Source organism: Geotrypetes seraphini, chromosome 4, assembly GCF_902459505.1.
Source record: "Geotrypetes seraphini chromosome 4, aGeoSer1.1, whole genome shotgun sequence".
Classification (NCBI taxonomy): Eukaryota; Metazoa; Chordata; class Amphibia; order Gymnophiona; family Dermophiidae; genus Geotrypetes; species Geotrypetes seraphini.
Window position 1 is genome coordinate 229,032,816 of NC_047087.1, and position 288,358 is coordinate 229,321,173.

At 45.0% G+C, this 288,358-nt stretch overlaps 3 protein-coding genes across 7 annotated transcripts; 2 read left to right on the forward strand and 1 right to left on the reverse strand.

The window, feature by feature from the left end:
- Positions 1 to 19,613: 19,613 nt before the first annotated feature.
- SAMD8 (sterile alpha motif domain containing 8) lies at positions 19,614 to 179,517 on the reverse strand. Of its 3 annotated transcripts, none has more exons than XM_033941130.1 (6): positions 179,364 to 179,515; positions 143,857 to 144,449; positions 113,456 to 113,551; positions 93,415 to 93,532; positions 39,226 to 39,376; positions 19,614 to 24,572 (listed from the first exon to the last, which is right to left on the reverse strand). In XM_033941130.1, the coding sequence occupies exons 2-6, from the start codon at positions 144,432 to 144,434 to the stop codon at positions 24,268 to 24,270; spliced, it is 1,248 nt and encodes a 415-aa protein (XP_033797021.1). In that variant the 5' UTR covers positions 144,435 to 144,449; positions 179,364 to 179,515; the 3' UTR covers positions 19,614 to 24,267. The 3 variants fall into 3 exon arrangements, with proteins under 3 accessions (XP_033797021.1, XP_033797022.1, XP_033797023.1); XM_033941131.1 differs by lacking the exon at positions 179,364 to 179,515 and adding an exon at positions 178,608 to 178,919; XM_033941132.1 differs by lacking the exon at positions 113,456 to 113,551 and having other exon boundaries at positions 179,364 to 179,517.
- Positions 179,084 to 215,213, forward strand: DUSP13 (dual specificity phosphatase 13). Of its 3 annotated transcripts, none has more exons than XM_033941134.1 (5): positions 179,228 to 179,412; positions 182,408 to 182,499; positions 182,726 to 183,029; positions 202,389 to 202,606; positions 214,499 to 215,213. In XM_033941134.1, exons 3-5 carry the CDS (start codon positions 182,875 to 182,877, stop codon positions 214,696 to 214,698), a joined length of 573 nt encoding a protein of 190 aa, XP_033797025.1. In that variant the 5' UTR covers positions 179,228 to 179,412; positions 182,408 to 182,499; positions 182,726 to 182,874; the 3' UTR covers positions 214,699 to 215,213. The 3 variants fall into 3 exon arrangements, with proteins under 3 accessions (XP_033797027.1, XP_033797025.1, XP_033797026.1); XM_033941135.1 differs by lacking the exon at positions 179,228 to 179,412 and adding an exon at positions 179,579 to 179,679; XM_033941136.1 differs by lacking the exons at positions 182,408 to 182,499; positions 182,726 to 183,029 and adding an exon at positions 179,084 to 179,148 and having other exon boundaries at positions 179,304 to 179,412.
- A 24,891-nt stretch (positions 215,214 to 240,104) lies between these two features.
- Positions 240,105 to 250,475, forward strand: LOC117359945 (dual specificity protein phosphatase 26-like). The gene is made up of 3 exons (XM_033943431.1): positions 240,105 to 240,345; positions 244,038 to 244,252; positions 250,113 to 250,475. The coding sequence occupies exons 1-3, from the start codon at positions 240,218 to 240,220 to the stop codon at positions 250,322 to 250,324; spliced, it is 555 nt and encodes a 184-aa protein (XP_033799322.1). The 5' UTR covers positions 240,105 to 240,217; the 3' UTR covers positions 250,325 to 250,475.
- The last annotated feature ends 37,883 nt before the right edge of the window (positions 250,476 to 288,358 follow it).

The window sequence follows — 288,358 nt, forward strand, 5'->3', positions numbered from 1 at the left end:
TCGCTGAGTTTGGGTGAGAAACTAACTGCATGGGTCAGTAATTGGCTGAGTGGAAGACTTCAGAGGGTGATGGTCAACGGCAACGAGTGTAAGGAGCCAGCTTCGGAGGAAAACGCCTCTGATAGATGACAGGAGGTCGTGTAGGCTTGGGTGGAGTCGGCTTTGGCTTGGTTCTGACGATGGAAGCAAATGATTTTGCATGGTCAGATAACTTCTTGGTGGCCGCCTCGATGGATTGATGAATCTGGAATCCTCGATGGATGATGAATCTGGAAACCACCGGATGAGCAGATAGGGGTTTCCCTTCAATAGGCTGATGGAAAGCCGCAATTGCACTAAGATGGACTCTGATAGATGTAGACTTGAGGCCAGAATTGGATAAGTGCAACAGGTAGTCCAAAACAGAAGATAAGGAAGAATGCTGAGGCTCCTTATGATGAGAAACACACCATGTAGAAAATCTAGTCCATTTTTGGTGATAGCGTTGTCTAGTTGTAAGCTTTCTAGAAGCTTCTAAAATGTCTCTTACAGATTGAGAAAACTGAAGAGAGGTTATGTTGAGAGGTACCAGGCTGTCAGGTGTAGAGACTGCAGGTTGGGATGAAGCAGAGATCCCTGACTCTGTGTAAGCAGAGAAGGAAAAAACTGGTAGAAGATACGGCTCCCTGCTGCTGAGTTGAAGTAGAAGGGAGTACCAGGGTTGTCTTGGCCATCGAGAAGCGATTAGAATCATGGTGGCATGATCGTTCTTCAACTTGACCAGAGTCTTGAGAATGAGAGGGAATGGAGGAAATGCGTAGAGGAAAAGATTTGTCCATTCCAGAAGAAAAGCATCTGCCTTGAGGCGGTGAGGAGAGTATATCCTGGAGCAGAACTGAGGCAGTTTGTAGTTGTGGGGAGCTGCAAAGAGGTCTATCTGAGATGTTCCCCATTGTGAGAAAATGTGATGAAGGGACGAGGAATGGAGAGTCCATTCGTGAGGTTGCAGGAGATGACTCAAGTTGTCTGCTAAGCAATTCTGAGCCCCTTGAATGTAGACAGCTTTGAGGAAGGTGTTATGACAGATTGCCCAGTCCCAAATCTCCAGAGCTTCTTGACAAAGGGAGGCAGATCCTGTCCCTCCCTGTTTGTTGACATAATACATGGCGACTTGGTTGTCTGTGCGGACGAGGACTACTGTGTCGTGAAGGAGATGTTGAAAAGCATGGAGAGCTTTGAGGATCGCTCTGAGTTCCAACTGATTGATATGACACTGATGATCCATACTGGTCCAGAGGCCTTGAGTACGGAGACCATCGATATAAGCGCCCCAAGCGTAAGTCGAGGAGTCTGTCGTGAGGACCGTCTGATGAGGGGGCGTTTGAAAAAGCAAGCCTCTGGAAAGATTGGAAGAGAGCATCCACCAACAGAGAGACTTCTTCAAGGAAGGAGTGACAGAGATGTGTTGAGGAGGATCACAAACTTGCGTCCATTGAGCGGCCAGGGTCCACTGAGGAATTCTGAGGTGAAGTCTGGCAAAAGGAGTCACGTGTACTGTGGAGGCCATGTGACACAGAAGAACCATCATGTGTCTCGCCGAGATGGAAGAGCGAGAAGACACTATGTGACAAAGTAGGAGAAGAGCCTCCAGACATTTTTGAGGAAGGAATGCTCTGAGCTGGACAGTGTCCAAAACAGCTCCGATGAATTGCAGAGTCTGTGAGGGTTGAAGGTGAGATTTGGGAAAGTTGATTTCGAATCCCAAACTCTGTAGGAACCAGATAGTCTGTCGGGTCGCTACAATAACCCCTTGAGATGTGGAAACTTTGATGAGCCAATCGTCTAGGTAGGGAAATACCTGAAGACCATGATTCCGTAGAGCTGCTGCTGCTACTACTACCACCAGGCACTTGGTGAACATTTTGGGAGACGAGGTCAGGCCGAAGGGTAGAACTCTGTATTGGTAATGCAGATTCCCCACCTGAAATCTGAGGTATTGATGGGAGGCAGGATGGATGGGAATATGAGTATAGGCCTCCTTGAGATCCAGAGAGCATAACCAATCGTTCTGCTCGAGAAGGGGATAAAGTGATACCAGGGACAACATTCAAAACTTTTCTTTGACTAAAAATTTGTTGAGAGCCCTGAGATCTAGAATGGGTCGCAGATCGCCCGTCTTCTTCGGAATAAGGAAGTAACGGGAGTAAAAACCCCTGTTCTGCTGATCCAGGGGAACATGCTTGATGGCATGGAGATGAAGCAGAGCTTGAGCTTCCTGAAGAAGAAGGGCTGTCTGGGATGGATTGGAAGGATACTCTCTTGGAGGAAACTCTGGTGGAACCTGAGTGAAATGAAGAGAGTATCCTTCCCTGATGATGGTAAGTACCTAGAGGTCGGATGTAATTATCGTCCATCGGTGGTAAAAATGATGGAGATGACCTCTGACAGGGGGAAAAGGAGACAGAGACAGAACGATGGAGGTTATGCTCTGTTGTAAACAATCAAAAAAGCTGAGAAGCCTTAGGTGCAGCAGAAGGTTGGGATTGTTGTTGCTTCTGCGGATGCTGCTTCTTCACAGGAGGACGAGTGTAAGGAGCCAGCTTCGGAGGAAAACGCCTCTGATAGATGACAGGAGGTCGTGTAGGCTTGGGTGGAGTCGGCTTTGGCTTGGTTCTGACGATGGAAGCAAATGATTTTGCATGGTCAGATAACTTCTTGGTGGCCGCCTCGATGGATTCGTCAAAGAGGTTTTTGCCTTGACAAGGAAGGTTAGACAGGCGGCCCTGAAGATTAGAGTCCATGTCAATGGTTCGAAGCCAGGCAAGACGACGCATAACCACTGAGCAAGCGGCCGCCCGGGCAGACAGCTCAAAAGCGTCATAAGAAGATTGAAGCTGATAGAGACACAATTGAGAGAAACTAGAAATTAGTTCTTGAAATTCAAAATCTAATCTAATCTAATCTAATCCTTAGGTTTGTATACCGCATCATCTCCATGTTCGTAGAGCTCGACACGGTTTACAGTAGGAGAAATAGGAAGGAACTACAACAGAGGGTTAGAGGTAAAATGCATTTGATTGTCCATAAAAGGCAAAAATTTCGGGAGAAGGGAAAGAAGATATTCAAAATAAGTAATGAAATGAAAATTATAGTTAAGGACCTTAGAGGACATCATAGCATTCTGATAGATGCGACGTCCAAATTTGTCCATAGTTTTCCTCTCTCTCCCAGGAGGAACTGTGGCGTAGACCTTGGAAGGATGGGATCTCTTCAAGGATGACTCAACAAATAGGGATTGATGAGAAAGTTACGAGTTGTCAAAGCCTTTGTGATGCACAGTCTTATACCTCGAGTCCAACTTTCCAGGAACTGCTGGTATGGAAAAAGGAGTCTCCATGCATCGAGCAAAAGTCTGATTTAAAAGCTTATGAAGAGGAAGCTTGAGACTCTCAGCCGGAGGCTGGGGGAGACGCATGACCTCTAGATATTCCTTAGAATATTTGGAGCCAGTATCCAATTTCACATCCAAATCTAAAGCCATCTGTCGCAAAAAAAGACGAGAAAGATAGCTGATCTGGTAAGACTTGACTTTGAGAAGGACTCGAGGATGTCGAGGCAGCCTGCGTCGAAGAAGAAGCTTCAGCATGGAAAAAAGCGTCGAAGGAACCTGGAGACTTGGACGAAGCAACTGAGACCGGAACATCCTCGAGGTCTGGCATCGGAGACCTGGACCGAAGAGTCAGCGGTCTGGTCAAGGCTGGAGTAGAACAATGCTTCGAGGAAGAGAGGACATCCTGCGAAGAACGATATCTGGAAGAATGCCTCGATGAAGGCCTCGAACGATGATGAGGGCTGTGTCTATAACCAGACCTCGAGGATCAAGGAGATTTTGCCTCTTAGACAGAAGCAGCCGATGCCAATGTATGGATAGGTCTAGAGGCTGTAGAGCGAAGCTCCAGAGGCTTGGAAGAGGAACCTCGATGCACTCACAAAGACTCTGCTCCTTGCTGAGAGTGTGAGGAATCCTGTCGATGCACTCGCAAAAAATCCATTCCTTGACTGTTGAGCTTAGGAGGCAGACCAAACACTCGCAGAGACTCTACTCCCTGCAAAGAGTGGGGCTCCAACCGAGGCATAGGAGGCGGCTCGACATCACAGGAAGCTGCCGGATGCCCAGGCAGGATAATAGGAAGCAGTTTAGGACCCACAATGGTAAGGTACTGAAAGAACTGCTTCTCTAATATGTTCTGGAAAGAAGCCGGCAAGGTGGGTTCCGCGTCTGAAACCGGCCCACCTGCCTTGGCTAGAGGTTCCTTCGAGGTGGTGTGAGAGTGTTTTGACTTAGGAGTCTTGGACACTTTAATCACCACCGGTGGAACCGACTGCTGAGCTATCTGACCTGAGGAAACAGGGGAAGATACAGCAGACGATGTCGAAGCAAGAGCCGCTGCAAACGCTGAAGGTTTGATGAGACTCGAGGTGGAAGCAGGAGGCACCAAAGGAGCATCTATGGAAGTCGAGGTCGAAGGCGTCTTCGAAGTCGAGGGATCAGACGGAGACTCCATGTCGAAGAGCTTATCCACAAAAAGGCAACGATGCTTAAAAGCTCAAGGTTGAAGTGTTAAGCAAGGCGTGCATGAGGTTGGACGATGTTTCGGCCTAAGGCACTTCAGGCAGCATCTGTGAGGGTCTGTAAGGGAGATCGTGCACTTACACTTGCAACATTTCTTAAAGCCGGTAGCAGGCCGGGACATAGGCCAAAAAATAGCCGCCGCAAAATCGAAGTACATGGGCTGCGGCCGAACGGCCAGACCCGGAGGACGAACGGAAGAAAATAAAATTTATTATTATTATTTTTTTTAAAACAAATGAAAATAAAGAAAAACAGCGATTCGTGAAGAAAAACCACAAACCGCGGTCGAAGAGAAGGCAAGAAACGAAGTTGAACGCAGAGAGTCAAAGACGGACTTCTTGGCTCCGCGGAAAACTAAGAACGGAGGAGACGCGCCCGGTGCACTGGGTGGGAAGGCACTCGAGCATGCACGGTGTGGGCGACTCGAAACTTCTAGTTTCTTCAAGCAAGTCAGCTTGTGAGGTGTCCGCATCGGGGCTCTGTTGAATGATGTCACCCACATGAGAATACCTGCCTGCTTGTCCTGGGATAATGGATTAATTTTATTGTAGAAGCAGAATCCTGTATTGTAGGATATAAACTAAGGAAGTTAAAGGTGTAAAGGAGTTGGGCTTAAAATAAAGTGTGGTGGAAGAAGAGTTCACTGGCCTAGAGCAGTTTCTCAACTTCTTCAAACAAAGTATCCTCTAAGTCTAACAAATATCAACGGAATATCCCCACCCAAGCTCTGCCCCAGAACAACCCTCCCTCAATAGTAATACACTTCTCCCTCCCCATTCGAGGTTTCGGTAATTGCAATTTCACATATTCGCAATTTTGGGGGGAGGGGGAAAAAAGGGAAAAAAAACATCAAGTCTTCCCCATGGCATCCTGGCCTTACCTGGTGGTCTAGCGGGCTTTGGGGGCAGAAGCGATCTTCCTACGCTCCTGCCCCGTGCAGATCGCCATTAGGAAATAGCTGTAGGGAGTTCCCGTTGTAGTCTCGAGAGACTATGGGAACTCTCAGCAGCCATTTCCTAATGGCGATCTGCACGCGGCAGGAGCGTAGGAAGATCGCTCCTGTCCCGAAAAACCGCTAGACCACCAGGTAAGGCCGGGAAGGTGGGAGGGAGGCGGGGGTAGGTCAGAGCCGGATATTCGCGGTTTTTCACCATTCGCGGTCCAGCTCTGCCCCTATCCCCCGCGAATCCGGAGGGAGAAGTGTAGTACTAATTGTAATTCAATTTCTTTCATTCATTTTTCACACACACTATAATCTTATCTTAATAATACATAATGGTAACCACAAAATTTAAAAAATACAAAGCATATGCAGAAAATATGCAAAGCGTATGCAGAGAAAATGTTAATTATCATTTATATTCTTTTTTTTTTTTTCAAAGAGGTCAAGGCAGATGACTTTAAAATATGCAGTGTCACCTCAGTAACAACTATAGAAAATAGACAAATATAGTGCAAAACAGAAGCGGATATAAATTCTCAAAACTGACACATTTCAATCACTAAATTGAAAATAAAATCATTTTTCCTACCTTTGTTGTCTGATTTCATGAGTCTCTGGTTGTACTTCCTTCTGCCTGTGCATCCAATATTTCTTTCTTTCTGCCTCCTGAACGCTTCCTCTCCTCTGGACTTCATTCTCTTTCCCAACCAACATCTCTCTCTGACCCTCCATGAGTCCAACTTTTATTCCTCTCTCCTCCACCCCTATTGGCAAAAATTTTTTCTCTCTCATCCCCCGGATCATGTGTAGCATTTTTCACCACTGCCCACCAACTCCATGCCCAAGGCTATCACCTCTCTCCACCACATCTAACATTTCTCCCTCTTCTCCTTCTATTCCCCATGCATCCTCACTCCTCTCTCTATGCCCAATTTTCCTTTCCCCATGTGCACCATCTATTTCCCTCTCACTCACATACGGGTGCCCAATTCTCCTTTTAATTCCCTCCCTATGTCTCACGTTATCCCCCCCTTCCTCTCTCCCTTGTGTTCCAAAGTTCTCCCTCCTTTCTTTCTGTGTCCCGAGTTCATGCCCCCCTCCCTGCCAACCTTTGTCCCAAAATCATGCCCCTTCCATGTCCCAATGTGCTCCTCCCCCTCCTCACACACACACACTTTTTCTCAGATCATGTCTCCTCTCCCTACTTGCTCACTTCGGGGCCGCACTCGCTTCCTTCAGGGCAGTCCAGCTGGGCTGCTCCTTCCTGCCTTCACGCACCGAATAATAATATTATTACAAATATTTTTATCAGGGAGGTTGTTTTTCTTCTCAGAAAGCCACTATGTCGTTCTGATTTTATGTTTCATTGCATCGGCTTCTCTCTGATAATTCTTTTCAAGAAAATCCTGCTTTTATTTGATCATGAAATTCCTTTCCCTTTTCATTCGTATCTACTCTAGGACTGATTTGAACTGTTTGTTGGGTCGGCTGCTCCATATAGGTGTATTAGCCAGTAGCCTCTCTTATTTGGTTCTTGAATCTTTTTGGCATATCCATCACATATATTTAGATTCAACTGACTCTAGGAGCTCGTTTATTATCTTTCAACCTCCATGCACATAGGTTTTATCGGATTTTTCCATTTACCTCTAGTGGAACATAGGGTTCCTTTCTTCATTTTGTCCATTAGGTTCCTTCTCTTGCCTCCAAGATCTCGTATCAGACATTGGGTTTAAGTTTACAAGGCAACTCGAGTTTTTTTGAATTCTTGGAACCAAACTCTACCTCCATCCCTTTTATTCGAACTATGGAGTCCCATATGCTGCCTGCTTGTCTAAGGATAAAGCACAGTTACTTACTGTAACAGGTGTTATCCTGGGACAGCAGGCAGATATTCTCACAACCCTCCCACCTCCCCTAGTTGGACTTCTTCGCTTGGGCTTAGAACTGATGACCTTGCAAGCTGGCGTTGGACCAGAAAGCACTCGCGTAGTAGTGGTGCAGGTAGACTAAAAGCTTGTTAAAGCTTAAAGTGATTCTACACTTTTCACTGTCCGTGCTGGGGCTCTGTGGATCATGTAATCCATTTGTGAGAGTATCTGTCTGCTGTCCCAGGATAACACCTGGTAAGTAACTGTGCTTTTGGTGCCCTAGGCAAACTTCTACCTTGTGCGTTCCCTTTCAATTAAGCTTTTAGACATCCAATGCCAACCCCTTCACACCAAGATTGTGATAAAATCAAGTCATGAGCATCTGAACACCATCCTCATCTTATAAAATCATGTTTGCATATCATACTTTTATAAATGTCAATTTAAATATTGCAGTTACAGTTATTCCAAATATGAAAGGATTACACCTTATTTTGTTCAATTACATTGGTTACAAATTTCTGCTAGGATAACTTATAAGCTCTGTGTGTTGGTTTTTAATATTTTACATGGCCTAGCTCCTTATTTGCTGGATTTAGTGTCCTTAATGATTGGCAGGCAGAGTCATATACAATGAAATCAATTTTGTATACAATTTCCATTGCCTAAATCAGTGGTCTCAAACTCGTGGCTCGGGGGCCACATGCAGCCTGCCAGGTACTATTTTGAGGCCCTCAGTATGTTTATCACAATCACAAAAGTAAACTAAAACAGTTTCTTGATCATATGTCTCTTTAGCTATAAATGAAAATATTATTATTAAGACTTGGCCAAAAGGAAAGATTTATAAACTATAAAGAGTTCTACCTCATGCAAAATTGTCATTTCTTTAATAAGACATTAACTGTTTTTTCTGCGGCCCTCCAAGTACCTACAAATCCAAAATGTGGCCCTGCAAAGGGTTTGAGTTTGAGACCACTAGCCTAAATCAATTAAGCTAGTCTGTCACTTAGTGCTTCTTTTAGTTATCAAGGTCCAACCTCCTCTCACTGTTAGATCAGAAACCAATTAACTACTTTTTAGAAAGCTTTTAAAAGTTTTATTTAAGAAATTTTTGAATTGACTGTTTATTAATTTATTTTCAGCATTGCTTTTCTGTCATCTGCCTGGAACTCATAAGAACTATGGCGACATATAAAAAGCTTTCCAAAAGCCACTTAACAAGAGTGATTGGACTATTTTGAAATTGCCCTTTATTGGTGTAATGTCAGGACCTATTGTTTTGATATGACTGCAGTTCTCTTTTGCTCTCCTCTAGAAGGTGCTGCTTAGTCTAATGGTTGGGCTGGCCCTAGTTCTGTCTTGTAAATTATAGTATCAGTATTTTTCTTGTAAACAAACACACCCCTCCCCCCCACATACACTAAACTGTCCATGACCTTTTCTGTACTTTAGGCACAAAGAGAAGAATCCAACGGAGCTGCAGTAAACGTCAAGCAACCAAAAACAATACTGCCGAGATGATGTACAGAATGCCAAGTCTTTATTAATAAACGTAATTTTTCTTAATGTGGTCCAACTTTGTGGCAAGGGACAGGGACCCAACACGGTCTGTTTCGGTAAACATGCCTTCCCCAGGGATCCTGTTTTAAAATATATGGAACAGTGTTACTCTATGTGAGTGTTTGAAAACATGTAAAGGAATGATAGAAGTATAAAGGGTGAAGGTGAGAATAAACACCAACTAGGTGTGAAATATTATGATACAAGGTGTAACAAAATCAACAAGTAGAGTTGAAAACAAGAATCCAGGCTATCATAGTGCATGACTCAGGTGGTATAGCGAGTGTGGCAGATGTGACAAAAATATGACTTAAAAAGTGCTATAAATTTGTGAAAAGTGATATTTAAATATTTTGGCTTTTCTGTACTTTAGTCACAGCTGACAGGTTCTTTCATAAATGGCTAAACAGTTTCTTCTATGATTACAGTTTATACTCACACAGAAGTCAGATCCTTGGCTTTAAGTCAAACAGCTCCAGACTCTTAGAAATGACGGCAAGTTTTCCATTAAAAAAGCCTATTATCCAACATTTTCAGCAACTTGTCTCCTCAGTTAACTCAAATTCCCAAACCTGTTTCTCAGGACTGCCTCCTTTCCCCCCAAGCTGGTCAGGTTTTTAAGAAATATGTAAATATGTCTGAAATATCCATGAGGCAGGCTTTTACCCTCCCTTTTTTTAATAACTTATTTGCTACATGCACTTGATATTATCACTAATAATGTCAAAGGCAAAGGTATATAACAGGGAAAGGGGACAGAAAAAACGGAGAAGAAAAAGGGCAGTTGAAGAGCCCCGACTTAACCACTTTCTTGAATTTACACCTGGCAGGTCCTCTTCAAAGAAAGAAGACAAATGACTAAGAATAAGTCTGTACAAGTTAAGTTTTAATTAAGTTTTAGTGATTTTAAACTTCTGTTTTTAATACAACAAAAATATAAAAAAATATGTTAAGTAAATCTGGGTCTTAATTTTAAACAGAGAAAATATTTATGTATTTACAAGAGCTTTTGCTTCAGGGTTTCACTGGAACAACAGTCTTCAAAAACTTTCAAGTAACACTATTACTGAAAAAAATTCTTACAATGTAATCAGTTGCAGTGCAAAGATTTTTTTTCCACTTTCCATTATGTTTACTATAAATTATTGTTATAGAACCATAATGATGTATTTCAGAAGATTACAGTTTAATAACACTGATAAATTAACATAAAGAAAATGGGTTACATCAAAAGGTGCTGAGTTACTAACAATGCAAAGAAAATGTGAACACTACTGTATGCTATCCTCATAAATTAAAACAGTATCTCCTATAAAGGTCCTTTTACTAAAGTGTGCCAATTTAGTGCATGCTAAATGTTAAGACACCCAAAGGAATATAATGGGTGTGTTAGCATTTAGTGCACGCTAAATTGGTTAGGACACTTTAGTAAAAGAACCCTATAGCATCCAAAAGTTAAGATGCATTTTCTTACTCCTAATTTTCCTGTACTTCCAAGTTTCTTAAAAATCTATTTTTTTAAAAAAAATTATTATTCAGTTCCATCAAGATGTGGGGCTATCGTGCATCTTTCTCAGTTTCTGCCCACTGTTATCAGCAACTTCACACTTGTTTAACAAAGAACCCACATTAGGTAATACAGGGAGTCATGGCTACAAGCTAGAAAATTTTAAATGCATTGGTGAACATATATAAGGCCACGAAAAGATATTTTTCTACTAACATTTATAAGTACAATTATCCCAGGACAAGCAGGCATGATATTCTCACATGTGGGTGACGTCATCTACGGAGCCCCGATGCGGACAGCTTTTTCAAGCAAACTTGATTGAAGATTTAAGTTTGCTCCGCTGCTCCACGCATGCGTGCCTTCCTGCTCCACTAGAGGGCGCATCCCCTCCTCGTGGTCTCCAGTTCAAATTTTTCCGCTGAGCCTAGAAGTCATTTTTTTCAGGCTCTGCCCCAACTGCCTTCTAGCACCGCGATTTTTTCTTGTTTTTTCGATTAAGTCGCTGTGCGCGTTCTTTTTTTCTGTTCAATTATTGTTCCTGCTTCGTTTTGACCGACCCGGAGGCCGCACCGCGTGGCTACTTGGGCCGCGGCCAGTTTTATTTTCTATGTCCCAGCCTTTGACCGGCTTTAAAAAGTGCACCCGGTGCGAGCGGCTTCTTTCCATCACAGACCCGCATCGCCGGTGCATCCTCTGCCTGGGGGCCGCCCATCCAACCGAGTCTTGCCCCAGTGCGCTACTTTTCAGAACCGGGCCCTCCGTCGAAGGAAAGCCCGCATGGCGGACCTTTTCACCGCCGACCAACCCACTACCTCGGCCTCGAGGTCGGCCTCGACCTCGGCCCCGAATACCTCAGCACCGCCTCGAGACTCGACCCCGAAGTCCTCGGGACAGCAAAAAGCCTCGGCTCCGGGTAAGTCTCCTCTTCCTTCTTCAGGTTCCGCACCGGCGAAGAAGCCAGCCTCGGGGACACCGGCGACGCATGGTGGAAGTCCCATGCTTTCAGCCCCGGCGAAGTCCTCCAAGCCTTCGGGCCGTGCCTCCACCACACGGGAATACTCTGATACGAGGTCGCCCCCGGTGGAGAGCACTGAGGCATCGGACATGCCTTCGATGCTGTCCGCTGCGCTGGCCCATCTACAACCGGCCCCGACCTCGACCCTGCGTGCGCCGGACCAGCCTGAGCCTCGCGTCGAGCCCCCTCGGGGTAAAGTGCGCCAGCTTCGCCGCATCCCATCCTCCTCGGATTCCTCGCCGAGGCGCCCGAGACGCTCTCCCTCCACGGACCGCCGCGGGGCAAAGCGTCGCGCTAAAACGACCGAAACCTCGAACCACCATACCTCTAAGAAGGCACAGAGTTCTCCCACACTATGAGGCCGTTCACCGATGCCTCGTGCAGGACCGCTGAAGGTGGCTGAGTTATCACTTTCCAACCCTCACATCCTCCTAACTCCCCCTCGGAGGTTCCAGGCTTTCGTCGAGGGAGTCCGGGTTGAGGTCACCGATTCGACATCGATCGGTACCCCGTACCCCGGCATCGTCTCCGAGGGGCTCCTTGAGACGACGTAGGTCCTCGACCCCGGAACACTTCCACAGTGTTTCACCGGTCTCGGAGCGCGGGTCAGAGCGTGAACCTCAATACTCGAGGGAAGCCTCCCCATCCTTCTCCGCCCGACGGAGGTCTCGTTCACCGTCCCCACATGGGGCCCCGGGAACGTCCCGCCCCTCCTTCACTTGCTTTGTCCAGGGCATGGGCCACACTTTGGACTTAGACCTCCAGTTCGACTCAAGATACTCTAAAGAGTACCTGGCGGAGCTGGATATGCCGTCACCGCCCAGAGAGTCCCTTCGCTTACCGCCCAATCCGGTACTCCAACAGGCTTTCTTCAGGAATCTGGAGACCCCCTATATGGTAATGGATGTCCCCTCCAAAATGGAGTCCAAGTACCGTACAGTACCCTACCCGGGGTTTGAACAACCGCAGCTCTCCCACCAGTCGCTGTTGGTAGAATCTTCCTTGAAAAAGGCTCACCCCTCCCGGGTCTCAGCGGCGGTCCCCCCAGGTCGAGAGGGTCGGACCCTTGACAAGTTTGGCAGGAGACTGTATCAGAACTCTATGATGATCTCTAGGGTGCAAAGCTACACTTTCACCTTCACGTCCTACCTGAAACATCTCATTGGACTGATGGGAGCCTTTGCGACTGACCTGCCGGCCTCCCGCCAAGGAGCTCCTGGAGGTTTTCTCCAACCTACGCCTCCATTTGTTCCACGCGGCCTATGATGGCTTCGAACTTTCCTCCAGAGTGGCAGCCTTCGCTATCGCCATGCGCTGCCTAGCTTGGTTACGCCTCGTCGACATGGACCCAAACTTACAGGACTGGTTGGCTAACCTCCCCTGTGTCGGCAAAGAACTTTTTGATGACACTATCGAGGCAGCTACGAAACGCCTTTCGGAACACGAACGCTCGTTTGCCTCCCTCGTTCGGCAAAAGCCTAAACCACCAGCGTCCAGGCCGTTCAGGGCCCCTCCACGCCGCTAAACTCAAAAATCTACCCCTGCTTTCTCATGGCCTCCACCCCGACGCCCGCAAGCTCACCATCGGGCTCCGCCCAAGTCCCAGCCGCCTGCGACCGCCAAACCATCCCCGTCCTTTTGACGGGATACGCGGATGGGGTCTGGCCCCCTCCGCCACAGTCCCAGGCCTCCTTCCCATCGGAGGGCGACTCAGAGCCTTTTACCCGCGATGGAAACAAATCACGTCGGACGCTGGGTCCTTGGCGTGATCTCATCAGGATACTCTCTCAACTTTCGGGAAATTCCTCCAGACAGCCCTCCAAGAGTGTGCCCTCCCAACCGAACTCAGTTACCCCTCCTCTCAGAAGCTCGAGAACTGCTTCGCCTACGGGCAGTGGAGGTGGTTCCCCCCGACCAACGGGGGAAAGGGTTCTACTCCCGTTACTTCCTGGTTCCGAAGAAGACGGGAGACCTGCGCCCAATTCTAGACTTAAGGCGACTCAACAAATTTCTGGTGCGGGAAAAGTTCCGGATGCTTTCCCTACCGATTCTCTACCCTCTCATCGACGAGGGCGATTGGTTCTGCTCCCTTGATCTGAAGGAAGCTATGTTCCAGTGCACCCCGCTCACCGCAAGTTCCTGCGCTTTCAGGTAGGGGACCTGCACCTACAATACCGAGTCCTCCCCTTTTGCCTGGCATCGTCACCTCGGGTCTTCACGAAGTGCCTCGTGGTGGTCGCAGCTGCCTTACGCTCTCAGGGCTTCCAGGTATTCCCCTACCTGGACGACTGGCTGATCAAAGCCCCGTCCAGGGAGGGGGTTATCTCAGCGACCCGACAGACCATTATTTACCTTCAGGGTCTGGGGTTCGAGGTAAACTTTCCAAAATCCCAGCTGCGCCCCTCTCAGTCCTTACAGTTCATCGGGGCCGTGCTGGATACGGTTCGCCTCCGCTCTTTCCTCCCCCCTCCACGTCAAGAGGCGTTAATAAGTCTGAGTCGAAGGATTTCGCTGCTGACCTCAGTATCAGCTCGGCAGATGATGACTCTTCTGGGCCACATGGCCTCTACCGTCCACGTCATACCCTTCGCCCGCCTCCACCTGAGGATTCCTCAATGGACCCTGGCCTCTCAATGGCGTCAGGATCGGGAACCAATCGACCGTCCCGTGACAGTGACTCCTTCCTTGCAATGATCGCTCCTCTGGTGGGCCGACTCTTCAAATCTTTCCAAAGGTTTACTTTTTCTCGCCCCTCCACACAGCAAGGTACTCACCACGGATTCATCGGAGTACGCTTGGGGAGCTCATCTGGATGGCCTACGCACTCAGGGGATGTGGTCAACAGAGGACCGCCGCTGCCACATCAACGTGCTGGAGCTTCGGGCCATCTATCTCACCGCTGTGGCTTTTCAACATCTGCTCCACGACCGGGTGGTTCTCGTCCGAACCGACAACCAGGTGGCAATGTACTACGTAAACAAGCAAGGGGGGACGGGGTCTCGGTCCCTCTGTCGGGAAGCCCTGCGTCTCTGGAAGTGGGCAATCTCCAACAACATCTTCCTTCGAGCGGTGTACATACAAGGAGAGCGGAACTGTCTGGCAGACGACTCAGCCGCCTCCTCCAGCCACACGAGTGGTCACTGAACTCTCAGACCTTACGACAGGTGTTCGAGAAGTGGGGGACTCCTCAGATAGATCTGTTCGCCTCCCCCCCTCAATCACAAACTCCCTCAATTCTGCTCCCGGATGTACTCCCCGGACCTCCTCGAGGCCGACGCCTTCCTCCTAGATTGGGAGGGAAGGTTTCTATACGCGTTTCCGCCTTTTCCTCTGATTCTGCGGACGCTGGTCCATCTCAAACCGGTGCGAGCCACGATGATCTTGATTGCTCCCCGGTGGCCACGCCAGCCTTGGTTTTCCCTCCTACTTCAACTCAGTACCAGAGATCCGCTGCCTCTGCCTCTGTTTCCCTCTCTGCTATTGCAGAGCCAGGGTTCGCTGTTACATCCCAATCTTCAGTCTCTTCATCTGAATGCTTGGTTTCTCTCCCCCTGACTTCTCTCCCTGTGTCGCAATCAGTCAAGGAAATATTGGAAGCCTCGAGGAAGGCCTCGACTAGAACCTGCTATTCTCAAAAGTGGACCAGATTCTCGTCCTGGTGCTCCTCGCACAGCCAAAACCCGGTGTCGGTCCCCGTCTCCTTGGTCCTGGAGTATTTGCTTCATCTATCTCACTCCGGCCTGAAGACCAACTCCATTCGAGTACATCTTAGTGCGATTGCTGCCTTTCATCAACCCCTGGAAGGGAAAGCCCTTTCACTCCATCCCTTAGTTTCTCGTTACATGAAAGGTCTTTTGAATGTCCACCCTCCTCTCAAACCTCCCCCGGTGGTTTGGGACCTTAATGTGGTTCTGGCTCAACTCATGAAACCTCCATTTGAGCCGTTAGACAAATGCCATCTGAAATTCCTCACTTGAAGGTGATCTTCCCGCTTGCACTCACTTCCGCTCGGCGGGTTAGTGAGCTACAGGCTCTGGTGGCGGACCCACCTTTCACTGTATTCCATCATGACAAGGTGGTCCTCCGCACTCACCCTAAGTTCTTGCCTAAAGTGGTGTCTGATTTTCATCTCAACCAGTCCATCGTTTTGCCAGTATTTTTTCCCAAGCCCCACTCTCACCCCGGAGAGATGGCGCTCCACACGCTTGACTGTAAGAGAGCGTTGGCCTTTTACCTCCAACGCACTCAGTCTCATCGGGCAGTTCCACAATTGTTTTTGTCCTTCGACCCTAATCGGTTGGGTCGCCCAGTTTCCAAGCGCACCTTGTCAAACTGGTTGGCTGCTTGTATTTCTTTTTGCTACGCTCAGACTGGTCTCACGCTGCATGGTCGAGTAACGGGACATAAGGTCCGAGTGATGGCAGCCTCCGTAGCTTTCCTCCGGTCCACACCCATTGAGGAAATCTACAAGGCTGCCACGTGGTCTTCGGTTCATACTTTCAGCTCCCACTACTGTCTGGATACATTGTCCAGGAGCAATGGCTGTTTTGGCCAATCGGTATTGCGTAATCTATTTGCTTAAATTGCCAACTTCCCTCCATCCCTTTTCAGTTAGCTTGGAGGTCACCCACATGTGAGAATATCATGCCTGCTTGTCCTGGGATAAAGCACAGTTACTTACCGTAACAGGTGTTATCCAGGGACAGCAGGCATATATTCTCACAACCCGCCCGCCTCCCCGAGGTTGGCTTCTTTGCTGGTTAGGTGAACTGGAGACCACGAGGAGGGGATGCGCCCTCTAGTGGAGCAGGAAGGCACACATGCATGGAGCAGCAGAGCAAACTTAAATCTTCAATCAAGTTTGCTTGAAAAAGCTGTCCACATCGGGGCTCCGTAGATGACGTCACCCACATGTGAGAATATATGCCTGCTGTCCCTGGATAACACCTGTTACGGTAAGTAACTGTGCTGTTTGGTGCATTTATAGCATAAGCAGGCCTGTATTTAGTGTCCCCTCGGAACGTCACAATTTTAAAACATTTAAAGTCCCTTCTCTTTCTGCAACAGGTACTGATGAGGCAGGCTCCTTATCTCCCCCCCCCCAAAAAAAAAAAAAACAACAACAACAACAGAAACAGCCAAAAACCATGAAACCTAATTTTTTTCTCCACTCTTTGCATCTGCAGTGCCTCATTGCCCACCTGTCTTCTGAAAATGAGAGTGCTACTCATATATTTGGCAGCTGCAGTTTGTCATAAAGTATAGGAACAGCCCTGCCACTGAGCCCCCCCCCCTCCTCCTCCTACAAGCTTCCTGTTTGAAAAGGAAACATAATAGTTGAGGACTCACCCTAGGGCTGGGGTTTTAAACTCTCACTTTATGTCTCCCAAGGACCGTCTGGTTTCAAGTCATCCACAATAAATATGCATTTGCCAACAAAAGAGGCAGTGCATGCAAATTTATCTCATTCATTGTGGGTATTCCGATAAACTGACTGGCTGATGTATGCTGAGGACTGGGTTGAGAATCCCTGCCCTAGAGCCTATAGATGAATACTGGATGTTTAGGTTTTTATATTGCTGCCCTAGATCAGGGGTTCTCAATTCAGTCTTTGATAAGTTTTAAGCCTTAATCCTTTAAAAGCCACAGACACACCTGCTTGTGTGGCATGCTCAGTATTGCAGCATAGGTCTGAGTTTCTTCAGTCAGTGAAAACAGCTTTACTGGATGTCAGACTCAGCATCATCTATAAAATTCATTTGGGGTGCAGCAATGAACCCAAACTACTAGGTTGTAAAGAGGAAGTAGATTATGTGAATACCAATTAGTTGTTTGGTAACGCAGGAAGTGCAAACTGCTATTTTCTGAATAATTATTAACCAAAGTACAAAACACAATACTGCCCTGATGATGCTGAATTACACAAAGAATCTAAACATATATGAATACAATAAATTTAGCCCACATCATCAAAATTATCTTTAAACAAATCTATTATGTCATCTGCTATATAATTTTTTTAACAGTTTTGTTGAAGACATCTTTTATGTAATTTCTTACCCAAAGGCTTGGCTATTCTTAGGGCTAAATCTTAAAAAACATTATATGATATGCTAAATTCACATTTTGCATGCATTACACATTGCAGGTCTATTTTCTAATAAGGCATGCTAATATAGTAGCATACTTTAGTAAATCTAGCCTTTAGTCTGCAGCATATGAAATACAATATTTGAAGTGACCCCAGAGGCCAAGATAGAAGAATGTTCCCAGCTTAACCAGCACATCAACAACTAAGTCCTCCATTCAATAACTTTTTTTAAATTATATTAAACCAAAGTTTCAGCTCCCTTAATACCAGCAGACTGACACTTCCAGGTCTTCAAGTTAGCTCTCATCTGAATACCAGCAGCTGAGCCCAAACACCAATCTGATTCCCACTTGAAAAAAAAGTCGTAATTACTTCCAGTCTTTACCCAACATAGGAGGCGTTCCGCATGAATTAGAGCTCAAGAGTACTTGAATCTGTTTTTTTAAAATCAACCTTCAATGCCTGCACCATTTAAAATTCAGGCTTTGGCATGTTAAAAAAAAACCCAAAGTAAAAATAAAGTAATAGAAGAAAAAAAAATTCTGAAAGGAAAACTTATCTTCCTTTCTATATAAAAGAATATTTGTTCAGATGGTATTCATTTCTGAAGTGTCTGATGTTGTATGTGCAATACATTCCATCAGTATAACTCAGTGGCATGGTGTGGGAAGCCCAACATGAAGCAGTGCAGCTATGAGGTGGGAGGAGGCAATAAGAATATTAGACCCCCACCAACCATAAGCAACAGCAGGCTAGAGTTGTCAGAGATTTCCCATCACTGAATGAAAAGCCTTTCAGCTATTAAGAAAATAAGAATTAAGGCTGGAGATTTTAGTTTGGGATTTTTTTTTCTGCCGTCTGTTCTGAGCAGATGGAGGCAGAAAAGCTCAACACCTTCAGTAAAATGACTGGTATAAGGAATGGTGCAGCTTGGAATTTGTTAGTATCTTGATGCCAAAGCTACCGTTACAAAACTAATATATATATAGAAAGATCAAGAACTCCCTAAAGGAACCCTCTACAGATTTACTACATTACAAACCAGAAACACTAAGATCTGAGACAGCAAGGCATAAGATGAACCCTGCAGTCTTCCTGGGTGAGTTCTAGATTAGTCTAGAATGAATCAAGAAAAACAAATCGAAAAATTGATTCAATAGGCTGAACCAAATTGAAAATTTTTCCCCCGAATTGGGCAGCACTAATTGTCACCAGAATCTTAGTGGAGTTAAGCATCAAGGCCTGATCAAGCCCCCTTTGGAGACATGCACCATATGCTGGAGAGAGAAGCTGAACACTGGCATTCAAACTTTCACCACACTCTTGCAGATGCTAAGGACATGTAATTCCTACAGGCTTTTGACCAATGTTGAGTAATTTCTATGCCTCAAACGCTGCCTCTTAAAGACCAAGCCATAAATCAGAAGGGATCCGGATCTTCCACCACTATCAGCCCCTGCCTTAACAGGCCTGGACACCTTGACAGCAATATAGGGGGACCCTACCAACAATCAAACCAGATCTGCATATCATTGCTGGTGAAGCCAATCTGCCTTCAATGTACTCTTCCAATCAGGGGCCACAGTGGAAAGACATACATGGGCTCCTGCAGGGCCCAGGTTGCACCTCTCCTCTTTTCTGCAGCTGATGAAAAGGGGTACTTCACAAGCACCATATACCCCAGTGCACAGGACTGATTGAGGATCACCAGGAGAGGTTCACTGCCAGTGATTATGTCCCCCTTCCTGGTTACACCTGGGGAAGTTAAAGCTGCTGGCACTGTTTGCCTGCTGGCTCCATATTCCCTCCCTAACACTTCCTTCCAGCATCACTTCAGTACCATGAGAAAGAAGTACTACTTCCTCCAACCCCTGGAAAATCCCCACTGAACTCACAAGCCCCATGCAAACCTCTAGTGTGCTTGCTCATAGCCATAACTAAGCTTTTCTTTTGTCTTATCCTTACTTTTTCTTTATTAAGCTTTGAGAGATAAAAAACAGCACAGAAACCCAATATACCTATTTCTTACCTTACCCTTTTTTTTTTTTTTTTTTTTATTAAGCTCTGCAGAGATACTTCCCTCAGAGGAGGGATATGGCAAAAAGGTACCCTCTCCCAGCAGCGGCTCCATGGTATCCCTGCCAGCCCACCCCACTGAGGGCTTGATTCTCAAAAATTTGTGTTAAAAACCAATGGGCTACTGTCGCAGCCATCATTGTAATGATTTTTAAAAAGTGAGTAATTCTCCAAACAACACTCATGCAAATGAGTTGGTGGAGAGTAGCAAATGTTCACTAAATTTGCATGTGCCCATCGCTGGTAATAGTGATGGGCACATGTGCAGAATAAATGCAAAAACAACAAATCGAGCTCCTGAAGTCAAGCAACCCCCTCCCCGGCAACAGGAAAGATGCTCACTCATAGGCTCAGGCTTGGGCCTAAGGAAGGAAGACATTACTCCAGCTCAAAAAGAAGGCAGCTTGTGGACTAATCCCTGGGAATTAACACTGGTCAAAGCAGTTTTACTACTGGACTGTAGCCAATGGACTGCACCCTAGGGAGTCAGGCCTGTATAGAAGAATTTTGCTGCATCAATCCAACCAGCACCATCTGTGGGAGGTAGAGAAATACATGTTCAATGACAGTAATGTCATTGAAAATGTTTAGGTTTTCTGCCTCCATCTGTTGGTAAGGTGATATAGAGGTTCATTTTCAAGGCACTTAGATACTTAGGGGCTCATTTTCAAATAAGCTACACATCCAAAAGACGGCATAAACCGGCACTTAAATGTCTTACTTTCTAGACATCTTGCTGGTCGTTTGGTCTTCTGTGTATCTAAATCTTAAGGGGGTGTGTTAGAGGCATGTTTTGGGTGGGATTAGCACTTGGATGTTTTATAACAATAATCAAGAAGCAAAAAGAAAAACTGCAGACTAGGTATGTACAAGATGCAGGCTATGTTTATGATACCAAATATTTAATGCAGTTAAATGTTACCACTTTGTTACAAACCAAGAGACCCAACATGGTCCGTGTTTCGGAGAACATGCCTTCTTCAGGGGTCCATGATTGGCAAGCAGTTGTTCATAAATTGGATAATGTGTATACTAATTTGGGTTCCTTAGATAAGAGGTTGAATACAATAGAATCTCAAGTCACCACATTACAGACTGTTTCTACCTCTGTGGTTAAAGATTCTTGTGTTATGCATTCCAAATTAGAAATAATGGAAAATTTATATAGAGCAAGGAACCTTCTTCGCTTGATTAATTTCCCAGTGACCCATTTGTTGTCTCATGAAATATTGTTAAAAACATTTTTTAAGGAAATACTGGGCTTACCCAATGCGGAGAGTTTTCCGATTAATAATTATTATTATATTCCTCAGAAAAAACTTGAATCTAACCAGGGTGTTGTCCAACTGGTAACAACAGAAATTAATTTAACAGATTTTTTTTGAGGATAGTCAAGATTTGATCCAGACTCGGTCCACCCTGGTAATAACCTGCATGAGTGAAATGGATAAGATGTTAATAATGAAATTGTACTTTAAAAATAGATTAACAAAATTTTGTGGAGACTTAGTAAGAATTTTTCCGGATGTTTCCAGAACTACTCAACTCAGAAGAAAAGAATTTCAGAAATTAACAAAATTTTGTGGAGACTTAGTAAGAATTTTTCCGAATGTTTCCAGAACTACTCAACTCAGGAGAAAAGAATTTCAGAAATTAAAAATTAGAGTTGTAGCTCTGGAGGCATCCTTTTATCTAAAATTTCCCTGTAAGTGTCTTGTTAAATTACAACCACTGTTCAATAATATCAACACATGGCTTTGGACCGTCACTTAGAGTGTTTCAACAATCCTTCAAAAAATTACTCTTAGAGTATTTTTTGAAGGATTGTTAAATTACAAGACACTGAGTTTGTGTTTTGGGACCCAATACAGCTACAACAATTTCTGCTGGCTAGAGAAATGAATTGATTACTGTTACTTATATAGAAAAGAGAAGAAGTAAATAATTAAACCCTATTAATGATTGGACCTAGGTCCATAATGTTTGGACTTGGAGTTCACTCAATAAGTTTTCTTAATTTGATATTTTCTGAAATGAAGTACATCTCCCCAATAATGTGGGCTTGAAAAGAAATTTATATATATATATAAAAGAATAGAAAGCTATGGTATTTTGTGTGTCTAAGCAATTTGAAAATGAGCCTCAAAATCTGTTGGTCTGGACTGATCTAGCAGGATGAAAAATAATTTAATATACCACACTAACTCTTTCAGATTCCTTCTTATTTCTGTTTCTTCCAACATCATATACATACTATTCTCCTCATTTCATTTTTGAGAGTTGCCCAAAACCAATTCAGACAAAAATTTTAGCCAGCAAGCAAAAGGTAACCCGTTGCAGGCTATCCACCATTGTTCACTAAAATTAGGAGGGGAGTGCGGGGGGGGGGGGGGGGAAGAGGAGAGAAAAATAGGGACCTGAGTACAAATTACTATCACAGCAGCAAGAGGTAGGGAGCCTCAGCTAATGTGTAATAGTGACATACAGTGGCCAGACTTAACATTCTTGACTGCAGGGCTTCAAATGGAACTCTGGTGCATGGTCCTCTGGTAGAGGACCAACCCTACAAGACAGGACTAAATTAAGCTGGGCAGGATACAACATGGAATAAAATAATCCACAGGTAATCGTATATGAAGGCTCATGGAACCAGTTCCCTGATCTAGTTCCAAACTGAACTGGAAGCACAGGGAAATGATGAAAACTGCTGGATCAAGAAAAGCAAAGGGAGACTCCATTAATAAAAAAAATATTAAAAGGATTTGCTGATCATAATTCCAAAAAATAAAAATAAAAAATACTCAATTTTCAATTCTGCATTAAATTTTGAGAAAACAAACAGGATTATAACAGCCTGTGAAACAATATCAACCAAAATGTTTTGTTTTCTTAATCTGAACTTTCACAGAAAGCTGTGTACGAGGTGCTACCCAAAAGTTTGGGGATTGTGAACAACACACACAAACTGGATATAGTATGCCCTTCCGCCGCTAGAGGTGTCTAGCAGTATGCTTTGTGTATCAGTGTGTCAACGGGCATGCAGCTGAGTGGTCGTGTTGTTTTGTTCTGTGCGATTTTATAAGGTTGTGTTTTAGTGACTCGGCAGATTTCGATTTGACAGATTTTACTGAGCAAAGAATCTGTATCAAATTTTGTTTCAAACTTTAAAAAAACTGCTGCAGAAACCCATCATATGCTCCAGGAACTTTAGACTTTACAGTCTAGGACTCAGCAAGGTGCCTATTTTATGAAGGAGTACTGCTTACATTTCTTGCTTGTATTTGCAATTGACTCCTGCAACCCCACAGAGACATGTCAGAAATGTAGGCATAAATTTGGTAGAGTAGATGTGCTCAGGTGAGAAATTTGGACAGAAAATGGAATGCCGAGAGACTAACAACAGTTACGAACAGCATTTTTTAAAATCAGGATTATTATTATTTTGGGGCATTTGTATTTACCAATTTTATAAGAGGCATTTTATATACAAAAATGTATAAAATTACCCTCTTAATGCATAAAATGTGCTTGTAATTCATCATTTTTTAATTGTATCCAATATGGAGACATTCCAACAACACAAAAAATCCATCTTATCTTAATTTAGACCTAGTGTGAGTGTAGTAAATGGGCTATCCACTATGAGGACAAGCTATGGATTTATGAACTCAGTGCCTAGAGTACAAAGTAGAAAACAGGAATTAAATAAGCAGCTGACTTGTAGCATCTAATACGGGAAAGTGGTTGCCACGTTTGCTATCCTCAGTAACACACATTTAGCAATTAGTATCTAGACAAATTTAAACTACTCTTTGCAAAATAATGTACATGTATCCAAAAAAACTGTTCTTCTTTATTCAGCCCTCAAGCATCAACTTCAAGTTCATAAATTAAGTGCTGTTTTCAGTCACAACCGTGGTTGCCCTCACCTTCACTTTTGCTTTCCATCTGACAGACCCATATTTTACAATTCTCAAAGCTTTCTTATTCAAAACAGGTATTGATGGGATTATCATGGCGGGAATCTGTGACATAAGCACTAGCTCTCACTTCCACATCAAATACATCTTGCCAATTCTGTTCTAGAGAGCAATATCCCCTAAAAAGATGATGCATGGCAGGCAACAGGAGGGGTAGGGGTATGTGAGTGAAAGTTTCTTCTACTAGTGTGTTACATTTCCCAAATCAGATATTTTATATGGTAACACGAGAAACATTTAGAACATTTTAGCAACAATGTGCTTTATCTTACATCTTCAATAAATCAGAAAAGATCAGCAGGGCCTGAAATGTAATAAATAGATTACTGTATACTACTTCTGCATTATATACTTGCACCAAAGCATTAATACAAGAGATTGCCAAAGGAAGTAACTTCCACATTAGAATCTCAGATCAGACAACTAAGAAAAGCATCACTTGTAATTTACTTTTTAATACTGTAGGGACAGAAAGCACAAATTTGTTAGTACAGAATCTAAGCAGCAAGGAGACAAAAAAAGTAGAGAAAAATGTCATTTATTTTCCTATAAAGAAGATGTATCAATGCAGTGAAGAATACCAATTTTAACTAAATTTGGTACCACCTATCCTATTAAACTTTTCATAATCATAGGTCTTGAGAAGGGCCAACAGTACTCATTTGGTACTGGACCATTCACACTGCATTCAAAAAAGGAAAACATTGGAAACCAAATCCGTGCTCTACGGCTCTGTTGATAAGCTCGCGTGTTAGCCAACGTATGATAATACAGAAAGATTCTGGTAGTGATATAAAAGGCAATGAAGACATCAATAGAGTAATGTTCATGTGCAGCTAGAATGAAGAAGATTCCAAACAAATTCAGAACCCAAGATAAGGTGTGCAAGAAGTTCCAGCTTCTTGGGGTATCTGTAAAAAAAGAACACAAAAAATGATCATGCACGTTTCTTTTCCATCTATTTATCCTCGTCTACAACCTTTATTTAATCCTTTCTCATTTGTCTTTTATATATTCTAATGCAATAGGTGTGTCATTCTGGATGAGCGGGTTATATCCCAGTGCTCGCAAGCCTTGCAGAAGGAATACATTCCAGTTTTTGAATCCCCCCCTTCAAAGTGGGCTCTGTTGCCCCCCCCCCCCTTAGAACACGAGCTTGAAGGAGTGTTTCTGATCTGCTCTGCTTATTTCTTTATTTTATGAGGTATTTTTTGTATAATTTCTCATCTTTCAGTGCTAAGAGCTTCCTTAGTTGAGGATTTAGCTATGCCTGTGTGGAGAAGAAAGACTGAGGTCTTGTGGTACCTGTTAGTCAGCCTGCAGAAGCTTCTTTTTGGAGCTCAGGGCCGTCCCCTGGTAGCATTGCTCATTTACTGCTTGCAGGGGTTTCAGCGCAGGCTGTTTGGCATCTGTAGGGGTCTCGCAGAGTGCCAGCTGTATTTCGCCTGTCCCCTTTCTGCGTGTCCATGGAGGCACAGACAGACACCAGTGAGACTGGCAGCCCAAAGATTCAGTGTTGGAAGGACGTTCTCTTTGAGGCAGTGATTTCTTCTCCCAGATCCAGCTACCTTTTGAGCTGAGGCAGGCTGCAGCACATTGCAAGCACAGGTCACAGTAAGTAAGGCTGTTCCAGCCTATGAGAAAAATCAGGGGAGGGGGGCGGGGTCTGCAAATGTTTCAAAGAGTTCTGCCTGTTACCTGATGTTCCCCCACCTCTAAAATTGCTAGTTTTATTCATTTTATTTAACATTTGAGGCATTTTTGGCACCAAAATGCTGCTGCTGCGGCCATCTTGGATTTCCCAATATTTTTTTTCCAAAGTATCTCGTTTTACGTCAAAACTGGCAGGGATGGAGTCCTCAGGCTCTTTTGACCTTAATTTATGCCAGGTTTGTGCTGGATGGGCATCCAAAGAGCTCTCTTGCACATGTGTAGCAAGTGAAGGAGGGGTGGGAGCAGCTGGCTTAGCCATTGGTTGGGACTATTTTCCTTTCAGGTGGTCCTCCTAAGTGCAGAGGCCACAGAGCCCAAGAGACATAAACTGAAGTCCTCTACAGGAGACTCAGTGCTGCCTGGTACGATTTTCTTCGGAATTTGTTAATTTGATATGAAGAGCCTTTCAAGGACAGCCAACCTTCCAAGGGGAAATCTGGCAGAACTTCCGACAGTGCATATGGGGGCATGGGCTCACTGGCTGCAGTTGGCCAGTCTCTACGGGATCTTTCCGAGGGAGATTCAGATGACGACGGGTCTCATCTGTCAGGAGATGCAGGGTCGCAGTCAGGTGTATTAGACTCTGTGGTGACCTTCAATCCAGGGGATGATCACATGGTTCTCCAACTATTCAAACCCTGAGCTTTGTTAGATCTGAATACTGACTTACTGCAGGAGTTAAATTTGGACTCCTCTCAGGTCCCCTCTGCTTCCTCCTCTATTATGAGTGGAGTGAGAGCCCAGTCTTCTACATTTCCTTGGAATCCTGATATTAATGTATTGGTCATAGAGCTCTGGGATGCCCCTGAAGGGTCCCTTAAAGTTGCCAGGGCTATGGCTCAGCTGTATCCAATGGCATTGGAGTGTCACCAGCTGTTCGCAGAGCCCAAGGTGAATTCCTTGGTAGTGCAACTTACAAAGCACACTTCCTCCCTTGAGAGGGAGACGTGGTATGTGGTTCTCAAAAGTTTCAGATTTTGACCTTAGGAATCAAAGCAGTTACAGCAGCCTCCTTTGTGATCTGCACCTATCATACAAGGTTACGGAGTCTTGAGCGGGAGAGCGACAAGCCTTTACCCCAGCTCCTAATGGCAGGTGTGGATTAAATAGCAGATGCTCTGTATGACATCAGAGTCATGAGCAAAGTTTCAGTTTATTCGATCTCAGCCTGCAGGATGCTCTGAATAAGGCAATGGGATGGTGACTCCACATCCAAGGTTACTCTCAGCAGACTTCCTTTCAAAGGGCAAATGTTGTTTGGTAAAGGGGCGTTGGTCGACCTCTCAGAAGAAGTGGTCGATCAACAGGCTGGAACTTCAAACCATTCAGCTGGCTTTGCAGAAACTGCAGAAGACTCTGGAAGATCAGGATGTCTGAGACTTCTCAGACAATGCTACTGTGGTAGTCTATGTAGAGAATGACACGGGGAAAAAATCTGTCCCCGTCACCGCCCCGTCACCGGCCCACCATCCTCTGCACCGCCCCGTCACCGCCGTTCCCTTCACCGCCCCGTCACTGTCACCGCCATCCCTTTCACCGCCCCGTCACCGCCACTGCCATCGCCATCCCATTCACCGCCCCGTCACCGTCCCCGCTGCATCCATATAAGCCTTAGTACTGTAATATTTAGCTTATTCCTTTCTTATAAATCAAAGTTCCTGCTGCTGAACTAGAGAAAGAGATGTTCAGCTGGCAGGGCTTTGTTTATAAATTTTTATCAACACAACTAATATACTATTTTATCCTAAAGCAAAAAATAAATAAATAAATATAATTTTTTTTTCTACCTTTGTTGTCTGGTTTCTGCTTTCCACATCTTCTCATTGAATTCCTTCCATCCACTGTGTGTCTTCTCTCTGCGTCTTCCATTTGCTGTTACTGTGCCTCTCCCTTAACCCCCCCCCCCCCCCAATTGGTCTAGCACCCATCTTCTTCCCCCCGCTCCCGCATAGTCTGGCATCTGTCTTCTTCCCACTCTGTCTTCCAAATTTCCCTTGGGGGTCTGTTCCTCTCCACCCTCCTTCAATGTCTGTTCTATTCCTTTCCACCACCACCCTTCAGCTCCTCTCGCGTGGCCTATCTACCTTCCTTCCTCTTATTTTCATGGCACGTTACAATGTAATTTGTGCAAGCCACTGGAGCATGCAAGCTCGGTCCCTGTCCCATCCCCACAAACCATCTCGCTTCTGTGCTCCTATTTTCTCCATTTCTAATATCTCCCCTATGTATCTGTCATTGCCCCCCCTGTGTCCATATACCATCCCCATGGCATGTCCCCTTTATGTCTCTGTCCTTATGCCCCATGCACATAATTTCCCCTCTTTCTGTTACCTTCCTGTGTCCAGATTTCCCCTATCTTCCTCTTCCATACCAGTGTGTCTCTTCTTTTCAACCCCATCTAGCTTTTTTCCCTCTTTCTTCCCCCCCCCCCTGCTTCTAGCATCTGGCTCACTTGCCAGTCCTTCCCTTTCTTTCCTGCTGTGGGTTTTTCTTTCCGACTTCATCCCCTTGGCCCAGAATCCTATTCCCTTTCACTCCCTCCTTCCAATTTGAGCCGGGAACACTAGCGATCGCACGGTCCCCGCAGCCACTACCTGCCTGCCCAATCGATCCTAGTGTTTAGCCAGCTCTCTCCCTTCTCCTCACCTTACTTTATAGGTTTTCTTTTTCGGCGACCTGCACGCTTTCCCAAAGAGCCGCGCACGCGCGGCTGCTCAGTGTTCAATCTTCTGCTCTGCTGCAACTTCCTGTTTCCGGTTGCGTCAGAGCAGAAGATCGAAACTGAGCAGCAGCGGGTGCGGGCTCTCTGATAGCGTGTGGGTCGCCGAAAAAGAAAATCTACAAACTAAGGTGAGGAGAAGGGAGAGAGCTGGCTAAACACTAGAATCGATTGGGCAGGCGGGTGTGAGCTGCGGGGACCGCGCGATCCTTCATGCCTCACTGCGGGGACAAGACCATTCACCGCCCCGCTAGTTTTCTTCCCCGTTTTCGGCGGGTGACCCACGGCTAAAATGCGGTGGCCGCGGGTAAACCGCCACCGTGTCATTCTCTAAGTCTATGTCAATCAACGAATAAAGGAAAAAACTGCAGAGATGATGTACAAGATGCCAAATCTTTATTTAACAAAACATTGCTTAGATGTAAACAGTTTGTATCCAAGGTATGGTCCAAAAGGGTAATGAACCAGGACCCATGGTCTGTGTTTCGAAAAACACTCCTTCCTTAGTCAGGTCTAAAAGTATCTAAATCACATACTGGGGTACTATACAGATTACAATTGGATATAAAGACGATTAAGTAGGCTAATAAACTGGGTCAAGTTGGCTCTTTCGCAGTTTATTAGCCTACTTAATCGTCTTTTTATCCAGTTGTAATCCGTATGTGATTTACACTTCTCCCTCCGTATTCGCAGTTTTATTACTCGCGACTTCAATTATTCATGTTTTTCTTTACCTTGCTAGCTCCCCCCCCCCCAAATCACAACATCCCAGAGCACTGATAAAAAGTTAGGCACTTTTTGCCCAGCATTTGCTTCAGCATGCAGAGAGAAATTCGCTTTTGCCAGCACTTCCTTTATTTGAAATTTCATCATATTCACGAGAGTTTTAACATAAAAACTGCGAATAACATATAAAAGTTATTCATGGTTTTACCATATTCACGGGTCAGCTCTTTCCCTAAACCTCGCGAATACGGAAGGAGAAGTGTAGATACTTTTAGGACCCCTGAGGAAGGAGTGTTTTTCGAAACAGGGACCATGTTGGGTCCCGGTTCATCACCCTTTTGGACCATACCTTGGATACAAACTGTTTATGTCTAAGCAATGTTTTATTGAATAAAGACTTGGCATCTTGTACATCATCTCTGCAATTTTTTTCCTTTGTTCATTGTTTGACACATCACTGCAATTCCGTTGGATTTTTTGTTTGTGTTAGTCTATATCAGGGGTAGGCAATTCTGGTCCTCGAGAGCCGGAGCCAGGTCAGGTTTTCAGGATCTCCACCATGAATACATATGAGATGGATTTGCATGCACTGCCTCCTTGAGATGCAAATCTATTTCATGCATATTGACAAGGGACTTACAATGGCATCCCTTAGAGTCCAAGTAGCAGGACTCTCTTGTTTTAGGGCTTGAGACCGCAGATTTATGCTGGCATCTCTTCTGAACATAAGCAGATTTCTAAAGGAAGCACTGCATATCAGGCCCCCAGTAAAATCTCCATGCCCTTCTTGGGATCTTAACGTGGTTTTGCAAGCAAGCTCCATATGAACCACTGAAGGAAGCATCCTTGATGGATCTGACGCTCAAAACAGGTTTTCTGAGAAGGGTCTTGGTATTACAGGCTCTTGCAGGGAGCCTTTCCTTAAAATTTATTGAAGTGGAAGTCTCTCTGCACACAATTCCTTCCTTTCTGCCAAAGGTGGTTTTTGCATTCCATGTCAATCAGGAAGTCAGATTGCCAGCGTTCCAGTCTCCAAAATCTTGAGACCACCAACAAGTTCAGGCTATCTGACCACCTTTTTGTGCTGATAAAGCTAGCTAGCTGCGGTGTACCAGCGTTCAAGGCCACAATTTCCAGATGGATCCAAAGGACTATTTTGCCAGCATATATTGTTTGTGGAAACAGTTCTCTTTTTCCGTAAAGGCGCATTTGACTAGAAGTATGGCTTCATCCTGGGCAGCTTGGGTGGTCTCCCCCGAGGAGATTTGGGTTCACTCTACAGTTTCCAAGTTTTACAGAATGGATGTGGCACCAAGGGAGGACTGTCTTTGTATCCTCAGTGTTATGAGCTGGCGCAGTGATCCCACCCTAGACTTCTGGGACTGCTTTTTTATGTCCCACTCATCCAGAATGACACACCTATTGTACTAGAAAAAGATTAGGTTCTTATCTTGCTAATAGCTTTTCTAGTAGATAAGTGTGTTATTCTGGACCCCTGCCCTGTCATTTATTTCTTGCATCTGCCTACTTCTCACTCAGAATGTACTTATCCAAACCTGACAGTTGGATGTCAATCAGACCTTAAGAGTATGAAGAGTAGTCTATTGCTAGGATGCTTTGGGGTATTATTTGAGCTCCATTAATGTTTCTGTTTGGCATGTTTGTTGCGCTAATTTGATTATTCATTGTTTAACATGTTTGTTATAATTTCAGAGCAGAACACACTTGTTCTTCATGAAGTTTCCCTGTACCCCTCTTTTACATCTGTTTCTAGAAGGGGCTATTGCCTTCTTTGGAACTAACTATAGGGGGCAGCAGAGCCCTCTGTGAAGTAGGAGGGATTCAAAAACCGGAGTGGATTCCTTCTGCAGGGCTTGTGAGCACTGGGATATAATCCACTCATCCAGAATGACACACCTATCTACTAGAAAAGATATTAGCAAGGTAAGAACCTAATCTCTTTTTAGGGGTAGATTAGAAACCTTGCATCACTATTCTTATCCTAGGACAAGCAGGCAGTAAATTCTCACATGTAGGTGACATCATTCACAGAGTCCAGTACGGGGTAAAAAATTATTTTTTGAAGTCTCAAGACTGCCTGTGCTGCGTATGCGCCAGTGCCTTCCGACTCAATGTCTGCTCACGGGACCATCAGTTCTCAGTTTTCCGCAGAGCTGAAAAACTGTGTTCTTATGGAGTCAGTCCAAAAGTGCATCAAACTTATTTTTTGTGCCTTCCTAGTTACTGTTTTCGTCATTTTTTAACTTTATTTTCTTTTTTTCTACTTCCCTTTTTTAAAATTTTCATTTTTCCCAGTTTTTGTTTTTGGACTTTTTGACCCTAACTAGTCTGTTTTCAGGCCAGTAGCATTGAGTGCTTTTGGAGCCCAAATTTACTCAACCTCTCTAGATCATTGAGTCCTTCAATCTTGTGTCAGGGGTCTTCCACTCCATGTCAATGCCTTCCAGTAGCTTTAAGCGTTGCACTCGGTGAAGCAGGACCATTTCAGTTACTGATTCACATAATTGGTTCTTTAATGCCTTGGTCCTCCTGACCACCGTCCAGACTCTTGTCAGCACTGCCCCAAGTTTCAAAAAAGGTCACTGAAGGCTAGACAGCTCCAGTTCAACAAACTATTTGGATCATCATTGGGAGCATCAAGGATGTCCACTACCCAAGCCATAAAGACCATTTTCAGCATCGAAGCCAGCATCAACATTGACACTGCAGTAGCTATCAGATTCATGAAAAAAATGTTTGATTCAATTTGATTTTGCCAATTGAATCAATTTTTCAATTCAATACAATTCAGTTCACTTTCTATGATATACATTTAAAATTAGCTGGCAGGTTTATTTTGAAGCCTCTTCACCTACCTCACCCCTCTTTGCCCTCCTTCAACCCCAAGCTGTTAGGTCACTGTCTAACACCAGCTCTGGCAGGATACATTTCAAATCTGACATTGAATCACAAAATAGAAAATAATTTTTTTTTAAAAATCTTTTTTTGTTTTCTTCTTTCTCCATGCTCATCATCCATCTTCCATCTCTGTACCTTCCCTTCTCTCTCCTCCTCCCTGCAAGTTCAGCACATTCTCTCCCTTCCCCTCCAGCTCCACCCCTAGTCCAGTGTCTTTCTCCCTTTCCTCCAGCATCTCCTCAATCCATGTGCTCAGCATTCTCTCTTCCCTTTCCTCCAGCCTACTCCCACCTCATGATCTGGCATCTCCTCTCTTTCCTTTTCCTATGCTTTGGCATCACTCTATCCCTCCCCTCCAATTGGATGGCTTTCTTCTTTCTCTCTCCCTCCTCCAATCGTGCAGGATCTGTCTTTCCCCAGCTTTCCAACCTTTACCCCCAGCCCAGCCCATGCAGCATCTGTCCTTCCCTGTCTTCTCAATCCCCTACCCCCATCCCGTGCAAAATATGTTCTCCTTCACCCAGTGGGATCCTGTGGCACAAATTCTCTCTCTAATTCACAACCCCCCTTATCTACCTCCTCCCTGGCTGCTATAAGTTTAAATGTTTGGGCAGCCAGCAGTGGCAACGAGGTAAGCTGCTGCCATCATCCTGTCCCAGAAGTCTTCATTCTGCAGCGACTTCCTGTTCCTGCATAGGTAGGTTCCATGGTAGGCCAACGGCAGCAGGCTCATCTCGTTGCTACTGCCAGCTACTCAAAGATATAAAATTACAGCAGCCAGGGAGGAGGTAGGTGGGGAAGTCAGGAGAGCCATTACTAACTCATCTGACCTTTGATCAACAATTTTTTTTGGTGGGTGGGGGGCGCATGGTCCCTGTGCAACCCTGTTACGATGACTATGGTTCCCACACTTCCCACAATCTTCCAGCCCATGCAGCATCTTTTTCCTTCCCTTCCCACACAGCTCCAGCAGTTGTACTACCTTCCTCCGGATCCAGTCATACTCACTCTTTTCAGACCACTACCAGCATGCCTTCCTACCCATGACTGGCGGCTAACTCGGAAACCTTTCCTATGACTCTGCAGGATCCCTATTGCCTCCATTCATACTCTCTACTGGTCCCGCATACTTACTGTTTCCGCAAAGGCAGAGAAGGCCTGATGCCAAGGGAATGTTGCTGCCAATGCTGCCATTAGAAGGGGAAGTTTGGATGCCTATGCCAACCCAAGGACTACCCCCCCAATACAGTGACTGAATCTGTAAGTCAGATTTTCTTTTATAAATCAAAATCAATTTGAATTGATTGTGAATTGATTTGATCAGCACTAATGAGGAGGCAAGCGTGGCTGAGAGTGTCTGATCTGGACACCAATGTACAAGAACGCCAGGCCAATATTCCCTGCTTGGGTGATGAGCTTTTTGGAGAGAATAAGTTACCCAAAAGATATGATAGAGGTCTATAAAATACTGAGTGGAGTGGAAAGGGTAAATGTTTACTCTTTTCCAAAAATACTAGGACAAGGGGGCATGTGATGAAGCTACTAAGTAGTAGATTTAAAAAAACCGGAGAAAATATTTTTTCACACAATATGTAATTAAACTCTGGAATTCGTTGCCAGAGAATGCGGTGAAATTGGTTAGCTTAGCAGGGTTTAAAAAAAGGATTAGATAATGTCCTAAAAGAGAAGTCCATAGGCCATTATTTGAGATGGCTTGGTGAAATCCACTGCTTATTCCTAGGATAAACAGCATAAAATTTGTGGTACTACTTGGGACCTGGGTTTTCCACTGTTGGGAACAGGAATAATGGGCTTGATGTACCTTCAGTCTGTCTCAGTATGGCAAGTCTTATATTCTTTTTTTTCATTCAATCTTTATTGATTTTCAATTTAAATTTCAAGCATTACACTTGTACAGAAAGCAATAACAGAAAAGACATTAAGTACAATATAATTATAACTCATAAAGTTAACAAACATTTTTACTATTCATGCTCAAGTCCTCAACTTGGGATCCAAGACTCAAAAACAGCGAAACAGAGGAAAATACTAAGAATTTAACAAGAAACTGAAAGCTGTAGCTCTGAAGAGGTCATCAAATAACAAATTATAGGGCTCAAAGATTTTTCCCATCCAGTCGAGACATTGCCACAAAAGTTGTCAATTGAGATGGTTCAAAGAACACATACTTAACAGTACGGTAATACACAATACATTTACACGGATGTCTTAAATATAAAGTTGCCCCCAAAGATATAACCCCAGGTTTCAAAAGAAGAAATTCACGGCGGCGTTTTTTGCATCTCCCGTGCCAAATCTGGGAACATTTGTATTTTATGACCAAGAAAAGTTTTTTGTCTATTTTTAAAGTAAAGCTTTAACAATCATGTTTTATCAATTGGTAGAGCTAAAGTAATAATCATAGTGGCTGATGATGCTAAGTCCTTCTCAGATGTCTCTAAAATTTCTGAAATGTTTAAGGCTTCTTGTTCTAAAGGTTTTCCTTTTTGTTGTAGATTTTGTCCTTTTTCAGGGTGGTAGTAAACCTGTGAAAATGGTGGTAACGGGTCTTCAGATATCTCCAAAATTTCCACTAAATATCTCTTAAGCATATCTCCAGGAAAATTAATTAACCTTAAATTGTTACTACATGAGTTATTCTCAAGCATTTCAATTTTCCTCCTTAAATTGGTGTTATCTTTAACTAGAATCTCTTGTAAATATTTGGATGTTGTTGTTTCCTTTTCAATTTTCTGATAAGTTAAATTAGAAGAATTTATATCTTTTCTTATATCTTTCAATTCTTTATCATATTCCTAAAATTTCCTTTCAATTTGTTGAAAAGTAGGAGTAATGGTCTTAACAAAGTCAGCCATTAGGTCCCATAAGGAATCTAAGGTTACTTCAGCAGGTTTGTTCAATACAATTGGAACCTGTATGAATGTATAGTGCTCACCGTTCTGAAGATTTTCTTCAGGGCCTGTCTTCTGGGTTTCCCCCTCTTGCAAAGATTTCTCCAATGGGTCCCTTGAAAAACGAGCCCCAACCTCCAAGCTCTCCTTAGATTCCTTATTTGCCTCTGGGGAAGAGAATAGCTCAGATCCCGGTGTTTCCCCACCCCTGGGAGAGCTGGTGATCTGAGGCTGCGGGGGTGGAGCCCTAACATCGGGACTGAGAGTAGTGTCGGGCCCAAGAGCGTCCACTGCGGGTTCGCCTCCCTGTGTCCTCAGCGGGCCGCCATCCGATGCCGCCAAAATCTCCTGCATGTGCCTTAGAAGCTCCTGGATATTACCGAGACCCGCAGCTCCAGTGCATCACGAGGCAGAAGCAGCGCTCCGGCCCCTTCTTTTGGGCATCGCGGTAAGTGCTGTTACCGCTAAAGAAATTCCGTCAAAATAATCAATGTCCTATGGCGAACGACTCAGAGCATCCTGCCTTCAGTTGCCATCTTGGATAATTCTTATATTCTTAAGATCACCAGATATGAGCAGTCTATGTCTACTCTTTCTGCTGCAAAATCATCCAAGCCTCAACCAACAAAGCACTTTTATAAGCCAAAGCGCTCCTCCTATTCTTACAGATGCTGTTATGTTCCATCATCTAAGTCCTCTAGGGCTCCTCCTCAAAGACATTCTAGGCAACAAAAGACTCAGAAGACAATTGCACACAACAAAAATCTCAGCAGTCTTTTTGACTTACTTCTCAAGAGCTTAGACAGCATAACACAGCCCATTCCTTAGTCTCTTCCTACTGGAGGCCGTCTCACTTAACGTTGGGCCCTCACAACTGACCAATGAGGGAAAAATGCTTGAGTACCTGAATAAATTCATGTAAACCATTCTGAGCTCTCCTGGGAGAACGGTATAGAAAATTAAATATATGATAAAAACCATCCTCCAAAAGTCTTTCAATTCCAGTCAGACCTCACTGCTTCACCAAGAATTCTCAGCCCTTCTCCAGCTCAACACCACTGAGCAGGTTCCTCTATAGGAGAGGGGCCAAGGGTTCTACTCCAAGTATTTCCTCATACCAAAAAAGACAGGAGGTCTCTGTCTCATCTTGGCCCTCTGTGCTCTCAAAAATACTTGGTAAATGAGATGTTTCACATGGTCTCTCTGGGAACCCTGTTACCACTATTGGAGAACGACTGTCTATGCTCTCTAGATTTCAAAGAAGCATACACACACAATCCCATTCTCTCACTCCACAGGAAATACCTTAGGTTTTGAGTGGGAACTCACCACTTCCAGTAAAAAGTACTACCATTTGGTCTGGCCTCAGCACCCAAAGTATTCACAAAATGCTTAGGGGTAGTAGCTGCAACTCTTTACTCATGTATTTCTCTTACCTAATGACTTGTTGACCAAGGCACCAACATCTCAACAAGTTCACCAGACCACGAATGCAACAGTTCAATTGTTAGAACTTCTGGGATTTGCAGTCAATTACAAGAAATCTCATTTCCAATCCATTCAAATTCTAGAATTCATCATAGCGCTTCTGGACTCAAACTCAAGCTTTTCTACCACAACAGAGGTTCGACAATCTAATTTATATCCGCCAGAAGGTCTCCACCTTTCAAAGCATCACCACACATCAAATAATGCATCTTTTAGGTCACATGACATCTACAGTTCATGTAACTCCATTTGCCTTTCTACATTTCCAAGAGCCTCAGTGGACGCTCTCAGCTCAATGGTCCAAGCCACTGATCTGCTATTCCAGAAACTGCAAGTAACCTCAGTGCTTCGCCATTCCCTTCAGTGGTGGCTATCACCACGCAATCTGTCCAATAGCCTCATCTTCCATATACCACCACATCAAAAAATATCAATAACAAATGCTTCCATGCTCAGTTGAGGAGCCAACCTTGACGGCCTCCATATTCAAGGCAGCTGGAACTCTTGTGAGAAAACTCTCCACATCAATCTCCTTGAGCTTTGGGTGATCCGCAATGCTCTACTCACATTCCAAGATCACCTCCTCAATCAAGTAGTACTCATACAAACAGATAATCAAGTCACCATGTACTATGTGATCAAGAAAGGAGGCACAAAGGTCTCATTCACTTTGCCAAGAAACGATAAAACTTTGGTCCTAGGCAATTCCTCGCAACATATTTCTCAAAGCAGTTTACCTTGCAGGATACAGAACATTTTAGCAGACAAGCTGCGCAGACTTTTGCAGCCTCATGAGTGGTTGCTCAACTCAGCTGTCCTACATCAAATATTCAATAATTGGTGGACCCTACAAGTGGGTCTTTTTGTTTCCCCCCACAATCACAAACTTCCACTCTTCTATTCCAGAAACCACTCCCAGTTGCTTGGAGTCTGATGCTTTTCTCCTAGATTGGATAGACAACTTCCTATATGCTTTCCTTCCAATGCCTATACTTGGAAAGACTTTGTTTAAACTACGCCAAGTAAAAGTTATCATAATACTCATTGCACCTCAATGGCCAAGACAACCATGGTTTTCTCTCCTTTTTCAGTTCAGTGTACGGGAACTTATCATGCTGCAAATCTTTCCAACACTGCTGACACAGAATGAAGGATCAACCTAAGTTTGTTAGCGCTCACAGCGTGGTATCTTTCACCAAATAGATGCTTTTATTCTCTGCACCAGTGTCAGCTATCACTGAAGCTTCCAGAAAACCTTCCACCCAGCAATGTTACCATTTTGTGAACTCACTTCACACTCTGTTGTATTTAACATTTTCTGGAACCAGAAACATCTTATGTGCCATCAGTGCTCAAATATCTCTTGCATCTTTCCAACTCTAGCCTTAAACTACTTCAGAATTCATCTCAGTGCTATTAGTGCTTTTCATGCACCTCTTGACAAAAGGCCATTATCTGTATATCCCTTAGTCCCCAGATTTATGAAAGACCTTCTTTAAACCAAGCCACCAAATCTCTTCCAGTAGCTTGGAATCTACCTTCTTTTGAACCAAGTGTCTTCATCTTTCAAATATCCCACTTGGAAAGTGGTTTTCCACATCGAGTCAGTAAACTACAAGCACTTGTATCAGACCCTCCTTACACAAAGTTCTACAATAACAGAGTTATTCTCCAAACTCATTTTAAATTCCTTCCAAAGGTTGTCTCCAAATTTCATCTGAACCAGTCTATAGTTCTTCCTGTCTTCTTCCCAGGGCAACATTCTCACCCTGGTGAGGCTGCACTCCACACATTGAACTATAAATGTGCTCTTGCTTATTACCTGGATCAGACGAAACCTCACAGAAATCCACTCAGCCAGTGATTAGGGCTGCAGTCTCAGCATCCTGAGGTTGCAGGTTCAAACCCAAAGCTGTTACTTGCAAGTCATTTAACACTCTATTGCCCCAGGTACCTTAGTCAGATTGTGAGACCAAAGGACAGATAGGGAGAAATATTTGAGTACCTGAATGTAAACTGCTTAGTCTATAAGTGCATAAATACTAAGATAAATAAATAAAACAAACGACACACTTGGGGCGCCAGTTACTAAGAGGACAATAGGCAGATATTCTCACAACCCTCCTACCTCCTCTAGTTGGCTTCTTAGCTTTTTCCTAAACTTATGGTCCCGTGAGCCGACATCAAGCAGGAAGGCACTGGCGCTTGCACAGTAAGGGCAGTCTTGAGACTTTGAAAATTTTTTTAAAGTGACAGTACACTTTACCAGTGTCCGTACCGGGCTCAATGGATGGCATCACCTACATGTGAGAATATCTGCTTGCTATCCTCGGATAATAGCTGTTACAGGTAAGTTACTGTGCTTTACCTATCTTACCCTTCCATAGACTCTCACCAGATGGACAATATCTATATCAGTAAGATACAAATAGCCAAAAAAATGCTTAGGCTCAACTCCAACATTCCTCATTTTCTATCTCATACTCTGCTGATTTAGAAAACAAGTTGAATGATGCAGCACTTCAAGCCAGCTCTAGAATATCCTCCTAGCCAATCTGGTTTTCAGGATAATTATACTGAATATGGATTAGATTTACATGCAAATCTCATCCATATTCATTGCAGTATCCTGGAAACCAGACTAGCCAGGAGGGTATTCTAGGACTGGCTTGAGAAACACAGATAATATAAATTCATAAGAAAACTTCCTCAACAGTTGCTTCTCGTTCTGATTTTTGTTCAGCTAGCAGGTATTACTATAACTGTACTGTGTACAGACTCTAAAGTGATTATCCTTACGTATATTGTTTTACCATCCAACAAAAAAGTATCATACACATACTTTACTGCACATATACTACTATGTCATCAAATAAGAACACAGTGCTTTCAATCAATAAGGTGTAAAAAAATAAAAAAGCTCTCAGTCTTCTAAATTGCTTTACAGAGGCTTAAATGTAAAGGGTGAAAGCAGCTGCAGGATGAATTGGTTCCACCTTTAAAAGAATGGGTTTACCGTATCACCTTCAGTTTGTGGTGCTCAACACACCAATAGACTAGTGCTAAGTTAATGTTAGCAAAACTTACATTCTGTAACAAAGAAATTCAGCATAGTTAGGACAACTGTATGACCACTGAACATGTAATCTCCACATGTGTGAACACCAGTTAGTGTCATTCCAAAGCCACTCCAAATTGCAAAAGCTCGCTTCAGTTTTGCCCAGATGTTGTCATACATCTGAAAGAGAGAAAGTTACATATTCAATATACCATAGTTCTGAAACTTTGCCAGATTTCTACTGTGAACTACACTCAAGCTCCCTGCTTCTCAAGATGATCATACTGGTTTGGAAGACATATAGCTAAAAGGGTTCAGTTTAGAGAGTTGCGCGGGGACAGAAATCCCACCCGTCCCCACCCGTCCCCGCCAAAGTCCCACCCGTCCCCACCCGTCCCCGTGAGGACTCCCACCCATCCCCACCCGTCCCCGCGAGGAATCCCTCCGTCCCCATCCGTCCCCGCGAGGAATCCCCTCCGTCCCCGCCCGTCCCCGCGAGGAATCCCCTACGTCCCCACCTGTCCCTATAAACTACAGAAATAGTTATTTCATTTAATTATGCTACTGAATTAAAGGCTCTGGTAGAAACCCATTTAAAAATAAGCAAAAAGACTTTATTAATTTGGAAATATTAATTGGGAAGAATACATACTTTGTAAACGGGTTTCTACCAGAGCCTCTAATGTTTATAAATTTTTATCAACACAACTAATATACTACTTTATCCTTAAGCAAAAAAAAAAAAAAAAATAATAATTTTTTTCCTACCTTTATTGCCTGGTTTCTGCTTTCTTCATGTTCTCATTCAATTCCTTCCATCCACTGCCTCTCTTCTCTCTGTGTCTTCCATTTGCTCTGTTACTGTGCCTCTCCCTTTCTCCCCCCTCCCAAATTGGTCTGGCACCCATCTTTTTCCCTCCGCTCCCCCCATAGTCTGGCACCTCTGTCTTCTTCCCTGCCAGCGTCTTCTTCCCATTCCCTCTTCCCCATTTCCTTTCAGTGTCCTTCTCCCCCACCATCTTCCCCATGTCCTGTCAGGCAGCATCCTTCTCCCCTCTCTGCCTTCCCCATGTCCTTTCAGCGGCCTTCTCCCCCCTCTGTCTTCCCCATGTCCTTTCAGTGGCATTCTTCACCCCTTTGTCTTCCCCAGTGCTTTCAGGGTCCTTCCCCCCCCCTTCCTCCCGTTTACCCCATGTCCTTTCAGCGGCCTTCTCCACCCCTGTTTACCCCATGTCCTTTCAGCGTTCTTTTCCACCCCTTTGTCTTCCCCAGTGCTTTCAGCGGCCTTCTCCCCCCTTAAGCGTCTTTTCTTCTCCACTCCACCTTTCCTCCCTCCCTGCCTCCACCTTTGTGGCGCTTTTGCACCCGACCGACAACAGAACAGGCCCGGTCGGACAAATCTCCCTGTCCTGTAGCCGCGAAACTAAATTACCTTCTTACAGCAGCTGGAGTAGTGAAGCTGCTGTAAGAGGTAATTTAGATTTGCGGCTACAGGGCAGGGAGATTTGTCGGCCGGGCCTGTTGTCGGTCGATCGGGGGACCTGACCGGCTGTGCACATTCTTCGGGGCGGACCGCCCCCTCCCCCCTCTTTCGTTCGCCATTGCCTTCTCCCTACCTGCCCTGCCGCACACAGCCGACCGGAAGTCTTCCTGATGTCAGCGCTGACGTCGGAGGAAGGGAGGGCTTTGCTTAAGCCCTCCCTCCGACGTCAGCGCTGACATCGGGAAGATTTCCGTTCGGCTGTGTGCTGCGACAGGGCAGGTAAGGAGAAGGAGACTACCCTCGCGGCTCGACCAACCCCGCTGCGATCCAACCCCGCAGGAACCCCGCGACCCTCGGAGGCGTCCCCACGGGATCCCCGCGACCCTAGGGGGCGTCCCCACGGGATCCCCGTGACCCAAAGGGGGAACCCGCGGGATCCCCGCGGGTCCCGCGGGATTCCCGTCATCCACGTTCCCGTGCAGCTCTCTAGTTCAGTTACTAAAGACCCAAGAATTTCTGCTATCACTGCATGAGGCTTTTTCTCTAAAGTAGGTTTACTCTGCCTAACTGTACTCTTTGGAGGTCTCAACTATCAAATTATTATCATTTCTGGCTTTCTAATAAAATTTAAGAAGAGTATTTTCTTCAGTATGAGGTGCCAGGCATTCAGGAGGGAGGGTCACTAGGTTGTCGTAAACATGGCATTTGACAGTTTACCATGAAAGTCACTCATGCACTAACTCAGTATTGCTGGTTAATAAACTCCCATGGTAAATGAACACAATGTGTAATTAACCTAAAAAGTTCCATTATTGTGGTCGTCAGGAGCATTAGAATGCTAACAAGCAGCTCGATGTTCCCAGAGAGTCTTTTTTGAAGGGGATGGAGCTATATAAATAGCAACAGATGGAGCTATATAAATAGCAGCACCCCAGTCCCCTGCAGGCACTTTTCAAATCTTAATCTAAGGCCTCCTACCTTCCTGAATGACCTCCTCAGGCCTTGCTCAGTGAGCAATTGACACATGCGTAGAACCCTAACAGCAGTGACAGGGGAAGCAGCCTCCTGTCATTGCTGTTAGGACAACTTTTTTTTAAAAAAAGGCGCAGATGTTGTATTACACACGCACAATCTGTCCCATTAAAAAAAAAAGCACATCCCAACGTGCCTAGCCACCGTCTCCCTCCCCAACACCCCCCCCCCCCCCAAATGGCAGGAGAACACTTCCATGCCATGCCCCCCCCACTCCAGGCACCCTGGAGCCACTGTTCCCTCTGAACCGCCAAAAAATGGCAGGAGGAATGCCCCCACCCCCACATCCCCCGAAAGAAGGAAGCCCACTCTCAGACTCCTACTTTGGGGCCGCCTGTGTAAATGCCTTCCCAGTGCATCATGTGATGCATGGGGAGGGGCCAAAGGCCCTGACTGTATCCAGGGCTTTAAGCTCCTTTCTCAGTATCCTGAGAGCCATTTTAAAAAGGTACATAAGAACATAAGAATTGCCGATGCTAGGTCAGACCAGTGGTCCATCATGCCCAGCAGTCCGCTCACGTGGTGGCCCTCTGGTCTAAGACCAGCGCCTTAGCCGAGACTAGCCCTATCAGTGTGTGTCCTTGTTCAGGGGAGGTTCGAAGAGGGGAGGGAGTAGGCATCCTTCTTGCCATTTAGGGGGAGGTTCGGGGTGCCTGGCACAGAAGTGGGCTTATTTGTCAGGGGTCATTGGGAAGGGCCATCACTGGCGGTGGGGGACTTTTTTCTATTTTTATGGGACAGATATTTTGAAAAAAAGCAGGCTGACCTGTCAGTTACTGACAGGTTTAGACAAAACGGTTTTTACGATTGCTAAAACCCCATTTGGAATAGCCAAGCGATGTTAGTGCATTAATCACTTGGCTATTTTGCATGGGGTTTTAGCTAATTTACATGGCTGGATCGGAAAATAGGTGATTGAAGGGGGAAAACATGCGATGGGCTGTTTTGTGCATCGGATCAGTAACAGCGATCGTCGCTAAAGATGTGAAGGAAAAATTATGTTCTTACCTGTTAATTTTCTTTCCCTTAGACGCAGCAGATGAATCCAGAGACCAATGGGATAGCACACATCTACCAGCAGGCGGAGATAGAGAAACTGATTAGCAGATGGTCCTATTGGCTGGCACTCCTCCTGTTTATCCAATATAGCTCCTTGCCCAAGCATCCGTAACCCTCAATAAGCATAGCATGTAAAAAACTTCTTTCCCATAACAAATCTCAAACTGCAGTAATACAGAAAACAACCCGCCATAATAAAAAACTGTGAAAGTTGCAAAATAGAAAACAGAGACAATAACCAGAAAGGGTGGGGCTCTGGATTCATCTGCTGCGTCTAAGGGAAAGAAAATTAACAGGTAAGAACATAATTTTTCCTTCCTAAGCAACAGCAGCAGATGAATCCAGAGACCAATGGGAATTAGCAAAGCAATCCTCAATCTGGGTGGGAAGCAAACGCCGCCTCCGCAACAACCGAAGCACAAAACGCCCCTACCGCAATGTGCCCACACATCCAAGCAGAAATGCAAAGAGAAAGTACTCTCGGAATACCAAGTAGCTGCGAGACAAATCTCCTCCAAGGAAAAAACCTCTGGGCCGAGCCCAAGAAGTAGCCATCGCTCCGGCGGAATGGTCATGAAGTTCTTTCGCCACCCGCTTCCCTGCCAGCAAGCAAGCATAAAGAATGTCCTTCTGGACCCATCGAGAGATGGATGCTTCGGACGCCGCTTGAGGCGTCCCTTGAAGAATACAAAAAGGAGATATAGACAACTAAAAGTTGTTAGAAACTGAGCTCATGGAGAACGCTACATACATACCAAAAAATGCAGTGAATAAAAGCACTGCTCCCAAGTTCTCCTCCCAGGAAGAAGGAAGGAAAAGTGAGCGTGCTCCCAAGTTCTCCTCCCAGGAAGAAGGAAGGAAAAGTGAGCGTGACATAAAAGAAAGGATGACACCCCCCTAGAAGGAAAAGTGGTACCATCCAAACTGATACCTCATATTTCGGAAATCAGAAATAGGAATTCCCGCTGAACAAGGCCTGCAACATAGAAAACCGCAGAGCTGAAGCCAAGGCCACAAGAAACCCCGTGTTCAACGGCACAGCCCTTCAGAGTCCCAAAAGACAAGGATGAAACGAAGCCTTCGGTAAATTGAGAAGTACGTGAAGATTGTACTCCAAACCGTGCTTTCCAAGAGGTGCATGAATGTACCGCACTCTGTGTAGGAACTGAACCACATGAAGCTGAGAAGGTAAGTGAAGAGCAATATACCTAGCCCTCGTAACAAGCCACGAATGGCACTAGAAGCTGAAGGGAATTGAACGCTAAGCCCTCGGCAATACACTCGTGCCCAAAAAGGAACTCTGGAGTGGTTCAAACGCTAAGAAGCACTTAAGAAAGGAAAAACCTCCAAAAGGAAGCAGAAGTCACAGGAGAAGACGTCCGTAGCACCTGGATAAAAGAAGAAACAACCTGCTTCGCATAACCCTTACACGTCAGCCAAGACCTTTCCCAAAAGCTAGGTCGTAATACTAAAGTAGTACAAATATCCATGTAGATCGGACCCTAGGCGAGCAAAGCCGGAGATACCAGGAAACTTCTTAGTCCGGCTGTCGAAAGACTCATCAAATCCGCATAGTAAGGATGGTGCCGCCAATCCAGAGATTCTACAAATACTGTGCCTGGAAGGCGAACTCGAGATGGCAAATCCAAGCCATCATCAGCCAGCGGAAAACACTGAAAAGGAGAAGGCAGAGGCGAAAAAGGAGCCACGCAGCAACCCCCTCTAACTCCCACTCCCTGGGCCCGCTGAAGAAGCTAGGAAGCTTAGAATTGAGAGGCGAAGCCATGAGGTCTAGTTCCAGGAGATCTTGCGTCCATAAAAAGAGCTAGAACGCCTGAGCCACAAATCTCAACATCCAGGATGCAGAGGATTACACTATTACTAACATGCATACTTTCCCGAGCGCACACAGCACTGTACACTTCAGACCCAACTTCAGCACCAAATCCCTCTTGGTCTCACTAATCTCTAAGGTGCAACAACTCCATTCTCGCAACAAATTTGCTGTTCTCCTACAATTCGACCTCTCCGCAGCCTTCGATGTCGTCCACCACGACATCCTAATCTTCCAACTCTCCGAAATAGGCAAAAGCTCCACAGTCCTAGATTGGTTCTCGAAATTCCTACGCTTCCGCTCCTACACCGTTAACACAAACGGTACCTCATCCCTCCCCTGGAAACCGGAATGTGGAGTCCTGCAAGACTCACCCCTCTCCCCTATCCTTTTCAACATCTACATGTCCTCTCTGAAACTCCTTCATCTATCCCCCCTAGAAACTCTCTACTCCTAAGCTGATGACATCCTCATCCTCCTCGAGACCGACTCGAACCTCTCTAACCTTGCTGAGAACATATCCACGTGTATAACGAATCTCCAATCCTGGGCCCAATCTGTACAAATGAAACTGAATGAGTCCAAAACAAAACTACTTTGGCTCGGCCCAATTTTAGATCATTTACCCACCTCCATCCCACTACCTTCCGGCCCCACTCTTCAGCTTGAGTTTTTAAGCAAAGTCCTAGGCATCGTCATAGACTCCTCTCTCTCCTTCAATGATCACCTCAACTCCTTGGTAAAAAAATGCTTCTTTAGCCTTCATATGTTGAGGAAAGTGAGATCCTGCTTTCATCATTCTCACTTCGCCGTCCTCCATCCACCATCCTCTCTAGACTGGACTACTGCAACTCCATCTATATAAGCCTAACTAAGAAAAACCTCCATAGACTTCAGCTAATTCAAAACGCCGCAGCAAAGCTTATTTTCGCAAAAGGCATGTTCGATCACGTCTCCCCACTCCTCTCCAAGCTTCACTGGCTCCCAGTATACTCCAGAGTCCTCTATAAATGTGCCTGCTTAGCCTTCAAGATCCTACATGGCGTCCTTCCTCCCGTATTCCCACTCTTTTGGAATTCCTCAAACCCACACTCCACTAGACCCTCCCAAAAACTGAAACTATCTTTCCCCTCTATAAAAGGTATATCCCGCGCAGGAAAACTTGGAACATCCCTCCCCTTTAGAACCACAGAACTCTGGAACAACCTCTCATCCCCGCTCAGAAATTCAAGCTCTTTCCAATCCTTCCGCAAACACTTGAAAACTTGGCTCTTTTCAAAAATCTAATCACCTCCCGTTCTCTAGTACCCTGTCCCTCTCTATCTTCTTAGTCCCTCTCCTATATCCCTTCATTGTAGTTCCTTTCCTCTTAACTTCTGTAAACCGTGCCGAGCTCTGCGCTTGCGGAGATGGCGCGGTATACAAACCTAAGGTTTAGTTTAGTTTAGTTTACACTGTTAACATACAAGAAATGGGCCATGCTCAGAATCCGCGGAGAGAAAGTCTAGCCAAACTCATATCCTGATCCATAAAAGGATCTGCCAACAGAAGATGAAGATGAGAGTCCACCCATTGAAGCAGAACAACTTCACCTGCCAACTGAGTACAACACCTACTGCCCAAGCTGTAGAGAAATACCCCCATCCTAATACTGACCAAAAGGACCCTCAGCGGCATTCCGGAAGAATGATCTGAAGCTCCAGAAAGGTAGCCTGACCCTGCTCAAGAGTAGAATGATCAAGAACTGAGTCGCCTCTGAAGACCAGACTCCTGGAGCTGAGGATGGAAGCCATCGAGCCCCCCAACCAGACAGCCCGGGATGTTTGGTGGCCATGAGCTAGTCCAGCAAGGACCGAGGCATGCTTTTGAAAAGAGAAATCTCGTTGAGTCACCAAATCATAAAGAGCGATGCATGAGGAGCCTACCAAATAATTGGAGCCCTGAGGTACCGGGAACCACCGGAACAAAAGCGACTGCTGTAGCATAATAATGGGAAAGGAAGCCGAAGTTCCCCGTGGAGTCAGCAACAGGGATCCTGTAACCTGTACAGAATCCCATACTCTTGGTCATGGTGACTGAAGAAGAAAGCAAACCTGAGACTGAGACCCATCGCCCTAGTCACTGGGCAGAAACACATTTCTCTCCTATAGGAATAAAAACATCTCCCCGATATACCTATAAACAGCACAGGAGAAAAGAGAGCTGTGCAAATTCGAAGAGCCATGTCCAAAGAACTGAGGAAAGGAAACCACCCTTTTCGTGTCAGTCAAATGGCCCGACCGGAAGACGTCCGAATCAAGCAGTCAGTCAAGAAGAAATTAGGTGAATCACCTGGTAGCGCCAAAACGGTACCCCTGCCCACAATTTCCAAAAAATCCTTGAAGCCTTAGGTAGGTGAAATGGCATGTGCCAAAACCGAAAGCGCAGCTCAAAGAGAGGCAAGCAAACCTAGTGCCGATTTGGAGTCCATAGGGATAATGTAAATATTCTCCCAGGTTTTCCGCAGAAATGTGTAACCCAAAGAAACTAATTCAGCAGAATGGGATCCAGCCTGCCTAAAGCCTCTGGCTTGAGCACCATGCAGTATGTGGAACCATGTCCCTTAGTTCCCGAAGAACTACAAGAACTGCCCTGAGGACCAGTAACACTGAAAAGGGAAACCCAAAACACAGAGACCCCAAGAACGAACTGGAAACTGGAGGAGGATGCAAAGTTGCAAGCATCCAGAAAAATCATCACAGCCTGACATTATAGCGTCTTCTCACTCAGGAGAAAGCCTGAAGAGTCATTGGAAGAAGTCAAGATCTCCTCAGAATGAAGAGGAAAAGGTCAGGGAATGCAGGATGAGAACTGTAGGAACTGCAAGAAGAAAGAAAGTCTCCTAGGAAAAATCCAGTTTTGCAATGTAAAGAGGAGTATACAGGAACCATGAAAGCAGTACTAACTAAAAGAACTGTCCCGAGAAAACTCCAGTATGGCCGGGCAAGAAAGAAGAGAAAAAGGAAGCAAACGGTCAACTTGTACCCCAGAGTCGAATTCTGAAAACAGGGTCGTGACGGCCAGGAGTGTAAACAATTCCACATAAGCTTCACTTCAATACCCTAAGGGAAAAGTAGGAACCGAATAAAGTACCCCTTGGCAAAGTACATGAACCTGGCTGACAGAAAGATCAGACATCCAGCCCAAAAGAGAAACTGCAGGGAAGATGCAAACCTACATATAGCCACATAGCCGCCCAGTGCATGGCTACAAGGGAACTGAACCCACGCATAACAATGCGAACAAGGAAAAATATGGGGGCTGCTTATCATACATCTGGAAAAGACGGTAGCCTCATAAATCTATGGAGTATCCTGTAAAACACAGGACCCTGTAGTGTCCCAGAAAACAGAACCTAGTGTAGCCCACTGATAAAGGCAAGATGCCCCCGGGCAACCCCAGTCTACCATCAGAGTGCAACCCCAACAGGAAATCTAGCACCCTAGGACAATGAAAAAATGCTATAGCAGTATCCCACACCAGCAGCGCAGTCCCAGGGCACAAGAAGGGGAAAAAAACAGACAAAGGCAAAAAACCTCATCATATGGGGATACCGGGAGGTAGCAGGAGAGATCCGAACCAAGTCCCAGGTAGCCCCCCCCCCCCCGCCGCTGACCTCCCGCAGCGGTAATGTGCCCTCTGCTGACATTGTGCCTGAAAAACCGCAACGGAGGAACTAAGCCCATAATGGTCTCCCTCTCCAGCGCAACTCAGGCAAGTCAGGACGGCCCCCGTGTGTGTCCAAACAACAGCCCCGGTAGCGAGTCTCACCGCTGCGAGAGAGGTCACTGCAGCTGCAACTCACAGACGCAGCAATGACTATAACAGGGAAACTGCGGCAGGTGCCGAAACAGACTCCAATAATGCTGCGGGGCTCCTGCCAGCATCGTACGAGCGCGCGCCTCCCAGCTTGCGGAAAGGCACGGGCACCACAAACAGCGTCCCACTTGGCAACGTGCACACCGCCACGGCACACGCTGTACCAAGGGCAGCCTCAGCGAACAGGCTGCAAACGGTAGGACTCTCCCGCCCACGCATCAGAAGACGCTCGCGCCTCCCGCGCGCGGGAAAGCACAGATTCATTCAACCGCGCCCAAATACCAAGCAGGAGCCCTCCAGAGAAACATTCATACATTCCACAATTGTTTTTGGGTTGTTTTTTTTATTATTATTTTATTTTTTTTTAACTTCAATAAAGCACAGTTACTTACCGTAACAGGTGTTATCCAGGGACAGCAGGCATATATTCTCACATGTGGGTGACGTCATCTACGGAGCCCCGGCGCGGACAGCTTTTCAAGCAAACTTGATTGAAGTTTCAAGTTTGCACACTGCACCACGCATGTGCATGCCTTCTCGCCCACTAGAGGGCGCATCCCACCTCGTGGTCCTCAGTTCCATAACTAGCAAGGAAGCCATCCCCGGGGAGGCGGGCGGGTTGTGAGAATATATGCCTGCTGTCCCTGGATAACACCTGTTACGGTAAGTAACTGTGCTTTATCCCAGGACAAGCAGGCATGATATTCTCACATGTGGGTGACCTCCAAGCCAACCAAAAAAAAGGGCAGGTGGGAGGATGGCAATTTAGGAAAACAGATTTTGCAAAACTGACTGGCCAAACCGGCCGTCACTCCTGGATAAAGTGTCCAGACAGTAATGAGAGGTGAATGTATGAACCGAAGACCAAGTGGCAGCCTTACATATGTCCTCCATCGGAGTGGATCGGAGGAAAGCTATCGAAGCTGCCATCGCTCGGACCTTGTGCCCCGTGACTCGACCCGGGGGAGGAAGGCCAGCCTGAGCATAGCAAAAGGAAATGCAAGCAGCCAACCAGTTAGACAGAGTGCGCTTGGAAACTGGATGCCCTAATCGATTGGGATCGAAGGACAAAAACAATTGAGGGACCTTCCGATGAGACCTGGTGCGTTGAAGGTAATACGCCAACGCCCTCTTACAGTCAAGAGTGTGAAGCGCCGCCTCGCCAGGATGGGAGTGGGGCTTGGGAAAGAACACAGGAAGGACAATGGACTGATTGAGGTGGAAATCAGAAACAACCTTAGGGACAAACTTAGGGTGGGTGCGGAGAACCACCTTGTCATGATGGAAGACGGTGAAAGGGGGATCCGCAACCAAGGCTTGCAACTCCCCAATCCGCCTAGCGGAGGTGAGGGCAATCAGAAACACCACCTTCCAAGTCAGAAATTTCAAGAGGGACTTGTTGAGTGGCTCAAAAGGGGGTTTCATCAGTTGAGCTAAAACCACATTCAAATTCCACACGACAGAAGGAGGCTTAAGAGGGGGACAAACCCTGAGTAACCCTTTCATGAAGCGTGTCACCAAGGGATGGAGTGACAGGGGGCGTCCATCCAGATGTTGGTGGAAAGCAGAAATCGCACTAAGATGAACACGCACCGAAGTGGTTTTCAAGCCAGAGCGCGACAAATGGAATAAATAGTCCAAAACCGAGGATACCGGAACCGATACCGGATCCAGGTGAAAAGACGAGCACCAGGTGGAAAACCTGGTCCATTTCTGCGAATAGCAAAGCCTCGTCGAGATCTTGCGGGAGGCTTCCAACACCTCCCTCACCGATTGAGACAGGTCCGGAGGAGTCAGGGAACAAGAAACCAAGCTGTCAGGTGCAATGACTGCAGATTGGGATGTAACATGGATCCTTGACTCTGAGACAGTAGAGAAGGAAAGACAGGCAGAGGAAGAGGCTCCCTGGCACTGAGCTGAAGTAGCAGGGAGAACCAGTGCTGACGCGGCCACCGAGGTGCTATGAGAATCATCGTGGCCGTGGACGATTTTAGATGTACTAACGTTCGCATGATCAGAGGGAAAGGGGGGAATGCATACAGGAACCTCCCTTCCCAATCGAGGAGGAAGGCATCCGCTTCCAGACGATCCCGAGAGTACATCCGAGAACAATACAGTGGTAGTTTGTGTGTCTCCGGAGAGGCAAACAGATCCACCTGTGGCGTTCCCCAGCGAGCGAAAACCTCGCGCAGAACTGCTGAGTGTAGAGTCCACTCGTGCGGTTGCAGAAGTCGACTGAGTTTGTCCGCCAGACAATTCAGTTCTCCTTGGATGTAGACCGCCCGGAGGAAGATGTTCCGGGAGACCGCCCACTCCCAAAGGCGAAGAGCCTCGGAACAGAGGGGCCAAGACCCCGTTCCCCCCTGCTTGTTCACATAGTACATTGCCACCTGATTGTCCGTGCGGACGAGGACCACCTGGTCCTGCAATATGTGAACGAAGGCTCGAAGTGCTAGGAAGATGGCCCGCAGCTCTAGCACGTTGATATGACACCGACGGTCTTCTGCCGACCACAGGCCCTGCGTGCGAAGACCGTCGAGGTGGGCTCCCCACGCGTACTCCGAGGAGTCCGTGGTCAGGACCTTGCGAAAAGGAGGAGTGCGAAACAGTAGCCCCATGGACAGATTTGAAGAGTCTGTCCACCAACGCAGCGATTTCCGCAAAAGCGGAGTCACCGAAATGAGGCGAGACACCGGATCGCACTCCTGACGCCACTGGGACGCGAGGGTCCACTGAGGGATCCTCAGATGTAGCCTCGCAAACGGCGTGACGTGTACCGTCGAGGCCATATGGCCGAGCAGCATCATCATGCGCTTGGCCGACACCATCGATAGTTGAGAGACCTGGCGGCCCATCCGTACCAAGGCTTCCAACCGCTGGGTCGGAAGGTAGGAGCGCAGGCGCACCGTGTCCAGCACCGCACCTATGAATTGAAGAGACTGAGCCGGCCTCAACTGAGACTTTGGAAAGTTTATCTCGAACCCGAGAGTTTGCAGGAAGGCAATAGACTGTCGGGTCGCTGAGATAACCCCCTCCCTGGTCGGGGCTTTGATGAGCCAATCGTCCAGGTAAGGGAACACATGGAGTCCACGAGACCTCAGGGCTGCCGCAACCACCACCATGCACTTCGTGAATACTCGTGGGGACGCGGCCAGGCCGAAGGGCAGTACCCTGTACTGGAGGTGGAGGTCCCCCACCTGGAATCGTAAAAATCTTCGGCAGTCGGGATGCACCGGAACATGGGTATATGCTTCCTTCAAGTCGAGGGAGCACATCCAGTCCCCTTCCTCCAAGAGAGGATACAAAACCGGGAGAGATAGCATTCGAAACTTCTCCCGGACCAGGAATTTGTTGAGCTTCCTGAGGTCCAGTATGGGGCGCAGGTCCCCGGTCTTTTTTGGGACCAAAAAGTAACGGGAGTAAAACCCCGTACCCCACTGGTCCTTGGGGACCGGCTCGACCGCCCGAAGCTTCAAGAGGGCTTTGGCTTCGGTCAGAAGGGTCGGTAGCTGCGAACGGTTGCAAGGGACTAAACTTGGGGGACTGTCCGGCGGCGAGGACACAAAGTTGAGCGAGTAGCCCTCGGAGACGATCCGGAGCACCCAAGCGTCTGAGGTAATCCCGGTCCATGCCTCCCGGAAGGACCGAAGACGCCCCCCGATAGGAAGGGGTTCCTGTGAAAGTGCGGAGGGGAACCCGCCCCGTCCGCTCAGCCCGTCAAAAGGAAGGCGCGGGCTTAGAAGGGCCCTGCGCCGGGGCTTGGGTTTGTCCCCCTCTGCCTCGCTGAGACGGACGTCTCGGAGGCGGTCTCGAGAAAGCCGGGGTCGACTTCTGAGGGTATCGGCGCGGCGGAGGCCGGAAAGGTTTCTGCGGCGGGGGCCTAGGTTTGGGGCGGACCAGGGATGCTAAAGAGCGCTCCTGCTCCGACAACCGCTTGGTCGCCGCATCCAATGACTCGTCAAATAACTCGGACCCCACACAAGGCAAGTCTGCAAGACGTTCCTGCAGGTTTGGGTCCATGTCGAGGGTGCGAAGCCAGGCCAAGCGGCGCATGGCCACTGCGAAGGCCGACACCCTCGAAACCAGCTCAAAGGCATCGTACACTGCATGGAATAGGTACAACCGCAATTGAGACAGGTTGGACATAAACTTATCGAATCCTGCTCTTTGGGAGTCCGGTAACGAGTTTCGATATTGAGGAAGGTCCTTCACCATACCACGCAAATAGGAGGAAAAGGTGAAGGCGTAATTTAGAACCCTGGTGGCCATCAGGGAATTTGAATAGAGGCGACGGCCAAACTTGTCCAGGGTCCGCCCCTCCCTGCCGGGTGGAACCGCCGCAGAAACCCGTGAGGGCTGTGATTTTTTAAGAGCAGACTCCACCAGAAGAGACTGGTGGGAGAGCTGCGCCTTATCGAACCCTTTAGGGGGAATCGTCCTATACTTCGATTCCATTTTTGAAGGCACAGACGTGACTGTAAGAGGGTTTGACAAGTTCTTCAGCCAGGTCTGCAGAAGGACACTGTTGAGAGGGAGTCTAGGCACCTCTCTAGGAGGAGTGGGAAGGTCCTGTTCCTCCAAAAATTCTTTGGAATACCGAGAACCTACCATCAGGTCAATCCCCAGGGCTTGGGCCATGTCCTGAACAAAGGATGAAAATGAGGACGGCCTAGCCTGGGGAGACGGGGTTCTCGACCGCCCCACCGAGGAGAGGGGGGAGGCCTCATGAGAATAATGAGGATCCCTAACAGATCCCGAATCCCAGGATCCCCTCTCCAAGGCCCTCGAGGGGGAAGGGGAAATTATCCTCCTCGCAGAACCCTTGGGCGAGGACCCCGGGGTCCGTGGGACACTCTCCCATTTCCTCGGCGAGGCGGCACGGGAAGACTTCCCACGAGGTGAGCGGAGGAGCCTCGGGTTGTCGAGGCGCAACTCCGACACCTGCAGCGCCTCGCCCCCGAACGACGAGGAACGATCGCGCCGAGGCGAGCCTCGGGGCCGCTTAGACTTCCTCGATCGGCGCCTCGTCCGAGGTCGCGTCGAGGGCGAGGCGTCCCGGGAAGACCCGGAGGAAGAGGAGGAAAGACGGCGCACTCTGCGCAACTTTTCTTTGGGCCTTACACTCCGCTCAGGAGGTTCCCCCGAGGTCGAGGTCAGGGGCGGGGCCGAGACCGAGGTGAACGGGGCCACAGTACCCGAGACCGAGGTCGCCGAGGCCGGGGCTCCCGAGGTCGAGGGAGCCGAGGCCGGGGCCTCCGAGACCGAAGGCGCCCCGGCCGAGGTCGAGGCCGCCGGAACCGCAGCACGTTGCAACACTTCCAGGGCTCCCGACAGCTCCGATGAGATCAGGGCTCGGAGGAGATCCTGGAAGGCCGGAATCCCCACGAAGGTGGGGAGTTCCGAGTCCGGGGCACACTCCCTGGAGGGCGACCTCGGTCTCGAGTATTCCCTCGGGGTGTGCGGAGTCGAGGTCCGATGCGGGGCCGGGGTCGACCCACCCGCCTTGGCCTGACTCGAGGATGGCTTCTTTGCTGAAGGGGATGGAACAGAGGACTTACCCGAAGCTGGCTTCGCTGACGACGCCTTCGAAGACGAGGGCCGAGGCGAAGCCGAGGCCCCCGAGGACGCCGAGGCCGAGGTCAAGGCCGGGGCCGAAGCCGAGGCCGACGTCGAGGCCTTAGGCGGCGCGTCGACGGCGAACAATTCAGCCATTCTGGCCTTACGGCGACGGAGGGCCCTGTTTTGGAAAGTAGCACAGCGATCACACGACGCTGTCGGATGTTCGGGCCCAAGACAGACAATGCACCACCGGTGAGGGTCAGTGATGGAAAGTAACCTCTCACACCGGCTGCACTTTTTGAATCCCGTAACAGGACGGGACATCAACGAAGAAAAAGAAGAAGGCCGGGAACGACCGACGTCCCGCGGCCACGGCTTCCGGGAGCCCCCGGAGCCCAACGAAAAACAAAATAAATTTTTTTTTTTTTTTTTTTTTAAAGAAAAGAACAGAAAACAAAGCAGCACCGCGAACTAATTCGATGAAAGAACAAACTAAACGCGGCAGCTAGAAGGCAAAACACTGGAGCTCAGATCCACAGGGCTTTCTTGCTCCGCGGAAAAAATTGAACTGAGGACCACGAGGTGGGATGCGCCCTCTAGTGGGCGAGAAGGCATGCACATGCGTGGTGCAGTGTGCAAACTTGAAACTTCAATCAAGTTTGCTTGAAAAGCTGTCCGCGCCGGGGCTCCGTAGATGACGTCACCCACATGTGAGAATATCATGCCTGCTTGTCCTGGGATAATTCCATTACCTAACACCGTTTAACGGTTAAGAAATAATCATCTAGCAGGTGAAGCACGCGACCGCGCAACTGCAGGTTCCTCAGACTGACAAAACATAATACCATTAACAAACCCCGCAGTCCTAAGACAACGCCAAACCAAAACCCACAGCTCCAACACCACTAGAAAACATAACCACAGATGCAATGTAAAAAAGGAATACTCACAACCTGGCTGACAGAGCTGATAGGGCACAAGCAGAAATAGCCAGTAAAGTCTCTGGTGTGTTTTATTTTTTTTAAGGGATAGAAGAAAAACTAGAGACCCAGTTAAACCCTCTATCACTGGAGGGAGGGTGAGGCAGAGACCTGGTGGGGCCCAGGTGTAACCCCTAAAGCTGGCACCGTTCAGCCGGACACCCCTGTCTCACTGAAGAGAAAATCTCAACAGGAGAAATAGCATTGCCAGCTCACTGAAGAGAACCCTCAACAGGAGAAACAGAATGGCAGTCTCACTGAAGAGAAACCTCAACAGGAGAAAATAATTTTCCAGTCACAGCCAGAATTCAGGAGCTAGTTGAATAGGGACCTTTTCCTGCTGGGAGATAGAGCATACTGGATAAACAGGAGGAGTGCCAGCCAATAGGACCACCTGTTAATCAGTTTCTCTATCTCCGCCTGCTGGTAGATGTAGGCTATCCCATTGGTCTCTGGATTCATCTGCTGCTGTTGCTAGGGAAAACAGGTTTAGCGACGATCGCTGACTTTAGTGCATCTAGTCCTATATACCTAGGGGGTGCTTGATTATGACACACCTGGCCAGTCAGTTCAGGATATTCACAAAGAATATGCATGCCCTCCCTCCACTGTATGCAAACCTCTCATATGAGAAGCTCTGATATATAGAGTATGCAACAGTCAAACACCCTCTATGCAAAAAATAAAAATAAAAAAAAGAAAGATAGATTAGGTTCTTACCCTGATAATCTTTCTTGTAGAGGTATCTAGAGATCCTGAATGCTACGGTTTTGAATCTGAAACCGCAAGTTGCTTGCAGAATGCTGTCAATCATCTTTTGAACTCCATCTCCTTTCTGCTTCTGCCCCCTCAGGACCGGGATTCTCAAAACTCACCGGTAAAATCCAATGGGTTGCTGTCATGGCTGCAAATCTAACGATTCAGAAAAGATGAGTGATTTTCAAAGAATCTCACATATAAATGAGGTTCACGGAGGGTCGCCTAATTTCCATGAGATCAGTAGTTGGTGATAACGATCAGCACATGTGCAGAATAGTCCATGAAAAGAAGGCGTAAAAGTGTGCATGTGCAGGGAAAAGCTACGCCATAGATATGCATATCATAGGTGTGCCCTACTGCAGCGCAATATTGGCACACATCATAGGTGCACAGAGGGGAAGGGAGGGGAGAGTCAATCGTTAGATTTCAACGAGCATGCGCATAAGATATGCCTGTAATACACCTGCTCAAGATGCATTTCTAATTCACATGCTAGAGATGTGTGCTTTTGAAATTTTTTAATCCCGGCATGATTTTGGTTGGCTTACGCTAAATGCTGACAGCTTGAACATTTCTGTACTTTCCCTGACCCTGAAGAAGAACGAAACGCGTCGGTGGGGAATGAAACAGCAATGATTCTTAAGCTAAGTTCCAATTTATGAATATATTTATAAAACTGATTTTAAGAATAAGCACTGGCACTTTAATTAAGTAATTAAAAATTGCATAAAATAAACTTTATAAAAATAAATTAGATACAAAGAAAACACCGATCTCTAAGCTCTGATGAGGATAGTCACCACACAGGCTCTCTTGTTGAGAGTTTAAGTGTGGCTCACTGAGGAGCTTCAGTGGAATACATAAATAAGAAGTCATCATTCAGAATTTGAGACTTTAAGATCTAAGGAGGTGTATTAAAGACCCAGTTAGGGTTTGAAATTTTTTACCCATTACTATGATTTATGTTAATAGTGTGTTTTCTTTTCATTTTTATCATGAGCCACAGTCAGATACACAGGCCTGAGATGCGTTTTTCACAGTACCAGCACACTTGGACCAGTCAGTAATTTTGGATCGTTAAAACCCGGTGCTTCATTTGAAGAATCACTCGGCGATGAAAGAAAATTGCCTGGAATGATTGTTTTAGTATTAATGGCCTCATTGTAAAACCATTTTTATATTAAAGACCTCATTGTATTACATTTGCATGCCAAAGTCTGAGGCTGCTAGGAAGCTCGGAAAAGAACACGATGAGCCATTCTGAGAATCGTGAGGTAAAATACTGGCACACTAAACTGGCTAGAACTGGTTTAAGCGACCATCGTTAAAGGCACAGTGATTTTGAGAATTTGGCCCTTGGTTTGTACAGGAGAGATGGATTGCGGGAACTAGACTTCTAGCAAACAACATCAAGAGAGGAATAGAACAGGCTTTAAACTAAGAAGAAGGGGAAAGCCGACAGTCGACCAAGCGTCGATGATTCAGAAGAAGGTATCCCGTGAAGATACTAAGGGGAAAAAAGGCTGGGAAGAAACAAGGGACAAATTACAGGAGTCGACTAACCAAGAAGAGGAGAGTAGAAAGATTGTAGCCAAAGAGAAGAATCTAAAGACCGAAGCACAGGGAAAGGAAATGAAGGCAACAAAATTCCAGGAGCTAAATTGCATATATACTAATGCAAGGAGCCTAAGAAACAAAATGGTGGAATTAGAAGCCATGGCCATTGCAGAGGACATAGACATCATTGGAATCTCTGAAACATGGTGGAATGAGGAAAGCAAATGGGATACAGCACTGCCGGGGTACAAGCTCTATCGCCAGGACAGGTCAGGACAGAAAGGCGGTGGAATAGCACTATACATAAAAGAAAGCATACAATCGACAAGAATAGACACAGCAGAGACGGCCAACAAGCTAGAATCACTATGGGTTAAAATACCAGGAAGGAAAGGGCCTGAAATAAAGATAGGCCTATACTATCGTCCACCCGGACAAACCGGAGATATCGATGAAGAAATGGAAGCCGAGATGAAGCGAGAATGCAAAAGCGGTAACACGGTTATTGTGGGAGACTTCAACTACCCTGGGATAGACTGGAGTCTTGGAAGCTCAAGATGCGCTAGGGAGACAGAATTTCTGGAAGCTGTACAAGATTGCTTCTTGGAGCAGCTTGTTAGAGAACCGACGAGAGGAAATGCCACTCTGGACCTAATCCTAAATGGACTAAGGGGACCTGCAAAGGAAGTGGAAGTAGTGGGACCGTTGGGAAACAGCGATCATAATATGATCAAGTTCAAGGTGGAACTAGGAATACTGAAAAGAAAGAGAACCATAGCAAGAACTTTTAACTTCAGGAAGGGAAACTACGAAGCAATGAGGGGAATGGTAAAGAAGAAACTTAGGAACACTTCCAAAAAATGGCAGACAGTGGAACATGCCTGGTCCTTTTTCAAGGACACGGTGAACGAGTCGCAAAATCTGTATATCCCCAGATTCAGAAAAGGGTGCAACAAGAGTCGAACAAAAGACCCGGCGTGGATAACTAAAATAGTGAAGGAAGCGATAGGCAATAAGAAAAATTCATTCAGAAAATGGAAAAAGGACAAATCTGAGGGAAACTGGAAAGAGCACAGGAAGTATCAAAAAGAATGTCACTGTGTGGTTCGAAAAGCCAAAAGAGAGTATGAAGAGAGATTAGCCAGGGAAGCACGAAATTTCAAACCGTTCTTTAGATATGTTAAAAGGAAACAGCCGGCTAGGGAGGAGGTGGGACCGTTGGATGACGGAGACCGGAAGGGAGCAGTGAAGGAAGAGAAAGAGGTCACAGAAAGACTTAACATGTTCTTTTCGTCTGTATTTACAAGTGAAGACACAACCAACATACCGGAACCCGAACAAATCTTCAATGGAAATCAAGCACAAAAGTTAACATCCATGGAAGTGAGCCTCGATGATGTGACCAGGCAGATAGAAAAACTAAAAACTGACTAATCCCCAGGTCCGGATGGAATCCATCCAAGGGTTCTGAAGGAACTAAAGGAGGAAATAGCGGAACTACTTCAGCAAATTTGCAACCTATCTCTGAAAATAGGTGTGATCCCAGAGGATTGGAAGATAGCCAACGTTACGCCCATCTTTAAAAAGGGATCAAGAGGTGACCCGGGAAACTATATACCGGTGAGTCTGACCTCGGTTCCGGGGAAAATGGCGGAAGCACTGATAAAAGAAAACATCGATGAACATTTTGAAAAAAATGAACTTCTGATATCCAGCCAACATGGTTTCTGCAGGGGAAGATCGTGCCTGACTAACTTATTGCACTTCTTCGAGGGAATTAACAAACAGATGGACAGAGGAGACCCCATAGACATCATATACCTAGATTTCCAGAAAGCCTTTGACAAGGTGCCTCATGAACGTCTACTCCGGAAACTGAAGAACCATGGGGTGGACGGAGATGTGCATAGATGGATCAGAAACTGGTTAGAGGGTAGGAAACAGAGGGTAAGAGTGAAGAGCCACTACTCAGACTGGAGGAAGGTCACGAGTGGTGTTCCGCAGGGCTCGGTGCATGGGCCGCTGCTTTTTAATATATTCATAAATGATCTAGAAACAGGAACGAAGTGTGAGATAATAAAATTTGCGGACGACACCAAACTATTTAATGGAGCTTGGACGAAGGAGGAATGCGAAGAATTGCAAAGGGACTTGGACAAACTAGGGGAATGGGCAGAGAGATGGCAGATGAAGTTCAATGTTGAGAAGTGTAAAGTATTGCATGTGGGAAGCAGAAACCCGAGGTACAATTATACGATGGGAGGGATGTTATTGACTGAGAGTACCCAAGAAAGGGACTTGGGGGTAATGGTGGACATGACAATGAAGCCGACGGCACAGTGCGCAGCGGCCGCTAAGAGAGCAAATAGAATGCTAGGTATAATCAAGAAGGGTATTACAACCAGAATGAAAGAAGTTATCCTGCCACTGTACCGGGCAATGGTGCGTCCGCATCTTGAATACTGCATCCAGTATTGGTCACCGTACCTTAAGAAGGATATGGCGTTACTCGAGAGACTTCAGAGGAGAGCGACACGACTGATTAAGGGGATGGAAAGCCTTTCATACGCTGAGAGATTGGAAAAACTGGGACTCTTTTCCCTGGAAAAGAGAAGATTAAGAGGGGATATGATAGAGACTTACAAGATCATGAAGGGCATAGAGAGAGTAGAGAGGGACAGATTCTTCAAACTTTCAGAAAATAAAAAAACAAGAGGGCATTCGGAAAAGTTGAAAGGGGACAGATTCAAAATGAATGCTAGGAAGTTCTTCTTTACCCAACGTGTGGTGGACACCTGGAATGTGCTTCCAGAGGACGTTATAGGGCAAAGTACATTACTGGGGTTTAAGAAAGGATTGGACAATTTCCTGCTGGAAAAGGGGATAGAAGGGTATAGATAGAGGTTTACTGCACAGGTCCTGGACCTGTTGGGCCGCCGCGTGAGCAGACTGCTGGGCGCGATGGACCTCAGGTCTGACCCAGTGGAGGCATTGCTTATGTTCTTATGTTCTTATGTACAAAAGCAATCAAGTAGCATTGTAATGACAGACATAATCAGAAGGAAGGAAACGGAAAAATATCCCCAGCACTATAATTATTTTCTGCTCTATAACCAACATAATCATTAACATTATAACATTCAAGTAACTGATCAAAATAGATAGAAAAACTGTGTGCAACCAGCACTAATCTTATATAGAGCTTGTAACTACATACATGTCCAGCTATCAAGCAGAGACTTAAACCAGACTTTATGTTCTTGAGTGTTTTCCTTTTTTTTTTAATGAATCATTTCAGTTCATCTAAGAGACGAAATTCTCCAAATTCAGACTGATCTTAAGGTAGAAGGCAGGTGAAACCCACCGACAGGGTGGGGCTTCAGGACTACCAGACATCTACAAGAAAGAAGATTGAGGAAAAACCAAATCTTTCTTTCTAGTACAATGTGTCTAGTGGTCCTGAATGCTAAGGAAATACCAAAACAGCCTCTAGATACTAGGGTGGGTCTGCTGAGCTGCCTTCAAAACGGAGAACCCAAAAGCGGAATCTTCTCTGGCAGCTAGTCCACCCTATAGAACCTGGTAAAGGTGTGGGGGATAGACCAAGTAGCTACTCTATAGATTTCCTTGGGTGAAACCACCAGAGTTTCCGCCCAGAAGGCAACTCCTCTAGTGGAGTGCGCTTTCAATGCGACTGGTAGCTGCTTACTCCAGCCCCACTATATGGAGGAAATGGCCATTTTAATCCATCTGTAACAGCCCCTATGCTTTCAAATTCAGCCCCTAACCACCTAGGAGAGGATACATCACTAAACACCTTCAAGAATAACTTAAAAGCATTCCTGTTCAAAGATGCCTTTGGACTATAATCGTCCTTTTAAGGATGTTTTAGATGCATTTTAATCCTGCATTACTGCCAGTTATTATGTTTTCTTTCCCCTTTGTTCCTCCTTACTTCCTCTTTTCTCTATAAATATTGTAGTTCTTCCCCTTATCCCAGGGGTAGGCAATTCCGGTCCTCGAGAGCCGGAGCCAGGTCAGATTTTCAGGATATCCACAATAAATATGCATGAGATAAATTTGCATCTCATTGAGGCAGTGCATGCAAATCCATCTCATACATATTCATTATGGATATCTTGAAAACCTGACCTGGCTCTGGCTCTCGAGGACCGGAATTGCCTACCCCTGCCTTATCCTATCGTTTCAGTCCTGTCTGTAGATTACTGTGTTATGTTAATATTTGTCTGTCCATTTGATTATGTATTTTTTTATGTTTCCCTTTTTTATCTTTGTAAGCCACCTTGAAGTCTGATTAGTCTGATAACAAATTTTTAATAAACTTGAAACTTGATCTAGAAATCAAGGCTTTAAATGCCAGCCTCCCTCCCTTGGCATGACTGGTCAGTATAAAATGATCCGATAGGCAAAACTCATTGATAATGTCAAGGTACCAGAGGAGATCCAGATAGGAAGCCTCCTGTAAGGGCTCATATGGAGCTTTACTGAGACAGTGTAATACGGTGTTAAGATTCCAGGAAGCGAAAGGAAGATGCACCAGAGGGTGCAAATGATGAGCCCTTTAATGAACCGAGTGAAATCTGGGTGAGATGCCAGAGAGCGTCTGTTCCCCCGGGCTTGGAAATAGGAGAGGTCTGCTATCTGCACTTTCAGCAATCTGACCGACAAACCCTTCTGAAGTTCCTCTTGCAAAAAGTCTAGGACTACCAAAAATCAGAGCTCGTAAGTGTTCTACATCATCCCCAGCATACCAGTGCTGAAAGAACTTTCACGTTTTGGCATAGGCTCCTATCATCGATGGCTTCTTAGCTCTAAGCAGAGTTGAAACGACCATGTCTGAGTAACCCTTGCTTGTCAGGGCCACCTGCTTAAGAGCCATGCCGTAAGCCCAAAGTGTTCCAGATTCTCAATAGGGACTGGTCCCTGAATGAGAAGATCCACTTGGACCAGCAGTCTGAGGTCTTTATTCATTTGGAGGCGAACAAGGTTCATATACCATGGTCTGTGGGGCCAATCAGGGCATCATAAGGACTACCAACGGGGGTCCACGTGATGCAGTGAGTCGGCGTGCACGCAGCTTAACCGGCTCCGGAGCTCGTTCCCCTCCGACTCGTAAAAACGGAACGAACGGCGAAAACTAAAACGCAAATTTCGGCGAATTAGGCTGGGGAAACATATGGACAGATATTTGACCACAAACCCACCAGCTATGTCTTCAAAATCGGCGAAGAAAGACAAAGAAAAAGTTAAACCCACAGAGGACAAGATGGCGGATCCCACTGGCGGCGTGCTGCGACAATTCACGCCGGAGACGCTGGCAGAGTTGAAAACTTTGATCACCCAAGCAATATCTCCTAGCATGGAACAATTGTCCGCACAACTGACAAAAATAGAAAACATAATGGAGGATCATTCAGTGAGGGTGACAGCGCTGGAGGACCGGGTATCCACTACAGAAGACGAGGCCCGTGTTCTGACAACGGACGTGGCACGCATGAAAGAGCAATTGGATCAACAACAAGCCAAGCTGGAGGATCTGGAAAATCGGTCCCGAAGGGGGAATTTGAGATTTATGGGGTTCCCTGAGACGATCACTGACTCTTCACTATTATTTGTGCTGGAAACATGGCTAGCCAGTGAATTGCCTATGCCAGCTGCCCTGGGCCCAGCACGCTTTGAACGGGTCCACCGTGTGGGTCCCAGAGCAGGGAATGAGCAGAGACCCAGAGTAGTGATTGGGAAACTTCACAATTATAGACACAAAACGGAGATACTGAAGGAATTTCGCCTTAAAAAAGACAAATTGAACTATGACTCTATCCCCATTCGAATTGGCCAGGACTACTCTGCTGCATTGACTGAAAAAAGGAAAGTATTTTATCCTCTCTGTAGGAAGCTGGCAGATCTCAAATGTCGCTTCCTATTTCTCTATCCAGCTATCCTGAAAATTCAGTTAGAGGGTAAATGGCATGTGTTTGACTCGGATGTGTTGGCCGGGGAATTCATTAACAGAATGGGGACCCCGGGGCCATCAACAACAACCTGATCTTGGGTATAAGGTCCACATACACTAGGGGACTTACCAATGCAGATTATGGTTTGCGCTGTTTTTCCTGACATGTGTTTTCCTTTACATTTAGCGAAGAGGGGAACGGGTTTCCATGCATCAGAGACGTGCTCCTCCTTCCTGTATCCTTGTGCTGCAGGATGGGTTACTGTTTGGGGGGGGATGTTCGGGAACAGGGGGTATATGGGGGGATGGGGGGGACTTTGGGAAGGGAGGGATGGGGTTTGTATGTTGGGAAGTGTGTATTTTGTGATCTCTCCTCCAATGTGATATGGCAAATAAAACTTGGGAATTTATACGGGTTATATACATATATCAGCTCTGATGGTTCCTCGGGCGAAGGCTGGGCGCCTGGGGATCTTCAGGAAACACTGTTGAGACAGGTTTGTTTCTATGGTTCAGATGAGTGGTGGGACGTTCAGAATATTGTCCTGGAACGTTGGGGGCATAACTTCTCCAGTGAAACGGACTAAGATCCTGAGCAGATTAAAGTACCATAAAGCAGATCTTGCCTGCCTACAGGAGACACGATTAAATATGACCGAGCATGCAAAACTACAAAGGGGATGGGTGGGCCAGATTTTCTCTGCCTCCGCCAATACTAAACATGCTGGAGTGGCCCTCTTGGTGCGAAGAGGGTTTCAGGGAAGGGTGGAACAATTATATGCAGACTCACAGGGTAGATCTTTACTTTGTAAGGTGACCATGTCGGACCAGGTACTAAACATTCTAATTGTTTATGGCCCAAACCAATATGATCACAAATTTTTTCAAGACCTGGTTAAATTGGGGCAACGTGACCCTAAGAACCCATTACTAATCCTGGGCGATTTCAATCAGGTCATGGACCCAGAGCAGGATCGTACGGGTCCAGGCATGAGTCAAAGTTCAAATTCACACAAGGGCCTACCATACTTATGTGACATTCTGGACTTGGTAGATCCTTGGAGATTATTACATCCACGGGAGAGGGACTTTACACACCAATCTCGTGCTCATCAATCCTTTTCCAGAATAGATTACATCTTAGTGTCCTCACCTTTATTCTCTCGGATTGCAACCTCAGAAATTGGTCCGCTTTCCATATCGGACCATTGCCCGATATGGATGGATGTACTTAAAGAGACGTCCCATGTTGCTAGTGGGTGGCGTTTCCCATCTTATTTAATTGATAATCCAGACTTTATAACATACCTGACGGAGAAGTGGGAGGACTACCTTCGCTTTAATGCTCAGCATAGGGAGACTCCTCTCCTATTCTGGGAGGCGGCCAAGTCAGTCCTTCGAGGAGATATCATATCTTATGTAGTGGCTTACAGAAAACGAGTGGCAAGGGGCATTATCTGCCTTGAGCGGCAATACAAGACCCTTAAAAAACAACATTTAGCACATCCTACACCACGTTCTAATGAACAATTGATCTCAGCCCAGGTCGCCCTAAATGCCCTTCTTCATGAGCGAACTAAAAAATACTTATATTATACACAACACAAATACTATAGATATGGGAACAAACCGGGCAGGTTACTCGCTTCCCTCACCAAATCAAGGAGGTCTGATAGATATATTCCCTGTTTGCATTTGCCAGATGGAACGAAGGTGACTGGCACAGGGGAAATTTCTGACAGTTTTTTACGATATTATAAACATTTCTACTCCTCGGTGGAGGGTGACCAGGGACCAGAGGCTGGGGACTTTTTGGAGGACGCGGGGATGCCCAGATTGTCCTCTCCCATGCGTACATCCTTAAATAGACCAATACAGGGGAAGGAAATACAATTAGCGGTGAAACAATTAAGGAACCGAACATCCCCGGGCCCTGATGGATATCCCCCGGAATTTTATAAACTTTTACTCACACAACTTTGTGGACCCTTGGAGGCATACTATCAAGCGGCAGAGGAGGAGGGAGCATTTCCGAAGGGAGCTAATCACGCATATATAACATTAATTCCAAAACCAGGGAAACGAGAAACAGATATAGAATCATATAGGCCAATTTCTCTACTTAATGTAGATATTAAAATATTGGATAAGGTACTAGCCAATCGACTGGCCACATTGCTACCTCAATTGATCGTGTCGGAGCAGGTTGGCTTTGTCAAGCAGCGCCACTCGGTCCTCAATGTTCGAAGATTATTGACGGCCATTCACAGAGCTCAAGTAACACATACAGATGGCATATTGGTAAGCTTAGATGCGGCAAAAGCCTTTGATAAGGTCAACTGGAATTACCTATTTTCTGTACTTTCTTACATGGGTTTTACCGGTTGGTTTTATGATATGGTTCGATTATTATATACGTCACCCACAGCTAGCATTTTGGTGAATGGTACGAGGACGACATCTTTCCAGATAGCACGAGGGACGAGACAGGGTAGTCCTCTCTCTCCTTTGTTATTTCTGCTCTATCTGGATCCCTTTCTGCGAACACTGCAGAGAGACGATGGGATATTGGGTCTTCCGGAAGGGGGATCGCAATTACGTGTCTTGGCATACGCCGACGATATGCTGTTGACCTTAGCTGACCCTCAGGCTTCTCTAAACAGAGCGTTAGCCATCTTAGACGAATTTAGCTTATATTCCGGATTGATACTCAACTTCCAAAAATCCTTGGTACTTCCTCTGTCTCGAGAACTCCCAGCTAGGTGGAGGGGGCCCTTTCCTCTAAAATGGGCAACCACTTCCTTGACATACCTAGGTATTAAAATACCAATTGACATCACCAACTTATATTCAGAGAACGTCCTACCACTCTTGACTCTCACTCGACAGAAATTGATAACTTGGAGGGATTTTCCTCTATCATTAATGGGGAAAATTGCTTTATATAATATGGTGCTCTTGCCCCAGTGGCTATACATATTTCAAATGCTCCCTATTTTACTGTCCTCTAAACATGAGAAGGAGGTGGGGAGATACTTAACTTCTTATTTGTGGAATGGCAAGAAGGCTAGGATTTCATTGTTCATTTTGATGCTTCCTAGGGTCCAGGGGGGACTGGGCCTTCATAGTATAAGACTGTTCTCTTGGGCGTGCCAAATGAGACACCTGAGTGATTGGTTCCGGGGGACCAGCCACTTTTCGGCTACTCCTTCGGAACTAATCCTATGTTCCCCATACCACTTCAGTTATTTGTTGCACACATTACATCTTCCTGGGAGACCTCCACCAGTTGGAAAATTTCTTTTTCAACCGTTACGCCAAATGTGGAGACGTTTATGCAAAATGCTAAAGATTGACCCCACAGCTACAGCTTACCTGCCTTTCCTGGACAATAAGGATTTTCCACCTGGGACTTCCAAATTTCCGGTATCGGTGTGGAGAACGTCTAATCTGCAATATATTTCTCAGGTGGTAACTGCACAGGGCACGGTTCCACCATTCCCGGTGATGCAGACTGAATATCATTGGACACCTCGGGACTGGTTGGCATATGTCCAGATGACTTCTTATATTCGCTCTCTCCCAGCAGCAGGGCTCACAAACCATACTCAGGAGAAGATTTCGGAAGCGTTATGTTTAACGGCGCAGACTCATATTCCATTGAAATTCCACCTACGCTATCTGCGTGAAAGTTTGGGGTCCATTCCCTATGAAGCATACGCGGCCCGCTGGTCAGGGGATTTGCTGTGTGAGGTGACCGGCCAACACATTCAACAGGGTCTTAAATCCATTCAAACTTTTACCTCGCAATCGACCCTTATTGAAACGAACTATAAATTCTACTTACGATTGTACCGATCTCCAACCTATCTGTATCGTGCAAAGCTTAGCACAACAGATGCTTGCATTAAATGTGCCCAACCAAGAGCAACATTGGGTCACCAGTTTTGGACATGCCCATTGGTACAGGACTTTTGGATACAACTGCAGTTGCATATTGCTTCCATGTGGCATCGAGGATATGTTAGTCGTCCGGAACTGTTGTTTACGATGGACTCACTTCCCCGGGGGCCCCCGAAGGGTTTTCGAGGCTTTTTGGCCCGGACTTTCCTTATGGGAAAAAAAACCATACTACATAATTGGATAACTTCAGACCCACCAACGGTATCATTCTGGAGAATTCTGATGCTTCGACAAGCATCACTGGAGCGAATGTCTTTGACTTCCCTGGACTCTCCCAGAGGTCATACATTTTGTTCTATTTGGGAACCCTTTTGGTTAACGTTGACTCATAGAGCCCGAAGTAACCTATTGAACCCGTAATATATTGTCTGCTGGAGGATACTTGTTGTTGTAGAAGGGAGTTGGGGGGGTGGGGTGTTGGGATGAGGGAGGGGAGGGAGGGGGGATGATAATTGTTTGACTTGTGAATTTCTGCTTTTATTGTAAACTCAATAAACAAATTTAAACATAAGGACTACCAACTCTGGATTAATCGCAATCCTGCAGATGACTCACCCTAGCATGGGCCACGGGGGAAACACATACAAGAGTCCTTTATCTGGACTTGGTTGAACTAACACATCCAACCCCGCATTTCTGGGCTCCTGTCTTCAGCTGTAAAAGTGATCCGCCTTTGTGCTTACAGCCTAGGCCATCAGAACCATCTGTGAATGCCCGTACCACTGAACTATGGAGGTGAACACCCGGGGGTACAGATACCTTTCTCCTAAGTCTGCTGACTGAGAAAGTCAGCCTGCACATTTTTCACTCCCACTATGTGCGTGTCTGAGGGGGCCTGCAAATGAGCTGTTGCCCAGCAAAAGAGGAGTTGAGTTTCTAGGTGTAACAGGACACTTCTGGTGCCTCCTTGCCTGTTGACATAGGCCCCGGCTGTTGCATTGTTTGAGAATACTCTGACTGCCTTGTCTTCATGAGACTTTTCCAGTGCCTGAAGCGCTAGTTGAATGTATCTAAGTTCTAGTCGATTTATGGACCACTTTTGCTGAGCCAGTGTCCAAATGACTCTGAACTGGGCCTCTTTTGCAATAACAACTTCACCCTCCCCCCCCCCCCACCGCAAAGCACAGTTACTTACCGTAACAGGTGTTATCCAGGGACAGCAGGCAGATATTTTTAATTGATGGGTGACGGCACTGACGGCGCCCCGGTACGGACAATTTTAGAGTGATTGCACTCTAATAACTTAGAAAGTTCCAGTAGGCCGCACCTTGCATGCGCGAGTGCCTTCCCGCCCGACGGAGGCGCGCGGTCCCCAGTTAAGATAAGCCAGCTAAGAAGCCAACCCGGGGAGGAGGGTGGGACGTAAGAATATCTGCCTGCTGTCCCTGGATAACACCTGTTACGGTAAGTAACTGTGCTTTATCCCAGGACAAGCAGGCAGCATATTCTTAACTGATGGGTGACCTTCAAGCTAGAAAAAAGAGGGATGGAGGGAAGGTTGGCCATTAGGAAAACAAATTTTGTAAAACAGATTGGCTGAAGTGTCCATCCCGTCTGGAGAATGCATCCAGACAATAATGAGATGTGAAAGTATGAACTGAGGACCAAGTAGCAGCCTTGCAGATTTCCTCAATAGGAGTGGAACGGAGGAAAGCTACAGATGCTGCCATAGCTCGAACCTTATGGGCCTTGACAGAACCTTCCAGTGTCAGTCCGGTCTGAGCATAACAGAATGAAATGCAAGCGGGGGTCACATGATGGCAGGTTCCTGAGCGGACGTCCGTGTACAGAGCTCCGCTCCGACTTCCCGGTTTCTCCCCCCTAATCGCCGCCCATGTCGGGTGAAACTTTAATTTTTTGAACGCCAGTGCAGGCACTAGTGCAGGGGCACATTGTTGCGGTTCGGAGAGGCGCAGAACGCAGTTTTGGCCGCGGGGCATGCCGCCGAAAGTTTCTCGGCCGGCGAAGCAGTGTGGGAGCCCAGCGTGCAAGATGGCCGGCACGCAAACCGACGTCCCGACGGATCGATCCGACGATGTGCTGCAGGTGTCCATGAGGCATTTGTCACAGTTGCTAGATGACAAACTAGCTAAACTGCATGCCTCTATGGATGAACTGAAGGACACCTTGGCGGGACAAGCTGCTCAGCTGCAACACGTGGAGCAGAGGATGTCGGCCCAGGAGGATCGTGCTGGGGTAGCAGACGGGAGGCTAGACCTGCTGGAAACTCGAGTTGGTCAGCTCATGGAGAAAGTTGAAGATCAGGAAAATAGAGCCCGACGGAAGACTCTCCGGATCATCGGAATTCCAGAGTCTGTTAAGGACCCTGAGCTCCTCCATATTGTGGAGAAGTGGCTGCCGAAGGAGTTGGGCCTCCCGGAGCATGCGGGCCCAGTGGTGGTGGAACGAGCCCACCGGGTGGGACAGCGACGAGAGCACGAGAGCGCTGGTAGACCGAGAGCTGTGCTGGCCCGCTTTCATAATTATGCTATCAAAGCCCATCTGCTTGAGCTATTTAAGAAGTCCCGGCGTCTGGAATATGAGGGTGCCAAGATTTTGATCTTCCAAGATTTCTCTATTAAGGTGGCTGAACAGCGCAGAACCTTCACACCATATTGTTCGCAACTGGTCGCAAGGGGAATAAAATTTGCTTTCTTATATCCAGCTAAGGTGCGCCTGACCCATGAAAATTGCACCTTCACTGTGTCCCAGGCGGAGGAACTCAAGCGCTTCATCGAGAGCCTTCCCGCCCAGTAGGCCTCTTCTGAAGACTCGACCGATCTTTACCTTCTGGATGATCTGGACCTGACGGAGCTGTGTTGTTCCCCTCTTCATCTTTATGTTTCTATCTTGAGGGGAGAGGCCCCTTGGGGTCCCTGCTGATGTCTCCGGTCTCTGCGTGTGGGACTGTTTGTGAGAGACTGTGTTTTTTGATTCTGTTTTCTGGTTGGAGGGGACCTCTCGAGGAGCACTTGCAACGGGGATCTCTACAGCAGGACTGCCTCCCCTCCCCGGGAACTTATTTTGGTTCTGAGGGGGACTATGTTGTTGTCCTTCCAGGTCTCCAGTTGTATGTCTCTAGTTATATGTCCCTGCACATATCTTTGTTTTTTTGCAGGTTCTGGACAGTTCTGGTATTTGTTTTAAGGTTACGGGGGGTAGATGGGGGGAGGGGGAGCTTAGGGGAGGGGAGTGAGAGTATCTGTGTTTGCTTGCTGCTGGGGTTGGTGTTATGAGAGTGTGGACGAGAGTGTGGTTATGGGTTGGGGAGGGGTTACGGAAGGGGGGACTGGATAAGGGAGATATCTGTGGGGGGTTTATCTGAAGGAACAGGAAGTTTTGTTGGGGGAGGGGTGGGAGGGTGGGCTGTATCTTGGGAGCACCCAGGGGTCTATGACCAGCAATGTTCTGATACTTCAGTGGGTGGCGTGCCGGTTTGGCTGGGAGGCCGGCGCTGCTGCCCCACAGGCCTGTTGTCTCTGGGGGAACTTACTTCTTACCAACTATTACTGTGAGTTCTGTTAAGATTGCCAGCTTTAACATTGATGGCTTGCATTCCCCGGTGAAGCGCAGCAAATTATTTCAATACTGTAAGAAATTAAAAGTAGATGTTTTAATGCTTCAGGAGACGCACCTCAGCGTGACAGAACATGTTAAACTGAAGAGGGAGTGGGTAGGGGAAGTAGCTTTTGCTTCCTACAACTCCAGACAGCGAGGTGTTGCTCTCCTCTTTCATAAAAAGCATCCTTGTACTATGCACAAAGTAATACAGGACCCTGAGGGGCGATATGTGATCTGGGCAGGAGTTTTTTTGGGGAAGAAATATGTGTTTTGTTCTCTTTATGCACCTAATATATACTCTCATAGATTTTTTTTCTAATCTAATCTAATCTAATCTAAATCTTGGGTTTATATACCGCATCATCTCCGCAGATGGAGCTCGACTCGGTTTACATGGTTAGGGAAGGAACGGAACTCCAGTGGAATTATATAAGTATGAGTATTAGTATTAGTATCTGTATTAGTAGCGGCTCTGACGCCTTTTTCTGAATACCAATTGGTACTAGGTGGGGACTTTAACATCACTGCAGACCCACTTGTTGATTGCAAGCCGCCTAAGCCCCGATTGAAAGGAGGCGATCACAAGGGGGTGAACTTTGTGATGCACCAACTGGGTCTGATTGATGTCTGGCGCACACTGCATCCTACTGAATCTGACTTCACTTTTCACTCTCTAGTGCATGATGTTCATAGTCGTTTGGACTACCTGTTGGTGGCTCCTTCTCTGCTGGCGGGTATTCCACGAGTGGTGATTGAAGACGGTGTTTTGTCAGATCACCACTTGGTTTGGCTGGAGCTCATTGATAGGCCGGGGCCCCAGGGGTCGACTACCAGTTGGCGTATGAATCCCACGTTATATGAAGATGATGAGTTTAAGGATTTTCTGGAACAACAATGGGATTTCTTTGTGAACGACAACCCTGCTTCTGATGTATCAGAGGTGGTGTTTTGGGAGGCGAGCAAGGCGGTCTTGCGGGGTAAAATTATAGAGTACACTGCCCGCAAGCGCAGAGCCCAAGATAAGACACTGTTGGACTTAACACAACGTTTGGCCGCGCTGCGTGGGAGTTTACATGCTCTGGGTGCCACGGCAGCTCGATCTCAATATTTTGACCTACGTAGGCAAATTAATGACTTACTGGCGGAAAGAGCCCTCAGAGATATCAGATTGTATAAATATCGCCTCCACCGCTGGGGTAACAAAGCGGGGAAACTGCTTGCATCTTTGGTTACCTCCAGGGCTCCGAAGCAAATAATTTCAAAGATTCGGGCGCCTGATGGTAGAGAGATAACTGCCCAAGCTGGGATACAGCAGAGTTTTGTTAACTACTATAGGGCTCTATATGATAAGGGGACCTGTGACACAGAACAGAGGACGACTTTCTTTAAGGACCTACAGCTTCCGTCCCTGGGACATGAGCAGCGGGAGGTGTTAAATGCCCCGGTGCGAGGGTTGGAGATCCAACAAGCTATTCGGGCCTTAAAATTAGCTAAAGCCCCTGGGCCTGACGGACTGGGTTCTGAATATTATAAGTTGTTGGGGATACGAGTGGTGGGCCCCTTTCAAGCCCTGTGTGGGGCTCTTAGTAGAGGTGAACTGCCTCCGCATAGACTAACTCACGCTAATATTGTGGTTCTACCGAAACCGGGTCGAGCGGAAGATCAGCTGGGATCCTATAGACCTATTTCTCTGCTCAATCAAGATATCAAGTTGTTTGTTGCTATTATGGCAGCTCGCCTGGGTCGGGTTTTGCCCAATTTAGTTCATTCGGACCAGGCAGGTTTTGTGCCGGGCTGCTATTCATCTGCTAATGTGCTGAGGGCGCTTTCGGTGCTTCAGAATCCTGACCTTGTTGGGCAACACCCGGGACAGAGGAATGCCCTTATAGTCAGTCTAGACGCGGAAAAAGCGTTCGATAAAGTGTTATGGGATTATCTTTTTTGGGTTCTTCCTCAGTTCGGCATTATGGGGAGCTTTCTGACTGGGATTCGATCATTATACGCTCATCCTACGGCCCAAATCCTGATTAACGGGGAGCTTACCTCTTCTTTTGAACACGAGAGGGGGACGCGCCAGAGCTGTCCCCTCTCTCCGATGCTTTTTGTCTTGGCTCTAGAGCCTGTTGCGGCTAAGCTCCGTCAGAGCTCTGACTTGCGTGGTATTCGGTTGGGTTCCCAAGAATTTAAAATTAATTTGTTTGCGGATGACATGCTCATCTTTCTGGGAGATGCTGAAGAGGGGGTTCCTCGTTTAATTGATCTTATACGGAGGTTTGGAGCCTTTTCTGGGTTGAGAATTAACTTTGATAAGTCAGAGGCTCTGGCGGTCTGCCCCCCGTGTGTTTTGCAGCATGATTCTTCCTTTCCGTTGCAATGGTCTAAGGGTACGCTCAAATATCTGGGAATATATCTGCATGCGGATCCGGGGGTGGTATATCGGAAGAATGTACTTGATAAATTAGATGCAGTCCGAGCTCTATGTAGGAGATGGATGGAGTTTCCCCTCTCGCCCCTGGGACGCGTTGTCCTTATTAAAATGGTCCTCTTGCCGAAACTCCTGTATCCACTACAAATGGTGCCCCTTTGGGTTAAACAGAAGGATGTGCAGGCTTATCGGGGGGTAGTTTCGTCCTTTGTATGGCGCTCCCGCCGGGTGAAAATTGGCTATAACAAACTGATTAGGGGGCGAGAGCACGGTGGTGTGAACTTGCCCGATTTGCGTCTTTACAATGTGGCTGCTTTGTTGAGATGAGTGCATGAATTATATACGGGAGTTGCCAGGTTTGCCCCGGTTGGATTCTGGTTCATTTTGTCGGCTCCGGTGTCTGTTTTTAACCTACTGTGGCATGGGGCGGGACCCTGCCCTTCTATGCTTCGACCCTTGCGAATGGCCTGGTGCTGGTGGTGGTCTTCATTGGGGGGAGCGGTGGGACCTTCGCCTTTCACGGAATTGGTGGGTAATCCTAAGTTTCCTGCTGGTTCGTTGCACGCATTTTTTGCCTCAGTTCGGACGTCTGGGTGTCGCTTTGTGGGGCAGGTGGTTGAAGTGGGGTCAGGATCGGTTCCCTCTTTTTTGGCATGTCGGGACCGCTGGGGTTGGACCGCAGGGTTTATGTTTGCATACCTGCAGATGCGTAGTTATTGTTTGGCGCTCCGTTCGCCGGAGGGCAGCTTGCCCACTTTCACTTCCTTGGATCACCAGTTTTTGTCCGCCCCATCTGACTTTAACACGCTTTCGGAGTGGTATAAAGTGGGGAGGGGAAGACGGTCTGATAGGTTTCTTGATGCTATGGCAACGGATTGGACCTCAGCATTGGGAGAGCAGGTTACTGCTGACGAATTAGTTCGGTGTTTTCAGGAATGTGCCTCTGCCTCCCCTAATGTGAGTTTGAGGGAAGTACATCTGCAGATTCTGCACCAATCTTATTTAACGAGATGTAAGGGACGAAAGATGGGGCTATGGCCTGATGACTGCTGCCCCAGATGTCCGGCTCGTCGGGACACCTTGGTACATCACTTTTTGGAATGCTCACATGTAGGGCCCCTGTGGATTTCTGTGCTTCGGGAGCTGGAAAACGTTATAGGACTATCTATAGACTGGTCTTACAAGACGTTGCTGTTGGGTGTCACAGGTCCCCTGGTGGAAGCAGGTGTTAGCGACCCTGGATGGCGCTTTCTTTTAGTGGCCTTAGGAATCACAAAGAAACTAATTCTTCGCCACTGGATTGGTACAACGCGGCCAACAGTGCAACAGTGGCGGGCTCATATGTCTCTGATGGCTGGGTGGGAACGGCAGCATTGCCGGGGGGCAGCGAGCTGGAAATCTAGAACCTATTTGGATTATTGGAGCTCCTTTTAGGGCTGGTTGGAGATCCCGGGTGCACAGGGTGGGGGGGAGGGGTTGGAAGGGAGGGTTTCATTTCAAAATTGGATCTGCATGGGAGTTGATATGTTGTGGATTTATTCATGATTGTTCATTCTTTGCCTGCACCTTTGATTATTGTACAAGATGTCCTTATTGTATGGTCATACTCTGTATATTCTCGTATGCATTGATCCTTTAATAAACATATTTTCAAAAAAAAGAATGAAATGCAAGCAGCGAGCCAATTGGATATTGTGCGTTTAGAAACAGGACGACCCAGCCTGTTAGGGTCAAAAGACAGAAACAGTTGAGGGGAAAATCTGTGAGGCTTAGTGCGCTCTAAATAGTAAGCCAAAGCATGTTTACAGTCCAAAGTATGTAAAGCCTGTTCCCCTGGATGAGAATGAGGTTTTGGGAAGAAAACAGGTAAGACAATGGACTGGTTAAGGTGAAAGTCAGACACAACCTTAGGGAGAAACTTTGGATGGGTACGTAGAACCACCTTGTCATGGTGAAAAACAGTGAAAGGGGGATCGGCAACTAGTGCATGCAACTCACTGACCCTCCTGGCAGAGGTGAGAGCAATAAGGAAGACCACTTTCCAAGTGAGAAATTTGAAATGAGCTGTGGCTAGGGGTTCAAAAGGAGGCTTCATTAAGGCGGAAAGAACCACATTAAGATCCCAGACCACAGGAGGGGGCTTGAGAGGTGGTTTCACATTGAAAAGATCCCGCATGAATCTGGAAACCAAAAGTGAGAGGTTTTCCGTGAACTGGCTTATGAAAAGCAGTAATGGCACTGAGGTGGACTCTGATAGAAGTAGATTTGAGACCAGAGTTAGACAAAGAAAGGAGCTAATCCAACACCAGTTCTACTGCTAGGGAAGTTGGATCATGATGATGTAGAAAGCACCAGGAAGAAAACCGGGTCCACTTCTGTTGATAGCATTGAAGAGTGGTCGGTTTCCTGGAAGCATCAAGAATAGAGAGGACAGGCTGAGAAAGAAGTGAATGAGCCGAGGTCAGCCCGAGAGATACCAAGCTGTCAGGTGCAGAGATTGGAGGTTGGGATGAAGCAGGGACTGCTGATGTTGAGTAAGCAGAGAAGGAAACAGTGGTAGAAGTATGGGCTCCCTGGAACTGAGTTGAAATAGAAGGGAGAACCAATGTTGCCTGGGCCACCGTGGAGCGATGAGAATCATGGTGGCTTGTTCTCTCTTGAGCTTGAATAAGGTTCACAACATGAGAGGCAGAGGAGGAAATGCGTAAAGGAAGAGGTTGGTCCAATCCAGGAGAAACGCATCCGGTGTCAGACGGTGAGGGGAGTAGAGTCTGGAGCAAAAGTGGGGCAGCTGATGATTGTGAGGAGCTGCAAAAAGGTCTACCCGAGGAGTCCCCCATTGAGCGAAAATGGACTGGAGAGTCATGGGATCGAGAGTCCATTCGTGGGGTTGGAGAATTCTGCTCTCCCTGAATGTAGACAGCCTTCAGAAATAAATGGTGAGCTATCGCCCATGACCAAATCTTTTGGGCCTCCTGACACAACAGGCGAGAGCCCGTCCCACCCTGCTTGTTGATGTAGTACATTGCAACTTGATTGTCGGTACAAAGCAGGAGAACTTGAGGAAAGAGAAGATGTTGAAAAGCCTTGGGGGCATAAAACATCGCTCGGAGTTCCAAGAAATTGATGTGATGTTTCTTTTCCTGGGCAGTCCAAAGACCCTGAGTTTGGAATTCGTTCAAGTGAGCTCCCCAAGCATAGGGGGAGGCGTCGGTGGTGATGGCCAAATGATGTGGAGGCAGATGGAACAGGAGGCCTCTGGAGAGATTGTAAGATGTCAACCACCATTGTAGAGATCGACGAAGAGATGATGTCACAGATATGTGTCGAGAGGAAGGATCCGTCGCCTGGGACCACTGGGTGGCAAGGGTCCATTGAGGAGTGCGTAAGTGAAGACGTGCGAAGGGAGTGACATGAACTGTCGAGGCCATGTGACCTAAGAGTATCATCATTTGCTTGGCAGAGATGGAGAGCTGTGGAAGCACCTGCTGACAGAGATGATGAAGAGTCTGAAGGCAGTTGGATGGAAGAAATGCCCTCATGAGGACCATGTCCAGGATCGCTCCTATGAATTGAAGCCGCTGAGTGGGGATGAGATGTGATTTGGGCAGATTGATTTTGAAACCCTGAAGTTGAAGAAAGAGGATGGTCTGGTTGGTGGCATGAAGCATTGCCTGAGAGGAAGGAGCTTTGATTAACCAGTCGTCTAGATAAGGGAAGACCTGAAGATGGTGGGAGCGCAGAAAGGCGGCCACCACTATGAGACACTTGGTGAATACCCTGGGAGAGGAGGCAAGGCCGAAGAGTAACATCTTGTACTGGTAATGGCAGCGATTGATCATGAGGCGGAGATACTGTCTGGACGCTAGGGTGATCGGAATGTGAGTGTAGGCCTCCTTGAGGTCGAGGAAGCATAGCCAGTCGCCCTGAGTGAGAAGAGGATAAAGTGTGGCCAGAGAAAGCATTTTGAACTTTTCCTTGACTAAACATTTGTTGAGATCTCGGAGATCTAGTATGGGTCTGAGGTCTCCTGTTTTTTTGGGAACCAGGAAATAGCGGGAGTAGAAACCCTGCCCCTTCTGATCTAGAGGAACTTCTTCTATGGCTTTCAGAAGAAGGGATTGTACCTCCTGAAGGAGGAGGGAGGACTGAGGAGTGTTCAAAGCAGACTCTTTTGGGGGGCTTTGGATGGGAAGAGTCTGAAAGTTGAGAGAATAGCCGTGGCGGATGATATTGAGAACCCACTGGTCTGAGGTGATGGTCTCCCAACGGTTGAGAAAAAAAGACAGACGTCCTCCTATAGGTTGAGACTGCTGGACTGATGGAAGAAGGCTGGCTAGGCTCTGGAGAACAGAGTCAAAAGGGTTGAGTTGACTTCGGTGGAGGAGGAGGTTTCACCTGTTGCTGCTGTTGTGCACGAGGTGGCTGACATTGTTGTGGACGTTGCCGTCTAGGTTGTTGGGAAGCCGATGGTAAGGGACGAGCAAAATAGCGCTGCTGGTAAGCCGACTGCTGGCGGAAAGGTCGGGCAGGCGGAGGTTTCTTCTTATTTTTAAGAAAAGTGTCCCAACGAGTCTCATGGGCAGAAAGCTTTTGAGTTGTGGAATCCATGGACTCGCCAAACAATTCATCACCTAAGCAGGGGGCGTTGGCAAGGCGATCTTGGTGATTGACATCGAGTTCAGAAACTCGAAGCCAAGCGAGACGTCTCATGGCAACCGCCATTGCTGTAGCCCTGGAGGTAAGCTCAAAGGTGTCGTAGATGGAACACACCATGAATTTACGCAGTTGCAACAAACTAGATGTGCAGTGACGGGAGGAGGAAAGCTTCCTATCTGGGAGATATTTCTCGAAGGAGGAAAGCTGATGGATAAGTTGTTTCAGGTAAAAAGAAAAATGAAAAGAATAGTTACCTGAACGGTTGGCAAGCATGGCATTTTGGTAAAGGCATTTGCCAAACTTATCCATCGCTTTGCCCTCTCTGCCAGGAGGGACAGATGCATAGACACTAGCGCCAGTAGATTTCTTTAAGGTGGATTCTACTAGCAAAGATTCATGAGGCAGTTGAGGTTTGTCAAATCCCGGAATGGGAATAACCTTATACAATGTGTCCAATTTACGAGGAGCACCGGGAATGGTTAAGGGTGTCTCCAAATTTTTATAAAAGGTTTCCCTCAAAATATCGTGCAGAGGTAGTTTGAGAAATTCCTTGGGAGGCTGATCAAAGTCCAAAGCTTCAAGAAAAGCCTTGGACTTCTTGGACTCAGCCTCCAGAGGAATAGACAGGGACTCACACATCTCTTTTAGAAAAGAGGTAAAGGAGGATGAATCCTGTTTATTTGAAGGATCACAGCCAGCAGGATCCTCTTCAGGGGAGGACGCTTCTTCCTCAGATACAAGAGGGTCTTCTGAGTCATCCCAAAGGTCAGGATCCCTGACTTGAGAAGCCCGACTCCGAGACTCCGGTGTCAAAGGCTCAAGATGTCGGGATTTACGCACCGACTTCCCGGAGCGCTGAGAAGCGGTACCCGGGGAAGTCAGAGGTGGGCGGTGCCGAGAGGGGTTAGAGACCGGTGCGGGGTCAGATGTTTGTACCGCCCGATGAAGACCTCTGGGTTCGGCAGTCAATTCTGGCATGGAGACTGAAGCAGAGGAATATGCCGGTACTGACAGAGCAGCAGCCGACAATAAAGGTTGCTCCACGGCCGGTACCGGCATCTCAGACTGGACCGGAACTGGAAGAGTCGGTGCCAAGAAAGCAGGAAGGAGCTGCTGCAACTGCTCTTTAAGCTGCACCTGAAGGACGGCTGCAATTCGCTCGTCCAAAGAGGGCACCGGTACCGCTTTCTTTTTCTGCGGTACCTGTGGTGCCGCTCGACGCCCAGAGGATGAGGAGGTAGATGAAGATGCACTCACCTCTATGGGGGCGGAGCGCTTGTGAGGACGCCTCGTGGTCGGCAGGATTGGACTCTGCCACAGCGACCAGAGGGCGTTCTAGCGTGGAAGGCTTCTTAGCCGGCTTACCTGACTGGTGCGACGCCGGTGCAGTGTCACACGGCGTCGATGAAGTGGGTGCCGGTTGCGAAGCTGTCGACGCCGAGGGATCAGTCATCATGGCACCGAAAAAGTAATTTTTGTTGAAGCTGCCTGTTTTTTAACGTGCGCTTCTTTAAAGTAGCACAACGGGTGCAGGTGGAAGCCCTATGATCCGGACCCAGGCATTGTAAACACCAATTGTGCGGGTCAGTCAATGAAATGCGCACCGTTGGCACTTTGTGAATCCTGGCTGAAGGGGCATGAAAGTAAACACGGCCTCTGCCAAATCGAAAGTGGAGGCTTCGATGATGGCAACAGGCCCTGCTGGGGCGAACCCAAGAAAAGAATTTAAGGGTTTTTTTGGGGTTTTTTTTTTTAAAGAAAAACGAAAAAAAATAAGGAAGAAACTCTTCCAAGACAAAAACCGCGCGAGCGGGAAGGCGAAAAAGGGGTTTTCAACGGCCGTTGAAAAAAACGTGTCTTCTTAGCTCCGCAGAAACTAAGAAACTGGGGACCGCGCGTCTCTGTCGGGCGGAAAGGCACTCGCGCATGCGCGGTGCAGCCTACTGGAACTTTCTAAGTTCTTAGAGTGCAATCACTCTAAAATTGTCCATACCGGGGCTCCGTCGGTGCCGTCACCCATCAGTTAAGAATATGCTGCCTGCTTGTCCTGGGATAAAGGCTGGCATCAGTCGTTATAATCTTCTAGGAGGAAATTTGGAGAAGCATGCCCCTTGAAAGGGAAGTCAACTGCAGCCACCACCGCAGAATGCGCTTCGCTTCCAGTAACCAGTGAAGCAGTTGCTAAAGCAAGTCCCTCTAAGGAGACCATTGAGAGTAAAGAGTGTCTTGGAGAGGCCTCATGTGCGCTCTTGCCCAAGGGACCACCTCTATGGCTTCTGCCATCTACCCCAGAACCTGCAGATAATCGTGGGAGTTGGATTCTGTAGAAGGTCTGGAGTTTCAATCTGCGTGGATCTGGAAGAAAGACCTGGTCCAAGGATGTGTCAAACAAAACTCCCAGGTATTCTTGGCACTGGGTTGGTTTCAGCTGGCTGCTCTTGAAGTTGACAATCCTTCCCTAGTCCTGGAGGAGTTGGACCACTCTTGAAATTGCCAGTTCACCTTCCTCCTTGAACAGGGCTCTAATTAGCCAATCATCCAAATATTGGTGCACCTGGATCCCCTGCCTTGTGCAGATGTGCTGCCATTATCATCTTGGTAAAAGTGTGAGGTGCCATCGCAAGGCTGAAAGGGCACCGAGAGCTGGAAATGCTGCTCCAGCACATGAAACCAAAAGTACCTCCTGTGGGCTGGAAAAATGGGGATGTGAAGATCGGCCTCTGTCAAATTGAAGGAGACAAGAAATTCCCCTGGTGTCACTGCCACTATGACCAAATGAACGGTCTCCATGTGGAAATGCAGCACTTTCAGTGCAGCACTGACCAACTTGAAGTGCAGAATTGGTCTCCAATTGTCTTAGACCTTCTCTGGCATGATGAAGTATATGGAGTATCTGCCCAAGCCCGATTCTTCATCCAGAACCAGCTCTATGGCACGAAGAACCTTTAGCCTTTATAACATTGCCCAGATTCTGAGGACCGTCTCCAGCTGATATGTCTTGTCTCTGGAGTAATATGGTAGACAATCAGGGTAAAGCTGTCTCTACTTTCTACAAACAACTCTGAGACTCTCAATTTATGCTATCCGCTGAAATCAATTCTAAATGGTCACAAGAACTTAATTTAGAACTATCACTACCAGAAAGAAATGTTACTTACCGTAACAGTTGTTATCCAGGGACAGCAGGCAGCTATTCTCACTAATGGGTGACGTGATCCAATGCGGAAGCTTCTTTGAAGAAAACTCAAAGTTTCGAGTCACCCGCACCACGCATGCATGAGTGCCTTCCCACCCGATGCACCGGGCGTGTCTCCTCAGTTCAGCTAGCTAGCAGAGAAGCCTACCCAGGGGAGGTGGGTGGGACGTGAGAATAGCTGCCTGCTGTCCCTGGATAACAACTGTTACGGTAAGTAACATTGCTTTATCCCAGGACAAGCAGGCAGGTATTCTCAATAATGGGTGACCTCCAAGCTAACCAGAATGGGATGGTGGGAGAGTTGGCAACTTAGGAGAAAGCACAGTTACTTACCGTAACAGGTGTTATCCAGGGACAGCAGGCAGATATTCTCACATGTGGGTGACGTCATCTACGGAGCCCCAGCGCGGACAGCTTTTCAAGCAAACTTGATTGAAGTTTCAAGTTTGCTACACTGCACCACGCATGTGCATGCCTTCTTGCCCACTAGAGGGCGCATCCCACCTCGTGGTCCTCAGTTCCATAACTAGCAAAGAAGCCATCCTCGGGGAGGCGGGCGGGTTGTGAGAATATCTGCCTGCTGTCCCTGGATAACACCTGTTACGGTAAGTAACTGTGCTTTATCCCAGGACAAGCAGGCAGCATATTCTCACATGTGGGTGACCTCCAAGCCAACCAAAAAAGGGCAGGTGGGAGGATGGCAATTCAGGAAAACAGATTACGGAACACCGACTGGCCAAACCGGCCGTCGCTTCTGGACAAAGTGTCCAGACAGTAGTGGGAGGTGAACGTATGAACCGAAGACCAAGTGGCAGCTTTACATATGTCCTCCATAGGAGTAGATCGGAGGAAAGCAACCGAAGCTGCCATCGCCCGGACCTTATGCCCCGTGACTCGACCCGGGAGCGTAAGACCAGCCTGAGCGTAGCAAAAAGAAATGCAAGCAGCCAACCAGTTGGACAAGGTGCGTTTGGAAACAGGATGTCCTAAATGATTAGGATCAAAGGACAAAAACAATTGAGGAACCTTCCGGTGAGACCTGGTACGTTGGAGATAAAATGCCAACGCCCTCTTACAGTCAAGCGTGTGGAGCGCCGTCTCGCCAGGATGGGAGTGGGGCTTAGGAAAGAACACAGGAAGGACAATGGACTGATTGAGGTGGAAATCAGACACAACTTTAGGTAAAAATTTTGGATGTGTGCGGAGAACCACCTTGTCATGATGGAACACAGTGAAAGGCAGATCCGCAACCAAAGCTTGCAACTCACTAATCCGTCGAGCAGATGTGAGAGCAATCAGAAATATCACCTTCCAAGTAAGGAATTTCAGGAGAGACTTGTCGATAGGCTCAAAGGGAGGTTTCATCAGTTGAGCTAAGACAACATTCAAATCCCAAACGACAGGAGGAGGCTTCAGAGGGGGACAAACATTGATTAGACCCTTCATGAAACGCGTCACCAGAGGATGAAGCGAAAGAGACCGTCCATCCAAGTGCCGATGAAAAGCTGAAATGGCACCGAGATGAACCCGGACAGATGTCGTCTTCAGGCTGGAATTGGACAAATGTAACAAATAGTCCAGTACCGAAGACACCGGGACCGAATCCGGATCCAGATGACGCGAGGAACACCAAGAGGAAAACCTGGTCCACTTCTGGGAATAACAAAGCCTGGTCGAGACCTTGCGCGAGGCTTCCAAAACTTCCCGCACTGACCGTGAAACCTGGACCGAAGTCAAGGGGAAAGGAACCAAGCGGTCAGGTGTAACAACTGAAGATTGGGATGTAACAGCGAACCCCGACTCTGAGATAGCAGAGAGGGAAACACAGGCAGAGGTAGAGGCTCCCTGACACTGAGTTGAAGAAGCAGGGAGAACCAGTGCTGACGAGGCCACCGAGGTGCAATGAGAATCATAGTGGCTCTGGACGATTTGAGACGAACCAACGTCCTCAAGATCAGAGGGAAAGGAGGAAACGCATAAAGGAACCTCTCTCCCCAGTCGAGAAGGAAGGCGTCCGCTTCCAGACGGTCCGGGGAGTACATCCGAGAACAATACAGGGGTAGTTTGCGAGTCTCCGGGGAGGCAAACAGGTCCACTTGCGGAGTTCCCCAGCGGTCGAAGACCTCGCACAGGACTCTGGAGTTGAGTGACCACTCGTACGGCTGAAGAAGCCGACTGAGTTTGTCTGCCAAGCAGTTCAGTTCCCCCTGTATATAGACCGCCTGTAGGAAGATGTTCTGGGAGATCGCCCATTCCCAAAGGCGCAGAGCTTCCCGGCAAAGGGACCAAGAGCCTGTCCCACCTTGCTTGTTCACATAATACATGGCCACCTGGTTGTCCGTTCGCACGAGGACTACCTGGTCGCGGAGCAGGTGGCAGAAAGCACGAGCCGCCAGAAAGATGGCGCGAAGCTCCAACACATTGATGTGACAGCGTCGGTCCTCCACCGACCACAGGCCTTGGGTCCGCAGACCATCGAGATGGGCCCCCCACGCGTACTCCGAGTAGTCCGTGGTCAGAACCTTGCGAGGAGGAGGGACGAGAAAGAGCAAACACCCGGAAAGATTCGAAGAGTCGGTCCACCAACGGAGCGAGCGTCTCAAAGAAGGAGTCACCGTTATGCGAGAAGAAACCGGATCGCACTCCTGTCGCCACTGAGAGGCCAGAGTCCACTGAGGAATTCTCATGGCGAAGGGCGTGACGTGGACCGTCGAAGCCATGTGGCCCAGAAGCATCATCATGCGCTGGGCCGACACCATCGGCAACTGAAGGATCAGCCGACCCAACCGAACCAAGGCCTCCAACCGCGGAGGAGGAAGAAATGAACGGAGGCGAACAGTGTCCAGCACTGCGCCTATAAACTGAAGTGATTGGGTCGGGCATAATTGGGACTTGGGAAAGTTCACCTCGAACCCCAGTCGTTGGAGAAAGGCGATAGACTGTAGGGTCGCTAAGATAACCCCTTCCCTGGTCGGGGCCTTGATCAGCCAATCGTCCAGGTAAGGGAAGACCTGAAACCCCTGAGACCTGAGTGCGGCAGCAACTACCACCATACACTTCGTGAAGACTCGAGGGGACGAGGCCAGGCCGAAAGGGAGGACTCTGTACTGCAGGTGCAGCTCGCCCACTTGGAACCGTAAGAATTTGCGGAAAGCGGGATGCACCGGAACATGGGTGTACGCTTCCTTCAGGTCCAGGGAGCACATCCAGTCTCCTCCCTCCAAGAGAGGATATAATACCGGGAGCGACAGCATCCGGAACTTCTCCCGAACCAGGAATTTGTTGAGCTTCCTGAGGTCTAGAATGGGGCGCAAGTCCCCGGTCTTCTTTGGGACCAGAAAGTAGCGGGAGTAAAACCCCCGCCCCTGTTGTTCGGAGGGTACAGGTTCCACCGCCCGAAGCCTCAACAAGGCCCTGGCCTCAGCCAAAAGGACGGGGAGCTGGGTCCGGTTGTATGGGCAAGCCCCCGTGGATTGTTCCGGCGGCGTAGCGCAAAAGTTGAGCGATTAGCCCTCTGAGACGGTCCGGAGCACCCAAGCGTCTGAGGTTATCTCGGTCCAGGCCGTGTAAAAGGACCGGAGTCGACCCCCAATGGGAAGGGGGTCCGGCGCGAAGGCGGAGGGGGGCCGGCCCCATCTGCCCATCCCGTCAAAAGGACGGCGCTGGCTTGGCCGGACCCTGCGCCGGAGATTTGGTTTGTCCCCCTCTGCCCTGTCGAGGGGGGCGCCTAGGTGGCGGCCTCGAAAAAGCCGGGGGAGGCCAGAAGGGTTTCTGCGGCGTAGCCCGAGGTTTCGGACGGACCAAGGAGGCTAATGAGCGCTCCTGCTCCGAGAGCCGTTTGGTCGCCGCCTCCAGGGACTCATCAAATAATTCGGACCCCACGCAAGGCAAGTCCGCAAGGCGTTCCTGCAGGTTTGGGTCCATATCGAGGGTGCGTAGCCACGCCAGCCGGCGCATGGCTACCGCAAAGGCCGCCACCCTCGATACCAACTCAAACGTGTCATATACCGAATGAAAGAGGTACAGCCTCAGCTGAGACAGGGTTGACACAAACTTGTCGAACCCTTCCTTGCGGGAGTCCGGCAGGGCCTCACGATATTGCGGCAAATCCTTTATCATGCCACGTAAATATGAGGAATAGGTAAAGGCATAATTTAATGCCCTAGATGCCATGAAGGAATTGGCATAGAGGCGGCGACCAAACTTGTCAAGGGTCCGACCCTCCCTGCCGGGCGGAACCGCCGCAGAAACCCGGGAGGGCTGTGTCTTTTTGAGGGCAGACTCGACCAGCAGAGACTGGTGGGAAAGTTGAGCCTTCTCAAACCCCTTGGGTGGTATCGACCTGTACTTGGACTCCATCTTAGACGGCACCGCTGCGACTGTAAGAGGGGAAGTCATGTTCCGAAGCAAGGTCTGAAGAAGGACCTTGTTTAGGGGAAGCCGAGGGGATTCCCTTGGGGGAGCAGGGAGGTCCTGCTCCTCGAGGTACTCCTTGGTATATTGCGACCCCGCCATGAGGTCAAGTCCCAAGGCACGCGCCATGTCCTGTACAAAGCCAGAAAAGGAGGACTGCCTGGCCGGCGGGGAGGGGGTTCTCGACCTCTCCGCCGAACAAAAGGGGGAGGGCTCGTGAGAATACCGGGGCTCCCTCCCGGAACCCGAGCCCCATGAAACCAAATCCAAGGGTCTCGAGGGGGTCGGGGAACGTCTCCGACTCGAAGAGCCCCTAGGAGACGTCCCAGGCGTCCGAGGAACCGAGGAACGCCCCCTCTTCCTCGGCGAAGAGTCCCGAGAACCCCCTTTCGCAGGAGAGCGGAGAAGCCTCGGGTTGTCGAGACGAAGCTCCGAAACCCTCAAGGCCTCGCCCCCGAGCGGCGAAGAGCGACCACGTCTCCGAGGAGAGCCTTGCGAACGCTTCGGCTTCCTCGGGCGACGTCTCGCCCGAGGCCGGCCCGAGGGCGAGGAACCTCGGGAGGACCTCGAGGAGGAGGAGGAGGAAATCCGTCTCACCCTGCGCACCTTGTCCCGGGGCCGAACGCTGCTCTCAGGCGAGGCCCCCGAGGTCGAGGTCGAGGGCAAGGTCGAAGCCGAGGTCGGCGGTGCCCCCGAGACCGAGGGAGTCAAGACCGAGGTCGCCGAGGTCGGAGCCCCCGAGGCCAAAGCAGTCGAGGTCGCAGCCCGCTGCAGTTGTTCGAGGGCGCCAGACAGCTCCGAGGAAATCAATGCTCGGAGCAGGTCCTGGAACGCCGGGATCCCCACCATGGTAGGCAGGTCCGAGGCCGGGGGATGCTCCCTGGAGGGCGACCTCGGTCTCGAGTATTCCCTCGGGGCATGAGCGGCCGGAGTCCTGGGCGGGGCCGAGGACGACCCACCCGCCGCAGCGGAACTCGAGGATGGCTTCTTCGACGACCCTGGAGTCAGGGATGGAAAAGAGGACTTACCCGAGGCTGGTTTCGTCGGGGGCGTCGGCTTCGAAGCCGAGGTCGATGCACGCGGCGATGCCGAAGGCGCCGAGGCCGAGGTCAAGGCCGGGGCCGAAGCCGAAGCTGACGTCGAGGCCTTTCCGGACGCGGAGTCAACTGAAAAAAGGTCCGCCATCCTGGCGCGGTGTCGACGAAGCGCTCTTGCCTGAAGAGTGGAACACCTATCACAGGAATTAGTCGGGTGTTCGGGTCCAAGGCAGAACAAGCACCACCGGTGGGGGTCAGTGATAGAAAGCAACCGCTCACACCGGGTGCATTTCTTAAAGCCCGTCGAGGGACAGGACATGAAAAAGTAGTGGCCGGGAACGATCGAGGTCCCGCGGCCGCGGCTCTCGGGAGCCCCCAGAGCCGAACGGATGGAAACAAAAACTTTTTTTTTTTTCAACGAAAAAACGATGGACTAACCGAAAAAACAACAAATAAAGCACAGCGACCGAGCTAACGAACCCAGACGCGGTGTCAGAAGGCTTGAAAAACAAGAGCACAATTTCCACAGGGCTTCTGGCTCCGCGGAAGAAATTGAACTGAGGACCACGAGGTGGGATGCGCCCTCTAGTGGGCAAGAAGGCATGCACATGCATGGTGCAGTGTAGCAAACTTGAAACTTCAATCAAGTTTGCTTGAAAAGCTGTCCGCGCTGGGGCTCCATAGATGACGTCACCCACATGTGAGAATATGCTGCCTGCTTGTCCTGGGATAATAAACTTTGTAGTACTGTTTGGCCAAACTGTCCATCCTGTCTGGAGAAGGTATCCAGACAATAGTGTGAGGTGACGGTATGAACCGAGGACCAAGTGGCAGCTTTACAAATCTCCTCAATCGGTGTTGATCTGAGGAAGGCTACAGAAGCTGCCATCGCTCTGTCCTTGTGGGCTGTGATTTTTCTATCAAGGGGTAATCCAGCCTGGGCATAGCAGAATGAGATGCAAGCCGTCATCCAGTTGGAGATGGTGCGCTTGGAAACGGGGCGTCCCAACTTGTTCGGATCGAAGGAGATGAAAAGTTGAGGAGCAGATCTGTGAGGTTTGGTGCGTTCTAGGTAAAAAAAAAAGCACACTTACAGTCCAGAGTATGAAGAGCAGATTCTCCAGAGTGAGAGTGTGGCTTCAGAAAGAACACTGGCAGGATGATAGATTGGTTGAGATGAAATTCTGAAACAACCTTAGGAAGGAATTTCGGGTGTGTGCGGAGAACCACCTTGTCATGATGGAATACTGTAAAAGGTGGGTCCACAACCAAGGCTTGTAGCTCACCGACTCTTCGGGCAATGAGAAACACCACTTTCCAAGTGAGATACTTCAGGTGAGCCTTGTGAAGAGGTTCAAATGGAGGTTTCATAAGCTGAGAAAGAACCACATTGAGGTCCCAAACCACCGGAGGCGGTTTGAGAGGAGGATTGACATGGAAGAGTCCTTTCATGAATCTGGAAACCACCGGATGAGCAGAGAGAGGTTTCCCTTGAAGAGGCTGATGGAAAGCAGCAATTGAACAAAGATGGACTCATATCGATTTAGACTTGAGAACAGAATGAGGTGCAAAAGATAATCCAAAACTGAAGACAAGGAGGAGTGTTGTGGCTCATGATGATGAGAAAAACACCAAGCAGAAAATCTAGTCCACTTTTGGTGGTAGCATTGTCTAGTAGTGGGCTTCCTTGAAGCTTCCAGGACGTCTCTCACAGGTTGAGAAAACTGGAGAGGGGTTACGTTGAGAGGAACCAAGCTGTCAGGTGTAGAGACTGCAGGTTTGGGTGAAGCAGCGATCCTTGATGCTGTGTAAGCAGAGATGGAAAGTATGTGAAGAAGGTAGAAGGTATGGCTCCCTGCTGCTGAGTTGAAGTAGAAGGGAGTACCAAGGTTGTCTGGGCCACCGTGGAGCAATCAGGATCATGGTGGCATGGTCTGACTTCAGCTTCACTAGAGTCTTTTGGATGAGAGGAAATGGAGGAAACGCATATAGAAAGCGATTCGTCCAGTCCAGGAGGAATGCATCTGCCTCGAGGCGCTGAGGGGTATAGATCCTGCAGCAGAAGTGAGGGAGTTTGAAGTTGTGGGGGGCTGCAAAGAGGTCTATCTGAGGCATTCCCCACAGAGAGAAGATATGATGCAGGGGCATGGAGTTGAGGGTCCACTCGTGATTGGAGGAGAGCATCCACCAGCAAAGAGACTGTTGTAGAGCAGGAGTGACCTGGATGAGATGAGTCAGAGGGTCGGATGTCTGGGACCACTGGGACACCAGGGTCCATTGGGGAATCCTGAGGTGAAGTCTGGCAAGCAGAATCACGTGAACTGTAGAGGCCATGTGGCCTAGAAGGACCATCATTTGTCTCGCTGAGATGGATGTGCGAGAGAACATTGAGTGGCAGAGATGAAGGAGAGCGTCCCTGTGTGGGGGCGGGAGGAACGCTCTGAGTTGGGTAGTATCCAGAATCGCTTCAAGGGAAGAGTCTGTGATGGTTGCAGGTGGGATTTGGGGAAGTTGATCTCGAATCCCAGATGTTGCAGTAACCAAATTGTCTTCTGGATCACGAGAGCAGCTCCCTGAGATGTGGAATCCTTGATGAGCCAATCATCCAGGTAAGGAAACACCTGGAGGCCATGGCTCCTGAGTGCTGCGACCACCACAACCAGGCATTTGGTGAAGATTCTGGGTGATGAGGACAGGCCGAAGGGTAGCACTCGGTATTGGAGGTGAAGGTGTCCCACCCTGAATCTGAGATATTGACGGGAGGCTGGATGAATTGGAATGTGAGTGTAGGCCTCCTTGAGATCCAGTGAGCATAACCAGTCGTTCTGCTCGAGGAGGGGGTACAGTGATGCCAGGGTCAGCATGCAAAACTTTTCTTTGACCAGATATTTGTTGAGTACCCTGAGGTCCAAGATGGGTCACAGGTCACCCGTCTTCTTTGGAACAAGGAAGTATCGGGAGTAAAACCCCTTGTTCTGTTGGTCCTGGGGGACCGGTTCGACAGCCCCCAGCTATAACAAGGCCTTGGCTTCCTGAAGAAGAAGGGCGGTCTGGGTCAAGTTGGAAGGATACTCTCTTGGAGAGTGCTCCGAAGAGCTTGGTGGAACTGACGGGAGTATCCTTCTTTTATGATGGAGAGAACCCAGAGGTCCATCGGTGGTAGAAATGAAGGAGGCGGCCTCCGATGAGTAGATCTACTGAGAAAGGGAGGACGATGGAGGAAATGTCCTCTTTGAGACAGTCAAAAGGGCTGGGGGGGCCTTAGGTGCAGCTGGTGGCTGAGGCTTATGCTGGTGTTTCTGCGGGTGCTGTCTCTTCACAGGCTGTTTGCTGGGGGGAGCCTGTTTTGGAGGGTAGCGCTGCTGGTATACCAACGGCGGGCGAGGCTGGCGAGGAGGAGCAGGCCTGGGCTTCGGACGTAGGATGGACTGGAAGGATTGTTCATGGTCCGATAGCTTCTTGGTCACCGCCTCGATGGATTCGTCGAAGAGGTTGGTGCCAATGCAGGGAATGTTTGCGAGCCTGTCCTGGAGGTTGGGATCCATGTCGATGGTCCTCAGCCATGCCAGCCGGTGCATGGCCACTGAGCACGCTGTTGCCCGAGCCGCGAGCTCAAAGGCATCGTACGAGGACTGCATCAACTGTACCCGGAGCTGGGATAGCGAGGCCAGTGCTTCTTGGTACTCGAAGTGTGCCCTCGTGTCCACATAGGGCATAAACTTCTGGAATACCGATAGGAGGAACTCCAAGTATGTTGTGAAGTAGAAGTAGTAGTTCAGGACTCTCGAGGCCATCATGGAGTTCTGGTACGAGTGTACCAAATCGGTCCATGGTTTTTCCTTCTCTACAAGGTGGGACGGCGGCGTAGACCTGGGAGAGATGGGATCGCTGCAATGATGACTCCACCAACAGGGACTGGTGAGAGAGTTGAGAGCTGTCGAACCCTTTGCGATGGACCGTGCGGTACCTGGTGTCCAGTTTACTCGGGACAGCAGGGATGGAGTAAGGTGTCTCGAGCCATCGAGCGAAAGTCTGGTCCAGAAGCTTGTGCAACGGAAGCTTAAGGGACTCAGCGGGTGATTGAGGGAGGCGCATAGTCTCCAGGTGTTCCTTTGAGAATTTGGAACCCGTGTCCAATGGTATGTCCATGTTCTCAGCCATCTGTCGGAGGAACGAGGAGAAGGACAGTTGGTCTGCCGTTGCCTGGCTCCGTGATGGGCTCGATGAGGTCGAGGCTTCCGAGTCCACTGGGGACAGGGATCGAGATGGTGAGAAAGATCCCATTGTGTCCTCGAGTTCTGGCATCAGTGGAGGTGAATAGTCCAGGTATGCCTGTTTCCACCGAGGCGAGGCTTGCCTGGATGAATGTCTCGAGGAATGCCTCGATCGGAGTCGAGAGGTTGGCCTCGATGGACGGGGTGAGGCAGGCTTCGTTGAGGCCCCCAGGTAGTGGATGGGGCTGGAAGCGGTCGATCAAAGCAGGGGTTGCTGCAGTAGAGGCTCGAACCCCGTCAGGGTGATCGGTTCCAATGGAGGCATTCGCAAAGACTCTGCTCCTTGCATTGAATGAATCGGCTCCAACGGAGGCACTCGCAAAGACTCTGCTCCTTGCATCGAGTGAATCGGCTCCAACGGAGGCACTCGCAAAGACTCTGCTCCTTGCATCGAGTGTATCGGTTCCAAAAGTGGCATGGGCAAAGACTCTGCTCCTTGCGATGCATGCATTGTTGCCAGACCAGACACTCGCAGAGACTCTGCACTCTGTTGAGAGTGTGTTCCCCACTGAGGCACTGGAGGCGGCTCACATCTGAAATGGGACCACCTGCGCGGACCTCGCGTTCCCTCGGAGCAGCATGTGAGTGCTTGGACTTCGAGGCCTTGGGCACTTTCAACACGACTGGGGGAATGAGCTACTGGGCTACCTGACCTGAGGAGGTTGAGGAAGGCATTACAGCAGGCGCTGGAGTCTGAGCCGGGACAAACAAGGCGGGCTTGATGAGACTCGGCGCCGCAGAGGTGGAAGACTGTGGGGCTGCGGATGATGTCAAAGGTGCGGGTCCCTTTGAGGTTGACGGCTGCGTCGAGGACTCCATGAAGAGTGATTCCCACAGGACACAACGGCGCTTGAAAGCACGTGCGGTGAGTGTGGAGCAAGGCCGGCACGATTTCGGGATTGTTGAGGCCCGAGACACCGAACACAGTGTCGATGAGGGTCCGTTAGCGAAATCGCGTGCTGGCACTTGTCACACTTTTTAAAACCGGTGATAGGCCGGGACATAGGCCGAAAAAGCTCCGCCGCAAGATCGAAGCCGCGGGGCTGTGGCCATGTGGCCTGCCCGGTCGAACAGTAAGAAGAAATAATATTATTATTTTTTAAACAATAAAACACGATGAAAATCAGCGATTACGATCAATTAAAATCAAAACCGCGGACTTAGAAGGCACAAGCGAAGGAACTTTGTGCAGAGAGTCGAAGACGGACTTCTCGGCTCCGCGGAAAAGTAAGAACTGAGGAGACACGCCCGATGCATCGGGCAGGAAGGCACTCGCGCATGCGCGGTGCAGGCGACTTGAAGCTTCGAGTTTTCTTCAAAGAAGCGTCCGCATCGGGACTCCGTTGGATCACGTCACCCATTAGTGAGAATACCTGCCTGCTTGTCCTGGGATAATGGAATATAATTTGGTCCAAAATCAACAGACCTCTCCTATCAGCAAGTCTCTCTCAATCCCTGCTGTTTCTTATGTGGAAAGCAATATGGATGCCTCATAAGATGAAAAAAAACTAACCTTTTAACTGAAGATCTTTGTAGGCATTGTTTGAAATCTCAAGGGACGCTATAACATAAGCTCTTAGAATGTTCTAAGGACCAACCTTTTTGGAATCAGATATGGTCAACTATAAAATCTATTACAAATTGTTCAACTGATCTCTCCTTTGACATTATTATTATGCGTTCCTTACATCCATGTTTTGAGAATCGCTCTTGTGAATCGAAACTGTTTGACACCATGATCTCAGTGGGTATCTAACAAGTCTTACAAAACAGGAAATCTGCTTCCCTACTGGATTACACCTTTTGGTGGAAATCTGTTTATATAAGAAATATGAGCAGCATGCATCAGAAAAACAATTTCCCCTCTCATCTGGCTTAAATCGCCATTTGTTGTCTCCCATTGACAACTATTTGAAAGCAGCTTAAGTACCTCCACAATGGTCTATTGAATTAGACATTGATCACAGACCTGATATGTTACCTATGTATTCTTTGACTAATCTGAATGTTATAAGTTCTCTGATGTTCTCTTTTGTTTCTTCAAAATTTCAATAAAAATATTGAACTTAAAAAAAAAAAGAAAACTAGCAAAACCCAAACTCCCTGGACTACTAAGGTTTCCTATCTTAGATAGAAGAATGAGAGGATACTACTTGAGACCTGCAATATTATACTAAAAACAGGTAGATTATATGGATCCTACAGTGCTTACTAGCTGTCTTTTTCTTCGTTTCTATTTTAACCAGTTGTTGTTTTTTTTTATAACTAGATGAATTCCCTTCATCATTCCTATATGTATCTGTTTGCCAATACAGCATAATATGCATCTGTTTACCAATATAGCATTGAGACCAAAAGTAAAGGTTTTGATATCCTAAAGATACAAGGGAGACATTCTTAAAAACATCTGCCTTCAGTTACAAAAAATAGCATATATTCTTTGTTGTAGGAATTTACTTGAAGAAAGCACATCCAGAATTTGCTGAATATTTTTGTTGTCATTTAAAATGTACTGCATCTATTACTTCCTCTATGAATGCTGTATCCTAAACAATCTGAGAATATTTAAAGCAGGTAGGGATTCAAGAAGCTTACCTTGCCAGAACACTGCAGATGCTGGCCTGGCACAGAGAGTGATGTCACAAACATTGTAACACAGCGCAGCAAGAACACCGTCCCCATCAAGCTACACATTCTGCGCAGAATGATGGACCTATGATAAGAGTAAGGAATTTAGAGGCAGCAATCAGCCGAGAGAGACTGTGAGGCTAAAAATAGTCTCATATTGAAATTTCAGCTATGCCAAAATGTGTATTTTAAACTTTTTTTTTTAATTAATTTATATAAAAAAATCAAACTAGAAAAGAAAAAGTTGTCAGATCACAGAAAATACAATCAATCAATATATTGTACTAGTCTTTAAGCCCGTTAAATTAACGGGTGCTAGAATAGATGTCTGTCTGTCTTTCTTTCTGTCTGTCTCTCTGGCCCCCTGTCTGTCATTCTTTCTCTCTCTCTATCCTTGGCTAGTGTTTGTCTGGGGAGGGGGAGGTTTCTTTCTCTCTTTCTCTGCTGTCTCCCTGTGTTTATTCTATCTGTCTCCCTGGCCCTCTGTCTTTCTTTCTGTATGTCTCTCTGTCTTTCTCCCTGGCCCTCCTGCCTACCTGTATTTATCTGTTGTTCCATGCCTGACTGTCTCTCCGTGACCCCCTTCTGACTCCCTACCCCCTCCCGAAAGCAAGGCCGTTACATTAATGGGTGCCCTGTGCAGCAGCATTAGCGTTTCCTCTACCCCCTTTCCCTTCCCTTGTCTCTCTGGCCCCCTGTCTGTTTGTCTTTCTTTATGTCTGTCTCTCTCCTTGGCCCCCTGTCTTTCTTTTTGTATGTCTCTCTGTCTTTCTCCCTGGCCCCCTGCCTACCTGTATTTATCTGTTGTTCCATGCCTGACTGTCTCTCCGTGACCCCCTTCTGACTCCCTACCCCCTCCCGAAAGCAAGGCCGTTACATTAATGGGTGCTCTGTGCAGCAGCATTAGCGTTTCCTCTATCCCCTTTCCCTTCCCGCGGTCCCGACTACAAAGATGGTGATTCCAGCAGCGTGTGCAGCAGTCTTCACACACTGCTTCGGGCCCTTCTACTGCCCTGATTTACTCTGGCACGTCCCTGATGACATCATCAGAGACGCGGCAGAGCAAATCAGGGCAGTAGAAGGGCCCGAAGCAGCGTGTGAAGACTGCTGCACACGCTGGAATCGCAAGGTTCGTTGTCGGGTCCGCGGGAAGGGAAGGGTGGGGTGGCAAAGGACTCGGGTCCCGGGCGGCGGGGTTAGTTTTTCGGTTCGTCCCGGGGGGGGGGAAGGAGGCGCTCTTTGTACCCCAGTCCCGGCTTGTGGAGGCGATCGTCAGCTGCCTGGGAGCAGGCTTGTGGAGGCGATCGTCGGCTGGCTGGGAGCAGGATTGTGGAGGCGATCGTCAGAGTGTAAAGAAACTTCTTTATTGTGAGGTGAAGAGCAGGGAAGCTTGTCTGGCGCGCATGCGCACTCGTGCCGTCGCGACAGATCAGGGAACACGACTTTTGAGTGCGCATGCGCGGCCTAGCATTTTATTATATTAGATAGTAACTAAGCAAATGCAACTAGCAACTGTACTTAAGTAAAGATTTTCTTACTTTTACTTGTAAAGAAGTACAGGATAACATTAGTTACTTTTGTAATAACGACATCAATTTTCACTACTTTTACCTGGTTACATCCGATGCTTGCAGTTAAAAGTAAAAGTGGAAGTAAGATGTAAAATGGCAATTCCTCCTTGAACCAAATCAAATAGCAAAACCTGGAACAGGATTTTGCTATCTCAAACTTCATCATGCAAACAGTAAATCATTTCATCTTAAATCTTACTGCTCAGTGAATATAGCCTATGAAAATGGTGGAATTGCCTGGGTTTCTTGAACTGGTTACTGGTTTCCCACCAAACAGAACAGTGAAGAGTTGGGTCTCTTTGAAGCACAGATAAAGCTAAAGCTGCTCGCAATTCTTAGTGAACAGATATGTCTCTACCACAACAAACTTTGGTCATCCAATGGAAAATTTTACATGGGGTGATTGTCCACTACTAGATTGATAGTCTTTACAGAGGAAGTCTGCTTGTCTGTCTCAAAACTGAATGGTTCCCACACATTTGACATTTTTGCATCAGTTCTCAAATATATTCAAACAGAATTTGCCATCAGTAGAAAAATTATTAGAACAGACAATGATTCCAAACTTATGAAAGCCTTCTCTTTAACTAGCCAGCATAATGATAACAGATAAAAGATGAAGATACAAGTGATGAATTAGACCGCAGTGATTCTAATTATTAATTAATGACAATGATGATGATATTCTTTTTACTTAAAGTAGTTATTGCCTAATACAGTAAAACCTTGGTTTGCAAGCATAATTCATTCCAGAAGCACGCTTGTAATCCAAAGCACTTGTATTAGAGAATGATATGGTGGTAGTTACCCGCAGGTAGCCACGGGTAACCCGCTAAAACGGTGGGGGGAAAAGTGCTCACTGCGGGCACGAGGACAAGGCCATCCACTGCCCCATGGAGCAGTGAATGGCCTTGTCCCCGCAGTTAAGGGAGGGAAGGTGCGCGGTCACCGATCACATATGGCCTCCTTTCTCCCCCTGTCAAATCTATCTCCCTCCCTCCCTCTTACCTTCACGGCACTTTCATAAAAATCTTAGTGAAGCCAGCAAAGCCTGCCTGCCTGCAGTCGCGTATGACATCAGAGGAGAAGCTTCCGCCCACACACACGCGACTGCAGGCAGGCAGGCTTCGCCGGCTTCAATAAGTTTTTTACCAAAGTGCCGTGAAGATAAGGGGGAGGGAGGGAGGTAGATAGATTTTGTGAAAATGTGGAACTTACTTTCTGGATGCGATATGACCCTCTTCCCCTATATCTTTCTCTATGGGGGAGGGGGAAAGAGGAGACATATACCGTATTTTCACGCATATAACGCGCGCGTTATACGCATTTTTACCTACCGCGCATACCCCTCGCGCGTTATATGCGTGAGCGCGGTATACAAAAGTTTTAAAACATAGTTCCCACCCCCGCCCGACGCCCGATTCACCCCCCCAGCAGGACCGCTCGCACCCCCATCCCGAACGACCGCTCGCACGCGCTCCCACCCGCACCCGCATCCACGATCGGAGCAAGAGGGAGCCCAAGCCCTCTTGCCCGGCCGACTCCCCGACGTCCGATACACCCCCCCCCCGGCAGGACCACTCGCACCCCCACCCCGAAGGACCGCCGACTTCCCGACAATATCGGGCCAGAAGGGAGCCCAAACCCTCCTGGCCACGGCGACCCCCTAACCCCACCCCGCACTACATTACGGGCAGGAGGGATCCCAGGCCCTCCTGCCCTCGACGCAAACCCCCCTCCCTCCAACGATCGCCCCCCCCCAAGAACCTCCGACCGCCCCCCCCAGCCGACCCGCGACCCCCCTGGCGACCCCCACGACCCCCCACCCCCCTTCCCCGTACCTTTGGTAGTTGGGCCAGAAGGGAGCCCAAACCCTCCTGGCCACGGCGACCCCCTAACCCCACCCCGCACTACATTACGGGCAGGAGGGATCCCAGGCCCTCCTGCCCTCGACGCAAACCCCCCTCCCCCCCAACGACCGCCCCCCCCCCAAGAACCTCCGACCGCCCCCCAGCCGACCCGCGATCCCCCTGGCGACCCCCACGACCCCCCCACCCCCCTTCCCCGTACCTTTGGTAGTTGGCCGGACAGACGGGAGCCAAACCCGCCTGTCCGGCAGGCAGCCAACGAAGGAATGAGGCCGGATTGGCCCATCCATCCTAAAGCTCCGCCTACTGGTGGGACCTAAGGCGCGTGGACCAATCAGAATAGGCCCTGGAGCCTTAGGTCCCACCTGGGGGCGCGGCCTGAGGCACATGGGCCCAGCCCGGCCATGTGCCTCAGGCCGCGCCCCCAGGTGGGACCTAAGGCTCCAGGGCCTATTCTGATTGGCCCACGCGCCTTAGGCCCCACCAGTAGGCGGAGCTTTAGGATGGATGGGCCAATCCGGCCTCATTCTTTCGTTGGCTGCCTGCCGGACAAGCGGGTTTGGCTCCCGTCTGTCCGGCCAACTACCAAAGGTACGGGGAAGGGGGGTGGGGGGGTCGTGGGGGTCGCCAGGGGGGTCGCGGGTCGGCTGGGGGGCGGTCGGAGGTTCTTGGGGGGGGCGGTCGTTGGGGGGGGAGGGGGGTTTGCGTCGAGGGCAGGAGGGCCTGGGATCCCTCCTGCCCGTAATGTAGTGCGGGGTGGGGTTAGGGGGTCGCCGTGGCCAGGAGGGTTTGGGCTCCCTTCTGGCCCAACTACCAAAGGTACGGGGAAGGGGGGTGGGGGGGTCGTCAGGGGGATCGCGGGTCGGCTGGGGGGCGGTCGGAGGTTCTTGGAGGGGGCGGTCGTTGGGGGGAGGGGGGTTTGCGTCGAGGGCAGGAGGGCCTGGGATCCCTCCTGCCCGTAATGTAGTGCGGGGTGGGGTTAGGGGGTCGCCGTGGCCAGGAGGGTTTGGGCTCCCTTCTGGCCCAACTACCAAAGGTACGGGGAAGGGGGGTGGGGGGGTCGTGGGGGTCGTCAGGGGGATCGCGGGTCGGCAGGGGGGCGGTCGGAGGTTCTTGGGGGGGGGCGGTCGTTGGGGGGAGGGGGGTTTGCATCGAGGGCAGGAGGGCCTGGGATCCCTCCTGCCCGTAATGTAGTGCGGGGTGGGGTTAGGAGGTCGCCGTGGCCAGGAGGATTTGGGCTCCCTCCTGGCCCGATATTGTTGGGGAGTCGGCGGTCCTTCGGGGGGAGGGATGTATCGGACGTCGGGGGGGGGGCATCAGGCTTTCAGGATGGGGACAGACCTTCAAGGGGGGACAGTGCACGGAAGTCAGGGGGGGTGAACGGAGAGTCGGGACAGCGCACGGAAAGTCAGGGCAGTGCACGGAAGTCAGGGGGGGGTGAACGGAGAGTCGGGACAGCGCACGGAGAGGCGGGGCAGTGCACGGAAGTCAGGGGGGGTGAACGGAGAGTCGGGACAGCGCACGGAGAGGCGGGGCAGTGCACGGAAGTCAGGGGGGGTGAACGGAGAGTCGGGACAGCGCACGGAGAGGCGGGGCAGTGCACGGAAGTCAGGGGGGGTGAACGGAGAGTCGGGCAGCATGCGCGGTATAATCGTGAGCGCGTTATACCAAAGTTTTTGTGCTTATCATCGTGATTTCTGCGCGCTATACACGTGTGCGCGTTTTATACGGGTGCGTGTTATTTGCGTGAAAATACGGTACTCCTCCTCTGTTACCGATTGGTCAGAATCGTTCCGGGGTGGGGAAAGGAGGAGGATAATTGTTTTCCTTTTCTATTTTTTCTTCCTTTTCATGTTAAGCGGTGATTGATTGCACTGATCCCTCAAAATCTAAAGCTGTGCAGAAAGGGAGGGAGACAGGGCTGGAAATTGTGCTGTGGAGAAGGGCAGGAGAATGGCTGCAGGGCTTTAGGGAAATAGATTTGGCCATAGGGAGGGAGGTGACCGCGCGCCTTCCCTCCCTTAAGTTTCAATTCTTTACTAACGTGTCACGAAGGTAAGGGGGAGGGAGATTATCGGGCCACTGAAAGGCGGTGAAGTGGCGAGAGGAAAGGGTGGATGCTGCGGGGAACGGGCAGTGAAGGGGGCGGTGAAGGGGATGGCGGGGACGGGGCAGTGGTCCGGTGACAGGGCAGTGACTGGGACAGATTTTTTTCCCTGTGTCATTCTCTAACTTGTATATCAAAGCAAATTTCCCCATAGGAAATAATGTAAACTCAGATGATTTGTTCCACAACCCAAAAACTTTAATACAAAATACTATACGTACTTGTATTGCAAGACCTCACTCATTTAGAACTCCTGCAGCATTAGAGAGAAAAGAACCATTGGCTCAGTTGTGATGTGTATATACTGTATGTACTTGTTTTGCAAGACATTGCTTGTATATCAAGTTTAAATTTAATAAAATGTTTTGCTTGTCTTGCAAAACACTTATAAACCAAGTTACTTGCAATCCAAAGTTTTACTGTATAATACCTTTTGAGTAAAAAGTATTGTAATTACAATGAATGCAACTATTGTTATCATTTTTATCCCAACAACTATTACTCCATAGTTCAATCCACTTTGCTTTTAGTAAAACTAAATTTTTTAAATGCCTGTCACTCATGCAAATGTGCTTGAGAGTTGTCATTAAAGCAGCACACATAAAAAGGTGTTCAAAAACTGCACTGTTTATTTATAAATCTTTATTCATTTTCTTATGTTACAAGTGTATCAAATAAACTCATTAGAAACTTGAATATACACACTTGATTAACTCATATATTAACATCAAATTTAACATTTCTTTAGAAAATTAGTATTATATAAAGTTATATTATGCAAGAAATCTAAATGTATATAATTCTTATTGAATATAATAATCCCCCACCCCTCCCTCCCTCCCAAATCAATAATACATAAAATCACCTTTATTGTGAATTCATTCGAATATTGATATAATAAGTAATAATCAGAAATAAAATCCTACCCCATTCCCCTCTAATCAAATATCTTATCAAGGGAAAAATTAATCATTCATTACAAAAATCTGTTAACGGTCCCCAAACTTTTTGAAATTTACTCACATAACCTTTTTGTGTTGCAATGGTGAGTTCCATTTTATATATATGACATACAGAATTCCACCAGAAATTGTAATTTAACCTGTCATATTTTTTCCAATTAAATGTTATTTGTTGTATTGCTATTCCAGATAAAATAAACAGAAGTTTGTTGTTGCTTGACGAAATTTGACTTCTTGCTCTCATAGTTGTTCCAAATAAAATAGTATCATATGTCAAGGCTACCGGGTTTTCTAACATCCTATTGATTTGAGGCCAAATTGATTTCCAGAATGATAAGATAAATGGACAATAGAATAAAAGGTGATCTAATGTCCCGACTTCAACATGACAATGCCAGCATCTATTAGACTTAGAACCATCTATCTTTTGTAAGCGAACAGGGGTCCAAAAAGCTCTATGCAGAAGAAAAAACCAAGTTTGTCTTATAGATGCTGACACCGTACATTTTAACCTCCAAGACCAAAGTCGTGGCCATTGAGATGCATTAATTTGATGCTTTATCTCAATGCTCCAAATGTCTCTAAGACCGTTTTTTGGTTTTTTATTTACAAATCCGGATATTAATTTATACCACTGTGCGGCTCTATGATCCATTGAATCCATCTGAAAGCATAAGAATTCCAAACTATGATAATTAGTAAGATTTTTCCATTCAGGGAACCCTACCTGAATGGCCTGCTTCAATTGCAACCATCTAAAATATTGTGATTTATTAAGATTAAATTTATGTTGCAATTGTGAAAACTCCAGCAACTTACCATTTTTTATTACATCTTCCAAAATACGAATACCTGCTATCTAATCTAATCCTTAAGTTTATATACCGCATCATCTCCATGAGAATGGAGCTCGACACGGTTTACAAGAACTTAAAATAGTGGGTAGAGAAGAAGAAAAAGGATTACATGAACTTATGTGTAGAAGGGGGGAGAGAAATGGGGGAAGGATAGAGCTACAATTTGCTGAAAAGCCAGGTTTTCAGTTGTTTGCGGAATAACTGAAGGGAGCTCAGGTTCCGCAGCGGGGTGGTTCCAGATGATTTTAAAACCGCCAATTTTGATCTTGGGGTTTAACCAAATTGTTTGAGTTGTTGATTTACTTATTGGAATAGGAGTTAGATTACTTATATATCTTAAAGTTTTCCAGGTATCCATAAATATTTTATGCTCTTTATATAACCTTGAATCAAAATCCAATGTATAAGACCCCGGCTAAAGACACAGTGCCCTGTGCTTTATTCCTCTAGAAGGTAGCCTCAGCCCCACCACTCCGCCGCTAGTTCAATGTTTCAATGCGGGGAGAATTATGTGGGAACTCATCATCAGCTGCCCATAAAACTATGCTCAAGAGATTTTTCTATAAATCAAAAACTGTTAAAAAATGTGTATATATGTCTTATTTGCTTTAAAGTGCCATTCAGATAAATCTGTACTTAGCTTTGGTTAACAGCCAATATCCGGGAGTGGAACCCGACATGCATGTTTCGCACAATACACGTGCTGTTTCAAGGGTCTCCCAAGAACGTCCGTGTCATCCGACTCTACGGTGTTTAGAGAGTAAACACCGTAGAGTCGGATGACACGGACGTTCCTGGGAGACCCTTGAAACAGCACGTGTATTGTGCGAAACATGCATGTCGGGTTCCACTCCCGGATATTGGCTGTTAACCAAAGCTAAGTACAGATTTATCTGAATGGCACTTTAAAGCAAATAAGACATATATACACATTTTTTAACAGTTTTTGATTTATAGAAAAATCTCTTGAGCATAGTTTTATGGGCAGCTGATGATGAGTTCCCACATAATTCTCCCCGCATTGAAACATTGAACTAGCGGCGGAGTGGTGGGGCTGAGGCTACCTTCTAGAGGAATAAAGCACAGGGCACTGTGTCTTTAGCCGGGGTCTTATACATTGGATTTTGATTCAAGTTCGAGTGACCAAGGCTACACCCACGTTATTTAGATCTATTGCCATTTTTTTTGAAAGCTTTATATAACCTTGGCATTTTGATACTAACTACATGACTAAGACGCAAGGGAAACATAAGTCTCCATTCTAACCAGAACCAATCTGGAATATTATCAGTGGGCTCTGGGAGGATCCAATACATACCTTGACGTAAAATATAGGCTTGATACCTATAAAAATTGGGAAAATTTACCCCGCCCTCCACAATTGGCCTTTGCAACGACACTAAAGCAATTCTGGGATTTTTACCAAGCCAAATAAATTTTGTCAAAACCCTATTTAATTTTTTATAAAAAGATTCTTGAAAGAAAATTGGTATCATCCCCATTTGGTAACAAACTACAGGCAAAATCATCATTTTAACAGTTTGTACTCTTCCCCACCAAGATAAATGCAAAGGATTCCATTGCTCACACATTTCTGTCACCTTTTGTAATATGCATTTTTCATTAATTTTCATTGTTTCATCCACTGTTTTTGTAATCCAAATTCCTAGATATTTAATAGCATCTTCCTTCCAAACAAAAGAGAATGCATCAAATAAACCTTTTGTACAATGTATATTTAATGGAAGAACTTCTGATTTATTCCAATTTATCTTATATCCTGAAAATTTTCCAAATTTCTCAATCAACTCAAGTAAGCATGGAATGGTAGATTCTGGATTCCTCAAATACAATAGTATATCATCTGCATAAGCAGATACTTTATATTCTCTATCTGAATGTGGTATACCTTGTATTTCCTTTACTTGTTGGATAGCCAATAATAAGGGTTCTAAAACAATATCAAACAGCAAAGGAGATAAGGGACAACCCTGTCTAACTCCCCTCTGCAAATTAAAACTTTCTGAAAAAGTATTATTAATATATAATCTAGCAGTAGGGGAACTATACAACGTTTGTATTATTTGTATGAATCCAGGACCTATACCAAACCATTCCAATGCCTGATACATAAAGGTCCATTCCACTCTATCAAAAGCCTTCTCTGCATCCAGAGAAACAGAAAAAGTAGGCTCTCTCATTTTCTTTGTCAAATATAACATATGGAATGCCAATCTGGTATTATGAGATGAATGTCTTTGAGCAACGAATCCTGTTTGATGCATATCTATAATATGAGGGAGAGCTTTAGCCAATCTTAACGCTAATATCTTTGCTAGTAATTTACCATCTACATTTATTAAAGATATTGGTCTATAGTTTGAAACCAAGGTGGGATCTTTATTTGGCTTTGGCAAAACAATAGTTAAAGATTCTGCCATAGTGCCAGTAATAGAACCTTTATTAAGTTGATACTGATAAAGATTTAATAAATAAGGCAATAGAAAATTTTGAAATGATTTATAAAACTCCACCGTATATCCATCACCACCTGGAGCGGATCCAACTCTAAGGGACTTCAAAGCTGTTCCTAATTCTTTTAGTGATATTGGCTCTTCCAAGCTTCGTTTTACATGTTCAGGAATTTTTGGACCCTCTAACATTTTCAAAAATTCTAAACCATCTTTTTCTTTATCTGAATAAGTCTCGGAAGAATAAAGAGATTTATAAAACTTTAGGAATTGTTTTAAAATAGGCTCAATTTGTGTAAATGTTTCACCATTTTCATCTTTAATGGCAATTAATTTTGATTTTCTTTTTTTCGCTTTAAGATAATTTGCCAATATTCTTCCCGCTTTATTTGAGTTACCATAATACAATGCTTGCTGAGAAAATAAATCTTTCCTAATCAACTTAGATGAAATCTCATTATATTTGCCCTTAACCTTTAACAACTCCTGTTGAATAGAATATTCCCATTTTTCTATAAGTTTTGATTCTAAAAATTTAATCTCCTTCTCTAAGTTTAAAAATTGTTTTTTAATCTGTTTTTTAAGATAAGCAGAATAAGAAATTATTTGTCCTCTCATTGATGCTTTAAAAGCATCCCATAATATTTCCATAGAGATTTCATCCTTATCATTCAATTGAAAATAATCTTTCATTTTTGTTTGAAGATTCTCACAGAATATTGGATCAGTAAGCAATGTATTATCAAACTTCCAAATTGGTCTATTAGTATTTTGATCTGCAATCTTAATTTCAATCCACACCCCACCATGATCAGATAAAATGATTGGATCAATGGCAGCTTGTGTCACTTGATGTATCAAATGATTTGAAATAAAAATATAATCTATTCTTGAGAAAGAGTTATGAACATGAGAACAAAAAGAAAATTCCCGTCCATCAAAATGAAGTATTCGCCAAATATCTGTCAAATCGCAAGATTGTACAAAATTATCTAATCCCAAAGATTTCATAAATCTTCCTGGGTTTTTATCCAATAGAGGATCCATAACAGCATTGAAATCCCCAGCTACTATTAGATTCGAAGTAGCCAGTGGTAAAATCAGTTGTTGAAGAGTCTTAAAAAATTCATTTTGATTCGAATTAGGGGCGTATATATTAAACAACGTCATGGTAGTATTTCCCATGCTCATTTCCACATTTACCCATCTGCCATGAATATCCGATGCCTTTAATTTGAATGAGAATTACTCTGGTGGCTATACTAGTAACCGGAATTAATCCATAAACTTCATAACATAAACATCTGGTTAAATATAATATTCATCCATTCATAAATGAATATACATAAGGAAATACTTTGATACTCGATCCTCAGAGGGTTGATCTCCCGTTGGTTCAGGTGAACAGAGCTCACCGAACCCAATCTTCATAGGATCTCATGGGATCAAAATATAACGTTTTTTTATAGATGTATTTTTTTCTTTCAATTCTTTTGATATAAATAGTGAGTATAAAACTTTCACTTAACTTGTAAGATTTTATTTTTAAGATAGGAGCGCCTCCACCAACATGTCCATGTTTCACACACCTTCCTCAGGGTCGAGGCTCCCTTATTTATATTGTCTTGTTCAATAGAACTCGCTCCGTTCGATATACTATCATTCTGATCACCTGAGGAAGGTGTGTGAAACATGGACATGTTGGTGGAGGCGCTCCTATCTTAAAAATAAAATCTTACAAGTTAAGTGAAAGTTTTATACTCACTATTTATATCAAAAGAATTGAAAGAAAAAAATACATCTATAAAAAAATGTTATATTTTGATCCCATGAGATCCTATGAAGATTGGGTTCGGTGAGCTCTGTTCACCTGAACCAACGGGAGATCAAGTTTATCAAGTTTATTAACAAAATTTGATTAATCGCCTATTATAATCACTAAGCGATGTACATAACAAAAATATAATAAAGTAAAAAGAGATTCACAATTTAACAACAAACATTTAACTTGAACAAACATATAGTTGGGAAGGAAAAGATAAAAGTTACAATTTTCGTTTGGGGTAGAATAGTGGAAATAACAATAGGTAAAGGGAGGTAAAACCTCAGCAATTATAAACATACTATGCTTTAAACATTGAAGGCATCTCTAAATAAATAAGATTTTAAAAAATTTTTAAATATTAAAATATCTTTTTCTTTACGAATGTATTGGGGAAGGGCATTCCACCATAGGGGACCTGTCACAGAAAAAATGTCAGCCCTTCTTGTACCAATGATTTTCAGGGAAGGAACTGAGAGAAGATTCTGGTTAGTGGAACGAAGTGAGCGTTGTGTATTATAAGGTATCAAGAGTTTAGATCAACCCTCTGAGGATCGAGTATCAAAGTATTTCCTTATGTATATTCATTTATGAATGGGTGAATATTATATTTAACTGGATGTTTATGTTATGAAGTTTATGGTTTAATTTGAATGAAGCAGAGCATTTTTTATTCACTAGAATAGCAACACCTGCTTTTTTCCCCTATGGCTGGAGAAAAGAAACAATGCTTGACCCAACCTCCTTCCAGCTTACTAGATTCAATATTTGAAAGGTAGGTCTCCTGTATAAAGCATATATCCGCATTTTGCCTGTTTAAAAATAATAATGCTTTTTTCCTTTTTATCATGTGATTCAGACCATTAACATTCAAAGATAATGTTTTAAGATCCATTTATATTATTATAATACATTTTGTCCAAAATCAAACAATAAATAATTCTTACTAGTAAATTTTCCCAATACACAAAATAATTTATAATATCCCCACCCTCACCCAACCCCCCATTATATCTCTTCCCCCCCACCCCCTCCCACCCCCACCCCCACCCCAATTAAATACGAAAACTTGGATACGCAGATTGAGGTTAGGTATAAAATAACTCCCACAAGCTATTTCGGAATTTAACTTTAATTACTACCAGTAAATTATTCCAATATATCAATTAACTGTTTTTTGAATCAAGCAAAACCCTTTTTCAATTTTTTTTTTCCTTTTTTTTTTATTTCCTCCACAGCCTATAAATCATAGACACGAATATGATGTAGTGATTCTAACATAAGAGATGTAGTATCATTACCCCTTCACTAATTTAATTATATACTCCCAATAAAGTTTGCAATAATAATGGATCCAGACCTATGTCTCAACTTATATTATATTAAATAGTAATTATATTATATAATACTTATCATCCAGTACTAGTTTTATGGGGCATTAAGACTGATTGGGTCATGAAGGAAGCTATATGAATTCAAAGTCTATCCCAGATCTATAAAGGGATCCTCCGTTAATCTTACCTTTGTTTAAAGTCGTGAGGGGGATTCGAAAAGAAATCTAATATTTCAAAATCAAAAAAAATCTCTCTCAACGCCATCTTTCACACTTGCACTTATTTTTTCCCCCCATTGGTGACATGAAATAAAATAAAACCGCCCATCATACATTCTTTTCAACCATACTTTGAAACGCAAACTCAAACCGGAAGTACTTCCTCTAACAGGAAATCTTCCATTTTAACCAATCCTATTCTGTTCTTATATATTACGATATATTTGGTAATATTATTGAAGACTTCCGCCTCCTCCCCTGTAAGTAACGCCTCCTGCTTTTATACAGCCAATCAATGCCTCTCCCCACATAAGGTTTTAAAAAAAATAATAATAATATCCTGTGTTAACAGCTCAGTCGGATCTTCACTATTACCACGGTCTTACATGTAAGTTTATTTTCATCTATTAGTTCTATAAAACTTTTCATTCCATAAATGTAAGATCGTGTAAGATTTTATGTTCTATTCTTTCATCTCTTCTAAGAGTGTTGTTCGTCTTATAGTTCCATGCTTGTGCATGTGCGATTCTATTCCGTTGCAATTTGAAACAAAACCATAAAAGTTCTAAGTTTTAACCGAAGATCCTTTGTAATTCTGTTAATAAAATCAATATTTATAAATTAAATATTAATAAATTATAAGTAAATAATCGACATTAACCGGAAAATTTCCCTTTAAATGACTTTTAAGATGTCATTGGTTGTTCATTTTGCTCAAGATATTATTGTAACTTTTTAGGGTCTGAAAAATTTTGAGTCTTATTTGCAATTGTGACTTTCATTACTGTCGGATAAAGGAGCCCGTATCTAGCCCCTAGCGACCTTAATTGGGGCCTCAGATCCAGAAGTTGTTTTCTCCTAGATGCAATTTCTCTCACAAAGTCAGGGACAATGTGTATTTTTGCATCTTGACATCTGAGATTTTTGTTCTCCTTGGCTAATTGACAAATTTCCATTGCTTGTTGATGTCTCAAGAGTCTAAAAATTAAAGTCCTTGGACCCGTTTGAGAGGTTTTTTTCTGTGCTGGTATCCTGTGTGCCCTTTCGATCTCCAGTGCAGTTTTGAATTTTAATGGCAACACTTTAGGCAGGAACTGTTCCAGGAAAGTTATAGGATCGTTTTTTTCCACCCCTTCCGGCATTCCGATGATTCTTAAATTATTTCTTCTTTCACGGTTCCGGCTGTCTTCAAGGTCTCTTTTAATTTCTTCAACCTCCATCCATATTATTTTGCATTGTCTCATATCTATATTTAATTGTTCAGAATTATCTTCCAAAATATTTATTCTATTTTCCGTCACATCCACTCTTTTGTAAGAATTGCAGCATCGTCGATTGCTTTTTGTAATTTTTTATTACTGTCTAATACAATCTCCTTAATTTGCCGCAATTCATCCATAACGTCGGGGCTTTCATCTGATGGCAACGGAACTTTTGAAAGAGGAGTGCCCGGCTCCGGCTTTGATCTCTTATTGCTTCCTGTACCGGATCCTCCAGCCCCCGAATCGCATTTGTTCTGTTTGCCAGATGCCATAGTCTGATATTCTTCAGCTTTTTTTCCTTTTAAAATTAATTATTTTTGTAGTATTTTCTATAAATAGAACTTGTCTGCACGGAGCTACTCTCTCACCCAACCATCAGAATTCGCGTCCAAGCCACGCCCAAAACTGCACTGGTCGAAAGTAGATTGCTCAGTCTTACTAAAAGTTCTTCAAATCAGGACAGGTTGCAATATTACTGTCTTTTATCTGGGTTTGTAGATATTGATCAAAGGAGTCTCTGAAACACTTGACTTCCGTATAATGAAGAATACTTTATTATCATCATTGTCATTAATATTAGAAGCTGTATGGTCTAATTCATCACTTGCATCTTCATCTTTTATCTGTTAATACTTAAGCATTTTGACCACTGGACTCAGATTACGGGATCCTGCAGGATTGATACTGTGACTCTACTGCCCTTGAACTGAAGAACCGCTATGCAGCCTGGAAGTGGAAGAGATGAAAGCTCAAAATCTCCAAAATTGATGGATCTGTGACTAGTAGAAGGCATAAGGTAGTGGTGGTTGATGATTCCCTTCTGAGGGGTACAGAGGCGTCCATCTGCAGACCAGACATGATATCCTGGGAGGTATGCTGTCTGCCTAGTACCAAAATCCAACATGTTAAGGAGAGCTTGCTGTGACTCATCAAGCCTAAAGACTATTATCCAATGCTGCTCATCCATGTTGGAACTAATGATACTGCTATATACCCCAATGAACATATCAAAAGTGACTTTGTGTCTCTGGAAGAGAAGGTTAAGCAGTTAGGTGTACAGGTGGTATTCTCATCGATCCTCCCTGTCAAGGGTAAAGGCCAGGGCAGAGAAGCTCACATCTTGGATATGAATGCATGGATGGTATCATTGAGAGCGTTTCGGCTTCCTGGACCATGGAATGATTTTTGAAGGGTTGCTGAGCAGGGATCATGTGCATCTATCAAAGAAGGGAAGAAGTGTCTTCAGCAGCAGACTGTCTACTAAATAGAGCTTTAAACTAGAATCATTGATGCAGGATGATCAAAGCCCCCAGGTGACTATAAGCCCTCAGGTGAGTGAATCACTAAATACCTCTACACAAATGGGAAAATGGGGCAATGTCTGGAAAGCAGTATACAGTAATGCTCAAAGTATAGGAAATAAGGTTCTGTATCTAGAGCAGACATGTCAAACTCTGGCCCTCTACACAAATGGGAAAATGGGGCAATGTCTGGAAAGCAGTATACAGTAATGCTCGAAGTATAGGAAATAAGGTTCTGTATCTAGAGCAGACATGTCAAACTCTGGCCCGCGGGCTAAATTTAGCCCATGGGGTACTAAAATTTGGGGGTTCCAGCAGGGAGCACTTATTTTGGCGTCCTCATGATTCCGGGGCAAAACGGGTCCCGTCGGGCAAAAAATTATTGGGGCAAGCAACTTTACTACAATAAAGGATAAGTAATTAATGTTGCACCAGTGGTTGGTCAGTTTTTTGAATTTCATGAAGAATTTTCTAATAGACTGATCAAGAATTATATAGACTGATGATTCAACCCTACGAGTGAAGGTTTTGTCGTATTGTGGAGTTATCCCATTACCTCACTTTCTGTCTTCTACTTTTGGTGGTTTTAGTGTGTACTAAAATTTGGCCCGCCAAACAATTCCTGCCATCGCCAAGATTTGGCCCGCCGTTCCTTCCCTCCCTCCATCAGGTGCAGCGCAGCTCCGCCAATGTTAAAAGGAGCCACATCAAAATTGGAGCCCTGCTGCAGCAAGTTCCCTCTACCGCGGTCCCATACATCAGAGGAAAGACGGGACCGAAAAAGAGAGAACATGCTGTGGCAGGGCTCCGATTTCAACGTGGCTCCTTTTAACAATGGCAGAGCTGCGCTGCACCTGATGGAAGGAGGGAAGGAATGGTGGTTGTGCGCTGTTGGGCCCCTCTTCATGCTCAGGCCCTCTCCTGCCTCAGTATCTGCACGTTGTGGATGCTCCCTCCTTTCTCAGACCGCTGGGGGGAGGTGCCTGTCTTCTGCTGCCGGGATGGAGGGAGTGAAGAAGAAAGAAGGGGCCCTGGCAAGCGAGTTATCAGAAGACAACCAGAGCCTGGGACCCCAACATGATCTGAATAATGACCAGACAACAAATGGTAGAGAAAATAATTTTATTTTCTGTTTTGTGATTACAATATGTCAGATTTGAAATGTGTATCCTGCCAGAGCTGGTGTTAGAAAGAAGCATGAACTAGGACCTAAAAGAGAGGAATCTTTTTTATTTATTATGGTTACATCACAGAGCTGGTGTGGGATTGGAGAGGTTGGATCCCTATATTTCTACTAAGACTAAGGGGTCCTTTTATTAAGATGCGCATTTAGTGCGCGCTAAACCGATTAATAAAAAATCTTAATAAAAAATTTGGCCCGCAACTTAGCCTATGTTTTAGATTTCGGCCCCTTATGTGATTGAGTTTGACCTAGAGTCTGATCTAGAGACTGTGATGGAAGAGGCCAAGTTAGATTTAGTGGCAATCACAGAGACATGGTTCATGAAGGACCTTGACTGGGATATAGTTATACTGGGCTATAATCTGTTCAAGAAAGACAGGGCAGGAAGAAAAGGAGGGGGAGTGGCAATACTTGTTAAAATTCATTTTAAAGCCACACAATTGCAGGATCTGCAGGGTAAGCAAGAAGGAATAGAAAATGTATTTACATTGGTGTGAATACAACCTTCTTCACAGACAGAAGTGGATATAGCTTTAATAGAAGACGTTCAGAATATAGCTGTAAAAAGGAATTATTACTAATAGATGATTTTAACATTCCAGATATTGATTGGGGTATCCCTATTGTGGGATTTTCTAGAAGTAGGGAGATCCTGGATTCTCTACAAGGAGAAGTGCTCCAGCAGTTGGTAATGGAGCCCACATGGGATGGGGCCATACTGGACTAGGTGCTTACAAACAGGGAAAGTGTTTCTGATGTTACAAGTGGGTGATCATCTGGCATCCAGTGATCACATGGTGTGGTTTTAGACTTAAAAAAAACCACACAATCTAACTTTGTTTGGATGGGGAATGTCATCAAGGAATTGTTGCCTGGATGGGAACGTCTGGGGCTCTGATTCAAAAAGGTTGGGAACCTATGCTTTAAGACCCCTGAGCCGAAACACAGGCTGTGGCAGGTCATCATAATAAAATTATCTTCTGTCCCTATTCTTTGAGCCAGTTGTGCTGTTTAGTTGCATGCAGTACCTTAAATAAAACATTTTCAAGAAAAACTACAATACATTTCAAAACATATGTGTTGAAAATTGCAAAGATAAAGCCGTTGATGAAGGATAAGAAATTGGGCAATAAGGAGATCAGTAATTTTCATCCCGTAGCTTCTTTGCCTATGTTGTCAAAGGTCCTGGAGAAACTTGTCTATTCACAACTGGATGAGTACCTTCAGGACTATAGTGTCCTTGATGATCACCAGTACGTTTTCTGGAAACATCACAGCACTGAGACTTTCTTAGTCTCGATGCTGGATGAATTACAGCACATTATTTTGCTGGACAGACTGAGAAATTGTGGTATTGGAGGAGCAATCCTGAAATGGTTTTCATCTTTTTTATGTCGTTGGCTGCAGGAGGTGATAATAGATGGGAAGCTGTCAGGTTGTCTTGAGGTAACAACTGGTGTTTCACAGGGGTCTGCTCTCGGCCGCCTTATTTAATCTGCACCTCGTTCCCCACTGTAAGCTGTTGTGGTCTGTGCAAGTCTTGTATAGTCTTTATGCAGAAGATATACAGGTTTTTTTCCCCCATTGATGGAGATTTTGAACAGGCAGTACAGCATTTGCATAGGGTGATGACAGAGATTAAAGCAGGGCTGCCCAAGTCCGGTCCTCAAGATCTTCTGGCAGGCTAGGTTTTCAGGATATCCACAATGAATATGCATGAGAGAGAGATTTGCATACCAAGAAGGCAGTGCAGGCAAATCTATCTCTCATGCATATTCATTGTGGATTTCCTGAAAACCTGGCCTGCCAGTAGATCTCGAAGACCAGACTTGGGCAGCCCTGGATTAAAGCTTGGACAGATTGCAATAGGTTAAAGTTAAGTAAGGTGATGTGTTTGTGAAGGAATTAGGGGATGCTTTTGCTGATACAATCAAACTGTTGGGAATCTCTGTTGTGGTCTCCAAGGAGATAAAGTATTTGGAGGTATTGGCGGATTCCTGTCTGAGTTTTAAGGGGCACGTGTGTGCAATGATCAAGAAAGTATTCTTTAAATTATGTACGATGAACAATTTATGCCCATATTTATCAGACATCATGTTCAGAACTGTCTTGCAGACCATAGTTCTTTCCAGTCTCGACTATTGTAATTTGATGCTTTTGGGTATACCTGCATCAGTATTATGTGCCCTGCAAGCCTTAGATTGGGAGGGCATGATCATGTGACAGAATGCTATACAACGTTGTACTGGTTGAGATTGGAATACCGTATTCATTATAAATTGCTGTTGATGGCGTAACTTTGTATACACAATCAGGCTCTGAAGTACTTGGTTGATAGCATTCTGCCATACGTTCCGCAGTGTGAACTGTGTTCAGTAGTTCGGGCTGAGCTTTTCATCCCTACAGTGAAGCAGCTGAGATTAAAAGTGTCTAGAGTCAGTATGTTTTCTTGTGTAGTCTCCCCAAGAGTAGAATAACCTTCCTCTACAAATACGACAGTAGACAAATTTATGTAGTTTTTACAAATTGTTAAGACATCTTTTCTGTAAAATGAAATATGAAAATTGAGTTTATATAATTAATTTGTTTGGTCGCTGGTCGCTACATGATATTTTTATATTGTTTGATAATGTTGTTTTATATGTATTCTGTTTGTGTATGTATATTGTTGTGACCCACTTTGAGTAAGGTGGGATACAAATATAATAAAAACTATAAACTATATTCCATTTAAGTACCTGGGAAATTTAAGCCACCTGTTTTAGAGAACTTCAAAAATCCAGGCAGTCAAACACAATTTCTTTATGAAGCTTATCTTCAAAGATAGGGGCTTTCTACATGGACTATAATATAGAAAGATAAGGTGAATTCACATATTCTGCAAATCCAAACCCAGAGGATCTCTAGAATAGTGCTTCTCAACCCTCTCCCAGAGATGCACCTAGCCACTCTGGTTTGCAGCATTATCACAGTGAATATGCATTAAATACATTGGCATATATTAGAGACCCATTGTATGCAAAAACAAGTTTAAAACTGTAATGAACAGTACCTGTGTCGATGAAGGAGGAGTACCAGTAACCAAATGTAGCAAAGAATGACAGCACATGTCTCTGTCATGGTAAAGGCCCATGGTATCCTTGGGACACTGCATCCAGACAAAAACTTTGTTAATGCAGACCAACATACACCTATAGTAATCATGTAACTAAAGTAAAACCAAACCAGATAGGTCTCAGACTGCTGAACTGACCAACCTTGCTAAAGATAAAAAGGAAAACAGAAATTGAAAATCTTTCATTAAAAGTTCACATGGGGGCAATTTTCAAACTATTTACATTGTTGCACAGCAATCATCTATCCCCTGCTGGAGATAGAATACTGAAATTTTTAAGCTACTTATGGCTCTATCAATGCATAACAATATTCTCCATCTCCACCTGCAGGAAAGATGGATGAAAATTCACAAATCTTTGACTTACCGTATATACTCAAATATAAACCGAGATTTTTGGGCCAAAAAAATGGCCCAAAAATGGGGGTCTGGCTTATATTCGGGTCATTGCCTTCCCGCCCCCTCCTGGACTTGTTGCAGGCCTCTGTCGAGCCTGCCGTATATCCTTGTGGGGTTGGCCAAGACAGGAGGGATCCCTCCCATCTCTGGCAATTTTTTTTTACCTCCCTCCCGCCTCTCCCCGCATACCTTTTTGAATCCCTGGTGGTCCAGCAGTGTACCTGGCAGGAGCGAACTTTTTGTGGTCCTGTCCCACACTGAGCCCCTCCCTGAATGGCCACCTCGAGTTCTCCCAGTCCAGTGGCTGGAGAGTTTTCCTTGCTCCTGCCCAGCGCTGAGCCACTCACTGAATGGCTACCCTGAGTTCTCAAGGGACTCGTGAGAACTCGGGGCAGCCATTCAGCAAGTGGCTCAGCGCCAGGCAGGAGCGAGGAATCTCTCTCATGCCCGGTATACTCCTGGACCATGAGAACTCAAGGAAACCATTCAGAGAAGGGCTCATTACAGGGCAGGAGTGTGGAAAGCTCGCTCCTGCCCAGTATACCGCTGGACCACCATGAATTCACAAAGCTACATTGGGATAGGTGGGAGGGAAGTAAAAAAAAAAATTGGCAGAGTTGGCCGGGACAGGATCCCTCCTGTTCCAGTCCACGATGCCATACGACAGGCCCAGTGAAGGCTTGCAGGATATCATGAGAGAGAGGGGATAGGGTACAGGGAAGGGAGGAGGGCTGTGCAGAGCCTGGCAGGTGAGGGAGGGGGGCAGGATACATGAATATTAACAACCCCTCTCCCGCCCCCATATATTATATTCGAGTCAACCTTTTTCCTTCCTTTTTTGGGGTAAAAAGGGTACCTCGACTTATACTCAGATCAACTTATATTCAAGTATATACGGTGTACAAGACAAGGAAAATGTGATTATTCATTGAAAAATTGAAAATCTAAAAAATTTGGTATGGTGGAGATCTTTCTATTTTAGAAATTTTCCAAAAGTACCATCTCTCTCTCCTTTAGTTCCTTTTGTGCATCACTACACAAAATTGGCCAACAAACTTTTTTTTTTCTCTCTCTCTCTCTATCAGCTGTGATAGCTTCCATCTTCTCCCAGGTCAGTGTTCTCCCTAGGGCCTTTTAGCCGGGTGGTCCGCCCGGGTAATTTAGATGACCACCTGGCTATCATTCGCTCGTGAATTCTGCTGCTGCTGCCGCCGCTGCTCAACATTAAAAAAAAACAACCCGGCTTGGAGATTTCACGCCTTAGCCTGTAGCGAACTTATGCTCCGGGGCTCTAACGTGTGCATGCCGGCTTCCCTTCTCTTCCCTCTGAAACTGGAAGTTATGTCCGGCGGGGGGGGGGGGGGGGAGGGAAGAGAAGGGAAGCCGGCACGCACATGTTAGAGCCCCGAAGCATGCGTTCGCTACAGGCTAAGGTGGGAGACAGGTCAGTGAAGACAAAAGCATGAGAAATGGGACGAAACAACATGCATTTAATTCCTAAGAATGGGCTTATATGCTCTGATAGTAAATCAGTAGTGGGCTGGTATCCTGCAGGAATATCTAAAGACTTACTGGCTAGAACAGCCTATGAGGCAGAAATTGTTACAGAGAGGTGTGGCGAAAACAATTTCTTCAAACCTATTGGCGGTCATGAGGCAGCACATGGAGTTAATGGCATAGTGGCAGGAAAATCACAGATGCTGCAGACAGAATTTTCCTCTGAAATAAATGAATTCAAAGTTCTGGCCAGCCAATTGCTGCCTGGCTGGGCCGGAACTTCCTCTCTGACGGAAGAATTGACGTCGGGGAGAGGAATGCTGGTTGGCCCGAAGCAGGAAGAACTTGGGGCGGCGGCTTGGGGGCCTGTTCATTGATGGCAGCGGCAGTGGCTTGGGGGAGGGCAGGGAGAAGGAAAGAAGAGAAACAGAAAAAAAGAAAGGGGGCATGAAGAGAGAAAGAAAGGAAGGGCAGGGAGAGAGGAAGAAAAAGTTGGGGGAGGGAATGAGGTCTGCATACAGGCTGAAAGAAGGGAAGAAAGATTGGATGCACAGTCAGAAGAAGAAAGTGCAACTAGAGACTCATGAAATCACCAGACAACTATGTCTGAATTTATATCTGCTGTCTATATTTTACACTATAGTCCTTTTACTAAATCGCAATAGTGGTTTTTAGCGCAGGGAGCCTATGTGCGTCGAGAGCAGCGCTGGGCATTCAGCGCAGCTCCCTGTTCTAAAAACTGCTATCGTGATTTAGTAAAAAGGGAGGGGGTATATTTGTCTATTTTTGTATGGTTGTTACTGAGGTGACAGTGCATAGAGTCATCTGCTTTGACCTCTTTGAAAAACCCCGGAATAGGAATGATAATTAACATTTTCTATGCATACAGTGTGCTTTGTGTTTTTTTTTTTATTTTATTGTTGGTAGATCATTTTGACTTGGTCATTTTAAAAGTAGCTCACAAGCCCAAAAAGTGTGAGCACCCCTGCTCTAGAACATCGCTCCTTAGTTTTATCAAGTGGTGTAGTGAGGGGCCAGCACTTTACATCTTATCACCTCATTCTTTCTTTTTTCTCCTCATGTACAGAACGGTTCTTTATTCTAAACAGCTTTGGCACTAACAGTACTACGGGTGCCTTATGCTACTTTCACTACCACTTGCAGTCAGGTTCGGCATTTTATCATGGTTTTGGTTTTATATTTAGTTTTTCATCAGTATTTTCATTTATTTATTAAAGCTGCATTTTTTAACAGCCCGATGCCCCTCCCCTATCAGTGTGCATTCAATCCACCGCCGACACTTTTTTGGCGCCTCTTTCAAAGGATCAAATATCATAGCCCCACTGTCGCATGTTCACATTTATTCTGCATACGAGTTTATCTCATCAGTGCAGAGGCTTTTTCGGTAAGTCCATTTTACTCTCCCTTTTTTACTTTCCTGAATGCTGTGGTTTTATTCTTTGGTTTTAATAGAAGCTCATTTGAACAATAATTTAGATCTTTCCCAGGTTTCACTTTTCATCTACCCGGTCAGTTTGTCTTTGAGCTACTATTGGCTTATGTTTTCAAGATACACTCTGTATTATCAGCTGTTCATTTCCCATACGTTTACTTTTGCCCTGTTTAGGTCTATATAGTCTAGGCATACTGTATGTAACCAGCCATCATTTTAAGTATATATATGCCCTATTTTAGGGAGGGGGATTAAGTTCTTTTAGCATGTTATTTCATTAATTCTGAGTTTGGTGTTACAATATGTTCTTGGTTTTTAGTTTACACATTATTTATTCTTTTCTATGACATGTTCGCATCGCAATTTTACTCAAAAGTATAAACAGGTATCCATATTTCCATTCAAGTTTCATCACGGTGCTCTGGTTTTGGCTCCAGTATTTGTCACTTCCGTCCACCAGGTCTGGCTATCCGTTACCGTCTCATATTTTAAAGACTCACTCGTTATAATTAGTGGTGATCCACACGTCTCTTCATAATGGACATGTCCGATTTTAGCATTTGGATCTTAGTATTATAGGTTTGGTCTTTTCTGGTTTCCTTTCTATAATCTTCTTTTCGTCTGGAGTCTCGAGTTTAGAATTACATTTTATGACATATTTTTGTGGTTATAATTGTATGACATGTCTAAAATCGGTCGTTACCATTCTTTTTATTATATTTTGTCCCCTTTTTATTATATTTTGCCCCGGATGCCAGCCCTAGGGGGGTACACAGCCGGCTGGATCCAGAACCTTCTGAGCTGCTCTAAATGGCACCTGCACCTCAGCGCAGCTGCCGTACTTATTCCGAAACAGAGTCGGCAGATGCACTGAAGTGCAAGAAGGTCCCGCAATGACTGCATTTGCCGCCTCTGCCTCCGGAAGACATAAGTGACGTCGGAAGGGGTGGACCGGCAGCTGCACTCATTGCGGAACCTTGCCGCAACTCCTTGCATCTGCCGGCCCACCCCCTCCAACGTCACTTACATCATAGAAACATAGAAACATAGAAATAGACGGCAGATAAGGGCCCACGGCCCATCTAGTCTGCCCACCTTAATGTCCCTCCCCTACCTTTGCCCTGTGAATAGATCCCATGTGCCGATCCCATTTGGCCTTAAAATCAGGCACGCTGCTGGCCTCAATCACCTGTAGTGGAAGACTATTCCAGCGATCAACCACTCTTTCAGTGAAAAAGAATTTCCTGGTGTCACCTCGTAGTTTCCCGCCCCTGATTTTCAACGGATGCCCTCTTGTTGTCGTGGGACCCTTGAAAAAGAAGATATCTTCATCCGCCTCGATGCGGCCCGTAAGATACTTGAACGTCTCGATCATGTCCCCCCTCTCTCTGCGCTCCTCGAGCGAGTATAGCTGTAATTTGTCAAGCCGTTTTTCGTATGGTAGATCCTTGAGTCCCGAGACCATCCGGGTGGCCATTCTTTGCACCGACTCCAGTCTCAGCACATCCTTGCGATAATGCGGCCTCCAGAATTGCACACAGTATTCCAGGTGGGGCCTCACCATGGATCTATACAATGACATAATGACTTCCGCCTTACGACTGACGAAACCCCTTCGTATGCAGCCCATGATTTGTCTTGCCTTGGACGAAGCCTGCTCCACTTGATTGGCAGACTTCATGTCCTCACTGACGATTACCCCCAAGTCTCGTTCTGCTACCGTTTTTGCTAGGATCTCGCCATTAAGGGTATAAGACTTGCATGGATTCTGGCTGCCCAGGTGCATAACTTTGCATTTTTTGGCATTGAAGTTGAGTTGCCATGTCCTAGACCATCGCTCCAGTAGGAGTAGGTCATGCATCATGTTGTCGGGCACTGAATCTTCGTCTGTTGTGCATTTGCCCACTACATTACTCAGTTTGGCGTCATCGGCGAATAATGTTATTTTACCTCGAAGCCCTTCTGCCAAGTCTCTTATAAAGATGTTGAATAGGATTGGGCCCAAGACTGAGCCCTGTGGTACTCCACTAATCACCTCCGTCATTTCGGAGGGGGTGCCGTTCACCACCACCCTTTGGAGCCTACCTCCAAGCCAGCTCCCAACCCATTTCGTCAATGTGTTACCTAATCCTATAGAACTCATCTTGCTCAGTAACCTGCGGTGTGGTACGCTATCGAATGCTTTGCTAAAGTCCAGGTACACGATGTCCAGGGACTCCCCTATATCCAGCTTCCCCGTTACCCAGTCAAAGAAGCTGATCAGGTTGGATTGGCAGGATCTCCCCTTAGTAAATCCATGTTGTCGGGGATCCCGTAGATTCTCCTCATCCAGGATCTTATCTAATTGGTGTTTGATTAGAGTTTCCATTAGTTTGCTCACTATCAATGTTAGACTCACTGGTCTGTAGTTTGCTGTCTCCATCTTTGAGCCTTTCTTGTGGAGTGGAATGACGTTAGCCGTCCTCCAGTCCAACGGGACGCTGCCTGTACTAAGGGAGAGGTTGAAGAGCGCGGACAGTTGCTCCGCCAAGACATCACTCAGCTCCCTAAGCACCCTGGGGTGCAGGTTGTCCGGCCCCATTGCTTTGTTAACCTTGAGCTTTGACAGCTCACCGTAGACACTGCTGGGCGTAAACTCAAAGTTACTAAACGGGTCAACTGAGCCAACCCTTGTCTGTAGCTGAGGGCCGAGCCCTGGCGCTTCTCGGATGAAGACTGAGCAGAAGTATTCATTTAATAGTTGGGCTTTTTCCGAATCCTTTTCCACATAGTCTCCGTCTGGTTTCCTAAGACGTACAATCCCGCCTGAGTTTTTTCTTCTATCACTGATATACCTGAAGAAGGATTTATCTCCCTTCTGGATGTTCTTTGCTAGAGACTCCTCCATGAGGAATTTAGCCTCCCTGACTGCTGTTTTGACGGCTTTTGATTTGGCCAGGTAGTCTGCTCTAGAGTCCTGCTTCCCTGATTGTTTGTAAGAGATGAATGCTTTTTTCTTCTCCTTGATCAGGTCTGAGATCTCCGCAGTAAACCACTGTGGCTTATTGTTCCTTCGCCGTTTACTTACTGATTTTACATAGCGGTTTGTTGCTTCTTGTATGGTTGCTTTCAAAGTCGACCACATGTCTTCCACGTTATCGGTTTCTTCTTGGCTTTGTAGCGCCTGGTGAACTAAGTCTCCCATTTCTTTGAAATTTGTGTCCTTGAATTTGAGGACTTTGGTTAGTGTAGTAGATTTAGTGAAACCTTTCCTGATATTGAACCATACCATGTTGTGGTCACTGGAGGCCAATGTGTCGCCCACCGAGACCTCTGTGACACTTTCTCCATTGGTAAGTATCAGGTCCAGTATTGTCTGATCCCTTGTCGGTTCCAACACCAGTTGCCTGAGGCTTGCTCCTTTCATAGAGTTTAATAGCCTCCTGCTGCTGCCGGAAGCAGAGGTAAGTGTAACCCAATCCACATCAGGCATGTTGAAGTCACCTAGCAATACTGTGTCCCCACGCAAAGTGATATTTTCTATATCTTCGATTATTCCCATATCCAGGTCATCCTGTTGTCTTGGGGGTCTGTAAATTACGCCAAGATACAAGCATTTGTCCTTCCCTCTGGCCAAATTAACCCAAAGGGATTCCCCAGTATACTGGACATCTGAGATTCTCGTGACCTTAATGTCATCTTTAGTATATAATGCTACACCCCCTCCCTTCCTACCCTCTCTGTCCCGGCGAAGCAAGTTGTAACCCGGTATGACCATGTCCCACCCGTGGGAGTCTGTGAGCCAGGTTTCGGATATCGCCACCACATCCAGGTCGGCATTCCTTATTTCTGTTTCCAATTCCAGGATCTTGTTTCCTAAACTATGTGCGTTGACATACATAGCCCTCCATGTTATATTTTTGTTATGTCTCAGTGGGGATATTCCTGTTTGAGCTATTTGAACACCTTTAGCATTGTTTGTGTTATTTGTGCTTTCCTGAGGCTCAGAACCACAATGTGTACTCCCCATATACCCAGAACTACAGTGTGTACTCCCCCTAGACCCGGAATTACAATGTGACCCATAAATATGATGTGACCCTACTCCCGACTCAAAAGTGTGTGCACTCACCCCTGACCCAGAATTTCGGTGTCTACTTTCCTCAGCCTCATAAATGTATTGGCATTTTAGTTCGCCTGGTATGTTGTTTGTGCCTGTACCCTCCCCCGACTTACCTAGTTTAAAGCCCTGTGGAGTAGGCGGGCTAGGCGGTGTCCAAGGACATTCTTCCCTCTTCTGGTTAGGTGTAGCCCGTCGTGTCCCTGTAGTCCTTGCAATGCTTCTCCATGGTGCAGAAACCCGAAGTTCATCTCCTTGCACCATCCTCGCAGCCAGTCGTTCGCCCTTTGTATTCGATCCTCTCTGGCTCTGCCCTTGCCCCTCACTGGGAGAATCGAGGAGAAGACTACCTGCGAATCCATCCTCCTCAGCTTCTCCCCCAGGGCCCTGAAGTCTTCAGGTATGCTGTCCGGGCTGCTCCTTGCGGTGTCGTTGGTTCCGACGTGGATTAGAACCATGGGGAAGTGGTCTCGGGGCTTGATGAGTCTGTCAATGCAAGCAGTGACATCCCGGATCCTGGCCCCTGGCAAACAGCAGACCTCTCTTGATTGTCTGTTGCCTCTTCCAGAGGCAGAGGCAACAGAAGCAGTCATCATGGGTCCTTGCTGGTTTGGAGGGAGAGAGGAGCATAGAAGGGTGGTGGAGGGAGAAAAAGGGGGTCAGGGTGAAATGGAAGGGTGGTGGTGGGAGAAAGGAGGCAGATACTGATGGAATTGGTGTGCAGGGAAAGGAGAGAAAGACATAAGGGGGAAGGATGGAAAAATTATGTTCTTACTTGTTAATTTTCTTTCCCTTAGACGCAGCAGATGAATCCAGAGACCAATGGGATAGCTCACATCTACCAGCAGGCGGAGATAGAGAAACTAATTAACAGGTGGTCCTATTGGCTGGCACTAGCTCCTTGCCCAAGCATCCGTAACCATCAATAGGCATAGCATGTAAAAAACTTCTTTCCCATAACAAATCTCAAAATGCAATAATACAGAAAACAACCTGCCATAATAACAAACTGTGAAAGTTGCAAAAGAAAAAACCGAGAGACAATATCCAGAAAGGGTGGGGCTCTGGATTCATCTGCTGCGTCTAAGGGAAAGAAAATTAACAGGTAAGAACATAATTTTTCCTTCCCTAGCAACAGCAGCAGATGAATCCAGAGACCAATGGGATGTAGCAAAGCAATCCTCAATCTGGGTGGGAAGCAAACGCCGCCTCCGCAACAACCGAAGCACAAAACACCCCTACCGCATGCGCCCCCACATCCAAGCAGAAATGCGGAGAGAAAGCACTCTCGGAAGACCAATTAGCCGCGAGACAATCTCCTCCAAGGAAAAAAACCTCTGGGCCGAGCCCAAGAAGTAGCCATCACTCCGGCGGAATGGTCATGAAGTTCTTTCGCCACCTGCTTCCCTGCAATCAAGCATAAAGAATGTCCTCCTGGACCCATTGAGCGATGGAGGCTTCGGACGCTGCCATACGTTTGAGGCGTCCCTTGAAGAATACAAAAAGGAGATATAAACAACTAAAAGTCGTTAGAAACCGAGCTCGCGGAGAACGCTACGTACGTATCAAAAAATGCAGTGAATAAAAGCACTGCTCCCAATTTCTCCTCCCAGGAAGAAGGAAGGAAAAGCGAGTATGACATAAAAGAAAGGATGACACCCCCCTAGAAAGAAATAGTGGTACCATCCGAACTGATATCCCATATTTCGGAAATCAGAAATAAGAATCCCCGTTGCACAAGGCCTGCAACATAGAAAACTGCAGAGCTGAAGCCATGGCCACAAGAAACCCCATGTTCAACGGCACAGCCCTTTAGAGTCCCAAAAGACAAGGATGAAATGAAGCCTTCGGTAAACTTAGAAGAAGTACGTGAAGATTGTACTCCAAACCGGGCTTTCTAAGAGGCGCATGAATATACCGCACTCTGTTTAGGAACTGAACTACATGAAGCTGAGAAGTAAGCGAAGAGCAATATACCTAGCCCTTGTAACAAGCCAAGAATGGCACCAGAAGCTGAAGGGAATTGAACGCTAAGCCCTCGGCAATACACTTGTGCCAAAAAGGAACTCTGGAGTGGTTCAAACGTTAAGAAGCACCCAAGAAAGGAAAAACCTCCAAAAGGAAGCAGAAGCCACAGAAGAAGACATCCATAGCACCTGGATAAGAGAAGAAACAACCTGCTTCGCATAACCCTTACACGTCAGCCAAGATTTTTCAAAAAAACTAGGTCGTAATACTAAAGTAGTACAAATATCCATGTTGATCGGACTCTAGGCGAGCAAAGCCGGAGATACCCGGAAACTTCTTAGTCCGGCTGTCGAAAGACTCATCAAATCCGCATAGTAAGGATGGCGCCGCCAATCCAGAAATTCTACAAATACTGTGCCCGGAAAGCGAGCTCGAGATGGCAAATCCAAGCCATCATCAGCCAGCGAAGGCAGAGGCGAGAAAGGAGCCATGCAGCTACCCCCTCTAACTCCCACTCCCTGGGCCCGCCGAAGAAGCTAGGAAGCTTAGAATTGAGAGACGAGACCATGAGGTCTAGGTCAAGGAGATCTCAAGTTCATAAAAGGAGCTAGAACGCCTGAGCCACAAATCTCAATATCCAGGATGCAGAAGATTACACTATTACTAACATGCACACTTTCCAGAGCGTACACAGCACTGTACACTGTAACATACAAGAAATGGGCCATGCTCAGATTCCGCCGAGAGAAAGTCTATCCAAACTCTTATCCTGATCCATAAAAGGATCTGCCAACAGAAGACGAAGATGAGAGTCCACCCATTGAAGCAGACCAACTTCACCTGCCAACTGAGTACAACACCTACTGCCCAAGCTGTAGAGAAATACCCCCATCCTAATACTGACCAAAAGGACCCTCAGCGGCAATCTGGAAGAATGATCTGAAGCTCCAGAAAGGTAGCCTGACCCTGCTCAAGAGTAGAAGAATGAACAAGTACTGAGTCGCCTCTGAAGACCAGAATCCTGGAGCTGAGGATGGAAGCCACCGAGCCCCCCAACCCGACAGCCCGGAATGGTCGGTGGTCATGAGCTAGTCCAGCAAAGACCGAGGCATGCCTTGAAAAGAGAAATCGCGCTGAGCCACCAAATCATACAGAGCGATGCAGGAGGAGCATACCAAATAATTGGAGCCCTGAGATACCGGGAACCACCGGAACAAAAGCGACTGCTGTAGGGTAAGAAGGGGAAAGCAAGCCGAAGTTCCCAGTGGAGTCAGCAATATGGATCCCAGAAACTGTACAGAATCCCATACTCTTGGTCATGGTAAGTGAAGAAGAATACCAATCTGAGACCGAGACCCCACGCCCCAGTCTCCGGAAAGAAACACATGTCTCTCCTATATGAATAAAAACATTACCCCGATATACCTATAAATAGTACAGGAGAAAAGAGCGCTGTGCAAATTCGAAGATGCACGTGTAGAGAACTGAGGAAAAGATACCACCCTTTTCATGTCAGTCAAATGGCCCGACTGGAAGTCATCCGAATCAAGCAGGCAGTCAAGAAGAAATTAGATGAATTGCCTGGTAGGGCCAAAACGGTACCACCGCCCACATCACCTAAAACGTTTGTGAAGCCTTGGGTAGACGAAATGGCATGTGCCAAAACCGAAAGCGCTGCTCCAAGAGAGGCAGGCAAACCAAGTGCCGATTCGGAGTCCATAAAGAAAATGTAAATATACTCCCAGGTTGTCTGCAGAAATGTGTAACCCCGAGAAACTAATTCAGCAGAATAGGATCCAGCCTGCCCAATGCCCCCGTCTCGGGCACCATGCAGTAAGTGGAACAACGTCCCTTAGTTCCCGAAGAACTACAAGAACTGTCCTGAGGACCAGTAACACTGAAAAGGGAAACACAAAACATAGAGACTCCAAGAACGAACTGGAAAACCTGAGGAGAATGCAAAGATGCAAGCATCCTGAAAAATCTTCACAGTCCTCTGACCTGACATTATAGTGTCTTCTCCCTCATGAGAAAGCCTGAAGAGTCATTGGAAGAAGTCAAGATCCCCTCAGAATGAAGTGCAGAAGGTCAGGGAATGGCAGAATGAGACTGTAGGATCTGCAAGAAGATTCTCCTAGGAAAAATCAAGGTTCACAATGTAAAGAGGAATATACTGGAACCATGAAAACAGTACTAACCCCATGCAACATGAGCGAAATACGTATGTCCTTTAAAGTGAATACGTACTAGACTCAATCAAGATGCTGCATCTACCGCCCTGTGGAAAACAACAGCATCCTTACAGGTATCAGACAAAGCTCACATCGTTAATGAGAGCTTCAGGGATGAGGCTAACAGCCACATAGTGCGTGATCCTCCACGGATTTGATAGAATAGGTAACTGGCTCCTGGTTAAAAGGAGCTGTACAGCCCTTTCTGTCTGGTCGGGGGGCCCGTCTAGCATGTGCCATGAGAAAATGGTGACAGGAGAAACCAGCGTGATAAGCATGGAAATCTGAAGTCCAGGCCCCCTCAGAAATAGAGAAAGAGAGTCCTGGCCGCAGGAATATGCGCAGTGTCATTATGCCCCTAGAGACAGCCCGAACTTGGAAACTGCTTGTACTACCTTTAGGCATAAATATCCTGTGCCACTACTAGACACATGCAGCTCAGTACAGAGGCCCAAATAAGGACAGTTACCAATAGACAAAGGCTCAATCTGCAGGGACCCCAAGAGAGACAATGAGATACCTGTGTGAAATACAGGGCACTATCTTACTGCTGATCTCACTGTGCCGTGAGTTGCCGTATGTCGCCCCAGTCTGGAGACAAACCGAGACTGGGTGACCTAGCACAGGTCAGAGTCTCTCTGGTAAACCCCTTGAGTGCTAACCCCAGAGTCCGATTAAACAAGCAGCTTCCTTCAAGGGAGTACAGCAGGAACACAGACATAGACATATAAAGCTGCCCAAGCTTGTCCCAAAGCTGGTGAAACACATACACCTTGTCTGAACCGGAAAGGAGAGAAGCCCCGGCATACCCTGGCCAAAGTCAGCTGGAAACAAACTACCGGAACGCTGCAGCTCTCCCGCCATTGCCGGAGACCCATGCGCACGCCTGATTCTCGCTGACACGTGGCCGCTGCATCAACGCTCCTAGAAACATAGTCGGATTCGAGCCCCGCAAAATTTACCCTGCCGTGGCTTGCATAGAAAGAAAATCAGACTCGGGGAATAACCAGAACGGCCCACAGCGCCGGAAAAAACATATCCCATCTCATGCGCGCTGCTATAAACCAGCACCTGCACAATCAGCTGCACATGGCCGTGACAAACACTGATGAAAGAGAGCCTCAGAATAAACAGGACTACTGCTGCACTGAAACCCAACAATGAGAACAAGTACGAGCATGAAATCGCATCGCTACTGCTGCGCTGTAACCAACAAGGAAACAAAGCGCGTGCATGCAAAGGGCGGGAAGTCCCGGCTCCCTCCACGGATTTCTAGTCATAAAACTTAGCCTCAATAAAATATCCATACCTTAAATGTATGTTGACCGAACCCACAGTACTAAGACTCCCAAACAGAACCTGAAGTTCAAACAACCGTAAAAGCCAGACATACTCACAAGCTAGTTTGTAGGGCCAGTTGAAGCCAGTTTGCAGCAAAAGCATGGCAGAATGTAACAACTGTGGTCTCTTTTTTTTTTTTTTTTTTTTTACAGAGAAGGGAAAGAAGAAAAAAATTGAGATCCAGTCAGACCCTCTAGCAATGGAGGGAGGGTGAGGCAGGGACAAGGGGGGGCCCAAGTGTAACCTCTAAAGCCGGCACCGTTCAGCCGGACACCCCTGTCTCACTGAAGAGAAAATCTCAACAAGAGAAATAGCATTGCCAGCTCACTGAAGAGAAACCTCAACAGGAGAAACAGAATAGCAGTCTCGCTGAAGAGAAACCTCAACAGGAGAAAATAAAGTTCCAGCTACAGCCAGAATTCAGGAGCTAGTTGAATAGCGACTTTTTCCTGCTGGGAGATAGAGAATACTAGATAAACAGGAGGAGTGCCAGCCAATAGGACCACCTGTTAATTAGTTTCTCTATCTCCGCCTGCTGGTAGATGTGAGCTATCCCGTTGGTCTCTGGATTCATCTGCTGCTGTTGCTAGGGAAACTGGATGGAATTGGGTTGGAGGGAAAGAAAGGGGGCAGATGCTGATAGAAGTGGGGGGAAGGGAGAGGAGAGAGTGAAATGCCAGACCATGGGAGTGTGGGCGAGGGAAGGGACGAAGAGGAGAGAGATGCTAGACCAGTGGAGGAGGGAAGGGAGAAGATGGATGCCAGAATAATAGGGGTGAAGGGAGAGATAGAAGGGGAATACAAGGAGAGAAGAAGCCATATAGAAGGGGTAGAGAGAGGGTAGACAGTGGATGAACGGAAGAGAGTGACAAGACTATGAGGAAAGCAGAAACCAGAGAAGACAATGTAAAAAAAAAAATCTATTATTTATTTTTTTGCTTTAGGGGAGATGCATCGCTGTTTCTGTGGTGTTGCATTGTATTCAGAGTCCAGCTTCTTGGTGGTTCAATTTAACCTTTGTCTACGTTTTTCTATTTTATCCCCCCTTTTACAAAACTGTAGAGCATTTTTTTAGCACCAGCCATGGTGGTAATTGCTCAGAATTCTATGAGAGTCTGAGCTGTTACCACCATGGCTAAAAACCACATTAAAGTTTTGTAAAAGGGAGAGGGGTTAGTTTGTGAGTACATATTCCATACTAGGCAAAGGTGTTTTCTGTGTTCTGTGTGTTCGAAAGACATGGTTTTCAGTTAGGATTGACTGTGTAGGATTGATCTGTACTAGTTTGGCTTGTTTAGTTTTACAATGGGTGTATTGATGTACTGCTCACTGCAATATGTAAGATGCTGCCTTTTCCTAGGTACACTCTTGTGTGATGTGTGGATTGTTACTAAAAATCATGGTTTTCATTCAAATGGGGGGTGTCAAAAAATGACGGGCCTCGGGTGTCACATATGCTAGGTACACCACTGCCTTCATAGTTTATATCTAATCCACAAGCCTGCTTTTAGGACCTACAGAGTATGTATCCCTCTGATTCATGACAATTTCACTTCTCATGTTATCTTATCCATTCTTTTTATTATACAACTGCCCAGATAAGCATCATTCTTTGACATGATTGGACCTTGAAAACTAACGGCAACAGTGTTCTCCCCAGAAATTTTTTCCAGCCATGAAAAACATTTGCTGCATTTAGTGTGCCACAAAAAACATTTGCTCCGTTTAGTGTGCCGGAGTTAAAAAAGTTTGAGAGACGCTGCTCTATACCATTTGAAAGAGGGCAAATATCTAATTATTCACTTCTAGAATTGGATACTTCTTAAATTTATAAAAAATTTATGGAACAAGTGTCAAAACTTAAGAAAGGCAGTCATATTGAGCATTGGAAAATAACTAATAATAATTAACTAATACAAATAGTACACATTTAGGGCTCCTTTTACTAAGCTGCGATAGCGGTTTTACGTGCATGCGCTAAAAATGCTATTGTAGCTTAGTAAAAGGAGCCTTTAATTTTCCCCACCACCAAATTTCCCCGCCCCGCCCCACCCAGCTACCTTTTCATGCCACCCGGCTGGAAAAAATTTCTGGGGAGAACACTGCAGGTATTGCTTCAATTTCAGAGCCCTCTCATATCTTTCTCCATGTCAGATTTATTCTTCCTCCTTCTTGATCCACTGCCTAGTCTTTAACTGGTCTCCATTTTAGTGCCACTTTGAGATGACAATGTTACATGTATAAATGATCTTCAAGAATTATTTTTTAGAAGTTTTGAATAATCCTGAGCAACTGTGTCCATCCATAGAGAGCATATTTTTGCTGCTTTTTGCTAAGAGGAGGAAGGGTCAACCCTTCATACCTGATGAGCTTTTAGGGAGGAGGGGGGGGGTTATATGTTGAATTTCACTCAGGCTTTGAAAACAGAAGCCAGGGCTTCTGCAACTTTGTTTGTGGATTTTGTATTAGAGCCGACACACACCACCAGCAGTGGGAGAGATGTCCAGTATCTTCCACCACCAATCAACACCCTCCACCAACTCCCCTTGGCAGCGGGAGAGCTGCCCATGCTCTCCCGCCACTATGTAACCCCTCCCCATGCCTCCGACCCCGCCCTCTCCCCTTACCTTGTTTTCAGATGGCTGGCCTGAGGGATGCCTACTCCCTCCATCCAGCTGGTCCGCCTACTCAAAATGGCGGGCCTTCCCTTCTCCGTTGCATCCTGGGATGAACCGGGTAGGGGCCTGAGGCTCTGATTGGCCCAGGTTAAGGCTCCTCCTATGGGTGGGGCCTTATGCATATATATTTGAATATAAACAGATTTTGGGGCCATAAAAAGGACCCAAAATGGGGGTCTCAGTTTATATTCGGGTCACCGCTGACCCACCCCCCTCTCAAACCTGTTGCAGGCCTCTGCCAGGCCTGCCGTGAGACCTGGGGCACCAGCAGTGGGCTGGAATAGCAGGGATTCCTCCTGCCTTGTCCGAGCCAATACCAAAAATTTTTACCTCCCTCCTACCTCCCCTGCGAACCTTTAGAATTCCTGGTGGTCCAGTGGTAAACTGCAGCAGGAGTGACATTCTTTCGCTTCTGCCTATGAAGAGATGCTAGCTGATTGACTGCTGTGAACTCGCAGCAGCCAATAAGCTAGCAGCTCTGTACGGGGCAAGAAGGAAGAAAGATTTCTCTTGCCGAGGTTCACCAGAGATTCTACAGGTACACGGGGAAGGCGGAAAGGAGGTAAAAATTCTTAGAATTGGCTAGTACAAGAGGTAAGAGGGATCCCTGCTGTCCCGGTTCACCACTGGACCACCAGGACTTATGGCAAGCCCGGTGGAGGCTTGCAAGGCATCGGGAGGGAGGGAGGATAGGGTACAGAACCTGGCATGGCAGGGGAGGGAGGGAGCTAGATGCAGAGAAGGGAGGGGGTACAGGGTGCAGAGCCTGGCAGAGCAGGGCAAGGCATTGCACTTGGAAATTAAACCCCTAAACACTTCCCCCCCCCCTCTGGTTTATATTTGAGTCAACCTTTTCTCCTTTTATGGATGGGAAAAAAGGTTACCTTGGTTTATATTCGGGTCAATTTATATTCAAGTATATATGGTATCTTTAGGAAAAGTATTGATGCCCCTTTATGACTCTGGTGAGACCTCATTTAGAATATTTTGTACAATTCTGGAGACCACACCTTCAAAAAGATATAAAAAGGATGGAGTTGGTCCAGAGGAAGGCTACTAAAATGTTGCGTATGGGGACAAACTTAAAGATCTCAATTTGTATACTTTGGAGGAAAGACAGGAAAGGGGAGATATGATAGACGTTTAAATACCTATGTGGCATAAATGCTTACGAGTCAAGTCTCTTTCATTTGAAAAGAAACTTTGGAATATTAGGGCATAGGATGAAGTTAAGAAGTGATAGCCTCAGGAGTAATCTAAGCAAATACGTTTTCTGACAGAAAAGGTGTTAGATGCGTGAACAGACTCCCGGAAGAGGTGGTAGACAGACTATGTCTGAATTCAAGAAAGTGTGGGATAGGCATGTGGGATCTCTTAAAGAAAGGAAGGGATAATGGTTACTGCGGATGGGCAGCCTGGATAGGCCATTTGGCCTTTATCTGCCATCATGTTTCAATCTAGATTTTTCCTCAAAAAAATCAATTTATTTAAAAAAAAAATAATAATAATAATAAATCTAATTACTTTTTTTTTCTTTTAAATCATTGATTTTTATCCACCCTGATTTAGGAACATATAATTTTATTTGAATTTTAATATGGTTTATCACAAAGATGCTCAAATTTAGAGCAGATGCGGGGATCCTTCTTTTCCAGTCAGATACACAGTCAAACCTTGTTTGGTGAGCATAATTTGTTCCAGAAGCATGCTTATAATCCAAAGCACTCATATAACAAAGCGAATTTCCACATAGAAAACTTTAATACAAAATACTATACGTACTTGTATTGCAAGACTTCGCTCATTTAGAACAGTCACTACACTCCTGCAGCATCAGAGAGAGAAGAATCATCACCTCAGTTGTGATATGTGTACAGTACTCCCCCGATATTCGCGGGTGTTCCATTCCAGGAACCCCCACGAATGTCGAAAAACCGCAAATATGGATTTTAGGCAGGGGAGACAGGAGAGAGCAGCTGGAGAGGCTTAAGTCGGGCCTCACCAATCAGGAGCTGCTTTGACATGCAGCTCCTGATTGGTGAGGCCCGACTTTAATACAGGAAGAGGTGGTTGGAGCATACCGCGAGTGATTTCCTTCACTTGCCGGTGCTCCGACTGCCCTTTCCTTTCTCTCCAGCTGCCCTCTCCTGCCTCCCCTTTGCAGTCAGAAAATACCGTGAATGAGTGGGACCATGGACCACAAATGAGCGGGGGAGCGCTATATACTGTATGTACTTGTATTGCAAGACATTACTTGTATATATTATATGTTTTGCTGAGAAGGTAAAGAAAGCACAGTTACTTACCGTAACAGGTGTTATCCAGGGACAGCAGGCAGCTATTCTCAAATATGGGTGATGTCATCGATGGAGCCTGGATGCGGACGCCTCACAAGCAGACTTGCTTGAAGAAACTCGAAGTTTCGTGTCGCCCACACCGCGCATGCGCAAGTGCCTTCCCGCCCAGCATAGGGCGCGTCTCCTCAGTTCAGATAGCTAGCAGAGAAGCCAACCAGGGAAGGTGGTTGGGTTGTGAGAATAGCTGCCTGCTGTCCCTGGATAACACCTGTTATGGTAAGTAACTGTGCTTTATCCCAGGACAAGCAGGCAGGTATTCTCACATATGGGTGACCTCCAACCTAACCAGAATGGGATGGTGGGAGTGTTGGCAATTTAGGAGAATAAATTTTGTAATACTGTTTGGCCAAACTGTCCATCCTGTCTGGAGAAAGTATCCAGACAATAGTGATAAGTGAAGGTATAAACTGATGACCAAGTAGCAGCTCTACAAATTTCCTCAATAGGTGTAGATCTGAGGCAAGCTACTGAAGTTGCCATTGCTCTGACTTTATGGGCTGTGACTTTACTGTGAAGGGGTAATCCAGCCTGGGCATAGCAGAAAGAGATACAAGCCGCCATCCAGTTGGAGATGATACGCTTAGAAATAGGATGGCCCAACTTATTTGGATTGAAGGAAACAGAAGGTTGAGGAGCAGTTCTGTGTGGTTTGGTGCGTTCCAAGTAGAAGGCCAAAGCACGTTTACAGTCCAGAGTATGAAGAGCTGATTCTACAGGGTGAGAATGAGGCTTTGGGAAAAACACTGGAACTACGATGGATTGGTTGAGCTGAAATTCTGAGACAACTTTAGGTAGGAATTTCGGATGAGTACGAAGAACAACTTTGTCATGATGGAACACCGTGAATGGTGGGTCAGTAAATAAAGCTTGCAGCTCACTGACTCATCGAGCAGAAGCGCGGGCAATGAGAAACACCACTTTCCAAGTGAGATACTTCAGATGAGCCTTATCAATTGGTTAAAATGGAGGCTTCATGATTGAGTAAGACAACATTGAGGTCCCAAACCACAGGAGGAGTGCGGAGGACCACCTTGTCATGATGGAATATTGTGAAAGGTGGATCCGCCACCAAGGCCTAAAGCTCACTGACTCGGCGTGCAGAAGTAAGGGCAACAAGAAAAACCACTTTCCAAGTGAGAAACTTCAGGGGAGCCTTGTTGAGAGGCTCAAAAGGAGGTTTCATAAGTTGAGAAAGGACAACATTGAGGTCCCAAACCACTGGAGGAGGTTTGAGAGGAGGATTGACATGGAAAAGTCCTTTCATAAATCTGGAAACCACAGAATGAGCAGAGAGAGGTTTCCCTTGAGGAGGCTGATGGAAAGCCACAATTGCACTCAGATGGACTCGTATCGATGTAGACTTGAGGCCAGAATGAGATAGGTGCAGAAGATAGTCCAACACAGAAGATAGGGAGGCTCGTTGAGGCTCCTTACGATGAGAAACACACCAGGTAGAAAATCTAGTCCATTTTTGGGAGTAGCATTGTCTAGTAGCAGCCTTCCGGGAAGCCTCCAACACATCCCTCACCGCTTTGGAAAACTGGAGAGGAGTTACGTTGAGAGGAACCAAGCTGTCAGGTGGAGAGACTGCAGGTTGGGATGGAGCAGAGATCCTTGATGCTGAGTAAGCAGTGAAGGAAACACTGGAAGAAGGAATGGCTCCCTGCTGCTGAGTTGAAGTAGAAGGGAGTACCAAGGCTGTCTGGGCCACCGAGGAGCTATCAGAATCATGGTGGCATGGTCGGACTTCAGCTTGACCAGAGTCTTTTGAATGAGAGGAAATGGAGGAAACACATATAGAAAGAGATTCCTCCAGTCCAGAAGAAAGGCATCTGCCTCGAGGCGATGAGGAGTGTAGATCCTGGAGCAGAATTGAGGCAGTTTGAAGTTGTGGGGAGCCGCTAAGAGGTCTATCTGAGGCGTCCCCCACTGAGAGAAGATCTGATGAAGGGGCTTGGAATGGAGAGTCCATTCGTGAGGCTGGAGGAGATGACTTAAGTTGTCCGCCAAGGCATTGTCCGCCCCCTGAATGTAGACAGCTTTGAGGAAGGTGTTGTGGTGAATCGCCCAATCCCAGACTCTGAGAGCTTCCTGGAAGAGGGAGGCCGATCTCATGCCCCCCTGCTTGTTGACATAATACATGGCGACCTGGTTGTCCGTGCGAATGAGGACCACCAGGTCGTAAAGCAGATGTTGAAAAGCTTGAAGAGCATTGAAAATCGCCCTGAGTTCCAGAAGATTGATATGGCACAGCCGGTCCACACTGGTCCAGAAGCCTTGAGTGCGAAGACCGTCCAGATGAGCCCCCCATGCATAGGTCGAGGAATCGGTCGTGAGAACCTTCTGGTGGGGAGGAGTGTGAAACAGCAAACCTCTGGATAGATTTGAAGAGATCAGCCACCAACGTAGAGACTGCAGAAGAGCAGGAGTGACCAGAATGTGACGAGTCAAAGGATTTGACACCTGTGTCCATTGAGAAGCCAGGATCCACTGAGGAATTCTGAGGTGAAGTCTGGCAAAAGGAGTCACATGAACCGTAGAGGCCAAGTGGCCCAGGAGAACCATCATGTGTCTCGCTGAGATGGACTGGCGAGAAGACACTGACTGACAGAGATGAAGCAGAAAATCCAGGCGCTGTGGAGGAAGGAATGCTCTGAGTTGGACAGTATCCAGAACCGCCCCGATGAAGGGAAGAGACTGGGTTGGTTGCAGATGAGATTTTGGGAAGTTGATCTCGAACCTCAGACTCTGCAGGAACCAAATATTCTTTTGGGTCGCCGAGATGACCCCTGGAGCCGAGGCAGCTTTGATGAGCCAGTCGTCGAGGTAGGGAAACACCTGAAGACCATGGTTCCGGAGTGCAGCGGCCACCACCACCAGACACTTGGTGAAAACTCTGGGAGACGAGGTCAGGCCGAAAGGAAGCACTCGATACTGCAGATGCAGATGTCCCTCCCGAAATCTGAGGAATTTGCGAGAGGCCGGATGAATGGGAATGTGAGTGTAGGCCTCTTTCAGATCCAGAGAGCATAACCAGTCGTTCTGCTCGAGGAGGGGGTAGAGAGAAGCAAGGGTCAGCATGCGAAATCTCTCCTTGACCAGGAACTTCTTGAGCACCCTGAGGTCCAGAATAGGACGCAGGTCGCCCGTCTTCTTCGGAACAAGGAAGTACCGGGAGTAAAACCCCCGGTTGTGTTGGTCCACAGGGACCGGCTCGACGGCCCGGAGCCAGAGCAAAGCCTGAGCTTCCTGAAGAAGAAGGGCGGTCTGGATCAAGTTGGAAGGATACTCTCTTGGAGGATGGTCCGGGGGGACCCGATGGAACTGAAGAGAATATCCTTCCCTGATAATGGTAAGGACCCAAAGGTCGGTGGTTATAGCCATCCATCGATGGTAAAAATGATGGAGGTGACCCCCAATTGGAAAGACAGGGGATAGCAGAACAGTGTTGGTTATGCTCCCTACAAGAGAGTCAAAAAGGCTGAGGAGCCTTGGGAACAGCAGAAGGCTGAGGTTTTTGTTGAGACTTCTGCGGAGGCTGTCTCTTCGCCGGTTGCCTTGCAGCAGGAGCCTGCCTTGGAGTGTAACGCCGCTGGTATATCAAGGGCGGTCGAGAAGGTCAAGACTGAGCAGGTTTAGGCTTCGGACGAAGGATGGACTAGAATGACTTCTCATGGTCCGACAGCTTCTTCGTCACCGTCTCGATGGACTCATCAAACAGATCCGCACCTGCACACGGGACATTGGCAAGCCTGTCCTGGAGGTTCGGGTCCATGTCAATGGTCCGAAGCCATGCCAAGCGACGCATGGCCACGGAACAGGCAGCAGCCCGTGCCGAAAGCTCAAACGCATCATATGAGGATTGCATCAATTGAAGACGCAGCTGGGACAGCGAGGCGACGACCTCCTCGTATTCAAAACGAGCTTGAGAGTCGATGTAAGGCATGAACTTCCGAAGCACCGGAAGGAAGAATTCCAAGTAGGTGGCAAAATGGAAGGTGTAATTGAGAACTCGGGAAGCCATCATCAAGTTCTGGTAGATGCGCCTCCCGAACTTATCCATAGTCGTCCCCTCTCGGCCCGGGGGTACCGAAGCATACATCTGGGACGGATGAGATCGCTTGAGGGAGGACTCTACCAGCAGGGATTGATGGGAGAGTTGGGAGCCCTCAAACCCCTTATGGTGCACCGTGCGATACCTGGCATCCAGTTTGCCAGGAACGGCAGGAATGGAGTACGGAGTTTCAAAACAGCGCATGAATGTCTGGTCGAGTAGCTTATGTAGAGGCAGGCGAAGAGACTCAGCAGGAGGATGAGGCAGATGCATAGTATCCAGGTACTCCTTGGAGTAGCGGGAACCTGAGTCCAAGGTGATGTCGAGATCATCTGCCATCTGCCGTAGAAAAGACGAAAAAGACAGCTGGTCCGCCAACACAGGACGCTGAGACGGACTCGAAGAAGTAGAGGCCTCCTGATCCAAGGAGACATGGGATCTACAAGGAGAGAATGACCTGAAGGTATCCTCGAACTCCGGGCCCGGAGGAGGCGAGACATCCGAAGATGAATACACCATACGAGGAAGCTTCTGCTGAGGCGAGACTGTAGAATGTCTGGACGAATGCCTCGAAGAATGCCTGCAGCGGTGTCCCCCACTCCTCCTCCAAGGGGACCTGGAACGACGACGCGCAGAGGGATCCCCAGAGGCCTCCAACGAGTATATAGGGCTGGAGGCCATAGAACGAAGAGGAGAGTGGGCCGACGCCTCTCGAGCAGCCTGCCACGGGTCGAGAGACGGCTTGGCAGGGAAGGGGCTCCTGAAGAAATCCTCCGGACGACGCCCAGGGCTTCGACTCCTTGGAGGTAGATCCCAATTGCCCTGTTCCAAGACGGGGATGGGTTCCAGAGACAGCATTTCATTAAGCGAAGCACTCCTCGATGAACTTTCAGCCAAACGCCGAGCTTCTTCGCCTAACAGTGAGAGCGAGCGGCGAGGCGGAGGAGGAGGGGGTGGCTCGCCCCCACTGGATTGTGGCAAGCCACTTGGGCCCCATGGTAGTCATGATCTCGATGAATTGGGCCTTCAGGATCGACCGCAGCGAAGCCGACAAGGGGGGAGCCGCATTCGAAGTGGGACCCCCTGTACGGTCTTCGCGGTCCCGTGTGGTCGAGTGCTTAACCTTAGAAGCCTTAGGCACTTTAAGAACCACCGGGGGAACGGTCTGAGGTGGTACCTGATCTGAGGAGACCGAAGAAGGCACTGGAGCAGGAGGCGGGGCCGAAACCAGAACGAAGGAGGCCGGATTCAGAAGGCCCGATGCAGCAGGAGTAGATGACGACTTCGCAGGTGAAGGCGAAGCGCTGGTCGATGCCGAAGGTTCCTTGGAAGCTTCCATAGCGAACATCGACTCCCACAGGAAACAGCGACGCTTGAAGGCACGTGCTGTTAGAGTGGAACAAGTCCGGCACGATTTCGGAAGATGTTGAGGCCCGAGACACTGTAAACAGCGTCGATGCGGGTCCGTCAACGAAATCGCGTGCTGGCACTTGACACACTTTTTAAAACCGGTAATAGGCTGGGACATAGGCCGAAAAAGCTCCGCCGCTAGATCGAAGCAGCGGGGCCCCAGCCACGCGGCCGACCCGGTCGAATCTACGGAAAAATTTTTTTTTTTTTTCAAAATAAGAAAACGAGAGAATAAAACACACGATTAAGAGAAAACAAACTCAAAACCGCGAGCACTAGAGGGCAAGAACAAGGGTTCACTCAGCACAGAGAGTTGAAGCAAAACTTCTCAGCTCCGCGGAAAGAAAAGAACTGAGGAGACACGCCCGGTGCATCGGGCGGGAAGGCACTCGCGCATGCGCGGTGCGGGCATCTCGAAACTTCTGAAGTTTCTTCAAGCAAGTATGCTTGTGAGACGTCCGCATCGGGGCTCTGTCGGATGACATCACCCTGCCTGCTTGTCCTGGGATAATCTTGTTTTCAGTAAAAGAGGTATGTTGCCATCTATAGATGCCTTGAAATGTGGTTACTGTTACTGCAAACTGACATACTTGGGTTTCCTGTTTCTCTGTCTTACTTGCCCTGCCCCACCCTGCCACAGTACACAAAAAGCTGTCTTTAGCACTATTGTGTAAGAGCTTACAGTGTTCAAAGTGGAAATAAATGAGACCATTGTATGTGGAGAGAAATGAAAATGATTTTCAACTCATTAATACATAAGTAACAGGGACTTTATAGGTAGCAAACTGTGCATTTTTTCCCCAATTCCCCACAAGCATAATGCAAAGCAGTAAATCCCTTTAACCCTTTAATTGGCAGATGGTGAAATGACTGCTTTACGTAACTTGATGTTGAATGAGAGCAACAGTGCCAAGGTAACAGGCATTTAGAGAAGCAGATCTCTCATAAGAGCCATAGAAACATATTGCTTCGGAGCAACAATGCCAAATAAGGGGTTAAGTTGTGATGTTGCTTTAGATCAGTTTCCAAAAGCCTTTTGTTCTACTGGGATTGCCAGTAAGAATGTCATTTTGGCTGGCGTTGTGAAGTATATTGGAACTTGAGATCTGTCCAAATGACTTCAGCCGACTACTTAGGCAAGGCTAGTTTTGGACTGATAATCTGGAAGTGAAAAGCTCAGCTCCACCTCCTGCATCACTGGGCTGTGCTATACCTCCCCCGTTTCTTTCTGATCTGCTTCTAGTTATTTTTGGATTTGTATCCAATTTTGAGGCTTTTTGGTGCTTCACAGGTCCCCAGTGTTACTGGGGAAGCTCCCTGAGAGAAGACATAGACTCTCTGGACAGAGGTCTGTACTTGGGAAGACAATTCTTTTATACAGCAGCTACCTAGCCAGCCTGTACTAACACTTTTGGTGGCTTGGGGACGGTTTCCCTGGTAGCAAGACTCACTCCTGGTTGTTTCCGAAGCTTGAGCGCAGGCTTTGTGGCCTTGTGTCAGTCCTGAGGACTTTATTGGGTGCTGGCTACGTCCATCCCCCTTCCTCCCCCCTGATGACACGTGTGGGGGTCTGGGGTCTCAGGCTCTCTCAGGGTCTGACTGGCAGCTGGAAGACACAAGCATTTGGATTATTTTTACATGCTTATCCGAGGCAGTATTCCATATCCCACCTGCAGGCAGTATTCCATATCCCACCTACAGTTTCAGCTGAAGCAGGCACAGCACCTGAAAAACTTTTAAGAACAGTGTATTGAAGACATAGGGGGGATGGTCTTTAACTGCAGTTTTGGTGGTTTCTGGGGCTTGGTATAGGGTCCCCCACTTCCAAAAACCCCTTTCCTGAATTTTTTAAACTTTATCTAGCTCTCCCAGGCTGTTTTTTGGCACCAAAACGTTGTTGCGGTAGCCATCTTTGGATTTGCCGATTTGATTTTAAAAGCCTGCCTGCCTCAAAACACCTCAGTTTTGATTAAAATTATTATAGATGGGCTTCTCAGGCTATTTTACCCCTAATTCATGCCACATTTGTACTGGATGGCCAACTGAGGAGCATCCATGTTCCACATGCCACAGAACATGTGATGAGGGACAGGAGAGCCGGACTTAGCCCCCTTTGGTCCCAGCGATGGAGTCATAGGATGCTAATTTTGGGGAGCTCAAAAATCTCTCTTAGAGCCATCGAATAGCAACTCGGCATCTTCGGTAAAACACAGATGCACAGACAACTCTGGGTCTACAAGGAGAATCCCTGCAGGAGTCTTTGGGGCATCTTCTTCAGGGCTTTACCCTGATTTTGTGCGTCTAATGTTTGAAGCTCTTCTGACATCTGGATCTGCCCACACCGTCTAGGTTCATGCCAGTGGGTAAGCATGGGGATTTGCTCTCACAGAGCGCAGTCCCACCTCTGAAGATTCTTCCACAGGAATCAGAGATCCAGTTATGAAAAGACTGGGAGGATTGGTGGTCAGAGTCAATGCCTTTGCTTCCTCAAAGTGAACCTTCAGTTTTGAAGGTTTCAGGATTTCAGACTGGAGTCACCAGTCAGGAGTCTGTGGTAGCTCTGGACCCAACGGTGTGCCACCTTTTTAACTGGCAGTTTTGCTGGAGGTCATTACAAAGTCTTTGAGGGAACTACAACTAAATCCTCTACACACCTCTACTGTTCAGTGTTCTATCATGAGCAGCTCTAAGGCTCAGACCACATTTTTTCCTTCGCATCCAGACATTACAATGATGCTGATGGAGCACTGGGAGCCTCCAGAGGATCCCTTGCAAGTAGCCAGGACTATGGCAAAGTTGTACCCGATGGCTCCTGATTGTCAACAGCTGTTTGTCCCGCCTAAGGTGGACTCGCTGGGTAGCACAGGTTACCAAGCATACTTCTGTGCCTAGTGAAGGTGGAGTGATTTTGAAGGACTCGAAGAACCGCAGGATTAATTTACTCCACAAAAGACAGTTTGAGACTTTGGCTTTGGGATTAAAGGTGGCAGCTGCGTCTTCCTTAGTTGCAAATTAGATTGTGTTGGGCTCCGATGGCGGAGGGCGACGCCTTCCCTTAATTACTCATTTTAGGGGTGGATTATGTAGCAGATGCTATATATCAGTGTTTTTCAACAAGCAGTATGCGTACGCAGCCTGGCCGCCACCGGGGATCCCTCCCTGCCCACCCCCCATTGCTTTAGCTGCTTCCGGAGTCACTCCCTCCCTGCCTGTCTGCCCGCCCGCCGCACCACCCCCCATCCCCGAAGACGAACCTGTTACTTTGTTGGAGTCAGACTTGCTCCCTCCTTCCCCAGTAGCACTCAGTGAAGGAATGCAGGAAGCGATTCACACGCTGTGTAGCTGACCCGGAACCTTCTCTCCGACATCAGAATTGACATCAGAGGGAAGGCTTGTGGGCCAGTCAGGTGCAGCGTGTGAATTGCTGCTGGGGGTGGATGGGCGAGTCCAACTCCAACAAAGTAACAGGGTCAGCGTCGGGGGAGGGGGGGATCGGCTTATGTGAACAGGACGGGTCAGCTTCAGGAGGGGGGATGTGGGCAGGGCAGGTACACTGTATGCACCTGGTAGAGTAGGCCTTCAGCCCCTGAAGAACTGGTTACCTTAATCCACCTTGAAATGAGGGTCCTTCAGTGCTGCTTGATCCTTCTGAAGGCCACAAAAAAAGTACAAAAAGGTGGGTCAAAGAGACAAATTTATTCATCTCCTTCAGGTACTGGAGAAGAATTCTCCAAACATGAAGCTTGTGAAGTCTCCTATCTGGAGTCACCAAACCCTTCTCCACAAAGGAGGGTAAGCAATCTCCTAATTCATATAGAAAAGAGAAAACACTTTTGCAGAAAGGAGGGGCCATCTGCAAGGACACAGAATTCTTTGAAAAGGACAGAAACAGGTCACAATAGTAAAGAGCCTGGAGCTCCGATACCCTCTGAGCTGAAGTAATAGCTACCAAAAACACCATTTTAAGAGTGAGATCCTTAATGACGGCAACACGCTATGGCTCAAATGGAGCCTCCGATAGCCCCCTGATCACCACACATTAAAATCTCTTGATGGAAAGGAAGGCCAGAGCAGAAGGCACGCATGTGCTAACCCCTTCAGAAACCATGCTATCCCTCTATGCAAGACCAAAGAGACACCATTCACCTTCCCTCAGAAACTGGAGTGCGCTCAAGGCCAATCTGTGGTCCAGGTCCTGCTGCAAGACTCCCAAAATATAGGGACCTGAGCCTTCCAAGGAGTCAAAGCTCGTTCCCCACACCAGGTCTTAAAAATGTGCCAGACCCTAACATAGGCCAGCGATGTATTGGACTTGCGAGAATGAAGCAGAGTAGAAATCAATGTAGGACAGTGTATCGCAAACTGTGTGCTGTGGCACACACGTGTGTCTCCTGAGATTTCAGGTGTGCCATGGAGGAAAGAGGAGCCGGCCAACTGCCTACAGGACATGCCTCTTGCGGTGAGAGGCACGTCCTGTAGGCAATCAGCCAGCGCCAGCACCTCTCCTTCTCTCTGGCCCTCTTCTCTGCTGGCACATCCCACTGGCATCTCAGGGCTTGTCTGGAGGACCTTCACGCATGCGTGGTCATCAACGTGATGATGTCATGCATGTGCGTTACATCATCAAGGTGACGTCTGCATCCTTCCGGATGCCTTGAACCGTAGCCACTACGTTTAGTGTGCCGCAGCTCAAGAAAGTTTGCAGGATACTGCTGTAGGAGAATACCCTCATCACTCCTTTCAATGGCCAAACTAAGTCAAAAGGGATCCAGATCCTCTATTTCTACTAGCCCCTGCTCCAAGGGTAGTGGAATTGGGTTCTCCACAAGAAGATGATGGAGGTTCACATGCCAAGGTCTGTGAGGCCAATCGGAAGCCAGTAGCAAGACCAGATATGGAAACCACGCAATCCTGCACAGAAGGTGCCCTATGAGGCTATGGAGACATACAGGAGCTCTCTCCAGCTACCGTTGAACTAGGGCATCGATTCCCTTGAAGGCCAGAGCCCTCTGTCAACTGAAGAAGTGACCCACCTTTGTGTTGTCCCTTGTCACCATCAAGTTGAAGAGTTGGGGCCCCTAGATGAAAGACCTAATGCTCAAGTCCCACTCCTGTGGATCCAGAAAAGTATGGCTGAAAAATTTCTACTAAACCTTTGTCCTTGCTCACAATATGAACTGCAATAGATTTCTCCACCTCCAGAGCTACTGACTGACTCTAGATACCACCCTGCTTGTTGAAGTACACCATAGCTATCGCATTGACCAACAACATTCTGACCACCTTGAACTCCAGTAGCAGCTGAAATTCCAGCAAGGCCAGGTGGCCAACAAGGTCTCCAGGTAGTTGATGGGCCAAACCACCTCTTAGCTCAAACAGAGGCCCTGAGCCACACAGCCCAGGCAGTAAGATTCCCCAGTTGAAGAGACTCACCATCCATAGTGACCAAGACCCACTGAGGGAGCTCCAGAGGAACCCCTTTCAATAAATGTGTTGCACTCTTCTTCACCAGTCCAGATTGAACTTTGGTTTTGGTGTAAGAGGAAGAGGATGGTGAAAGCCCTGACTGGACGGGAGCCATTGTGACAAGAGGGCCCTCTGTAGGGAACACATGTGGGCCTTCGCCCAAGGGACAACTTCCAGGGTTGCTGCCATGAAGCCCAGAAGCTGCAAGTAGTCCCAACTGGTGGGCATGTGAAGCTCACACAATCGCTGCTTTTCTGCCCAATCCTACGGAAGGAACACCATCCCTTGGACCGTGTCAAACCAGACTCCCTAGTATTCCCAAACAGATCCATGGTGAGACCTCATCTGGAATATTGTGTACAATTCTGGAGGCCACATTACCAAAAAGATGTGCTGAGAGTTGAGTCGGTTCAGCGAATGGCCACCAGGATGGTTTCAGGACTCAAGGATCTTCCATATGAGGAACAACTGGGTAAGTTGCAGCTATACTCACTCGAGGAAAGCAGAGAGAGGGGAGACATGATTGAGACGTTCAAATAAGTCACGGGCCGTATCGAGATGGAAAAAGATATCTTTTCTCTTATAGGACCCACGGCAACAAGAGGGCATCCGTTGAAAATCAGGGGTGGGAAATTTCATGGCGACACCAGGAAGTACTTCTTCACCGAAAGGGTGGTTGATCACTGGAATGATCTTCCACTACAGGTAATTGAGGCCAAAAGCATGCCAGATTTTAAGAAAAAATGGGCTAGGAGTAAGTTAGGGGGTGGGTCATTAGAGTGGGCAGACTTGATGGGCCAAGGCCCTTTTCTGCCGTCATTTTCTATGTTTCTACCACCTTTTGAAGGTAGAGAAAAATACTGAAATCTTCCAAGAGGCACCACAGCTTATTCAGTGATGTCACTGGTAGAACTCATTTTTTCTTACTTCCACCTGCTGGTAGGAAACATGATTTAAACAAAAATACTATTGAGTAAAGGGCCTATAATGTTCAGTTTACATCCTGTCATGTGAACAGAAGCTGATAAGCTACAGCCACTCTTGTCCAGCACACTGACACATGCTTGCCAGTTTAATGTGTAAAATGCAAAGCTAATTTAGCAACATAAATGCTAAAGAACAATTGCAAACATAACACTATTTCCATACTGCTCACACAGTATGTTTCATTCAACATCAAAATCCTACAGTTTTAAAGTGCACTCTCAGAAAAACAAAAATTTGCTATGAGAATTGGTTAATAATCACATATTCAGCTTGGTGGACAAGCTACCCAATGATGCAGTGGAAGGACACTAAAAATGAAACATAAGAATCTCAAATGATTTTAAACATGAAAGATTTTTATAAATAATTTAAAAAGAGAAGGAAAAGTTTATGCCTACCTGTCTAGAAATATGTCTGGAAGTGGAGGATATGTATGCATATCAGGCACACGCTCGTGAACTATAACCATGACAAATGATGTAAGCCCAAACACTAGGAACACATAGATGCAACTTAATACTGTCTTCCAGTACTCTGGATCCAGTCTTCTGGTAAGATATTTGTTCTTCCCATTCAGGTACTGGTACTGATCAGCAGGCAAGTCCTTACCAAGGCTATCATAATCTCGTGATAGCTCACCATTGCAATGTCTATCGGCTCCTAGATTGGAACTAGTACTAGGCAATATTGCACAAATGGGTCCATCACTGCTGAAGCCTAAGTCCTCTAAAATATCAATATGCTGTTTCTGTAATTTGCGAATGGAAAGCATTAATCTTTTGATATCTCCCAAGATTTTGATTTCCAAAGGAGGGGAACGTAAATCATATTCTGTCAGAGTCAGCAATGTAATACCATCTAGCCTGTGTCTGTTACATAATACATCCACATAATCGGAAAAGCCTTCCTCCTTCAGCCATTTTGCTACATGCTTAGTAGTCCAGCGGCGAATGCAGAGTTGGTTGTTAGTCGCCATGGCCTTGCACACGTCCTGCCAGAAGAACAAAAAGAGGTACAAAATAATGTACTGAAATCCAACACCACAGGATTATTTCTTAAAGATCTAAAAAAATATTCATAAGAGAAGTAAGGCTAGATAAATTCAAAAGTACACTTAAGTTTCCTTTTTAATAACATTTTTCAGAGTTAAATTCAGGAATTAACTTTAGATGCAATTACAGCTATAAATTAGCCTTTATTATAGCTACAAACTAGCCTTTATGAGGCTTCCACCCAACTCTCCCTAATGTTTTTACCTTTATTGTATTATTTTCCTATTTCAAATGTAGTTCCACCCACTTTCCCTATCTCTCTAGTAAGTGTGTTTATCTTAGTACTGTCTTTATCCTAACTTCTAATGTAAATTACTTAGAAATATTTTATGTGTTTTATCAAATTTTTAATGAAACTTGGAAACAATAATCCATAACCCTAATCCCCACTGCCCATCAACTTAGCCAGCAGATTAACCATTCCCCTTAATTGTATCCATAGCATCCTGTTTGTCTGCCTTGTCTGTTTAGATCAGGGGTGCCCAATACGTCGATCGCGATCGACCAGTAGCTCAGGAAGGCAACGTGAGTCGATCGCGGAGCCCATCCCGGGCTCCATGATAGACTCGTGTTGCCGTCCTGATCTACGGGCCGATCAGCCTTCCTCTCCAGTGTTCTCCCTAGGGCCTTTTAGCTGGGCGGTCCGCCCAGCTGTCATCTGCCGCTGCTGAACATTAAAAAAAACCAAAAAAAAACCGACTTGGAGATTTCAGCCCGTAGCGAACTTATGCTCCGGGCTCTAACGTGTGCGTACCGGCTTCTCTTCTCTTCCCGCCGAAACCGGAAATTATGTCCGGGGGGGGGGGAGAAGGGAAGCCGGCACGCACATGTTTAGAGCCCTGAAGCAAGCGTTCGCTATGGGCTAATGCGGGAGACAGGTTAGTGAAGCATTTGTTCTTCTTCCTGCCGGGTCCTGCCTACTTTCTGTTTCCGCGAAGGCAGGACCCGGCAGCATTTCCCCCAATAGGCTGATCAGCCTTCCTCTTCCCCGACGGCAGAATTGACGTCGGAGAGAGGAATGCTGGTTGGCCGAAGCAGGGAGAGCTTGGGGCCTGTTATTGGTGGCATTTGGGTCCTGGTCCCCGATGGCAGTGGCAGTGGCAGTGGCTTGGGGGAGGGCAGGGAGAAAGAAAGAAAAAGGGCAGGCAGGGAGACAGAAGGAAAGAAGAGAAACAGAAAAAAAAGAAAGGGAGGCAGAGAGAAAGAAAGGGCAGGGAAGAGGAAGGAAAAGTTGGGGGAAGGAATGAGATCTGGAGGAGAGGAAGCATACAGGCTAAAAGAAGGGAAGAAAGATTGTATGCACAGTCAGAAGAAGAAAGTACAACCAGAGACTCATGAAATCACCAGACAAGGTAAGAAAAATGATTTTATTTTAAATTTAGTGATCAAAATGTGTTTGAATTTATATCTGCTGTCTATATTTTACACTAAGGTCCCCTTTTACTAAACCGCAATAGAGGTTTTTAGCGCAGGGAGCCTATGAGCGTCGAGAGCAGCGCTGGGCATTCAGCGCAGCTCCCTGCGCTAAAAACTGCTATCGTGGTTTAGTAAAAAGGGAGGGGGGTATATTTGTCTATTTTTGTATGGTTGTTACTGAGGTGATAGTGCATAGAGTCATCTGCTTTGACCTCTTTGAAAAACCCTGGAATAGGAATGATAATTAACATTTTCTATGCGTACAGTGTGCTTTGTGTTTTTTATTTTATTTTATTGTTGGTAGATCATTTTGACTTGGTCATTTAAAAAGTAGCTCGCAAGCCCAAAAAGTGTGGGCACCCCTGGTTTAGATTGTAAGATCCTTTGAGCAGGGACTCTTTTTTGTAATTCTTTTTTTTTTTTTAACATATGTTTATTGAAAGCGGAAAGGGCCACAAAGGGCACAATACAAGGCAAAGATGAAAACACAAAAACAGTCATGTACAGGAAAGACAAAAAACCAGAGAAACACCCGGACTCCTGGCAAATGTCTGGTAGCACTATAGAAATAGTTAACAGTAGTAGTAACCAACAGGGTGGTATTTAATTGCTAGTATGAAAATTACTTAAATAAGCAAGTGTGCATGTCTAAGCAACAAAGGTCAGTTAAGATAAGAGAATACAGTGGTACCTTGCGTGCTTGTACATGGTGAGCATGTTGTCGGGGCAGCGGCTGACTTAGAAGAGGAGAGGTGAGGCTGCACGCATGCTCGTTCAGGATGGCGGCCGGCTTGGATCGGGAGCCGGGAGGCGCTGATGGACAGCAGAGGCATCGGCCAAAGTGGGAGGGCAGCCACATGGGGACCCCGAGGGAAGGAAGGCACCACTTTGGCACACAGGCAGGTACTCACCCCTGGGCCACCATTGCTGAGTGTTCATTTATCGGGGCAGTGCTCGGTTTACGAGACAAAAGTTTGCCAAGTGTTTTGCTCGTCTTGCAAAACACTCGCAAACCGGTGCACTCATAAACCAAGGTACCACTGTATTTAAGTTATCTGTTATTTAGCAAAGCTTGAGACTTGCAATAAACCCTTAGACCTATGGTCTTATTCATATCTCATTAGAATGGAAATGACCTGATCCTTTCCCCATACACTTTGAGTGCTGCAATATAAGTTTCTTGTTTTAATATGTACTTGAGCCCCTCCATTTTCAGGTTTTATTTTATTTTTCCCACTAATTTAATCAATGTTTCTTAACCCTTTATTTGGCATTGTTGCTCAGAACAAAACAAAACCAAAAAAAGAATGCATAAATATGAGTTATTTTTCTAAATAAATGCTAGGGTTTAATTTAATGAAAGCCAGAACAGTAAACAAACCCAAGCCCCCCTCTTCACAAAATATATATATCTCAATCAAATAATTGTATCAATTCTTTGATAAATAGAATTTACTCTGGTTTGTTGTAAAACCAAAAAAAAAAGAGTCAAGATATTGTATCCCAACTATGAGTATAGAAAAACATGCTCTCTAATCCCACAATAACTGTTTGTTACAATTATCTATCTTCTTGAGCTCTTATTCTCCCACACTCATTGCTACCACTTGCCCCACAGATAAATCCCAGGCCCTTCCTGTATCTCTTGATCTCTATATCCCACCAATGGACGATGAGAGACTGAACAGTACTTCAATCATACCAGCTCTTCCTCTGGTACAGTAATTCCAGTCACGGCACCTCAAACCACTGCCATACATACACTGCACTATAAAGTATTCTTGTAGCACCTGCGGTCATTATCAGATAACTAGGATTACTAGATGCAGCACTAAAATGATCACAAGCACTACTCTTCTCCTAGAAAAGCAACTCATTATTAACTCTGGGCAAGTCACTTAACCCTCCAATGCCCCAGGTACAAAATAAATAGCTGGAGCAATGAAAAGAAATGCAGTATGTAAACCACTGATAAGTAACCATAGAAAGGCAGCACAGTACTCCCCCGATAATCATGGGGGTTCCGTTCCAAGAACCCCCGCGAATGTCAAAAAAACCGCAAATAAGGTTTTTAGGCAGGGGAGACAGGAGAGGGCATCCGGAGCACTGGCAACTGAAGGAAATCACTTGCTGTATGCTCTGATCACCTCTTCCTGTATTAAAGTCGGGCTTCACCAATCAGGAGCTGCTTTGATATGCAGTACAGGAAGAGGCGGTCGGAGCATACAGCGAGTGATTTCCTTCACTCGCCGGCACTCCGGCTGCCCTCTCCTGCCTCCCCTTCGCGGTCAGAAAATACCGCAAATGAGCAGGACCGCAAACCGCGGACCACGAATGAGTGGGGGGAGCACTGTATATCAAATCTCATCCCCATCTCTTGCCCTGGATTGGTAGCATGGAATGTTGCTACGTCTTGGGTTTTAGCTAGGTACTAGGGACCTGGATTGGCCTCATGAGAACAGGCTACTGGGCTTTAGGGTCAAAGAAATTATAAGAAACCACCTCTAAAAGAATCACACAAAAACAATGAAATTTCAAAACAAAATTGGCCCCCAAAGTAACCACTCTTGGTCCAAGAGCCAAGAATGCCTGGTGCCTTTTCTGTGTGTCACGTGAAAGATCAGGAAATATTTGTATATTACGAAAGTCCAGATATACAATGTCGCCCTTGTCTATCTGCCTGTTTACTCTCTCGAAGAAGAGCAGCAAATTCATCAAGCATGATCTTCCTTTGCTGAAACCATGCTGGCTGGTCCTCATCAGATTGTGTCCGTCAAGGTCCTCAATGATGCGGTCCTTTATTAGCGCCTCTACCATTATTCCCGGTACTGAGGTTAGACTCGCCGGTCTGTAGTTTCCCGGATCACCCCTCGAACCTTTCTTGAAGATCGTCGTAATATTCATCATTTTTCAGTCTTCCGGAATCCTCCCTGATTTGATCAACAGATTGGCTATTAGTTGAAGCAGTTCAGCTAAAGTAATAGTCGTCACTTTTCAGTCTTCCAGAATCCTCCCTGATTTGATCAACAGATTGGCTAGTAGTTAAAGCAGTTCAGCTATAGCCCCTTTCAGTTCCTTGATTACCATCGGCTGGTCCAGGGGATTTATCATTTTTAAGCCTATCAATCTGTCTGCATACCTCTTCTAGACTGACCGTCAACCCTGTCAGTTTCCCATCTACGTTTCCCACGTATAGCCTGTCGGCTTCCGGTATGCTGTATATATCCTCTTCGGTAAACATAGACGCAAAAAATGTGTTCAGTTTGTCGGCGATAGCTTTGTCCTCCTTTAGCACTCCTTTATTCCATGGTCATCCAATGGCCCCATCGCTTCCTTCGCCGGTCATTTCTCCTTAATATATCGAAAGAACAGCTTGACGTTTTTTGCTTCGGCTATTTTTTCCTCGTAGTCTCTTATGGCCCCTCTTACCACCTTATAGCACCTGCTTTGATGCTGTTTGTGTTTTTTCCAGTTTTTGTCCATTTTTGACCTTTTCCATTTCTTAAACAAAGTCTTCTTGTCTCTGATCACTTCCTTCACCGCTACAGTGAGCCACGCCGGTTCCTTATTCTTTCTCCTCTTGGACCCTTTGTTGATATGCGGTATATACAGATTTTGCGCCTCGGTGACCATGTCCTTAAAAAGGGACCATGCTTACTCTAGCATCTTTACAGCATTTATCCTCTTCTTAATCTTCTTCCCCACCTTGAGTCTCATCCCTTCGTAATTCCCTTTTCGGAAGTTCAGCATCGTGGCTGTCGTTCTGGATCAATGTTTCGCCCTTGTGTCCAGGTCGAAGCGGATCATATTGTGTTCACTGGTTCCCAGCGTCCCCTCTACTTCTACACCTTGCGCCGGTCCTCATAGTCCATTTAGAATCAAGTCCAGAATTGCGTTTCCTCTCGTATTTTCCTTGACGAGTTGTTCCAGGAAGCAATCACCTACAGCATCTAGGAACTTGGTCTCCCTACCGCAGCCGGAAGTGCCTAGGTTAGTCTATCTACGGATAATTAAAGTCACCCATGATAACTGTGTTGCCTTCCCTTGCAGTTGTGTTTAATCTCATCCGTCATTTCTCCATCAATTTCTTCTGACTGCCCTGGGGGTCAGTAGTAGATGCCGATCTTCGTTTCTATACCATTTGTTCCTATAATTTTGACCCATAGAGACTCTGACTTATTCTTTGTGTTCTCTCCGGTAGACTCGATTCCCTCTTTGACGTATAGGGCAATGCCCCCACCTTTTTGTCCCCTCTGTTTCTGCGATATAACTTGTATCCCGGTAGCACAGTGTCCCAGACATTTTCCTCATTCCACCATGTTTCCGTGATGCCGATGATGTCAAGGTTATCTTCTTGTGCCATAGCTTCTAATTCCACCATCTTATTCTTTAGGCTCCTTGCGTTCGTGTACATACACTTACTTGAGTTTGGAGTCTGTTACTTTCTTGCATTTCCTTCTCTCTTGTGTTCCTTTCAATCCGTCAGGATTTCTGTCTTGCCTAAAATCCGGTGGCGCTAGAAAAGGTTCAAAGAAAAGCGACCAAGATGATAAAGGGGATGGAACTCCTCTCGTATGAGGAAAGACTAAAAACAGTTAGGGCTCTTCAGCTTGGAAAAGAGACAGCTGAGGGGAGATATGATTGAAGTCTACAAAATCCTGAGTGGAGTAGAATGGGTACAAGTGGATTGATTTTTTTACTCCGTCAAAGTCAAAAATTACAAAGACATGGGGACATGCTCTTATGTTCTTATCCTGGACCCATGCCGGCTCCCCAGCCCTTAAGGTGAGGTCCGAAGCTCCCACCCCTTCCCCCAACATACTGCTAGAAATCCAGCACAATCCAAACATGCAATCAACAGATTAGGGGCTAAGGAGCCCATCCCTACTGATTTTAAACAAAATCAAGGGAGTTTGAGACAGAATTGAATCTTTGAAAAAAATAATCGATAAAAATCTAAGATGGCTATTGCCAGAAAATTTGTGCCAAAAACAGCAAAAATAAAGAAATTTGAATCTTGAAAAATAGCAATTTGGGGTCTGGGGAAGTGGGAGACCTGTACTCTACCCTTAAACCCTAAAAATCATTTTTATAAACCACCCCCGATTCTCCCATAGGAAATAATGGAGGTGTATTCACAGTCACTGAAGTGTGTTGCCCATCAGCTCTTTTCACTGCAGCTGAATGGAGAAAAAGGATGTTCTGTCTCAGGAAAGCTCCAAAATGACCAAGCTTCAAGATCTTCGGACTGCCAGTCAAATGTACCCCAACTGAGACCTTCACCGCACTGGAACCTCTTCACATGATCGGGAGCGGGAAACGCAGCCTGCACCCCGATACCCTGAGGGCTGTTATTCAGGATGCACCCAGCCTGCTATTACACCTCTCAGTCAGAAGGCAAGCTAGGTCCCAGGGGGACGGATCCCAAGAAAAAACAGGGTGGCACACAGCAGGCTGGCTCCATAGAACTGCTTCCTTCCTCTGGCAGAAGACCACCACAAGGGGTCACTCTGCACCGATAGCCACTGAAAATGAAATTTAAATTGCAAAAAAAAAAAAGAAGCAGAGCGGATCAGAAAGACTTCTGCATGGATCGCTTGCACAAATTGAAACTGTGGGTGGCTCTGTCTCTTTCTCAATTGTAGGAGCAGCACATGGTGAGAAAAGTGTTGTTTATTACTGGATTGCAGCTTATGGATTGGACACCTTGCCTATAGAATCCAGAAGGGACGTACCAGAAAAGACAGTTAGCAAAGATGGAGAGAAATTAAAACAGTATATAAAAAAAGCTTAAACAAATATATCAGCCATATTCTATTAACAAATAAAAACAGGAGACCTAGTATCTCACATATCAGATTCTAAAACAACAAAAAACCTAATAGCAATACAATCAAAAGAAGAGCCAGAAGGGAAATAAATAGCTATAACACAACCAGAATATAAAGCCAGAGGTTCTTATACAGCCTCACTATCAGCAGTTCACAAAAGACCCAAATACCTATGTGTGTACAGCCACATTCTCACTTTATTTCAAAATAAAAAAGGAGGAGATACTAGTTCTGGCTACTGAACCTGCATCGACCCACTCTTTTTCAATCTTGATATCATCAAAATAAGATGACCCAAGGTCTCACTTCTATTTTGTGTACATCAGTATCTCTTAACCTCTCTCCTGTACTTCGCTCTTGGATTTAATTTATATTTTTTTAAAACTGCCATAACTCTTAATCGCTCCTGAAGTCCACCCAGCACCTATCTCCATTTGTAAAAAAGGAAAGCTCCTTGCTTGCCCCTCAGCAATATAACCTAGAAAATACGGAAGACAACTGAATCTAGACCAACACACTATTAATAACCTTCCTTAACTTGTAGTCAATGCTACTACCTACTAGCTGTACAAAAGGAAGTGGGAACGGACAATGAACACTCCACTGATGTAAAACCAACGTTTATTTCAGAAAAGGGCACAAGCAGAAGTTTTGGACCCTACACAGCACTGTGTTTCGGCATCTGAGGAACGCCTGCATCAGGGGTCACTGTGGCGTATATGTTCACAGATGACAGGTCTGGGATAAAACAAAGCTCAGTCCAACTAACATGCCAGAGTAACCAAAATCATTGAAAAGTTATGGGTTTTACATCAGTGATCTTCAGTGGAGTGTTCATTGTCCGTTCCCACTTCCTTTTGTACTGTTTTATACCCATGGGTTTTCTGTCCTGTTGGACTTTTTGGTGTTTACTACCTACTAGCCTCCATTGCCTATCAAATCTTACCAGTTCTTAACTCATTTCATCACCTCAGGATCCACCCCAAGGATGCTCAATTTATTTATGAGCTTCCTGAATGGGACAATGTCAAAAACCATACTAAAATCTAAATATATTATATTCTGTGTCTTTCTTGATTCAATTCTCAGTCACCCAGATGAATTGAAGAAACTCTAATAAGAAAGGATGAAGTGACTCCATCAGACTGTGCTCAGGACTAACCAATCTCATAACCAGCTTCCACTTTACCTAAACACTTATGAAGAGAGACAACCACCATACAGCTCTAGCTCTCTATAACCAATCCCATCTTCATAATTGTTAAACTGTAATCAATCCCATCTTCATAATTGTTAAACTGAATTGTCAGTGGAGATATGTACTCATATCTTAGGAAAAGCAAAACGCAATGGTCTGTCTTAGGCAATTATACAGTGCATATTCTTGTTTACTGCTTTTACTAACAATTCTTCCTATTTGTGAGTATACATTTATGCAATCTGAGACCAATATAAAAAGAAAAATAAATAAATAAATTCAGGTGATCTTCATTGATAGCACATTCCTATTCACCTTTTATAATACAAAAAAATGTATATCCTATATAATAAAACCCTAGCCGCACATGCGCACTTACCTGCGTGCTTCTGTGATCTCTGATCTGTGATCAATAGGTCCGTGGCCAGCAGGAGTGCGGATGTGGCGGCCAAAGCGGAGAAACACAGCACAGCCGGCGACTCCCCCCTTCCACCCTCACTCACTGCCAAAACCACCACCGCCAAAGCCTCCTCCTTCTCGCCGGCTCACCCGCATTTCAATTAAGAGAAAAGCGCTGCACCTCACTAACGCTGGCCTCGCCGTCTTCTGTCCACTGCAGCCCGCCCTCTCTGACTACTTCCTGTTTCTGCTAGGGTTGGCCGCAGTTGATAGAAGACGCCGAAGACAGCGGTAGCGTGGTGCAGCGCTTTTCTCTCAATTTCAAGGCGGCGGCTGGGAAGGGGGCGGTGGGAAATACTGCTGCTGCACAGGGAAGGCCGGGAAATGCTGATGCTGCACAGGGAAGGCCGGGAAATGCTGATGCTGCACAGGGAAGTGTGTGTGGGGGGGCAAATGATGCTTCTGTACAGGGAAGGGGGGCAAATGATGCCTCTGCACAGGGAAGGGTGGGAAATGCTGCTGCTGCACAGGGAAAGGTGGGAAATGCTGATGCTGCACAGGGAAGGGTGGGAAATGCTGATGCTGCTGCACAGGGAAGGGTGTGTGTGTGTGGGGGGGGGAAATGCTGCTTCTGCACAGGGAAGGCAGGGAAATGCTGCTGCTGCACAGGGAAGGGTGAGAAATGCTGCTTCTGCTGCACAGGGAAGTGTGTGTGGGGGGGAAATGCTGCTTCTGCACAGGGAAGGCAGGGAAATGCTGCTGCTGCACAGGGAAGTGTGTGTGGGGGGGGGAAATGCTGCTTCTGTACAGGGAAGGCTGGGAAATGCTGCTGCTGTGTTGTGCAGGCAGTGTTTCAAGACAAGTAATCTTGGATAAAGTCAAATGATGTAACTCTTCCATTTTGTCCTTGTACTGGAGAAAAAAAATATATTGAAGATTACTATACAAAATGCTCTCTGGCCAAAGCACATGGCTGCAATTCAATGGGTGTTCACCTTCAATAAATATTTGTCATTAGTCAAAATAATAAACTGATCCTGGCAGATTTAATTTTCTTTCAGAATGGACCTTCTTTAGCAACTTATTTCTCTCGTTGCCTTAAAAGTTTTAATTAAAAAAAGATTCAAATTTGGTAAGCCCATTGGCTCAGTGGCTGTGCTGCATACTGCAACGAGGAGAAAACTGGTTTGGGTTGTTTACTCTGACCTCCAACTTTCCAAATTGGCCAAAGCTGGGAATTTGTATTTTAATTTTTATAGTGTTTTGTCTTTATATTATTGAACATATATTTTATATGTTAGTTTTGTAGGGCTGTGTGTGGGGGGGGGGGAGGGCTAATACATTTGTTAATAGAAAGTAAATAAATGCTTTTAGATTCAGGCCAGAACAGAGGGGTTGCTCACTTAAAATTTGGAGAAAAATTATGCATTAGCTGTCCTTGATTCAGGATAAAATCAAAGACAGCTAGTGTTACATTAAAGCCAGTCATTGCAGTAATGGCCCTTGGCCAGGGACCATATGCCAGTGTTCTTTCCAGAGCTAAAACCCAAATGCAGCCAATAGCTGTCTTCATTGCCCAATGACTACAGTAGGACTGTTTCTTTTTATGGCTCTGAAAGCTGTAATATAAACATGAAATATTAAAATATACAGAACACACCAAAAAAAAGCAAAAAAATAATAAAAAATAAGATGGACAATCAGGAATAAAGGCTCATGACACTGAATGTTGCCCCCAGCTTTGATTGATCTGTAAGCACAAAGTAATAGAGGAACTTACACTTCCCCCTCCGACCCCCCCCCCCCCAAAAAAAAAAAAAAAAAAAGATTTGGAGATTCTATTTCCCCCCCTGATTTTCACCTAGTATAGGAGAAACTATTTTGAAAATGAAAATTCAGCAGAAAAAAAATGTGCGCATTTTCTAAAGTTACTACAAAATGAATGACTTCTACAGATGAAAGTGACTGCAGGAAGAAATAAGATACTGTAAGCAGGAAAAAAAAAAAGGAACCGCGTCATCTGCCATTGGTAGAATAGTACAGGATACATTCATCATTGCTTTGTCTTCATGCTTCAATCTGCATATGTTATTTTATGGCCATTCAGGCACTGAATAGTTTAAGATATACCAACCCCAAGCTACCAAGTTCCACAAATAATTCTTTGTTTAATGTCAAGTTCACATATCCAGAAATGACATCACTATCAGACCAGATGACTTACCGTATTTTCACGCATATAACGCGCGCGTTATACGCGTTTTTACCTACCGCGCATACCCCTCGCGCGTTATATGCGTGAGCGCGGTATACAAAAGTTTTAAAACATAGTTCCCACCCCGCCCGACGCCCGATTCACCCCCCCCAGCAGGACCGCTCGCACCCCCACCCCGAACGACCGCTCGCACGCGCTCCCACCCGCACCCACGATCGGAGCAAGAGGGAGCCCAAGCCCTCTTGCCCGGCCGACTCCCCGACGTCCGATACATCCCCCCCCCCCGGCAGGACCACTCGCACCCCCACCCCGAACGACCGCTCGCACGCGCTCCCACCCGCACCCGCATCCACGATCGGAGCAAGAGGGAGCCCAAGCCCTCTTGCCCGGCCGACTCCCCGACGTCCGATACATCCCCCCCCCTGGCAGGACCACTCGCACCCCCACCCCGAACGACCGCTCGCACGCGCTCCCACCCGCACCCGCATCCACGATCGGAGCAAGAGGGAGCCCAAGCCCTCTTGCCCGGCCGACTCCCCGACGTCCGATACATCCCCCCCCCCCCCGGCAGGACCACTCGCACCCCCACCCCGAAGGACCGCCGACTACCCGACAATATCGGGCCAGAAGGGAGCCCAAACCCTCCTGGCCACGGCAACCCCCTAACCCCACCCCGCACTACATTACGGGCAGGAGGGATCCCAGGCCCTCCTGCCCTCGACGCAAACCCCCCTCCCCCTCAACGACCGCCCCCCCCCAAGAACCTCCGACCGCCCCCCAGCCGACCCGTGATCCCCCTGGCGACCCCCACGACCCCCCACCCCCCTTCCCCGTACCTTTGGTAGTTGGCCGGACAGACGGGAGCCAAACCCGCCTGTCCGGCAGGCAGCCAACGAAGGAATGAGGCCGGATTGGCCCATCCATCCTAAAGCTCCGCCTACTGGTGGGGCCTAAGGCGCGTGGGCCAATCAGAATAGGCCCTGGAGCCTTAGGTCCCACCTGGGGGCGCGGCCTGAGGCACATGGGCCCAACCCGACCATGTGCCTCAGGCCGCGCCCCCAGGTGGGACCTAAGGCTCCAGGGCCTATTCTGATTGGCCCACGCGCCTTAGGCCCCACCAGTAGGCGGAGCTTTAGGATGGATGGGCCAATCCGGCCTCATTCCTTCGTTGGCTGCCTGCCGGACAGGCGGGTTTGGCTCCCGTCTGTCCGGCCAACTACCAAAGGTACGGGGAAGGGGGGTGGGGGGGTCGCCAGGGGGGTCGCGGGTCGGCTGGGGGAGCAGTCGGAGGTTCTTGGGGGGGGCGGTCATTGGGGGGGAGGGGGGTTTGCGTCGAGGGCAGGAGGGCCTGGGATCCCTCCTGCCCGTAATGTAGTGCGGGGTGGGGTTAGGGGGTCGCCGTGGCCAGGAGGGTTTGGGCTCCCTTCTGGCCCAACTACCAAAGGTACGGGGAAGGGGGGTGGGGGGTCGTGGGGGTCGCCAGGGGGGGTCGCGGGTCGGCTGGGGGGGGCGGTCGGAGGTTCTTGGGGGGGGGGGCAGTCGTTGGAGGGAGGGGGGTTTGCGTCGAGGGCAGGAGGGCCTGGGATCCCTCCTGCCCGTAATGTAGTGCGGGGTGGGGTTAGGGGGTCGCCGTGGCCAGGAGGATTTGGGCTCCCTCCTGGCCCGATATTGTTGGGGAGTCGGCGGTCCTTCGGGGGGAGGGATGTATCGGACGTCGGGGGGGGGGGGCATCAGGCTTTCAGGATGGGGACAGACCTTCAAGGGGGGACAGTGCACGGAAGTCAGGGGGGGTGAACGGAGAGTCGGAAAGTCAGGGCGGGCGAAAGGAGCGTCGGGCAGCATGCGCGGTATACCCGTGAGCGCGGTATACCAAAGTTTTTGTACATATCATCGTGATTTCTGCGCGCTATACCCGTGTGCGCGTTTTATACGGGTGCGCGTTATTTGCGTGAAAATACGGTACTCATTTACTGGCGCAGGGCCCTTTTTACTCATTACCTTTTTCTCCAATTATCCAGCACAACACAGTTAAATCTACTTCAAATACCTGAAGTTTATGCTTTCTCTGCCATTTCAAATACATTTCAGGAGTTAAATTAAATTGTGGCTTCATAGATGTTTCATCGGAAGTAGTACAAAATCACAAAAATGTTCTAAACGGACAATAAAATGTGCTTTCCAAAATGTACCTTCACTGTGTACAGGATGTTGGTGCCTGACACTGGAAAACAGCACAGGGGAGTTTAAACTATTTAATATCTGCTCTGGAGGGAACATTTTTTTTTTTTTTTTTTTTTTTTAACAGACAAAGAATGAAGGTGCAGTCGACTCCGCCTAAGTGCACGTCGGTTAAGTGCACACTTTGGTTATCCGCAGCTTACCACCATGGTCCCGTTGGGGTTTTTTACATTAAAGTCAATGGACGTAAGCTCCGGATAATTGCAAATCGAATAAGCATACAATCTGCTTATGCACACTGATGTTCACGTTACATTCACTCCAGTTAAAAGCAATCACGTTCTCACGTTGATGATCTAATTTTCTCATTTTTTTTAAAGATAGTTGTTCCCAAGGACAGTGCAATACTTACTAAAACAAATGTCACTGCAATTTGTTTTTTTATATCTTTAAGTAGCTCTCTCAGAATTTTCTTCAGACTCTGGAAGTATTTGGTGGTTCTTTTGTTGATGTTTTAAACCAATCTTATTGGTTCATTTTAGCTAGGATGTTGGACATGACATCACCACCTGTATGAACTTGTAAGATCTCACATTCGGTGACGTTATTTTAAGATACATATCTGCTCTCATTTGAACAAGAAAATAGAGGGAATGTTGCTTCCCAGATAAGCATGCAAATAGATCTGTGGCATGTATTAGATTCACAAATACATGGTGCTTTGAACTCTTCTATGCCCAGTTCTTCAGATAGCTATGTTGTTTTCTCCATCAGCAGAGGCCCACTGATTGGCAGTTGACAACTTCTAGCTTCAGCAAACCATTGCAGCAATTCCTGTTCAACGTCTCCAGCCTTACCAATTATTTTCCGTTTCCTGGTAGGATTGCTGTTGTTTTGCTAGTCTTTCAATATGGCTTTTTTTTTTTTTTTTTTTTGTGAATCCCAGAAATCTTGCTAGGATGAACGCTGTAATGTTTTGCAATGGCAACCTGACTCACCCTTTGGTCAAGTCTCTCTAAGACCTCAACACGTTCAGTGAAACACAATGACTTTTGTCTAGCGTGGTGGACACGTTCAGCCAAAGACAAAGGTTTCGAAAGTTTGAGCTCCTGGCCAGGCCTAGACTACTGATCTGAAACATGTGGATTCTTATTAAAGTCAGCTCTCTTTATTTATTGGCTTTATCCAGGAGTTTATCTGGAAACAGAATGCTGAATTCATTATGCTTGTACTGCCACACATACAGCATAGGCAAGAAATCCAGGAAGAACTACTGTATGATGAGTGTCCCCAAGCTGCACAGAGCTGACAGTAAGTCAGTCTAGGATCTACTCCTACATTAATTAAATCACTGACCTTCTAAGAAACCAGAGATATGTTGCATTAATCCTTGCTCATAGTCCATGCACTTACAATTCCACTTAAACCTTAAATGTTCATTTATGTGGCTTCCAAAAGAATACTATGATGAACTTTACTTAAGAACTTAGCATTAAGAAGAGAATCTACTCCTACATTAATTAAATCACTGACCTTCTAAGAAACCAGAGATATGTTGCATTAATCCTTGCTCAGAGTTCACACACTTACAATTCCACTTAAGCCTTAAATGTTCATTTATGTGGCTTCCAAAAGAATACTATGATGAACTTTACTTAAGAACTTAGAATAAGAAGAGGATAAGCACTGTAAAAACGCTAGAGCAAGCTTGGTCCCTTTTTAAGGACACAGTCACCGAGGTGCAAAATCTATATATACCCCGTATCAACAAGGGATCCAAGAGGAAAAAGAACAAAGAACCGGCATGGCTCACTATAGAGGTGAAGGAAGCGATCAGAGACAAGAAAACTTCATTTAAAGAATGGAAAAGGTCAAAAACGGATGAAAACTGAAACAAGCACAAACAACATCAACGTAGGTGCCATAAGGCGGTAAAAGGGGCCAAAAGAGACTACGAGGAAAAAATAGCCAAAGAGGCGAAGAACTTCAAGCTGTTCTTTTGATATATTAAGGGGAAACGACCCGCAAAGGAAGTAGTGGGACTGTTGGATGACCATGGAATAAAGGGAGCACTAAAGGAGGACAAAGCAATCGCTGACAAACTGAACACATTTTTTGCATCTGTATTTACCGAAGAAGATGTACACAGCATACCGGAACCCATCAGGCTATATTCTGGAAACGATGACAGGATTGACGGTCAGTCTAGAGGAGGTATGTAGGCAGATTGATAGGCTTAAGAGCGATAAATCCCTGGGACCGGATGGCATCCATTCGAGGGTCATTAACTGAAAGGGACCATAGCTGAACTGCTTCAACTAATAGCCAATCTGTCGATCAAATCGGGAAAGATTCCGGAAGACTGGAAGGCGGCGAATGTTACAACGATCTTCAAGAAAGGTTCGAGGGGAGATCCGGGGAACTACAGACCGGTGAGTCTGACCTCGGTACCAGGAAAGATGGTAAAGTCACTGATAAAGGACAGCATCATTGATCACCTTGATGGTCACGGGCTGATGAGGACCAGTCAGCACGGTTTTAGCAAAGGCAGATCGTGTTTGACAAACTTGCTGCACTTCTTTGAGGGAGTAAACAGACAGATAGACAAGGGTGATCCGGTCGACATTGTATATCTGAATTTTCAGAAGGTGTTCGACAAGGTTCCGCATGAACGACTACTTTGGAAAATTGCAAGCCATGGAATTGAGGGTGAAATACTCACGTGGATTAAAAACTGGCTGGAGCATAGGAAACAGAGAGTGGGGGTAAATGGACAATACTTGGACTGGAAAAGTGTCACCAGTGGGGTGCCGCAGGGCTCGGTGCTTGGACCCGTGCTCTTTAATATCTTTATAAATGATCTGGACATAGGTACGACGAGCGAGGTGATTAAATTTGTGGATGATACGAAGTTATTCAGAGTAGTAAAGATGCAGGGGGATTGCGAAGATCTGTAACGTGACATAATCAAGCTCGAGGAATGGGCATCGACATGGCAGATGAGGTTCAACATGGATAAGTGTAAAGTGATGCATGTCGGTAACAAAAATCTCATGTACGAATACAGGATGTCCGGGGCGGTACTTGGAGAGACCTCCCAGGAAAGGGATTTGGGAGTACTGATCGACAAGTCAATGAAGCCGTCTGTACAATATGCGGCGGCAGCAAAAAGGGCAAACAAAATGCTAGGAATGATAAAGAAGGGGATCACGAACAGATCAGAGAAGGTTATCATGCCATAGTACCGGGCCATGGTACGCCCTCACCTTGAGTACTGCGTCCAGCACTGGTCGCCATACATGAAGAAGGACACGGTACTACTCGAAAGGATCCAGAGAAGAGCGACTAAGATGGTTAAGGGGCTGGAAGAGCTGCCGTACAGCGAAAGATTAGAGAAACTGGGCCTCTTCTCCCTCGAACAGAAGAGATTGAGAGGGGACATGATCGAAACATTCAAGGTACTGAAGGGGATAGACTTAGTAAATAAGGACAGGTTGTTCACCCTCTCCAAGGTAGGGAGAACAAGAGGGCACTCTGGGGATAGATTCCGTACAAACATAAGGAAGTTCTTCTTCAACCCAGAGAATGGTAGAAAGCTGGAACGCTCTTCCAGAGGCTGTTATAGGGGAAAACACTCTCCAAGGATTCAAGACAAAGTTAGACAAGTTTCTGCTGAACAAGAACGTGCGCTGGTAGGGCTAGTCTCAGTTAGGGTGCTGGTCTTAGACCAGAGGGCCGCCATGTGAGCGGACTGCTGGGCATGATGGACCACTGGTCTGACTCAGCAGTGGCAATTTTTATGTTCTTATGTTCTTATTTATGAGTTGCAGCAAGGCCACAATATGAATGCAAAACTACCATTAGATCTGACACCCAAACATCCAGATTTCGGTTCCCAGTAAGAAAAGTGTTCACATTGGCAAAACCGTCACAATTCGCATATACTTGCTCTAATTCAGCAATCTAAGTAAGGAGAAACCAGATACTAAATTGGGAAGGAAACTCAACTTCTCTCCACTGGTGGCTAAAAAGTAACAGATAAAAGCAGAACTCTGATTGCTTTCAATCTGTGCCTTAGCAGCCCATGATGCTCAGGTTGATATCAAGGAGGCATGTCCCTGATCTACCCACTCTGTTTAACGTTGTCAAGATGATATTTTATATCAAAGCATTTAAGTAAAATCAAGGTATAAACTGAAAAGTGTTGAACACTTATCTGAGGAAAATACATGAATCACAAAAGTGATTTTTGCTACCTTTTTAGAGTTATGTTTCAAAAGGTTCTTAAATGGCATTTAAGTAAAGTGTCAGTGGAAGCTAGGGGCTCAGATTTAGTCACTATTTATATCCAAAGCCACCTAAAACAAATATTTGGGAAACAAATTTCTCGGGTTAGACCTGTAAATTCAAAGAAGCATATTTTACTGGCTCTTTTAGGTGGGAAGACAGTAGGGTGTATGTCTAGTTTCTACAACAGTTGCAAATATTGTTATCAAGCCACTCCTATGCACTACTAAGCTACTGCATCCAACTCAGAATAAAACATCTTGCCAAACAAGAACCCTCCTCCTCATCACAAAAAGTACTACCACCCAGGTTTCTCCCAACTACTTCCTATGAGCCTAAATAATGTTTTGCTATTAATACATCTACTACAACAAGTGAAAGCCCTGCCTTAAGAACCCATCAATTACAATCAATCAGAGAGAACTATACTCTGTCAAAGAACACACTTGCACACACCAAACTCTTGCCTAATCACCATTCCACTTCCACATGTATGGTAGTCACACAAATCCCTGCAATGTTCTAATTAAACAACTTGACTATTTTAAACAGGGTTGTGGAGTCGGAGTCGAGGAGCTGGAGATGTGGACACCAGAAAATGAGGAGTCAGTCAAAGGATTTATCTACCGACTTCACAGCCCTGATTTTAAAGCAGGGATTTTAAATAGGTCTCGACTTTTAGGACTTCCAAGATAAATAATTACAAAAAATATTTGCATACTTGATTCCAAAACCAGTCTGACTTTTACAAATTTGGCTAAACTACGATGAAAATCGAGTGCTCCCCAACTGAAAAGGCTGGCATCCGTAGCTACAACTACCCATTACGGGAAGACACCAAAGGCATTCCACGGCCAAGATAGTCCAACTGAGCCTCAGGGAATAAACCTGGGAGACCCAGTAACCAGTGACTCAGGACCAAGGCCTGCAGTGGTAGCATGTGAGCCCGAGCTCAGAGAACCATTTCCAATGTCGCCACCATCAATCCCAGGAATGTGGTCTTAGATACTGCAGCAAGCTGCAAATCTGAGAGCAGAGTATGATTCTTTGAGAATCCGGCAAGAACATTTTCCCCTACTCTACGGACTATGAAGGTTCCAAATGGCTCTTGCGTAAGCTGACCATCAACCCACCCTGGAAATGGCCTGTGCACTCTCCTGTGCCGAGCCTGTCCGGACAATCAGTCATCCAAATAAGGGTTAATCCTGATGCCTTCCCTCCAGAGGAATGTCGCCACAACCACCATCACCTTTGAAAAGGTTTGGGGTGTCGCTGCCAACCCCAAAGTGTAAGGCCTGGAACTGGAAATGCTGATCCAGCACCTCAAAACATAGAAACCACTGATGAGGCAGACAAATGGGTATGTGCAGGTAAGCCTCCTTCAAATCCAGTGAAGTTAAAAACTCCCCTGGCTGTACCACCGCAATCACTGAGCGAAGCATTTCCATCTGAAAGTGTTTTACCTTTAAGAACCAATTCATGTATTTGACATCCCACACGGGTGGAAAGCATCGCCTTTCTTCGGTACTACAAAGTAAATTCAGTATCTGCCTGTGCCAACCTCCTCTGACGGCATCGGGACCACTTCCATGGCGAGCAATGCATGCAGAGTGTCCAACATCGCTGCCTGCTTGAAAGGGGCGTGGCAAGGGAACCAAAAAGGAATCAAAGACTAGAAAGGCTAGATCTACTTAAATCCATCTCAAATAATGTCAAGAGCCCACTGATCTGTGAGGGGCTACACACTTTGAAGGCAGAAAGCACTGCTACCGTCTAAACCAGTCCCTCTAGAACCCTTGGTTCAATCCTGACTTATAGATTTTTGAGTCTTTAAACCGAGCATACGACTGGGCCTGCTGAGACGCATCTCTTGGTCGATCCTCCAGCAAATGCTGGTCTTAATTCCCCCAGAACCTTGATCAACTTTTCCAGATGCTCACCAAAGAGAAGCTTTCCCCTAAATGAAAACTTAGTTAAGGTGTTGCCCAATACCGCAGCCAGAGTAGCTGGTGTGCGGAAACCATCACTGTCATCTGCTTCGCTGAAGCACAGGCTAAGTCATATAAGAAGTCCACAAAGTACGCCAAATTGGACTCTATTTGCGGCAACCAACTGACCAAAGCCAAAGAACCTTCAGCCACCAAGTCCATCACCTGCTGCACCTAAGCAAGATCTGCTCTGGCTGCATAAGAGCTATAGACAGTCACTTGCAAGGGCAAGATCACCACTTCAAAGACAAGTTTCAAAGTGGCCTCCAGCTTACAATCCTGCACATCTCCGAGGGCAATACCACCCTCAACAGGAAGAGGATAAAGGCGAGATATCGCATACACCACCTTTAGTGGGGAGTCAGGAGATCACTGTGCTGAAATCAGCTCTTGAATGGCCTCATGCACCGGCAAGGCCCTAGACGGCCATCTAATGCTCATCATCTTTGGATTGGACAAGACTGGGTGAGCAGTTTCCAGATCTGCAATATTAAACACGCCTGGATAATAAATACTGGAAGTTCTTCCCTCTGAAAAATGTGGACCGCCAATATGTCACTGGGTCCCCCCTCTGAAGCTCGCCATCCTCCAAGACCTCAGTGAACTAGCTGATTTGAAGCTTCCTCTACCAATTCTGCTACCTACGACAAGATGGGAAACGTAATGAGCCTTTAATCCACTGGAAGGAGATCCTGAAGCTTGCACTTCTTCACAGAGGACTCATCCAGAAGCACAGGGAGCGATGGGGAACCTGGACCGGCCTGCTTGAGGAGATAGGCCTGATGCAGCAACACCACCAATTCTGGGGAAAATGGCTCCTGAGCCATCTGACTCCACTGAGTTGCAGAATTCCATGCTGCAAAACCCCCCCAGAGGCAGAAATATACTCAGAAACCGCCTCCAATGTTTGAACCACGCCTGAAGCAAGAGAAGGGTTTTCCCTAAGACCCTTGATGGAAGTGCCACCACACTCAAGGAACCCAATGCAGCAGCTCTGCATTACAAACTGGATGGGTCTGGGCCTGCCACACAGCTGATGCAGACACCCGATACTGCATGCCACTTTCCACAGCGGGAGCAGTGCTTTACTGACTTGATGGTCATCAAACTGCTGCCCTTCGGATGTCTGTCTGCCTGCCCTCCCAAACATGGGCCTCTTTCAAAGTGCACAAACTTGTAGCCGCATGTGAAGTCTGCTAGCCACCAAACCCAGCTATGGGAAATTAACAAAATGGTGCCGTCTCTGCCTAAGCGATTAAACAACCCTGGTAACTAATCCCTGGTTAAGGAGACAGACCCTGGGGTAGTGCTCACTGTCAGGAGTTCATAGGAAAATGGACCGACCTGTTTCCTACTGCTGTCTGGCAAAGATCACAGTGCTGCCTACCCATTCTTTTTTTTTTTTTTTAAACACGGAAGAGAGTAAGGCAGGAGCAAAGGCAGAAAGTAGAAGCAAAGGAAGCAGCTCTGTCTTCGGCTGGTTTTCCACAAGTATGCCTCTGTCTTTTCTTTTCCCCCAAGAGAGAGAGAAGTAGATAAAAGCTGACAAAGCAGGGCTCAAGAACAGGCAGGGGCAAGCACCAAGCAAAGCCCGATTCCCACGCTAAACTGAATTAAGCACAGGAGCAACCCAGGGCTAAAGCCATACCAACCACAGACAGAGCCAGGGGCTAAGATGTCCATTCACTCATCTGCTGGAGATAGAGAATACTGGGAAGCCAGTGAGCACACTATACTATGTGCACTATCTCTGCCTGCTGGTAAATGGATACAACCCAACGTCTGCAGTCTGCTGCTGATGGCAAGGAAAACATTTTTTTAAATATGGACACAGTTATTGTGTCTGAATACTCCACAAGATGTACCCTGCTGCCAGACTCAAGACACCAGTCACTAATGCTTGCATACTTATAGGATATCATTCCATATTAAAGGCAATTATTTTCATCTACCATCGTGTATAGATGACCATATAAAATAAAATACATAATCCTAAACACTGTCCATCTCCAAGTTTAGTACCTAGCTTTCTAACAATTTACTTTTTGAAACTAGTAAGGACATTACCCAAACATCCATCCTTCTGGATCCATATAGTTTTATTAAACAGCACTTGCCAAGTACCAATTTACCATCACCAGTGGCTGGCTGGTATTAATCCATTCACTCTGACTGTGTTGTATCCAGACTGATCAATTATTATTCAAAAGTCTAAAGAACTGATCAACTCTCTCACCTTTCTTATTCCCAGGTTCATCATTTTAGATACTGTCTGGTTGGGACTGCACAGTAATCCCACCCTATGACTTGTTAGAACTGCCGATGCATGTCATTGAAAGACAATGAATAAATGATGTTATGTTCTCCCCACTCTGTAGCCTGCACAATGAAATCCTAGTCTTGAAACCAATCCTCCCTCCCACTGCAGTCACCTCCCCTTATCATGAGATCATTTAAAAGAATTACTCATGTCAGCTAGCACTGCGTGTAGATCAGACTTCAGCTCACAGTTCAACTAGTTTTCTATTTACAACTAACTGCACCCTAATGTAATGCCAGGATTTAAAGGAAAACTATGATAATTGTTACTTGAGCATAGCCATGTTGGACTTTTGGAGAATTGCTTAAGGAAAAAAATGTTAAGACATTTACTTCAAAACATCAATATTTTTTCATTGTAAAGGAATAATTGTGCATCAAGGCTGGTCTTAAAAAGCTTCTTTAATATTAGGAAATTACTAGAATGGCTATTTGTTTCAAAAGAATGTTTTCTTAGACCAATGTTGTGGTTAAAGTGCTATAAAAGCAGAAAGTGCTATTCTTATATCGATTATATTAATGTTGGAAATTATTTCTGTGTTTTTACTACTACTGATGCCCCTGTATAAGATTCTGGCGAGACCTCATTTACTATATTTTTCGCTCCATAAGACACATCCTAGATTTAGAGGAGGAATAAAAGAAAACATTCTGAACCAAATTCTCCCTGCCATGCTCTGCGCCCTGTCCCCCCTCTGGTGGTCTAGTGGTAGGCAGAGACAGGGCACAGGGCAGGCAGGCCTAGTGATAGGCAGGCAGGCCCAGTGGCCTAGTGACAGGTAGGCAGGCAGGCCTAGTGGCCTAGTGACAGGCAGGACCCCCACCCCGAGGCAAGCAGGCAGGCAAGGCCCCCCAATGTGCATAATCTTTCTTCTCTTCTTCACTATCCATGTGTACCACTTCCTCCCCTTCCATTAAGTATACATATCTGTATCTTTATTCCTCCCCTTTCCAGCATTATTCCATGTCCCTATGCTCCCTCCTCCTTCAGCATTTCTTTGCTCTGTCTCTCTCCCTCCCCATGTCAAGCTTCATTTCCTTCTTCCTGTACTCCTCATCCCCACCCCCACCCCCCGAGGCAGCCCCTCCCCCCCATAGTACCTTATTTTAGTTTCTCTGGCGGTCCTGCCCTTCCCTCCAGCTGACTCTCGAACTAGCTGTAACAGCATCAGAGCGGGAAAAAGGCAGATGCAAGCTTTTTGCACTTCTGCCTTGTCCTGCATCGCTGCGTGAACTGAGGCAGCCATTCAAACAGCAACGCGGGACAAGGCAGGAGTGTGAAAAGCTTGCATCTGCCTTTTTCCCGCTCCGATGCTGCTGCAGCTAGTTCAGGAGTCAGTCGGAGGGAAGGGGAGGACTGCCAGAGGAACTGAGGCAGCCATTCAAACAGCGATGCGGGACAAGGCAGGAGCATGAAAAGCTCGTGCCTGCCTTTTACCCGCTCTGACGATGCTGCATTTAGTTCGAGAGTCAGCCAGAGGGAAGGGCAGGACCGCCAGAGGAACTAAATAAGATAACGGGGGGTGTGGGAAGTGGGTGGGTATTCGCTCCATAAGATGCACCCTTATTTCCACCCCCTTTTGGGGGGTGGAAAAAGTGTGTCTTATGGATCGAAAAATACAGAAAAATTATGTTATTACCTGTTAATTTTTTTTCCTTTAGACCCAGCAGATGAATCCAGAGACCAATGGGATAGCACACATCTACCAGCAGGCGGAGATAGAGAAACTGATTAACAGGTTGTCCTATTGGCTGGCACTCCTCCTGCATCTCCAGTATAGCTCCTTGCCCAAGCAGTTGTAACCATCAATAGGCATAGCATGTAAAAAATCTCTTTCCCATAACAAATTTCAAAAGGTAATAATATATAATACCACCAACAATAACAACAAACCGTGAAAGTTGCAAAAGAAAAACCGACAGTCAAAATCCAGAAAGGGTGGGGTTCTGGATTCATCTGCTGTGTCTAAAGGAAAGAAAATTAACAGGTAAGAACATAATTTTTCCTTCCTTAGCAACAGCAGCAGATGAATCCAGAGACCAATGGGATGTAGCAAAGCAATCCTCAATCTGGGTGGGAAGCAAACGTCGCCTCCGCAACAACCGAAGCACGAAACGCATCCTCTGCATGCGCCCCCACATCCAGCCAGCAATGCTGAGATAAAGCACTCTCGGAAGACCAATTAGCCGCTTGACAAAATACCTCCAAGGAAAATCCTCTGGACTGAGTCCAAGTAGCCGCCATTGCTCCAGCTGAAGGGACATGAAGGTCTTCCGCCAACTGCTTCCCTGTCATCAAGTAAGCAGAAAGAATGTCCCCACAGCGAGCGAGGGAGGCCGGGGACATTGTCCCACGTATGTCGCGTCCCCTGAAGAATACAAAGAGGTGATCCAAATGACTAAAAGTCGTTAGAAGCCTACAGATTGCAAAGAATGCTACGCACATTCAAAAACCGCAGCGAAGAAAAACTCGCCTCCCCAATCATCCTCCCAGGAAAAAGGAAGGAAAAGTGAGAATGGCATCAAAAAAAGGGCGACACCACCTTAGAAAGAAATTGAGGTACCGCCCGAACCTACACCCCAGAATTTGCAAATCAGAAATAAGAATCCCCGCCTTACAAGGCCAGCAACTCAGAAAACCGTCGAGCAAAAGCCATGAATGTCACAGCCTGTTAGAGTCTCAAAAGACAAGGTTGAAACGAATCCTTCATGCGACTGCAAAGAAGTACCCTAAGACTGTACTCTGGACAGGGTTTCTGAAGAGGAACACGAAGATACTGTGCTCCTTGTAGGAACAGAACTACATGAAGCTGAAAAGTAAGCGAAGAGCGAGATACCCAGCCCTTGTAACACTCTAAGATTGTCACTTGAATCTGAAGAGAAATGAACGCCAAGCCCCTGGCAATATGCTTGCGCCAAAAAAGAAAGAACATAAAACATAGCAATCAGGAAGGGTGCAAACGTTGAGAAGTACCCAAGAAAGGAAAAGCCTCCAAAAGGAAGCAGAAGCCACAGGAGAAGATGTCTGTATCGCCTGGAGAATAGAAGAAAAAAAAAAAACCTGCTTCACATAACACTTATATGGGAACCATGACTTTTCAAAAGCCAGGTCGTAACATCAAAGTAAGACGAATATCTATGTGGATCGAACCCTAGGAGAGTAAATCCGGAGATACCAGGAACCTCAAAAGGTCAGCCATCGAAAGACTCATCAGATCCGCATAGCAAGGATGGCGCAGCCAAGCTAGAGACACTCCAATTACTGTGCCCTGAAAGCGAGCTTGAGATGTCAAATCCATCCCATTATCAGCTAGGGGAAAACACCAGAAAAGAGAAACCAGAGATGAGAAAGAAGCAACGCTGCTACCCCCTCTGACCTCCAGTCCCTGCGTCTGTCGAAGAAGCTAGGAAGCTTAGCATTTCGAGACGAGGCCATGAGGTCTAGTTCCAGGAGATCGCCCCTGCATACAAAGAGTTGGAACGCCTAAGCAAAGAGTTCCCAATTTCCAGGATGGAGAAGATGTTACTACTACCACTATGTATGATTACTAAAGCACTGAAAGGCACACCCAGCGCTGCATTGGTTAACCAACTAGAGATGGGCCATGCTCAGATAAGGTGGTGAGAAAGTCTATCAAAACCCACTTCCCGTCCTGTAAAAAGATGCGGTGACAGAAAAGTAAGATGAGATTCCACCCATTGAAGTAGAACATAACTGCACTCGCCAACTGAGTACATCACGTACTATCTCGGTGGTAGAGAAATACCCCCGTTATAACACTGTCCTAAAAGACCTGAAACTTGATTCCAGAAGAACGGTCTGAGACCCCTGAAACGATAGCCAGACCGTGCTGCAGTCCAGAAGAAAGAACGAGTAACAACTCCATGTGCTGAGGATTGAAGACACTGAGCCCCCCAAACCGACAGGCTGGGATGTTTGGTGACTGTGAGCCAGCCCGGCAAAGACCGAGGCATGCTTCTGAATAGAGTAACATCGCTGAGTCAACAAATTACATGGAGCGATGCCATGAGGATCCCACTAGATACTACAATGGGAGCCTCGAGATACAGGGAACCACTGAAACAAAATCAACTGCTGTAGCGTTCACATGGGAAAGCGAGCCGAAGTTCCCAGTTGAGTCACCAGCATAGATTTCAGAACCTGCACAGAATCCCATACTCTAGTTCCTGGTGACTGAAGAAGGCAAACCTGAGACCGCAACCAGTCGCCCCGGTCTCTGGGAAGAAAAACATTCCTCTCCTATGGGAGCAACAGCCCCTGATATCCCAAAAAGTAGCATAGGAAAAGAGAGCCCATTGGAAATCTGAAGATTCACATCCAAAGAATTGAAGAAAAGAAGGTCAAATAACAGAAATCACCCGTTTGTGACTGACAAGCTGACCTGCCCGTGCCAAGGATGACACAGCAAATACCCCGGTGACATGATGGTCATTTGGGAAAGGTAAGTAGACATGTATGAAACTGAGCGCTGACAAAAACTCCCATTGATGCCCCGCGGCAATAACCGATCTCAAAAAAATTATTATTTTTTTTTAATTCACAGAAAAGTTTAACTTTGAGAAACTAATCAACCCATAGGAGATTCAGCCCGTGACCGACCGATCCCCCCGTCACGGCCACTACGAAGAAAACTGTATAACTTCCTTTGCTCCCATGTTCTGGAGAACTGGAACTACTGTCTCTTGTTCCAGGAAGCCCTGAAGGGGACCTTGCACCCACATCACCTTCGGCTGCTCAATATACAGCGAGTCCAAAATACAGCAAATCTTAAAAAGAATCAGGAAAAGGAGAAGAGGAATCAAAGTTGATCAGACATTCTCTCGTCCACCCCCCTCCGCCAGAAAATCTAAGGAGTTAGCAGGCCCCTCGCGAACTACACACGATAGGTCGGGGTATGGGCTGGATGAGAGTTGAAAGTCTTGGAGGAAAGAAAGGAACTGTCCTGAGAAAACTCCAGTATAGTGGTGCAAGAAAGAAGAGGAGAAGAAGCAAACAGCTAACCTGGACCCTACCGATTGGAATTCCGAAAACAGTTTGCTAGGAGTGGACACAACACCACATAAGCTTCTCCCCAACACCAAGGACTCCAAAAATAAAGACATCTTAAGGGAAAAGCAGAAACTGAGTATAGTGCCCCTTAGCAAAGTACATGTACCTGGTAGCCAGAAAGAGAAGACACTCTTTCCAAAGAGAAAGTGCAGAGATGATGCAAACTGACAAACAGCCTTGTCTCCCCCCTCAGAGAGCTGCCCAGTACATGGCTACAAGGGAATAAACCCATGCATAACAATGCGAATAGGGAAAAATAGGAGGGCTGCTTAACATACATCAGGAGAAGACGATAGCTGCATAATTCTTTTGAGTATCCTGAAAAACATAGGACCCTGCAAACAAACCTAGTCCTGCCCACTATAAGGTGCCCCCAGGCAACCCCACCTACCAGTAGGTGCAGCCCCAACAGGAAACACAGTACTCTAGTACAAGGAAATATTTCAATAGTGCCATCCGACACCAGCAGCGCGGCCCCAAGGCACAAATAAGAGGAAACAGGCAAAAGGTATAATTCTCACCATACAGAGACCCCGGGAGGTAGGAGGAGAGATCTGAACCAAGACCCAGGTATCCCCCCCCCCGCCGCTGACCTTCCCCAGCGGCAATGCACCTTCTACGGACCTAGTGTCGGAACATGCCGCAACTGAGGAGCCAAGCGCATAATGGTCTCCCACTCCAGCACCCTCAGGCAAGGCAGGATGGCTCCCATGCCCCAAATAACCACCTCGGGATTGAGTCCAACCGCCGCGTTACCGACAACTGCAGCTGCAACCCACCAATGACAAGAACAGGGAGACTGGGGGAGGCGCAGAGATAAGGCCACAGCTGAAACAGGCTCTAAGAACGCCGCGGCGTTCCTGCCAGCGTCTGAGCACAAGCGCGAGTCACCAGCTCGTGGAAAGGCACTGGCTCCACAAACTGCGTCCATCTTGGCGGCTTGAACACAGCCGCAGCACACATTGTGCAAAGGACAGCCTCAGTTAACAGGCCGCAAAAGCTAGGACTCTCCCGCCCACGCACTAGAACAAGCTCGCGCCTCCCACGCGCGGGAAGGCACCGTTAAGAACAACCGTGCCCAAAATACAAACTGGAGCCCTTCACATAAACATTTATACATGCCAAAATATAATCTCCCCATACTGCACATTTTGCACTGCCCAACAAAGTTTAGAGGTTGATAAAGAATTTATCTATTTGGAAAAGCTCGTGACCGCACAGCTGCAGGTTCTCCAGAACAATCATAATACCAGCAACAAAACCCGTAGGTCTAAGACAACCGCAAAACAAAGCTCACAGTTCCAACACCACTAGAAAATGTAACCCGCAGATGCAATATAAAAAAAGGAATACTCACAACCTGGCTGACAGGGCTGGCAGACACCGGTAGACACCGGTTGAGCATCCCTGATAAGGCATAATCACAAATAGCAAATGGTCTCTCTTTTTTTTTTTTTTTTTTGGTGATGGGGGAAGAAGAAAAAATAGAGAACCAGTTAGTCCCTCTATCACTGGAGGGAGGGTGAGGCAGGGACCTGGGGGGGGGCCCAGGTGTAACCCCTAAAGCTGGCACCATTCAGCCGGACACCCCTGTCTCACTGAAGAGAAAATCTCAACAGGAGAAATAGAATTGTCAGTTCACTGAAGAGAAGTCCTCAACAGGAGAAAATAATGTTCCAGTCACAGCCAGAATCCAGGAGCTAGTTGAATAGCGACCATCACCTGCTGGGAGATAGAGCATACTGGAGATGCAGGAGGAGTGCCAGCCAATAGGACCACCTTTTAATCAATTTCTCTATCTCCGCCTGCTGGTAGATGTGTGCTATCCCATTGGTCTCTGGATTCATCTGCTGCTGTTGCTAAAGCAGGTAGACTATTTGTACAATTTCTGGAGAAAAAAACCTTCAAAAAGATATAAAGGATGGAGTCAGCCCAGAGGAAGGCTACTAAAATGGTATCTGGTCTTCACCATAAGGCATATGGGGACAGACTTAAACATCTCAATATGTATACTTTGGGGGAGATATGATAGAAATGTTTAAATACCTATGTGGGGCAAATGTGCATGAGTCTAATCTCTTTCATTTGAAAGGAAGCTCTGGAATGAGAGGGCATAGGATGAAGTTAAGAGGTGATCGACTCAGGAGTAATCTAAGGAAATATTTTTTTACAGAAAGGGTGACAGATGCATGGAACAGTCTTCCGGAAGAGGTGGTGGAGACAAAAACTGTGTCAGAATTCAAGAAATTGTGGGATCTGTCGCCCTTACAATAACTCCTTTCAGTTTTGCCCACTGCATTTCTACTCCTTCCAGATGTTCCCATCCAGACAACAGTTCCTTGACGTAATCCCCCATCCAAACAAAGTTAGTTTTTTTTTTAAAGTCCAGAACCTTTACTTTTGCATAAGCCCTCTGTCTTAATATTAGACCACACTATGCAATGATCATTGGATGCCAGATGATCACCCACTGTAACATCAGAAACGCTTTCCCCATTTGTAAGCACTAAGGGGGAAATTCTGTATAGGATACTTGTTTCTGCAGCCACCTAAGAAGCGGCTGAGAATTGCACTCCAGTGTTCTATATAGAATCGATGAAAGCAGTTAGCTTAGTAGGGTTTTAAAAAGGTTTAGATAACTTGCTAACGAAGTCCATAAGTCATTATTAAGATGGATGTGGAGAAATCCGTTGCTTATTCATAGTATAAGCAACATAAAACATGTTTTACTCTTTGAGATCTTACTGCTACTCATGACCTGGTTTGGCCACTGTTGCCAACTTCCTTGTAATATCAGGAAAGAAATACTTTATCAAAGTTTTGCTCTAGGTTTATCAATAAAAATATCATCTGCAGCAGGAAAATAAAAAAGTAGAGGAAAAACAGAAAATCTACCCTCCTGGATGAATTCTCTAAAGGTAGGAGTCAATGCTGCATCCCAGCTTGAATCTGATACAGTATTTAAATATCAGGTGGTCTGGATGAAGTAGTCCCTGTGATTAGAAACATCTCTTTTAACTATGAAAAGAAATTAAAGTTATACTTGGAGCACTATACATACTGATAAACAGGCCAAGATACTGCTACCAAGTTAAAAAGAAAAAACATCTAAACTCCCACCAACTATTACCACAGTAAATGATTATGCTGTAAATACATATTATATGGCTCCTACCTCCAATCTTCCAGTATTAGGTTAATTATACAACAAACCTTGTAATTAGGTTATAAAAAGTATTTTTTGTTGAGCATATGAAAATAAAATCACTTAACCTTTGTAATAATTCAGCTCGTATTAGCTTTATATCTACAGTATACTATAGATAAGCAAGCTTATAAATACTCTGATTAGCTATTATTGTCCATCGGTTGTAAAAATGATGGAGACGACCTCCTATAGGGGGAAAGGGAGACAGAGACAGAACGGTGGAGGTTATGCTCTGTTGTAAACAGTCAAAAAGGCTGAGAAGCCTTAGGTGCAGCAGAAGGTTGGGGTTTCTGTTGCTTCTGAGGTTGCTGTTTTTTCAGAGGAGGGCGAGTATAAGGAGCCGGCTTTGGAGCAAAACGCCTTTGATAGATAACTGTAGGGAGTGCAGGCTTGACAGGAGCTGGCTTTGGTTTAGGTTTAACTATAGAAGCAAATGACTTTTCATGGTCAGATAATTTCTTGGTGGCTGCCTCGATGGATTCATCAAAGAGGTCGTTGCCCTCACAAGGAATGTTAGCTAAGCGGTCTTTGAAGATTAGAGTCCATGTCAATGGTACGAAGCCAGGCAAGACGACGCATAGCTACAGAGCAAGTAGCCGCTCGGGCAGACAACTCGAAGGCATCATAAGATGATTGGAGAAGATGCAGACGTAATTGAGAAAAAGAAGCAATGACTTCTTGAAACTCAAAATGCATTTGATTATCCAAATAAGCCAAAAACTTTGGTAGAAGAGAAAAAAGAAATTCAAAGTAAGTGATGAAATAAAAATTATAATTGAGGACTTTAGAGGACATCAGCATTTGTCCAAATTTGTCCATAGTTTTCCCTTCCCTTCCAGGAGGAACTGTGGCATAAACCTTGGAAGGATGGGATCTCTTCAAGGAGGATTCAACCAGCAGGGATTGATGAGATAGCTGTGAGTTGTCAAACCCTTTGCGATGCACAGTTTTATACCTAGAGTCCAATTTTCCTGGAACAGCTGGTATGGAAAAAGGTGTTTCCATTCATCGAATAAAAGTCTGATTCAAAAGCTTATGAAGTGGAAGCTTAAGACACTCTGCCGGAGGTTGAGGAAGATGCATGACTTCTAGATATTCCTTAGAATACTTGGAGCCAGTATCCAATTGAACATCCAAGTCTACAGCCATCTGTCGCAGGAAAGACGAGAAAGATAGCTGATCTGCCAATGCTTTGCCTTGAGAAGGACTCGAGGACGTCGATGCAGCCTATGTCGACAAAGAAGCTTCGGCATGGAAAAAGGCATCAAAGGAACCTGGTGACTTGGACGAGGCAATCGAGACCGGAACATCCTCGAGGTCCGGCATCGGATACCTCGAATGAGGAGTCGGTGGTCTGGTCGAGGATGGAGTAGATCGAGGCTTCGAGGAAGATGGTCTGTCCTGAGAAGAAGAATGATGCCTGGAAGGATGCCTCGATGAAGGCCTCGAATGTCGATGAGAACTGTGTCTGGAACCAGATCTCGAGAATCGAGGAGATTTTGCCTCGGAGACGTAGGCAGCCGATGCCAATGTATGAATAGGACTAGAGGCTGTAGATCGAAGCTCCAGAGGCTTGGTGGAGGAACCTTGATGCACTCTCAAAGACTCTGCTCCTTGTTTAGAGTGTGAGGATTCTCGTCGAGGCACTCGCAAAGAATCTTCTCCTTGCTTTTCGTACTTAGATGACAGACCAGACACTCGCAGAGACTCTGCTCCCTGCAAAGAGTGTGGAAGTTCAGACTGGGGCAAAGGAAGCGGCTCGACCTCGCAGGAGTCTGCTGAATGCCCAGGCTGGATAAGAGGAAGCAGTTTAGGTCCCATGTTGGTAAGGAACTGAATAAACTGCTTCTCTAATATGGTCTGGAAAGAAGCTGGCAAGGATGGAACCGCATCTGAAACTGGACCACCTGCCTTGGATGGAGGTTCCTTCGAGGTAGTGTGAGTGTGCTTCGACTTAGTAGTCTTGGACACTTTAATCACCACCGGCGGAACCGACTGCTTTCTGACCTGAGGAAACAGGGGAAGATACAGCAGATGACGTCGAAGCTAGAGCCGCTGCAAACGACGAAGGCTCGAGGTGGAAGCAGTAGGCGCAGAAGGAGCCTCAATGGAAGTCGAGGCCGAAGACGCCTTTGAAGTCGAGGGATCAGTAGGAGACTCCATCTCGAAAAGCTTGTCCACCAGAATGCAACGACGCTTGAAAGCACGAGGCTGAAGTGTTTGGCAAGGCAGGCACAACCTAGGATGATATTTCGGCCCAAGGCACTTGAGGCAGCGTCTGTGAGGGTCCGTGAGAGAGATCGCACGCTGACACTTGCTACACTTCTTAAAGCCTGTAGCAGGCCGGGACATAGGCAGAAAAATAGCCACCGCAAAGTCGAAGCTTGCGGGCTGCGCCGAGCGGCCCGTCCCAGAAAACGAACAGAAGAAGACAAAATTTTTTGTTTTGTTTTTTTTAACTAAAATAAAAGAAACAAAATAAAACAGCAATTCGTGAAGAAAAAAACACCAACCGCGTTTGAGAGAAGGCAAAAAGTGAACGAAGTTAAACACAGATCAAAGACGGACTTCTCGGCTCCGCGGAAAACTGAGAACTGAGGAGACGCGACTCGAAACTTTGAGTTTCTTCAAGCAAGTCTGCTTGTGAGGCGTCTGCATCCGGGCTCCGTCGATGACGTCACCCATATGTGAGAATACCTGCCTGCTTGTCCTGGGATAACTATAGTATTGTGGGGTTTACTATCATTTCTAGAAAGCAAAAAAATAATTTGGATAATATATTCAAATATGTTTTTAAAATCAAATTACCAGCTCAATTTAAAAAAAAAAAAAAAAATTACCATCAAAATAGTTTTGAAGTCAATTGTTTGCACTCTTTACATTCAAGGGTCACTGTTTTTCTTGAAACTAAAAGTAAACATTGCCCAAAACCAAGACCACACACCCAGCAAACACTGTCAAAATTATACATTGCATACTGCAAAATATGACTAATGCTACTAGTTCTGAACTTTCAAAGTATACATTAGTGGTGAAAGCAGCATCTACCTAAGGCTCTCCAAGCTTCCCCAAGCCTTCCACCAGAATCTCTGCTAAATAAAGCACCAATCCTTGAAGCAAGGAAACCCCTGTCTTTTGAAGGTACACAAAACTGAAATTACTTCAGATGAGTACATTTTATACACTCTCCATACATCCTTTAATTCTAAAAAACCATTTGTAATCTGCATATCCCAATAAGGCAGATACTACTATTAGAGCAACAATACATGTGCCACAAACTGATTTTTGAATAGATGAATCTCGTCCCACACAATTAGACCTAGCAGCAGAGCTTAATTTCTGGGGAACTGCCTGAACACAGTTCCATCACTTCTTTTCAGACTACAAAGCTAGAGAAGCATGAAGGTTATGCTCCTGCACAGCCTGCAGGGAAGAAAGGAAAAGCTATGGCTGAAATGGAGCAGAGTAAAGCCACACTGAATCTGGCCTCTCTTATCCTGTTGCTTCTGCTCCTGATTCACCCCCTCCCCATCTTCACAGTTTCTGTTCTTTTTTGTTTGCAAACAGCCTACCAGAAGGTACAATTTGTATCTATATTTAGCTTACCAAACATCTTGCTTTGGCAGGTAATCCTCAATTTGTTTATAATGGGACCAGCCTTGTGAGACCTGTCTCTATTCTTAAAATTGCCTCATTTTTTTTGCTGGTCTTTCTATGCCCTCCTTATGAGCAGCATTTAATAGAATATCAGATTGCTCTAATACATAGGCTGGTCTCAAAATATAAATTACAGAATCCTGTATATCTTATGACTCAAATCTGTGAGACCGATGTTTTATGTTAATATTTTGCTTTGCTTGTGCCCAGAGCTGAGGGAACTTTATTAATTTAGCTTGAATTGCAGCTCAATCAGGGTCTCGATTTTGTGTCAAAGAATGTATGTTGAGAAGAGTTCATCCCAACTCACTAGCCCTTAAAAATTACCTCTTCTTCAGCAGCTTGATGCAATTAAAAGTTGCCCCTGTTTCAATGAATCCCACTTATAATTCACTTGTTTACTTCTTCCATATCGGGACCTCCACAGTCAAGAGTTCCATAGTTCCATTCCAGAGCCCCAACATCATATTTAATTAAACGCAAGTAAATTTCCTTTCCCGAATTTAGCCCACTTATTCTAAATCTTCGCAATCACGGCCCCTCGTCTTCATTTATAAGCTCTGCTTTTGTTGTCTAGGTAACAGGTAAAAAGTCAGAACTCCTTGTTTGCCTTCTGCCCTGTCTGGACTGCAAACCGAATAAAGATGGGACTGTCCATTATATCCCTGAACAGGACCGCATACGCCTGGAGTGCACGATACAATTATTAATAATAGATTAATAGATTAGAGAGGTGGCTACTTCATATATCGCCCTCTCAAATGAGCTGCTTGTTCACCAAAGCTGCCATGGGGATAAAGCATCCCACATTCGACCACTCAAAACTCGTAATCTTAATGGACGTTTCCACGTATATGGATGTTGGCATGTATATGAATATATAATTTATATTGTACCTGAGTATATGTGCACGTATACAAATGTGTACGTTTTGCAAATCAAAGCGCAGACATATACGTCTATACATCGACTACGTGCGTATGTGCACATAACTGCTTTTTTTTTGTAACCCCCTTCTTCCAGCCAACATCGAGAACCTTCTACTTCAAACCACAACTAAAGGCACTGAGGGTAACAGCTCACCTTCCCCTCCGCCGGTGCCAGTGTCCAGCACGAGCTGCAAGCCGTTACGGTGAGAACTCCAGTTCTACCTTTCTGCGTCCCGTTCCGTCAGCCGCGGCCACAGCTCCGGAAACGCCATGGCCAGCGATCGGCACTGACTGAGGCACGCCGGGAGCGGCACGCGCCAGCCACCGTAGAGACTGCGGCGGTGGCGCGCGCCCTCCTCCGAAGCTCCGGCCCGAGCAGGGCCGCGAAGAACTACAGTGGTGCCATCTGCTGGAGGAGGAAGGCGCAGCGGGGGGCTCTTCGCTGGGCGTAACGGGGAATTCATTTTCGGGTGAATAATTGAAAAAAAAAAAAAAAAAAAAAGGGGGGGATTAGTTGTACCTTCTAACTACTAGTGTTATTATCTTTCACTATTTCGTAATATAGTGTAGCCCTGGCGACTCGCCCACCGGCGCCGCCACCACCACCACCACCACCACGTGGCAGGGACAACTGGCCAGCTCTATTACTATACAGTATATCACATATAGCGCTGAAAGGCGTACGCAGCGCTGTACATTTTGACATTTAATGGACTTCGGGGTGGGGTCGGGTCGGTCACTCATCCACCCCGCACCAGGGCCAATAAAAGGAAAGAGAAGGTTCATAATTAGGCCAGGCCCAGATAACTTCCGTAGGCAGGAGGATGGGCAATTCTAGGTTTCACTCGTCCAACTCATACTCTTCACTCTCCTTTCTGATGAAATAACAGCTTAGTCCGAGGTATTAATGAACTAAATTGGAACGTTATTAAAGTTGATCTTGGAGACTTTAAACTATTTACACACACTCAGTGAAAAGGCAGACACTCAGTGATGTAGTATGGGGGTGAGGGGGTCTGCCCCAGGCATAGTCTTTGTAAGGGGCAGAGGTACCCATCCTCTCCGACTCCCCCCCCCCTTGCCACGCGTGTGCACCCCTTCCCATGTACACCTTTAATTTTCCCTGGGGGAGCAGTATTAAGAACTTGCTGCCCGCGTTAGTGTCATCTCTCTCTGATGTCATTTCCAGGCCCTGTGCCTAGGAAATGATGTCATAGGGATAGCTGATACAACGCGGGCAGCAAGTTCGTGGTGTTGCTCACTCCTGGAAAATTAAAAAAAGTACAGGGGAAGGGGGACGTGTGCGCATCAGATGGGGTAGGGGAGGGGCACCACTCACCCTCGCTACGCCACTGCAGACACTTGGTGCTATCAATAGCTTTCCCTGTCACTTCCAGTTTATTTTCAGATTGAATATTTACAATTACAGTAGAATCTCCGTTAACTGGGACTGTCATACAAGTGGCAAAAAAATTGCCGGTTTAAATAAAAAAAGGTCCAGACACAACCAGTCCTCAACTCCCCGCGCTGTTCCCTCTTCCAAAAAGATGCAATGATGCCAGGTTGAGGGCAGCATTTCTCAAGATTTGGGGCCATTTTTCAGATTTTGCACAGGCATGGGCTCAGATTTCATCCAACCATTGGGTTCTGGATATCATCAAGTGGCTACAAACTGGAATTCGCTCGGCCTCTAACTGATTGGTTTGTGGACTCTCCTGTGGGGTGCCGGAAAAAGCGACCCAAGTGCAAGCCACTGTGAGAAGGTTGTTAGACTCGGGCTCAGGCATATACTTCATATACTTCATCATGCTAAAGAAAGGCTCCGACGATTGGATACCCATTCTGGACCTTACTACTTAGAACCAAAAAGCCGACGACAGATTCAGCATATGCTGAGGCTTGGGAGATGTTTCAATACTGGTGTAGCAAAGAGCAGTTTGAGCAGGGCAGTGCTCCCCATCTCCCCCATCTCATTTGTACTGGCATTCCTGCAAGAGAGCCTTGACAAAAAGAATGGCAATGACGTCACTTATAGTTCAAGTAGCAGGACTCTGCAGTTTCCAGGGTCAAGAGAAGAGAACTTTGCTAGCGGCCCATCTGGACATAGCTAGGTTTCTGAAGGGTGCATTGAGACTACGGTCTCCAAGAACCATTTCTATCCTGGAACCTTAGTATATTCTTACAGGGACTCAGCAGAGCCCCATACGAGCCCTTACAGGAATTTTCCCTCATGGATCTGATGGTTAAAGCAGTCTTCTTGGTGGCAATTACTTCTGCCAGGAGTGTCTCAGAATTACAGGCCCTGTCGTGTAGAGAACTGGTTCTCCAGATCACAAAAGCAGGAGTGACTTTGCGTTTAGTTCCCTCCTTCCTATCGAAGGTTGTTTTGGCGTTCCTTGTCAACCAAGAAGTTAGACTGCCAGCATTTCACCCCAGAGTCCAAGAAAAGTCCTTAAAGGTTTTGAATGTCAGAAGAATACTCTTGCATTACCTGGAGGTCACCAATGAATTTCATCTCTCAGATCGTCTTTTCGTGTTAATCAGGCGAGATGATGCAGGCCTGCATCCAAGGCCTAGATGGATTCGTAGAGCTACATTATATCTTCTGCCTACATCAGTTGTGGCAAGCAACTGCCTGTCTCCTTGAAAGCACATTCAACAAGAGGAGTGGCCTTTTCTTGGGCTGAAGCTCAGGGAATTCCACCTGAAGAAATTTGTAGATCAGCAAATTCATACTTTCACCAAATTCTACAGGGTGGGCATGGCAGTACAGGAAGATGCTTCTTTTGGGGTCCTCAGTACTACGAGCAGGCTCCTCTATCCCTCCCAAGAGTTTGGGACTGCTTAGGTATGTCCCGTTGGTTTAGCATAATATTCCTATTTCACTGGAAAAAAAATTAGGTTTTTACTTTTGTAATATCTTTTCCAGTAGATAGGAATGTTATGCTGAACCCTTCGCCCAACAATTATCTGATCCGCCTGCTTTCTGACTCAAGCTTAATGGTCAGCTTCACAGTTGAGATTTTCCAGTCTCTATATACTTAAAAAGGAGGAATGTTTGAGTTCCATAAATGTTCAGGCTATTGTGTTCTTGTTTAATTTGTATTTTTATTGCATTCATGTTTCTTCTGAGAGGCTTGTTAATATTTTACTTGCATTACTGTTCATTCAGTGATTGTTTTACATTTATCTGATTAGATCTGACACTTGGTTTCGGGGAGTTCCCCATACCCCTCCTTCTCCTATGGTTCAGCATACCATTCCTATGTACTGGAAAATATATTATCAAGGTAAGAACCTAATCTCTTTTATCAAGAAATTATATTCCTTAAATGTGCACTATAACATACACACTAATGAAGTGCTTTAGGGTGGCTGAGTGCTCTGATGAGGTAGAGAGGAGTAGAATTGTTTGCACTCGTCACTAGTTCACGTTACTATGTCTTGAGTGATATTTTTGGTTGTTTCCCTAAGGCTTTCTACTGCATTTCATATTCATCTGTCTATTTTGCTTAGTAAAAACAACACATGGCCAACACTTGTCACAGTCCATCACAACAGATTCAGAATGACAACTGGATATGCTAGTAACGTGGGAACACAATCATGGAAAAGTACAGTATCTTTTTATAGTTTAATACAGCAAAGTTACTGATTTCTGAGACATGGCTGAAGCACAAGCAGATAAGGATTCCAAGCACCCTGGTGCAAGCACATCTGAATTTCTCTCCCTCAAAGAATTAGAACAGCTCTTGGAAAGTGGACGTTCAGGCTGTAACCATGTTGATGAGGTGTGGCCTAACCTCTTTTTAGGAGACTTGTAAGTACAATGCAGAACTTTATCAAAAATCTCTGTAACATAGTGATCAGGAAAATGAAGTATTAGTGTTTAAAATTTAATTTTTACCAAAAATGTAAACCCTTGCCCACTTATTCTCAATAACATTTTACATTCTTACTGTAACTATGATTTGTATCAGCATAGTAAAATGTTTTATTAGAGATATATAATGATAACTCCAATACTTTATTTTTCACTATATGATTGTTTGATCTTTCTCTGAACATAAGTCTTCTTATGGATTTTTATTGATGTAAAACTACTTAACTTTCTTATATCATGGAGGATCCACACACTGCACATGATACAGTCCTGTGTTTCGAGGGATAAAGTTCTTCAGTCTTTCAGTAATAACTTTTCTCTACCTGATATGGCTGATGAAATTTGTTTCATGCCTCTAAAGCAGTGTCTCTCAAGCTTTCTCGAGTTGGGGCACACTAAAGGTAGTGGCCACCAGAAGTGTGCGGACATCACCGTTATGACTTCATGCGCATGCGTGACATCATCACACTGACATCCATGCATGTGCAGAACCCTCCAGACAGGCCGTGAAATTCCAGAAGGGCGTGCCAGCAGGGAGGGCTAACAAATATCAACAGAGTACCCCCAACAACAGACTTCCCAAGCTCCACCCTACAGCCACCCAAGCTCTTCCCCAGATCCCGCCCCTTTACTAATTGTGATTGTCATGCGTTATCTACTTCAAAGTAGCAGAGTGGCATACTGGGGGGGTAACCAGCTTCAGCTGCATCTCAGGGGTAGCAAGATAGGTCCCAATTGGGGGGGTCCTCCAGTCATCTTGGATCCTCAGTTTTTCTAGCAGATAACTGCTTGTTTTCAGAATGCTTGCTCCACATTATAAATTCTCTTTAAGAGGTTTGAGCAAGTCAAAGGGAGCCCGCAGGTCCTTGGCTACCCACTAGAAAGTGAGAGAAACCTGAAAAGCCTGAGGTTGGCCACTGAACCTCTTGCATGGGAGGAGGATATGAAAGCCTGTCTCTAGAAAAGGGATGAGTCCTCGGTTCATATGGCTGTTTTAGAGGAAGAGAGAACACCACTAATTTCTCAGATCCTTGGACTTGAACATGTGGGATGCCACCCATGAGGAGGTGACAGAAAAAGATATGATATTAGAGGACCATCCAAGCCCTTCCATCTTCATAAAGCACTGAAGGTGGAAGTTTCAGAATAACAATCCATGAAAGGGGTGCTGAAGGTCATGGGGAAACTCCACTATTTGCTGTGAAATATATTAGATCTCCTTTGCTTTCCCAGGGTGGATGCTTTGATTACTGTGGTGGCTTGGAAAACGAATATCCCAGTAGAAGGGATCTTAAGGACTCTGAAGATCAGGAGGTAAAGGTCCTCATGAAGCAAGCCTACTCCTCCTTGGCATTAGGCTTTCACGTGGTGATCTGCAGAGGCTTTATGGCCCTCACCTCACTTCAGCGGGTTCAACAGTTGCTGGTGAATCCTGAGGTGGTCTATTCAGAGTTGGGATAGCCTTTTGGCCAATCCTATATAATAAAACGCTAGCCGCGCATGCGCACTCAGACCTGCATGATCTGTAATCCCTGATCTGTAGGTCCGTGGCCAGAGTGCGTATGCGGCGGACAGATCGGGAAAGCACAGCACAGCCGGCGACTCCCCCCCTCCTGCCCTCACTCACTGCCAAAACCACCACCTCCTCCTTCTCGCTGGCTCACCCGCTTTTAAATGAAGAGAAAAGCGCTGCACTGCGCTAACGCTGGCTTTGCTGTCTTCTGTCCACTGCGGCCCGCCCTCTCTGACTACTTCCTGTTTCCGCTAAGGTTGGCCGCAGTGGATAGAAGACGCCGAAGCCAGCGGCTATAGCCGCCGATCTCCGTTCCTCCGGAGGGGGGTCTGGGTGGAGAGGGATCGCGGCCACTCAGCACCCCCAACGAGGAGCCCAGCAACTTTCCGCTGCCCGGGACCCGAGTCATTTGCCGCCCCCCCTCTTCCCTTACCGCGGGCCCGACTAGCGATTTAAGCAGCGTGTGCAGCAGTCTTCACACGCTGCTTCGGGCCCTTCTACTGCCCTGATTTGCTCCGGACGTGCCAGAGTAAATCAGGGCAGTAGAAGGACCCGAAGCAGCGTGTGAAGACTGCTGCACACCCTGCTTGAATCGCCATGTGTAGTCGGGCCCGCGGGAAGGGAAGGGTGGGGGCGGCAAAGGACTCGGGCCCGCGTTTGTAGTCGCGACTGTGGGAAAGGAAAGGGGGTAGAGGAAACGCTAATGCTGCTGCACAGGGAACTGGTGTGGGGGGAGGGAAATGGAGGGGGAGGGAATGCTGCTTTGGACAGACAGACAGAGGGAGGAAAGGAGACAGAAAGACAAGAAGAAAGACACAGGAGCAGGTGCACAGGGAACTGGTGTGGGTGGAGAGAAATGGAGGGGGAGGGAATGCTGCTTCGGACAGACAGACAGAGGGAGGAAGGGAGACAGAAAGAAAAGAAGAAAGACACAGGGGCAGGGAGATATACAGAAAGGCAAACAGACAAAGGGGGCCAGGGACAGAGACAGACAGAAAGAAAGACAGCGGGAGTTGCTTCAGGAGGGGTGCGGGATGCCGCAGAGGGAACTTTTCCAATGGGTGCAACTGGGCGGCTCTCGGGAGCCTCTGATCAGGGGCAGAGCAAGGTAAGTGTATCATAGGGATAAGAAGGAGAAGGGGGGAGAAAAAGGAAGGGACGCCTACTGCTGGACAGGGGGAGAAGGAAAGAGGTGCTGATGGACAGGGAGGGGGTGAAGAAAAAGGAACGGAGGCCTAATGTTGGACAGGGGGGAAGGAAGGTGCTGCTGGACAGGGGGGAGGTAAAACAAAGGGAGAAGGGCTGCTGCTGCATAAGGAGAGCTGTGAAGAGGTGGTGGTGGACACAGGGGAGGTAAAAGGAAGAGAGAATGGACAGGGGGAGCAGGCAAGGAGTGGTGATGGACAGCCAAGGAAAAAGAAAGACAGAAAGAAAGTGGCTAAGGAGAGAGAGAGAGAGAGAGAAAGAAATAAAGAGAGACACACACACATATATTCTAGCACCCATTAATGTAATGGGCTATAAGACTAGTATACTATATAATCTGGTTAGAATCAGCTGAAGGACAGTAGCTTCAGCAGTGGGGGGCATGGAGATGGTTGTGGCTCTAAAACTGATCTTTCTTTTTCTTTGGTTTTTTGTTAAATTTTCAATGTTCAAACTTCCCTTAGTTGTGCCATCTGCCCGTTTAGCCTTCGGGCTTTGAACTTGCGTTTTTAAGTCTCGGCATTGCAACCATTGTGTTTTTTTACTTTGCCACTGAGATTTTTTTTCTCATGTCGAAGCCTTCTAGCAGGTTGAAAAAGGGCCCATTTCGCTCACTACTCCGCACAACTAGTGCATTCAATGTCTAGGGCTGGAGCATCGAGTAGACTTTTTGTACCCATTGTCTTATGTTGAAAAAACACACTCTTAAGGCTCGACGCATCCAGCAAGAGAAGCTTTTTGGAGCGGCCATGGCCTCCAACGACAAATTGGTGCCAGCAGTACCGAAGGAACCAGCTTTGACGCCTCCCTCAATGTTTGACTCAGTTCCTGCATTGGGTAAACTTGCTAAGAAGATGTCATCATCTCACCCAGCGTCTCAGGCATCTTCTGCATCGAGTCCCTTAATGCATGCCAAGCGTTGATGCTACCATCAATCTCCATTGGTTCAGGCTATGTTTCCTTTAAGGCGTACTTCCTCATCGAGGTTACCCATGCCTCGGCACCCTGCAGCACCCAGCTGCTGAGCCAATGGTACTGGTACAGTCCTTCCAGGACCAACCTAAGAAGATTTTCCAATGAGAGCTAGCTGTACTTTTTAAAGTACATGTGGCACCGGTACTTGCACCGACTCCCTCAGTACCGACCTAGCTGAGCATGGCACATCAAGGCTCCAGGGTACTGACCCTCACTCTCCTAGTAAATTTAAATCTCAAAGAGCATCGAGGTCCCACAGTACCAATCCTTGCTGTTCTAGAGCTCGACATCTCACGGTAGTGGTTCTCATTCACTTTGACGTTTGTCAAGACCTACACATTCTCGACACCAAACCTCTTCATCATCTTCAACTGACCAATATCAACAGCATTGTAGGAGTTCTTCTCGATGTTCTGTCAAAGCTTGAAGAATGGTCTGAAAATTAGCAGCTAAAATTTAATGCTAAGGTCATGCATTTGGGCTGCAAAAATCCGAGGGAACGGTACAGTTAAGGGAGTGAAGAACTTGTGTGCATGACAGAAGAGCGGAATTTGGGTGTGATTGTATGTGATGATCTTAAGGTGGCCAAACAGGTTGAAAAAGTGATGGCGAAAGCTAGAAGGATAGGGTGCATAGGGAGAGGTATGACCAGTAGGAAAAAGGAGGTATTGATGCCCCTGTATAAGACTTTGGTAAAACCTCATTTAGAATATTGTGTACAATTCTGGAGGCCGCACCTTCAAAAAGATATAAAAAGGATGGAGTCAATCCAGAGGAAGGCTACTAGAATGATATGCGGTCTTCATCATAAGGCATATGGGGACAGACTTAAAGATCGTAATCTGTATACTTTGGAGGAAAGGCAGGAGAGAGGAGATATGATAGAGATGTTTAAATACCTACGTAATGTAAATGCGCATGAGTCGAGTCTCTTTCATTTGAAAGGAAGCTCTGGAATAAAAGGGCATAGGATGAAGTTAAGAGGTGATAGGCTCAGGAGTAATCTAAGGAAATAGTTTTTTTTTACAGAAAGGGTGGTAGATGCATGGAACAGTCTCCCGGAAGAGATGATGGAGACAGAAACTGTGTCTTAATTCAAGAAAGCCTGGGATAGGCACGTGGGATCTCTTAGAGAGAAGAAGAGATAATGGTTACTGTGGATGGGCCATTTGGTCTTTATGTGTCATCATGTTTCTGTGTTTGTATGTTCTCACAGTCGTCATATTCCCCAGACCTAGAAGCATCCATCTCCATCTTCTCCTTTTTACAGAGAATCTTTTGGAGTTGGGGATCTTGATTCAGATCTCTCTTTTCATACTGATATTGATCTTGACCCCACATTATCTGCTCCAGTATCACATAGCTTCTCATCAGATCTATCTCCTCCAATGCCCAGGCTCAAATTACTTCCTGAAAGATTATCTTTCATGAAGTTTATCAGGCAGATGGGGAAATATTTTGCCTGTTAAATTGGAGGCAGACACTGAATTGAGAGCGGAGCTCTTTGAAGCATTGGATTTTGATGAACCTCCTAAAGAACTCTTCAAGTTGTCTCTTCATACTTTACTTAAGAAAGCTATGTTTAAGAACTGGGAACTCTCACACTTCCCATAGCTCCTAGGAAAATTGACACTTTTTACAGAATACAGTCGTGCCTGGGGTTTGATAAGCCACAGCTACTGCACCAGTCTTTGCTGGTTGAATCTACTCTTAAAAAATCTTCCAGCACACGAGTGTATGACAGTGCACCACCAGGCCAAGAAGGCCACACCATGGATAAGTTCGGGCGCTGCCTTTACCAGAACTCTATGTTGATTAGCAGGAAATGGAAGCTCTTCAAATAAATGCCATATAGTCAGTTCCCTCTTCCCAGAAAAAAACAGGGGTTCTATTCCAGTTATTTCCTAATTCCAAAGAAGACAGGAGGTCTTCATCCCATTCTTGATCTTCAAGCTCTCAACAAATATTTAGTCAGAGAGAAGTTTTGCATGCTATCCCTTGGGGTGCTATACCCACTTCTAGAATATAACAATTGACTGTGCTCTCTAGACCTCAAAGACCACAGAAAGTTCCTTCATATTTGTGTAGATCACATCATTTGCAATACCAAGTTCTACCATTCAACCTCGCTTCCTCTCCAAAAGTGTTCACAAAATACCTAGTAGTGGTAGTGGCAACCCTTTGCATCCATGGGTTTTGAGTGTTTCAAGCAGTCCAGTCAACTACACAGGTGACTATAATTCTTATGGAGCTTCTAGGATTCGAAGTCAGTTATCCAAAATCTCATCTTCAACCATCTCAAATATTGGAGTTTATAGAAGTCGTACTCAACACCAATTTTTTATGAGCTTTCTTGCCGCAGCAGAGACAAATACAGCGGACTTTAAGCTTAAAGTCGTTGCGAAAGTTGAGGAAATAGGCAACCGGGCCGCAGCGAGAGAGTTCGATGTTGGAGAAACATCGGTGCGTGAATGGAGAAAAGATAAGAAGAAACTGGAGAAATCAATCCGCGAAAACGGGCACGTCGTGGGGCCAAACCAAAATGGCCTCAGCTGGAGGATGACTTGAAGCAGTGGATTCTGGGGAGAAGGGAGCAAAATCAATCAGTCTCTACCGTTGCAATTCAGATGAAGGCAAAACTACTTCCCAATGGAAGAGGAATACCCAACTTCAAAGCTGGCTTCACATGGATCTCAAAATTTATGAAAAGGAACGGACTATTGTTCGAATGAGAACAACTGTTGGCCAGCAACTTCCAGATGACTGGCAGCAAAAATTGATCGATTTCCGTGACTTTGTCGCCAAAGAAATATCTGAACTTGTCATCACTGCAAAGGATATCATCAACATGGATGAAATTCCAATGGTATTCGACATTCCAGCGACAAGAACCGTAGCCCCCACAGGTACTAAATCTGTTGCCATCACCACAACTTGGCATGAAAGAACGTGTTTTACAGTAGTTCTTGGTTGCTCAGCTAGCGGGGTTAAGTTAAAGCCCATGGTCATTTTCAAAAGGGTCACTATGCCCCGTAAAAAACTGCCCACCAGTGTGGTTGTGCACTGCAATAAGAAGGGATGGATGGACTGCGACGTAATGAGATTGTGGGTAGATAAATGCTTTAGGGCAAGACAGGGTGGATTTTTTTCAAAAAAATCCTTGTTAATTTTTGATGCCATGGCTGCCCACAAAGAAAAAAATGTTCAGACCTACATTAATTCTACTGGTGCCCACATCGCTGTGATACCTGGAGGCCTGACGTGTAAGCTGCACTTGACATCGCAGTGAATCATCCATTCAAGACTTTTGTTAGAAAGGAGTGGATGCAGAGCGGCACGCACAAGTACACACCCGCGGGGCGGCTGAAGCGGGCAACTTTCACAGAAGTCTGCAAGTGGGTGGCTTCAGCATGGGATAAAATAACACCAGATACTATTCGAAACGGATTTAAAAAAGCGGGCATTGTTTATGAAACCAATGACACTACTACCGGTAATCATGTAGCGGAAGGAGGCAACAACACGGATATCAGCGATGATGATGACGATATCACTTCGGAAATAAACAAGGTTCGTCTGCAGGCCGTGCTCACTTTATTTAATGGCGATGATGACAATTTGGATTTTGATGGATTCAACGATTCAGATAACTGTGATGATGATGACTGAATAAACCAGTAAACTTTGTTTATTTACAACTTTACCGTAATTACGGTAACTATATTTAGATTATTTTGTCCTCGATACTTCGTTTGATCTAGATTACCGGTAAATGTTATAGTTTATAAGAATGAACATGTGATTTCTGTTCTTGTTGCTGTATTCATACTCATTAACTCTAGATTAAAAGTTATACGGTAATTTATAAGAATGAACAGTTTTTTTCTTTTGACGTTTTTGGTTGGAGGGTGTGTGAATGGTGCGTGAGGTTTTCCTATGTCTGGTTGAGGTGGTTGAGGTGGATTGAATTATTTAGCTGAAGAAATTACGGTAGTTAACCCCTCCCCCCCCCCCATTCCACACAAATTACAGTAATTCTCTTCCATTTTTGTTCCCATTATAAAAAACACTGATAAGTTCCCAGAAAAAAATACATTAAAATAAGAAGTGAAAACAAAGGCCCCTACAGATGAGAACATAAGAATAGCCTAACTGGGTCAGACCAATGGTCCATCATGCCCAGTAGCCCATTCTCATGGTAGTCTATCCAGGTCACTACCTGGTCAAAACCCAAAGAATAGCAACATTCCATGCTACCGATCCAGGGCAAGCAGACGCTTCCCCCATGTCTTTATTTTTTATTTTTTTTTTCAAATTTTTAAACATTATCATTTACACAAATAATAATAAAGAAAGGAAGTTTACAAAACCAAAGAAAAGAAAAGTAATTATAAACTCTAAAGGTTATATCACTAGATTCCTCAAGTCCACATAATTTGAGAGAGAACAAACAGATTTTTAACAGAAACATTCAAATATAATCATGATCATAGAGATCAAAAATAAAGGTGCTTTAATACTTCAAAACTCCAAATATTAATTACGTGGTGCCAGAAGAACTAGCTTCATGATGTTGCAAAAATTGTTCTAACTGAATAGAGTCCCAATAGACATAATCATTTTCCTTAAATTTAATCAAGCATTTACAAGGAAATTTCAAATAAAATGTGGCACCCAAAGCCAACACCCTAGATTTCAAAGCCAGAAAGGATTTTCTTCTTAATTGTGTTGCTTGGGCCACATCTGGGAATATCAATACGTTATCTCCACAAAATTTAATTTGCTTATTTTGAAAATAAGCTTTCATTATTAAGGATTTATCTATCTCTCTTGTACAAGTTATAAGGAGTGTAGATCTAGTTTGAATTATATCTTGTGAGTCCTCCAGGAAACCAGTTAAATCAAAATCAATTTGTTCCAACTGATCTACGCCCGATTCTATGGAAACTTTTTTCCTCTGAGGAATATAATATAAATTTGTTAGAGGCAAGTTTTCTACGTCAGCCATCCCCAAAACTTCTTTAAAATATTTCTTGACCAATATTTCTGGAGACAACAAATGAGTTTTGGGGAAATTAACTAGACTTAAATTTTTTGCTCTCTGCAAATTCTCTATTTTTTCAAATTTCATATCAGTGATAACTGTTGAGGAAACTGCTTGTAATGTAACCACATGAGACTCTGTTGTTCTAATCGATTTTTCCATAATCTTTAAGTTGGAATCAACATTTACAAACTTATCAATCACTTCCTGTGAAAATTTAACATTCTGTGTCACCACAGACTTTAATAACCCCTCCATTCGAGTATTGATTTGCCATAAGTCTTTCAAGGTAACTTCCTGAGGTTCAGTCTGGGGCTCTCTAGCAAACAAAGTCTCATCTTGAAAGGATAAGGCTTTAGGTATCACCCCATAAATTAATGAGGGTGACCCCTGTTGCTCAGAGAGTCCTTCCGGCTGAAAACTGGAACCAGACTTGGGCTCCAAAACATCAGGAATATTCGGTGGAGGCGGTGGAGTTCTACCTGGAGGACTAAGAAATGCCCCTGATAGCGAGTTCGCTCCCTGGCTGTGGCTTAAGGCACTGGATGAAACAAAATGTCTATCTATGGGACCTGACAATATAGGCGTAGACACCTTAGCTTTCCCTTTTCTTTTTCCCATATTATTAATTTAATACATACAGTTTCTCCCGTGTCTCCAAGGGGCTCCCAAGGGGCAGGTCGAGCCCCTTAGGGCACGCCCTGCGGCCACGCGCCGCAGTCGCGGCTTCCCTTTGACCCGCGGGAAGAGGACCCGCGTGACGTCAGGGCATCTGTCTCTGCGGGTGCCCATAGGGATTCAGCGCCCAACGCTCCGGCTTCAGTTGTTGAAAAGCGCTGCAGTCCTGGGCAGTATCAAGTCCACCAAGATAGTAACACCTCAAATCTGTGTCTCTCCAGTCTCCTGCAGTCGCGGCGTCCCTTTGACTCGTGGGAAGAGGACCCGCGTAACGTCAGGGCGTCTGTCTCTGCGGGTGCCCGCAGGGATTCGGCTCCCAATGCTCCGGCTTCAGTTGTTGAAAAGCGCTGCAGTCCTGGGCAGTATCAAGTCCACCAAGATAGTAACACCTCAAATCTGTGTCTCTCCAGTCTCCTGCAGTCGCGGCGTCCCTTTGACTCGTGGGAAGAGGACCCGCGTAACGTCAGGGTGTCTGTCTCTGCGGGTGCCCGCAGGGATTCGGCTCCCAACGCTCCAGCTTCAGTTGTTGAAAAGCGCTGCATTCCTGGGCAGTATCAAGTCCACCAAGATAGTAACACCTCAAATTTGTGTCTCTCCAGTCTCCTGCAGTCGCGGCGTCCCTTTGACCCACGGGAAGAGGACCCGCGTAACGTCAGGGTGTCTGTCTCTGCGGGTGCCCGCAGGGATTCAGCTCCCAACGCTCCGGCTTCAGTTGTTGAAAAGCGCTGCAGTCCTGGGCAGTATCAAGTCCACCAAAATAGTAACACCTCAAATCTGTGTCTCTCCCCCCCATGTCTTAATAACAGACTATGGACTTTTCCTCCAGGAATTTGTCCAAACCTTTTTAAAACCAGCAACGCTATCTGCTTTTACCATAACTTAGATCTTTCCTTCCAAACAGAGACCTTGCTAGATGTCAAATACAGAAAGAACAAGGTAACTTCACAAGGACTTAGCTGTGCAGGAAATGTGAATCTCCTCATACACCCACCATATAGTGCAAAAATGTGCAAAGGTCTGGTTTTTTCTTTCGATCACTACATAGCCTAATGCCACCCAAGCAGCGCTGTTACAAACATATTCTGAAGGTCATCAGAGAAGGGCGGGACCGCAGCAGAGGAAGCAGCACAGGGCTCAGAGAAGGGGCGGGACCGCTGGCAGAGGAAGCAGCAGGGCTCACTGGCATCGCGAACCCACGGTAGGCTGCTTCTCCGTGCGGGGGGGGGGGCTGGAGGATGAATCGGATGTCAGGGGGGGGGGGGGAACCATGTAAAAAAAAAATTGTACAACACGCTCACACATATAACGCGCATGGTTATGCTCGGTTTGTAAAATCGTGTATAACACGCGCGTTATATGCGTGAAAATACGGTAGTTCTCTCCTCATCACCTGGAAGCAGATGCATTTCTTCTGGATTGGTCACACAAGTTCCTGTATGCATTTCCACCAATCCCTCTAGTTTTGAAGATGTTAGTCAAACTCAAACAAGAATCAGCCACCATGATTCCCATAGCTTCTTGGTGGCCCAGACAACCTTGGTTCTCCCTTCTACTATAAGTGAGTGTCAAAGATCCAATTCCATTACAGATCTTTCCATCTCTGCTCACTCAGAGTTCTCTTTCACATCGCAATCTGCAGTCTCTATACCTAACAGCTTGGTACCTCTTGACTTGTTAGAAATTTATTTTATTGGTAAAGAGAATAACAACCCACAACCACATGTAACAGATAAGAATTGAAAGTTTTCCAACAACATACAAAAAAAGGGGGGAGCACCCCCCCAAGAGGACTGGACTCTGATGTCCTCCCGGGTTACAAAGAGACCCAAACACCCCCCCCCCAACGGACCCGTATCCCCCCAACCCAACCCCCTCCCCAAAGACCCCAAAGCAAAAAGAAACCCAGGTCAGACAGGTGGGATAGGATTCAACTGCAGTCCGTTCAAGATACGGCTACGACTTCTTGGAGACAAACTGTCTAAATATGGAGACCAAGTTCGAACAAAGTCTCTGTTCTTGCAACGAGAGGAGTAAGGCAGCCGGGCTTCCCAGCTCATAAGTTTGTGTAGTTTATTCCTCCAGTACCAAAAGGAGGGAGGAACATCAGCCAACCAGTGGTTCAAAATACACTTTTTCCCCAAAATATAACATTTGCTCAAAAACAAATTTCGGCAGAGGTATAAACAGAAAATGCAGTGATATGATCAAACAACATGTGAAACACAAAAAGAGGGACAGGAGCCTGAAGCAGGCCTTGAAGGAAGGAGGTCAAGGCCCCCCAAAAACCCTGAATACTCTCACAACTCCAAAGACCATGAAAGTAAGAATTCACTTCAGTGAGGCACTTGAGACAGTATTGGGTATCCATACAGCCCATATAGTAGTCCCAGCTCTGGGAGGTATAGGCCCTCAACAGGGTTCTGTAATGACACTCACGCAGCTCCGCATTATATACTAAGACCAGGACCCGTCGTAGAGCTCGGAGCAATAAATCCGTCCCAAGCTCCCTCCCCAAATCCCTCTGCCAAGCCTCCAATATGGTGCTGCTGATGAAAAAGGGAGACTGAGATCTGAGGCTCTGGATCCTCCCCCCTCCCCTCCAAAAAAGCTTGAAACTGCAGCCCAAAGGCCAAAGAGAGGGAATCCCTAGGGAGTGATCTCACATAATGCAGTAACTGGCAATGAGCGTAAGCAAGGCCAAGGGAAGGAAGATCACATTGCTGCAGGTCAATGCTGGACTTCAGCTCCCCATCATCCCGCAAGACCTGAAAAAGAAACTCAAAACCCCTAGCCCGCCATCTACCGAAAACTGAAGGAATCAACCCTGGAGGGAAGGAAAGATTACCAGTCAGAGGCAATAACACACTGACATGGGAGTCCTGACACCATGGTGGAAGTATCCGCCGCCACACCTCCCAAAGAGGGCAAAACAAGACACTACGTCTACTAAGTACAGGGACCTCCGCCAACCGAGCGTGAAGAAGAGACAGAAGGTGAGCCGGATAAAAATAATCGCGTTCGAGGGAGATATCAGTATACAGAGTAGTACCCAAGACCCAATCCCGAATATGCCGCAAAAGACAAGCCTGATTATAGAGCACAAGATTCGGCACCCCAAAGCCTCCCCGGTCCCAGGATCCCACCATCAACTGCCACTGCAGTTTAGGCTTCCTGCCCCCCCCAACAAAACCTCAAGAGCAAAGAGTTAAAAGTCTGAACATACCGGTACAAAAGACACAAAGGAAGCATCTGTAGAACGTACAACTATTTAGGGAACAGTACTATTCGAAAAAGATGCACTCTCCCCATCAAGGAAAGTGGCAAATCACGCCAAGAAGCCAGGACCGAGCCCATAGAAGACAGGAGACACGTTACGTTCAGCCGGTAAAGCTCCCATACGTCCATAGAGAGCTGGATCTCCAAGTAGCGAAAGGAGGACTCATCCCATTTCAACGGAAAGGCCCCTCCCCAAGACTCGGAGCGTCGTCATAGAGGCCAACGTCTCAGACTTAGTCAAATTCAACGCGAAACCCGAAAAATCCCCAAATTCCCGAACGCTTTCCAGGAGAGTAGACAAAGAACAATGCAGATCAGTCAGGAAGACCAGGAGATCATCAGCAAACGCCGCCACCTTAAAATGAGTAGCATCCAGATGAAGGCCACAGATGTCCACATTAGATTGCAGCTCCTGAATCAACGGGTCCAAATAAAGTGCAAAAAGCAATGGCGAAAGAGAGCAGCCCTGACGGGTACCTCTCTGAATCAAAAAGGGGGCCGAAAGGCCCCCGTTCACTGAAATCTGCGCCGCCGGATCACTATACAACGCCTGAAGAGCATTAAAAAAGAAAGGGCCAAACCCATATGCCCGGAACACTGCAAAGAGGAACCCCCATTGCACTCGATCAAAGGCCTTTTTGGCATCAAAACTAATAAGAAGGGTGGGGGTGCCATCCATGCCAGCTCTCTCCAAAGCCATCAAGATATGACGAATATTTTTGGACACCGGGCGAGCACGCATAAAGCCTACCTGCTGGTCAGACACCAGAGAGGGCAGCACCTGAGCCAAACGATTGGCCAGCACTTTAGCCATCAATTTCGTCTCAAAATTCAACAAGGAGATGGGTCGATAGGATTCCGGCAAAACCCGGTCCCAACCCGGCTTCGGAACAACGATAATCTGAGCAAGATTCAAATAATGGGGCAAGAAGCTCTTAGCCACGCTCAAGTTAAAGATCTCAGACAAAACCGGGGTGATCTCAGTAACAAGCAATTTGTAAAACTCAACATGGAAGCCATCGGGCCCCGGCGACTTGCCCAACGGGCTAGCACGAATCACCCATTCCACCTCCTCCTCAGTATTAGGATACTCCAACATATCTGAGTCCTCGACAGAAAGGCGGGGCAGATCCAAACTATACAGATAGACCCTTCTGTCAAGGAGGTCCAGGCAAAGCGAATCGTACAAAGCAGCAAAAAAGTCACGCAAAATGTGGCTAAAGTCCTCAGTCTTATGATTTAAAACACCCTGGGAATCTCGCAACGCCGCCACACCCAATGTCCCACAATGAGAGCGGGCCAGCAGTCAACCACTCTTGTTGGCAAACTGAAACAATTGGAACTTATAATGATCCCGAGATCGCTGCGCCCTCTGATGCAAAAGTTCATTCAATTCCCGCTGCGCCTTGAGCTCCAAAGAAGCTCGACTGGCGTAACGCCGCCGTAGGGCCAAAACCCGATGCTCCCGCGTAAGAACTGCCCTGTGGCGCAATTTAGTCTCGTGGGCCGCAAATACCATGATCTCCCCACGTAACACGGCCTTCACCGTTTCCCAATAAAGAATGGGATCCTCTCTATGTTCCTGATTAGTACATTTAAAATCCCCCCACTTGCGCAACAAAAAATCATGAAAGTGAGCATTCCGGTACAAATGGCAAGGAAATTTCCACTGGACACCCCCCCCCAGAGGGCCCCCAATGCCAGTCAAGGCCCACCCACACATGGTCGGATATTTCAATAGGGCCAATCACCACCCCCTGAATCACAGGCAGCAGTGCTCTGGAAAAAAGAATAAAATCACTCAGAGAAAGCGTGCCATGGGCCTTGGAAAGATGAGAATAATCCCAAAAATGCCCCAAACCCTCCTCTCCGCACTCCACACTCCAAAAGTAAGCAGCCCCCTCCCAGGGAACAAACCCCCAAAGCCACTGGTGAAAAGAGGAAACCCCAACATGGGGAGGGAGCAGCCAAGGAAGAAGCAATAAACAGAAGAGAAGCCGTGCTCCCCCCTTCCCTAAAAGCCTAATAGTCTAGCACCCCAAGAAGAAGAAAAAGAGAGAGAGAGGAAAAAAAAACCCCAGGACACCAAAGAGCTCCGGAGACCCCAAGCCCAACTCCTCCCCCTACCCAACCCAAGAACCAAAAGTTCAGAAGCAAGGCAAAAGGGGAAAAGACCCCGGAATCATGGTTATAAGCAGAGCCTAAGCAGACCTATAAGCCAGCCTCCAACCCCAATCCCATCAAGAAGTAGCCAACCAAACTAAAAAAAAAAGAGGCCGCCATACACCCAAGTAGGCAAACAATAGGCGCACAACACACAGTCCCCACATAGTCACTCACCAACCCACCCTCCCAAATGAAACCCCCAAACAACACCCCACTTATGCCACTCATACACTCCCCCCACCAGTAATTAGAAATGGCGCCCTACAGCACTCATCTCGCGCCCTAGAGGAGGCTGAAAGCATAAGTCCAATAGAATGTATAAGTCCAATAGGAAACCGCTCCCTGGGGTCAGCACCATAGGCTCAAATCCCAAAGTTCAAGCCTCGAGGGGATCTCCAACAGGCAGCAAAGAGACCAACAGTGCTTAGGAGGAGGCAGCTGGGATCCGCTCATCCACAAAGCATTGAACAGCCTCCAGAGAGTCAAAATGGTGGGCTTTACCCGAGAGCATCACCCGTAGTCGTGCCGGGTACTGCAGCGAAAAGGGAATGTTGCGGCAAACTAGTGCAGAGCAGAGCGGAGAAAACTTGTGGCGAGCCTGAGAAACCTCTGCAGAATAATCCTGGAAACAGAGGACGGAGGTATTGTTATATTGCAGTTTCTTTCCCCTGCCGCAGCGCTCAAAGTACCTCAGTCTTATGCCGGTAGTTCAAAAGTCATCATATCACCACTCGCGGTCTTTCCGCGCCATCCCTCCGCTGCCCCAAGCGAAGGGCCCGTTCAATATGAAGGGGACCCAACTTTTGCGGAAATGCCTGGGACTCCGTCAGCCAATGCTACAACACATCCCCCAGATCACTCTCCGCTATAGACTCGGGCAGACTAATAAACCGCAAGTTGTTCCGGCAGGACCAACTTTCGAGGTTCTCCGCCTTGGCCGAAGTGCCGCCAGGGAGGTAGCCTGCACCCCCTGCTTTTGAGTGATCTGCTGAACTGAATCCTCGGCATTGCTGACCTGCTGCTGCGTGTCCCAGACCTCGGATGTTAAAGTAGCGAATCACTGATCTAGAGAATCCAGTTTATCAAGGATCCTCTGTAGCTTAGCGCCTAGCATTCCTTCCAGCGCTGCCTGCACCTCCGCCATTACCTCAGCGACCCAAAGAGAGCTAGGAGACTCCGGTGAGGCAGGAGCCGCAGGTGCCGCCATCTTGGAATCCAGCTGCTTCTCCCACTCTCGGCTCTTCGCCAGTGTCTTAGCTGCCATCCCTCCAGCACTCGTGCCAAGTGCTGTGGAGGTCTGATGTCGATATCCCCGCAGCAGGGAGAGAGGTTTCCTGGGCAAAATCGCCGATTAAATGACCGATCTAAAGCGGGCGTATCGGAACCACAACGCACTCAACCTCACGGTCCCATGCTTCCGCCGGAAGTCCTCAATCTCGACTTGACTTCAGCAGATTTTAATCTCTATGCCCCAGTTCAAGCTAGCTACCATATTTTTCACTCCATAAGACACACCTAACCATAAGATGCACCCTAGATTTAGAGGAGGAAAACAAGAAAAAAACCCATTCTGAACTAAATTCTCCCTGCCAGGCTCTGCACCCAACACCACACTCCTTGCCAGGCTCTGTACCCTGTATGCACAGATTTCTCTTGTAGTCTAGTGGTAGGCCGGGACAGGGCACAGGGCAGTGCCTAGTGGCAGGGCAGGCAGGGAAGTCTTTCTGTTTCCTGCTCAGCTTTGGAAAATGCACCTCTCTAATATCTTTACATTTTTATTTCCTCTTTTAAATTTTTTTAAAGCAATTCACATGTCCAGCACAAGGCCTCTTGCCTCAGCTGCACATTTGTTGTAAATTTAAATTAGTGATTAATTTAATGCAATTCCAGCAGGAGGGCCCCCTTCCCTGGTATCTTTCTGCAGAGTACCTTTCTGCAGGGCTGGGAAGCCTCCTGATTAATTTAATTCTGGCAGGAGGGCCCCCTTCCCCGGTACCTTTCTGCAGAACCCCTCCCACCCTGTACCTTTCTGCAGGATCCCTCCCCCCCCCCCCCCCCCGGTACCTTGAATCAATCCTGGTGGTCCAGCACTGCAGCAGCAGCCTCCCCTTCTGGACAGCCGCCCAAGTCCCCATCTGCGGTAGAGAGAGGCAGGCACGAGCCCCAAGCGCGCCTGCCTGGTCTTGTGCCGCCGCCCGAATGGTGTCAGCTCGGTCCAGTGCTGCATCGGCAGGCTCCTCCATCTGCGCCGAAAGTGAAAGGCAGACGCGAGTCCCGAGCATGCCTGTCTGGTCCCGCGCCAGCACTCAAATGGTTCCATCAACTCCAGCGAGTCTTGTGAGAACCAACAGCACCAATTGGGCAGCAGCGCAGAACCAGGCAGGCGCACTCGGGGCTCGTGCCTGCCTTTCACTTCCACGGCAGATGGAAGAGCCTGCCGATGCAGTGCTGGGCCGAGCTTTCACCATTCAAGCAGCGGCACGGGATCAGGCAGGCGCGCTTGGGGCTCGTGCCTGCCTGGCAGATGGGGACTTGGGCTGCCGTCCATCAGGGGGGCCTGTCGATGCAGCGCTGAACCGCCAGGATTACATCAAGGTACCGGGGTAGGGGTGCGTGGTATTCGCTGCATAAGACGCACCCTTATTTCCACCCCCTTTTTGGGAGTGGAAAAAGTGCATCTTATGGAGCGAAAAATACGGTACTTTCAGAAACCTTCTACTCAACAATGTTATCAATTCAAGTTGACACATTTTAATTCATGGTGTAATCTCCATCACCTGGATCCTTTCATATCCTCTGTTCCTTCAGTGTTGGACTACCTTCTCCATTTATCCAACTCTGGACTTAAAACCTCTTCTGTCAGAATTCACCTCAGTACTGTTAGTACATTCCTTGCTTTGTTTAATAATAAACCTTTAGCTACTCATCTGCTTGTTTCCCAGTTTATGAAAGGACTTTTAAATTCAAAACCTCCACTAAAACTGCTCCCAGTTATTTGGGATCTGAATGTAGTTCTCACCATTTTGATGAAGCCTCCATTTGAACCTCTTCCAACTACTCATCTTGTTTCTCACTTGGAAAGTGGTCTTCTTGATCTGTGTCACTTCTGCTCATCGAGTAAGTGAACTTCAAGTGCTAGTTTGTAACTCACCTTTTACAGTATTTCATCACAACAACTCATCCTAAATTCCTTCTGAAAGTAGTCATGGAATTTCACCTTAATCACCTTCACATTGTTCTACCTGTTTTCTTTCCAAAGCCTCATTTTCATCCTGGAGAAATGGCTCTTCACACATTGGACTGTAAACGTGCCTTGGCTTACTATATACAGAGAACTAAGCCACACGGATCTTCACCTCAACTGTTCATCTCTTTTGACCCTAACAGATTAGGACTGCCTGTAACCAAACAAACTATTTCCACATGGTTAGCGGCCTGCATTTCTTTTTGCTATCCTCAGACTGGGTTGCAGCTTGAGGGGCATGTTACAGCACACAAGGTCCAAGCTATGGCAGCATCAGTGGCTTTTTTGTGTTCCACTCCCATTGACGATATTTGCAAAGCAGTTACTTGGTCTTCACACATATTTACATCTCACTTCTGTCTAGAAATCTATTGCAGATGAGATGGTTGTTTCGGCCAAGCAGTACTACAGAAATAATTTTCTTCCTAAAGGCTAACTCTCTTTCCATCCCATTTCAGTAAGCTAGGGAGTCCCACATGTAAGAATATGCTGCGTGCTTGTCCTAGGATAAAGCACAGTTACTTACCATAACAGGTGTTATTCGGGAACAGGCAGATATTCTCACATCCCTCCCACCTCCACTGGTTGGCTTCTTAGCTTGTTTTTGGAACTGAGGAACCATGAGCCAACATCAGGCGGGAAGGTACTCGTGCGTGCGTGGTACGGGCAATCTCGAAGTTTTGAAAAATCTTAAAGTGATAGTATGCTTTAACACTGTCCGTACTGGGCTCCGTGGAAGACATCATCCTACATGTGAGAATATCTGCCTCCTGTCCCCGGATAACACTTGTTGCGATAAGTAACTGTGCTTCATAAACCATAAAATTTATAGTGCTTTTTCACTTGATCGCCCATCCATCTCTCGGCTCTTTCTCAGTTCCCCCCCCTACTCCTTCCTTTCCCCATGAGATTGTAATTGAAATGCTTTTATGTTTTACTTATATAATCTAGTATTTGTCATCATTTGCTCATTTTTGATCTGAAGATAAAGGTATTGTTTTCAAAAGCTTTTAAAAATTTATTAAATCGAATAAAAAAGTCTTTTTTCTTTTTTCTTCTGTTTTATTTCTATTTATTACCTTAAATTTGCTGTAAATCTGCCTAAATTTAGGTCCAAACATTGTGTAAAACTGAATTCTAAGTATTTAATGAATTCCATTACTAACATATTTGTTGATCTTGCCTTAAATTTAGAGTTACGGCTCACAACAGATTTCTCTTATGGAAGATGGGTATCACGCATGTGCTGAATGCTGCTCATGGAAAGATGTTCTGCCAAGGAGGTCATGACTTTTATGGCACTAGTATTGATTACTATGGTGTACCAGCTAGTGACCTTCCAGACTTTGATATGAGCAAATATTTTTTCCCTGCATCAGAATATATACAGAAGGCCCTCAGTATTCCAGAAGGTATGGAACTTCTTTGGGTGCCCTGATTACATTCTACATTTGCTAATCATTATAATTTTGATGGGTCAAAATAATCAGCTGACCAAATGAATGTGCAGGCAATACAATTCAATATAAATACAGCTTATGTGCTCTGTTGCTTCTCCATAAGAAAAATTATCTGACAACCAAAGGGCTTTCTACATGCTGCATATTTAACCTCATAAATGTTTGCACACTTACCTCTCATCACTGCAGCTGGTTAGCAGCAGACTTCTTTATAACTTCTACCAGGGTGATAGCATTATCAGTGGATTTTGGAATAAATTTCCAGTATTAGTCTTCCAGGTTCCAAAGTGCCATCACTTGTTTTTATGTTAGAGTTTGTCACTTTGCCTCTATTTTTCTTAAGGATAATAGGTTTATTTTTCTGTTGCCCACAACATAATCCGAGTATTTGTTTCTCTTTGGCAGTAGCATTTTTTGATTGGTACTGGAACTCATACCCACCTTCCTTAAACAATGCAATACTGCTTCCACCTTCTGCAAACAGAATTCATGATGCAGTAAATAACACCATCACCCAGATGTGTCACCTGAGTGTCTCAATATTACATGTATGGAACATTGGAATTGTGCTGGCACTCCATGCAGGCTAAGCTTGAATACTAATGATTCTTTTTTGAACCAGTGTAATAGCTTATGTACCCAGGGCATCAGATAAACATAAAATTATGAGGCTGTATTGATTTTGTAAATTTAAATGTGTAAAGTTATCAGATAAAGGGCTATTTATATGGGGCTAGACTAGTCAGTTTGTGATTCTACTTAAGCTTATCTTTCAGTTAAGAACATAAAATAAGCAATGTGCAATCAGACCAAGATCCATCAAGCACAACATCCTATCTCCAACAGGATGGGTTTAAAGAGCAAGTACCTAGCAGATCTTGAGATTTTTTTTTTTAACCATATTTCATATGCTTTCTGTCAAGTAGCACAGCCTCTGTTTCATCATTTCTCCTGAGATGGGAAAGGGATTGGGGCTTATATACCACCTTTTTGTAGTTTTACAACCACACTCAAAGCGGTTTACATACAGGTACTTCAAGCATTTTCCCTATCTGTCCCGATGGGCTCACAATCTATCTAATGTACCTAGGGCAGTGGAGGATTAAGGGACTTGTATGGAGTCACATGGAGCAGCACAGGATTTGAACCCACAATCTCAGGCAACCCTATGAGCATTGGAGCAGCATCATAGCATTTAGCACTCTGGGCTGCAGTAAAAACCTCTATCATGGCTTAATAAATGAGTGGGGGGGGGTAAATAAACTACTAGTCAAGTTCAGGAGTCATGCAGATAAATGTACATTTAAGTGTGGACATGGCAGTAAAACACATAAACACTACTCTATAATGAGCTCTGAGCTGAGTATAATAATGCCGAGCTTATAAATAAGCCCAAAAATGAGAAACAGGTAAATCCCACCCAGTCTTCATTTGATTGAAAGAGGGGAAATGCCCCCCTCTCCTAACTCTAATAAGTGAAAAAGACTACTACAACCCCTAGCTGCACATAGAGAAAAAGGGGAAGAGCCCATCCCTAGTGTAAAGTCCAGGTTACCCACATTACCTAGCAATGTCAAGGCCCAAGTGGTTTTCCCCTGCCGCTTGCGCCACCACTCCCCACAGTAAAGTATCTGCTGTGTTGCTTCCCTTCCCACCCCTCTTAGCCAGCACCCCTCCTCGCAATCGCAACACTTGCTCCCTCCTGCTGATGGCAAAAAAACCCCCAAACATCCAGGCATCTCTTCCCCTCACTTTTATGGGTGCTCTTCAGAATTTTCTCTTTCTGAGGTGTCCGGACATGATAACCATTCTCACAAGTGCCATTCAACTGCCCCAAAGCTTCTCCTCTGAAACACTTCCTGTTTCCACCTGGGCGGCTTGTGTCAGAGGAGAAACTTTGGGGCAGTTGCGTGGGACTTGTAAGAACGTTGTCACATCCGGATACCTCAGAAAGAGAAAACTCTGAAGAGCGCCTGCAAAGGAGAGGGGAAGGGAGGAAAGTGGCCCGACAAGGGGAAGAGGTTGAGTGACGCTGAAGGGAAGTGGATGGAGATGGGGGAAGGGTAATAGACACTGAAGAGAAATGAGGGGAGAGAGACGCTGAAAACAGAGAGGAAAGAGAGAGGGAGGAGCAGACGCTGGATGGAAGTAGGGAGGGGAGAGAGGGGGGCAGATGCTGGTTGGAAGGGGAGAATGAGAGAGGAGAACAGACGCTGAAAATGGAGAGAGAGGGAGCAAATGCTAGAAGGAAGTGGGGAGCCGAGAAAGGGGAGCTGACGCTGGATGGGAGGGAAGAGAGAGGGGAACATACACTGGATGGGAGAGGATAGACAGGGGAGCAGACTCTGGAAGGAAGTGGAGAGAAGAAAGAGCACATACTGGATGGAAGGAGGGGATAAAGGAAAAGAACACATGCTGGATTGGGGGAAGAGGATAGATTTAGTGAGATATTAGAAGGGGTGAGGGAAAGGTGGCAAGCTGTAGGTAGACCAAACAAAAGCTGCAGGCAATGTACAAGATGCAGGCAATGTTTATTATACCAATGATAAAATGCAGTAAATATATGACCTTATTATCAACCCAAGGACACGCCACGGTCCTTGTTTCGGACAACATGCTTTCCTCAGGGGTCCATGGTGCATAAGGTATAAAATAGACTGCTAAAAGGTACCAAACAATTGCCCGTGTTGATCAATCTACAGACAGAAACTTCAATATGGGCAATTGTTTGGTACCTTTTAGCAGTCTATTTTATACCTTATGCACCATGGACCCCTGAGGAAGGCATGTTGTCCGAAACACGGACCGTGTCGGGTCCTTGGGTTGGTAATAAGGTTTCGCGATGTGCGTGCTTCCTTAGGAAGGGATTATCTAATAATTCAAAACAAAAACATTCAATATACAGTGCTTCACGATTTCATTCTTTCAAAAATTTTCCTCCAAATTAATCTAAATAATCTGTTATCTTATTTCAACTTTATCAAATCACCACTCAAATTTCCTTGCTTCAGCCACCAAGGAAGGAACAAACCATACTGCTCTTACTTAGCAGGCAACTAACCGACAAAGCAACGCTGCCACTCCTCCCGTATTTTAAATGGAGAGGACTGCGTCACTTCCGTTATTACCCCCTAAACCTAATTACCATATAATACCAACACTTCTAACAGGGACGAGAGACAGCTATCCTCAGATTTGAAACTAATCGATTTTATTGTTAAGCCCCTTGGGGCTTAATGTATGCCAGTTATAAATGAATCGATGTTCTTTTTCCATAAGTATTTGTGATACATCCCCCCTAAAAAAGGGCAGATGTACCAACACTGTGTAACGCAACTCTTCACTTAGATGACCCGCATCCCTCCAATGAGAAACCAGAGGGGCCTAAAGACGGCCACATTGAATGTTACTTAAATGTTCCGCTATTCTGATTTTTATGGGCATTTTGTATGGCCAATATACAATTTATCGCAAGGACACCTTATACAATACACCCTGCCATTGATGAACAATCTGAGCTCGTAAGTAATTTAAACTTTTTTCCTCTGGTGTATGGGATGTCCAGTTCTTGAATTTGTAAAATATATTGGCAATATACACATCAGCCAAAGGGCTTGTGGCCACTCCCCCTTTGTTGACCGGCCCCTCTGGGTTCTTCACGGATATCCCTATGACATAATATCTCTCCAACATTACGCCCCCGTTGAAAAGCAAATTTGGGAGGTTTCACCAACTCTGGAATCACCTTTTAATACTGACCAGTGTCACTTAATGATCTGACATATCCTATAATTGTCCGTAGTATAAGGTAATACACATACAATAGGGTTGCTGTCTCTCTCTTTATTAGGTTATAATAACCATTCCCTGTGGCAGTTGCTTGCCCGTTTCCAGGCCTTCCTTACCACCCTTGAGGGATACCCTCTTTGTATAAACCGATGATACATTTTCTCAGCTTGTATCTGAAATTCACTATCCTCTGAACATATTCTTTTCAACCCGAGGAACTGACCCACAGGGATGCCCTGACGGAGGGGTCTTGGATGGAAACTTTGAAATTGTAATAACAAGTTTCTATCCAACATCTTACTGTATAAGGTGGTTTTAATTTTATCTAGACATTTTATCACTATTAGATCCAAAACAGGTATACTGTCTTCACTAATATTAAATGTAAATTTTATATTAGTGTCAAACCTATTCAGTTCATGCACGAATTGATACAGTAGAGCTTGAGGCCTGGTCCAAAAAAAAATCACATCATCTATATATCGTTTCCATAACAAAACCCCTCCATACAGTGCCAATCTATACGAAGCAAGACTAGACAATTTGCAGCTCTACACTCTAGAGGAGCGCAGGGAGAGGGGAGACATGATTGAGACGTTTAAATACGTCACCGGATGTATAGAAGTGGAAGATAACATCTTCCTTCTTAGAGGCCCCTCAACCACAAGAGGGCACCCGCTCAAACTCAGGGGCGGAAAATTTCACGGCGACACCAGGAAGTATTTCTTCACGGAGCGAGTGATTGATCGGTGGAACGGGCTTCCAGTGCAGGTGATCGAGGCCAGCAGTGTGCCAGATTTTAAGAATAAATGGGACGCCCATGTGGGATCCCTAAGAGGGTCAGGGCAAAACACTAGCTAATCTTAAGGGGAGGGTCTATAGTGGGCAGACTTGATGGGCCTTGGCCCTTTTCTGCCGTCATCTTTCTGTTTCTATGTTTCTATACACATATCTCCTTTCAAACTGGGTCATATACAAACAGGCTTTAGAGGGGGCAGCTGCTGACCCCATAGCTACCCCTTTTATTTGAGCATAATATTGTTGTTCAAATCGAAAATAGTTACATCAGATCACAATTTCAACTAACTGTCTAACAAACAATCCTTTCTCCCTCGATAAGCCTGCCATGTCCAGAAAATTGCCAGCCACGTCAATGGCTGCCTGCTGAGGTATGTTTGTATATAGAGCCGCTACATCGGCCGTTACCATCACCATTTCATCCTGTATCTCCCCCATGTCTTCTATTATCCGCAAGAAATGAGACGAGTCCTGAATATATGATTCAGCACCAGATACAAATGTCTTAAGGAAGCCATCAATATATTTTGACAGAGGTTTCATGAGAGACCCAATCCCTGCCACTATGGGACGTCCCGGAGGACGTTGCATAGATTTATGTATCTTGGGAATAAAGTAGATCATCAATGGGAAATTCCCTACTGAGACACTTATATTCCATAGAACTAATTAGATCACTATTTCTTGCAGTTGTTAATATATCATCTACCTTTATTTTCAACTCAGTGGTTGGGTCTCTTTGTAACTTCAAATAAAAATCCTCATTAGTTAATTGACTGTCAGCCTCCTGTTTATATTGTGCATAGTCCTGGAGGACGATCCCGCCCCTCTTGTCCACTCTCTGGATAATAATTGATTGGTCATTTCTCAAAGACTGTAGCATCTGAAGCTGATATCGAGATAAATTATATTTAGTACAGGACAACTGTAGCTCCATGGATTGTAAATCAGACAAAATCAATCGTTCAAATGCCGCCACCGAAACATCCGGGGATCCTGGTGGAATTCATTTAGATCTCATATGGACCAACTGGCTTTCACTTTCATTGAGTTGTTGAATTTCTTTATTTTGAAAGAAAATCGTAACCGCAGGGTACCAAAATAACAGAATAAGGCTATACGGATATCAAAACCATCATACTTCTTAGTGGGAACAAAAGACAGTCCTTTAAGAAGAACTTGTTCCTCTTCATGTGACAATCTCCGAGAGGATAAGTTGAACACCCCTGTAGTTATTTGCGTGTGTTCATCTTCTTGGGCTTGCTCACCTTGACTTCCTTGGGTTTGACTGCCACTGCTTGTTCTTCCTTGTTCACTGGTTTTATCTGTAAAAAAGACGAGGATAATACAGTAGACCCCGGTTGTATCAAATTCTGTTTAACCATGGGAGCGTCCTCTTCTGAGGATTCACTGGTGGTCATATTAAAAACCACTTTTTTACCTATCTATCTACTTCTACGGATCTTAGTCTTTTTATTCATCCATCCCTAAACGTTTCCCTTAGTGTAGTCCATTTCATCCCTGCGGTATTTTTTAATTTTAAACATTCTCTGTTCATTCAGATATATCTCCATTTGGGATTCATGTTCTTTCAAATTTTGTTGAAATTCATCTGCTTCTTGATTTTGTTTCATCTGATCCATTTTATTTTGTAAATCCAGCTGATGTTCTTCAATAATGGGTGCTAACACATCCACTGTTAATAACATTAAGTCCAAGGAGTACCGTGTCAAAAGTCTCATTCCAATTTCTCACATACATTTCATTATCCATGAATCTAGGCTCATTGCATATCCTCAACCCACGAGGGACTGTTTGAGCATGGCAATACTCTACTAGTGTAGCCGAATGTAACTGGGCTCTAATTAAAGCTCTATTCACGTTTTTAATTTCATTCCAACTTATTGGGGCTGATACTGCCCCCTCCCCCAACAGGCGGACACCAGCCATTAATGAGGCTATACGATCATCTGCGGCGTTTCAGTTTCCAGCACGAAGTTTTTCACTATCTGTGGATGGTCGAGTAAACACCTTTATGTGATTCTTTTTATTTCAATGTATGATTCGCAAGACTCCTGAGGCAGGCCATTTGGCCGAAACATGTACATGTCGAGTCATTGAATTACTGTTTTGAAGAAATAAAGGATATTTATGAAATACATCTGAGTTCACCAGTCATCTTTGGACAATTCCACTCTTTTGTGTGTGAGTCCCTGGAGGATTCCATATGACCCACTCAGTTGTTTGGAGTAGCCTCCTCCTTTCTGCCTCGGTTTCTCTCATTACAGGCTTGAAGATTTTTCAGCCAGTTGCCAGATCCTGTGGGGAGTTTCTGTGAGTATACACATTACTGAAGGCCTTTCTTGGGGTGCTCGCTGCATACTGCAAGTTAGTACTGCATTGATTGTCATTGTTTTTCTGAGTTGCCTTTGTGCCTGTTTCTCACTTATTAATGTTAAGCCAGTTTATGATTTACTTGTGTTGATGGGGATTCTCCCCCGTACCCCTTTGTCCTGCATTTGCAGGTATGTGCTTGGCTTTGGGACTGAACTAAGGTTGTTTACTGATTCTCACATTAGGGGGAGTACAGCATGTGTTCAAAAAAGATGTAGATTTCTGCAACACTCAAACTGTGGGTTGGGATTGAACACGTGGAGGGGCATAATCGAAAGGGACGTCTAAGTCCGTTTATGTCCATCTCGCAAGTCGTCCATAGTTAAAAAGAGCTTAAGATACATTTTTGAAAGATACGTCCAACTTTTTTTTCATTTCGAAAATCGTCTAATTATACGTCCTGCCGATCTGATCGTCAAAGCCACTAAATCGTCCATCTTTATACCACATTTTCATCCAACTTTCTGTCCAAGTCCAAAACGCCTAGAACAAGCCCTGTTGGACATGGGAGTACTGCACACCCAGACATGCCACCTAAACAGTGGGGTACCTTACAGGGCACTGCTGTGAACTTCACAAAAAGGGTGCCATGGCTTCTCCTCCCTACAGCTCCATTATAGGTTACAGTGAGCACCCCAAACCACCTCCAGAATCCCCTAGACCCACTTATCTACCACCCCACTAGCCCTTATGGCTGCAGGAGCCACTTATATGCCAGTACAAAAGGGTTTTGGGGGTGTATATGGGAGTGCACATGTTTCAGTATCAATGCAGTGATTACAGGGGCTTATGGGCATGGGTCATCCTCTCCATGGGCCCTAACCCAACCCTAAGACGGTTTAAGACGCCTCTGTGCAGCACGACTAGGCTTTCCTATGCCAGACGGCCAGGTGATGATGGTCTGGAGGCTAAATTTTTAAGTTGTGATTAAAATTTTTATGGGGGTGGGGGGGTCTGTTTTATGTGTTTGCAATGCTTATCTGGTGACTTTAGGTGGGTTTTTGTGACTTAGATCATGTTTTACATGGTCTAAGTCACAACATCCAAGTTCCGTCGATCGTGGGCTGTATAACTTTCGGTTATACATGCTATACGACTAAGTCTAAGCCGGCCCACGTCCCACCCAACTCCTGCCCTCGACACGCCTCCCGAAACGCCTCGTTTAGCACTGTGAAGGCCTAGGTCGTTTAGAAATACATCCAAAATCCTGTTTTATTATCGGCACTTGGACGTTTTTGAGAAATGTTCGTCCAAGTGCCGACTTAGGCCGGTTTTTGGACGTTTTTCTCTTTCGATTATGAGCCCCCTAGCATATAAGAACATAAGAAGTTGCCTCCACTGGGTCAGACCAGAGGTCCATCCCGCCCAGTGGTCCGCTCCCGCGGTGGCCCACCAGGTCCTTTGACCTGTGAAGTGATTTGACCATTTTTATATCCTACCTCTGCTTCTATCTGTACCCCTCAATCCCTTTATCTTTTAGGAACCTATCCAAACCTTCCTTGAACCCCTGTACTGTGGTCTGGCCTATCACAACCTCTGGAAGAGCGTTCCATGCGTCTACCACCCTCTGGGTAAAAAAGAACTTCCTAGCATTTGTTCTGAACCTGTCCCCTTTCAATTTCTCCGAGTGACCCCTAGTGCTTGTGGTTCCCCACCTTTTGAAGAATCTGTCCTTGTCCACTTTCTCTATGCCCTTCAGGATTTTGAAGGTTTCTATCATGTCCCCTCTAAGTCTCCTCTTCTCCAGGGAGAACAGCCCCAGCATTTTTAACCTGTCAGCGTATGAAAAATTTTCCATACCTCTTATCAGTTTTGTCTCTCTTCTCTGGACTCCCTCGAGTACTGCCATGTCTTTCTTGAGGTACGGTGACCAGTACTGGACACAGTATTCCAGGTGCGGGCGCACCATTGCACGATACAGTGGCATGATGACTTCTTTCGTCCTGGTTGTGATACCCTTTTTGATGATGCCCAGCATTCTGTTTGCTTTCTTTGAGGCTGTCGCACACTGCGCCGATGGCTTCAATGTTGCGTCCACCATCACCCCCAGGTCTTTTTCAAGGTCGCTCACCCCTAGCAATATTCCCCCCATTTTATAGCTGAACATCGGGTTCTTTTTCCCTACATGCATGACCTTGTATTTGTCCACATTGAAACTCATTTGCCATTTTTTTGCCCACTCCTCTAGTCTCGTCAGGTCCCTCTGCAGGTCTTCATAATCCTCCTTGGTTTTGACCCTGCTACAGAGTTTGGTGTCATCAGCAAATTTAATGACCTCACATTTCGTCCCCGTCTCCAGGTCGTTGATAAATATATTGAACAGGAGTGGTCCCAACACCGATCCCTGAGGGACTCCGCTCGTGACCCATTGCCAGTCTGAGTAATGCCCTTTTACTCCAACCCTCTGTTTTCTGCCCGCCAGCCAGTGTCTGATCCATCTGTGTATATCCCCTTGCACCCTGTGATATGGAATCCTACAGGGATTAACAGAAAGAAGATTATCGAAGGTGTAAATCTAATCTGTCACTAAATTATGTAAACCAATTAAAACAAAAACTGCAATGAAGTCTCTAAAAATGTAGAGAGAACACGTCTTCAAATTCAAGAATCTACCATAATATCTTGAAAAAAACAAAAAGCCATTGAAACCTGCTAATGGGACATCCCTGCATTTATCCCTTTGTGTTAATTTTGTGCATGACCAGGAAGCAAAGGTCTGGATGCCCTGATTCAACCCTAGCCAAAGGCAGGCCTCCCTTACAGCCTCTTTTACAAAGCCGTGCTAGCGGCTGTGCTGCGCTAACGGCCCCAAAGCCCATAGAGATTTAAAGGGCTTCAGGGCTGTTGCCGTGCAGCTTTGTAAAAGAGGCCGTTAGTGTTTACATTCCGTGCATGACCAACTACAAATAACCAAATTAACAGGCAATATACATTTCTCAAATGTGGTATTCTTAAATAATATTTGAATTGTGTCTTCAAACCATAGAGAAATGGATGATGGCAAATAAATTATGTCTGAATGTGGCAAAGACAAATTATGGCCCTCTTTTATCAAGCTGCGTTAGGATTTTGTAATCATCGGCCTCTGTGGTAAAAGCTCTGACACTCAGAATTCCTATAAGAGTCAGAGCTTTTACCACAGCGATCCGAGATAAAAAGTCCTAATGCAGTTTTAGTGATTTCTCAACTCCAGATGAAGTTTACATAAATAAAAATTGCATAACATTTGCAAAATCTCTGAGAAATCAAGGATTTATGGTTGATTCACATCTATCTTTGAAGGATCATATTACTGTAATTGTGAAGAAAGTATTTTATAAGATTTTAATGTTGCATTGATTGAACGCCTTATTTAAATTTTAAAAATTTATTTACATTATTTCATGCTTTAGTTCTTTCTCATTTTCATTTTTGTAATGCCTTATTAAGGATTACAAAAAATTGTATTAAAACTTTTACACATGGCTCAAAATGCAGCAGTGAGAGTATTGGTGAGAAGAAACCATTTTGAATCTGTATCCCCTTTATTACAAGCATTACATTGGCTTCCTATTGTGTACCGTAAGATCTTATTATTGGTATATTCTGTAAAGTCCTTAGTTATGAAGCCTCTGTCATAGCATCATCATTAATATATAGACTATCTCAGGTTATAAGGTCAATGTTTGATATTCCCTCCAGAAACAGATTTGATTATGTGTGACTAAATCCAGTACTTTAGAATGCACTACCTCTGAATTTGCAATTAACCACTAAAACAGAAGAATTTAGTAAGAGACATATCTGTATTTATTTGCTCACCCTAGTTCTTAGAGTGGGGTTAATATGTTGTATTAGGTAAAAAGACATATAGCCATGCACTGTTGTATTGCTTTGTTATGTTTGTATTATAGTATCTTTTATTATACGTGTTTGATTGTAACCCACTGTGACCATTGGACATAATGGATTATAAATTTTAATAAACATAATTATAAAATGATGTAAACTATCAATCTGCATCAATATTGTATAATTTTCACTAGGAATCAGGGCTAAAAGTAAGCCACTGCAGCTTCAGTCTTGTTGTAAAACAAAAAATATTGTTGTAAGACAAAAAATATTGAACTAGTATACCCCGCTGTGTTCTATTTACATATTATATCAAGTGATCTAAAAAAAAATAATTAACCTTACCACTTAAGTTTCTTATATCTAAGATATTCTCAGTTTTATTGTTTATATAATAATATTTCAAGTCAAAACCAACATTATCATCATTATTATATCTTTAAACTAGGGTATATTTCAATTAAAAATTTTAATCATGATTAAGGGTTTATATATCTTGTACATGTGTTTATCTGTGTGTATGTATTTATTTCCTACTGCAGCTCCATGTGATTCTGGATAAAAAGAAATCACTTAATCCTCCATTGCCCAGGGTACAAAATAAGTATCTGTATACAATATGTAAACCACTTTGATTGTAAGTACAGAAAGGTATTCTTACTACAGATTAAAAAGCACTACCACAGGGCACATTTGGGCATCTCGTGGTAGTTTTGGGATCGGGGTGTGCTTCCCACTTGCTGAAAAACAGAATTTATATTTTAGCATTGGGGACATGTCTGAGGGCAGAGAGAAGCGAAGCATTTTCTGCATTAATTGGTTAGAGCAGTTACATCACATCGCACTAACCAATTTAGCATGTGGTTAGCGTATGAGGTGTTACTGCCTAGAAAATAGGTATCAGTAAGTGCTCATGTGCTAATGGGAAAATTATGGATAAAATACCAAACACAAAATTCCTTCAGCAGGACACTAGTAAGACAGTTTACTAACCCAACAGAAGTAACCACTTTGCATTTTTTTTTTAATCAGCTAAAATTCTAGTGCACTGTGCTGTGGGAATAAGCAGGTCAGCTTCTTTGGTGCTTGCCTATCTCATGATTCATCATCGCCTCTCATTGGTTGAGGCCATCAAAACAGTGAAGAAACATCGAGTGATTTCACCCAATCGAGGATTCTTAAAACAACTACAGAATTTGGATATACAACTACGTCATAGAAAGAACAGCTAATTGCAGCCTCCCTAAAGATGTGATCCAAGGACTTATAAATGTATTTTGTTTTACCCTTTTCAGTTTATGTAATTTTTGCTTATTCATTTGACTATAGTTGATATTTTTTTGTTATACAAAACGCATGCTTTGTTTGCCATTCCGTATTTTAACAAGCAGTGTTAAAAATGTTCTGCAAATTAGTGAGATTTTTTAAAATTTTGAGGTGTTCCCCTGTAGTGATCCAGAGCCCTTGTGCACAGCCAATGTATGGAAAATGTCACAAATTACTTCACATATAATCTGATTGGTTCATGTAATGTGTCAAATCATGGGTATCATTTTAACTAACATTGACCAATCAGATCCTTTGAGCATGAGAAAACTTGTGACTTTCTAGCTAATACTGCCTCTCTCAGGGGCCCTTTTATTATACAGCACTAAAAAGTGACCTGCTCTATCTCCAGCACAGAACTTTCTCACACGCTAAGACTACTTTTAATGCTGCTGGTAAATGACCAATTTTCTTATTTCTGCAATAAGAGCCATGCACTAATTTTCCCACTAACATATGAGTACTTACCACCTATTTTATAGGTGGAAAGTACTTATATGCTAATGCATGCCCACTTGCTAACCAATTTGCATAGCCTCTCCCATTCTCTCTGAAACACACCCTCAGGGTGGGTAGCAGGTGTATATGCAAAAATTACTGCAGGACACCTGAGTGTGCCTCTTCATAGTGTATGGTAATCAAGGCTTTTTTTGTGCCAGTATGCACCAGTACAGTATACTGGCACCTCTCTCTCTCCCCCATGCAGGTCCAACATCTCGTTCACCCTTTGCCCTCCTAAAGCAACAGAGGCGACTAGCCAGCCAGTAGAGATTGTGTTGTAATCAGACTGCCTCCAGCTGGCCGCATCTACTTTTCTGTGCCGCATCTACTTCTTGTGATGTCACTTCTGTAGGCAGACGTAGCAGAGGAAAGGTTCTGACAGGCCGGCCAGAGGCAACGCTGTGTCTGCCTGCTGGCTAACGCTGTGTCTGCTTGCTGGCCAATGCTGCTGCTTTAGAAGGGCGACAGGGGAAGGAGCTGTCAGACCCACAGGGGATGGGGGTGGGTAAGCAGGAGAGGGAGGTGCCATACCAGACTGATTATAAACTGCAGTAAGCATGCATTTGTATTTACCACAAATTAGTAAAAGGGCCCCTCAATGACATAAGTGGAGAAGCTTAAGGAATTCTGAAAATAGTCAGAAATGTAAAACATAGCAATCATCTCTATTAAAATGACGTATCTTGTTGTGAATATTCATATACTGCAAGGTCTTTGAATGGTTATGTATGTCCACTAAATGGTTTTAACCATAATTGTCTTAGAGAAAAAAATTAGATGTTTCTCAGATTTATAATCTTAAAAAATCCATTTTTTCTAAAATTAATCTTCTTCTATATATATAAAATCGGAGGTATGTATGTGTGTATGTATGTATGTATGTGTGTGTGTATGTGCCGCGATCACGCAAAAACGGCTTGACCAATTTGAACGAAACTTGGTATGCAGATCCCTCACTACCTGGGATGATATGTTCTGGGGGTCTCGCGGCCCACCTGCACATGTGGGCGGAGCTACAAACAGAAAATCAGATTTCACCCATTCATGTCAATAGAAAAATGTAAAAAGCTGCCATTCTCACAGTAATTCAAAAATGGCTTGACCGATTTGAACGAAACTTGGTATGCAGATCCCTCACTACCTGGGGTGATATGTTCTGGGGGTCTCGTGGCCCACCTGCACATGTGGGCGGAGCTACAAACAGAAAATCAGATTTCACCCATTCATGTCAATGGAAAAAGCTGACATTCTCACAGTAATTCAAAAACGGCTTGACCGATTTGAACGAAACTTGGTATGCAGATCTCTCACTACCTGGGGTGATATGTTCTGGGGGTCTCGCGGCCCACCTGCACACGTGGGCGGAGCTACAAACATAAAATCAGATTTCACCCATTCATGTCAATGGAAAAAATGTAAAAAGCTGCCATTCTCACAGTATTTCAAAAACGGCTTGACCGATTTGAACGAAACTTGGTATGCAGATCCCTCACTACCTGGGGTGATATGTTCTGGGGGTCTCGCGGCCCACCTGCACACGTGGGCGGAGCTACAAACAGAAAATCAGATTTCACCCATTCATGTCAATAGAAAAAATGTAAAAAGCTGCCATTCTCACAGTAATTCAAAAACGGCTTGACCGATTTGAACGAAACTTGGTATGCAGATCCCTCACTACCTGGGGTGATATGTTCTGGGGGTCTCGCGGCCCACCTGCACACGTGGGCGGAGCTGCAAACAGAAAATCAGATTTCACCCATTCATGTCAATGGAAAAAATGTAAAAAGCTGACATTCTCACAGTAATTCAAAAACGGCTTGACCGATTTGAACGAAACTTGGTATGCAGATCTCTCACTACCTGGGGTGATATGTTCTGGGGGTCTCGCGGCCCACCTGCACACATGGGCGGAGCTACAAACAGAAAATCAGATTTCGGGCTCGCAGAGATGAATACCGACACTCCCGATGCTGTTTAAGTCTAAGTTCAGCCCCATAGAGAGGGACATTCCTTTGGGACATGTGGAGGGTAGGGGGTTGGGACATGGGGGTGGGGCATATGGGACATGTGGGGGGGGTAACATGGGGGGTGGGACATAGTGGGATGGGACATGTAGGGGGCTGGACATTTTGGGATAAATAAATATCCGGGCAACGCCGGGTAATCAGCTAGTATAATAATTTATTTTTATATACCGTTATACCAAAAAAGGTTCAAAGTGGTTCACAACATGGTAAAATACATACAATCAAAATAGAGGTAACATAAAAAACAATCAGTTAAAACTGGATTACATCAATTAAGAAACAGTAAAATTAAAGTACATCAGATAAGGAATAAAATGAGTTAAAAAGTTATAATTCTAGGATGCAGACATGTTGAACAGACGGGTCTTTAATGTTTTCCTAAAATCAAAATAGGAAGTTGTCCACTATCTCCTTTGCTTTTTGATATTGTTTTGGAACTCTTGTTGTTAGCTATTCAACAGGCAAAGGGGATACAGGGTATTCCTCGTAATGAATGGGAATATAAACTCTCTGCTTATGCCGATGATATTTTACTTTATTTGAGAAATCCAGGTTCCTCCATTCCTTGCCTGTTAGAGTTGATTGAAATGTTTGGAAAATTTTCAGGATACAAAATAAATTGGAATAAATCTGAAATTCTTCCACTCAAAGTACATTGTTTAAAAAGTATGTTTGATTCATTTTCTTTTGTTTGGAAGGAAGATGGATTAAAATATTTAGGAATATGGATTAAAAATACAGTAGATGATACGGTAAAAGAAAACGAAAAACTTTTATTAAAAAAGGTTACATAATTATGTAAACATTGGAATCCATTACATTTATCTTGGTGGTGGAGAGTTCAAACTTTTAAAATGATGATATTGCCTGTGGTTTGCTATCATATGGGTATGATACCAGTGTTTTTTCAGGGGTCTTTCTATAAAAAATTGAATTTGATTATTATCAAATTTATTTGGCTTGGTAAAACTCCTAGAATTGCTTTAGTATCTGTACAAAAGCCAATTAAGGAGGGTGGGGTAAATTTTCCAAACTTTTATAGGTACCATCAGGCCTATATTTTACGTCAAGGTATGTATTGGGTCCTCCCAGAGCTCATTGAGTACACTCCTGATTGGTTATATTTGGAATGGCGACTCATGTTTCCTTTACATCTTTCTCATGTTCTCAGTATCAAGATGCCCAGATTATTTAAAGAAAATAGAATTTTAATGGATACTTGGAAAACCTTACGATTTGTCAGTAACTTAACAGCTATTCCTATTAACAAATCAACAATCAAACCATATGGCTAAACTCCAAGATTCAAATTGGCGGATTCAAGGTCATCTGGAAGCATTGGATAATTGCAGGAATACGAACTTTGAATGATGTTATTTCTAATGGTAAACTGCTTGATTTTACACAATTGCAACATAAATTTGGGCTTCATAAATCACAATGTTTTCGTTGGTTGCAATTGAAGCAGGCCATTCAGGCAGGGTTCCCTGAATGGAAAACTCTTACTACCCAATACAGTATGGAATTTTTATGTTTTCAGGCGGACTTTTTTGATCACCAGGCCACGCAGTGGTATAAAACTATTAGTGATCTGGTTAAAATAAAGCCTAAAAATGGTCTTAGGGATATTTGGAGTATTGAGATTAAGCATCAGATTTCAGCATCTCAATGGCCACAAATTTGGTCTTGGAAAATAAGATGTACAATGTCGGCATCTATGAGGCAAACTTGGTTTTTTCTTTTACATAGAGCTTTTTGGACCCCAGTTAGATTACAAAAATTAAATAGTTCCTTATCTAATAGATGCTGGCATTGTAATCTTGATGTAGGGACTTTGGATCATCTTTTGTATTACTGTCCCCATATCTTAGCCTTTTGGAATTCAATTTGGGATCAAATAAATTGTTTATTGGAAAATCATGTAGCGTTATCTTATGATACTGTGATATTTGGAATGTCTATGAGAAAAAAGAGTCAGATATCATCGTGTAACAATAAACTTTTATTGATCATGATAGGAGTTGCCATCCAACATATTACTAATAACTGGAAAGACCACAGTAGACTTAATTTTAATTTCTAGTGGAATTCGTTGTGTCACCTATATAGAATGGAAAGATCACTGGCGGTACAGAATGAAAATTATAAAAATTTTATAAAAATATGGGAGCCATTAACATATTTTTGTAATGATTAAATGCCATTTTTCTATTAATTATACACCACTTAATGTTGGGAGGGGGGAGGGTTTCTATTGGAGGGTTTATGATCTTACAATTAATAATGGGCTTAGAGGGAGGGTTACTTTTATGTTTATAAAGTATACTGATAAGATGTTCAAGTGGTCTATTTAATATTGTTAATATGAATTTTGTACACTTGATGAAAGTTTAAAAATGAATAAAGAATTTAAAAAAAAAATAGGAAGTGGCCTCTAATATAAGCTTTCCCAGCCACATATTCAGTTTAGCGGCCTGGAAGGAAAAAATTATATCAAAAAACTTCTTATATTGGCAGGATTTTAAAGGGGGATAGTTGAATAGATTTATTCTACGTGTACTCTTGTTAAGATAATTCAAGAAGAAGTGGGAAGCAAGATAGTCTGGTAACATCCCCAAAACTCCCAAATACATCCCAAACATCCCAAATACAGGAAAACTTAAACAGAACTCTGTAACTCATCACAAAATGAGTACTATTGATGAGTGATTCTGTACAAGGTGGAACAATGCTTCTCAAACTATGAGTTGAGACCCCCAAATGGGCTAGCAAAACTTATTGTCAGAGTCATGGCTTGGACAGGCTGTCCATTAAAATGTCATTGGTCTGGGCAGCCTCACAAAGTTTGATAAGTGCTAATGTAGTGGTTAGTTGTACACATGCAGAGTAATTTTATGATAGGGCCTCTGGGCAAGAAAAAAACATAGGCAAATGGGCTGTGCTGATTTATAAATGCATTATCCCCAGAATCCTCTCCATCCCTTGGGAAGAAACTGTTTTCCTGGTATCTGAGTTGCCCAACCAGGACCAGTTAGCCTTTTCCCTCCTTTCCCTTGCCCAAACAGAATCTAAAAAAAAGGTTCCTGGTGTCTAGTGGCAACCACCCGACTCTCACCCAAGTGCTGTACCTCTTAATGGAACCATGCTCAGTGTCTCCTGCCTCTGGTGCAGTCATACTGAAAGTGGTAGTTCCTGTCCTACCTGGTGCATTCTGGGATGCACTGGGTGAGATCAGTCTATTGGGCAGGGCAGGGGCCTCCATTTTCAAAAAGAGTATGCCAGAGGCAGAGGCCAGTGGGCATAGGCCCTGCTATTCAGAAATGCCAGACCTTGGGGGGGACATGAGACAGTAAGCACCAGCGATATGTCTTTAAAATTCTGGATGTGTGGGAGAGATACCACTAGATACCAGGGAGGGACATTGTTCTGACCAGACTGGAAAAATGCCAAGGCATGCTTGCCTGCCTTTATCTTTTTACTGTCACCCTTCCTCTCAGTAAATGAGCCAAGCACCACTAAGGCACTGAGTGACAAGAAAGGTGACATTAATCAATGAGGTGCACAAAATTGCAGCAGTAATTTGCATGCTCATTAATTATAGCATGCTCATTAATTATAGCATGTTATTTTGTGGTAGAGCTGCAGCTTTGTCAGGCCCCCCTGTGTTTGCTGTGCATTTACTTTTATCCTAGGACAAGTAGGCAACATATTCTCACATATGGTGACATCATCCACAGAGCCCAGTACGGACAGTATGAAAAGTGTACTGTCACTTTAAGTTTTAAGAAACTTTGTGACTGCCCACACCATAAATGCGTGAGTGCTTTCCCACCTGATGCCTGCTCATGGTATCTTAGTTCTTTGTTTTCCGCAGAGTGAAAAAGTCTGTTTTTGACTGAACTCTGTTTAGTTGGTGTTGCCTTCCCACTTCGCGTTTCTTTTTTCTAGTTTCTAGTTTCTAGTTTTTACTTTTGTTTGTATAGTTTCTAAATAAAATTTAAAAATTAATATATTTGTTTTCTTTTGTCCAACCTCTGGCTTCGGCCTTGAGGTTTTTCCCTGGCGGGACTTCATTCACCATTGAGTTTAATCTCATGAGATTTTTCCATGTCGAAACCTACAGCAGGGTTTAAAAAGAGCTGCAGGTGCCTGAGGTCTATTTCGATAACTGACCCACATAATTGGTGTATGGGCCCTGATCACCAAATTGAATCGTGTATCAAGTGTTCCACCTTGCAAATGTGTTCCATTAAAGCCCATTGTATTCAACGGGAGAAGCTGTTCGGTTCTGCTATGGACATCGGAAATACTTTGGAGCCATCACCTTTGAAACTTCGGCATCGACATTGGGAAATCTCCTAACATCGGGGAAGCCAGTTTCTGAGTCATCCTCTTCCCAGCAAGCGTTGCAGGTCTTTGCAGCATCGAGTCTCTTGATGCAGACCACCCATTGATGCCGTCGATCTAAGGATCTGCAGGTTGTCATTCCACCTAGGTGTGCATCCTCATCGAGGTCACCCTCTCTGAGACAACCTTCTGCACCGATAGTACCGGATGGTGAGCCTTTAGTACTGGTGCATGCTGCTTAGCAGGTGTCACAGGCCTCGAAGGTATCGAGTCTCTTGATGCAGGCCAAAAGACATCATCATTGTTCTGCTGAGCTGCAGGTTGTTTCTCCCATATGGGGTGCGTTTTCTGCTAGGTCACCCATACCGAAGCAACCTGCTGCACCGATGGTACCAGTGTTAAGCAATTTCTACTGGTGCACTCTTTTCGAGAGAAGCTAAATGAATTCTTTCACTTCATCTCAACAATGCTCCCCTTCAAGGCTTAGAGATGCTACTTTGGGAAGTAAGTTTTCTTCTTCTTTGAGGCCTTCCAGACCAAGACATCGGAGTTCCTCTTTTAGTCAACTTCCTCCTTCAAAGAGGCATCAAGAACTTCATTGATCCACTTCTGCCTCTTCATCAGACTAGTGCCAAAAAATTTGCAAGACTTCTTCTAGACATTTTTTCACAGAAGTTTTCTCGGATTTGAAGTCTGACTTGGAGTGTGAGTTTTCCCTCTCTGAACCTGAATCTGTTGGTGCAGCTATTCCCAAAAGAAGATATTCTCCTGAAGAATTCTCCTTTGCAGCTTACATTAACCAGATGTGCAAAGATGCTTCATTTAATGCTGAATTTCAAAATATATTGAACTTTCGTACACCTTCCAAAGATCTCTTCAAATTGCATTGCATGAACTGTTTAAACAAATCCTTTTCAGAAATTGGGAGATGCCTTTATCTGTCAAGGCTGCTCCAGGATTTGATAATCCACAACTTCTACATCATTCATTATTAGTGGAATCAACCCTCAAGAAATATTTTCCTACCAGAGTTCATGCCTCATTGCCTCTGGGACGCAAAGGCCTCACTGTGGACAATCGCCTTTATCAAAACTCTATGCTGTTGAGCAGAATCCTTAATTACATTTTCTACATGTCATTGTATCTTCAACAATATGTTCAATGGTGGACCGATTTTGAGCAATACATTCCTTCAGAGCATCTTCTGGAATTTCAGCGGACTATTCATATCCTGTCACAGACTGCAACATATCTTCTAAGATCACTCTCTGATGCTTTTCAAGTTTCAAGTTTATTCGTTATTTGATTAATCGCCTATCACAGTTACTAAGCGATGTACATAAAATATTAATATAGGGTAAACAAAAACAAAGATATATAAAAATATAAAATATTTTAAAAATAGACAAATTACAACAGGAAACACTAGGATAGAAGGGAATGAAATACATTTTATGATAGAAAAGGAAGAACATTTAAGGGTAATATACAAAGGGAAAGGGAAAACAAAATAGTTTATTAGGAGTATAATACACAGTTGAACAAAATGGACAACAACTATAAAGAGCAATTGGCATTTCAATTAAATATTGAAAGCGTCTTTAAAAAGAAAGCTCTTGAGTTGGCTTTTAAATTTATCAAAATTTCAACTATCTTTCAGAGCGTCCACTATGTCAGTAACTATGAGATGCCTAGTTTGGCTCACACTTTCTGATATTGACCTCAATCTCCAAAATAGATTGGCCAATATTCCATGCCTAGGGAAAGAGCTTTATGGGGAGCCCATCAAGGTTGCTGAACACAAACTAGCTCAACAATGAATGCATTAGGGCATTAGTGCGCGCGCTAGACCTTAACGCCAACATTGAGCTGGTGTTAGTTCTAGCCGCGTAGCGTGCGGTAATATCCTGTGTGTGCTAAAAATGCTAGCACACCTTAGTAAACGGAGCCCTTAGACTGTGCTTCATTTAAAGTATTCCAAGTCTGCTCATGTTGAGCTAGTTTGTGTTCAGCAACCTTGATGGGCTCCCCATAAAGCTCTTTCCCTAGGCATGGAATATTGGCCAATCTATTTTGGAGATTGAGGTCAATATCAGAAAGTGTGAGCCAAACTAGGCATCTCATAGTTACTGACATAGTGGACGCTCTGAAAGATAGTTGAAATTTTGATAAATTTAAAAGCCAACTCAAGAGCTTTCTTTTTAAAGACGCTTTCAATATTTAATTGAAATGCCAATTGCTCTTTATAGTTGTTGTCCATTTTGTTCAACTGTGTATTATACTCCTAATAAACTATTTTGTTTTCCCTTTCCCTTTGTATATTACCCTTAAATGTTCTTCCTTTTCTATCATAAAATGTATTTCATTCCCTTCTATCCTAGTGTTTCCTGTTGTAATTTGTCTATTTTTAAAATATTTTATATTTTTATATATCTTTGTTTTTGTTTACCCTATATTAATATTTTATGTACATCGCTTAGTAACTGTGATAGGCGATTAATCAAATAACGAATAAACTTGAAACTTGAAAAGCATCAGAGAGTGATCTTAGAAGATATGTTGCAGTCTGTGACAGGATATGAATAGTCCGCTGAAATTCCAGAAGATGCTCTGAAGGAATGTATTGCTCAAAATCGGTCCACCATTGAACATATTGTTGAAGATACAATGACATGTAGAAAATGTAATTAAGGATTCTGCTCAACAGCATAGAGTTTTGATAAAGGCGATTGTCCACAGTGAGGCCTTTGCGTCCCAGAGGCAATGAGGCATGAACTCTGGTAGGAAAATATTTCTTGAGGGTTGATTCCACTAATAATGAATGATGTAGAAGTTGTGGATTATCAAATCCTGGAGCAGCCTTGACAGATAAAGGCATCTCCCAATTTCTGAAAAGGATTTGTTTAAACAGTTCATGCAATGCAATTTGAAGAGATCTTTGGAAGGTGTACGAAAGTTCAATATATTTTGAAATTCAGCATTAAATGAAGCATCTTTGCACATCTGGTTAATGTAAGCTGCAAAGGAGAATTAGGAAGGAGCCAGGAAACTAGGCTGACAAACTGAGAGCCCCAAAACGTAAGTTACAATCTTGCTGAATTTTGTTTCTTTTACCTAGTCACACAGCACACATCTAGAACAGGCACCCACAGAGAACTCAGCAGATCGCTGAGACCAGGCATTCGCAGAGAACTCAGCAGCACCAGCACAACGCATAAGAAACAGGAGGACAGCGAACAGGAGGGCAGGACACGCACAGCCGGCTGGATAAAAGCACAGACAACTCAGAAGGGGAACAAGATCTGAACGTCCACAGAAGCCAGATGGTGAGCTTTCCAGTCTTCTGCACCGGCTGCAATATGTATGACTATCTCCCCTCGGGGACTAGGGCATATGTTTGCAGTCGATGCAGGGAACTGGAAAGCCTGAAACAGCAAGTCCGGCTGCTGGAAGGAACTGTGATAGAACTAGAAGAACTCCTCGTCAAGAAAGAAGAAAACTGCAAGCAGGAGAAGTTGCTAGGGGAGTCCAGTACCAACGAAGTGATCGAGGATTTGGAGAGATTCATCGAGGAAGCTCACCAGCAGCATGTGGAGGTCCCAGGGTTGGAGATCAGTGCAAGAACAACAACCATGGAAGAGGGTCCAGGCGATAAGGAAGGAGGCACCAATACAATGGACAAGGAGGCCGATGCAGAGGTAGAGGATGAAGACAGGGCCTACTCCATGGATACTGACTTACGACCCCCCAAGAACCCCCAAATTAAGAAGATAGGGATCATCGTTGGAGATTCCATCATACGCAATGTGGACAGTCACATCGCAGGAGGGAGAGAAGATAGATTGGTCACCTGCCTGCCTGCCTGGTGCAAGAGTGAAAGATGTGGCCAGCAGGATCACCAGGATCATAGACAACGCAGGAGGAGAGGACACTGCGGTGCTCATCCATGTGGGAACCAACAATGTGAGCGGACGGAAGTACGACAGGGAAGAACTGAAGGGTCAACTCCGCTCACTCGGAAGAAAACTGAAGGTCAGGGAGGTGAAGGTGGCCTTCTCCGAGATCCTCCCAGTTCCGAGAGCGGATGGAAAGAGACAGGATGAACTGCGAACAATCAACGCCTGGATGAGACGATGGTGCAATGAGGAGGGATTCGACTTCGTGCGCAACTGGACGATGTTCTGGGGAAGTGGCAGATACTACAGAAGGGATGGCCTACATCTCACCAAGCAAGGAGCAAGAGTCTTGGCCGAAAATATGAAGAAGACCATTGAGAAGGCTTTAAACTAAAGGTCAGGGGAGAGCCGACAGTCGACAACCAGTCGATGGCCCGGGCATCAGGAGACCCCAAAGAAGAAACTACAAGTGCCTGCTCAGACAAAGGGAAAGAGCATGCTGAAATCGAAAATAACAGAGATAGAGCACAAATGGATACAAAAAGGGATGAGAAGACTAAAAAAGCCAGGAAGGTTCCCCCAAGAGAACTCAATTGTGTGTACACAAATGTGCAAAGGGAGCTCAAATGTATGTACACGAATGCCAGAAGCTTGGGAAACAAAATGGGGGAACTGGAAGCAATAGCAAGACGAGAAGGACTGGATATCATTGGTATAACAGAAACATGGTGGAACGAAGAAAACGAATGGGACACTGTACTAAGGGGATACAAACTATACAGAAGAGATAGAATAGGGCAAAAAGGGGGAGGTATGTCCATGAAGGAGTAGAGTCTATCAGAGAAGGGAAGACAGAAGGGAAAGAAAAATTGGAATCCCTCTGGATAAAGATTCCTAGACAAAATGAGGCTGAAACGAAAATTGGCCTCTATTATCGACCCCCGGGACAAAAGGAAGAAACAGACATGGAAATGCTAGAAGAAATCACCAATGGATGTAGAGCAGGAAATGTAACGATCATGGGAGACTTCAACTTTCCCGGGATAAACTGGAACCTAGGCACCTCAAACTGCGGCAGGGAATCCAAGTTCCTGGAAATGATAGGGGACTGCTTCCTAGAACAAATGGTGGGAGAACCGACAAGAGGAACTGCCACCTTGGACTTGGTCCTAAATGGCATAACTAGAAGGACAACAGATGTAGAGGTCACTGTTCCGTTGGGGACAAGCGATCACAGCATGATCAATTTTAAAATTGGCATCAGGAAGGGGAAACGTACCAAGACTCAAACCACAACCTTTAACTTCAGAAAAGGGAAATACGACAGCATGAGAGTCATGGTTAAAAAACGGCTCAAAAAAAAGGCAGCCAAAATCAGAACGGTCGATCAAGCATGGTCCCTACTAAAAAATACCATCACCTAAGCGCAGAATCTCTACATTCCACAGATATCCAAAGGAAGGAGAAATAAAAACAAAGGAGAACCAGCTTGGCTAACTAAAGAGGTGAAGGATGCAGTAAGGGATAAGAGGAACTCTTTTAAAAAATGGAAACGTGAACACACAACGGAGGCCTGGAACAGTCACAAGGTCGACCAGAAGAAGTGTCACAAGGCAGTAAGAGACGCCAAAAAAGCATATGAGGAAAAGATAGCACAAGAAGCCAAAAACTTCAAGCCCTTTTTTAGATACATAAAAGGGAAAAAACCAGCAAAGGAGGCAGTGGGCCCTCTCGACGACCAAGGAAGAAAAGGGTGCATCAAGGAAGACAAACAGATTGCGGATAGGCTAAACTCATTTTTTTGCGTCTGTCTTTACCAAGGAGGACACTGCATCAATGCCAGAAACAGGGAGAGTATTCAAGGGAGAAAATGAGGATAGCCTCACCACAGTAAATGTGGATTTGAACATGATTTATTATCAGATCGACAGATTGAGAAGTGATAAATCCCCTGGACCAGATGGAATTCACCCGAGAGTGTTAAAGGAGCTTAAGATAGAAATCGGAGAACTATTACAATCCCTAGCTAACTTGTCAATTAAAACCGGGCAAATACCAGACAACTGGAGGATAGCGAATGTCATCCCAATCTTCAAAAAGGGATCGAGAGGAGAACCGGGCAACTATAGACCTGTGAGTCTTATGTCGGTTCCTGGGAAGATGATTGAAGCACTAATAAAGGACAGCATAGAGCAACACCTGGAAAATCACGACCTGATGAGAGCTAGCCAACACGGCTTTAGGAAAGGGAAGTCATGTTTGACTAATCTACTTCAATTTTTTGAGGAGGTGAACAAACAAATTGATAGCGGTGAACCGGTGGATATAATATACTTGGACTTCCAGAAAGCGTTTGATAAGGTTCCCCACGCAAGGCTTCTGAAGAAACTACAAAGCCATGGAATAGAAGGAGATATACTAAGATGAATAGGCAAATGGTTAGAAAACAGATTGCAGAGGGTGGGCATAAATGGGAAGTTCTCGGACTGGGAAGATGTAACGAGCGGTGTACCCCAGGGATCGGTTCTTGGGCCCATCTTGTTCAATATCTTCATAAACGACCTAGAAGATGAAACAACAAGTAATTTAATCAAGTTTGCGGACGACACAAAACTATGTCGGGTAGTTGGGACACAAAAGGACAGAGAAGAACTTCAGAGAGATTTGAACCAGCTAGAGAAATGGGCAGAAAAGTGGCAGATGAAGTTTAACATAGAAAAATGCAAAGTGATGCACCTGGGTAAGAAAAACAAGGAACATGAATATAAAATGTTAGGTATGATACTGGGCAAGACCGAACAAGAAAGGGACCTGGGGGTACTGATAGACAGGACCCTGAAGCCGTCGGCTCAATGCACAGTGGCAGCAAAGAAAGCAAATAGGATGTTGGGCATGATAAAGAAGGGAATCACAAGTAGATTGGCGGACATCATAATGCCGCTTTACAGAGCAATGGTCAGACCACACTTGGAGTACTGTGTTCAACACTGGTCTCCCTACCTAAAGAAGGATATAACCCTACTGGAGAGGGTGCAAAGGCGAGCTACGAAGCTAGTAAAAGGTATTGAGAATTTGAGCTACACAGAACGCCTCGGAAAACTGGGATTGTTCACCCTCGAGAAGAGAAAACTGCGAGGAGACATGATAGAGACTTTTAAAATACTAAAAGGATTTGACAAAATAGAGCAAGAAACATCGTTATTCACATTGTCAAATGTGACTCGGACAAGAGGTCATGGACTGAAACTGAGGGGCACCAGGCCCAGGACAAATATTAGGAAGTTCTGTTTTGCACAACGAGTGGTGGACGCTTGGAACGCTCTCCCTGAGGAGGTCGTGATGGAGACCAGCATTCTGGGTTTCAAGAGCAAGTTGGATGCACACCTTCTTGCAAATCACATTGGGGGATACAAGTAAACAAGGTTTCTCATCAGGGAACACCTGGCTTGGCCTCCGTGGGTGCGGGTCGCCGGACTAGATGGACCTAGAGTCTGATCCAGCGAAGCCATTTCTTATGTTCTTATGACTCTATCCAATTCTTCCAGCTCAATCGGAGCTGATACTATATCATCAACGTTGGTCTCTCATATCAACTGACCTTTGACTTCTCACAGTCTTTATGGAAGGTTTATCTTTTTATTTATAGCATGCCTGCCTATTAAAAAAAAAAAAAAACAACTTCAGTTGCCCACGACACGGACTCCATTTTGAGTTTTGATTTTCAGCAGTATTTATACTTCATATTTCCTATGAACTTCACTGCGCAGGCTTGCATTGTGGGAAATCCACCATGAGTGTAGAGCCCATAAGGTGTTTGTTTGTTTTTTTCCTATTGCCTGAACTCCATTCCACTAAAAGGGGAATCTAACATGGGTGTAGAATCTGTAAATTGGATTCCTCCAAATCTCTTTCAGCATTTGTCACTCAGGCTGCAACTGCTTCAGGATTCTACCATGGGGTGTAGAGCCTATAAGGTGATTTTTTTTCCTGTTGCTTGGATACTTTGATTTAAGTTCAATGACGGGATCTAACAGGGGTGTGGATAGATTCCTGCCATATCTGATCTTTACACTGTTTTCATTTTAAAGCAGGATGAACCAGTTTTTCTCTTGAAATATGCCTTCCACTGTACCATCAATGTTTATACAGTACCTTCTAGAAGGCATCCATTTACTTCAACTATTTTCCCTACACCTGTTCTCTAAGTAACTTTCTCCACAGAACTTTTTACTCCATCTCCTTTTGATTCTAATGGGCCTGGAGGTTTGGGAGTGGCTGTAGGGGAGGAGGAGGCCACTACATCCTTTTTAGGATGCTTGGGATTTTTTTGATCCATTTTATCTCAGTCATAGTCTCTGGACTGACGGTTTCTTCTGTATAGTATACAATTTGACGCTTATGCATTTTGGAGTCAGTATGCACTTTATAATCCTGTTCCTATTAGGTTTTCCATACAGGTCTCTTACATGTCTTTCAGTTTCTTTATGCACACAGATAATTTCTGTGCTCAGTCGCACTTCATCTCAACTTCTCCTTGTTGCTGAGTCACTGTACTGTATACCTCAGCCAGAGATTCTAGTTCTCGGGCTCTGTCAACGGACCAAGAATATTTGGCCCTAGGAAAGTACTTGATTTACATCTTTCAATCACAAATTACCATTTTGTTCTAGACAATCTTCTCCTCATTGTCTAGCAATGACGGCCTTTCTCCTGGATAGAATGGACTAATCCCTCTGTGTATTTCCTCTAATTCCTCTCTTGCTCAATTCGCTAATTCAGCTTCGGCAGGAATCTGCCTCCAGTCTTCTTGTAGCCCCTTATGGGCCAGACAGCTATGATACTTCTTTTTATTCTAACCATGTACAAAAGTTTTTTCTCTCAGGAGTTGGAAGTCTGTTTTTACCTTTTAGTGCCTTTTGAAGTGACCTCAGCAGATGATAGTTTTTTCTCATCCTTCCAGACACTTTTAGCTGCGTCCAGACAACCTTCTTGCAGCAACCCTATGAGGAATGGGGGAGATGGTTTTCACTGTTCTAGGCTCTTTATTTTATCAAGCCTTTAATCTACTTCATATCTGCCTTCCAGGAATATAGCCTACCCCTCTCCACTAAGCTCTTGGCTTCACTTCAGTCAGAGTTTGCCTTCGGGTTATGGGTATTTTCCATGTTCAGGTCAACAAGCTGTTCAGCCTCTGATTTCCAACTTTGTACAAGTCTTGTCAAGTCTCTAGTGGTTTGTTCTCTCCACACCATTGCTCCCTTCTTTTGAGCCTTGTACAATTTTGCACCATGATACAGTAGTTCTCTGTACCCCTTCTTTTTGTCTGGACAACAGAGGTCAGGAGATGTCATATACATCTCATCATTGTGCTAATATTTTTCTCTTTTAAGCCTCATTCTCACCCTGGAGAAATGGCTCTTTATACCTTGGACTGGAAAAGAACCTTGGTTTTCTCTTACAAGGAACTACACTCTACAGAACCTCTTCTCACCAGTTCATGCTCTTTTACTTATGGGTTAGCTTTACCTATCCCTGGAGATCTATTTCCTCATCAGTGTCTCTCAAATTTTCTCGAGCCAAGGCACACTAAAGGTAGTGGCTTTGGCTCGAGGCACCCGGAAGTGCGTGGACATCACCATAATGACATCATTCACATGCGTGACATCATCATGTTAGAAACATAGAAACATAAAGTATGACGGCAGAAAAGGGCCTCTTTTCTGCCCCCTGCAGTCCATCTCCCTTCTCTTCATCCTTTCTGGCCCCGCTCCCAGTCCAACATTTCTCTCTCCTTTCTACTAGTCCAACATTTCTCTCTTCCTCCTGCATGCTTCTTATCCTCTGGTCCTCCTTCCCTCCCCTAACCAACATCTCTCTCTCTCCCTCCATGAGTTCTTTTCACTCTCTGCCCTATCCTCCTTCACCCCGAGTGTGACATTTCTCCTTTCTGTCTTCCCCATCCATCTCACCCTCTCCATGAGTCCAACCCTTTCTGCCTCCTGCACACTTTTTCTCTCTACCCTTCCTCTTCCCTCAAGTGATATCTTTCCCACTCTACAACCCATATTCCCAATGTATCATTTCTCCTTCTCGCATCACTCTCACTCCTGTAACAATTTTCCCTCCCTCCAACCCCACTCACAGCTAATATGCTCTCTCTCCTCATCCACCATCTCACCCTCCCCTCCAGTGTGTAGCATCTTTTCTTTCCCTCCCCTTCTAACCTTTCCCTGTCCCCTGTCCAACAGTCCCCCTGTCCCCATGTCCAGCAGTACCCCTTTTCCCTTCCATCCTTTCCCCTTGTCCAGCAGCAACCCTTCTCCCTTCCCTTTCCCTCCTCCCTTGTCCAGCAGTACTTCGCCCATCTCTAGCGGCAGTTCACTGTGTGCTATTTAACTTGGTCACACAGCTGCCGCTAGGATGAATTTAGATGTGATTTCATCCGGGAGCCTCGGGGCCTTTGCTAGGCTGGCCCATTTTGATGATACCGGCTGGCCTAGCAAAGGCCCTGAGGCTCTCGGATAAAGCCACGTCTAAATTAATCCTAACGGCAGCTGTGTGATCAAGTTAAAAAAACACACAGATTTGCTGCTGCTGGTCAGGGGGAGGTGCAGAGAGAAACTTGATGGCAGCAGGAAGATGCTGCCTGTAGGGGGGTGCGTGCGCAGAGAGAAACGTGATGGCAGCAGGAAGATGCTACCTGTAAAGGGGGGAGGGTAAAAAGAAATGCAACAGCAGCAGTAAGATGCAATGCTGGCACTATAGGAGATGTTTCGCAGCGAGAGGCAAGTCAGCTGGCCGGTTCTTCTCTTCCTCCTCTGTGAGCCGCGGCACACTTGGAATCTCAGGAGGCACACAGATTGCGATACACTACCTTACATACTGTATCTTTTGCCATGTTTGGGCTATACAGCAACTTGGGGCAGGTCTGATAGCTGAAGTTGCATTCTTTTGTTCCTCTCCTATAGATACATTCTGCAATGCAGCTACTTGGTCTTTAGTTTACTCATTCATGCCCCTCTCCTGTCTGGAATCTTTTCCAGAAGGGAGGATCGCTTCGGCCAAGTAGATTTCTACAAAATTTCTTTCCTTCATTGGCCAACTCTCCCTCCATCCCGTTCCAATAAGCTAGGGAATCCCATATGTGAGAATATGCTGCCTGTTTGTCCTAGGATAAAGCACCATTACTTACCGTAACAGGTGTTATCCAGAGACAGCAGGCAGATATTCTCACAAACTACCCAACTCCCCTCGGTGGCTTCTTAGCTTGCTTACGGAACTGAAGTACCTGGAGCGGGAAGGCACTCACACATGCGTGGTGCAGGCACTCACAAAGTTTCTTAAAACTTAAAGTGACAGTATATTTCTCATATTGTCCATACCGGGCTCCGTGGATAACATCACCCATATCTATCTCTGGATAACACCTGTTATGGTAAGTAACTGTACTTTATGCGCATCCCTCCCCCAACCCACCCCCGGCAGTTTTATAAACATATGAAAAGCTGTTCTGCGCATTCAAGTTGCTTTTAAAATTACCAACAAAAATGTATTATGATAATGGATTTTGTGAAGTATATATTTGTTCACAAGGAGTTTTCTCATTTCTTGTGGATTATTGAGCATTTTGCAAATGGTAACAATATTCATTTATTGCCAACATGCTGCTAAGTATTACACTATAACCTTGGATGCTCTGTTCTGCTGGAATGTTAGTTCATGTGCTCATGTATTGCCTTAATCCTTCTCCTCCTCAATTAAGGGATTAAATACTTAAGTGTTTATGCTGTTTATTTTTCCTGAATAGTTTGTGTGCTAGATGACTCGGTATTTTATAGTCAATTCTTACTTTATGCCATATAGTCTGTACTCTTAAAGGGTAACACTATAACTGTGTACCTGCATTTACATACCCTTTCACATAAATTTACAGAATTCTAGCATTTTCAGGGCTAAGTGTACACTTTAATCTAGATTCAGTAAATAGCACCCTTCAAAGAAGCTCACTGGCTACCCTTAACTCATCGTATCACATACAAAACAATCATGCTAGTTTTCAAAATCAAACTTTCCCATCAACCTCCCTTTCTAGATAAACTTCTTATCCCTTAGATCGGCTGACCAGAACTTGCTCTCCGTTCCTTCTATTAAGGAATTTTTCTACACCAGGAAAACCAACTTTTCTGTAGTTGCTCCTACCTTATGGAACGCACTGCCATCTCAAATCCACCACGAGAAATCAATCGATAAATTTAAGACTAAATTAAAAACATTCTTATTTCAAGATGCGTTCTCTTGCTCTTGAATATAACCTATTCTTAAACACGCCAACCGCTTTCAAGAAGCGCTCCCATCCCTAATGTTTTATTCTCTCCCTCCTCATTTCTTTTCCTTTTTTTAAAACTTTTAACAATGTAACTTTTCCCCTTCCCACTTTTTCTCTAACCATCACTATCTAGTGTGTCTTGTTAAAGTCTGAATGTTCACGCCACCACTCTAAATATTACTTTTATTAGTATTACTTTTATGTTATTTTAATTTTTAAACCGGCTAGATACCTGTTGATGGGTCGGTATATTAAAATTTAATAAAACTTGAAACTTTATAGAATAGCACATAGTGCCAATTCCTGCGACTACAACTAGGCAGCAGGACTTGCATCTGCTGAAACTAAGTGACAATCCTGGCACGCAAGTTGAATGTGCATTCCCCTCAGTTCTGTAACACTATATACAACATTTGGGAATGTCCATGACTGCCCATGCATCTCCCCTGGCTATGTCCCCTTCTGGGTTGTGCATAAGAGAATATAGGTACAACTCCTTATAGATTTGTGAATAGGCAGTTTTATGCACAACTTCAAATAAGTACCAATTACACAAGTAATTGATCATTAGTAGCCAATTATTGAGTGTTAATGGCTCATTAAATTAATTGCATGGATAACTTGGGATCATGCACAAATTTGTTTGACTATCATACAATTTTTAGATGATGTGTTCTTTATCTGGATTGATATGGAGGAATTATTGAAGGAATTTGACCATGAAATAAATCTGCTGGATCCCCAAATAAAATTTACTCTAACATATGAATTGATTCTTTTGGACCTTACCATCTTTCAGGACCATGATAGCCTAAAAACAACATTATTCCGCAAACCAGTTGAAAAAAAACATGCTACTGCAATTCCACAGCCATCATCCCTATAGATTAAAATTTAATCTACCTGTTGGGCAATTTCTCAGATTGTGCAGAATATGTACAGAAGAGGAAGACTTTTTGGCTCAGGCCAAGGAGTTGGAAGTACATATTAGGTAGAGAGGGTATCCTAAAAAAGCAATTCGAAAAGCATTCCTCAGGGTAAAATATGCTAACCAAGAATTATTGCTGTCAAAAACTCACACAGAACAGGACCAACAAGAACAGGATAGGTTGGTATGTGTGATACCATTTTATGATGGATCTAACCATCTGGTAAATAGCATGAAATAACATTGGCATATATTACATATAATACCAGATTTGTTTAAGGAATTCCCTATGATAGCCTGCAATAGGGGGAAGAATTTGGGAGAACGTTTGGCCAAATATAGATATAAGGGAGGGGTTGAGAATGATGAAATTGGTAATCACAGCAAATGTGGCAATTGTCAATGGTGCTAGAAGATCATTGAGGATAATGAGTGGTATCCCCCAGACCGGGACATGGTTATTAAATCTAGAACACATACTACATGTAAATCTTACAATGTGGTGAATATTATAATATGCCCCTGTAAACTGTTATATGTGGGGAGAACGAGCCGTCCATTGAACATCAGACTCCATGAACATAAATCCAGAATTCTCAATGAGGTACTTGAGGCACCACTGGCTCAACACTGGCAGTGGAATGCTCATCAAGTTGAAGATATGCAATGGCGCATTATAGATCATGTAAAAGAAGGGTTTGAGGGAGGTCATTATGAACAGAGATTAAATTATAATGAACAACGATGGATCTTTGTTTTAAACACAGTAGAACCTTTCGGGTTAAACTAGGAAATAGAGTGTATGTCCTTAGTGTGATTCCTGATTCGCTGTTTCGTATCTCTGATGTCAGTAAAGTGTGGGGGGGGGGGGTTAAATATAGCACAAGAGAACACTGCGGCCATCTTTATTCTAAACTAACAGATCGGGATGGCGCAGATCCATGTGATAAGGGGTAATTATTCTTTATAGCTATAGAGTTTGAATGATATATCCCTAAAAATAATGATTTTATATAGAGTTTGATCTTAGTTTGCTAATATTGTAGGGGACAGTTCTTGATACAGCCTATCGACGAAACATTTTGAATGACAGGTCCCTTCCTGATATGATCAATGAAACAAAAAGATAAGTTTTTAGCTCATTGAGCTTTTAAGACTGATTAAATTATTGAATATAGCATTTTAGCAAATAAGCACTTTGTGGTAAATAAAGCACTTTATAGAAAAGCACTTTACAAAAAAATTTAAATATAAAAGAATTCATTGCAGGCCCAATGAGGAGGCCAGTGCCAAAAGTACTGTAGCCATTGAAAACACTTGGCTGATACTGGCACTTCTGAGGGCCTTGCTATAATGAATTTTCATACTATTGTGATTTGAAGGGCATATTCTGTGGAGCACTCTGCTGATGAGGGCCATGGGTGAAAGAAATAGAAAAGATATCCGGAGGCCAGGGCTGCAACAAAGCATCCAGACCCTCCAACCCAGACTCTCTTCCGTTGCTCAAAAATCATGGAACTTTGGCATTGCGGCGAGAGGTATGAGATCCAGGATTGGACACCCCCATTTCTATATCACTAATTGAAAGGCAGACTGGGACAGCTCCCATTCTGCGAAGTCCAGGGAGAAACAACAGAGAAAATCTGCCTGAACATTCAGCGTCCCTTTGATATGAGCTGTGGACAGGAGAAAAACATTGCTGTATGCCCAATGTAGCAGGAACTGAGCCTCCGTCAACTGTTCACTTCAAATATTACCCTGTCTGTTGATGTATGACACAGCTGTGATGTTATCCAACAAAATCCTGACTAGCTTTCCCGTCAGCAGAAATTAAAATGCCAACAGCACTAGATGAACCGTCTGAAGCTCCAGATGGTTGATCGACCACAGAGCCTCCACAGGAGCCCAACGGCCTTGAATATTGTGATTCAGACAGTGGACACCCCAGCTTGACAGACTGGCATCCAAGACCATGACAACCCAGTCCAGGGATGCCAGAGACATCCCCCAACAGAGGTTGGCTGCCAGCAGCCACCAACTCTTGCTGACCTTGGCCACTGTGGTCCAACTCAAGTGAAGGGAGTAATTCTGGGATACCAGAGACCACCACGATCTCATGTATGCTTTTGCCCATGCCACCACCTCCAAAGTCACAACCATGGAGCCTAGAAACTTAACATAGCTCCATGTTGGTTTTGGTCCCTGCAACAAATTGTATATGTGGGAATGTAACTTGATACAACGAGGCTCTAGAAGAAAAACTGCCCCCTGTCTCATGTTGAAGCACACCCACAAATAATGGTCTGGGAGGGAGACAAGTGATTCTTGGAAAGATTGCTCACCTATCCAAACTAGAGAAGTACTATGATCTGGGATGTTACAGCATGACTTTCCACCACTGAAGATGCACAGATCAACCAATTGTCAAGCTAAGGGTGAAACCTGATACCCTTCTTCTGGAGGAAAGCAGCCATCACCACCACCATTATCTTGGAAAACCTGAGAGCTGTTCCCAAGTCAAATTGCATGACCTGAAATTAAAAATGTTGGCCCAGGACCGCAAAACGTTTGAACGAAAGTACTGCTGCTGAGATAAATGTGATTTATGAAATTGCTCAGAGAGTCCCAGCTGGTATCTTTTTGAATCCCATATGTGCCTTGCGACTGCTTCCCAAACCCTTGAGGATGATCCTCAGGAAGACGCTGGGTTGTGGAGTCCCCCCAGTACCTTAACCAGTTTTTCTAGGTCTTCCCCGAAGAGAAGATGCTCCTGAAAGGGAAGCTTAATCAAGCGCAACTTGGAGGCCAGATCAGTGGCTCAGTGCCACAACAACAAAATCTGATGTTCTGTAGCAGCCACAAGCAAAAACCAAAATAATGACCCCAAAATATCCACAGAGAAGAAAATCCAGAAGAAACCAAAAGAAACTGTGGAATGACGATGTTACTCAATGGACTTTATTTGAAAATGTCAAAGTTCCAAAAGTACACTAAAATCATCCACATAAAATAAAATCATCCACATAAAAGCCTTAAAGGACCTAGTCTGCTATGGATGCAGGATCCAACATGGTCCGCGTTTCGACAAAAAGTCTTCTTCAGGGGTCCCTGGGGGTCCTATAATGGTGAATACGTGGGAAAGCTAATATGTGGTGAGCAAATACAAGCAGTGTCTCACTTCCAGCTCACCACATAATAGCTTTCCCACATATTCACCATTATAGGACCTCCAGGGACCCCTGAAGAAGACTTTTTGTTGAAACGCGGACTGTGTTGGGTCCTGTATCCATAGCGGACTAGGTCCTTTTATGTGGATTACTTTACTTTTATGTGGATGATTTTTTATTTCTTTTTAAGTTAGGACCACAAAACTTTCACTTGTATTGGAAGCAGAGATCCTCTCACACCCTGGATGTGAGCTCAGGAGGAAGGAGCTCAGGCCAGCACGAGCAGCAGGCAGGAGATGCTGCTCGCTGCCAGTGAAGATTTGAGGAGGTATGCTGGGAAGGCTGTGGTCACGGTGGGTTAGAGTGTGTGGGAAGCACTCAGTGCCCGGGTCACTGTAAATTGCAGATAATGGTGTTAGCTATTATCCACAGCTTCATGTATCCATGGTAGGTCTTTAAACCTATTACCCACAGATATGGGGGCCCCCCTGTACTTTAAGGAAAAGTGAGATGGGAGATATGATCGAGACGTTTAAATACCCACGTGGCATAAATGCACATGAGGCACATCTCAATTGAAAGGAAACTCGGGAAGGATGGGACATAGGATGAAGGTAGTAACCTTCATGGAAAGGGTGTTGAATGCATGGAATGGCCTCCCGGTGGAAGGGATGGAGACGAAAAATGTATCTCAATTCAAGAAAGCTTGGGATAAGCACAGTGGATCTCCTAAAGGGGGAGACAGGGATAGTAAATGGCATAGACATGGAGTCTGTGTGGGTCTATACGGTAGTCTTTATCTGCCTTCAGTTTTCTATGTTTCTAAAAAATTCAGCGCCAAAAAGGTTGGTGCTTAGTGCAATTCTACAAATTGCCTCTGGAGTTATATGTGGTTTATAAAATCATGCATAGCGCCCATCCCCATGGCCTAAAATGCCCACATCTAACTTGTCAGTAGATAGGGCCTAACTTTTAGAAGTGCCCACAATTTGCCCGTGTTCTTCCCCTAGCTATGCCTCTTTTGAGATCGGCACACTACAATTTATGCACAGCACTTTATAGAATACACATGGAAAGTTATGCGCGTAAAATTTGTGCCAATAATTGCTTGTTCATTGGCAATTATCGGCATTGATTGGCTTGTCAAACCATTAAGTTGCGCAAATGTGTACAGATTTATGCATGCAAATTTGGCTGCAGTATACAGAATCCAGTCCTAAGTGCTTTTAATGTTAGGAACTGGGAACTAGGTGGGGAATGTGTAGAGGAGCATAGATAGTGTGTGGTATGTTTTCTATACCAACTGCAATATGCTGACTGCCAATTGTGCCGTTAGTGCATCCTATTGAGGAGGTACTAAATGATCCTATGCTAAGGGCTAGATTCTATAAATGGCGCCTAACTCGGTAAACACCTAGAATAGTGGCACCTATCACATGTCAAAGTTAGGCGCCGTATGTAGAATTGCACCTAGTGGCACCTAAATTGGCTTAATCACCGGTAGGCATCATAATCGTAGGCACCAGGGTTTTCTTGATCTAATATAACAGGGCCTAACTTAGCCCATGCGCCACTTAGCTACTTGCCATGTAGACGCCTCGGTATAGACACCTACCGCCTAATAAAAAATTTAGATTCCTAAATTGACAGGAGCCGCTAATTTAGGGGCCTAAGTTTAAGCTCCGTTTATAGAATCATGCTAATTGCAAGCAGTATTAACACGCAGAAATGAACATTCCAGCACAGTAATTGGAAAGGAATTACTGGGCACACACCCAACAATTAATTTGAAGCCTTTGTACTTAACAGATGTGAATTTTTGCTATGTTAAGTACAAACTTAGCACACTTTAGTAAAAGGATCCCATTGCAAACCTCTACTAAACAATGATGGAAGAAAACAGAAAAATAAAATCATAGGAAAGACTGGGAAGAAAATATATTATTCAGTATGTTCAGAGTGGCTCACCAATGTTTTAATTGAAATTCATTGTCACAAGAAACTTTGTAATTGCAAGAACAAGGGCAGCACTGGCTACCAAGGTTTATAGCTTAAAGTGAGTTGAAAGCAGACCTTTAAAGCTTTGAACAGGACCCAGGCACCTGTTCAGCACTGTCAAGTGTCAACAGAGAAGTCAACAATTCAAAATGCCCTACATGCAACAGCATTTAGCCATCTCAGTCTGCTAGCTTTCTTATTTAGAGCTGGCAGACAACATAATAATTGTCTGAAAATGTTACCAAGGATGAAAATCTGCAGTCGACAGCACTCTATCAATGAGCTGGAAATCATCTTGGACAGTTGCAATGTGGAATTACACCGTGTGGATGAAGTATGGCCCAGGGTCTACTTAGGGGACCTGTAAGTTTTTTTTTCTTCCTAGTTATCATAGCACAGATACATGCTATAATCGTTGTTATTATTTAGATGTACAGTAAATCAGCTCTTTGCACTTCTGGGTGGTTTACAAGTTGATTGCAGTTGTCTCTGTTATTGTTTACTGAAAGCTTCTATACCGCTACTAATGACTGGAGAATCAATTCAGAGCCCGCGGGGACAGGGACAAACTTTATCTCTGTGTCATTCTCTAAAAACTTGAGACTAGTATCAATATGTAAAAACACAACTGGCAAGAAGTCAATGATTTAAAGGAACTGTGGAAGCTGCTTTTGCATTTCATTGAACTACTCTTAAATGACATCATTTGTGTCTTGTCTCCCATCTGCAACATCCTTCTACAAGTATCATGTGTCCAGCTGCTCAAGCATCTTACTGTTACTTCAACAGATTCATACATTGTTCCTGGTATCAAGGAATATTTCTAACATTTAATAGATACTTCTTTTCATTTGTGTGGCGCAATGGTTAAAGCTAGAGCCTTAGCACCCTGAGGTTGTGGGTTCAAATCACATGCTGCTCCTTGTGACCCTGGGCAAGTCACTTAATCCTGCAAAATACCCCTTTTAGAGCTTATAAATAAGTAATACTGCTCAAGATTTATCGGGAATGCTTGTCTGCCACAAAATTCTTAAATCCTTTTATCACAGTTAAAGGGGAAAGAGCCTCAGATCCTCGTGCATTGTGAATTGTAACAATCGCACTAGATAGGGAGATAACTTCACTGGCTCATAATCCCCCTCCTGCCCACATAGAGAATAAAGTCCTAAACATGCGCTGTGGTTTTCTGCTTTTATAACCCTTAATGCATGGAAAAATAAAAAAACATCTATGGGCAGGGTGTTGTACTGAATGCTCAAATGCAGGTAATCCTCGCTCCTGCTGTCTCTGCCAGTAGTCCTTTCGCCAACGTTTATTTATTTATTTATTTAGATTTTTATCCCGTCCTCCCAGTAACTCAGAACGGTTTACAAGTAAACATTCACAATGGAGTGAATTGGACATACAAGATTATACAGTAGATTTAAATACTTGGACATACGAGACTGTGCAGCAGTTTAAATATAGGGACTATACAGCAAATTAAGAACAGTAATTTAAATATAAATAGTTTAGTTTAGATACAAGTTATTTGAGTATAGGCTGGGAGTGGACTATACAGAAATTTAGGCAGAAGATTAGAATGGAGAAAGAAGGGTAGAGGTGGGGTTTAAGGGGTTGGGCTAGCTGCCGTTTCACTTTCAAGCTGTGTCAGGGCTATGGACCAATTTCCTACAAAAAATAATAAAGAGAATTAGCAGGAGGCACATTAAGCAGCTGAAAAACATTCTCCAAAAATGCTCCAGTTCAATTTCTGTGGTGAAGGAGGAGAGAGCAGCTGATGCAGGCTGAGTGCTGTGTATTTTTGTGGCGACAAGTCACTTAATCCCCCTTTGCCCCAAGTACATTAGATACAGTGAGCCCACCAGGATAGATAGAGGAAAATACTTGAGTATCTGAATGTAAACCACTTAGGCTATACTTGGTATATACATACAAATAAATAAATACACAGTTTAGGTTCTCTTCTATACCCATGTCCGAAAGACAATCCAATTACTTTACCAGATGAAGTGAAAACATAGAACCTTCCATTTGTATCTGGTTTTGGTACAACCTTCCCAAAGATTCAGTTGCCTATTTGTGATTTAGAAACAGTTGTACAGAATGTTGTCCCCTTTTATATTTTAATAAAAAGATTTAAATATAAAATCATATGTGAGGCTTGTGCATATGAGGACAGAGTCCACAGGAAAGGGGAAAGAGCTCGTGGAGATGGAGTTGGAGCCAAATTCTACATTGTTATTAATGTTTTTGCCCAGAATTTCCCCATCACAAGGCCTGAAATTCCCTTCTGTCTTTACCCTCTTCAGGCTTCAGTGTCCCCAGTTCCATCTCACTCCAACTGAAGTTCTCACTTCCAGCTAGATCTCTAATTCTGTTTACCCCCAAAGTTGTCTTCCACATGCAGTACCCCTTCCTCTCATAATCTCTCACTCCAAGCACTCACCCCCAGCTATCATCCTATTTTTCCCAATCATCCCATAACAAACTCTCAAGCTTGATTCCCCCCTCCCCCCCACCTCAGTGGCACAGTCTCAGCTTTCTCTGCCCTCTCCCCCAAATCCCCATAATACAGCTTTTGCTATCCATCCTATTCTCCCAGGGCACACTTACCTTGTGCTGCTCCCAACCTCCTGCTGGCACATTCAGCTTGCTCTGCATGCCCCCCCCTCTACCTCCCCATGGCATGTTCATCTTGCTCTGACCCTCTCCCATAGCACATTCAGCCTGCATCAGCTGATCTCTCCTCCTCCACCACAGAGATTGTACAGCAGCAGAAGGAGGAAGTAAACTTCTGTACATCAAATCACTTCTTCCTTCTCTACCAGATTAAACCTAACTATGTGAAAAGTGAGGCTATAGGGAAGCCTTCATATTTCACCATAACAGTCAGGTCTAAACCAGCAGAGGAAGAAGTGACCCAACAGTGTAGCGGCTCATTTCCTTCTCCCCTTGCTGTGTGATCTCTGTGGGGAAGGACAGGAGAGAGCAGCTGATGCCAACAGCTTTGCAGAATTCTGCATCTTTTGCAGGAGTGGGAAATTCTGTGCAAATTTTGTACTGCACAGTTGCGCAGAATTTCCCCAGGAGTAAAAGTGATAAATGTAGAGAACATGTATCCTAACTATACATACATGTCACCAGCCAAGAAAAAGATTTTGCAATCATAAATTGACAATATGTTGAAATTCTTAGCTCAGTGTCCAGCGATGGTCAAACAAGCAAATGGAATGTTAAGACTTATATAGGCCCTATCCATCCTCTAGCAGCAAACTCTACTATCAGAAATAGGCCCTTTACACCTTCAGGTCCTGTGACCAGGGCCAATCAAAGTCAGATTGCTATTTGGGAAATGAACATTTGTAGCTCTGGTGCGAAAGAAATACAGCCTTTAATAGTTAACTGCTAACATAATAAACCAAATCTAAATATTAATCTAAATATACTGGTAGAGGAAGAAATGCAGTCATTTAGAAATGTACAATGTCTCTCAATAAATGACAGATAAAATAAACATCAAGAATGTTCAGAATATTATCAAATTAACCTAACACCTAATATTGCCCTAGATCACTAGCATGGAATGTTGCTACTTTGGGGGGTTTAACCAGGTACTAGTGACCTGGATTGGCCACCGTGAGGACGACGTGTTGGGCTAGATGGATCATTGGTCTGACCTAGTAAGGCTATTCTTATGTTCTTATTGCAAAAAAAATAAAAAAAAAATTGGAGGACAAAATGTCCTGCTAGCCAGCAGAATGTCTGAAACCAATCTTGAGTGGCCAAACAAAACAATTGTACTTGTTCCAAATCATTGGGGGGGTCTCCTGTAGCTCTCAATGGAGAGGGTTTGTTTTGGTTTTTTTTTCCTTTTTTCTACTCCAATGTCAGCCATTAAGAGGACTTTTTACTAAGCTGCAGTAAATTCATGCATTAATCTTCGGGCTGACACATTATGCTGTTTCTCTGGTTCTTATGTTTTGTTCCTAACAATACGTCTTCTTTAATTTGAACTGTTATCCATTTATAACTCTGATTTATAATTTTGCTAGTTTGATAGCCAAGGATAAAGAAGAGTTGAAGAGATTGGGCATAACCCATGTCCTGAATGTGGCTCACTCCTCCTGGGAATGTACAGATCTTATTGTCTATGATGAGGAAATTCATTACTATGGCATCACTGCAGAAGACTGTCCTGAATTTGACATCAGTGTCTATTTTCGTCCTGCTGCTGACTATATTCATAATGCCATTAGCATGCCAGAAGGTAAGCATGTACAGATCAGTATACAGAGCTTGACATAAACCCTAATGTTTATGTAAGAGTCTGGTTCACTATTATTAGGCTTTATTTACTGCCTTTTTGAAGGAAGCCACCAACAGTCTATTTCTGCACTGGTGTACTTATCCTATTATCTTGCGAGCTGAAGCTTACAGAAGCTTTTGCACAATTTGTACCTATGGAAGGATTTTTAAACATAAGTTTGGGTTGGCTGACATCTCACTGGGAAAAGAGACACATCCACCTGTAGCTCAACATTTCAGTCTGCTCACTAGAACAGTTTATAAAGATTCAGAGAAATTTAAGTTAAACATACTGTAATTTTATCAATTATTGTTATTAGGATAATTATACCAGAAACCTTTCTGAAATATTCTTAAGGGGCTTCACACACACATTTAGGGCTCCTTTTATGAAGGTGCCTTAGGGCCTTAACGCGCGGAATAGCGCGCGCTAGCTGCTACCGCCTCCTCTTGAGCAGGCGGTAGGTTTTCGGTTAATCCAGTGCGCGCACTAAAAACGCCAGCGCACCTTTGTAAAAGGAGCCCTTATTCTTCTTCCCAACCTTTTACATACGCCAAGATCCAGCAAGAGACAGCCTGCCTTACTGGAAACTATTGTCTGATAGGACCTTGTTGGTTACGTTGCTATAAATTCCAATTACAAATTATGGGGGACTCCTACTTGGTGTATAAAATGAATATATAAATGACTCTTTGCTATGCTGGGGTCAAGCTGAAAGCAAATTTTACAGAAGTCCTACAAATAGTGCTTAGTACCTAGCTCTCACCCTTCAAGTAGAGAATGACAAGGTGACAAAATTCATAACCGCGGGAAACCATCTTCATGTCATTCTATAAGGAAAGAGGGAAGAATCAGAGTATGAATGGCCACAACCACTGACCCGCAAGCTTTGCTTTGAAGAATGCTGGTGTAGAAGGATTGAAGTTGAGATAGACACTACAGAATGACAGTCTCTGGTATCCAGAGCAGATATTGTGATGTCATAATGCCTCATTCCACCAGTGCCTAAGAGCCAATCACATCAGTGATGTCACAATGGCTTCATTATCCTTGGCTCACATAAGAATCAGAGTATGAATGGCCACAACCACTGACCCGCAAGCTTTGCTTTGAAGAATGCTGGTGTGGAAGGACAGAGGATGAAATAGACACTAGAAAATGACATAGGTTTATTTCCCGCGGTTATCCGCGGGGACGGGAACGGTGATGAATTTTGTCACCGTGTCATTCTCTACCTTCAAGTTCTGTAAAGATAAGAGCAGGGTTGTGGAGTCAGTACATACGGTAGAACCTTCGACTCTGGACACCAACTTCTTTATTTATGGTATCTCCACTTCAGCTCAGACTCTGACTCCTTTATTTATATTTCTATATAGATGTTGTACTACAGGCAACGTGTGGCTTCTCAGGATTTTGGTTTAATTTATGTTTATCATTTTTGGTCAGCTATTATGGATTTGGCATTTGTGTTCTGTGTGTGTGACTGAGGTATTCTGTTAGCATGATTTTTCTATGCAGCGTTTTGTAGTAATTTTGCTTGTTCAGTTGTCTCAATTTGTGAGGGGGATGGGAAGGGAAACAGGGGTTTTGTTGATCCTTGTTCTGTATTTGTAATTTATAAAATGACAGAATATTGTTTCTTTAATAGCATGATGTCGATATAAAATCATAACTATTTGAGGCTTGTGGGGATGGGACGGGGATGGAGACAGAATTTGCAGGGACAGGCAAACTGTCATTCTTTAGGTGCCACATTCACTAATATAAATATAATACAATATATTACATTTAATCATCAAAGAACTTGATATCAAAATATATTCTAAAAGTAAAATATATCCTGAAAAAAGGGTTAATCAAATTATAACTCTATTAGAAGGTGAAGTTGGAGTCAGCGCATTTTCACCGACTCCAACTGCAGTAACACAAAAATTGCTTCTGACTCTGATTCCATGACTCCAACTCCACAGTCCTAGATGAGAGATTGGTCATCTCCCAGAACGGGGGAGGACACAGGGGCCATGGCTTCCCAAAAAATTGGCATTGTACTTATAAATCTTTGAGCAGCCGCCAAACAACATCAACGAGCAGGCCTGCCCAGGAACTCTTCATTCTACTTCATGGGGCAGGCCTGTTCATTGACACTTTGTGGCGGCTGCCTGAAAATTTAAAAGTACAACACTGGGTGGAGGTGGGTGGGGGAGTCAGGGGCTGGTGGGAGGTCATGCCACAAGATTCTGCTGGGGCATAGGGTGGAACTTTTGTCCCCCCCAAAAAAAATAAAATAAATAAAACAGCATACTATTGCCTATGTCCCAAGATGTCTCCTTAGTTATTTTTTTGTAATGAGCAGATGTACCCATCACAGGTGGGCTATTGCTGGATATTTCATCTGAACCTTTCCACAGAGAGTTGTTTTGTCTTCAGCAGTGTCCTTGTTTCTGGGTGTTTTGGAATACCAGATAAGGAAATCATGACTTTGCTGTTCTGTACAGAAAAGCAGTTTGTAGAAGATATGTTGACATTCACTCTGTCCCTGAAAGTCTCCCCTGTTCAGCGTTTGTCAGCCTTTCTCTTTATTTACAGAAGTTAGAATCACTCAAGCTCTGGGTACATACAGGCTAGCTAGACCCAAGCTAAGTATTGCATGCAGTATAAAACAGAAAATCAAGCTGACTGCCACACAACTTATGGAAATGTTGATAAGCACTAAAATCAAATTTTAAATAAACTTGAAACTTGTCAGTGGCATACCTAACATATTTGATACCCGGGGTCAATCATTTTTAAACACCCTCTCCTCTATATGAAGAAAATATTTTTAGTAATACTAGGAAATGGCAACATCTTAACCTTTGCAGCGAGTACCAGGGCAGGATTAATTCATCGAGGGCCCCTAGGCACACAAGTACACTGGGCCCCCTGCCCCGCCCCACCCCACCATGCGCCTAGGCGGAAACAGGAAGCTGCGTCAGAGGGAAGCTTTGGGCAAGCAGCACCGCTTGCACAATTACAGCTCCTGTTGCCTTTCTTACCTGCATTGCTTGCTTGTCTTACTTTCTGTCGATGGGGGGGGCTGCGTTGCCAATCGGGGTGGGGCCCGCGTTGCTGATCGGGGTGGGGCCCGCGTTGCCAATCGATGCTGGAGGGGCCCATCACCCTTTGGAAAAAACAATGTTGATGCCCTCCTTCATGGTGCCCCCCTGACCATTTTGGGCCCTAGGCACGTGCCTACTTGGCCTATTGGTTAATTCTGCCCTGGTGAGTACTAGAACATCAGTACACCCGTTGTAAAACTGAACAAGCCAGATTAGTATAGATCGATTCTGCACAGTCAATGCTAACAGAAAAGCATGTCTCTTTTTTATTTTTTTATTTTTTGCATGCACAGAACACAGATATACTCTCATCCAGTACAGAACAAGTAACTGCAAACTAAAAAAAAAAAAATACGTAGACAACAATGAAGCTGCATTCTAAGAAGCCAGAATCTGCATAGAATGCAGCACCACATAAACAGTGATGCATGTCCTCTAGTACTGTGCGAAATATAAAAACAGCAGATGTAAATTTGAAAAGACTGACAAATACTAATCATCACATAGAAAAAAATCCAACCAAAAATGGAAAAGAGACCATGTTATTGGACTAATACATCTTCAGAGGCCAAATACATCTTTCAGAAGCCAAAACCTCAGTCCTGACCTGAAAGAGTTTTAGCCTCTTAAAGCTAGTCAAAAATATATTACGATTAGTCTAATAAAAAGATCTCATTTCCATTTTCAAATTATAAACATTTATTAACACAGCTGTAAAACAAAACCTTTCAGCTACCTTAGTTGTCTCTAGGTTTCTGTTTCCTCATTTTCTCTTCACTCTCTCATTCTTTCCAATGTTTGTCCTCTTTCTGTGCCCCTTCCAATGTGGCCCTCTTTCTCCCCATTCCATCCAGCCTGAGCCCCCATCTCTCCTTGATCCAGCATTCCCCTTCTGCGTCTTTCAGAGTTACCATCCCACTTCTTTTCCAGCATCACTCTTCTAAGTGCCCATCTCATCAATGTCCCTATCTCACTTCTTTTCCAGAATCTCTGTCCTTATCTTCCCCCCCCCATGTTCACCATCTGCCCTTTCAATGTCCTTAATTGTCCCCCCCCCTCTTCTTCAGCATTGCTTCTGTGTCTCTATTTCACCTCCCTTTTTTCAGCACTACCCCCTTTCAGCATTGTTCACTCTCTGTCTCCCTATCTCCTCTCTTTCTTTTTAGCACTGCCCCATCTGTATCATCAACCCTCCATTTCAGTATTATCCTCCTCTGTGTGCCAGTCTAGCCTCTTTCAGCATTGTCTCCCTCTATAAACCCATTGACCTCCCTTTCAGCATTGCTCCGTGTTCCTATCTACCCTCTTTCAGCATTTCCCTTCTGTATCCCTATCCTTATAGATCCTGCTTGCCCTTTTTCTGTCACTATCTCCATTATCAGCTTATCCTCCCTCTTCCTTTGAACCCTTCACCTTATAGCCAGCATCTTTCCACTCTCCCTCCACTCTGGCCCAGCCCGGTATGACATATTTCCTTTTGTTTCCCTCCCCCCTCTCTTTCTCTCTCTCATTTTCCTCCCTCACTCACGAGTCCTGCATCTGGCCCTCTCTCTTCCACCTGCACCCGGGGGCAGCGATCAAGAAAGGCTGCCGATGTCAAGGCCTTCCATCTGTGAATCCCGCCTACTTTGTTTCAACTTCCTGTTTCTGCAAAGGCGGGACTCGCAGAGGGAAGGATCTTACGTCGACAGCCTGTTTTGATCACCGCTGCTGACAAGTTGCAGAAGAGGGCTGCGGGGCAGGGGGAGGTGTGGCTGGGTGCAGGTGGAAGGAAGACAGCCAGACGGGAAGGCTGCTGGAAGAGGTAGGAGCTCTGGAGCACAACGCTGACCCCAGCCAGGATGATTTCTTTTTCAGGCTGCTTTCGCAGCCACCTACCTAAATGGCAAAAAATGGATAAAAGTGGCAAATTGAAAAATCTGCCCAGATTCACGACAGAGTCCTCAAAAAGAGGACATGTTCAGGGAAATCCAGACATCTAGTAACCCTAGTTCCAGCCCAATCTCTCCCCAATATTAACAGGAAGGGTAGTTTCTCTACTAAGGCCATTCTTAGTATCAGGGGTTCCCCACCCCTTGATAATTTTTACTTCATAAGTGTCCTCAGGTTTAATGTTCCCATGTATATATCTAACCTATACTGTTCCCTTATAGATCTCCCCCTTAGCCATTACCCCCAGTTTCTTGGCTAGTGGTCTGGACATTTAAGATTGACCACTAACCGTATCCATAAGAGCTACCTCATCCACCCCCTTCTTAGGGATCGTGAGAGGAGTTTCAACTGAAAAATGCAATATGGCAGGGAGCAGGCCAGACCGAAAAACAGAATTGTAAGCCGCGCATGCTCACTTCCTATGGGTCGCTACAGCTCATGGAAAACCGGTGCACGCATAGGAAGTGTGCATGCGCGGCTTACCGTTTTATTATATTAGATATGGAGAACATGGGTTAGAAAGAATAAGAAATGCAAGTTAGCAGTTACCTGGTTCATAGCACAAGCTACCAATTAATCTGTCTGAGTTTTCTATGATATTTCTTGAGATTAAAAAGTATACATATATTCCCTTAAATTCTCAGTCTTCAAAAGTGTTTACTGAAATATCTAAAATACTAACCATTTGAATGCTCTATTTTTAAATGTTATATTGTGATACTCAGTATCTGTGATACTTTTCTAAACAGAACATACCTACAAAAGCCTTATATTATTATCTCCGATTTCAGGGAAAATTTTGGTTCACTGTGTCCTTGGCAAAAGTCGATCTGCTTCGCTGGTCTTGGCTTATCTTATGATTTATCATCATTTCTCACTGGAGAGTGCAATCAGAAAGGTGATCCAACACAGAGCTATTTCACCCAACCGAGGCTTCCTGAAACATCTCCAAGACCTAGATATTCAACTACGAGGTCAAATACAAATATGTAAACTTGTCTAGTCTACTATAATATCCCCAATTACAATAAAAATAGTTAACTTCAGAACTGTAAGGTGAGCTGAATGTTAATGTGTCAGAAGATGCCTTGGATACTCTAGCTTTTGAAGGAACAGGTTATTAACTTGCTAAATTAAACATATTATTGAAATGATAATCTTGTCAGCTCTGATCTTTGGTATAATCCAGGGTCTCAAAGTCCCTCCTTGAGGGCTGTAATCCAGTCGGGTTTTCAGGATTTCCCTAATGAATATGCATGAGATCTATGTGCATGCATTGCTTTCAATGCATATTCATTGGGGAAATACTGAAAACCCAACTGGATTGTGGCCCTCAAGGAGGGACTTTGAGATCCCTGGTATAATCCATTCTAGTGGTGTACTGGGAGGATCCACTAAGCAGGGCTGCTCAAGTCCAATCCTTAAGATCTACTGGCAGGCCAGGTTTTCAGGATATCCACAATGAAAGGACCGGACTTGGGCAGCCCTGCACTAGAAGCTCCCAGGAGTTCCATATTAAGGGTTACTAAATGTTAAAATCTGATCTTAACACATTTTCACTTGCTTAGCCCAGTTCTACCACAGCAGTATTTACGGTTTTCCAATGGATATTTTTTTGCAGATCCCACCCTAATTTTTCCATTAGTGCATAGGACTTGAAAAAAAAAAATTACATGAGTGCACTTACTGCCAGATTCTATAAACAGTGCCTACATTAATTGCAGCCACCTAGTGATGCCTAAGTTCAGGATCCGTGCCTAATTTGTTTTTTAATTGGCTTAATCAGCATGGTAATAGATCACACTGGTTTTCAGCCAAACCTTCCCCCCCCCCCCCATTAATTAAACAATTTAAGAGTTTGGCACCAAATTGTTAGGACGCCTAGCGATGCCTAAGTGAAGGTGCCCTCCGATGCTTAAGGATGCCTAACACCACCTATGTTAAAAAGTAGGCATGGTCATATAAACATGATGGCAGACAAAGGCCAAATGGCCCATCTAGTCTGCCCATCTGCAGTAATCATTATCTCTTCCTCACTCTAAGAGATCCCATGTGCCTTTCTCACACCTTCTTGAAGTCAGACACAGTCTGACCACTTCTTCTAGGAGACTGTTCCAAGCATCAACCACCCCTTCTGTAAAAAATATTTCCTTAGATTACTCTGGAGCCTGTCTGTGTGGTTGACTTATTTATTCTCAGTGCCAGCTTGTTAAACAATTAAGTTGACATTCATTTCTCACCTGCTTAAACCTAAGAGGTTCACAAAATACAATCATAAATATGACATTACGAGTACATAATTAGACAGTACATTACCAAGATTCCCTTGCAAAATATTTATTCAGTTAGGGAATGCTTCCATAAATAGGGAAGTATCCTCTTGAATATTTGCATATCCATAAGTAATCTCAAGGATCCCTTCAGATTATTCCATAGAGATACCCCTGCTATTGAGATTACTGATGCTCTTGTGCTTTCATAATGTACACAAAGAAATTTATCTGTACATAATTGCATCATTCTCTTAGGTTTCATTAGGCATCCGACATAGGTGTTGCCAAATTAGGCGTGTGAAAAGCTGGCCTAATGGAGTGGCGCCTACATATAGGATGTCTAGCAATGCTGCTGGTCAACTTTTATAGAATCTGGCCCTTACTGCCTCAAGTTTCAGAAGTGCTAAGTGTTCTTGTGTTAATTCTGTGTTATCCAACTAGCACATGCTAATCTTAACACACTGATGGCCAGATTCTGTATATGTATGATTCCTATAAAATTGGCACCAACTAGAATAGCGATTTGCACAATTCATAAGAACATAAGAATTGCCAGACTGGGACAGGTCAAAAGTCCATCAAGGCCAGCATTCTGTATCCAACAATGGCCAACCCAGGTCCCTAGCTAGATCCCAAATAATAAAACAGATTTTGTGCTGCTTATCCTAGGAATAAGCAGTAGATTTCCCCAAGCCATCTTAGTAATGACTTATGGACTTTCCTTTTAGGAATTTATCCAAACCTTTTTAAAACCCTGCTAAGCTAACTGATTTCACCACATTCTCCAGCAACGAATTCCAGAGTTTACTTACACATTGTGTGAAGAAAAATGTTCTCCATTTTGTTTTAAATCTATCACTTGTTAGCTTCATTGCATGCCCCCTAGTCCTAGTATTTTTGGAAAAAGTAAACAAGCAATTCACATCTACCCTTTACACTCCACACAGTATTTTATACACCTCTATCATATCACTCCTAAGCTGTTTCTTCTCCAAGCTGAAGAGCCCTAGCTGCTTTAACCTTTCTTTATAGGGAAGTCATTCCATCCATTTTATCATTTTTATTGTCCTTCTCTGTACCTTCTCTAATTTCGCAACATCTTTTTTGAGATACGCCAACCAGAATTGCACACAGTATTCGAGGTGTGGCCATACCATAGAGTGATACAAGGGCATTATAACATTGTCATCTTTGGTTTTCCATTCCTTTCCTGATAATTCCTAACATTCTATTTGCTTTTTTAGCTGCCGCCGTCCCACATTGAGCTGAGGGTTTCAATGTATCCTCAACAATGACACCTAAATCCTTTTCCTGGGCAGTGAATCCTGCATCACATACCTAGAGTTCAGATTCCTCTTTCCCACATGCATCACTGTGCACTTGCTCACATTAAACATCATTTGCCATTTTGATGCCCAGTCTCACAAGGTCCTCTTGCAAGTTTTCACAATCCTCTTGCGATTTAACAACATTGAACAACTTTGTGCATGCCCCCTTTTCAAATTCACACACAGCAACTGGTACATACTTTTTTATAGAATAGTTGTGCACGTGGAGGGGCATAATCGAAAGAAATGTCTAAGTCTGTTTTGGGCCTAAGTCGCTAGTCGCCCAAAGGCGGCAGTGTCTAAAGTCCATTCTCGAAAAATACGTCCAAAATATTTCGTTTTATCGAGAGTCGTCTAACTGTACGTCCAGATGTATGATCGCCCAGACCGCTTAAGTCATCTACCCCATTCTCATCCATAAATTCAGCCAAGTCAAAAACACCTAGAAAAGGACCTTTTGGATGTGGGAGGGGCCAGCAAAGTAATAAACTGGACACTTAGACATGGCAACAGAAGAGTGTAGCACCTTACAGGGGATCACAAACAGATCAGAGAAGGTTATCATGCCGCTGTACTGGGCCATGGTACGCCCCCACCTGGAATACTGCATCCAGCGCTGGTCGCCGTACATGATAAAGGACATTGTACTACTCAAAAGGGTCCATAGAAGAGTGACTAAAATGGGTAAGGGGCTGGAGGAGTTGCCGTAAAGTGAGAGATTAGAGAAAGTGGGTCTCTTCTCCCTTGGAAAGAGGAGACCAAGAGAGAACATGATCGAAACATTCAAGATAATGAAGGGAATAGACTTAGTAGACAAAGACAGGCTGTTCACCCTCTCCAAGGTAGAGAGAATGAGAGGGCACTCTCTAAAGTTAAAAGGGGATAGATTCCGTACAAACGTAAGAAAGTTCTTCTTCACCCAGAGAGTGGTAGAAATCTGTAACGCTCTTCTGGAGGCTGTTATAGAGGAAAACACCCTCCAGGGATTCAAGACAAAGTTAGACAAGTTCCTGCTGAATCAGAACATACACAGGTAAGGCTAGACTCAATTAGGGCACTGGTCTTTGACCTATGGGCTGCTGCGGGAGCGGACTGCTGGGCACGATGGACCACTGGTCTGACCCAGCAGCGGCAATTCTTATGTTCTTAAGTGCCGATTTAGGCTGTTTTTTAGATGTATTTCCATTACGATTATGAGCCCCATAATTTTTCATTAGTCCCAATTACCGTCAGCTACAAGATGTTAATTAATAAAAGGTATGCATCAGTTGTAGTGTGTGAATTTGAAAAGTTGTTCAATGTTGTTAAATCACAAGAGGATTGTGAAAACTTGTAAGAGGACCTTGTAAGACTGGGAGACTGGGCATCAAACTAGTTGTGCACATAATTTAATTAGTCCCAATTACCATCAACTAACATAGTAATATAGTAACATAGTAGATGATGGCAGATAAAGACCCGAATGGTCCATCCAGTCTACCCAACCTGATTCAATTTAAATTTTTTCTTCTTAGCTATTTCTGGGCAAGAATCCAAAGCTCTACCCGGTACTGTGCTTGGGTTCCAACTGCCGAAATCTCCATTAAAACCTACTCCATCCCATCTAAACCCTCCCAGCCATTGAAGCCCTTTCCAGCCCATCCTCCACCAAATGGCCATATACAGACACAGACCATGCAAGCCTGCCCAGTACTAGCCTTAGTTCAATATTTATTATTATTTTCTAATTCTAGATCCTCTGTATTCATCTCACGCTTCTTATGAACTCAATCACCGTTTTCCTCTCCACCACCTCTCTCGGGAGTGCATTCCAGGCATCTACCACCCTCTCCGTAAAGTAGAATTTCCTAACATTGCCTTTGAATCTACTACCCCTCAACCTCAAATTATGTTCTCTGGTTTTACCATTTTCCTTTCTCTGGAAAAGATTATGTTCTACGTTAATACCCTTCAAGTATTTGAATGTCTAAATCATATCTCCCCTGTCCCTCCTTTCCTCTAGGGTATACATAATCAGGGCTTCCAGTCTCTCCTCACACGTCTTCTGGCGCAAGCCTCCTATCATTTTCGTCGCCCTCCTCTGGACCACTTCAAGTCTTCTTACGTCCTTCGCCAGATACAGTCTCCAAAACTGAACACAATACTCCAAGTGGAGCCTTACCAATGACCTGTACAGGGGCATCAACTCCTTCTTCCTTCCTCTGGCTACGCCTCTCTTTATACAGCCCAGCATCCTTCTGGCAGCAGCCACCGCCTTATCACACTGTTTTTTTCGCCTTTAGATCTTCGGACACTATCACCCCAAGGTCCCTCTCCCCGTCCGTGCACATCAGCTTCTCACCTCCCAGCATATATGGTTCCTTCCGATTATTAATCCCCAAATGCATTACTTTGCATTGAATTTTAGTTGCCAGGCATTAGGCATTAACTACAAGGTGCCGATTATCCCAATCAATTAAGTTATGCGCATACATCGGCTATGCGTACTGATGTATGCACAGAGGTTTAGGCATTAAAGGCTCACGCCTTATTCCTGTACTAAGCAGTTATTCCCAAATTCCATACATGGCGCCTAAAAAAATTCAGCACTGATCAGAAAAGCACAGCACAATTCTATAAAAGACACCCGCTATATAAAGAATCATTCTTAGCAGCTGTAGACAGCATGACATTTTGGTGCACACATTTAGGCCAAGGAAAACCAGCCCTAAATATCTGTGCCTAAGTTGTGCGCAGATCGGGTGTATTCTATATTAGTGCACCTAGCTTTTAGGAATGCCAATGATCTACTTATGCTCCTCCCCTGGCCACGCCCTGTTTGAAATTGGGCACTAGAAGTGACACACACCACTTTATAGAATAGACCTACAAAGTTGTGCATATAACTTCTGAGTGCCAATTAGCATCAGTTGTTTGTTGTTAATTGCCAATTATCAGTGCCAGCTTGTTAAACAATTAAGTTATCGTGCAAATCAGCTATGTGTACCAATTTGCGCATGCAACTTAGGATGCCAAATACAGATGTTGGACTGTAGTGTGTGGTAATGTAGCTGTGCTAGCTGGTTAGTGCAGGAATGAGCACTTTCCACCCTCAGATATACCCCCTCCCAAAAAATGTTTTTAACATGCAGTTCAAGCATGCTGTTTTGGCAGTTACTACAGGACACCTGAGTGCATCTCACAGTGTGCCATTAGACTCACAATAGTACCTAGCGCAACGTATTAAAAAGGACCTCAAATTGGTTATAAAAAAAAAAGGAGGTTCTCAGCAAACTAGAGATGCTAAAAGCCCTTGATAAAACAAAAAAGGCTACATCGGTGGCCCATAAATCACTACATAGGAGAGGCATTCAATAATTTATCTACCTCAGTAGGAAAAAAGAAAAAAAAGTTTCAAAAATTTTTTGTTTTATTTTTCAATATATTCCCCTGATAGCTCTATACACTTTATCCATTTTTCCTGCAATGACTAACTCCTTTGAAAACAATTCTTCTGTTTGACCTTCAAACCAGGATGTCACAGCTTCCTCGACATCTTCATCACTTGAAAACCACTGTCCACGGAGAGATTTTGTCAAAACTAGGAACAGGAAATAATCCGAGGGGGGTCAGGTCAGGACTGTAGGGTGGATGGTTCAGGTGCTGAAACCCACATTCTCAGATGGCAGCCTGTGATTGTTGCGACATGTGCACCAGCACATTGTCATGAAGAAGCAGTATGTCTGCTGTAAGTTTTCCTCATCTTTTTTCCTTGACCCCCACAAAGCAATCAGCTCAGCCTCTTTTTCACACACTTCTAGCTCCCTTCCCCTAGGACAGTGGTCTCAAACTCAAACCCTTTGCAGGGCCACATTTTGGATTTGTAGGTACTTGGAGGGCCGCAGGAAAAATAGTTGATGTCTTATTAAAGAAATGACGATTATGCATGAGGTAAAACTCTTTATAGTTTATAAATCTTTCCTTTTGGCTAAGTCTTAATAATAATATTGTAATTTATAGCTAAAGAGACATAAGATCAAGAAACTCTTTTATTTTATTTTTGTGATTATGATAAACATACCGAGGGCCTTAAAATAGGACCTTGTGGGCTGCGAGTTTGAGACCACTGAGTTAAGGGGAATAGTTAATCTGCTGGTTGGGTTGGAGGGCAGAGGGGAGACCAGGACAATCAAGCCATTGTGACATCACTGATGAGGTTGGCTCTTATTGGTGGAATGAGGCATTATGACATCACAATCTCGGCTCTGCTTCCTAAAGACAAACAGGATGTCATGGATACAGTTAAGGCAGTGGACTCCAGCGCAAACCCTTTGCAGGGCCACATTTTGGATTTGTAGGTACTTGGAGGGCCTCAGAAAAAAAGAGTTATTGTCTTATTAAAGAAATGACAATTTTGCATGAGGTAAAATTCTTTCCTTTTGGCTAAGTCTTAATAATAATATTGTAATTTATAGCTAAAAAGACATATGATCAAGAAACTCTTATTTTACTTTTCTGATTATGATAAACATACTGAGGGCCTCAAAATAGTACCTGGCGGACTCCCGGGCCGCGAGTTTGAGACCACTGCCCTAGGACCAAACATTTATTCCCTGGCCCTCGGGCACTCTCTCATAGCACTTTCCACAAAATACTTTTCCCATCACCTTTCTCTCTCTCCCCTCCCCCCCAAAAAAATTTTCACATCTCTATCTTTTTCCCCTTCCGACATGAATCAAGCGGTAGGAGGAATAAAGCAGCAGTAGTCCTCCTCCCTCTTTGCCATCCAGTCATTCATTTGCTATTGTTTGCAGTGTTATGTGTGCTTCATTTGTCACTAGATAAAGATGGATAATGTTAGAAAAGATTAATTACATACATTTTGTACAGTTGGTAATATCATCATTTTTCACCCTCACTCCTCCATGGTTATATTTGAAAAAGGACAGCTATTCATAGACCAGCAGACTAAGCTATGGTCTACCAAATTATAGCTATCAAATCATGCTAAGCATTCCAAAATAAGGGAAAATAAGATAAGCTGTTTCAAATTGAAACAGCTTTCCAGGCCCATGCTTAGTACATAAGAACAATAATAAAACAGCGTCACTAGGGGGCACTGAAAGATTAGCTTTCAGTTTTTGAAACCTGAAGTCCTCATATTAATGATAAGTACGTTTTGTTGTGTTGTAACATAATCTCTAATCAGTTGCTTGGATAAAGGGGTGGGGGTGGGGAGGTATATTGTCGGTATAAGCATGCATTAGAATGTAATTGTGATAAGCTTTCCCGTCATTACATTCTTGTATAAATATTATGCTCTGTTAATGCTTTCCAAAGGGATAATAATACAGCATTTAGCAAAAATCTGCTATGGGTATTTTATTATACTGAAAATCAAATGGAGGAGAGGTTATACAAAACTGAAATTTTAATAAATAATAAAATATTAATACCAGTTTTGCAATATAACTGCCATTTTATTTAAATTACTGAAACACTACTGCATTGTATAGAAAACATGAAAAAGAAAAACCTTGTTAGAATATATTTAAGGCAACTTTGTAAAGTGAAACAAAATTATTGTTTAAGAAAAATATATTGGAAAAGGAAGAGCAAAGGGAGAGAGGGAGAAAAAGAGAGTTGGTGAATTTTTGTCACTTCAATGACTTTTCTTGGGTTTATAAACATAAGAGTTGTCATATTGGGTCAGACCAAGAGTCAATCAAGCCCAGAATCCTGTTTCCAGAAGTCAATACAGGACACAATTGTTTTTCCTTTACGTTTTGTCTTCTTTCTGTTCTTACCCTATTTAATTTGTATTTTTGTTGTTGGTTTTTTTTATTAAAATTTTTTTATTGTAAACCACTTAGATTTGCTTTCTGGATTTATATTTGCGGTATATTAAATAAATTGAACTTGCACCACCCAGCAGAGTCCTATAAAGTTGTACGATTCCATATTATTTAACCTCATGGATACAGTGCCTTTCCCCAGGTCTACCTTAATAATGGTTTATGGACTTTTCCTCCAGGAACTTGTCCAAACCTTTTTTAAACCCAACTGCATTAATTGCTTTCATTACTTGTTCTGGCGATGAGTTCCAAAATTTAACTATGTTTAATAATATTTTCTCCTCTTTGTTTTTAAATGTTCTACTATAATCTTCCCCTAGCCTTTCTACTTTTTGATATAGTAAACAATCAATTCACATTTACCCATCCTACTTCATTCAGGATTTTATAATCCTCTCATACTTACCCTGAGCCGTGTCTTCTCCACACTGAAGAGCCTTAACCTCTTTAACCTTAACTCCTATAAGAGTTGTTCTCTCTCCTTAATCATTGTAGTTGCCCTTCTTTGTACATTTTCCAGTTCCATGACATCTTTTTTCAGATGCTGTGACTAGCACTGCACACAATACTCAAGATGCGGTCCCACTGTAGAGCGATGCAGAGGCATTATAGTATTCTCTGTTTAATTCTCTATTCTTTTCCTAATAACTCCTAATATTCTGTATGCTTTTTTGACTGCTGCTGCTGCACACTGGGCAGATTTCAACATATTAACTGCAATGACCTGTCAATCCTTTTTCATAATGATGACTCCTACTGTGGAACCTAGATCACATAGCTATAATTTGGGTTATTTTCCCCCAAATGTGCATCACTTTGCACATGTCCATATTAAATTTCATCTGCCATTTGGAATGCCAGTCTTCCAGCTTCCCAAGGTCTTCCTGCAATTTCATGCAGCCAATATGAGTTTTAACAACTTTGAATAATTTTATGTCAGCTGTAAATTTGATCACTTCACTCCTCATCATTCCCATGTCCAGATCATATAAATATATTAAAAAGCACCAGGCCCAGTACAGATTCTAGCAGCACTCCACAGTTCAGTTGCCTCCATTGAAAGAATTTACTATTAAACTCTAATCTCTGTTTTCTATGTTTTAACCAGTTCTCAATCCATAATAGATGATTCAGTGTGGCATATTCTTGAAGTTTACTATTAAAATAAGATATTTAGGGGATCCCAATAGAGAGGTTTCAATAATGGTGAAAGAAAGCCAGGAGTGTTTAAGAGGAAGGTAGAGTAAAGGATGCAGATTATCCCTGTCAACTTCTCAGCAGCCTATAGATGCAAGGAAAAAACACAATTTGAACTGTCTGTATACAAATGCTAGAAGCCCTAAAAAATAGACTGGAAGAGTTATAGTACTGAACGAAGGGGTAGATATAATGGGCAACTCAGAGATCTGGTGGAAGGAGGACAATCAGTGGGATACTGTGTTACTGGGGTATAAATTATAGTGCAATGATAGAGTAGATCAAATTGGAGTGGGGTTGCACTATATGTTAAAGAGGAAATTGAATCAAACAATATAAACATTCTGCAAGACAGATAGCAGTGTGGAATCCATATGGATTGAAATTCCATGTGTGAAGGGAAGGAATATAAAGGTAGGGTTATACTACTGTCCCATGGGACAGAATGAGCAAGCATGGATGGGGGAAGGGTAGACAGTACAAGAGGGTCGAGAAAGTGTGAGAAAGCATAGTTTGTGTGTGATTTTCAGCATGTCATAATGTTTGTTGTCAATGCATAAGGAGAAAGTATGGAGGAGGACAAAAGGAACTGGTAGCACCAGAAGCAGAAGGGTCACCAAAAGATGTAGAGGAGAGCCAGTAGATTAAAAAAAAAAAATACTACACTCGACCCAGACTTACCAGCAACTTTAGAACTGTCTACAACCTACATTTATTTAAAGATCTTAGAAAAAACAAACAGTCATCAACCAACTACAATCCTTCATTGACTATCAAAAAGCCCTATCCACCTTCCAGAAGTTTCACAGTACAGAAAAAAGTCCTTCTTGATATCATCGACGACTCCTGGAAACTCATAGATAAGGGAAACAATGTTCTGTTAGACCTCAGCACAGCCTTCAACACCATTGGCCATCCTCTCCTCCTCACACAACTCAGAGCTTGGCATCCAAGATACGGCACTACTCTGGTTCACATCCTTCCTAAGCAACAGATCTTAATGCGTGCTACTAGACACTACCCTATCAAAGCTAAAGCCAATCAAGTACAATGTGCCACAAGGGGCCATACTATCCCCTCTTCTGTTCAATCTCTACATTACATCAGTTCTGGATATAGCTCATAAACACCAAATCCAGATTCACTCCTTCACTGATGACACTAAGAGAACTGCGACTCCCAGATTATGAAACTTCTTAACTGTCTCTCAGAAATCAAAATCTGGATGTCCACAAACAACTGCAACTAAACACATCAAAAACAGAACTCCACTGGACCAACAAAAAGCACTGCACCTACAAACGTCCTTCTCTGGGAATCATCTACCATAACCACCAAAAACCAAGTACGCAGCCTAGGGGTACTTCTTGATTCTAACTTATCACTTACCAACCATATCTCTCAGGGTTTCCTCTTCATTCTACTATCTCCAACAACTCTGGAAAATAAGAAGCTACTTCTCTGAACCCAACTTTACTCAACTTTTCTTTGCCTTTGTCCTCTCCCATATGGACTATTTCAACACATTATTCAAGGATTGACAGCAAAAAATCTTCAGCGTCTTCAATGTGTACAAAATACAGCAATTAGACTTTTAAAGAACCTTTACGCCCATGATCCAGTATCCCAAGCACTAGTGTCAGCTCATTGGGTACCCATAGCCAAACATTGTATCTTCAAAGGCTTAGTATTTGCATTCAAGTCCTTATACAACATGGCTCCCTGCTACATATCAGCCAAACTCCCATCTTCCATCCCAAACAGACCCCTCCGCTCCCAAGAGGAAACACGTCTACAATTACTCCCTGTTCAGAGCCTCCGACTAAAAAGTGCCAGACGCTGATCCAACTCCCATTTCTTACCTACTACTGGAATCAATTGCCGCCACACATCAAATCCCTCAAAGGGCTTTTGAGCTTTAGGAAAGCAATAAAAACCTACCTCTTCACCTAATTCCCTTAGCCATATGGTAAAGCACCTAGACCTCAGCACCCTCTGCACTTCATCATTAAACTATCTACCAGAGTATCCAACCCACTAATCTTCCTTATTTGGTTTAAGTGAACATCCAGTCTGTAACTATATGTGAAACTAACATATCTCTGGAATTGCAAATGTATGATGAACAATCTCCAGGTTAAAAATCCTCACTCTCTGATTGCTAAATTAGAATGAAAAATTGTATGAGACAAATATGACTGTAGCCCTTACTTTCTTAGTTTTCTGTATCTTGTTTCTTGTTCAATTATTACTGTATGTATGGTATACTTAACGTGACCATTTATTTTTTTCATCAAAAAGGGGACAACTATTAATTGTCAGTCCCGCCCCAAATCCCACCCTGGCCACACCCCAATCCCACCCTAGCCCCGCCCCCACCCTTCCCTAGCCCCTCCCCCAATCTCGCCCCCAATTTCTTCCATTCATTTTTCATGTACACATAATATCTTCATATTAATTCATAATGGTAACCTTAAAATTATAAAAAACTACAAAAGCACACTATACGCAGAGAAAATGTTAATTATCATTTATATTTGTTTTTTTTTTAAAGATGTCAAGGCAAATGTCTTTAAAATATGAAATGTCACCTCAGTAACTATAGAAAAATAGACAAATATAGTGCAAAATATAGACAGTAGATATAAATTCTCAAAATTGACACGTTTTGATCACTAAATTGAAAATAAAATCATTTTTCCTACCTTTGTTGTCTGGTGATTTCACGAATCTCTGGTTGTGTTTCCTTCTGTCTGTGTATCCTTTCTTTCATTTCTTTTTTTCTGCACTCAGGCCCAATAATTGTCCCTTTCTATTCCCTCCTTCCTTCCTATGTCCACAGTGCCCCCAGTGCCTCTGTCCTGTGTCCTTAGTGCCCCAGTGCCTCTGTTCTGTGTCCCTAGTGCCCCAGTGCCTCCTTCCCATGCCCATAGTGCCCCCAGTGCCTGTCCTGTGTTCTTAGTGCCCCCAGTGCCTCCTTCTCATGTCCATAGTGCCCCTAGTGCCTTCTTCCCATGTCCATAGTGCCCCTAGTGCCTCCTTCCCATGTCCATAGTGCCCCCAATGCCTCTTTCCCATGTCCAAAGTGCCCCCAGTGCCTCCTTCTCATGTCCATAGTGCCCCTAGTGCCTCCTTCCCATGTCCATAGTGCCCCCAATGTCTCTTTCCCATGTCCATAGTGCCCCCAGTGCCTCCTTCCTATGTCTTCCCTTGCCTTTGTCCCTCACCTGAAGCCAGCCTAACTGCCTACCTCCTTCCCTCCCTCCTGTGCCTGATTCAACTCCCCAGCGATTCACCCCCCCCTGCGGATTCAAACCCCCCGGTCCCCCGTGTACCGCCGCTGCCTGCTAGTCTGCCTCCCTACCGTGCCGATTGAAACCCTGGGCCGCCGCCGCTGCTTCTTGGCTTCTTCCCGACGTCAATTTTGACGTCGCAGAGGAAGTTCGGAGCCAGCCAATCGCTGCCTGACTGGCCCGAACTTCCTCTCCGACATCAAAATTGACGTAGGGAAGAAGCCAAGAAGTGGCGGCGGCAACCCAGGGTTTCAATCGGCGCAGCAGGGAGAGAAAATGATTGGCTGTCCTGGTGTCCCTGCGCACAGTTTCAGGACGCTGTCCCTGAAAACGGGACATTTTGGTGTCCAGAAGCGGTGGGTCAGGACAATGGGACGGTCAGTCCGAAAACGGGACTGTCCCATTGAAAATGGGATATATGGTCACCTTAGGTATACTGTAACCGGTTCTGAGCTCTCTGGAGAGGACGGGACATAAAACAAATTAAATAAATATGAGGTGCTATTAGGATTCCTGCACCTGCTGTTACAAAAAAGCTACAGCAGACTTTGTAGTGTAAGAAAAGAAAAGTAAGTCAAAGAAGCTGAAGACTGTGGCAGCTCAAGAAAGATAAGTATCAGTAAGGATACCACCCCTGTTGGCTAAGAGGCACAGGAGACCTGGAGCTGCAGTGGTGATAAGGTAAAAGGGGAAAGGAAAGTGAGAGAGGGAGATAGGAAATGGAAAATAATGAGTGTGAAAGAAAGGGAAAAGAAGGTATAAAGAATAAGAAGGGAGAAATAACGGGGATGTCGGGGCCAGTCCTGTCACTAGGTGGACAAGGGGTCAACTTGGTGTGGTGGATGCCAGCATGCAACAGGAGATTAACACTTCAATATTGTCTTTAGCATTATGTAAGGCCTTTCAGTACAGGCCTATACTCAAACCCTGCACCAAGTTTCATTGCAGAATGGGACTGGGAGGAGGAAAGAAAGAAGGGAGAGATGCGATGCTGGTCCTAGGGAGGGATAGGGAAGGGGAGATGAGAAACTGCATACCTTGGGAGAGGATGGGGAGGTACTGGATACAGGGTATAGGGAAGGGAAGGGGAGATACCGGACTCCAGGTGAGGGGTATAGGGCTTTGATCTATCTCTGTGAAGATATACCTGAAGGTTTGGCTAGAGCAGAGGTAGGCAATTCCGGTCCTCGAGAGCCACAGGCAGGTCAGGCTTTCAGGATATCCACAATGAATATATATGAGATGGATTTGTATGCACTGCCTCCTTAAGATGCAAATCTATCTCATGCATATTTATTGTGGATATCCCCTACCACTGATAACCTATTTACTCACTCAGCTGTCTTGCCACTCATTATCCCCCGTCTACTCAGGCCCCCCACTACTTATCACTGCCCATCTACTTACTAATTAAGTTTCCTGCCCAATCATATCCTCTCAGTATACACTCGGCACTCTCCTACCATTCATACCTACCTACTCACTCACTTGCCTCACCTCCCACCCCAACCATGCAAGTTTCAAGTTTATTAATAAAACGCAAATCAAAACTTCTAAGCGTTTGACAATTTGTAATTAAAAAAGGGGGAAGACAATAAACAAGTAAGTACTCACAAAACAATACTTGACCAACTTTAAGAATGTTCTTAACTTTAAATACATACTCTTTGTGCTTCTTTCTCCCAGCATGAGAGGTAGGTGACCAGGAAAGAATCTCTGTACGGGGATGGGGTGGGGGGGCTGGATATAGAATTATGCAACTTGTGTCGAAGCTGATACTGTCTTGTTCTTACCTGACAGAAGATCAGTGTACAAAGGCATAGGACAGATGTTTTTAAAACTTTTCTGAGACTCAAGTGGTGGCCCGCTGAGCTGTGTGATGTAATATTTATTTACTAGATTCACAGAGAAAAAAAACCCCATTTAGAATATAAGAACATAGCTGTCATACTGGTAGACGGTGTGTTTCCTCCTTGTCAGCTGATCCCGGCTTGTGCTGAATCCTGGGTCCCTGCTCGAGTCATGTCTAGTTTACTGGTGAAGTTGTGATGTTGGTGAGCCTTGCAAACACAGCTCCTGAAGACACCAGGTGGCGAAACATAGTCTTGTGTTGAGCTGAATGCTTTATGAATTGAAGAACAGGACCATCATGAGGACAGAGAGGCCTGCCGAGTGTGTTCAAGAAATTGTGATTTCCATGTGCTAGACTGTTGTGCAACTCTCAGTTTGAAGCCTCTTTAACTAGATGATCATGGACTAATGAACTCATGAACTAACCAAGATCCAGTTTTGGATACAAGCAATCACAATGACTGTAGTATGTGTGTGAAAGTTGGGAAGTGAGTGAGAGTGTGAGTAATGGGTTCACTGGCTAAATTATTCCGATATTTAATAAATTAAGTATTGGTAAGTTGTAAAAATACTGTAATGAAATGAACTGTGGGAGATAAGATTAAAATTGAATCGATTCAGATAATACTTGTATGTATTAAATATTTAATAGCTGGTTTTAAGAATTTGAGTTATTAATTATGGCAGAGAGACAGGGAGCACCTTATAGATTAACCAACTTATTTTTATTGCATGAACTTGGCTTATAAGGTGAAGTATGAGTTAAAATTTAAGGTGCTACCTATCTCTTAATATTTTTGCTATACCAGGCTATCCGGCTACCCTTTTTAAAGTCTCTATCAACAATTGTTCTATTAATAGATTTCCCTTTGGGATCCACTATATGGTTATCTGTTGTCTTATCTAAAATACATCTTTCTTTAAATTAGTTTGCCACTACCAGAAAATGCATTAATGTAGAAAGAGTATTATCTCCCAGACAGGCAACAGGTAATAACAACTTAATTTTACAATCACATTATATTTATTTTCCATCTTAAAAATCTGATATATTATTCTCCAATCCATATGGAGGGAATCATTTCCATGAAGAAGTCATTAGTGAATACTTATGTCTCACTTCAGTAAAAGCTCACTTAACATTTCAGTCTTGCAAGTATTGTTTCTTACACTGTAAATATGCAGCAGAATAAAAAAAAAAAAAGCAAAATGCTGTGCTTTAAATTGGCTTCTCTTTTCAAATGAGAATAAATGGTTCTCTCTGTGTCAGCTGCATTATATTTCAAAATTGGACATAAAATCTTAAAAGTATGAAAAAAAAAACATTGTTTGCCTTCTACAACCTATCTAGAAGTCCTCATTTTCTAACTCTATGGACAACATACATAAATCTTGATATGTATTGTGGTGGGGTATAGGGCAAGCACGTAGCTGGACCCTAATCGTCAGCTCTGCACCAGTTGAGCGGTTTACTAGAGTGGCCAAGGGGGTTGCAAACTCAAAAAGGAAAACAAAACAGACATATGTGCAAAAATTGAAGATTTTTATTTCCCCCAAACTCTGGGGTGACTGAGCAAGTGTAGCCAAGTTCAGTGCTTCCACCATGCACTGATTTATTCAAAACAACAATCTCAAGCACAAACTTCTTATCACAAATGAAAGGTAAGTTGCTACAACACAGTCTGTAATGCAGACACAGGATTATTTTTCCTCTTGGGGGTGAAGTTAGCAAAAAGCGAACAGGAAAGGGATTTGGGGGTACTGATTGACAGTACCCTAAAACCATCGGCACAATGTGCGGCAGCGGTGAAGAAAGCGAACAGGATGTTGGGCATAATTAAGAAGGGGATTAAGAGTAGAACGGAAGAGGTCATAATGCCACTTTATAGAACAATGGTCCGACCGCACTTAGAATACTGTGTCCAACACTGGTCTCCATACCTTAAAAAGGATATAACTCTGCTGGAAAAAGTGCAGAGGCGAGCCACGAAACTTATCAAAGGAATGGAAAATTTGACCTACAAAGATCGACTCAGGAAGCTGGGGCTGTTTACTCTTGAGAAGAGAAGACTGAGAGGGGATTTGATAGAGACTTTTAAAATATTAAAAGGATTTGATAAAATAGACCAAAAAGAAGCATTACTGAAATATTCTGATGTGACACGGACAAGAGGACATAGACTGAAACTGAATGGCAGTAGGTTTAAGACAAATGTCAGGAAATTCTGTTTCACACAGCGCGTGGTGGGTGCTTGGAATGCACTCCCGGAGGAGGTTGTGGAGGAGACTACTGTTCTGGGATTCAAACGCAAGTTGGATGCACACCTTCTTGCATATCATATTGAGGGATACGGTAAATCCGGGTCTCCAAAAAGGAGTACCTAAATGGGCCGCCGCGTGTGCGAATCGCCGGACTAGATGGACCTCGGTCTGATCCGGTGAGGGCGTTTCTTATGTTCTTATGTTCTCTTATTTCCACTTTCAATTCAGTAACTTGACTACAACTCCCATGAGTCTATCAAATATGGTGGCTTTCTGCCAAACCATATGCACTGGTGCTGTTCAGACAGTTCATTATAGGCTTTACTAATTATGCTTGAATCAGGCTCACAGCATTTTGCCTCTGCACTAAAGCTCTCTTAATCTTGATAAAGAACTGGCTACTGAGTCCTGTACTGGGATTGCCTGAACTCAGAGAGAGGACAAACCTGCCTGGTTGTATCCCTCACATTAAACAAAACCACTTGGTGAGCTTCAATTAAGATTAGGGCTTTATTTTTAGGCTTTAGTACAGCTGAAGCTGTGATTGTCAGTTGGAGAGGGAAAGAGTTACTGATTCCTTTCCCCCATTGTAAATTTTCTTAAGTGATTTGAAACTGCTCCAAGACATGTCAGCTTTACAGCTCAGTGTTTCTCACTGTAACACACGTTCGGACAATACCACACTCATTCCTTATGTTCCAGTCCCCTTGCTCCCATGACATTTCATTATCTTCTAACAAGCTTATTGTATCACATTCCCCTTCACTCATGCACATGTCACACTCTGGTTGAATATCACTTTCCCCAGATAAAAAAAAAACCTAGGTCTATATCTTGCCCACCTGTGGCCTGGGTTAAATCCTGACCAAACCTTTCTATAGAGCTGGTTTAAAAAGTTTCCTTGCCAGAAGTCCTGGGTTAGCCTTGGTTCCTCCAGTAGCTTGACCTTCTGAGGACAATAGGCTTCTGCCCTGTGGCTTCTGTGCTGCATCAGGAATGAAGCTTTGTTTGGGGATGGAACCATTCCATCTTAGCTTATGTTCTGCCTGTTTATTTACACTTGTAGGGAAAGCTAGAGTTCTCATTGCCTGTTCCTTAACTAGCCTGCCTGCTTTGAGTAAAGTTTTTCCCAGTGTGTTCATAGGTGTGTTCATAGGTGTAATTGTTTCCATCCCACCCCCCTCTCAGGATTTTCCCTGCACCAGGAGAAGTGGGCTTTGGAATAAACTGCTGACTCACAGACTTCTCAGCTGAAGGCAAATAAGCTTTGGTTACAGGGACATTTCTGACTTTTGAAGCCTCATGTTTAACCTGAGTGATATTCTTACTGGGCTTCTCATTAGTGACAGGGCTTGGCTCAGCCTACACCTTAGATAATTTGCTGTGTGCTTTTCTTTGTCACATACCCCCAACTCTTAAATCTTTATTTGTCTTCGGGGTATGTTGACAAGGCTGAATGGCTTCATCCCTACATGAAAGTAGGTCAGCATTAGTGTGCAATGTACTACCGTGTACTGATAAGGTTGTAGAGCTACGTGCCATCTGGTCAATCGCCGATTGCTATTCTTCATTTGGTTTAACCAAGTCAAGGGTGTGTGATCAGTAATTAGTGTAGATTCTCTACCCTTCAAATAATACCTTAGTGCCTCAATTGCCCACTTAATGGCAAGGCATTCTTTCTCAAAGGTAATCTACAAGCTCAGGCTTCCTACTAAGGTACATTGTTGGGTGCTCTTGCCCTTGATGGTCCTGTGATAATACTGCTCCCAACACCCCTTGAGATGTATCAGTTTGCAAAATAAAAGGTCTTTGAAAATCTACCACTTTATGGACAGGACCCTTACACAAGCTTTATTTTAGATCTAGCAAAGCAGCCTTCCCTGCCTCTGACCAATTAAGTTGGTTCAGACAATGTTCTTTAGCATTTCCATCACTGGGGCTGCCCTGCTGGAAAAGAAAGGTATGAATCTTTGGTAATAACTGACGAGACCCAGGAAACCCCTTAACTGTTTCTTGGTCTGAGGCTCTAGAAAATCCCTGATACTCAGTTTTGTATGTATGTGTGCATATGAGAAAGAGAGGTAAAAAGACTAGTTTTGTTCCAAAGGGAAAAGCACATCTTCAGAGAGAAGATGGAGGATCTCTGAAGTCAGGTACCAAGAGGTCCAAAGGCAACACCCATAAGGCCTCAGGAGTTAGGTGAAGGGATCAATAGGGGGCAAAAGGTAAGACCAGCTTACAAAGGAGGTCATTGGTCTACCGAGCCATCACAGCAATCATAGTGCAGATAATCTGGAAGTAACAGCAGTTAGACCAATGGTTTAGGTTAAGGTAAAAGAGGAGGTGTTTACAGGGACAAAGACCACATGAAATAAAGCTTACACAGCTAAGCAGGGAAAGTTGCAGTACATATGAGACAACATTACACACAATGCATTGATGATATACCATAGTGAGTCATTACTGTACCATAGCAGGAAATAACTGCAGCACTAAAGATTTAGAAAATGAAAATGACATTAAACACATCAGAGCTGTATCACAAACACCAGGAAAAACTGTTGGGGGTAGAACCCTTTGGGGAACCATACCTAGTTCTCACTATAGAAGATCACACAGTTTCAAAATAGTTTCTGCAGACCCCCCACTGATGTCATGGCCTGTATGGTGACACCTATAGGCTGACAACTATACTGTCAGTCCCATTGTGAAGGGTTGCATAGTGGCTCTGCATGGTCAGATGGACACAAAGAAATTGAGGCTTGAGCTTCCCCCCTCTCATATGTGGGCAATGTACAAAATGTACCTCTAGTGTAGGAGTTCCAGAAGCCTATAGGTATCTGCAAGCAGTCACTGATACCTGTGGGGGGGAGGGGGAGGGGGTGTCAGTAATTACTATTATGAGATCAGGTGATTCATATAGAGAACTAGTTTGATTTCCCAAGGTGAGCTGCTGTGATAGACACAGGTCTGGGAAGCAAATTCAGAGAGGTTGTGAGGCAGTTCTCAGAGGCCCATACAGCAGTGGCCTCAAACTTGCGGCCCGCCGTGTACTATTTTGCGGCCCATTGTCAGTACTAGTGCTGCCCGCTCTTTGCAGCATCCTCCGGCTTCCCCCCTAGCCTCCTGCACTTACCTTCAAATAATTACCGCAGCCTGCAGAGATGATTGCCAGTGATGTAGCGATCCTTGCAGGCTGCCGTCATCCTCAGCAGCACATTCCCTCTGCCGCGATCCTGCCCCTGATGTCAGAGGAGGGGTGGGACTATGGCAGAGGGAACATGCTGCGGAGGCCGATGGCAGCCTGCAAAGAACGCTACAGCACTAGTGATCCTCTCTGCAGGCTGCGGTAATTAGCTGAAACTAAGACTGGGAGGCCAGGGGGAAGCTGGAGGACGCTGCAAAGAAGGGGGGAACATGCAGGCCTTCGGGAGGGGGGAAGATGTATAAACTATAAAGGGTTTTACCTCATGCAAAATTGTCATTTCTTTAATAAGACATTAACTCTTTTTTCTGCAGCCCTCCAAGTGCATACAAATCCAAAATGTGGCCCTGCAAAGGGTTTGAGTTTGAGACCACTGCCATAGAGGGACACGACAGTAGGTTGTGAGCTAGAGGAGCTTTGAAAGAGGCATATAGCCAACCTACCTCATAACAGCCACTGTCTGTGAGCCACTGGACTCTCCCTTAAACAACACTTACAAACCTTTGGAGTTATAGCATGATAGACACAGTACAATCCAGCAGAATAGTTCAATTTTGCTCATATAGTGTTTAAACTCTCTAGCCTTGAAATTTGTGAACACATACACTCATTTTGGCTTTCTTGCCAGTGGGGGGTGGGCACTGCTAAGGGCAAAACCTAAGTGTGGTGCTGTTCAACCTGTTCAGGTGGCTGTGGCACTCAATGTTTTGGGCCACCTGCAGTAAGCTGCTACCTTCATTTGCTCTGCTTGCCCATGTTTGCAGTCTGTATCTCTATATCAGGCCAACCCTGGCCCACCACCCACTGCAGACAACTACCAGCAGTCAGAGTGCTAAAAATGGCCTTTCTATCTTTGTGGCTGTCACAGCCTTCCCCCTGCTGGGGGTCTGCCTCACTGATGCAGTATACTGTTTGGGGGCCATTCAGCCAAGCAAAGGCTTTGATAGGCAGAGAGAAGCCGCTTATAACATGGTGTATGCTGAAAGTGAACTGCGGCGACTGCACCTGCTGTGCTGTGGCTGAATAGTGGGATGGTCATGAGGGTAAAGGCCCTGAAGGAGGACAGATGGTGAACCTGGGGATAAAGGGTGAGGCAAGCAGAGTGAGGTGACAAAGAGGATAGGGTGGGTAGCCAAGGCTAATGGAAAAGAGGAGGCAGAGGGTAGACAAGGTGGGGGCTGGACACAGGAGCAAAAGAGAATGAGAGAGAAAGTATAGAGCAAGCCAAGAGGGGGTTGAAAGGGGAGAGCCCAGGATGAAAAGTGGCCAGTGGGAGATAAAGGGAAAGACAAAGGGCCCGGTGGTGGCAGGCGCAAGGAAGAGAGAGAGTTAGATGATGAATCAACAGTGTGACTGAGGCAGACATGCACGACCAGGGACCATAGGCAATTATAGTTTGCGGTGCTGTCGAGGCGGAAAAAATGTGGCTATGTGGATGCATAGGGACATTAACACGATGCTGGAGATGGGTGAAGCATACAGGCATGGCAGGCAAAAGTAGACACAGATGTAAGAAGAGGAATGTGGAGGCCTATCCTGGAGTGAAAAAAATAGTGACATAGAAGGAAGAGAGCCACAGGGAGAAAATGCCAGCCATGGAGATGCATGGGAAAAGAGACAACACAAATGAATGTCCAATGTTGAGGGAGGTGATGCCGCTGATAGAGCATTAGGTGAAAATGGGGGGGGGGGGGGGGGTGAAAGACGGGTAGACAAACACAGCAGTCTAATGATGGAGAGGAAAGATAGGAACACATAGGAAAGATGAACAGAGGGACATGGAGAAGGAATGGGCAAAGGACAGGACACGCAGGAGAGAGACACTGGGACCAACTTATAACATCCACACAATAAAGGCACAAATGCTAAGTTTGTGGCCAAATTGGCTGATGTCAGCGGGCAAAACCATCCAACCACATGGCAGGGTGTGTGGGCATGAGATCGTTGAAGGGGGGAAAAGGCCCTATAAATTAGTAAGTCTAGCACTACTTGTATCCTTACCTCTCTCAGCCTGCAGCTTAGTCAGGGCCTCGGCGAGCAGGCAGTGCTGCTTTTAGTACAGTTTTCTCACCTTTTTCTTCAAGTACTCCAGCTAACATACAGAAAAAAAGAGATTAGCTTGCCATACGTGCTAAGGAAACGATGTACAATGTGACAACCATAATTCTATTCCCCCTCATTCACCATATATCAATCATTTGTTTCAGGGTATTAAGGCAACCGTCAGAAATGGCTTATCTCACAATAACCTAGGCAAATAGCCTCTGCCTGGAGAACAGTGAGACAGAGTGTAAGTGAATTGGACACTCTTTTGAGAAATCTTGTTCTCAGAACCCTCTCCCAAGTCCAGAACTACTGGGCAATAAAGTTTACTAAGAGGCACCGTTCAATTCCCAATCAGTATGGGAGCAGCTTGCGTCTTGGCATCACAGGCACATTAGAACATTTTATGTAAGATGAGGCTGCCTTGTTTCAGTGCTGAATGAGTTTAGGTGCAGAGGTCTACTACATTTCAGATATAAAGTATTTAGGTTGTAAGGGTTAATGTGGATGTACAATTTCTTAACCTTACTATTTGAAGTACAGCAATGTCGGAAAAACACTTGCTAGCATAGGAACTATTACATGAGATTATGGAGGATTTAAGAAGTGTAAGGCTTGTTCTGACCCAGTGGCATAGTGAGGGTGACCGGCTCATTCAGAATTGTAACAAGGCAGCCTCATCATTGGTCTTACATAAAATGTTCTAATGTGTCCTGTGATGCCATAACACAAGCTGCTCCCATACTGATTGGGAATTGAACTGTGCATCTTAATAGACTTTATTGCCCACTGGTTCCCCACCCCGCATGTGCGAGCCCACACCCCTACCCATCACCTTTTTAATTTCGGTGCGTGGAAGTGATGTCAGAGAAAGTGCCAACGTGGGCAGCATGTTTGTCGCTGCTCGCGCCAAAGTTAAAAAGGTACGGTGAAGGGGAACGGGTGTGTGAGCGCGGGAAGGGGAGGAGTGGGAAGGGGGCAGAGAGGAGGAGGGGTGCTCTCCCCTCGCATCCCCCTTACTACACCACTGGTCTGACCTGCACATGAATGTTATGCATATGAGGTGAGGAATAACCTAGTGGTAGAGCTGCTGCTGCTCTACCTAGAGGTTGCAGGATCAAATCCCAGGGATGCTCCCTCTGATCCTGGGCAAGTCACTTAATCCTTCATTGGTCCAGGAATAAAATAAGTACCAGTTGAATGTGGTTATATAACTACAAAAAGGTGATATATAAGTTGAAATTCTTTTCCTCTCTCAACAAAACAGTGATGGATTGAAGCAAAACCCAGATATGTAATCTGTCCATCATATTTTTCTCCAGCCATATGGCATGCCGGCATCCTCACAATATGGACTAGGAAATGTAGTTTCACAATAGCACAGAAGCTTGAGCACACTCTGGCTGCTCATTCTGCAAGTATTTCTAAATCACTTCCACTTTTGAATTCATCCTAATGCAAGCTGTGGGGAAAGGGGCTGTGTTGCAGTAGCATACCAAGGGGAGGGACAGAGGGCAGTCAGCCCCGGGTGTAAGCTCTAAGGGGGTACATAGATAGCACACTAGGTCCGGGACGCCCGCCCTACTCTGCTGCAGCTTTCCTGAACCAGCAGCAGTAGCAGCAATCTTTAAATTCAGCCATCAAGAGACCTTCCTGCACCTCCCCATGGCTGCCGATCCACCCCCTCTGACATTACTTCCTTGCTCCAGAACAGAGCTGGCAGTCACGGGGAGGTACAGGAAGGTCTCGTGATGGCTGCATTTAAGTTTACAGCCACTGCTGCTGGTTCAAGAAGCAAACAGCAGCGGTAGTGAGATTAGGGGGGCAGGATACTGGATTGCATTGGGGTGGATGGAGAGAGAAGGAAGCAGGATACTGGTATGGAAGGGTGATGGAGAGAGAGGGAAGTGGGGTGGAGGGAGAGGGGTAGATGCTGATGGAATTGGGGTACAGGGAGAGGGAGAGAGATAGGAGGGGGAAGGATACTGAATGGAATTGGGTTGGAGGGAGAGAGAGGGGGCAGATGCTGATGGAAGTGGGGTGGATGGAGAGAGAAAGGGGCAGATGTTGGATGTTAGTGGGGAGGGGAGATGGGGAGCAGATGCTGGACAGAAGTGGGGATGGGAGAAAGAGGGGACCAGACACTGGATGGAAGTGGGGAGGAAAGAGAGAAAGAGGGGAGTAGATGCAGGAAGTGGAGAGGAGAAAAAGAGGAGAGCAGACACTGAATGGGAGAGAAGGGGCAGATACTGGATGGAAGTGGAGATGACAGAGAAAGGAGAAGATGCTGGATGGAAGGGGTAGACAAAGACAGCACATGATGGAAGGAGGGGATAAATAGAAAAGGGCACATGCTGGATGGAGGAAAGAGGATAGAGTTAGTGAAATGCTGGAGGAGTGAGAGAAAGAGGTGGCAAACTATAGGCAGACACAGAGAAAAAAGAGAAATTGAGGATTGGATGGTAAGAAACAATTTAATCTAGACAGATGCAGAAAATAAATTGAGAAGGAAAACGAGGGAAGGAAAGGGAAGGGAGAGGAGAGAGTGAAATGCCAAACCACGGGGAGGGGAGAGGGAAGAGAAGGAGAGGAGAGAGATTCCAGAACATTGGGGGAGGGGAGGGAAGAAGATGGATGCCAGACCAATGAGGGTGGAGGGAGAGATGGAAGGGGGAGGAAGACAGTTTCTGGAAGAGGCACATAGGGAGATAAGATTCCATATGGAAGGGGCAGAGAGTGCAGACGGTGGATGGAAGGGAGTGATGAGATGAGGAAAGCAGAAACCATAGACGACAAAGGTGGAAATAAGGTGATCCTTTTATTGGACTAATTTTAATATATTTTTGACTAATTCAGAGACCAAAAACCCTTTCCTCAGGTCAGGACAGGATACGTACAGCAGTATACTTTACTGACTTGAGGAAAGAGGTTTTGGCCTCTGAAAGCTAATTGACAAAATGTATTAGTCCAATAAAATGTTATCTTATTTTCCATTTTTTGCTTTATTTTAATTTAATTTGTAAAGTGATGATTCCTATTTCTCAGTTTTTTTCAAATTTACATCTGCTCTCTTTATATTTTGCACAATATTAGGGGAGATGCATCACTGTTTCTGTGGTGTTGCATTGTATGCAGTCTGGCTTCTTTGTGGTTCAGTTTAACTTTTGTCTACATATTTCTATTTTTTATTTTGTGATTACATATTCCATACTGGGTGATGGTGTTCCTGTATTCTGTGTGTACAAAAGACATGGTTTTCTGATAGCATTGACTGTACAGGATCGATCTGTACGAGTCTGGTTTGTTTAGTTTTACAATGGGTGAATACCGGGCAGAACTTTGGATTCTTGCCCAGAAATAGCTAAGAAGAAGAAGAGAAAAAAAAAAAAGCCCCAATAAATTTTTAGATTGAATCAAGTTGGGCAGACTGAATGGACCATTTGTGTCTTTATCTTTCGTCATCTACTATGTTACTTTGTCAATATGGGTGCATTTATTTATTTATTTATTCATTTTTCTATACCGTTCTCCCAGGGGAGCTCAGAACGGTTTACATGCATTTATTCAGGTACTGATGTTCTACTGCTCACTGCAGTATGTAAGATGCTGCCTTTTCCTAGGTACACTCTTGTTATGCAACATGTGGATTACTACTATAATTCATGTTTTTCATATAGAGGAGGGGGTATTAAAAATGATGGGCCCCGGATATCACATATGTTAGGTACGCCACTGCTGTGCTGTACTGAATTAGTGTACAGGTGTGGGGAGCATCCACTGACATAAATTGCATGTGTGGGTCTCTTGTGTTGTGTTTAACGTGGCTTTTTGCCAACACTTCAGGGATTTAATTTGAGCTCTTTGGCAAGGGGCACATCTCAAAGAAACAATGCGAGAGTGCCCTTGACACAGGGCTATTTGGCAAGTGGTGTAGCTATCCTGGAGTTCCAGATAAAGGAGGATAGATTGAGATACCCGGGTTTTATTTCCATTGCTTTCACTGGAAGTAAAACCTGGATGTCTCAATGCATCCTCCTTTTTCTGGAGCCATATAATAACCCTAGGACAGGGGTAGGCAATTCCGGTCCTCGAGAGCCAGAGCCAGGTCAGGTTTTCAGGATATCCACAATAAATATGCATGAGATAGATTTGCATCTCAAGGAGGCAGTGCATGCAAATTCATCTCATACATATTCATTGTGGATATCCTGAAAACCTGACCTGGCTCCGGCTCTCGAGGACCGGAATTGCCTACCCCTACTCTAGGACATAGGTCTCCTAAAGTTGATGTTTTGAATCATTGTTGGATCAGATGTGGCATTGCTGCGTGAAAGAGGCCCTGTATAAACTGCATGGCCTTCATTAAAATTGTACAAAATATCACAGAAAACAGGGTAGTTAAAACCACTATAGATTTTCAGCCACAGTCCTTAGACTCCTCCAAATTCAATGCAAAATTTACCATTGGGTGGGGACGGCGGGGGACCTCCGGTGGCAGCAGGTAGTGGGTATTGCTGGAGGGAGTGCCGCATTGCTGCCGTGGAGGGAGTTGCATTGGTAGGAGGGAGTAGGCATTCCTCCTGCCATTTTCGCTGCTGGGGTGGGAGGGGGGAATCGCAGCGCCCTAACAGCAGTGGCAGGAGGCTGCTTCCCCTGCCACTGCTGTTAGGGCTCTGCGCATTTCTCAATCGCTCATTGAGCGATTGATCAGTCATTTGCATGCAAACTTGATAGCGCATTGATCGCTGCTAAAGAATCGGCCAACGGCGATCGAGTCACTATCTTTAGTGTATCTAGCCCTAAGGCAATAGGGTACAGTGGAATGGGTCTAGTTCAGTTGTTCTAGATGAGCAGACACTTGGAGCTTGAAGCATGCACAGGGAGCGAGCCAGTTGAACATCTATTAAGAATACGGTGGTTTGGGAGTCACAGTCTGAATGCTAGCTTGTCCTGAGGAGTCAAGTGAAGAGGGTTCATAGTCTAAAGCACGCGAGGACAAAGGCGCGCCGACAACCGAGCGCAGGACTTCATCGCGCCGAAGAAAAACCTTATTTTAAAGGGCTCCGACGGGGGGTGTTTTTGTTTGTTCATCCAATCTGTAACTTTGTTTATTCACTCAATCTGTAACATTTCTAATCATTGTAAACCGCATAGAACTTCACTGTCCTGCGGTATATAAACTGTTATTAGTAGTAGTAGTAGTAGAGATCGCACTGGCATTGTGGGGGGTTTGGGGGGTTGCTGTTCCCTCTAAGCTGAGCAGGAGTCCTCCACCCACAGTCTCACCAATAGAGGGTGCTGTTTTACTGTCACATTTTTCAATTGTGAGGGACATGCAAGTTCTGCAGGATTCCAGGGAACATACCTGTCCTTAGCGACTGAAAATATTCCACCCCCTAGTGGTAGCAATGCAGCTGGAGGACACCTGCTCAGCTTAGAGGGAACACGGCCGGGCCCCCCCTCATTATTCTGGAAACTTAACTTTTTCCCTGTTTTTTAGGGAAAAAGTTAAGTTTATAGTATAATGTGGGGGGTTACACCCCCCACCCAACATGGCAGTGTGAGGCAGCGCGATCCTCCCCAAACCCCCCGTCAGAGCCCTTTAAAATACGGGTTTTCTTCGGCACGATTAAGCCCTGCGCTCAGTTGTCCGTGCTCGGTTGTCGGCGCGCCTTTGTCCTCACGCGCTTTTGACCCGTCACCAGTGAAGAGGTAGGTTTTTATTGCTTTGCTAAATCTCAAAAGTCCATCAAGGAATCTGGTGTTAGGAGGCAGCTGATTCTAGTACTTTGGTAAGAAGTGAGAGTATGACCTTCGTCTGGCACTTTCTTGTTGGAGGCTCCGACCAGGGGGTGTTTGAAGCTGTGTTTCCTTCTGGGAGCCTTTAGTTCTCTTCAAGAGCTAAACAGGGGTAAAGAGAAGGAACAACTCTCCTTTTCAGGCAATGATTTTTCTTTTATTCCTTTAGAATGAAAAGACAGTGTTTCTTACCCCCACCTTGTTATTGCTATTGCAGTCATCAGCTTTGCTATTATTGTTTCAATACACACGGCTACCTCAGAAGAATAAAGTAATAAAAATCACTGGAAACAGCATGTCAGTGTAGATAGCAGAGTTATTGTTGCAATTATAAGTGCATGTGATTTGCCCCCCAGAGGTCCTTTTATTATAATCTCCGAGACACAGTAAAAATTTATGTCAGCGTGTCATGCTTTCAACCTGCGTTAGAGAAACACAACTACATAATGTAATGTAATTATTTGCTATTACAAGAATGGGTAATCAACACTTTCTTTCAACAGCACCAAAGCAGTTAGTAATCAAAATCCGAGCCATAACTAACACTATAAATTTTCAGTTTCCTGTTCTGCTACACTCAATTATCAATTTAATGAGACAAGATGTTCAGAAGTATGGTACATTATGAAATGTGCCCTCTTAACATTTAAGACTCCTAAATAGTTGCAATTTATGAAGGTCAAGCAAGCAAGTGAAGAAGACAAGTGCTTCCATTAAGGCAAATGACAGATGATGGGGGGAAAAAAAATAATATAGTTTGGTGCCTTTTAGAAATATGTTTTCAGCCGATTGACAGGGTGAGTGGAGAAGAAAGCAGTAGAAGTACAGCAGCCAAGCAGCAGGAAAAAAAAAAAGACGTGAAAGATACAGCTGGCTTGCCGGGAAAAAAATGGTCAATTTGTACTAGCAGAGACCCGCTCAAACTCAGAGACTTGCTTATTAGTCTTGGCACGAGGAAACTTCCCCAGCCCCCCTCCCTGTCACAAAGCAATTATGATACGCCATCAATTCTTATATGGTACGATCCCTGAATTTTTTTAAGGACTTAGGGTCAGAGTATCAGCCATCAAGATCATTGCGCTCTGAAAGTTCAGCATTGCTGAAAACGACGGCTAACCCTAAGTATGTGGAGATGGAGGCCATGGCTTTTACATGTGCAGACCTGGCTGGTCAGATCCGAAAATGCAGAGATAGGAGCTCATTTAGGAAAATGCTGAAAACACAAATTATATGTAGATGAATTTCTTTGAGAAATTGATTCTATGTAAGGACTGAATCTGTTTGTCTTCTTTTAACTTTGTTTTGAATTATATAATTTTTTAATTTTTTTTTTATCTTTATTGATTTTCAAACTTTGACAGTGCAATACAATTAATTGAACATAAAATACTGCATAAAACACACTATTAACTACATAAGTAATACATAAAACAATCATTTTCTCCCATCCTCCTCACAATTATTAATACAATAAGACATATGATGTGATTACAATATTATAATTAAGTAATTTAAATCCTCAAAATATATTTCCCTCCCCCCACCCACCCACCCTGAATTATATAATATTTTACGTATGTAACCATTTGTAAACCGCTTTGGGAATAAAATGATATATACATTTTAAAAATAAAGAAATTAATAAACTCACTCTCAGTCTCTCCTCCCTATCCTAAGCACTCACTTTTTCTCTTTATTTTCCTTCTCCATCCCTAGCTCTTTCTTTCCCTCTGGTCCCAGTACTCATTTAGGACTTCTTTTACAAAGCCACGATAGAGCCGCGGGATGGCGAGGTACATGCTCCGCGCGTTCAAAGGAATTCTATGAGCGTCGAAGCATTTACCTCGCCGGCCCACAGTAAAAGCCAGCATTAATCTTTCTTTCTCAGTACTTCCTCCATGTCTAGATTACTTTCCCTTCTGACCAACAGAGTTTCCTCCTTTTTATTGAGACCCATGAAGATCTAATTCTCCTTTATATTTCAATAAGCTGCGCTGGTAAATAGGCTTAATAGTCCTTGCATGGGCCTTTCCCATGTGCTAAGCCCATTCTAGCATGGCTGTCACAAAGGGCTTTTTCCTATTTGTTGCATTTTCTAGTCATGTGTGGTTAGCATTAGCATATAGGTATTTAAAAAATTAATAGGGGGGGCACAAAGGACGTCTGTGTTACGGACATACTAAAGAGAACAACAAGAAGAGGCACTGGAGATGTCACTGCCAACTGATGGTCACAAGTCTTTTATTCAAAGTAAAGCATCTAAAAATATGTGAAAACAAAGTCTCGACTAGGATCGAAGTTTCGGCAACAACGTCACCTTCCTCAGGGGACAACAGTGAATGTGTCGGCGTCTCTACTTCGCAAATGAAGCACCAAAAAGCATACTAACCAGTTAGCATGGCAATAATATCAGTGCACTAGCTAATTAGCAACCTGACATTCCCACTTCCCAAAAAATAAGAAAAAAATAAATACTACACGCTTAGCATGTGAAGATGACAAAACTAATGCAGAACACCTTAGCACATCCTGCATTAGAAACTAATGTGCACCCAAAGGGAAAAATAAATAAATAAATTACCTAGTGCAGCTTAGTGAATTTTTATTGAAATAATTACAAAAATACAGTGTAGTATATTGGTTTTCTGATTCTGGCCTTGATTGTTTTAATTTTATTTTTTAATAACTATTCAATATGAATGCTCCACTCTTTTAGTTAGAGAGCCCACTCTCAACGGAAGAAAAAGCCTCAGGTAATTTTTAGGTAGGGCGTAACCGCTCAAACCTCCTCCTCCAACATCATCGGCAAAAAAAACTTCCAGAGAGAATGTGCTTCATCTCCATTGATTGGTATTACTTCTATTAGATCACTCGAAGGAGTATAACATACTGTTCTAGATATTTAATAGTGCCGTGCTTTCTCAGAGATCCAATCTAAGATGGCTGGGGCCGAGCCAGCCTATTAGAGAAGAGCAACCTACGTTCTCTACGTGATAGACGTGGAGCAATCCGATGGGTGGAGCTCTCTCTAAAATACGAAGGAGAATATGCCACATCGACAGGACGCTGGTGGAGATGAAGCAAGCAGCTCAAAAAAATGGTGGAGGAAAGTGAAAGTTAAAAAAGCCCCGAAGAAACGGTCTCTGGCCGTGAAACGTTGGCTATTCTTTAAAAACCACTTGTTCTCTTACAGTTAGAAGCAATAGCTAATTCAGTCCTGCATGTACAGTAGAATGTGGTATTGTGCACATTCTCTCCGAAGTTTTTTTGCCAATGATGTTGGAGGCGGAGGTTTGAGCGGTTACGCCCCTACCTAAAAATTACCTGAGGCTTTTTCTTCCGTTGAGAGTGGGCTCTCTAACTAAAAGAGTGGAGCATTTATATTGAATAGTTATTATTTATTACCCAGTCTCACCATTATTTGGATATAGAATTTTATTTTTTATGCATAATTTTCAATAATTACAAGTAATTATTGCAAATATACTCTCACCAAAGAAACATATCAGGAATCAACAAATTTTAAAGAAAATAATTGGAAGCATCGAGAAAGTACATTTAACCACATCTTAAGAAAACGAAGCAATGACCAAGGGAGCAACCAGGAAAAATAAGAAGGTAGGAGAAAGCTTTCATTAACAAGAAAAGGAAAAAACAAATAAATCTCATCTAAAGCAGTATGGACCTGATTCTATAAAAGACACCTACAGTTATGTGTCTAGATTGGTGTGCCTAGCCTATCTAGGCGTCTAACTTACCCTCCTCCTTTTTTTTTTTTTACTAAGCCACGGTAGAGGTTTCTAACATAGCCCAGAATGCAAAATGCTCTGACGCTGTTCTGACACTCATAGAATTCCTATGAGCATCAGAGCTTTTAGCGCTCCAGGCTGTGGTAGAAACCTCTATCATGGCTTGGTATTGGCTTAATCTGTGCTTAATTAATTTATAACATTTTATTGAAGAAATCCAATAAATATACAATAATATAATACAATAAAATAGTCATTACATTTAAATTCACCATATTAATTTCCATCAAATGTCTTTCATTTCTTCAAAATATATTTCCAAATTACCCATTACATCTCTCAATACCTTCCCCCTATTTCCTACCCCTCTTCCCTCTCCCCCTATTCACCTCATACCCCTACCCCCCCCCCATTATTTTAGTTTATAACATTTTATTGAAGAAATCATACAAATATACAAAAATATAATACATATTAAACTCAACAATTAAATACATACAAATATTTGTCAAACATATTTCTATTATTCCTCCAAAATATATTTCTAAATTATCCGCTATAAACCTCAATACATTCCCAAACTCAAACCCCCTTTTTTAAATCCTCAATTACATCCTCCTCCCTTCCCTACCCCCCTTTATTATGTGTAAACCTTTTATTAAAGAAATAAAATAACCCAAAAACTAAAACCCCTCAAACCATATGAAAGTTGACAAAAATAAAGACTAATAAAAATAAAGAACAGAAATTTTAAGTAAATAATCATAGCTTCAGTGTAAATCATTAAGAATTAAACTTCTTACCTTAGGTGAAAGATTTTGAATATTCGGATCCCAAATATCCATAAAAAGACAAATTTTCTTAGCCGAAAACTTAGCTTCCCAAGTCTAAAATAACAATAGACGATGAAATTAGTTCCTCCAATTTCAGAAACTAGGCGCTTCTTTTGATAACCAAAATTGCATAATACATTTATGTCCAATCATACACGCCTTTTGAAATGAGACACTTCTTTTTACATAAAACCCCACAAGCCGCAACTTTACCAAAAATTACTCCCCTTGATGAATCTACAACATAAATACCCCATAATGAACCCAAGATCCGAAGATCTAAAGATCCGAACCCAAGATCCCAAGATCCGAAGATCTAAAGGCGAAAAAACAGTGTGACAAGGCAGTGGCTGCTGCCAGAAGGATGCTGGGCTGTATAAAGAGAGGCGTAGTCAGTAGAAGGAAGAAGGTGTTGATGCCCCTGTACAGGTTATTGGTGAGGCCCCACTTGGAGTATTGTGTTCAGTTTTGGAGACCGTATCTGGCGAAAGACGTAAGAAGACTTGAGGCGGTCCAGAGGAGGGCGACGAAAATGATAGGAGGCTTGCGCCAGAAGACGTATGAGGAGAGACTGGAAGCCCTGAATATGTATACCCTAGAGAAGAAAGGAGAGACAGGGGAGATATGATTCAGACGTTCAAATACTTGAAGGGTATTAACGTAGAACAAAATCTTTTCCAGAGAAAGGAAAATGGTAAAACCAAAGGACATAATTTGAGGTTGAGGGGTGGTAGATTCTGGGGCAATGTTAGGAAATTCTACTTTACGGAGAGGGTAGTGGATGCCTGGAATGCGCTCCCGAGAGAGGTGGTGGAGAGTAAAACTGTGATTGAGTTCAAAGAAGCGTGGGATGAACACAGAAGATTTAGAATCAGAAAATAATATTAAATATTGAACTAGGCCAGTTACTGGGCAGACTTGCACAGTCTGTGTCTGTGTATGGCCGTTTGGTGGAGGATGGGCAGGGGAGGGCTTCAATGGCTGGGAGGGTGTAGATGGGCTGGAGTAAGTCTTAACAGAGATTTCGGCAGTTGGAACCCAAGCACAGTACCGGGTAAAGCTTTGGATTCTTGCCCAGAAATAGCTAAGAAGAAAAAATTAAAAAAAAAAAAAAATTTAAATTGAATCAGGTTGGGCAGACTGGATGGACCATCCGGGTCTCTATCTGCCGTCATCTACTATGTTACTATGTAAAATAACAGGATGACAGACCAGAATGACCTAATTAAAGGGCATGACCAAAAAGCATGAGTTAAAGAACCAGGATCCTTATCACACTTAATACAAATTGGGGAATTAACCAAACCCGCATGAAAAGCTTGAATTTGGGAAAAATAAGCTCTATGTAAGACTCTAAATGAACATTCCCTCCAAACCGAACCTGTAATAACTTTTGGTATACTATTAATAGCTTGCGTAAAATCCAAAAGTGAAATCTGATTTCCCAATTCCTCACTCCAACTCTGTAAAATCTTCCTATATGTACGAGCAGGTAATAAATCTCACCACCATTTATGTAATAAAGAAAAATTTTTTTTATCATGTATTCCAATTGAAAACTCCATTCTCTGGAATTTATTTAAATAATTTACCAACTGCATAATCTGTGCTTAAAATTGACAAAGTCATTAAAAACCTATTAAAATGATTTTTAAAAATTAATTTGCTGGTAGGTGCCTAGATTGGTAGGCACCTACCACTTCGAGGTAGGCGTCTACATTGAGGCACGTACTGGCACCTACACGGAAATTAGGCATGGTTAGGGGTGACTTTGGGCCAAAGTTGGGGGCATGGAATGGCTTAGGCGCACTCATTTAGGCCAAGAAAATCCTGTTCTAAATGGAGTGCGCCTAAGGATTTTAATGCCTAGCGGTTGATTACCGACAACTGCACCGAACAAGTATCTAGGAGTTAGATACAATTTATAGAATCTGGCCCTATGTATTACAAGCAGAAATAATTTTCAACATTTATTTTGTTCTCTCCCTCACCCCAGTCTTCATCTCTTTTCATAAATGTTTCCTTCTTTCCCTTTCACAGTGACCAATGCATCAATTACAGTGCTAATCAATTTGCCATGTATGAGAAATCTGAACATAACCACAGAACCTATATTGCATGTTAAACGCTGACCTACTTGCTCTATGTGGAAAGAAGTCTAGCTATGGTGCCCATATATTTAAAAACATCTTCTATCAAAGGAGCGAATATAAATCAATATGCTGTTGAGTTATGTTAAAATCCAATCACTTCGGCTTATAAATGATTCCCAGCTCAATAATCAAACCATTCTTCAAACATTCAAAACACAGGGTATTACACACTTCTTTTGAATTAATTGGTTTCCTTATCAATAAACGCACTTCTCTAATCAGATTCAGCGATGACAGCCATCAAAAGCTTTCATTACGCTAAGATTTAAACATCCACCTCCTCATTAGCCTTCAATATACATTCTATATGCTTGCTTGAGAACCTTGCTTATAGAATGTTTATTGAAGGCTAATTAGGAAGTGGGTGTTTAAATCTTAGCGTAATGAAAGCTTTTGAAGGCTAAGTGTCACCGTTGAAGCCAGTTTGAGAAGTGTTTTTATTGATAAGGAAACCAATTAATTCAAAATATGTGTGCAATAGCTAATGTTTTGAATGTTTGAAGAATGGTTGAGTTATATTAGGCACTTGGGCAAGCTATCCACTTCACAAGTATATTTTTCTTTTCTAATATGAATGCTTCTTATACTTGTTTTCAGGAGACACCTTTTGAAAAGGAATGGAGGAGTAGTGTAATGGTTGGAACAGCAGGCTAATAACTAAGAAAACTAGGTTCAAATTTCGCTGCCTTGCCTTATGATCTTAGGCAAGTCACTTAACCTTTCATTGCCTCAACTATAAACTTACTCCCCCTTATAGTAAGCTGTGGTAGAGGTTTCTACTGTGGCCCAAAGCACTAAACGCTCCGACACTACTCCAATGCTCATAGAATTCCTATGAGCGTTGGAGCTTTTAGCGCCCCAGGATGTCGTAGAAACCTCTACCATAGGCAGTGGAATGCTGTTTGGTTGGGGTGGGCCCAGGTGCTCCGCCCTAGCCCCATCAGAATCCTGCGGCACAGCCCTTCACCAGCTCCCGTCTCCACCTCCTACCTCCTCTCAGCATTTAAATCTTCAGGGCAGCCACCATGCAGCGTCAACAAGCAGGCCTGTCCCCGGAAGTAGAATGAAGGGTTCAAGGGCAGGTCTGCTCGTTGACATTGTGCAGCGGCTGCCCCAAAGATTTAAAATACAACACCAGAAAACGGGTAGGAGGGCAGGCACCAACCAGCGACTGCCAATTTTGGGGGAGGCCATGGCACCTGTGATTTCTCCCGTTCTAACACCTATGACCTCTACCACGGCTTAGTAAAAGAGGGTCTTAGATTGTAAACTCTCTCTGTGGACAGGAAAATATTTACTGTACCTTCAATTATTCCTGAAAAGGCATGAGCGACGTAAATCCATCTAAGAGGATTATCTCAAGGATAGGTCTCACCTGAAAACTTAAAGGGGAGGTACATATAACCAAAATCTAGAACTCAAAAGAATTCTATTGCACATATGACAAGAAGAGCTACGGCTATATTTTTTAGCCTTATACAGCTGCTTTTTGTGAAAAGCTCTTATTATGAATTTATACTGTATTTCTTGTAATATCACATTGTATGGGACATTTAGGAGTCCTTATAGCAAGCTGTGTTAGGTGTTAACATGCCCATAATAAAGCTAAAAATGGAGTTCTGTGTGATACACTCGGGCACCCTGTGGTAACTTCCAAATGTGTGCAAGTTGACTACACACTATAAAATTTGTTTGTTTTTTAGAGGGGAGGATCTACATTTCCACGCACTAACTAGTTAGCTCATAGATATTGTGTGAGCCCTTATGCCTACAAAATGGATGGCGGTAAGTGGTCACGTGATAATAAAAAAAAAAAAGGCCATGTGTTAATGGCCAATATCTATCAAGAAACCCGGTGGAAACACTTTCTCTTTTATAGCATTAAAAGTGCTCAGAAAAAGTTACAAAAAAGACCAAACTGGAGTCACTCCCCTTATTCAATAATAGCAGTGCTTAGAGATCATGAATCTTGAAAAAAAAATTACCATTTTAGACTATAATAATCTTCAATAAAAAAAATGTTAACTTAGCCGCAGAACAAATTTTGATGTGTTTTGCTAGTGCTGCTTCAGAAAACCTGAAACTCAGGGACTTCACAGTTTGCTGGCATCACTCTATTCATTCACTTGACAGTTTACAGCACTAGCAAAACTATGCAATCTCTTCAAAATAGGAGAGATATGCTCATATCAGTTCACTTCAATCATATGCTACCCTCTGTCGCCTTCCATGAGCAACCGTACAGCTGAGTTTTGTATCATATGCACTGAATTCTATAAATGTCGCTGAAAAATTGGCACCTACTAAAAACATGCTATGTGCTATTCTATAAATGGTGCTCAAAATTAGCCACTGTTTACAGGGCAAGATTAATTCTTCGAGGGCCCCTAGGCACACAAGTATATTGGGCCCCTGCCCCGCCCCACCATGCGCCCAGGCGGAAACAGGAAGCTGCATCAGAGGGCAGCTTTGGGCATGCAGCATCACTTGCACAATTACAGTTCCCATTGCCTTTCTTACCTGCGTTGCTTGCTTGTCTTACGTTCCGTCGATGGGAGGGGGCTGCGTTACCGATCGGGGTGGGGCCCGCGTTGCCAATCGATGCTGAAGGGGCCCATTGCCATTTGGAAAAAACAATGTTGATGCCTTCCTTCATCGGGCCCTCCTGACCATTTTGGGCCCTAGGCACGTGCCTACTTGGCCTATTGGTTAATCCTGCCCCGACTGTTTATAGAATAGTGCTTGGCACCAAGAACTGTGCCTTTGAGAAAGCACTATAAATAAATGTTATCAAGGCAAAAATAGAAAAGGCATGCAATAATAAATGGTGATTATACAAGAGTAAATCAAAAAGTAAAGGCAAAATACATTTAACTGCTTTAAAAGAACTAACTGTGAGCAACTGAGCATATCACTTTTCCACACAATCCCCATGCAAGACGGCACATTTGTTGTATCATAGAAACATAGAAACATGACAGCAGATAAAGGCCAAATGGCCCATCTAGTCTGCCCATCCGCAGTAACCATTATCTCTTTCTCTCTCTGAGAGATCCCACGTGCCTATCCAGGGTCCTCTTGAATTCTCTGTTTCAACCTCATGCAAAGTTGTCATTTCTTTAATAAGACATTAACTATTTTTTCTGCGGCCCTCCAAGTACCTACAAATCCAAAATGTGGCCCCACTAAGGGTTTGAGTTTGAGACCACTGCTCTAG

Excerpts from the sequence above, each read along its gene's own strand:
- SAMD8 (XM_033941130.1), bottom strand. The coding sequence starts at position 144,434 with ATGGCGACTAACAACCAACTCTGCATTCGCCGCTGGACTACTAAGCAT. Across the intron at positions 113,552-143,856 it reads CCAGACATATTTCTAGACAG|TGTCCCAAGGATACCATGGG; the intron begins GTAGGCATAAAC and ends GTCTGGATGCAG. Across the intron at positions 93,533-113,455 it reads CTCCTCCTTCATCGACACAG|GTCCATCATTCTGCGCAGAA; the intron begins GTACTGTTCATT and ends CTCTTATCATAG.
- DUSP13 (XM_033941134.1), top strand. The coding sequence starts at position 182,875 with ATGGCTGAAGCACAAGCAGATAAGGATTCCAAGCACCCTGGTGCAAGC. Across the intron at positions 183,030-202,388 it reads AACCTCTTTTTAGGAGACTT|AGTTACGGCTCACAACAGAT; the intron begins GTAAGTACAATG and ends CCTTAAATTTAG. Across the intron at positions 202,607-214,498 it reads GGCCCTCAGTATTCCAGAAG|CTAAAATTCTAGTGCACTGT; the intron begins GTATGGAACTTC and ends TTTTTTAATCAG.
- LOC117359945 (XM_033943431.1), top strand. The coding sequence starts at position 240,218 with ATGTTACCAAGGATGAAAATCTGCAGTCGACAGCACTCTATCAATGAG. Across the intron at positions 240,346-244,037 it reads AGGGTCTACTTAGGGGACCT|TTTGATAGCCAAGGATAAAG; the intron begins GTAAGTTTTTTT and ends TAATTTTGCTAG. Across the intron at positions 244,253-250,112 it reads TGCCATTAGCATGCCAGAAG|GGAAAATTTTGGTTCACTGT; the intron begins GTAAGCATGTAC and ends CTCCGATTTCAG.